Source organism: Agelaius tricolor, unplaced genomic scaffold (assembly GCF_023055355.1).
Source record: "Agelaius tricolor isolate 1412-34295 unplaced genomic scaffold, bAgeTri1.0.p SCAF_86, whole genome shotgun sequence".
NCBI classification, from domain to species: domain Eukaryota; kingdom Metazoa; phylum Chordata; class Aves; order Passeriformes; family Icteridae; genus Agelaius; species Agelaius tricolor.
Genome location: NW_027269346.1, coordinates 229,535 through 475,372, shown reverse-complemented (window position 1 = coordinate 475,372; position 245,838 = coordinate 229,535). Strand labels below are relative to the sequence as shown.

General features: G+C 62.6%; 13 protein-coding genes across 23 annotated transcripts; 4 read left to right on the top strand and 9 right to left on the bottom strand.

Annotated features, from left to right (window-relative positions):
- Positions 1-4,678: 4,678 nt before the first annotated feature.
- On the bottom strand, positions 4,679-61,706 carry PPP6R2 (protein phosphatase 6 regulatory subunit 2). Of its 5 annotated transcripts, none has more exons than XM_071418427.1 (24): positions 61,554-61,706; positions 40,621-40,753; positions 33,236-33,481; positions 30,214-30,400; positions 29,381-29,518; positions 28,196-28,261; positions 27,207-27,319; positions 25,633-25,746; positions 24,244-24,370; positions 23,471-23,623; positions 22,541-22,762; positions 21,543-21,607; positions 19,110-19,225; positions 18,210-18,295; positions 17,836-17,916; positions 17,401-17,498; positions 15,460-15,517; positions 14,584-14,711; positions 13,583-13,740; positions 11,314-11,467; positions 10,854-10,942; positions 10,221-10,407; positions 5,897-6,037; positions 4,679-5,238 (listed from the first exon to the last, which is right to left on the bottom strand). In XM_071418427.1, exons 3-24 carry the CDS (start codon positions 33,460-33,462, stop codon positions 5,187-5,189), a joined length of 2,760 nt encoding a protein of 919 aa, XP_071274528.1. In that variant the 5' UTR covers positions 33,463-33,481; positions 40,621-40,753; positions 61,554-61,706; the 3' UTR covers positions 4,679-5,186. The 5 variants fall into 5 exon arrangements, with proteins under 5 accessions (XP_071274528.1, XP_071274529.1, XP_071274531.1 ...); XM_071418428.1 differs by lacking the exon at positions 61,554-61,706 and adding an exon at positions 61,283-61,430; XM_071418430.1 differs by lacking the exon at positions 11,314-11,467.
- Positions 61,707-67,097: 5,391 nt separating this feature from the next.
- Positions 67,098-84,013, top strand: DENND6B (DENN domain containing 6B). Its single transcript, XM_071418433.1, has 20 exons — positions 67,098-67,270; positions 71,454-71,492; positions 71,570-71,612; positions 72,389-72,501; positions 74,135-74,215; positions 75,245-75,350; positions 75,774-75,853; positions 76,000-76,062; positions 76,640-76,695; positions 77,339-77,461; positions 78,061-78,156; positions 78,233-78,327; positions 79,716-79,781; positions 79,900-79,964; positions 80,687-80,776; positions 81,023-81,076; positions 81,409-81,518; positions 82,201-82,303; positions 82,862-82,936; positions 83,279-84,013. The coding sequence occupies exons 1-20, from the start codon at positions 67,133-67,135 to the stop codon at positions 83,399-83,401; spliced, it is 1,719 nt and encodes a 572-aa protein (XP_071274534.1). The 5' UTR covers positions 67,098-67,132; the 3' UTR covers positions 83,402-84,013.
- A 550-nt stretch (positions 84,014-84,563) lies between these two features.
- LOC139585622 (uncharacterized) lies at positions 84,564-89,725 on the bottom strand. The gene is made up of 9 exons (XM_071418435.1): positions 88,231-89,725; positions 87,549-88,132; positions 87,221-87,319; positions 86,976-87,031; positions 86,765-86,884; positions 86,632-86,674; positions 86,451-86,531; positions 85,945-86,383; positions 84,564-85,653 (listed from the first exon to the last, which is right to left on the bottom strand). Exons 2-9 carry the CDS (start codon positions 87,993-87,995, stop codon positions 85,520-85,522), a joined length of 1,419 nt encoding a protein of 472 aa, XP_071274536.1. The 5' UTR covers positions 87,996-88,132; positions 88,231-89,725; the 3' UTR covers positions 84,564-85,519.
- A 126-nt stretch (positions 89,726-89,851) lies between these two features.
- GCC1 (GRIP and coiled-coil domain containing 1) lies at positions 89,852-95,406 on the bottom strand. The gene is given in 4 exon segments (XM_071418432.1): positions 89,852-93,147; positions 93,740-94,496; positions 94,498-94,714; positions 95,250-95,406. Coding segments are annotated over 3 exon segments (2,244 nt in total). The 5' UTR covers positions 94,704-94,714; positions 95,250-95,406; the 3' UTR covers positions 89,852-91,866.
- Positions 95,407-97,145: 1,739 nt separating this feature from the next.
- LOC139585640 (acrosin-like) lies at positions 97,146-101,057 on the top strand. The gene is made up of 5 exons (XM_071418463.1): positions 97,146-97,465; positions 97,592-97,798; positions 97,969-98,228; positions 99,505-99,650; positions 100,185-101,057. Exons 1-5 carry the CDS (start codon positions 97,146-97,148, stop codon positions 101,055-101,057), a joined length of 1,806 nt encoding a protein of 601 aa, XP_071274564.1.
- Positions 101,058-101,828: 771 nt separating this feature from the next.
- On the bottom strand, positions 101,829-106,743 carry PAX4 (paired box 4). The gene is made up of 7 exons (XM_071418462.1): positions 106,731-106,743; positions 106,136-106,266; positions 105,847-106,062; positions 104,462-104,543; positions 104,237-104,356; positions 103,694-103,776; positions 101,829-102,713 (listed from the first exon to the last, which is right to left on the bottom strand). Exons 1-7 carry the CDS (start codon positions 106,741-106,743, stop codon positions 101,829-101,831), a joined length of 1,530 nt encoding a protein of 509 aa, XP_071274563.1.
- A 7,415-nt stretch (positions 106,744-114,158) lies between these two features.
- SND1 (staphylococcal nuclease and tudor domain containing 1) lies at positions 114,159-188,202 on the top strand. Of its 2 annotated transcripts, XM_071418453.1 has the most exons (24): positions 114,159-114,352; positions 118,022-118,171; positions 119,659-119,779; positions 123,574-123,652; positions 124,959-125,119; positions 125,208-125,299; positions 126,702-126,857; positions 127,488-127,594; positions 128,290-128,380; positions 135,898-136,011; positions 153,961-154,050; positions 161,120-161,220; positions 164,921-165,031; positions 166,609-166,681; positions 167,817-167,958; positions 172,439-172,548; positions 183,705-183,893; positions 184,537-184,678; positions 185,053-185,176; positions 185,272-185,341; positions 186,205-186,318; positions 187,000-187,203; positions 187,782-187,826; positions 187,958-188,202. In XM_071418453.1, exons 1-24 carry the CDS (start codon positions 114,278-114,280, stop codon positions 188,021-188,023), a joined length of 2,727 nt encoding a protein of 908 aa, XP_071274554.1. In that variant the 5' UTR covers positions 114,159-114,277; the 3' UTR covers positions 188,024-188,202. The 2 variants fall into 2 exon arrangements, with proteins under 2 accessions (XP_071274554.1, XP_071274553.1); XM_071418452.1 differs by lacking the exons at positions 114,159-114,352; positions 118,022-118,171 and having other exon boundaries at positions 119,269-119,779.
- On the bottom strand, positions 177,815-181,640 carry LRRC4 (leucine rich repeat containing 4). Its single transcript, XM_071418456.1, has 2 exons — positions 179,569-181,640; positions 177,815-179,534 (listed from the first exon to the last, which is right to left on the bottom strand). Exons 1-2 carry the CDS (start codon positions 179,917-179,919, stop codon positions 177,915-177,917), a joined length of 1,971 nt encoding a protein of 656 aa, XP_071274557.1. The 5' UTR covers positions 179,920-181,640; the 3' UTR covers positions 177,815-177,914.
- Positions 188,203-194,661: 6,459 nt separating the features above from the next.
- LEP (leptin) lies at positions 194,662-198,340 on the top strand. Of its 2 annotated transcripts, XM_071418459.1 has the most exons (3): positions 194,662-196,604; positions 197,114-197,277; positions 197,739-198,340. In XM_071418459.1, exons 2-3 carry the CDS (start codon positions 197,128-197,130, stop codon positions 198,102-198,104), a joined length of 516 nt encoding a protein of 171 aa, XP_071274560.1. In that variant the 5' UTR covers positions 194,662-196,604; positions 197,114-197,127; the 3' UTR covers positions 198,105-198,340. The 2 variants fall into 2 exon arrangements, with proteins under 2 accessions (XP_071274560.1, XP_071274559.1); XM_071418458.1 differs by having other exon boundaries at positions 194,662-197,277.
- Positions 198,341-199,124: 784 nt separating this feature from the next.
- RBM28 (RNA binding motif protein 28) lies at positions 199,125-208,726 on the bottom strand. 2 transcript variants are annotated; one of them, XM_071418455.1, is made up of 18 exons: positions 208,394-208,726; positions 207,274-207,548; positions 206,544-206,619; positions 206,354-206,446; positions 205,857-205,931; positions 205,355-205,690; positions 204,875-204,941; positions 204,686-204,795; positions 204,036-204,109; positions 203,411-203,546; positions 202,675-202,739; positions 202,399-202,563; positions 201,453-201,587; positions 200,710-200,784; positions 200,434-200,502; positions 200,117-200,328; positions 199,566-199,665; positions 199,125-199,481 (listed from the first exon to the last, which is right to left on the bottom strand). In XM_071418455.1, the coding sequence occupies exons 1-18, from the start codon at positions 208,518-208,520 to the stop codon at positions 199,350-199,352; spliced, it is 2,322 nt and encodes a 773-aa protein (XP_071274556.1). In that variant the 5' UTR covers positions 208,521-208,726; the 3' UTR covers positions 199,125-199,349. The 2 variants fall into 2 exon arrangements, with proteins under 2 accessions (XP_071274556.1, XP_071274555.1); XM_071418454.1 differs by having other exon boundaries at positions 200,117-200,502; positions 208,394-208,725.
- A 279-nt stretch (positions 208,727-209,005) lies between these two features.
- LOC139585638 (collagen alpha-1(I) chain-like) lies at positions 209,006-216,355 on the bottom strand. Its single transcript, XM_071418461.1, has 7 exons — positions 216,295-216,355; positions 215,715-215,908; positions 213,428-213,992; positions 213,257-213,349; positions 210,789-212,402; positions 210,690-210,752; positions 209,006-210,563 (listed from the first exon to the last, which is right to left on the bottom strand). Exons 1-7 carry the CDS (start codon positions 216,353-216,355, stop codon positions 209,851-209,853), a joined length of 3,303 nt encoding a protein of 1,100 aa, XP_071274562.1. The 3' UTR covers positions 209,006-209,850.
- A 316-nt stretch (positions 216,356-216,671) lies between these two features.
- Positions 216,672-226,234, bottom strand: IMPDH1 (inosine monophosphate dehydrogenase 1). 4 transcript variants are annotated; one of them, XM_071418445.1, is made up of 16 exons: positions 226,177-226,234; positions 224,910-225,005; positions 224,454-224,502; positions 223,988-224,089; positions 223,391-223,465; positions 222,381-222,587; positions 221,484-221,571; positions 220,467-220,666; positions 219,694-219,784; positions 219,113-219,208; positions 218,610-218,810; positions 218,259-218,403; positions 218,043-218,186; positions 217,883-217,966; positions 217,458-217,474; positions 216,672-217,293 (listed from the first exon to the last, which is right to left on the bottom strand). In XM_071418445.1, exons 1-16 carry the CDS (start codon positions 226,194-226,196, stop codon positions 217,193-217,195), a joined length of 1,716 nt encoding a protein of 571 aa, XP_071274546.1. In that variant the 5' UTR covers positions 226,197-226,234; the 3' UTR covers positions 216,672-217,192. The 4 variants fall into 4 exon arrangements, with proteins under 4 accessions (XP_071274546.1, XP_071274547.1, XP_071274548.1 ...); XM_071418446.1 differs by having other exon boundaries at positions 218,610-218,753; XM_071418447.1 differs by lacking the exons at positions 223,988-224,089; positions 224,454-224,502; positions 224,910-225,005; positions 226,177-226,234 and adding an exon at positions 223,928-223,961.
- A 3,235-nt stretch (positions 226,235-229,469) lies between these two features.
- LOC139585637 (cadherin-related family member 5-like) lies at positions 229,470-238,814 on the bottom strand. Its single transcript, XM_071418460.1, has 16 exons — positions 238,754-238,814; positions 238,125-238,351; positions 236,989-237,048; positions 236,805-236,897; positions 236,002-236,088; positions 235,721-235,930; positions 234,815-234,985; positions 234,626-234,716; positions 233,786-233,892; positions 233,254-233,454; positions 232,212-232,346; positions 231,861-231,939; positions 231,055-231,251; positions 230,699-230,941; positions 230,414-230,434; positions 229,470-229,880 (listed from the first exon to the last, which is right to left on the bottom strand). The coding sequence occupies exons 1-16, from the start codon at positions 238,812-238,814 to the stop codon at positions 229,470-229,472; spliced, it is 2,394 nt and encodes a 797-aa protein (XP_071274561.1).
- Between the last annotated feature and the right edge of the window lie 7,024 nt (positions 238,815-245,838).

Here is a 245,838-nt window from a genome sequence, read left to right as displayed (position 1 = left end):
AAAACCAGATGAAAAATCCCATTCTCAGCCCAAGCCCAACAGCATTCCTGATGAAGTCAGAAACGTTACCCAGGACGAAACCAACGGGAACTGATCCAAGCCATCTTCCAAAGGATCTCAGACCTTCACTGACGGAACGCTGGAGCTGGTCCAGCGCTTCAAGGGCACCATTCCTGCCACTGCCACTGCCATTAACTAACACAGGCAATTATTCACTAATTACTCATTAACACTGCCAAATCCCAGAGCCGATTCCTGACTGGGAACACCAAAATCCCAAATCCAATCCCGTTGGGCAGAGCAAAGGGAAAAGTCCCGATAAGGAGTAAAAGTGAGAACAGTCACAAGGAAACCCCTCCAGCCGGGTTTCCATGGATACACCACAGCAGCACACCCCATTCCAAGGGTCCCAGGTGTCCCAGCCTGGACACTGAGCAGCCTCCAGCCCTTCCCTGAGGACACGGCCGGGATTCCAGGGTGGCACATCCCTGTGCCCCCAGAGGACAGCACAGGGAATGGCACAGGACGGAGCCAGGAGAGCGGGAATGGGGAATGTTCCATGGCAGGAACAGCTTCCCAAACATGGTATGGAGCCAGGAGAGCGGGAATGGGGAATGTTCCATGGCAGGAACAGCTTCCCAAACGTGGTACGGAGCCAGGAGAGCGGGAATGGGGAATGGCAGGAGGAGCTCCCAATCCCAACACGTGCAGCTGGCGAGGAGGGGGCCAGGGATTCTCTCAGGGCAGCACCAAGCCCAGTGAGCCCCAGTTTAAACCAGTTCAGAGCCAGTCCATGAGTGACAGGACAGTGGGAAGACGGGTTCAGCTCGGATACACCCTGGACACACCCTGGATACACCCTGGGCCCTTCACCAAGCACCACACTCTAGCTTTTCCAATAGATCAATTCTGGTTTTTCCAATGGATCAATTCCCAGCCCACCCAGTGGGGCAGAAAGGTCCCCTCAGGATGAAGGAGATCCCCAAGGGGTTGGGATTTCAAGGCCTGGCACAGGGATGAGCTCCAAGGATTGCCACTGATAAATCAGGATTTTAATGACAGCTCCCTGGCCAGTGTGGGAAAAATGACTCTGGGATGCCACTGGAGAACAAGAAAGTAATTTAAATGATATTTCCTTCAGATATGTTCTTTGGGAATGTCCCTGCACCTTCACTCCAAACCTTTCACTGGGAAGTCTGGGAACTGGGATGCCCAAGCCCTTTGGAACAGACACTGAGGGCAACACTGAGCTTTTAGGGGTTTTTTTTGGTAACTTTTTTGGTATTTTTCTTTTTTTTCCAATCTGCACCCCCAGGGTTTCCATTCCCTGCACACCTGCAGCTCTCCAAAGAGATGTTCTTGATGAAACCTTGTGCTGGAACCTTGGGATTCCATCCCAGGGACAGCAAAGCCTTGGGACTTTGCTTGGGGAAATTCCCTTGGGCTTTGCTGAGGACACAGGACCCCAACAAAGACCTGGGATTTTGCCTGCCTCAAGAGGAGAGGGAATTCTGTTTTAGGGAAGTTTTTGGCTGTGGAATTGCTGAGGGAATGATGGGAATATTCCCTGCTGGCCGCCCTTCCAGGGTGCAGTGGGATCTCCGGCCTGGGACATGCGGGGAATTCTGGACACACCTCTGGATAACCCTGGGTTGAGGGGGTACAGAACACCCCCAGCCTGTCCTGAGCCCAGGAATGCTCAACCCCAGCCACTCCAGCTCCATGTGCCATGGGATCACAGCTCCACACACACACTGGGATTTGGGATTCCCACCCTCCAGCTCTGCTCCCTCCCTCACTCCGCACCCGGTGCCCCCACAGGGCCAGGGACACTGGGAAGGGGCGCCCGATGGGACAGGGATGGGGACACTCCCAGCACCAGGGGGGTTTCCCATCCCCAAGGAGCCCTTTCTTCCCACATCCCACCCAGGACAGGTGTGCCATGATGCAGGGATTCCCCAGGACTGGCCAAAGGGATGAGGTTCAGCTCTAACTGTGCCCAGGAGCCCCCTTCCCTCCCATCCCAGTGTGGAGCAGCTGGCACAGCGGGATCACCAGATCCCCACAGCAATGCCCAGGCAGGCAGAGCCACTGCACGGAACATTCCAGAACCACCCCCCAGGAACCTGCCCTTGCTGCTTTGGGTCTTGAGCCTGGAGATAAAACCCCAGCTCCTTGTGCTCCCAGTGCCCCCTTCCCAGGCTTCTCACGAGATCCAAGTGTGTGTGTATGAACATCCATGGAATGACACAGATCTGTGTCCACCCACACCCTCAGCAGCCCCAGGGGCACCTGTGATTATAGGAGACTCCAAGCACGAGGCAGGAGGGAAGCACAGAGCAGGACTTGGAGGGAGCCTTCATCACCTGGGCACTGAGCCCAGCAGGGCCAGGCAATGAGGGGACAAGGGGGACAGGGAATTCCATGCTCAGAAGCCAAGAGATCCTGCTCCAGCCCTGGGAAGCCCTTCCCTGGAGCACAGGGAGAAGAAAAACCTCAAGTGGGGCACTCCAAGCCTCCCTCCACACCCACTGTGTCTCCAGAGGGACTGGAAACTCTGCTTCAGAAGGATTTCCCATTCCTGGAATCCCCACAAAACCACTGGAGCCAGGCCAGGAAGTGGCTCTGGCTCTGTTCAGAGCTGCAAACCCCGGCAGCCCAAGCAGCAGGAGCTGGGTCTGGATCAGGCCCTGGCTGGTGGGAAGAACAAGCCCAGGGAAGTGGAGAGTGGAATGAACTGAGAGCCTCAATCCCAGCCGTGGAGGGATCATCCACAGGCACCCAACCCATGGAATTTGTGCATCTCCACAGGTCTGACCAAGCCCCAGTGATGTGTCTCAGCACTAAGTAATAAATTAACCCACTAATGAGCCCCCAGTAATGAGCTGTGTTCGGATGTGGATATGCCCAAGGATATTATTATTATTATAATCATTATTATTAATATAATTATTATTATTAAAGCTCTCACTGACACGCAGGGAATCAAAGCCAAAGCTGAGGAATGCCAGGCTGGAATTGCAGCAGAAGGCACAGCCAGCCCCAGCTCTGGGAGCCACCACGGGGTCATGGCTGCCCCATCCCTGTCCAGGTGGAATCTCTGCTCCCAAAGCTCAGCAGCCCGGGGGTGGAGGCCCTGTCTGTCCCTCAGAGCCCACCCAAAGCACTGCTCCCACGGGAAGGGATCTGAGCTGGAAGGATGATCCAGCTGTGCCTGCCAAGGACATTCCCCTCATCCCTGATCCCACACGGATCTGGGCACAGCTGCCCCTGGGGCAGGCACAGGAACAGGCTGGAAGAGCACCCTGGCATCCCCTGGGATCCAGCCAGGCTGTACCAGCACATGGATCCTTCAGCTCCCATGGAATCAGCTCTGGGGCCCCAAGGATGCCCGATGTCCAGCAGAACTCTAGCACCAATCCTTGGAAAATTAAGACTTTAATGTGTCTCCAATCAGGACCTCAAAGCCACTGATCCTGTCTGAGAGTCCTGGCTGGAGTGGGATTGATTCCTGAACACCAAGCGGGGGAAGCAAAGCACAAAGTGAGATTTTCTTTCCCTCCCAGTGCAATTAACTTTAAATTATTAATTTTCAATTACACGCAGCGAGTGAAGACTTCCCGAACAAGAGCCCTGCACCACCTGCCTCCCATGGAACTGGGGCTGGGGGACAGCCCAGCCCTGCCAGCAGCACACGAGTGGCCCACAGCCCCAGGACCCTGCAGGATCCCAGCCATCTCAGCACCCCAGCTCCTGGATCCAGCCCTTTCCCTACGAGCAGAACTGACCTGGGCACACAGGGCTGAGCCAGGGCTGTGGGAACGGTGCCCTTGGACCCAGCGGAGCAGCCCCACAGTGGCAACACCTGGCTCCCCCCTACCCTCCCTGCCCACCGAGCACATCCCACCAGCAGACACCACAGCACAGGGAAGGGATTTCTGCCTGTTGGGAGTGCGAGGTCCTTCCCACCCTCAGGAATCATCCCAAAGCAGCGGTCTGGCTCCCTGTGTGCCAAGCTCCAGCCTTTGCTCCAAAGGGAGGGTTTTTCAGGATTCCACATGCCGGGGGTTCCAGCTCAGCTGCCCCAGTGCCCCTCATGTGCCCCCCAGGCTGGGCTGGCAGTGAGCTCCAGCCTGGGCACATCCCATATCCCATGTCCCACATGCCATATCCCAGCTCCAGGTGCTCCCTTCACCTGGCCCTGCTCTCCCACCCCCCCTGAGGGATCCGGATGTCCCCCGGGGCTCTCCCATGCCCTTCCCCAACGCTGTCATCACCAGGTACAAAGTGCAAAAGTGTTGCTGTTCCTGCATCCATTAAAAACTTTAAAAACAGAACAAAACAAACAGAAAAAGGCTTTCCATCATCATTTGCAAATACATTAATTCAGTCTCCAAAGAGCCAGCAAAGCCCTGGTCACCTCCTCGTGGGCAGGGTCCCCTGCGGCCAGCACGGACATTGGCAGGAGAGGCCACCTCTGCCCCAGCCCCTGCCCTGACCCAGCACGTGTCCATGGAGAGCCCCGAGCAGCGCTGGAATGCAGGGACATCCCGTTCCCTGGACAGCTGGGCCTCAGCGTCACTCCCCAGCTCCGGCCGGGGACAACCCCGGCCTCGGCCCTGCCAACCCAATCCAAGCCCTCCCTGCTCCCCCCACGGAAGTGTTGGCATTCCTCCTCTCCTGTGAAATGTTTCTGGTAAGGCTTTATTGCTCTACAAAGCGGTGCAAAGGCTGCCCGAGGACAGCTCCATCAGGAACTTTGGTCACACGGCTGCGGGATTTGTGCGCTGGCCCCGGCCGCCGCTGGACCTGCTACCTTCCCAAGAGAAGCTGAATACTGTGTGCAATAACACTGGGAAAACAGCACTGAACCCCAAATCCAAAACAAAAACCAGGGGCACGGGGAAGGGGACAACTCAAATCAGGCAGAAGGCTTGGGAAGAGCCTGTCATTCCCGTGAGGACTGAACTCAATGCTACATTTTGACAATGCCGAGTGTCTTTCCGAACGGATCGGTGCTGTTGGATCTGCGTGTCTGGTCCTGAACGCCAGCTCGCTCTCATCAATGCAGCATTTATTAAAAAATAAAATTAAAATGAAAAAAAAAAAAAAAAAAAGAATTGACAAATTGCATCACCAGGGAGCAGCCTGGCCTGGCTCACACACGTCCCAGGGCGGCGGCGGCATCAAGCGGGGCCGTTCAACGTGGCTTCAGCGCAGGGCAAGGCCTCGTCACTCCTGCAGGGACACCAGGGAGCAGCCTTAGGGACACGGCACAGGCCAGGAGAGCTCCCAACGCTGCCCTCATTCCTCCTGGGAACGCCCTTCTGCCGGGACCTGAGCCCCCCCCGGTTGTGTTCTGTCTGTGCAGTGAGGTGTTCTCAGCTCCCTCTGGAGAAACTCCCCCAGTGCCTCATGGAATATTATAGGGAAAACCAATGTGGAATCAGGGAATGGCCTGGGTGGGAACAGACCTAAAAGCTGTCTATTTCCAACCCCTTCCAAGGTGATCAGAGGGATGGGGCATCTCCAACTCAAGGGCAGGCTGAGTTAGGAATGCTCAGTCAGGGAGAGCTCAGAGCCCCTGGCAGGGCCTGAAGGGGCTCCAGGAGAGCTGCAGAGGGACTGGGGCCAAGGCCTGCAGGACAGCACCCAGGGAATGGCTCCCAGTGCCAGAGGGCAGCCAGGGATGGGATCTTGGCAATGAGGAATTCCTGGCTGGGCTGGGATTGCCAGAGCAGCTGGGGCTGCCCCTGCATCCCTGGCAGTGCCCCAGGCCAGGCTGGACACTGGGGCTGGAGCAGCCTGGGACAGTGGGAGGTGGCCCTGCCCATGGTGGCACTGCAGGGGCTCTGGGGTCCCTCCCCACCCAGCCATGCCAGGATTGTGGCCTCACCTGTCTCTCGTGGCTGTTTCTGTGGCAGTTGTGACAGCAGTGGCCACTCTCTGGTGCCCGTCCGTGTGCGTGGCCGCGCTGTTCCGGGCACGGGGGGCGTCAGCCGCGGGAAGCGTCTCCGGAGCTTTTCCGTCAGGGCCACTGCGGGAGAGGGCAGGGACGCCTCAGTGGAGCTCAGCCCATGGGAAAAGCAGGAATGGGGCTGGAATGGGGCTCAAATTCCAATGGGGAAAACAAAATTCCTCCTGCTCTCCTCACACAGGCCTGAAGATCCCATTGGGAATGAGAACTGGCAATAAGCTGGGATTCAAATCAGCGGGCACATCCTGGAGGCTCCAGATCCCAAACCCAACAGGACACACCAGAACAGCTCCTGGAGAGAGGCATTCCCAACTCCTGCTGCAAGTCCAGTCTGAGAGCTCCCAAAGCACCATTCCAACTGCCATTGCTGGGATGGCACAGCCCCCTCTGCTCGGGCACGGACACAGACCCTGCTCTGCTCCACAGGCTCTGCCCAAGGGGCTCCTCAGGCTTCTGGGACACCCAGAAAATCCTGGGTTTAGGGGTAGATCCTGAAACCCCATGGAGGAAAACCCCCAGGGATTGGATGTCCAGAATCCAAACATGCTGAAGGCACTCCAGGGACCATGGATGTGCCACCTGAGGGACAATGTCCCCAGTGAGGCACCAACAACCAAAGCTCAAATCCTGGGAAAGGAGAACTGCAGGAGCAAACCCTCCCAATCTCTTGTTTGGAATAAACCCACCCAGATTTGCAGCTGGAGAAGGGATTTCTGTGCACATCCCATTTTTTTGGCTTCCAAGGCAGAGGATGAGCTGCCCCAGGAATGTTTTCTTCCCAGTTTCCATCCAGAACAATTATTTCTCCCTCTCTCCCAGAGCAAACCTCCACAAAAGGGAGAAAAGCTGGAGATGGCTGAGCTGAATCCTGTCACTGGCTCTGGGGGAGTTTATGGAATAAAATAATCCCAGCTGGATAATTGGACATGTGATGGAGATTGGAGACTGAGGTTCTATTTCTGGAGCACTTCTCTTGAAAAAAACCATTAGAATGAGGAATAATGAGATCCAAACATTCCCTTTTCTCCAGGCTCACAAGCTCCTCAGAAGTACCAAAATACACCTAGGAGAGACACGGATGGAGCTGTGTTCCCGGAATGTCACTGGAAAAAAACACTTCCCACACAAAAAACTGGAGCTCAACATTTCCATGGCTCAGAGAGAAATATCTGAAGCCCAGTCCCTTAAGTTTCCAGGGCAGGAGGATTCCAGAGTTACCTGAGCACCCATGGGGGCTCGGGAATTTCTCTGCCTTCCCTGGGCTCCTGGAAAATCCCAGCTGGACACACACCCCTGGTCACCCAGGGGTGACACAACCCAAACAAGGAGTTTGTGTGGGATGTCCTGTTGTCCCCTGGACACCCCTGAGGTGGGACCCCAAACCTCCCTGGGCAGCAGGATCCAAACTGGGGAGCTGAGAGCAATTCCTGAGCTGCATCTCCCCAAGGAGCTGGGGAGATGGGATGGGGCTCACAGAGGGTGGAACATCTGGAGGATTCACTGGACTGCAACATCTGGTTCTCCATGGAATCCACAGAGGCCTTGGGCAGCTCCAAGGATAAAAGACCTCCAACGTGGATTCCAGGGACAAGGGGAAGGAAAACCCTGAGTCCCTGAGCAGCTCCAAGGAGAATCAGAGATCCCTGTGTGGATTCCAGTTATTCCAGGGGCACAAGGGGATGGAAAAACTGCCCCTACAGCAACAGGAATGGGCTTTGGTGCAGGTTTTGGGGAAGTGCTTGGAAGAGAGTCACAACCCACAGAATGACTCCAAAATGTTCCTGATTTCCCTGGAATCATTAAGGAATGTGGTAAGAAATGGATATTCCCACTGCAGGCAGAGTGGTCTGGGAGAGCTGAGGACACTGGGAGGGCTCTGGGTGGTGATTCCCACTGGAAGCCCAGGCCTGGAGCAGCTCCAGTCCCAGCTGTGGCACCGCCCCTGCCCTCCCACAGCTCCCCCTGGGATCTCTGGCCATGGACACAGCTGTGGAGAGCCACAGGCACCTGTCAGGGGAGGCCCTGGGTGCTCTTTGCCACAATGGAATCAGCAGGCAGGCAAAGGCAGGCAGGTTTGGGAAGCTTCGTCCCTATGGAATGTGCTACAGACACTTGTCTGGAGAGGAAAACATTCCCCATGTGCCAAACCAGGAACAAACACTTCCCTCCCGCCAGGAAAGCAGGGAAGAGGTGAGAACACCTCAAGGAAGATGGACACAGGAACAGCTCCCCAGGGAATGGGCACGGCTCCAGAGCCCCAGGAACGTCTGGACAACACTGGGATTGTTGGGCTGTCCTGGGCAGTTGGGCCAACGACCCTGTGAGTCCAGTTTAGGACATTGCCTGATCCTACTGGGAACCCAGCCAGCTCCAGGCAAGGTCCTGCTGTGCCCACACCATGGGCCAGGGCAGGAAAAGCACCTGGAGCACACTTTGGATCAGATCCAATGGATCCAACTCCACACAATCCAAGAGAAGGAGAGGCTGCTTTCAGCACAGCTGGAACTGCTGTGCCTTCCCACCAAGCCACAGCCAGGCCATTCCCAGGCACAGAGAGTGCATTTATCAGAATTAATGCATTTCTCAGAACTAATGCATTTATCAAACTGAAACGTATCAAAATTAACTGTGTTTATCAAAATGAATCCATTTATCCAAATTAACTGCATTTATCAGAATTAATGCATTTATCAAAATCAACCGTATTTATCAGAATTAATGTAATTATCACAATTAATGCATTTCTCAGAATAAGCTGCTTCCAACCTAACAGACACTGGGATAGCTCCTGCCCTAATTCCAGGGAATTCTGCAATCCCAGTGGTTTCCCAGCCCCAGGCCCCCAGGAGCTGCTGCTGGCTGAGCACACCCAGGAATGACCCCAAGCTGTCACCAAGCATTGCTGAAGGAAACTCCTGGTCCTGAGTCAGGTGCACAAACCCAAGGAGTCAGGTAAAAAACACAAGGAAATCCATGGAAGAGTATGAGGAAAAACCTCAGAATCTTAGAACTGAGTAAAATCTCTGTGGATGCAGCAGATGCTGACTGGGCTGGGCAGCAGCTCATCCCTTGTGATTGGAGCAGGCTGGATTGAGGATCCAACTCTTACAAACCTGCCCAATCCCTGCATCTGCTCCACCCTTTCCTGGTGCTTTTATCATTGAATGACTTTGGGGAAAACAAGAACCTGAGTGGGTTAAACCTTCCCCCCATGGCTGCAGGAGGATCCCATGGGAGCCTTTACTCTTCTTTTCTGAGCGATCCTACCCAGATCCTGCCCCGGGTCTGATCCCAGATCATGGACAGAGGTGCTCCTGTGACACTGGAGTGGCCCAAAGGACAGGGACAGAGATGTTCCTGTGACACTGGAGTGGCCCAAAGGATGGGGACAGAGATGCTCCTGTGACACTGGAGTGGCCCAAAGGACAGGGACAGAGGTGCTCCTGTGACACTGGAGTGGCCCAAAGGACAGGGACAGAGATGTTCCTGTGACACTGGAGTGGCCCAAAGGATGGGGACAGAGATGCTCCTGTGACACTGGAGTGGCCCAAAGGACAGGGACAGAGATGCTCCTGTGACACTGGAGTGGCCCAAAGGATGGGGACAGAGATGCTCCTGTGACACTGGAGTGGCCCAAAGGACAGGGACAGAGATGTTCCTGTGACACTGAAGTGGCCCAAAGGACGGGGACAGAAATTCTCCTGTGACACTGGCATGCCCAAAGGACAGGGACAGAGATGTTCCTGTGACACTGGAGTGGCCCAAAGGACGGGGACAGAAATTCTCCTGTGACACTGGAGTGGCCCAAAGGACAGGGACAGAGATGTTCCTGTGACACTGGAGTGGCCCAAAGGATGGGGACAGAGATTCTCCTGTGACACTGGAGTGGCTCAAAGGAGAGGGACAGAGATGCTCCTGTGACACTGGAGTGGCCCAAAGGACAGGGACAGAGATGTTCCTGTGACACTGAAGTGGCCCAAAGGACGGGGACAGAAATTCTCCTGTGACACTGGAGTGGCTCAAAGGACGGGGACAGAAATTCTCCTGTGACACTGGAGTGGCCCAAAGGAGCCCCAACCCTTCCTTGGAATAACCCTGTGCTAAATATGTCCCTCAGCCCCCTGTGCCATGCCAGGGCAGGACCTGCTCCCAGGGGATGGAGCCCACAGGAGAAGGGACACTGGAGCCACGTGGGGCCATCCCAGCCCAGGGGCCATCCCAGCCCACGCTGATCCCTTCCCACCTGGAGGGAGCTGCTCTGTCCTTGCCGGGCTCCTGTGCCGTGGCCGTGGATTCCGTGCCAGCCTTGGCCTTGTCGTCGTCGTCGTCGTCGCTCTCGGAGCTGCCCGAGGAGCTGCTGTCCAAGGCCACCAGCGGTGCCTTCCGTGTCCCACACGCGTTCCACACACAGGGAGAGGCAGCAGTGCTGGCTGGGGGAGGAAGAGCCCACACTGGAACCTCGGGAAAGCTGCCTGGACCAGCCCGAGGGGTCAAACAGGGCCTGCAACCACTGCAGATGGTCTGGGAATCGTGGGATGGGTTGGGTGGGAAGGATCTCAAAGCCCACTCAGTGCCACCATGGGCAGGGACACCTTCCACTGTCCCAGAGTGCTGCCAGCCCCGTCCAGCCTGGCCTGGGACACTTCCAGGGATAAATGAAGTGTGCCTGTGATATCAGTTCCACCCCACTGCAGCTCCATCCCTTCCCTGCTGACACTGTCCCAACAAACCCTGGGGATCTCTGCCTTTGTTTCGCTCACTGACCCCGCAGGGAATGCTCAGAGCAGGGGCCCTGCAGGGAGGTTTCTCCTGCCCCAGGGGCTCCATGCAGAGTTCCCAGGGCTGAGAGCTCCCCGTGTGGCCCAGTGTCACTCACAGTTCTTGTCCTGGCCCTGCGCCGGGGTCCCGTCGGTGCCGCCACTCTCGGTGTCCATGGGGGAGCTGCAGCGAGGGCCCGACTCGGAGCTGGGGAGGGAAGAGCCCTGAGCACGGAGCCAGGATCATCCCAGAGCCTCCCAACAGCCCCAGGAGCAGCCACCAGCCCTGCTCTTCCTTCCCATCACTACTGTGAATTTCTCTAAACCTTATTTCCTGGTTTTGTACCCCAGTGAGGACACAGAAAGCAGGGCTGTGTCCCACCCCAGTCAGGAGCACTGGGAAGCAGTGGGAAGCACAAAGGAGCCCTGATCCAGGATCATCAGACAGCATTAAACAATAAAAGGGAAGCGATGGGAAGGAGAAGAAGAAAGGATTGCAGCCAGGCACTCCATCAAAACGTACCCCAAATATTGCTCGCTTCCCAAGCCCCAGGGGAGCTGGGATTCCGTGGCTCTTACCAGCAGAAAGGCTGGAAGTCTGTGAACTTGGCCCAGCCCTTCTCCTCCGGGGCGCTGCTCTGCGGGGCGGCCGAGTCCCACACGCTGGAGCCCACGTCCATGGCCACGGGCGGCGTGGGGCCCGCGGGCTCGAACACGGCCGTCCAGCCAGCCCCTAGGGACACCACAGCCTGGGTGCCAGCCCGGCCTCAGCCGGCCAGGAGCACCCCAGGGACACTGCAGGCAGCCAGGGACATGCCAGGGACATGCCAGGGATCCCAGGGACACAGCAACCCAGCCGAGGAACACCCCTGGGATCCCAGGGACAGACCAGGGACATGCCAGGGATCCCAGGGACACAGCAACCCATCCCTGGAACATCCCAGGGATCCCAGGGACAGACCAGGGACATGCCAGGGATCCCAGGGACACAGCAACCCATCCCTGGAACATCCCAGGGATCCCAGGGACATCCCAACTGCACCCAAGGGATCGCAGGGACATAGTAACCCAGCCCAGGAGCATCCCTGGGATCCCAGGGACACAGTAACCTAACCCAGGAACATCCCAGGAACATGCCAGGGACACAGCAACCCAGGCCAGGAACATCCTTGGGATCCCAGGGGCATCCCAGGGACATCCCAATACATCCCAGGAACACCTCTGGGATCCCAGGGACACAGGGACCCAACCCAGGGCCCCCCTTCCCCACCCGCCTGTGTCCCACAGAAATCCCTCTGCAGATGTTTATCCCCAGGAGAGGCACCCATGGAGACAAATGACACCAGGGGTGGCTTCATCCCCCAAGCCAGTGATTCCCAGCTCCAAGTCCCTCAGTTCCCTGCCAAAAGGTCCCATCTCCATCTCCAATGGTTGGGTTTCAGGTAAAGAACTGATCAATGGATTCCAATATTTAAGATCCTAAAAATCACCCACTGCTTTTTTCACAGTCCTGGACAATTCCTCCTCCAGAACATCCTTCCACCTCTAGTCCCACTTCCAACCTCCAGTCCTACAAATCCCATCTTTGGAATAGCATTTTTCCTTAGCTTAGGGAAAAGGGAGGATTGCAGAGCTCTGCAGGAACAGAACCAGGCAGGAGAGGCCCCTCGAGGCTGTATCCCCAAAAGTGATCCCAAATTCCAACTGAATCTGCAGAGGGTGACTGGGCTGCCACACAGAGAGCCCACTGGAACTGGAAGGTTCATACTGGCTCTTCCCAATGGACTGGAATTATCTGACACTTCCAAAGGGGTGCAGAGAGCAGGAACCTGGGATAATCCTGCCTGGTGCTCAGAGTGACAACACAAAGGCAGCACCCAGAGAAAAAAATGGTATAGAACTCAAAAAGTGTGGAAAAAGGGATGGTTGGGAAAGTGTTTTGTCCCTTGGAATTGTTCTGCTAACAGCACCGTGTGTGTCCAGCATTCTCATGGTGTCATTTACACAGAGAGTTGTGAAAACACCTGAAGGGAGCAGACAAAACGGAAAAGGACAATGTACAGGGGCCTGGAGGGACAGGACACAGGGAATGGCTTCCAGCCCCAGGTTTAAACGGGGTCTTAGGAAGCAATTCCTGTCTGGGAGGGTGAGCAGGGGCTGGGCTGGAATTCCCAGAGCAGCTGGGGCTGCCCCTGCATCCCTGGCAGTGCCCAAAGCCAGGCTGGACACTGGGGCTGGAGCAGCCTGGGACAGTGGGAGGTGTCCCTGCCATGGCAGGGGTGCCACTGCAGGGGCTTTGAGATCCCTTTCCACCCAAACCCATTCCTGGGATTCCAGGAAAAGCCAGTCCCTCTGCACTCCTGCTCCAGTCACTGTAGGGATGGGTTTGCCACAGGCAAAGCACAGCTGGAAAAGCAGAACAGGCAGGGATGAGGGTGTGGAGACACCTGGCAAAGGTGGGCACACAACTCCTGTCCTGGGATGGGAAGAGTTCAGGTCACATTCCTGCACTGCTGCTTTGATTGGGATTTGCACTGAAGGAGCTGGGATTCAGGGAGCCACAGAACCATGGAATGGCTTGGGTGTGAGGGGACCTTACAGCTCCTCTCATTCCAAGTCCTGCCATGGGCAGGGACCCTTTCCCTGGGATTCTCCCTGTGGGGCTGCCTGGCACAAGGGCTGTACTGGGGCAGGGCTGCAGCTCCAGAGACTCCAGAGGCACAAGGTGAGCCCTGACATTCCCGTTTCCCCTGGCCAGGAGGAATTGGGGATTGCCCAGAGGAGCTGGCAATGTGTGAGAGCTGCTGTGATCCCTGCAGCCCCAGGGATGCTCTCCCAAGCCCGGTACCTTGGCAGGAGTCTGAGTCCTTCTGCTCTGGGGTGCTGCCCTTGTGTGGGGAGGGCGGTGGTGGCCGCTCCTCCTCCTCCTCTGAGTCCACGCTGCCGTCGTGGTCCCCGTTCTCCAGGTCACTCTTGGAGCTCTCTGACGTCTGTGAGGCTCCAAACCTGAACGGGAACTGGGAATGAGCCACGCCTGGACCCCTCAGCTCCTCCTCCCTGTCCCTGGGGAAACAGCCCAGAGCCTTTGCCACGGTTGCTTCCCCCAAAATATTTCCCCCAACTGCTCAGGGCAATCGTGGGTGCTCAGAGGGATTCCCCCAGATTCCTGAGGGCTTTGCTGCCAGCATTCCTGGAGGTGCAGGACAGACCAGGGCTGGGGACACCACACAAACCAGTGCTCAGAGAGGGGACAGACACTGGTGCGGAGCCCACCCTGTGCCCAGGCAGGACCTGAGGCTGTTCATGCTTGGAAAGGACACAGGGAAGCCTTGGATGTTTTCTCCGTTTCTTTTGATCACACTGCAGATTGGGAATTATGGAAATAACTTTATTTTAATGAGTGGCTCTGTCAAAGGGATGAAAAATTATTTCAAAGCCCGAGATGCCCCTGGGAGGCCTCTTGTTCTCACTTTTCTGATTTGAATGTTCTGAGAAAGAATGCTCTGCCCACTCCCCTCCGTCTCACCTCCTCCTCCTCCTCCTCCTCTCCAAGGATGAGAGAAGGAGCAAATTCCAAGTGTTTCACACTAAGGGTGGGGGTTTTTAATGTGTTTGATGGAAGACTCATTAATTAGGTGTTCCCATTGTTAATGAATTCCCTTGAACTGGATCTGTTTCCAGTTCAGGAGAACCCCCAACACAAGTGGCAGGGAAAGTGCTCAGGGTTGTGTCAGACAAAACCTCACAGCCCCAAAATGACACAAAACCCAAGGAATTCCTCCTGGCCTGGACTGAAATGTGCAGATTCCCAGCAGCAGGGGGAAAATCAGAGCTCTGCTTTCACCTTACCGTGTCCTGGACTTGACCTGGGTGGCATAGGAGATGTCCTTCTCCTCCCAGATATCCTCCTCCTCCTCGTTGTCGTCGAACTGCTGGATGCGCTCGTTGCAGCAGGCCTCGAACAGGGAGGCGTTGGGCTGCAGGACCAAAGGGAAATCACTTTCCACAGGTTCTCTGGAGACACTGCTTTAAGCCCAGGTCTCAGGGCTGACCAAATCCAGCTTTGCTCAGAGCTGGGATCACCTGGGACCACCACAGTCCAGGTGCTGCTTTGCTTTGGGGCAATAAACCAGGAAAGGCCAGGAACAGCCTGGCAATGTTTAGATCCATGAGAAATCCACCTCTGCCTATGCTTCCCTAATCTGTGTCTGGAAAGATGACCTAAAGCTGTGAGAGCTGGGGGTGTTCACCTGGACAGGAGAGGAATCCAGAGATATCTCAGAGCCCTTTCCAAGGCCTGAAGGGGCTCCAGGAGAGCTGCAGAGGGACTGGGGACAAGGCCTGCAGGGACAGCACCCAGGGAATGGCTCCCAGTGCCAGAGGGCAGCCAGGGATGGGATCTTGGCAATGAGGAATTCCTGGCTGGGATGGGATTGCCAGAGCAGCTGGGGCTGCCCCTGCATCCCTGGCAGTGTCCCAGGCCAGGCTGGACACTGGGGCTGGAGCAGCCTGGGACAGTGGGAGGTGGCCCTGCCAGGGACTCTGTGCCAGGGGTGCTGCCTCAGAGGGAACATTCACTGGCAGGAAGCCCTGAGGGGCCAGCAGTGCCCAGCTCTCTCAGTCCCCTGTGCATTGCCCAAAGCCCCCAAAGCTTTGCTGTCAGCATGCAAGCAGCACCTTTGCAGCAGCACCCTGACCCCAGCCCCAGCCCAGAGCCCCACTCACGCTGTCGTCGTCGGCATCGATGTTGAAGTTGATCTCGGCGATGCGGTCGAAGGGAGCGCTGGGAGGGAGGAGGGAGGGAAGAGCCTCAGGAGTGGCCCGTGCTTCCCAGAGGGACAGCAGCAGGGCCAGAGCCACTCCTGGGCTGGGATCCCTGCACAGCCACTCCTGCCCATGGTGTACCCTCAACGAGGGAAGGGTTATTCCAGCCTAGAACATTCCCGGCACGGGGGACACTGGAGGGGATTCCTGGGGCACAGCCGGGGGGGTCGGGCTGTGCTCCAGGGAACAGGGACAGGAGCAGAGGGAACGGCCTCAGGCTGGGCCAGGGCAGCCTCAGGGTGGAATCAGCAGGAATTTCCCCATGGAAAGGGGCTCAGGCCTTGGAAGGGGAAATTTGGAGTGCCCATCCCTGTTGGTGTCCCAGGAATTCCTGGAGGTGGCACTCAGGGCTGTGGACTGGGGACAAGGAGGGCATTGGGCACAGCTTGGACTGGATGGGCTGGGAGGGCTTTTCCAGCCTCAAGGATCCTGGGATTCTGTGAATCTCAGTCTCAAAGCCCAAGGTGTGCTGTTCTGTGAATATCCCAGGATGTGAATATCCCCGGATGACCCAATTCCCAGTCCAAGGCAGGGGAGCCCCTGGTGGGAACAGCAGAGGGTGCTGCAAGCCCAGAAATTCCCAATTCCCAGAGTTTGGATTCAGGAAGAGCTCATCTCCCTACTCATGGATCTGTAGCTTTTCCAGTGTCATTTTCTTTGAAAGACTCTCCTGTTCAACACTCCTGCAATCGCAGGGCCATTGACACATGACTGATAGTCCTTAAATATTCCAATTCACTTCCAGCCCAGTGTCCACCACCTGGAAACAGCTGGCAGGAAGCACCACTCCCAGAATATTCCTGGTTTTGCAGGACATTCTCCTTTTCTAATCACAAACAGAGCTACAACATGCCAGGCAGACGTTTTCCAGTTTCTTGTTCATTTTACACCTGGCACAAAGTCCCTGGGGCAGCTCCACAGGGATTTAACTCCTCCCTGCCCCTCACTCACATGGGGCTGTATTTGCCAGCAGTGAAAAGTCTTTTATTTATTTTATTTTATTTTTAAAAAATTATGTGTAGAACAGAATAATTTCTGTTCATTTCAATTCTGATTCTATTCTAGAACTTTTTGGCCTTATCAAATTTCTGACATCTCTGAGGCTCAGGAAAAACCCTGGATGGGAAGGGCAGAAGTGCTGCCTTGGATCCTAAGGAATTCCTGGGATGGAGACAAACCCAGGAGCACTGGGATCCCCTGGAGCACTGCTCTTTCCATAATTGGTCCCAATTTCAGGACTGTTATGGCCACTGGGATAATCCCAGTGCTAGGTACATTTTTAAGGAGAGAGGATGAGCTGCAGCTTAAATGGGATTGAATGAATTCTGTAAAAGCAGGGAATTCCAAGCTCTGGATTCAGCAAGTTGTGTAACACTGAATCCCCTTCCCTGTCTCCCTGAAATGCCACTGCTCCTGATCACCCCTGCTCCCTTCCTCAGGAGGGGGAAAATGGCTGCATTTTCCATGGATTCCATCAGAGCATTGTCCCTTCACTCCTCCTTCCAATAAGGATTTAATGCCTTGGAAAAGATCTGTTTAACTGCCCCGAGTTTGCTCTCATGCTTTGTCTTTAAACTCATTCCAGACCAGGGCTGGACAACAGTTGCCTGCTTTATTTCAAATATCCCTCTTTGAAATGAAAGAATACTTTTCCTTGCTTCTCCACCTGGCTCTGGAGATCGGGCTGGGCTCCTGGAAAACAAGGAGCTGTTTACAACCTGAGGAGGGATAACAAGGCTCATTTGTAAACCTGAAGCAGAGGGAGGATGGGATGCAAAGAGGCTGAAATGCCAATCACCCCCAGACTCACTCAGTGCTGCCACCAAACACTCCCAGACTCACTTGATGTTGTCATCCTGGTCTGCAAACTCCTCATCATTGAAGCCAAACTGATCCACGAAATTGGCTGTCATCTGCTGGATCTGGTACTCAGAGAAGGCCTGGGAAGGGATCCCAAAAAATCCATCAGTAGGGTGTTCAGAGACACTCCAGAAAGAGTCAGTGGAGCTCCTCCAGGAAAACACTAAAATCCCAGGGAAGAGTGTGAAATCCACACTCTGACCCCCTCCCAGAGCAGGGTCACACAAGGCATTCCCATCCTGATGCCTCCTGCCCTGCTCCCAGGTGGATCCCAGGCCATGGAACTGCTCTGGGAAAGCCCAAAGGAAATGAACACAGACTGGGAGCAGAGTTCAGGAAGCTGCTCCACACCAGGATGGACCAAAGGCAACCGGAGCAGCGAGTTTCCCAGAATTAGTGCAGATGATCCCAACTCACCTGCTGGAGAGTGAGCTCATTTGGAAAAGCACTTTCAATGTCCTCATCCTCGCTGGAGGAGTGCAGGTGGTGGGTGCTCACCTGGGAAAGCACAAACCAGTCAGGGAACCAGGGAAAGCTGGAAAAGCTCCAATGTTTCAGTTCCACCAAAGCCCAAACTCCTGCCCAGGCAGGAGCTGCCCCAAGGAATCCCAGGGACCAGCTCAGCACCACAGATCAGCTCTGCTGAAGGACTGTTATGAAACATGTTTATGGAAATGCTTTCTACTCTGCCTTGAAGCGTTCTTCAGCAAAAGAAGGAAAATGAGAAAAACCAGGAATATCCCTTTCTTCTGTGAGGGGAAGCCCAGCAGGCACTGGAGTGACCAACTCACCAAATCCACCGTGTTTCTCCGGTTTGTCTCCGTCAGCGTCTCCTCCACAAAACTCTCCCACCTGCCCCTGCAGTCCTCAGGCAACTCTGGAACAAAAGGGACACAGAAACCATGGGAGTTCTGAGCCAGCTGAACTCCCTGGGGACTCACCCGGGCTGAGGACTCACAGCTTCTCTCACCTTGGGGGTGCCCTCCCCTCCCATCTCTCCCAGCCCAGCACAACTGGGAGCACAAAGGTGAGCAGAACTTGAGGGTTGAGGCAGGGAAATGGAGAAATAATACAAGGAGAAAAGAGCAGAAGATTGTGCCCCCAGATTGTCACTGCCCGGCTGTACCCCCTCCCAGCCCGGCAGGGGCTGAGCAGTGGGGATGGAAAATGTGGAAAATGGAAAATCTTCCTTCCTCCCACCCAAAGCCATGGGACAAAACCAGTTTTCCAAGTGGATCCAGTGAGGGCAGGATGGACACAGTCTGGCAATGGGAATATCCCTGATGAGCACATCTGGGGACACAACCTCATGTCTCCTTCCTCAGAGAGTCATGGAATCATGGAATGGGTTGGGTGGGAAGGGACCTCAAAGCCCACCCAGTGCCACCCCTGCCATGACAGGGACACCTCCCACTGTCCAATCTTAACCTCACTGTGTGAAAACCAGGAGCAGCCAAATGGGGTCCCACCATACTTTAAATGATGGCATATTGTGGGATTTCCCTGGGAACACTTTCCAATGGGAAAGGATCTTGAGGAAATACCTGCAGTGAGCCCTCCCAGGAGCTCCCAAGGGTTATTTTTCCCTGGAGAGCAGTGAAAAGTGAAGGAGAAGGAGGAGGAGGAGGAGGAGGAGGAGGAGCAGGAGGAGCAGGAGGAGCAGGAGCAGGAGCAGGAGCAGCAGGCGGTACCTTTGATGAAGTCACTGATCTGGGCCTGCATGGGCCCCTTCTCCATGTTGTGCACCACGGCGTTGGCGATGCGGGTCAGGTGTCCCATGTTCCCTCTCCTCCTGCCGCCCTCTGCCCTGGAACAGAGAGCAGCCGCTACCCTCGGAGCCGGGACACCCTCGGGGCCAGGATACCCACAGAGCCAGGACACCCATGGAACCGGGATACCCTCGGAACTGGGATACCCATGGAACTGGGATACCCATGGAACCGGGATACCCTCAGAGCCAGGACACCCTCGGGGCCAGGATACCCACAGAGCCAGGACGCCCACAGAGCCAGGATACCCACAGAGCCAGGATACCCAGAGAGCCAGGACACCCATGGAACCGGGATACCCATGGAACCAGGATACCCATGGAACTGGGATACCCATGGAACTGGGATACCCACAGAACTGGGATACTCACAGAACTGGGACAACCACAGAGCCAGGATGCCCACAGAGCCAGGATACCCACAGAATCGGGATACCCACAGAGCCGGGATACCCACGGAGCGGGGATACCCATGGAGCTGGGATACCCACAGAGCCAGGACACCCATGGCACTGGGGTACCCATGGAACTGGGATACCCATGGAACTGGGATACCAACAGAACTGGGGTACCCACGGAACTGGGGTACCCATGGAGCCAGGACACCCTTGGAGCCAGGATACCCATGAACTGGGACACCCATTAGAGCCAGGATACCCATGAAACTGGGATACCCAAGGAGCCGAGACACCCATGGAGCCAGGATAGGATGCCCATGGAGCCAGGATAACCACAGAGCCAGGACAAAGCCCTGGGAATAGCCCCAGCATTCCTGCCCCAATGGCTACAGAATTCCAGCCACAATGGCCACAGCATTCCTGCCCCAATGGTCACAGAATTCCAGCCACAATGGCCACAGCATTCCTGCCCCACTGGCCACAGAATTCCAGCCACAATGGCCACAGCATTCCTACCCCACTGGTCACAGAATTCCAGCCCCACACAGGGATCAGCCCTGCTCTGGCAGGATGGGCTGAGCTCGGCCCCAGCACAGGGACCTTCCTTCATTTTGCCCTGTTCCCTCCTGATCCCTCCTCCTGCCCAGGTAACATGGGAGGGGCTCTAAACAAGGACCTAAACATGGAAAAGATGCAGGAATAAATCTGATTGCAATTCCCAGGGAAGAAAACACCCAAAGTTAAGGGTCTACAGCACAGCTACTGGCAGAGCTCCAGGGTGGGACTGGGATTGCAGCAGTGACTCCCCCAGAACAGAAGACATTCCCATCCAAGCATGGGATTGCCCCTGGGATAAAACCAGTTCCCAACACAGAGCCCAAGCAGCCTCGAGTCCCTGCTCTGGCTCCTCACTGCTTCCTCTCCTGCAGAGTGAAGCCGTGCTCCAAACCAGCCCAGGGAATGGTTTGGGTGGGAAGGGACCCTGCAGTGCCAGCCCTGTCAGTGTCCAGCCTGGCCTTGGGCACTGCCAGGGATCCAGGGTCGGTCCCTGCTGCTCTCCATCTGCCCACTGAGAGCAGCCAAGGAAACTCCACCTTCCCAAAGCCCCAGCTGAGATTCCTCTGCTTAAATCCCTGTTTTTTCCTTCCACTCAGATTCTTTCCAGTGTGGTGGTGGCTGGAACTCTGGCAGGAAGAAGGGATGAGCTCTGGCTCCTTTCTGGTTTAATCAGGAAAACTCCCAAGCAGCACCCAGGGATATTTTTGGTCCTACAGAACTGGGCAAGGAAATGCCCAGCAAAATTCCTTATGTGGACAAGAGGCTGTAAAAAGAACCAAAAACCCAAAACCCCAAATCACAGCAACAAAAAAAAAAATGTAATCCAGATCTCAATCCACCAATTATGGCCTAAACAACCCCAGTGGGACTCCAAAGGCCTTGGAAGCCACCAGGAGCTCAAAATAGAGAGGGAGGACCAAACACTGAGCTGGACACTGAAACTGAAGCCTCTGGAATATTTCCACTTGAATGTTTTAGTTCTTTTAGAATATTAAGTTCTTATCAGCCCAATCAGCACAAGGGGTTTATAAAGCTAAAATAGGAAATCCAGGCCACAAATGCTTGGCCACCCCAACTTCCAACAGTTTTCTACTCCGGGAAGAATAAAATTGTGCACTTGAAACAAACAAACAAAAAAGTTTAAAAAGTGAATATTCCATGGGATTCCCTGAGAAAGCAGGAAAGCAGAAGACTGAGTGTTTGGGATGGGGTGTTGGAAACATCCATAAAACCAATCATGCCTTCAAATCTGTCTGTTTGGGAATTTGGCTTGTCAGCATGCGAACCATCCCAGTTCCAAATCCCAACCAAAATCCAAGTCTATTTGGACACCATTCAAATGGAAATTCTCCAAGAATATTCCCAAGTCAATGTGCAGCCCCAGGCCAGCAATTCCTTACTGGATTTTGTCATTGGCTTCCCAGGCGTCCAATATCCTCTGCACCAGGCAGCACTTCTGGAACAGCTGTGGGGAAAACGGGAGGATATTCAGGATTTTCCAAAGGAGAACTGTGGATCCTCCTGCTCCTTCCCTGGCTGCTCCTCAGGAGCTCAAACCTTCCCCTGCCCAAGAGCCCAGTTCCTTCCTGGTTATTCCCAGAGGATCCCAGCACAGCAGCAACACCTGGAGCATCCCCAGCAGCAGGAACTAAAGCACTGCTGGCATTTTCCAGCCACCACACTGAGGCCTGGCCACTCACAGCTGGAATGGTCTTGGTTAGCTTTTTGTCCAAAATTTGTAGTAAGTTTTACTTTAAAAAATGGAATTTGAATAATAAATGGAGTTAATTTTAATAAATACTAAGGGATTCACAGGGTCATTAAACGAGGGGAGTTTTAATGGGATGCTGCAAATAAAGGCACAAAAGCCACCACAGCTCCATGAGAACCACTACAAATGATAATAACAAAGCCCACTAAAAATAGATAAAAATAATAATAAAACCCACTACAAATCATAATAAATAATAATAAAACCCACTAAGAACAGATAATAATAAAGCCCACGAAAATTTGATAATAAGTAATAAAAACAATTTTTAAAGGCAATAAATTATAAAAAAAAAAAACCACTAAAAATTACATATAAAAATAAATAATAATAATAAAAAAATCTACATTGAGACAAGTGCCTGCTCTGGAACAGCCCATCCCAGAGATCCCTGGTGACCCCAGCCCATCCCAGAGATCCCTGGTGACCCCAGCCCCAGACCAAGGATCCCTGGTGACCCCAGCCCACCCCAGAGATCCCTGGTGACCCCAGCCCATCCCAGAGATGCCCTGGTGACCCCAGCCCCACCACAAGGACGCTGGTGATCCCAATCTGATCCCAGAGATCCCTGCTGACCCCAGCCCCAGCCCAGGCACCCCGCGGCCCCAGCCCCAGCCCAGCTCTCACGTGGGTGACCATGACGTTCTCGGTGGCTCCGGCAGGGGGCTGTGTGCGCTCCGCGGGCTCCGCGGGCTCCGGGGCCGCGCTCCCGCTCGGAGCCTCCTCTTTGCTGCCCGGCTCCCCCGGGCTGGGCTTCCCCTCCTGCACCGAGTGGGACAGGATGGCTGCTATGGACAGCTCCACTTGGAAATGCAAAAAGTTATTCCACGTGTATTTAAAAAATAAATCCTGGAGGAGAAACGAGAGATGGAAGAGTTTACTCAGGATAAATTTTCCTGGTTTTAATCATATCAGGGATCTTTAGGAATCTTCCCAATTCAACCCATCCCAGGATTCTGGGACTCTGGGATACTAAATTGTTGCCCAAGCTGTTGTTTGATCAAGCAATTCCACTCAAACGGTTTTCCTGCTACATGCCAGCACCCAGTGCAGGCTGGGCTCTGCATTCCCAGGGCACTCAGTCTGCTGGGAAATCAGTGAATATTCCCAGTAAATGGAGCATTTAGGAATCCTCTCACACAGCACTCACAGCACACACACTGAATTTAACAACTTAACTCTGCTGGGGCTCAATGAAGCCTAGGAAAAACAGGAACTAAACCACTGCTAAGGGTGGAATCAATTCTCTTAAGGCAGCCCAGGTTCCAGAAGGCTTTTTCCAGCCTTAGGGATCCTGGGAGAAAATTAATCTCTCATCATTCCAGGAGCTCACACGCACAGCACAGACTGTTTCCCACCTTCTCCACTGAACTGACATGGAATTGGAAGTGTGAGGCTCAGTCCAAACCACAAACAGCCGGATTCAGATCCCAAAAGCTCTTCCAGGGATCTGCTCCTCACTGGAGCAGGTAAGGGGAACGCCACGACTTTGGCCCCCCGCACAAGCCCTGCCCAGAAGGGCTCCAGGTCCCATCCCTGGCGCCCCCGGACACTCACAAGTAACAAGTCCATGGTGCCGAGCCGGCAGAGCTCGTGGTTGATGCTGGGCGTGTTGGCGTGCAGCAGCGCCGCGATCAGCCGCGAGCCGTGCAGCCGCGCGTTCCCCAGCGGCTCCTCCAGCACCCCCAGCGTGGTCAGGATCGCCGGTTTCTGAGGGCAGGGAGGGCAGTCAGGGCAGGACAACGTTTCCACAGCACACCTGCACCAGGCTTCTACAGGGCCGTAAATCCAATCGTGGGAATTCCACCTCACCAGGGGCAAGAGCTTCCCACGGAGGGGACAGAGCCCTGGAACCATGCACTGCCCCGGGAGGGCCTCATTCCCCAGTTCTGCAGACATCCCAATCCCAGCTGGATGTGTCCCTGTGTGTCACCTGCTCCAGGTGACCCTGCCCTGCATGGAGTAGCACTGGATGATCCCTAACAACCCCAGCTGTTCTGGAATTCCCAGATTTAACAGAACCCACCCATTTCAGGAATGTTCTCAGCAGGGAAACCTAAACCACCTTCCCAAGAGGATGGTTCTGGGGCCACTGGGAGATTTAACTTCCAAATCAGAAGATTAAAATCCAACTATCCACTGAAAGTTTCTTCCTCTCCACCCTTCCCATCTCCCTTCAATCCCCCATCCCAAAGATCTCCCTGAACACAACTCTCAGACTCCTGCTGCTCATCCCTGCAGGCCTGAGTTACAGGATTTGCTGTGGATTTCCCCTCCCTGGCCCCGTGTCCAGGCTGGAGCTGTCTGGAGTCCGGGAGTGTGGGCGGTACCTTGGGCGGGCACAGCAGCAGCTGGTGGAAGTCCTTGAGCCGGGGCTCGATGCCGTGTAAGATGCTGCTGTTGACAGTGTAAGACCTCTCGAATCCCTGAGTGTACGAGTCCATCAGGCCTTCCACTCTGAGGGAACACCAGGATTCACTCCGAGTCACTCACCATTCCCTCTTCCCACTCTGAACAACCAAGTGATACCAGGGTCCTCAAGGTCCCTCCCAGCCCAGTCTGTCCTGGGATTCTGGGACTTTATGATATTAAACCAGCGCCCAACCTGGGGTTTAATCAGCAATTCCACTAAAACCATTTTCCTTCTACACTTCCTGCATTCCATCTTCCTTCTTCTGGGACCCAGAACTGCCCCCAGTATCCAGAGGTGCAGATTTTGTTAAAGAGCCTCCAGTCACACTGGCTATGTCAGTAGTTTTCAAAAATGAGGATGAAAAATAATAATATTCAGCTCCTGAACACATTCCCATACTTGCACAGTATTGACCCTATTATATTAGTTATTTCTGTTATTTATTATACTGTATTAGTTAATATTGGTATAATTTCCCAGGTGCTGCTCACACAACCAAACCTGCTCCGAGCTCAGGAGGAGCTGACCAGAAATAACCTCCCAGCAGAGCTGGCAAATCACATTCCCAAAGTGCTTCCTGGAATTCCAAACTCCCAAACACTTCCAAAGAAAATGGCCCAGCAAGAGCTACCTAACAAACGTTTGTTCCTCCCACTGTCCCAGGCTGCTCCCAGCCCCAATGTCCAGCCTGGCCTTGGACACTGCCAGGGATCCAGGGGCAGCAGGGCCTGCCCACCCTCCCAGCCAGGAATTCCCTCCCAGTAGCCCATCCAGGACTCCCATCTTCCAGCTTGAAGCCATTCCCTGTGTCTGGGCAGGGCCTTTCCCTTTGTGCCCCCAGCACAGCCTGAAGCCCCCAGTGATCCCGGTAATCCTGGTGATCCCAGTAATCCCAGTGATCCCGGTGATCCCAGAAACCCCAGTGATCCCGGTAATCCCGGCGGTCCCAGTGATCCCAGCAATGCCAGCGATCCCACTGAGCCCGGTAATCCCAGGGATCCCAGTGACCGGAGTGATCCCAGTAATCCCAATGATCCTGGCAATCCCAGTGACCGGAGTGATCCCAGTAATCCCAATGATCCTGGCAATCCCAGTGATCCCAGTGACCCTGGCAATCCCAGTGATCCCAGTGATCCTGGCAATCCCAGTGACCCTGGCAATCCCAGTGATCCCAGGGACCCTGGCAATCCCAGTGACCCTGGCAATCCCAGCAATCCCAGTGACCCTGGCAATCCCAGCAATCCCAGCGATCCCAGCGATCCCAGCGATCCCAGCGATGCCGGCAGCGGCGGCGGTCGCGGCTCACCCGGAGCGCCGCGTTTCCAGCAGCGTCAGGAGCACCTGGGTTCCGTTGACGATGCAGGTCTCGCTCTGCTCCCCGTCGAACATGTTCCTGAGGAGCTGCTCCACGCACTCCTGCCTGGGGACACAGGGCTCACTCACATGGGGCTGCGCTGCTGCGCCCGCCCAGGCGCTGTCTGGGCAGCCACTGAAGGCACAGGGAAGATCCCACTCTTCCCACAGCTCTGTGCCGCACCAAGGAATGACGGGTGGCAGGAACAGGAGGCTGAGGCCGGCCCTGCTCCCCAGCTCACACCATCACTGGGTTGGGACAGACCTTCAAGGCCATGGAGTCCAGCCCAGCCCCTGGCAGCCAGTGCCACATCCAGGCTTGTCAAACACACCCAGGGCTGGGGACTGCACCACCTCCCCGGGCAGCCATTGCAGAACTTTATCCCCCTTGCTGGAAAAGCTTTTTCCTGCTCTCCAGCCTGAATTTCCCTTGGCACAGCTTGAGACTGTCCTCTGGTTTTGTCAAGTTGTTGCTCCAGTTCCTGCAGCTCCTGCTCCCCTCCACATCCCAGCTCTGTCCCTCAGGGACAGCTCCCCAAAATCCAGCCCTCAGGAAGTCCCTTCCCTTTCCCTGCTTTCCCCAGTCCCACATCCAGCCAAACCCAGCATCCCTGGAGTTCACAGCCCAATCCTGACTATTTTCTAACGTTCCAAAAAGTCTCCTTTCCATGGCTATAAATAAAATATGAGACAAAAATGTAAAAACAGCTGAATAATTCATGAGGGTGGATTATTTGATAAGGAGCATCTAAATACCCTCTGTCAAGCAGAGCAGGGGAGGCAGAGGCAGGAAAAGGAGGCAATTTTCTGTAATGGACCAAATTCCCTTTATTGCACCCAGCCAGCAGCTCCTGAACCTGGATTTGGGGCTGATTCCCTGATCCCACCTCCATCATGCTGATCATTCATTCCTGACTCAGGGATGATAAAAGTTATCCAAAACCCAAAGGTCACTGCAATGCTGGGAAAATTGGCCAGGAAGGGTAATGAGCTTTGTGACTGTCAGCAGAAAGGGAAGAGGAGTAAGAGAACCCCTTTGCCCAAAATGCTCCTTTATTTTGAGCAGGAATTATGGAGATGGTTCCTGGAAGTGCAGGGTCCCACAGCCCTCTCCAAAACTACAAAGAAAGCCTAAAAGTACCAAAAAAGTCTGTAAGTACTGTGTCATCCATGGCCATCACCCCTGCCACTGCAGGGAATCACAGCCCTCCTTAAAGGTCCTGGGATTCCTTTGACATCCCTTCAGACCCTGAAGGTGCTGTGAGGTCCCCACACAACCCTCCCTTCCCCAGGCTGGAATTCCTTGGGTTTTTGCCTCAGCGTGGACCAGGCTGGGAGCTTTGGGCTCCCTGACCCCCTCTCCTGCCTCTGGACAGAGCCCCAACCCCCAGAACACTGAAGAGGCCATTCAGAGCTGCTCCAGCTCCAAAGGAACATCCCTGCTCTGTCTGCTCCCGGCAGAGCGATCCAGGAGCCACTCCCAGTGCACCCAGCGCCCCCAGCACGCCCAGTGCCCTCAGTACTCACGATTCCAGTGCTGTGAGAAGTGGATCTGGCTCCGGGACATCCTGGAGCTGAGTGCTCTGGTCTCTGCTCAGCCTGATGATGTCACACAGGGTCTGGGAAGCGTTGGATTGCCTCTGGAAACAGGACAGGAGCAGCGTCAGCGCTGGGGCCAAGCCTGGCCAGGCTGGGAATGCTCTGGCTGGGATCAACCCCACTCCTGCTCCCCCTGGAGTTACTCAGGGCTGGACACTCCTGGAGCAGCAGCATCAACAGGCTTTGCACTCAAAGGAGATTGGCCCAAACGTGACCATCAAGAGCAGTTCAGGAGCTCAGGGGTGAGGATTCCTTTTTCTCTCCTCAATCCTCTAATCTGCACATCTGCAACACAAACATCCCATCCTTCCTCCCACTGCTCAGCTTTCCTGCTTGAGAAAACCCTTCACCATTTAATTCCTGGGATTTAAAAGGCTTTCCAGGGGTGTTTGAGGAATTCATCCTCCGCTTCTGGCCATCAGGCAAAGCCTCTCTGGAGCTGCTGTACCTCAGCATCTGCTCCAACACAAATCCAATCCATGGAGATGTTCCCAGTTTTCTCCTCACAGAGGGAAGTTTGCCTGGGATGAGCTGAGGGAACTGGGCTCAGAGAACTGCATTTTCTGGGCTTTACAACTGAATTCCTACTTGGGGCTAGAAAGATATGAAAATGGCATAAAGTGGCTGATTTTAAAGGATCTTCCAGGAACAGCAGGTTCTTCCCTAATCCCAAGGGAAATCCCCACTGTCTGCAGGACTGAGATGAACTGAGGCAGCAGAACCAAGAAATTTGGAGTAAAGTAAGTCAAAAGCAGGTGAAACCACTCCAATTCCCCTCATCTGGTGCTGAGCAGAAGATGGGACATGCCAAGGCCATCCCCGGTGGCTCCTCCACAGGTCACCGGGACAAGGCAAACGGAAATCTCCCGGACCCTGCAGGGCCCAGCCCCCCAAATCCCAGCCCTGGTGCCACTCACATCCTCATCCTGGCTCGAATGGATCAGCTCCACGAGTCTCTGGATAATCCTGGCTTCATTCAGCCACTGCAGGGAAAAGAGCAGCAGAGAAAATCCTCCATGGATGCCTGAGAACTCAGAACAAGAGGGGCTCTGGGAAACTCTGCAGGAAGGGGAAGCCCTTCCTTGCCTCTCCAATCCCATCCCTGAGGCAGAGACAGGGATGGATTCAGATCTGCATCAGCATGGATGGGGATGGATTTGGATTTGCATCCTGCCATGGAACTAACACGCAGGCCCCTCTGGAAAACATGGAATGCTCCAGGGACAAACAGCCTCATCTGAGCAGCGGTGGCAGAACCCCACCACATTCTCCCAGCAGCTCCTGTTCTTCCTGCTGCTCACACCCAGCAATTCCACCTCCTGCCAGATGTTGGAACAGTTGTCACTGCACCTTCACCTTGCTCCACAACTTCCTGTTCTCCATGCAAACCATTCCCTATCCCCCTTTCTGGCCCAGGCAAACCAGGAACATCCTCTCCAAAGGCTCCCTTCCACTCCTCCCTCCCAGCCCCACAGGCAGGCTCAGCCCCTCATCTCTACCCATTTCCATTCACATCCCACTCCTGCTCCAGGAAAACTGCTGCAGGTGTGACATCCCCCAGACTCATCCCAACAATGCCCAACTCAGCTGCTTGGGAAATGAGTAAAGTTCCATTACAAGGAGAAACATTTCCAGGGATGAGTCTGGAGCCCCTCTGCTCCTGAGCCTGGGACAGTGGAAGATGTCCCCACCATGGCAGCAGTGGCACTGGAGGGGCTTTAGGGTCCTCTCTAACCCCAATCATTCCAGGATTCCTTGACTCTATGATTCCTTGAACATGGTAAGGAATTACACTAATTGCTGTCCCAATCAATGTCTGAATTTCTGAACACTGGGAAAACACAGTTTCCCTTCCTCCAAGCTCTCCAGCTGGACTAAAGAGAGGTTGCTCCATGAAAAATGAGTGGGAACCCCTTTGCTGCCAGGAGTGGCCCAGGCTGCTGCCCTGGAGCCACAACGGGGCTGAGGAACCCCAAGGAGTGACCCCAGCCCTGGGTACAGGAGCTGCCTGAGGGGTGGATCTGCTCCTGGGATCAAACACGCACAGACCCCACCTGTCCCGAGCCAGGCAGGGACAGGGGCTGGGAGGGGAAGGCCCTCACGTTGAGCACGTCCTGGCGCAGCGCCGTGGGCTCCACGCAGCTGATGAGGCGCAGCAGCAGGTCCATCATGGCAGAGGTGTCGATGTGCTTTAGCACCAGGCTCAGGAACTTGTCCTTTTTCCTCAAAAATGAGATCACCTGTGGAAACAGGAGCCTGCATCAGCTGCCAGCAGGATACACAGCTCCCTCACAAATCCCCCACAGCTCCCTCACAAATCCCCCACAATTCCCCCACAACTCCCTCACAACTCCCTCACAGCTTCTCCTTTGTGTCTCAACCACCGACCTTGGGCTGGAAACCCTCCAGGGAACAAGGGAATAATTCTTATTCCAAGGCAACACCAAATCAGATCTTTTCAGCCAACTTTTCTCCCCTCTGTGCCACAGAGAAACCCAATGCCATGGAAATAAGTGAAGCTGGAGGATTTTCCTTTCCTCTCAAGCTCCCTACTAGACAGCATTTACAACCTTGGTATTTACTGGGATGTGAGTATTCCTGAATCCCTGTTGAGCCCATGCCTCAGCACCCCTTCCACAAGGATGAGCCTGAGGCCTTGTTTATGGATTGAGATGACTCTGATGATCCTCAAAATGCCTTGGCACGCAAAGTGAAGCTTTAGCTGTGCCATGGGGATATCCCAGCCGTGGCAGATCCCAACCCAAAACTCTGGGAAGAGTCTGTCCACACCAGCATGTCCCTGCACTGAGGAATTCTAGGAACTTCCCACAGACCCCATTTCACCTCCAACCTTGAACCCAAGTCCAGGAGTACCACGAGCTCACAGCAAGGGCACAGCACGGGAATTCCCTGATCGGGACAGACCCATCCCCACCTGTTCTGTTTTCCGTGCAATGAGGTTCCCGATGGTCTTGCTGAAGAAGCTGGCGAGGAGGGGGTTCAGGGGGGGCTCATGGTCCAGGAAGTCGTAGAGGATGTTGAGCAGGGTCTCGTCCCCGCCCAGTTTGTCGTTGATCTGCGGCACGTCCGAGGTCAGCAGCTCGCAGGCCGTGTTGGGATACCTGCAGGGACACACCCAGAGCCACCACGGGTGAGATGGGAACTCTCTGGAGATCTGCCCTCCACAAAGGAAGTGAAGGAATTCCTGCCTGGCAGGGTGGGCAGGCCCTGGCACAGGTGCCCAGAGCAGCTGGGGCTGCCCCTGCATCCCTGGCAGTGCCCCAGGCCAGGCTGGACACTGGGGCTGGAGCAGCCTGGGACAGTGGGAGGTGTCCCTGCCATGGTGGGGGTGGCACTGGAGGGGCTCTGAGGCCCTTCCCACCCAGCCATTCCATGACTGATTCCCTCTGGTGAGGGCACTTTTCCCACAATGGGTTATTAGTGACTTGTGACCATGCCAGGTTTCTACACCAGGATCTTTCCCAATCTCTGCATGCCCTACAAGCTACCAAGACAAGCCACTTCCAGGCCAGCTGGGAGCTCTGACCCTTTCCCTGCACCATTCCCTTCCCCAGCAGCCTCCTCCTGTTCCTGCAGTTCCAGCCCTGGAGGTTCCAAAAGCCCCTCAGGCCCTGCTGCTGCTGTTCCAGGCTTGGCGCTGCCCAAGGAGCTGAGGCTGAGGATGTCACTGTCACCACCACAGAGGGACCTTCCAGCCCTTCCATCCCTTACACCCCCGAAGGGACACCACAATTCTTTTCTCCTTTCCCTGCCTCATTCCATGAACAGAACATCCACAGTTCCTAAAGATCTGTGTGTGGAGCCTCCCTGGGAAACACATCCCATGGACAGGAGAGAAATGGGAGCTCTCCCTGTCCCAGCAGCTTCTGCTCCTGCAGCTCTCACAGCCCCAGGTCTGATCCAACCCCTCAACATTCCCGCTGTGGCACCACATCCCAGCCCTGGAGGTTTCCAGGCTGCAGGGACCTCACCTCACCCGAGCTCCCCCTCCGACCCTGGCAAGCCAAGCTTCCCTCACCCTTGGGCTCAGCAGCTCATTGGCAGATCCAAGATTCACACTCTCCTTTCCTGCTCCAGCCTCCTTTCATTCCACCAGTTCTGCTTGGATGGGGATTTATTGGGGATTTTCCTCTTTGCAATTTCCCCTCTGAACTTTATGAACCTCCATCCCACTGTTCCAGGGATAAAGCCCTTGGATGATCCCCTCTCCATGCATCCCCAACCCCAGATCCTTCCAAAGCTATCAAGTTTCTCCCTGTTCCACTTCACCAACTTTTATAACCTTTCCTGAAGAGCCAAAGTGGGATTCCATCTGGATTTACACAGAGTCCATTCTTCCTGCTCAGCCTTTATTTATCCCAAAAGCTTCCCTGGTTTCTAATGAGCTCAAACCCTCCTTCCCCTCTCCAGGCTTTGGAGACGCTTCTGGGTCTGCTCTGCCTGGGAGTCCCAAGAGCTGCCAAGAAAATGCTCCATGAACATCAGCCCTTGGTGTCCCAGCAGGATTTTCCTTCTTAAAACCTCTGTCCTTGTGCCCCCCTTCCCTCATTCTTCACCTGCTTGGTAACAGCCAGGGAATCCTGGAATGCTTTGGGTGGGAAGGGACCCCAGAGCCCCTGCAGTGCCAGCCCTGCCATGGCAGGGACACCTCCCACTGTCCCAGGCTGCTCCAGCCCCAGTGTCCAGCCTGGCCTGGGACACTGCCAGGGATGCAGGGGCAGCCCCAGCTGCTCTGGCAATTCCAGCCCAGCCAGGAATTCCTCATTGCCAAGATCCCATCCCTGGCTGCCCTCTGGCACTGGGAGCCATTCCCTGGGTGCTGTCCCTGCAGGCCTTGGCCCCAGTCCCTCTGCAGCTCTCCTGGAGCCCCTGCAGGCCCTGGAATGTGCTGGAAGCTCTCCCTGGACCCTTCCCTTCTCCAGGGGAGCATTCCCAGCTCTCCCAGGCTGGCTCCAGAGCAGAGGGGCTCCAGCCCTGGAGCAGCTCCTTGGACTTGCTCCAGGTCCTTCAGCTGCTGCCCCCAGGGCTGACGCAGCTCTGCAGGTGGGTCCAAAATTCACCCTTCAGAGCAGGATCCTTGCACAGCAGGCACAGGATATTCCAAGTTATTATCCCACATACTCCCGGGCATTCACTCACCTGGGAACAGCCACCCCACATCATTATCAACTCTTACCCAAAACCACACCTGAACACGGCACTTCTGTGGCTTTCCACCAACCCCAGCCCTGATCCATCCCCACCAGGAAAAACCTGCTCAGTTTCATTTATTTATAGTCAGAGCAGCCTTTTATTTTTATATAAACTTCACAAAAGAAAACAAACTCCCCAAACCCAAATGTCAATATTTTTGAGTATACATTGGGTTAAAAATACACAAACACAACTCTGGTGAAGAGAAAACCCCTGTGAGGAGCTCAGTGTGGTCTGAGCAGAGGCAGGGCCTGCCCAGAGCTGTGATTCCTAAAATCAGCAGGATCTGGACATGCAGCACACTGAAAATACCCCAGATTTTATTCATTTTCCAGCTCACTTTGTTCTGTGGGATTGGAAACCCACTGAGTTCAGAGATTTCTACCTCTTGTGCTTCCCTTTCCTATAAAAACCTATTCAGGGGGCTTTGGATTTTGAGGGAACAGCAGGACTATTTTTTACTATTTTTTTTACATTATTTCAGATTTGATTATTTGAGACATTACTTGAGCTATGTTTTTTTGGAGACATTACTTGAAATATGAATTTTTTTGGAGACCAACTCAATGTCAAACCATCAAAACCAAACCAATTCCCTCCAAACCTCCAAAGCTGGAAGATCCCCAGAGCTCAAAGCCTCCCTCCCCCTGAGGAGGGGTCACAACGGAGCCCAGGTGGAATCTCTGTTTTCAGCCCAGGATCCCTGGCTGGCATGTCCCGGGGAGCAGGGATCCAATACCTACTTGAATCGGACCTTCTCGTCCATGTCCACGGGGGGCTCGTGGGTGATGAGGGTGACCAGCTGCTCCATGCAGTGCTGCTGGCACAGGAAGTCCAGCAGCCGCCGGTTCTGGGCCTTGCATTCCTGCAGGACGTCATCCTCGTCCATCAGCTCCTCCAGGGTCACATCCTCCTTGTCCAGCAGCTTGTCCACGTGTGACGTTGTGTTCAAATCAAACTTCCAGAACATGGTGATGGGACACGACTGGCTGGGGGCAGGAAAGCACCGGTTACTGCTCCACACCCACTGTGCATGACCACAGCATTGCTGAGGTTGGAGAAGACCTCTGAGACCACTGAGTCCCACCATCAACCCCATCCACTGCCACCCCGTGCCCTCAGGTGCCACCTCCACACATTTTCTGAACACTTCCAGGGATGAGCACTCCAGCCCATCCAGTGCTTTCCAACCCTCTTGGGGCAGGAATTTCCCCAAAATCCCCCCTGAGGCTGCCCTGGCCCAGCCTGAGGCCGTTCCCTCTGCTCCTGTCCCTGTTCCCTGGAGCACAGCCCGACCCCCCCGGCTGTGCCCTCCTAGCAGGGACTTGTGCAGAGCCACAAGGGCCCCCTGAGCCTCCTTTGCTCCAGGCTCAGCCCCTGCCCAGCTCCCTCGGCCCTCCTGGGGCTCCAGACCCTTCCCAGCTCCATTCCCTTGACATGCTCCAGCCCCTCAGGGTCGTTCATGGGGCACTGCACTTTGAATCCCCCATTTCCATGCACTCCTACCCCAACTCTAGTTTGCCCTTTTGTTATCCCGATTTTTCTCTATGTGAGTACTATTAATTATATTTTTCTACTTTGCTTTCCTAATAACTGAAATTTTGGAAAAGCTGTGCGTTACACCAAAGCAAGGCACTGTTCAGACCACTCCTAGGAGACTCTTCCAGGGCTCTTCCTCTTGCTTAACACTTCCTCTTCCAATTCTGCCCTTCACCATCTCACCTCAGCTCCTCAACAACCCTTCACAGTCCTGTACTGGTCACAGCACCAGGTACAGAATTCATGGAATCCTGGAATGGTTTGGATGGAAGGGACCCCAGAGCCCCTGCAGTGTCCCCCCTGCCATGGCAGGGCCACCTCCCAGTGTCCCAGGCTGCTCCAGCCCCAGTGTCCAGCCTGGCCTGGGGCACTGCCAGGGATGCAGGGGCAGCCCCAGCTGCTCTGGCAATCCCAGCCCAGCCAGGAATTCCTCATTGCCAAGATCCCATCCCTGGCTGCCCTCTGGCACTGGGAGCCATTCCCTGGGTGCTGTCCCTCTGGACACATCCTGGGCAGTGCCAGCCCTGGCTCCCACGCTCTGCACACGCAGCCCCTGGGCTGGGCTGTGTCCCTGTGCCACATTCCCAGATGATCCAGCAGCACCATGTGATTCCATACCCAGGATCACAAGGCTGTTTTTAACCTAACCCACATCCCCATTTCTGCACACAGAACTCTCTCCATCCATTCCTTTGGCTTTTTCCAGCATCCAAAAATGTCCCTGTGCCTGATCCTCTGCTGGTCGCACTCTGCATGCCCTCAGCTACAGGACAGCCTGGACATTGTGCTCCTGAAAGCCCATTTTCCCCCCAGGAATGACACTGAGGGGGCTCTGCCTTCCAGTCACCACAGCAGGGCTTTGCAAAAAGCTGAAGACCCCAATCTTCTCATTAGACTTTAAATCTCTCAGTCCTTCATGGTGAAACTTCCAGAGTGAGTCTTCAAGTGAAGCATTCACAGAAGCAGGACATGGATCAGAGGAAAAACTGAGTTTCTTTTACACATCAGGATTTTTCCACCTGGAATCCTGGGGGCAGCTCTGGAGAGCCCTGGAGGGGCTGGAGTGTCCAGGGAATGGAGCTGGGCAGGGGCTGGAGCCCCAGGAGGGGCTGAGGGAGCTGGGCAGGGGCTGAGCCTGGAGCAAAGGAGGCTCAGGGGCCCTTGTGGCTCTGCACAAGTCCCTGCCAGGAGGGCACAGCCGGGGGGGTCGGGCTGTGCTCCAGGGAACAGGGACAGGAGCAGAGGGAACGGCCTCAGGCTGGGCCAGGGCAGCCTCAGGGGGGAATCAGCAGGAATTTCCCCATGGAAAGGGCTCAGGCCTTGGAACTGCCCAGGGAGGTTTGAAGTGCCCATCTCTGGAGGTGTCCAAGGAATTCCTGGACTTGGCACTCAGGGCTGGGGACAGGTGGGGGTCAGGCACAAATTTTACTGGATGGGCTGAGAGGGCTTTTCCAAGCCCAGGGATTTTGGGATTCTAGCACTGAATTTTGGAGTTGGGAGCAGCCATCTGAATGTTCAACCTATGTGACACTGCAGTGACAGCACTGCTGGGCTCGGTGTGTTCCTCACAAACTGTTCTTTGGGTATTTTTAACCATCTCTGCTTGGTTATAAATTCACCGAGGGAAAATCTGGCACCAAAGGCCTTCACAGTGAAGGAGGTTTGGGGGCTCAGTCAACCCAAATGCAGAAATATTCCTTCCATTGGTGTGGAATCCACACAGAATTCTCACCTTCCAAACTGACACCCATTGTAATCCTGGCAATTCCACAGCTTTCCTGAACTTTTTATACATCTCCAGGGAAAGCTGCCTGACTTTCCCTGCAAGAGTGGAGAAGGGCTGGGCTGGGATTGCCAGAGCAGCTGGGGCTGCCCCTGCATCCCTGGCAGTGCCCCAGGCCAGGCTGGACACTGGGGCTGGAGCAGCCTGGGACAGTGGGAGGTGCCCCTGCCATGGCAAGGGTGGCACTGGAGGGGCTTTGGGGTCCCTTCCCACCCAACCCATTCCAGAACTCTCTGATTCCATGGGATTTGCTACTTCTCCCATCTCAGTGCTTAAATTTAGGTCACTCTTGCCACCAGTAAAGCAGAGCTGTTTTCCCTTTTTCAGGTGGACACTCACAGCCCTCCCCAGCTGCTGATTTTATTTCTGGAATATCCAATGAGAGCAACACCCACGAGGGCTCCAGGAGGGCAGCTCTGTGTCAGTACCTGCTGTGGGGCTGGACCTGAGCTGCATTCCAGGGAGCAGCTCCCAGCCCCGTGCAGGGAAATTCCCATGTCACCCCCAGCCCTGAGTTTGCCACCAAGGCTCTGCAGGAGCTGCAGGGCTGGGAAGGAGCAGTGAGGCTGCAGCCAAGGAGAGCCCCATGGCAACCCCTGCGGGCACCAGGCTCTGGGACAGCTCATTAACAGGAGCAATTACAGATCCTCTGGGTGGGCACTGCAGCCCAGGCAATTCCCAGGGGATGGCTGGGTGGGAAGGGACCCCAGAGCCCCCCCAGTGCCAGCCCTGCCATGGCAGGGACACCTCCCCCTGTCCCAGGCTGCTCCAGCCCCAGTGTCCAGCCTGGCCTGGGGCACTGCCAGGGATGCAGGGGCAGCCCCAGCTGCTCTGGGCACCCTGTGCCAGGGCCTGCCCACCCTGCCAGGCAGGAATTCCTCATTCCCAATATCCCATCCATGCCTGCCCTCCCCAGCCTGAGGCACCAGGGAAGGTGATTTCTGTAGAGGTGATTTTGGGCCCCACCTGGATTGAAGCCCCCCTGTCCCAGCACTGCAGCACCAGTTTCCAACCCATAAATGAATGATAAAAAACAGTGTTGGGGTGTTTCAATTCTGGGACAATGCAGGAGATATTTAATCTCCCTGTTCCAACACAGAATTCCAAGACTAACAAACCCTGCCTCCTCAGGGCTGGGAGTATTCAATTCCCTGCCAACAGAATTCCAGCTGAGTTTATAGAAAGTTCCAACAAGTAATGCACTTGCTGTTAAAAATCCCAAACAAAGGACCCCTTTTGCCACCCCTGCTTTGTTCTTCTTCTCCTTCTCCATCTCTGCTCAGGAGCCAGGGGGAGGACACATTTTATTCATTTTGGTTATGTGTTATTTTGTGTTATTTTATTTTATTGTATTTAATTTTGGTTCATTTTCCACCCTCCCCAGAGCTGTGTCCTGGACAGTACCTGCCCCAGAGCTGCTCATTTGCATAAGGACAAAATCAATGTTTTACACAGAATGTTCTGAGCCGAGGAGCCGCTGGCTGGGAATTCCAATGGGGAATTTGTCCTTTAATTATTTATTTTTCATGGATGATCACCCAGCTTCTTGCTGCCAGCAGCTCCAGAAAACCAAGGCTCCCTTTGGGGACTGCAGTGGGAACAGCAGGGAAGCAACCTGGGAGCGGTGCTGGGGACAGGGTCACCCTCAGGTGACTCCAAAGGGACCCCGGGCTGTGGTGCCGGTGACAGGGTCACCCTCAGGTGACTCCAAAGGGATTCAGGGGCGTGGTTCCAGTGACAGGGTCACCCTCAGGTGACTCCAAGGGAACCCCGGGGGTGTGGTTCCAGTGACAGGGTCACCCTCAGGTGACTCCAAGGGAACCCGGGGGTGTGGTTCCAGTGACAGGGTCACCCTCAGGTGACTCCAAAGGGACCCCGGGCTGTGGTGCCGGTGACAGGGTCACCCTCAGGTGACTCCAAAGGGATTCAGGGGCGTGGTTCCAGTGACAGGGTCACCCTCAGGTGACTCTAAGGGAACCCCGGGGGCATGGTGCTGGTGACAGGGTCACCCTCAGGTGACTTTCCCAGCCCCCTGATCCCACAGCTCCAGCAGTATCCAGGCCCTGGGTTGCTGTGATTTCTCCCAGGGTTATTCCCAGCCAGTTCTGTGTCACCAAGGGCCCTCCTGAGCCTCAGCAAACACAGGCACAGAGGAAACACCCGGAGCATTTCCCAACCTTTCCAGAATGCTCTGTGCACTCAGAGCCAGGAAAGGTGAACAGGGAGGGGCAGGAGCTCCCCAGGCAACTGCTCCTGGAAATCAGGACAAAACTCCCAAGATTTACTGATTTTTTAGGCCCATTTAAGATCATTCCTGCTAAAATAAATCACTGAATTGTTTTTACTAAATGTTTTTACTAGGTGGGGGCACATGGAAGTGCTGAAGGAGGGACATTCCCAAACAGAGTTTTGGGATGCTCCCACCATTCCAGTAACACCCAGTACAAAATCCCAAAGCCAGCCCCAACTCCAGCAGCTCTGGCCCAGCTGAGCAGGTCTCAGTTCCATCCAGGGTGGATTTTAGCCTGGACAGACACAGATTCCTGATGGGAATTTCAAGCTTATTCTTTTTTTTTGCCAAGTTTTAATACAAAATCTCCTCTATTTCCTCCATAAGAATACATAATTTTAAGCTTTGCTACACAGAGCAAGAAAAAATACCCCAAAACGCAGGGAATTCCCTCCAATTCCAGTATGGGAAGAAGTCTGGAGAACACCAGGACCACACATCCATCCAAGAACTCTCCACCTTTAATTCCAGTTATCCAGTAACAGTTATCCCAGCTCCAGGGAATAAAATCTCACTTTACTGAACCTGCTGAACGTGAACCCCCAAATCAGCTTTTCCAGCAAACTGTTCCACCACTGGAAAATCCTCCTGGAAAACACAGATGGACAAGGCCAGGCTGATCAATGGCTCAGCTGAATTCCCACGGAAGGGCTGGGCATGGAATTCCCAAACAGCCTTAGAGCAAATCTCCCTCCCTTTGGTGACTCAGCAGCGGGGTGAAAGGGAAGAAATGAATCAGCACAAATCAGAAAGAGGCGAAGGCACAGGCAGATCCCAAACCAGTGGATTTGGGAGTGATCCCAGAAGGATCACTGTTCCCAAGAGGAACATCAGGGAATCAACATCTGCTTGGGACACTAAAATAATTAGGCTGAGCCTACCAAAGCTGTCACAAGGACCAGGGAGCTCCAAGCCCCATGCAGCCTGGCCTGGGACATTTCCAGGGATCCAGGGGCAGCCACAGCTTCTCTGGGAATTCCATCCCAGCCCTCAGCACCCTCCCAGCAGGAATTCCTTCCCAATATCCCACCTAACCATTCCAGTCTGTGCATCTTTTAACTCATCACCTATTTCCATGGGAGAACTTGTTTTTCATAAAACCTCTCCCTTTGGAGCATTAGGGGAGCTTTTCCCAACGGAATTCCCAAGAGGAAAATGCCTGAGTCAGCCACTCCAGTGCTGGCCCTGGGAAGGATCCTGCTCCTCCCACACCTCCAGGGAATGCCAGGGCACTGAATCCCCAATGGAACTGCTGCTGCAGGAGAGGGCAGCTCCTGCTGTGTGCCCTGAGCTGCTCTGCTGGATGGTTCCACTCCTCCCTGGGTGGTCAGAGATCCCTGTTGCCTTTTCCTGCCCCAGGATGAGGGCACAGGGTGGCACTGCCACAGGGCATTTCCTGCCACAGCCACAGCAGTGCCCAGAAGAACAGGGAACGAGGAGTTCCATGCCCTTCCCAGCCATTATGGACCTGAGCTCAGGTTCTGAGAGGCATTTTTTCCCCGTTGAACCTGGTTTTAGGGAGGCTCCTGGCCAGCACACCATGAATCCCAAAATCCCTGAGGCTGGAAAAGCCCTTTGGGATCACTGAGTCCCAGCTGTGCCCAATGCCCTCCTTGTCCCCAGCCCAGAGCCCCGAGTGCCACCTCCAGGAATTCCTTGGACACCTCCAGGGATGGGCACTCCAAAGCTCCCTGGGCAGCCCCTGCCAAGGCCTGAGCCCTTTCCATGGGGAAAAAGGCAGCCCAGGCTCAAAGATGGCACAGGGACACAGGGACTGAGCCCCTGAGCCCGGACTCCATTCCCAGAACATCCCTGGGACTCCACAATTCCCTCTCAGATGACTCAAGGTATTAAAGACCAGGATCAATCCCAGGAGCAGCCACCAGACCTGAGCACCCAGCATCACAGAGCTTGTCCTCATTACTGGGAATTAATTGGCCCCTTAATGAGGAACTTCACAGGCCCTGGCCAGAAATTCCCCAGTGCTGGGTGGATCCCACAGGGGAGGGGGTTCTACCCCTTTGCTCAGGTGAGAGCCCACCTGCAGAGCAGCACCTGGGGCCAACAACAGCAGCACCTGGAGCTGCTGCAGGCCTGGAGCCCCTCAGGTCCCAGGGATCCAGGCTGGGAGAGCTGGGGATGCTCCCCTGGACAGGAGAAGGATCCAGGGAGAGCTCAGAGCCCCTGGCAGGGCCTGAAGGGGCTCCAGGAGAGCTGCAGAGGGACTGGGGCCAAGGCCTGCAGGGACAGCACCCAGGGAATGGCTCCCAGTGCCAGAGGGCAGCCAGGGATGGGATCTTGGCAATGAGGAATTCCTGGCTGGGCTGGAATTGCCAGAGCAGCTGGGGCTGCCCCTGCATCCCTGGCAGTGCCCCAGGCCAGGCTGGACACTGGGGCTGGAGCAGCCTGGGACAGTGGGAGGTGGCCCTGCCATGGCAGGGGTGGCACTGCAGGGGCTCTGGGGTCCCTTCCCACCCAAAGCATTCCAAGACAAAAGGACAGGGAGATGTTCCTACCTTCAGTAGAAGTTTCTTCAAATGTGAAATCTCCTCCACGGACAGAGAAACATTTGGGTTACAGTTTCTGGAATAGACCCAGCTTCAGGAAATGGTTTTCATCCAGTGTGAATTTCTTTGCAAGCTTCTAATCCTGGAAAAGATTTTTTAAAGTTACTAATAAGCAAAGGTACCTGAGGGCCAAAGGCTTTTATTTTTTTCCCTAAATGAACTTTCACAGAACCATTTGGCTCAAAGGAAGATCACAGGCACTGACAGTCCCTGCCAAGGAATCACCAGTCAGGCCACTCAGGATCCTCCCAGTTATCCCAGTTCCCCTCCTCCTGCAGCACTGGGCAAACGTGAACTGCCCAGCCCTGGCAGTGTCCAAGGCCAGGCTGGATGAGGCTCAGAGCAACCACAGATCATAGGGGAAGAGCTAAGCCTGGCTCAGCCCATGAGCTCCCCCACAACTCCAAGCTGGGCTTTAACCAATCTCCTGAAATCCAGGAATTCCTGGTGTGCTGTGGGATACACCCAGATGGAGACCAACCAGCAGCAGGTCCCCACATCAATGGAAATTAAATGTAATGTGAATATAAATTTATTTCCTCATCATCCAATCAGTGATTATTTAACTGCAGGTACAACATTCACCCAAACCAAGGGCATTGATTGGAACAAAAACTGCTCAGGGTTTTATTTCTAAACTTTGTCACCCTTTTCCCCAGAATCTGTGCCCAAAGGTCTTTGACAGAGTCCCAGATTCAGAGAGGTTGGAAAAGCCCTCCCAGCCCAACCAAGCTGTGCCTGATGCCCTCCTTGTCCCCAGCCCAGAGCCCTGAGTGCCACCTCCAGGAATTCTTTGCACACCTCCAGGGATGGGCACTCCAAAGCTCCCCGGGCAGCCCCTGCCAAGGCCTGAGCCCTTTCCATGGGGAAATTCCTGCTGATTCCACCCAGCCCCTCCCCTGGCCCAGCCTGAGGCCGTTCCCTCTGCTCCTGTCCCTGTTCCCTGGAGCACAGCCCGACCCCTGCCATAAACAGGGGCACCTCAAACAAGAACCTCCTCAGCAATTCTCTGCTGGGCCACAAATGCCAAGAGTTCCAGAAAATACTGCACAGCTCTGGCTTAAATGGACACTGATGCTTTGGAGAGCTCAAGGCTGGAAGAGCCACGGAAGAACACATGGAATTCTCACAATGCACGGAAGAAGCTGGGACAGGGAGCAATGGGGGTGTGGAAGGGAGAACTTGTCTTAGTCTCAGCTGGCTTTGCATTCCACAACCATGGAGCCCTGGAATGGGCTGGGTGGGAAGGGACCCCAGAGCCCCTGCAGTGCCACCCCTGCCATGGCAGGGACACCTCCCACTGTCCCAGGTGCTCCAGCCCCAGTGTCCAGCCTGGCCTGGGGCACTGCCAGGGATGCAGGGGCAGCCCCAGCTGCTCTGGGCACCTGTGCCAGGGCCTGCCCACCCTCCCAGGCAGGAATTTGTTCCCAATATCCAACCTGAGCCTCTCTCCATCAGTTCTCACAGGCACTGCACATCCCTGTGGAGCCAGGACACCAAGGGGCCCAGCCTGGCTGACCCCAGCAACCCTGAGCTCTGTCACATCCTCATGGGAATGGATCTGGAGAGCCTCCAGGGACACCCTGGACACAGCCAGCACTGCTGCCACCCCTGTGTCACTGCCATGGCACCACAGCCAGCACTGCTGCCACCACCCCTGTGTCACTGCCATGGCACCACAGCCAGCACTGCTGCCACCACCCCTGTGTCACTGCCATGGCACCACAGCCAGCACTGCTGCCACCCCTGTGTCACTGCCATGGCACCACAGCCAGCACTGCTGCCACCACCCCGTGTCACTGCCATGGCACCACAGCCAGCACTGCTGCCACCCCTGTGTCACTGCCATGGCACCACAGCCAGCACTGCTGCCACCACCCCTGTGTCCCTGCCATGTTACCACAGCCAGCACTCCCTGTCCCTGTGGCACCACAGCCAGCCACACACCATCCCATGTCACTGCTGTGTCACCTCAGCCAGCACTCCTGCCCCCACCCCGTGTCACTGCTTTGTCACCAGGACACATCTGCTGGCCAAGGGACACGCCTGGTGACAGCAGCAGCTGCTGGCAGTGCTCCCTAGGGGCAAGGGGCTGGCACAGCCACTGATGATCACAATTCCCTCCACAATTCCCTCCACCCAGCCCCATTCCCCCCACAATTCACTCCACCCAGCCTCATTCCCTCCACAATTCCCTCCACCCAGCCCCATTCCCCCCACAGTTCCCTCCACCCAGCCCCATTCCCCCCACAGTTCCCTCCACCCAGCCCCATTCCCACAGCAGCCCAGCCCTGCCGAGGTGCCAGGAGCAGCAGGCAGCACAAAGGGAGCCGTGTCCCCCTCGGGAGGGAGCGCTGGCCAAACACGCACAGACCTCACCCCGAGTCTGGTGGGAGCAAAACCCAAAGGGAGTTCAAGAGGCTGCTGACCTGCAGCTCCTCCCATGAGACAGCAGCTGGTCCCAAAGATCCCAAATATACACAAGGAGCTGTGGTTGTCATTGGAAAGACAGGGCCCAAATAATATGAACAAATTAAAAATATCAATCAAGACTGAACTCCATTTTGTATAAATCAGGAGGCCATGGAATGGTTTGGGTGGGGAGGACCTTGAAGCGCAGCCAGTGCCAGCCCTGCCATGGCAGGGACACCTCCACTGTCCCAGGGTGTCCCAAGCCCCAGTGTCCAGCCTGGCCTGGGACACTGCCAGGGATGGGGCCACAGCTTTCAGGGACATGGCTCAGATCCAAGCACGAGAATGAAATCAGAGTGTGTGGCAGCTTTTCCACACATCTGTATGACAATATCCCGTGAGCAGAGCCCACCTTCCCCACCTTGGCCACACCTTCCATGCCTCAGGACAGATGGCCCCAAGATATTGCACAGGAATATGGAATGGAATCCACTTTCCATGGAATCCACCCAGGCAAGCAAGGAAAGCTCGTTACTGAGCAGACTAAAACCCACTGAAAACCTCTCCGGTGCCTTTAGAAAAGCATTCACACATTAGCAAGTCATGAACAACTGTTCAATACATCCCAGCTCCCCTCCCAAGCTCTCCTCAGTGAACGTGCACCTGGAGCAGCCCTGCTGGAGGATCTGCAGAGCCCAGGAGGAGCAGACCCGTTGTTCTGTGCCTGTTCCTGTGACTGTTCCTGTGAGAACGTGTGCCAGTGCTGTGTGTGTAACACATCCCTGCTGCACACGGGGCTCAGAGCCCATCCCAGAGCCTGCACCAGGATCCCTGAGTCCAACCAGCAGGGACAGGGATGGGCTCTGACAGAGTCTGGATCCTTCCCTGTGCCCCTCTGCTTAAGGGAGCTGGGAATTCAGCACCCAGCACATGGATGGAAGCAGAGAACTGTCCTTGGACTCATGGAATATCCTGAGCTGGAGGGGATCCACAGAGATCACCTGCACACACCCCCAGATCCCATGCCTGGGAGCACTGTCCAAACACTCCTGGAGCTCTGGCAGCCTCGGGGCAGCACCATGCCCTGCTCAGTGCCCAGCATCCTCTGGGGAACAACCTGGAACAACCTGGCATTTATTCAGCCTCTGCCCACCTGCTTCAAGAGCAGCCCCAACAAAATCCCAGGATCCCTGAGGTTGAGAAAGCCTTCCCAGTCCAACCAGTCCAAACTGTGCCCAATCCCCATCTTGGGATCCCACCTGATCCTGCATGCCAGGATCCTGCTCTGTGCCAGCTGCTCTGGGGAAGGCAGGAGAAGGGATGCACAGGGGCTGCAGTGCCCATTAACAGGGAGAAGGGATGCACAGGGGCTGCAGTGCCCATTAACAGGGAGAAGGGATGCACAGGGGCTGCAGTGCCCATTAACAGGGAGAAGGGATGCACAGGGGCTGCAGTGCCCATTAACAGGGAGAAGGGATGCACAGGGGCTGCAGTGCCCATTAACAGGGAGAAGGGATGCACAGGGGCTGCAGTGCCCATTAACAGGGAGAAGGGATGCACAGGGGCTGCAAGGCCCATTAACAGGGAGAAGGGATGCACAGGGGCTGCAGTGCCCATTAACAGGGAGAAGGGATGCACAGGGGCTGCAGGGCCCATTGACCAGGGAGAAGGGATGCACAGGGGCTGCACATCCCAGGAGGCAGCAGTGGGATGGGAGCATTTGGAAAAGGACAGGCACATACAAAATCCAGCTATTTTTAACAAAATTTAAAGTCTTCCCACTGCCTCAGTTACTTTATCATGGTTGATCAGAACTATCAGCCCAGATGAGCTAAATTCAACCTTTTATATAAGTTAAAACTTCCCTCAAGATTTCACGGATAAAGGAAGAGTTTAAGCTGTTGGAATTAAGAAAAGGCAGCATTTCCCAGGGTACCTGCACTGCTGACAGAGGAGAACAACCACAAATTATTCCCTAATCAATGTCCACTCACATGAATTTTGGGATTTATTCAGCCTTTTCCCACCTGCTTTAAGAGCAGCCCCAACAAAATCCCAGAATCCCTGAGGTTGGAAAAGCCCTCCCAGCCCATCCAGTCCAAACTGTGCCCAATCCTCATCTTCTCCCCAGCCCAGAGCCCTGAGTGCCACCTCCAGGAATTCCCTGGACATCTCCAGGGATGGGCACTCCAAACTCCCTGGGCAGCCCCTTCCATAGCTAAATACACTCAAAGGAAAAAAATTATCCCAGCCTAAAACAGTTGGACTTTCCAGCTTCTTCTCTCCAGCAGAAGTGAGCAATGCAAAGACTGGGAAAAATGGTCAAGAGGCCTTCCCATTTTGGGGGTTCTATACCACCAACACCTGCACTGATTTGCTGAACTTGGGGTTTTATGACACCTGCAGCTCATCCCTAAGCCTCCGTGTCTGTGCCAGGAATTCAGGGATTGAAGGGTGGAAGAGCTGTAAAACCATGCAGGCACCGCCCCGATGCCCAGCCAGAACGGCCAAGTGACCACAAACACCAAGTGACCAAGATGGTCACTCCAGACAGTCCTGCTTCCTTCCAACCCACTCCTGCCCCCATTCCTGACTCCACAGGGCTCACTGGGATGGGCTCTGGTCTCTGCTGCTGCCTCATTTCCAGCAAATAAATAAATCAATAAACACACACATACATACATACATACATACATATATACATACATATATACATACATACATAAAGATCCTTCCAGCAACTCTTCTGAACCTCAACCCTAATAAGGAATTGAAATACTCCCAGAGGCACTGGTTCTAACAGTAAATAAACAACAGCTGACACAAACTGCTGGACAGAGTCCAGAGAGCACAGAGCTGCTCCAGGGCTGCAGCCAGGCTGGGAGAGCTGGGGGTGCTCACCTGGACAAGGGAAGTCTCCAGGGAGAGCTCAGAGCCCCTTCCACAGCCTGAAGGGGCTCCAGGAGAGCTGCAGAGGGACTGGGGACAAGGCCTGCAGGGACAGGACAAGGGGGTGCCCATGGCAGGGCCACCTCCCACTGTCCCAGGCTGCTCCAGCCCCAGTGTCCAGCCTGGCCTGGGGCACTGCCAGGGATGCAGGGGCAGCCCCAGCTGCTCTGGCAATTCCAGCCCAGCCAGGAATTCCTCCCCAGTATCCCACCTTACCCTGCCCTCTGGCAGTTTCCTGGAGTTCCTGTTCCATCCCCGTGGAGGAGCAGCCAGCCCACCCCGCTCTGCCCAAAGGCTGCCAGCTGCTCCCAGCCTCAGCTCATCCCTAAATCCACTCCAAGCAAACATCATTTCAACTCTTCCTTCATCACCTCAGGGTTAGAGCAACAGCAAATTTCTTTTCTTCTGCATGTGGACATTTGGAAAACGATATGCAAATCATGAGATCCCTGGAATGATCCTGGTAACTGGAGAAGCCACCAGGATCAGTTACTATTTTAAACTCTTGGCCAAGCTCTGGGAATCTTCCACAGGAGCTGATCCAGCACACAACCAGCACCTTGTGCTGCCAGAGCCTGCTCCAAATCTTTTCAAATCTCCATGGAGCTGTGCCAGGGGAGGGACAGCATGGACAGCAGGAAAGGCTTTTCCAAGGGTGCTGGGCACTGCCCAGGCTCCCCAGGGAACGGGCACAGCCCCAGAGCTCCAGGAGCCTTTGGGCAGCGCTGCCAGGGAGGCACAGGCTGGGATTGTTGGGGTGTCTGTGCAGGGCCAGGAGCTGCAGCTGTGATCCCTGTGGGTCCCCTCCTGCTCTGGAGACTCCCTGATTCTGTGACTCCAGGTACACCACAGGATGGACGTGCAGCTGCTGTGGCTTTCCAGTCAGACACTTAAACCACAGCAGGTCCCTCCCCAAGGTCAGGCAGCCCTGGATGAGGAAACACAGCCCAGGACTTCCCAGTGCAGTTCCTGGTGGCAATGAAGCGCCCACACCTGCAAGCAGAGGCACTGTTGTTGCTGCTGTTATCATTTTATGGTTATCCCAGGCCAGGGCTCCCTGGGAAGAAGCTGGAGCCTGCAGAGCATCGCCTGCAGGGAGATGGAGGGTGCCCAGGTGTCCCACTGCTGCCTGGTGACTCCCAGGGCAGGGACAGGGTCACTCCCAGCCCTTTCCCCCCTCCTGCCACACAGCTCTCCCTCCCTGCCCAGCTGGAAGCCAGCCCTGATCCATCCCCAGGCCTGTCAAGCACTCCCAGGAGAGCAGGTGAGGAGCGCTGCCAGGCTCACACACAACACCCCACTGCCACCTCACAACAACTTACACTCGCCGGTATTTTTATCCCCAAGAAATTGGATCATTTGGGTTATCAACATTTCTCCACTGCACAATTCCACTTCCCTAAAAAGGACCCACATTTCCTTGAGAGAGAAGCAAACACTGTTCAGAATTCAGAGCACCCTGTGAATGTCTCAGGTCAGCCCTGAGGGCGGCTGCAGGCCCATCTCAGAGTCCTCCTCCCGTGAGTGCTGGACAAGGGAGACAAGAAGTCACCATCCTGCAGGAATTCAGCAGGAATTCCCCATGGAAAGGGCTCAGGCCTTGGCAGGGGCTGCCCAGGGAGCTTTGGAGTGCCCATCCCTGGAGGTGTCCAAGGAATTCCTGGAGGTGGCACTCAGGGCTCTGGGCTGGGGACAAGGAGGGCACAGCTGGACTCAGTGATCCCAAAAGGCTTTTCCAGCCTCGGTATTTCTGGGATTCTGGGATTCAGTCTGCCAGGGGAAGAGAATCATGAGCTACTCAGTTATTTCAGAGCTCTCTCAACCTCCTTAGGCTCCCATCTCAGACTCCTGAGCAACACACTCTGTCTCTGCTTCCAAGATGGAATAATTCCCATATTCATCTTTAACACAGCAAAGACTGGATCCAAGACCTTTGTGGATTTCTCTTCAGAGGAATGGTGGAGGCACCAAGGATGGTGAGAAACTCCCAAGGAGGAAAGGAAATGCTTCCTACACCAATCCTGGGGCTCAAGGCCAGGCTGGATGGGGCTGGAGCAGCCTGGGACAGTGGGAGGTGGCCCTGCCATGGCAGGGCTGGCACTGCAGGGGCTCTGGGGTCCCTTCCCACCCACAGCAGTCCGGGATTCCACAATTCCATGAACCCAACCCCTCTGCTCTCAAATTACACCATGCCAGGAGCCCATCCTGCGCCAGCCATGAGGAACAGCCAAGGGACAGGACCTGTGGAAGGTTCTCCACCAAGGGGCAGCTCTGCAGCTCTGGGACACCCTCCCAATGGGCAGCACAAAATTCAAACAGCTCCTCTGACAGCAGGATTTTACATAACTCCATTCTCATTCAGCACCTTTCCCTTTGCTCCCTGCCTCTCTCATTTGCTCAATACTTTTTGGAATCCCTGACTAAAGGCAAAGCTGGACCCAGCAGAGGCCTGGAGGCAGTGATCCCAACTCACTGGGGCTTCATCATTGCTACACACCCCCAAAAGAGGCACTTCAGCTCCCTGAGACATTCCCTAGCCAGAGCTGTTTATTGAAAACCACTGGGATACACTTAAAATTCACACATAAAATTTCAACCAAAATATTTCACCAATTTGCCAAGAATCTCCTTTTGTTTTCCCCTTGTGAGCTATGAAGATGAATTTCTTCATTATTCCTTAATATCTGACAAATTAAAGAGATCTCTGCATTTGCATTACAAAATCCTGGCACCATTTAGGTTGGAAAAGCCCTCCAAAGCCATCCAGTCCAGGGATGGGGACTCCAAAGCTCCCTGGGCAGCTGTGCCAGGGCTGCACAGCCCTTTCCAGGAGGAATTTCCACCAAATCCCCCCTGAGACCCAGCCTGAGGCCGTTCCCTCTGCTCCTGTCCCTGTTCCCTGGAGCACAGCCCGACCCCCCCGGCTGTGCCCTCCTGGCAGGGACTTGTGCAGAGCCACAAGGGCCCCCTGAGCCTCCTTTGCTCCAGGCTCAGACCCTGCCCAGCTCCCTCAGCCCTCCTGGTTCTCCAGCCCCTTCCCAGCTCCGTTCCCTGGACACTCCAGCCCCTCCAGGGCTCTCCTGGCAGGAGGGGCCCGGAGCTGCCCCCAGGATTCCGGGGGTCCCTGGGCAGGCCCAGCACAGGGCACAGTCCCTGCCCTGGGGCCGTGCCCACCCTGGGGCTGCCACAGCCCAGGGCCCATCGCCCCCCCCTGCCCCCCGGGCCCGTGCCCAGCCGCTGGCACAGCACCCCCAGGGCCCTTCCCAGCTCTGCAGCGCCCCAGGGGCTGGGGCTGACCCCAGGGCAGCACCTGGCACCCGGCCTGGCTGAGCCTCCCCCTGCTGTCCCCAGCCCACGGATCCAGCCTGTCCCCATCCCCCTGCAAGCTCCCACCCAGCTCAGGGCCACCCGACGTTCCCTGGCCACCAGCAGGAACCACAGGCACAGTGGGATGGATGCTGCTCTGCATGGAAAGGGGCTGTGCTGGGCTTTTTCCTTAACAAAAAACTGCCCCTGGCAATAAACCCTTGAAGGCCTCTGTGTCGGACAAATGTGCACCCGAAATAAAGAGCTCCTTCTAATCCTTCCTGGCCTCTGAAGCTCCCAAAAACAGAGATGGTATCAGGAGTACTTTGTTTTGATCATCAACCTTATCCTCACCCAGTATCTCGTTAAGCAGCCTCCTAATTGCTGCCCTACCCCATGCTAAAGACAGAATTTGCACAGCTTCTTGATTTAAATGTTACTTTTTAAATTAACTGCTCCACACCCAGACACGAAGAAACCGAAACCGCAGCACTTCAAAAGCTGCAGGAAAAAGCTGCAGAAAAGGATCCCAAACGCTCTGGGAACAGAACAGCACCAAAAAGGCCTTTTTTACCCGCTCAGCTGGCACACATGGAGCTCAATACATCCCTAAAATTCACCTCTGTGAGCTGCCGGGCTCACATCAGCTCTGAGGGCAGAGGAATCTCCCAGTTTGTGATCTGTATTTCAGCAATAATCCAGCAGGATTGGTATTTCCAGCTGCTCCTCTGTGCTGACCCCACAGAAGCAACACCAGTCCCAAGGAACCCTGGGGGGACTCGGGGCTTCCCATTAAATATTAACCTTTGAGTGTGAGATTTGCAACTGCATTTGAATATTGAGACAGCAAAACAAAGTCCTGGGGTGCTGGAAGCGTTGATTTCCCTCCCTTGCAGGACTGCAGGCTCCTCCCTCTCGCCTGCCTGGATCGCTTTGATGCCGCTCAGGGCTGGTTACTCCTCTGCTCCAAGCAACAAGTGACATTTTCTCGCGGGTCACCCCAGCCCAGCCCCACAGCAATCCCTGCTCACGACCACACTGGGATCTCTGAGCAGGGTGCTGGTTGTACTGGGGTGCACAAGCAGCGTTTCACAGAAATCCCACTCTGCCCTGCCTGGACCTTGGATGTTTTCATCTTTGCTGCCCACAGCCTAAGGCGATGCTACAAAAGACACCTCTTTGTACTCAGACTGAGGGCCAGCATTTGCAAACTGAGATTTCCTGCTGCACCCCACGGGGAGATCAAGGGCTGCCCGTTCCACAGACGCCTATTTGATCAACACCCGGCCTCAAGTGAGCCAGTGAAACAACTGCTGTGCTCCTTTCCTGCTCCTTCATCCCAGTTCAAAGCTCCCAAGGTGAGTTTGTGGCTGTACCTGCACCAGAACAGCCCAGCCCGTCACACACTGCAGCTCCTGCCAGAATATTCCAGTGCTCCTCCACTCAATGGACCCAGAACCGAGGCCCCAGCAAAGCAGAGCCCTCAAACAGGACATTAAATAAATGCATTTTCATTGCCTCAAGCTTTCAGGGCATTACAGACACAGTCCATGCAAAGTTTAAGAAGTTTTGCAGTTAAAATAAATAAAGACTCTTCAGAAGGAGCTGAGGTTGGAAATGAGCATCAAGTCCCAGCTGTGTCCAATGCCCACCTTGTCCCCCAGCCCTGAGTGCCACCTCCAGGAATTCCTTGGACACCTCCAGGGATGGGCACTCCAAAGCTCCCTGGGCAGCCCCTGCCAAGGCCTGACCCCCCTTTCCATGGGGAAATTCCTCCCTCTTCACCCAATTCCTCAGAATTGGGTAAAACACCTTTCCCAGAACAAGGCACCACCAGGCTGTTCTCCCTACATGGCACCACTTCACCTCTATTTATGAGCCAGGCTTCATCCATCATAGAACACCCTGAAAGGAAAACAATCCCTGGGAACTCTCAGAGCCACCCTTCAGAGTTTTACCTGGACAAAGAAACATCAAAGCTCAAGCTGCTCTGGGAATCCCAAACCAGCAGGACACACTCCTGATCTGAGGCCACGGCTTGCTGGGTACTAAACCTGCACTGCTGGGAAAAAATGGGTTTCCCTTGCCATACAGCATTAGCAGCAAAAAAATAACCAGCTGGGTCATACCCCCAAACTGGCTTCCAACACTGCTGCAGGAATGTCTGAGCAGGGAGGAAGGATGGAGCAGCAGGGAGGGGACAGCATCCCAGCTGAAATGTCCATCCAGCTTGGGCTTGGAGCACTAATCCAAGGAGTCACTCACACTGTGACTGAATTCCCTCAATCATAACCAAAACCACTCATAAAACCCATGGAATCTGTGGGGTAAGCATTTCAAAAGACTGAAAAGGATGACACTTGTTTTTCCAAGCTTATTAAAGAATCCTAGAGATTGGATCAACATTGGGAATGAACATCCACCTTGCACAAGTGATCATCAATAGTTCTCTTGGAATGGTTTGGTTGGCACTGGGATAGTGAAGGTGTCCCTGCCCTTGGCAGGGGCTCTAAGGCCCCAACCATCCTGGGATCCCGTGATTCCCCCCAGGACTCTGAACGGGCCAACCCACAGGAATTGCAGCAATTTCCTCAGCAGGAATGGCCCCTGAAGCATCAAAATCTAAACCAGCAGGGCCCTGGAGATCCTGGATCCTTTCAGCAGGGCCCTGGAGATCCTCTTGCTTCCTCCAGCACCGGCCCTGCTGGTTGGCTGCTGGTGATCCCACCTGCTGTTCCCAAAGTAACACATTCCTGAGCAGGGCACTGTCCACAGCTCCAAACAAACTGGGATTACACAACAGGATTTTCCCCACATGGCCAAAGTCTCCCGTGCCCACCAGGTGACCCCGTCTCACTCCACTGCTCCTCGGAAAACTCCAGCACAGATCCAAATCCCAAGGATACACTCAATACTTCTCCTTGCTTTCCTCTTCTAAAACTAAAAATAACTCAACAGTTTTGTTCTTGGGAACTGCACTGCTTTATTTTAGCATTTGCTTCCAGGTATTTGAGGAAACAGCACAAAGAAGCTCCAAGAACCCCAGAATCCCTGGGGCTGGAAAAGCCCTCCCAGCCCATCCAGTCCCAGCTGTGCCCAATGCCCTCCTTGTCCCCAGCCCAGAGCCTGAGTGCCACCTCCAGGAATTCCTGGGACACCTCCAGGGATGGACACTCCAAAGCTTCCTGGGCAGCCCCTGCCAAGGCCTGAGCCCCCTTTCCATGGGGAAATTCCTGCTGATGCCCAAAATTCACCTGTCCAAAATGAAGTGGCCATTTGTTTTCCTGCAAGACACAGCATTCCCCAGGAGACCTGCTGCTGGAAATGGAGGGCAAAGCAGGAGCAGGGAGGCCATGGACACACTGGATCCCCACACTAACATCACTGCCCTGCACCAGTTATTTAGTTATTTCATGTGTCAGAACAAAGGTGACTGAAGGGAAGGAAAAACAGAAGGCCTGAAATTGCCTCTTTTGCAAGAGGAAGTTACAGTGTAACAGCCATGAAATCGGGTGTGCAGTCCCTGCTGGCACCCCATCCCAAACCCCTCACCAGCATCTGGCACCCTAAAGCCCCTTACAGCTTTTGGAAACTCCTGTGCTGCCTCATCCTTGAGATTCCAGAGCCCTCAGTCACACACAGCAGCCTAGGACCAGCCACAAGTAAACAAATTTTCTCTAAAGCAGGAAGAAAAAACTCAGTAAAATATTGATAAACTTCTCCTGAGCTTTGGGTCCTCCCCGTGCCAGGCACTGAAGAAGGTGGGGAAACCCTGTCCCCTGTCCCCTGCCTGAAGGGCCTCAGAGCCCCTGCAGTGCCACCATGGCAGGGACACCTCCCACTGTCCCCAGTGCCCAGCCTGGCCTGGGCACTGCCAGGGATGCAGGGGCAGCCCCAGCTGCTCTGGGCACCTGTGCCAGGGCCTGCCCACCCTCCCAGGCAGGAATTTTTTCCTAATATCCGATCTAAACCAATGCATCCCTGCCCTCTGGGAATCCATTCCCTGTGTCCTGGCACTCCAGTGCTGATTCAGGGTCCCTCTCTGGCTCTCTTGGATCCCTTCAGGGCCTGGAAGGTTTGTGTGGTCTCCACATGACCTTCCCTTCCCCAGGCTGAACATTCCCAACCCTCCCAGGCTGTCTCTGTATGGACGTGCTGGGCTCCTCTGGACCTGCTCCAGCAGCTCCACGTCCTCCTGATGCCAGGAGCAGCAGAGCGGTGCCCCACACCCCTCACAGAACTGAAAACCAGCTGTGCTGGGCATGGGCACAACAACAACTTGGATTTGCTTCAGTGCTTTGGCCCTAGAGAGATCTCCATGGTTCTGAATCCCTGCCTGCTTCCAGCAGCAAACTCAACTCATCCACCTGCTGTGGGAGAGGGAGAGGGTTCCCCAAGGCAGAGCCCAGGGTTTGGACATGGCTGAACACCAGCATCTCACAGTCACAGAACCGTTCAGGTTGGAAAAGCTGCTGGGGAGCGCCCAGCCCAATGTCCTCCGGCTGCCTGACCCAGGTGAGGAGGTCCTGTCCCTGTCCCTGTGCCTGTCCCTGTGCCCTGCCCAGGCTGGGTCTCCCCCAAGGTGCAGCTCCTCATGCTGAGGATGACTGATGTCAGTCAGTCACACAGATGCCCTGGGCAGGAGAGGAACGAGCGCTTCTCCAGCACAACTCAGCTATTTCAGACCCCTGCACAGACAGGGAATGAGCACCTGGCTCCTCCACTGACTAAAAAAGGAACCCTGAGCCACTGAACCTCAGAAAGAAGGATTTACATCACAGAGGTGTGAACCTAGGGAGAGGTTCCAGCCCCTGGAAAGCCAAGGCAAAGTATGAAACACACTGCTGGGGAAGGGGAAATACTTAGAAAGTCACGGAAGAAAAGTTAGGATATACCATGGACAGTACAACATGAAATAATGATACAGTAAATCAGGGAATCATAGAATGGTTTGGGTTGGAAGGGACTTTAAAGAACACCTCATTCCAACCATGGCAGGGAACAAGGACTAGGAGAATGCAGGAGAAGTAAGTAACAACTGAGCACAAAGAAAAACAATCTTCCAACTGAAAAATAAAAAGGAAACAAGCTGCAGAACTAAGCTAAAAAAACATCCTTTGGTGTTTTCCAATTTGCTAAATGGTGCAGACTGAGTACCTGCTCAGCAGGAGTGGGGTGTCGTGGCTCAGGGCTGAGGTCTCTCAGGATAACCTGGATATTCCATTCCCTGGGCTGAGCTTGACTTAACCTAACCCAGAACCATGGCTGTCAACACCAGTGGAGCCCCACTGCTGCAAGCCCATCACATTTCAGCCCCATATTCCAACTGCCTGGCAGAACTTCCAGCAGCGGGACTCAAGTTCAGTGAAACAGAAGTGCAGAGTCATGAGATGGGTTTGGGTGGGAAGGGACCCCAGAGCCCCTGCAGTGCCACCATGGGCAGGGCCACCTCCCACTGTCCCAGGCTGCTCCAGCCCCAGTGTCCAGCCTGGCCTGGGGCACTGCCAGGGATGCAGGGGCAGCCCCAGCTGCTCTGGCAATTCCAGCCCAGCCAGGAATTCCTCATTGCCAAGATCCCATCCCTGGCTGCCCTCTGGCACTGGGAGCCATTCCCTGGGTGCTGTCCCTGCAGGCCTTGGCCCCAGTCCCTCTGCAGCTCTCCTGGAGCCCCTGCAGGCCCTGCCAGGGCCTCTGAGCTCTCCCTGGTTCCTCCTCTTGTACAGGTGAAACATTCCCAGCTCTCCTGGCCTGGCTGCAGAGCAGAGGGGCTCCAGCACCTCCATGGCCTGTCTGGGTTCACTCCAGCAGCTCCAGGTCCCTCTGCTGTCGGGAGCTGCAGGCTCTCAGAGGCAGCAGCAGAAGTTCCCAGGAAGGGGAGGTGTCTGAGTCCTGCTCCCTGTGAGCCCTGCACAGGCACAGCCACACTAGGAACACGTTGCACCACGATGCTGCCAGCGCCATCCAGCCACGCCCTGGTTAAATCCCAGGACGGCCCTGCCCCTGTGCTCCTCGCTGGCTCCCAGGTGCCCGTGCCGTGCCCGGTGCCAGCGCTGCCGTGCGCTCCAGCTGCGGAGCTCCCGGTGCTGGCCCCGTGCCCGCGGCCGTGCCGCTGCCATCCCGCACGGACGCGGTGCCAGCACAGGGCAGCCTGGCCTTCTGCCCGCTCCTGGCACGGGGCAGCCCTGCCCTTCGTCCTCTGCCTCGGGGACACGGGGACAGTTTGCAACCTGTGAGCTCACAGGCTCAATTATCCTTCTCAAAGAAAAGAAATCCATCTTAACATAAAAGAATTCAATTAAACGGCGTCCCGGGGGATCTGCCGAGGGAAGAGAACACAAATAAACAGCGAAGGAAACACAACCTTCTCATCCCAGCCCGCTGCACAGCCGAGCAAGGAGCTGCAACGAGCTGCAGGCTGTGCAGGGCTACGGGAACGGAAGGAAAGGAAGAAACTGCCACACGGAAGAAAACCCCAAATGTCAGAGCAGAGCCAGCGGTGTGCTCTCTGAGGCGTGACACAAGTCAGTCCTCACAAGGAATCGAGCACAAAACTGAAACTGAAGCAGCTTCTTGTGTTCTATTTCCTTCTTCCTTCCTGTGGCTGCAGCAGCCAGACCATCCCCACTCCTGCAGGTCCGTGCCTCTCCCAGTGCCAGGCTCTGCTCTGCTGCCACTGTTCCGAAAGCTGCCCAGGGAAATCAGAATCAAAGTGACTCCGGGGTCATCAGTGTCACTCCGGGCCACAGAGCTCTGAGCAGCAGCAAACTGCAGGACTGAAATCCCACTGCAGCCCCAGGTTCCCAGCCCAGGCACCAGCAGGGGCTCTGCCAGGCCCACACAAACCCTGAACTGAGCAGTCCAGATGTCTGGGAAGTTTCCCTGCAAAGCCAAAGTTCCACCTGGCTCCAGCTCCCTTCAGCACCTTCTCAGGTGACCTGGATGCAGCCTGAGGGGACACCAGGGAAGCGTGCAGATGGTACCAAACTGGGAGGAGCTGCTGCCTCCCCTAAGGCAGAGAGGCCCTGCAGAGACTGGACAAATCCGAGGGCTGGCAACCACCAGCAGTGTGAGGTTTAACACAGGCAGGTGCTGGATTCTGCAGCTGGACCAGGGCAGCCCTGGATGCACCCACAGACTGGGATGGGGGGGCTGGAGAGCAGCTCTGGAAAGGGACCTGGTCCTGGTGGATGACAAGGGGGCCCTGAGTCAGCAGTGCCCTGGTGCCAGGAGGGACATCCCTGTCTCGGGGGGCACCAGGGACAGCAGCAAGGGAGGGGATTGTCCTGCTCTGCACTGGGGAGGCCTTACCTCCACTCCTGGGATTGGGCACCTCAATGTACAAAACAACTAAAGCTCCTGGGGAGCATCCAAAGGAGGGACATGGGGATGGGGAAGGGCCTGGAGGGGCCACACGAGGAGCAGCTGAGGGCACCTGGAATGTCCAGCTGGAGGAGACTGAGCTCAGGCGTCCCCAGGGGCTGCAGCCTCATCCCAAGGGACAGCTCTGATCTCTGCTCCCTGAGAGCAGGGACAGGACCCAAGGAATGGCTGGAGCTGTGCCAGGGAGGGTCAGGCTGGAAAGCAGGAAAGGTTCTGCCCCAGAGGGTGCTGGGCACGGCCCCGGGGCTGCCAGAGCTCCCCTCCCAGGGATGCAATCCCCTCCCTGCGATTGCTGGGGTGTCTGTGCAGCACCAGGAGCTGGAGCTGTGATCCCTGTGCTCCCTTCCAGCTCAGCAGATTCTGTGGAAAGCCGTGCCAGAGAAGCTTTTCACTCTGCCCCGGCCAAGGAAGAGCTCTGAGCTCTGCCTGCCCCCAGTGACTCCCTGCCCTTTGCCATTTCACCAGAAGGTTTTCTCTTCACGCCTTGCAGCTTCCCCTCCTGCCCAGACGATCCCGGTGTCCTCAGGCACCCCGGGCTGACTCCAGGGGAAGGAATGGGGTGTGTGGGTACCGTGACGCCAGGGACAGCCACCCCCAGCGTGCTCCCGGCTTTCAGGTAACAGGTGGACACAGCAAGGAGAGACAGAGAAGGACAAGGAGGAGCAATCCCAGCCCAGCAGCTGCAGAGCTGCCAGCTCAGGCTGAGGAGCTGCACTTCCTCCTGACAGCACCTCACCCTCGCTGTGGTGACAGCCCCCGGTCACGGCTCCGTGCCACGTGGGGTTTGGTTTAAAGGCGCCCCTGACAAAATGACAATTCTGGTCAGGCTTCAGGCCCTGCAGACGTTTATTACTGTCACTCTCGAGGTGCCTCTGCTCCATCTGGGACTAACAGGCACTAAGAAACACAAAGATGGAACTTCCCACTTCCACACCTCATCTAACAGCAATATGTGTGGCATTCAAATTCCACCTAAATCTGAGCCTTTTTTGTCTGATATTTTCAAGCTTGGCTGCAAAAGCTTCATTTCCTGAGATAACTGATATTTATTTGCCCAAGTTTCCCTCCAAACCAGAGTTAAGGTGCAGGTAAAAATAGTCCAGGCAGCGATAATAATGTCAATATTGGTTATTGCAGTGCTGGCAGCTGGGTAGGATCAAAACAAGGAGCAGGGAAGTCCATCAGGAGTGAGGGGAGGATGGTGGGAGGAACAGGGACAGAGAGGGAAAAAGAAAAGCTCAAGTAGAGAAACAGAGCAGCAGCCAGGAAAGACAACACACTCCTGCTTCCAATAATATTGAATCAAAGGAGACACTTAAGAGCCTTTGTTGCTACTCCTGGTCACACAGAGGCCACATTCCTTCCCTGAGCCTTAATAAACCCCGACATCTGTGGATTTTCCATGAAAAGGAGGTAAAACCACCACAGTCCATAAATGTAACTGGGAGCAGGGCTGTGTTCCCTACACAGAGGGCCAGGAGTGAGGGACTGCTGCTCCCGGCCGAGCTCAGTGACAGCCCGGCCCGAGCACTGCCGTCACTCATTAACTCACTCTATTAACTCCTCAATCAGTTCTCCAGGAATTCTGCATCCAGCAAAACAAGACCTCCCACAAACCCTCCTCCCTGTAAAGTTCTCTGAAGTTCTGACAACCTGGCACAGGCTCCCCAGGGAATGGGCATGGCCCTGAGGCTGCCGGAGCTCCAGGAGCACTTGGACAACACTCCCAGGGATGCACAGGGTGGGATTTGGGGGGTCCTGGGCAGGGCCAGGAGCTGGACTGGATGATCCCTGTGGGTCCCCTCCAACTCGGGATATTCCTTGATCCTGTGAGTGAAGCACCCAGCTCCTCCTTTGCTCTCAGCTCACCGACCTCACCCGTTTCTCCCGCACCATTTGCACCCAAATTTCCCAGTTATTCTTGTTCTGCTCCTGTTCCAAACCCAAGATTTCCTCCAACAAGAGACTCTCCTATTTCCTGGCATTCCAGTTTGCCCATTTTTACGGCTGAGCTGCAGCTCCTGCCCTTCAGGCACTCTGACTCTGTTAAACCATCCTGCTGGATGACATCCACAGCCATGATCCCAGCACAGAACCCCGGGCTGCTCCACCTGCACCCCCGGCTGTCAGCAAGGAGAGCAGGAGAGCTCATCCCTCTGTTCCCAGCCCCGAGCTCCCCCCAGACTCTGCTGAGCAGGGACGGGACCCAGGGAAGGGCTGGAGCTGTGCCAGGGGAGGGATAGCATGGACAGCAGGAAAGGCTTTTCCAAGGGTGCTGGGCACTGCCCAGGCTCCCCAGGGAACGGGCACAGCCCCAGAGCTCCAGGAGCGTTTGGGCAGCGCTGCCAGGGAGGCACAGGCTGGGATTGTTGGGGTGTCTGTGCAGGGCCAGGAGCTGCAGCTGTGATCCCTGTGGGCCCTTCCCACTCAGGAGATTCCATGGTTCTGTGATGCTGGAATTCCTCTATACCACTGCTGGGCTCAGGGAAGAAAAGTTTTGGGTCCCTTTTGCCACCAGAAAACTCAAATGAAGCATTCTCTGTACAGAGCATGGAAAAGCACCACAGGAAAACACTGGAATATCTCCCTACCAAAGAGGAGAGGAAGCATTAACAAACCAACACCCCTTTCCTGCTCAGGATCTTACTGTGGGGAACAGCAGGGATGGGATTCCCTCCAGCTGTCTCCCAATCCAACCAGGAAACTGTGATCAGGACCGGAGGATCCCACTCTGGAACACAGCTGGGCCCCCCAGCCCCCTGTTCCCCAGGGAAGCTCTGCCAACAGTGGCCTGGAGCTTCCCAAAAATCCTGTAAGCCCACAGAGCACTTTTCTCCTGGTAACAAACCCCCGAGCAGCAGCTCTCACACAGTGCTGCCTCGTCGTTATTATTTTTGACAGTTTCCAATTTGTGAAGTCAGAAATCCACCCTGTCCCTCCCACAGCACACGCAGAGCTCCTGGAACACCAGGCTGAGCAGGAGATGATCCACAGCTCCTGCATCCCACAACAAACCTTCCCCCAGCGTGAGGTTCTGCAGGAACCTCTCCTGCACCACCTGCCCGACAGGCACCTGCTGCTGCAGCACCAATCTGTCCCCACTGCCAGCCAGGACCTCGTCCCACATCCTTGGATTTCAGCGTTAATCCAAAGGAAGTACAGAAAGCACCAGGAATATCAGTGTACACACAGAGAACAAGCCTTGGTTTCAGACCGGTTTGTTCCTACCCAGCCCTCAGCACCTTCTGCCGAGCAAATGTCACCCAGGCCAGCCCGGGCCATGATGTGCTCCCACTGACAGCCCAAAATTTAACTTTGCTTCCCATGAGATCACCATTGGTTGCCATGGAAATCCCTATACTACCATCCACCAAGGGTTTTTTTTACCACTGAAGTATTTTGGCAGCATGTTCGCTTTTAAGTGTCAGAGTAATAAGAGAAAACATAAATGCTTCTTCTCTCATCAGGCTTTAAACAGAGCTTTATAACCCAAATCTGCTCCTAAGACCTTGGTTCAAACCTGTGGGGCTGAGCAGGGCTGGAATCACCACCTTCTCCTTTCTGAGACACAAAATAAACAATGAAAACAACCTTTAAGTTTTTAAAACATTGATTTCCAAGCAGGGGATCAAGAGAGGAAAAACCTCTTAGGCCCCTCCAAGTTCTCTCAGTTTCTCTTTTTCACTTCCTAGTTTGGTTTTTTTTTAGCTGGTGCAAAACAAGGCCCTCAAATTCAGCAGGGCCCTCCCAGCCTCTGCCAGGAGCCGCTTTCCTGTCAGATCAATCTTGTGGTGATTCCAGCGGGGCCTCCACTCCTACCCCGGTTTCTGGTCGTTAATAAAACCAGCACAGTGACATTTACGGCCAAACTCTGCACCCTGAGGTGGGCAGGTCCCCAGGAGGGTGACACCCGTGGGAGGCTGATCCCCCTCCTGTGACCCCCGGGAGGGACCTGACCCCGGGAATGGACCAGACCCTCAGGAGAGGGGACCCTGACCACTGATCCCTCTCCTCTCACCCCCGGGAGGGACCTGACCCCCGGGAACAGGACCAGACCCCCTCAAAGGGGAGCAGACCCTCGGGAAGAGGGGCAGACCCTTGGGAAGGGGAGCAGAGCCCTGGGAGGGGGATCTGACCCGCCAGAGGGGACCAGACAGCTGAGAGTGACTTGACCCATAGGAGGGGAACCACACCCCAGGTAGGGGGACCCTCAGAAGGGAGATCTGACCCCCGGAAGGGACCTGACCTCCGGGACTGACCTGACCCCCAGGAGGGGGGCAAGAACCTCGAGAGGGGGACCTGACCCTCGGGAAAGGGACCAGACCCCCAGAGGGGTGATGTGACCCTCGGGCAGGGGACCCCCGGAAGGTGGCCAGACCCTCGGGAGTGCGCGCTGAGCCATAGGAGGGGGATCTGAGTGGCAGAAAGGGTGACCTGACCCCTGACCTTGCCACCGCCACCACTCCCGACAGCTCCGGCCACTCCCGGCCGGCCAGGTGAGCTCCAGGACCACCTGGAGGCCGCAGCCCCAGCCCCCAGCCCCGCCAGCCCGCCCCGCACGCACCAAAACACGGCAAAAGGAAACTGTCACGCGCAGAGCAGGCGGATTTAACCCAGATCCGCACGGAGCGAGGCGGCGGGACCACGGCCCAGCCCCGGACAGCGGCTCGGCGGGAGAGATTTTTAACCCCCCAAACGGAACCGAACCCCCAGAGCTCGGGGGGCGGCTCCGGGAGGCCGGAGCTGAGCCGGGGGGGCGGCGGGGCCCAGTCCGCGGCGCCGGGCCCAGCCCCGACCCTGGACCCGCGAGGGCGGCGGTGACAGCCGGGTCTCACCTGCGGGTGCCGGGCTGCCCTCGGGCGCTGCCGGGCCGGGCTGCGGGCCGGGCCCGCGGGCTGGGCCGGCCGGGGCTGCGCGGGCAGCGGCGGCGGAGCGGCGGCGGCGGCGGCTCCAAAATGGCGGCGGCGCCGCGGATCCCTCAGGGCGGGGGAGAGGGGCGGGGCCGAGGGAGAGTGGGCGGGGTCTGTATTGGGCGTGGTCGTTGGTGGGCGGTGCTATCGGAAGTGGGCGTGGCTGGGGCGGGACCGCGGGGACACGGGGACGGGGACAGGGATGGGCATGGGGATGGGCACATGGGGACACGGACACCGCAGGACGGGGATGAGGACTGTGGGACGGGGATCGCGACTCGGGACGGGACGGGGGGACGGGACGGGGGACAGTGGGACGGGAATGGGGATGGGGATGGTGGGGCGGAATGGGGACGAGGACAGGGGGACGAGGATGGGGACACGCGGACGGGAATGGGGATGGGGGACGGGATGGGATGGGATGGGATGGGGGACAGGAACGGGGACAGGGAAGACAGGGACGGGAATGAGGATAAGGGGACGGAGACTCGGGGGCGGAGATGGAGACACGGGGGCGGGGACTGGGGACAGGGAGATGGTGGGACGGGGATGTGACAGGGACCGAGACACGGGGACACTGGGATGGCCACGGGGACACGGGGACAGGGGGTCGGGATGGTGGGGCGAGGGCGGGGACAGAGGAACGGTGGGGCGGCCCCCGCCCCGGGGACAGGGGCGAGGGGACAGCGACAGCCCTCGGGAGCCCGGGGTGGGCGAGCTGCGGCCCCCGGGGGTGGTCACGGCCTCGGGGGGAGCACGAGGACAGGACCCCGCGGCTGGGGGGACACGGGGACAGCGGGAGCCCCTCCCTGGCCTTCAGGTGGCCCCAGCATTACTGCAAGGGGGGGACCCCGAGATGGGGGTCAGGGAACTGGGGTGGGGACAGGGTCCACCGTGTCCAGGGATGTGGGGTGAGCACGGGGAAGGGAAGGGAAAAGGGAGACGGAGGGAGCAGGGAGCCAGGACTGGAGCAGGGATCTCTGAGTCATGCTGGCAGCCTGGGCTCCTGGATCCGCTGTCGCCGTGCCCGGATTTGTCTTTGTCTCGTGGATAAACTGCTTTCCAAGTGCCAGCATCCTCCAGGAACCAGCAGGAAGCCATCCAATCGTTCATTCCAAAGTGAATTCCTGCCATGAGATTTACCACTAAGCTGCTCCGTGCTGCTCTCGCCGAGGCCTTGACCCTGCACAGATTCCTGCACGTGGTTAAAGTTTACAGGGAAAACGTGGCCTTTGCCACGGGAAAAGAGGGACGGTTTTGTACTGCCCTGCTCCCAGGGGGCACGGAATCACGGGATCCTGGAATGGTCAGGGCTGGGAGGGAGCTTAAGGCTCTGCCTGTGTCACCCCCTGCCACATGCTGGGGTTTGGCTATGGGACTGTGCCACAGAAATGCCACTAGAAGTGTCCCCCACGACTGAGTGGGTAAAATTCCTCATTTATGGACGCTTTTCCAGTGTGAGGGCAGCAAGGGAAGGACTCCTAGAATTTATACAGCACCCAGTGTGGTAATTAGCATGTTGGTGGCCATTAATGCGGGAAAAAATAGCACAGTCTCAGGAGTTTCACTTCCCTGTTTCGTTCTGTTGGAGGGAAATGGGCTTATAAAGCATTTTTTGTGGCTTACTGTGGCTTCTGGGGACAGGACGAAACCATCCAAGCAAATTCCCAAACTTTCCAGCCACCCCCAGAGCCCATTCCCACCCCCAGGAGGGCTGGGGTTGTACAGCCTGACTCCTCCAGCTGATTTCTAGAGTTCCAACCTTGGAACAGCTTCCTTCGTCTCTGCTCCAGCCCTCTGGAACACACTAAGATACAGCTGAACTCTGGGCTTGGCAGCAGCAGGGCCAGGAGCTGCCAGCTCCCCTCTCCCAGCAGGGACAGGGACAGGGACAGACACCCCAGGCCACGGTTCTGTGCCCTGGTTGTGACACAGGGCACTGGATCCCACTGGGAACCACTGCTGGAATGTCCTCAGCACCGACACAAGGGGCTGAGCCCAGCTGTGGCAGGGCCAGGCTGGACACTGGGGCTGGGAGCAGCCTGGGCTCACGGAAGGTGTCCCTGTCCCTGGCAGGGTGGCACTGGGTGGCATTAGGGACCCCCTCAATGCAAACCATGGCAGGATTCCCTGCAGGTGCTCTGTGTGAGGGCAGCCCCTCGGCACAAGGAGCGCTCCGGCTGCAGAGCTCCCAGCTCTGGAGCAGGGAGCGGAGCTGAGCCTGAGCAGGATTCCCAGCGGGAGCGGGCACACGCTGGGTGGGAGGCTGCAGGCCCAGAATAGGCTGTGGATGATGAAGAATTCTGGGATCTATTCTTGGCTCAGGATTGAGGCGTGATCTGGTGCCTCCAGCAGGCATCAGAACAGGATCTCCCAGCGCCAGTTTGACATTAATCTGAGCGGCCCTGCAGGGAGGAGGGGACGAGCTCTCCTCCCTCCTCCCGCAGCCACAGACTCTGCCGAGCACCCGGCGCTGCTCTGGGAGCTTTTCCAAACCCCGGCGTTTCTCTCTGGCTGCCTTTTGGGCCGAGTGACCAGGCCTGGTTCGAATCCCACAGCTCCGAGTGCCCGAGCGCAAACAGCCCGAGGAGCAGCTCGCATTCCTTGGCCTGCGGCACCCCGCACGTTCCCGGGGCTGCAGGGAATGTTCCTCGCTGCTCTGGGGAACATTATCCCGCCCGGCAGTGCGGGAGCACGGGCGGCCAGGGCAGCGGCTCCTGCGGGGCCGGGGCGCACGGTTAATTATAGCCGGCAGGGTTGGGCAATGTTGTGTTTGCCGGGTTGCCGGGGAGATGAGCAGCGGCCCCAGCGCTGCCCCGGCAGCTCCGCGCTCGGCACCAGCGCTGCGCTTGCAGAGCTGCACCACCGACCTTCCCAAATATGGTCCAGCAGCAGCCAGAGCTCCCCAGCTCAGGCCGGGCTCTGGGATCAGCCGGCTCCTGCCATCGGACCCTCACAGCCTCTCCTGAGAGCACCAAGCTCAGCCCTCCGGGAAAATCCCGCTCTGCAGCCTCCCCTGGGCTGGGCAGAGCCCGAGCCCCGCAGGGCTCCCGCCGGGAGGTGCCGAGAGGAGCCGGGCAAAGGAGTCCTGAGGTCTCGGGGGTTTCAACAACAGGAAACCAAAACTACTCTGGGGAGGTCCTCAGGTCAAGGAAACCTCCTGTGGAGCCCGGCTGGGAGAGCTGGGAATGTTCATCTGGAGTGGGAAATGCTCCAGGGAGAGCTCAGAGCCCCTGGCAGGGCCTGCAGGGGCTCCAGGAGAGCTGCAGAGGGACTGGGGCCAAGGCCTGCAGGGACAGCACCCAGGGAATGGCTCCCAGTGCCAGAGGGCAGCCAGGGATGGGATCTTGGCAATGAGGAATTCCTGGCTGGGCTGGGATTGCCAGAGCAGCTGGGGCTGCCCCTGCATCCCTGCAGTGCCCCAGGCCAGGCTGGACACTGGGGCTGGAGCAGCCTGGGACAGTGGGAGGTGGCCCTGCCATGGCAGGGCTGGCACTGCAGGGGCTCTGGGGTCCCTCCCCACCCAGCCATGCCAGGATTCCCTGATTCTGTGATTCCAACATTTGTGTGTCCTGCCTCGTGACTCTGGGAAATTCTCTGTGAAGGAATGGGGATGCTGGGTGTGACCTACTGCCCCTGACAGTTCCATGCCCAGGGACAGGGCTCTGCTCCCATTCTAATGGAAACCCTCCAGCCCTCACTTTTATACTTCTCAGATGTTCTAAGCACTTTTATTGCCCTTTTTATTCACAGTTAATTTTCTTCTGCTTGGCCAGGTGGGAATGTTCGTGTGGCTGCAGTGAAATCAGCCATGGGAGACCCCTGGGACAAGATTAAAACTGATTTTTACTGCGGGACAAAGAGTTACTGAGGAAAAAATGTCCAATATTTTTAATTCATATTTTCCTTGTCTTTTCCTCCTTCCTCTTGTGTGGCAAGAATCAGCTCCAAGTGTGGCAAGTGTAAATGCAGTGTTGCAGGCTTTATTACAAGCCTGTAATAAATCATAATCAGCATTAATTAGCAGTTCACGGGACAGGGCAGTGTTTTAGTGCAGCTCCTCTGCTCCCTGACCAGGGGAGCTCGACAGGGGCGGGGCAGGTGGGGCAAGGACATTAAAGGGCTGAAACTGAACGAACTGCACGGGGGGACCAAAGAAGTGCCAAAAATCAAATAACCAAACCGACGGGAGCGATGCTGCTGTGGGAGCTTGGCAGCCTGGCCATGGGATTCCTGTGGAAAACAGCACCTGCCAGGAGCTGGTGTGTCACCACACACCCGGGGAGCCTGGGGGGACACTCAGGGTCACTTGGACACCTCCGGGCAGTCTGGAATCATGGAATGGTTTAGCTGGAAGGGACCTCAAAGCCCACCCAGTCCCGTGGGCAGGGACACTGTCCCAGGGTGCTCCAAGCCCTGTCCAACCTGGCCTTGGGCACTGCCAGGGTGGAACGGTTCCTTTTCACATTTTCTCTTTACACTGCTCCTACTCCTCTTCTGCTCCAGGCCTGACCCTGGCAATAAATAACCCCCCAAAGTGCCTGGGTGCTCCTCAGCAAACCTGCCACAGATCTGCGATTTATCCCCGATATTTCCCATTTCCCAGATGTCCCTGAGCAGGAAGCAGCTCGTGCACTGCATTCACGTGCCTGGAACCCCACAAAAATCACGGTAACTAACAATTCCGGGCCAGCCTTTGCCCTCTGCCTTGGAACACCCCCGTCCGTGCCCGGCTCTGCCAACACCCCCGGGACAGCTCCCGGCCCCGGGGCTGTCCGGTGAATCCTCATTCCCGGGGAAAACTGCTCCTAAAGGAATCTAATTCATTTTCTCACCTTTGCAAACGTAACTGAGGCGTCAGCTAACTTCTACAATAGGAGTCGCTCAATAAAAGAACTCTCTCTCAAGCGAAAGTCAACTCTCACCTGGGTCAGGTGAGGTCACACAACGAATTGTGCGTTAGGCAGGTGGAGAGTGTGAGTTACACCGGGGCGGGTCTGTGCAACTTCTCCTGTAAAAGAGATGCCATTTTTTACCCCTTCCTGAGCTTGCTTTGTGGAAATCTCCTCCTCACGCCCGGCAGGGAATAAACGGCGCCTTTTCTAAAACGGTGTTTGGAGCGCTCCTAAAACCGGCCCCGCGGGACGGGCCCGGGGGGCTGCGAACGAGGGTTCAGACCGGGCACAGGCGGGGGCCGGGGAGGCTCCGGCCGGCACACACGGGGGTCCGACAGGCCCCGGCCGGCACAGGCGGGGGCCGGGCGCCGAGCGGTGAAGCGGCCGCGGGTTCAATAGACCCAAGCCCCGCGGAGCCCTCACGCCGCCGCCATGACACCCGCACAGCCCCGCCCGGCCGCTCTGCGCGCCCGCTCCCGTCTCGATGGTGCTCGGGACCTCCTGGCCGCCAGGGGGCGCGGCGCGGCGGGGCGGGGGCGCGTTGGCGCGGGGTCCTCCCCGCCGGCAGGGGGCGCGGCGCGGGGCGGGCCGCGCGCGGGCGGCGCCGCCATGGACGCGCTGAGCCGGGCCGGGCCCCGGCCCCGCCGCGCCGCCGCCGCCTCCCCGCTGCCCTGGGGCCGCTTCGCCGCATGGATCGACTGCGTGTGTGTGGTGACCTTCGATCTGGAGCTGGGACAGGCCATGGAGGTGCGCCACGGGCACAGCGCCTCAGGGAGCGGGGCTGTGAGGGGAGCCGGGATGGAGAGGAGGGGAGCGGGAATGGGGAGAGGGAAGGGGGACTCAGGGATGGGGCTGAGGGTCGGGAATGGGGAGAGGGAATCGAGAATAGGGAGGTGACAAGGGCAGTCAGGGATTGGGGGTGTGGAGCGAGCAGGGATGGGGAGAGAGGGAATCGGGGATGGCGGAGTGGAAGGGGAATTAAGGATGGAGACGGAGGGGATTAGGAACGGAGAGGGAGAAGCGGGATAAGGAATGGACAGGGAAAAGCGGGATTAGGAATGGACAGGGAAAAGCGGGATAAGGAATGGAGAGGAAAAAGCGGGATAAGGAATGGACAGGGAAAAGCGGGATTAGGAATGGACAGGGAAAAGCGGGATCACGGTTGGGGGTGTGGACAGGGGGACCAGGGTTGGGGTGGGGGCAGCGAACAGGGAGGGGCGGGGGGCCCGAGCAGAGATTTGGGGTGAGGGGGATCTTTGTGGGGTGGGGGGTGCTCAGGGCAGGGAGGGGCCAGGGCAGCATCCAAGAGACCTTTATGGATCCTCTTCATGGAATAAAACCTGCCCGGGGTGACACCTCCCATGGAGCCCGGCTGGGAGGGAAGGGAAGGATCCAGGGAGAGCTCAGAGCCCCTGGCAGGGCCTGCAGGGGCTCCAGGAGAGCTGCAGAGGGACTGGGGCCAAGGCCTGCAGGGACAGCACCCAGGGAATGGCTCCCAGTGCCAGAGGGCAGCCAGGGATGGGATCTTGGCAATGAGGAATTCCTGGCTGGGCTGGGATTGCCAGAGCAGCTGGGGCTGCCCCTGCATCCCTGGCAGTGCCCAAGGCCAGGCTGGACACTGGGGCTGGAGCAGCCTGGGACAGGGGGAGGTGTCCCTGCCATGGCAGGGCTGGCACTGGGGGGGGCTTTGGGGTCCCTTCCCACCCAGCCATGCCAGAATTCCAAAGACACACATTCCCAGCAGCCAGGGCAGGGAGGTGTCCGTGCAGGATTCCCAGGGAGGGGAAGTTCCCTGGCTGGGCTGGAGCAGGGCTCAGCCCCTCGTGGGGCCAGAGGGGGTGGGATTGGGGTGGGAAAGGCTGGACAGGGCTGTTCCCAGTTCCCTGGAATGCCCAGTGCTGGTCCTGCAGGAGGGTCTGGGGGGAGCTGGGCTCCTCAGGGGCTGCTCTCTGAGGAAAGCAGGGAAGTGTGGATTTGTCTGAACCTGAGGCATCACCTCAAATTCCTTCTTATTTCTTGTGTGGTTGTGGGAGTCACTCCTTGCTCTCCCCTTTTTAGGGAGATTGATCTTGTTTTCAGAGAATTCAGCCTTCCCAGTTTTAAATGCTGGAGCTTCCAAAGGGAATAGGAAGCAGGAGGAACCAACTCCACCTTGTTGCTGCTCCCTTGCCTTGAACACTTGATTGTTTCTTTCCCTGAAGCCTCAAAGTGAATAAAAAAATCTCCTCCAGACCCGAGTTTCACCTGTTTGATCCTTTTTCCTGCAAAACCCAGCCTGAAATACCCCAAGAAAGGGAGGAATACTGGGATAATAATTAACATGGCAAATTCAACACTTTGTAGTTGTGTTTTGATGTGTAAAGGTGGGTTCTCACCTGTCTGCCTTTGTGGATGAGGGATGCAGGAATGTAGTTTGTTCATCCCTAGAAAGGAATTTTCCTTCTTTTCCTCCCTTTGCCTGCATAAGTTTCAGTGGAAAAATGTTCCTTATGTGGCACAAATGACTTAGGAAAACTGGGAACATGTCAGTGGGGATGACACAGCCCCCCTGTCCCCCTTCCTTTGGAAAAGCATTGTGGAATTCTGTTCCAGAGGGAAGGGGAAGGGGCAGGGATGAGACATGGGAAGGGAAGCCAGGAAGAGGAGAAGCTGTGGGGGCTTGGGGGGCTCTGGGGGTACCAATTTAGGGGGTCTGGCCATACAAACCCAGGGGGTTTCTGTGGGTACAAACCTGGAGGGTCTCTGAAATTCAGCAATGGGAAATTCAGAAATCCAGAAGTCTCTGAGGGAGAGCCCAAAGATCCTGGAATTCAGCAATTCCCACTCTGCTTCCATGGACAGTGGAGAAGCTGTTGGAAAGCAGAACCCAAATCAAGGCAGGAATTAAATGGAATTCCTGTTTCTGGCCCCTCCACCTTCAAATAACCAAATAAACACTTTAGAATGGGATTGAAGCCCTTTTGGGCTGCTCTGGAGACATCCAGGGACTTCTACACATCCCAATTTCCTTTTCATTTGCCTTTTTTTGGCTTTTGAAAAGTTACAGTGACTCAGATTCCTTTTGGCTTGGATTTGAGATTTTGAACTTTTGGATATTTGATGATTTCCCCGCACCCCAAACAGAGAAACAGCAGAGTTTAAGTGAAGGGGAAGCTGAGATGAGGGATTAAGGCTGGAAAAGACCTCTGAGATCATAAATTCCAGCCCTGGAGGTTAAAGCCTGATTTTCCAACCATTCTCTGGCAGAAAGCCCCCCCAAAATCCAGCAGGAGAAGCTGAAGCCTTGTCCCAACTCCTGCTCTGAATTAGGCAGCAAATGTTGAGGAAAGCACAATTCCTGGGATTCACAGGCTCCTGATGGACCAGGATCAGCTGTCCAGGGCTCCCTGGCCTGGCCATGATTCCCTGGGAATTAACAGGATAAATCTTTGGGTAGGGGCTCATTAGTCCCAACCACAGGGAGGTGTTGGGGGTCCTGGCACAGAACAAGGGGAGCAGGGAGGTGATGGATGCCCTGGGACAATCCCAATCCCCTCCCACTGCAGCATCCCAGCCCTCCCTGTCCACGCTGAGGTCCCAATGCTCGGGGATCATTTTGCCTCGGGGTTTTGGTGGCTTTTCTCCCCCAGCAGGGCTCATCAGCAGCGCTGGCAATTGGGAATTTGGCTGGCACGGCCGGAGCGCCGCCCTCGCCAAGGGATCCGCGGGAATTGTCAGAGCTGGGTGAACTTCCAGCCCCTGGCACGGGGCCACCCGGGCTATTTCTAGCCTGGAGAGGAGAGTCAGGCACTGGGGGAGCTCCTGGCTGCAGCTGCAGCTGATTCTGGAGCACAGCCCTGAGGCTGACACGGGAGATCCAGCTCAGCCCGGCCCGGGCCGGCTCCTTCTGCTCCACTGCAATTCCTGCACTTCAGAGGGGCTCTGTGGATCCTTCTCCTCGGGACCCCCTGTGCCACCCACCTACAGAGCTGCCCCAGCCCTGGGGACACAGCAGCAGCACCTGGAGCTGCTGAGAGAGCCCAGAGGAGGCCCTGGAGCTGCTGCAGGGCTGGAGCCCCTCAGTTCCCAGGGATCCAGGCTGGGAGAGCTGGGAATGTTCACCTGGAGAGGAGAAGGATCCAGGGAGAGCTCAGAGCCCCTGGCAGGGCCTGCAGGGGCTCCAGGAGAGCTGCAGAGGGACTGGGGCCAAGGCCTGCAGGGACAGCACCCAGGGAATGGCTCCCAGTGCCAGAGGGCAGCCAGGGATGGGATCTTGGCAATGAGGAATTCCTGGCTGGGCTGGGATTGCCAGAGCAGCTGGGGCTGCCCCTGCATCCCTGGCAGTGCCCAAGGCCAGGCTGGACACTGGGGCTGGAGCAGCCTGGGACAGTGGGAGGTGTCCCTGCCATGGCAGGGCTGGCACTGCAGGGGCTCTGAGGGCCCTTCCCACTCAACCCATTCCAGGATTCCCTGACTCTGTGGTCTCTGTGAGTTATGAGAAGCACAGAGTCAGGCTGGAGAAGCTCTCCAAGGTTATCAGTTCCAGCACTGATGGAATTCCTCCCTTGGGGTTTGTCTCAGCCATGGCTGTTGAGCCCTCCTGGTTCCCCCTGCAGTGCATCCCCCCACACCCCCTGCTCTTTCCCAGCTCCTTCTCCACCCTGTCCCTCCTGTGTGTCCTGCCCTGCTCCTGACAGAACAGATGTTTGCACATCTGGAATACTCCCAGAGGATTTGGGGCTGTTCATTCACTCAGCCATCAGCTCTCAGCAGTAAATCGAAGCCAGGAGCCTTTGGGTCTGTCCAGAAATGCAAACAAAGCCGGGTTCAGTGACAGGTTCAGAGTTTAAATCATCCCAGGTGCTCTCCTGCGGGCTCTGTTGGGATCAGGGAGGCATTGCTGTGTGTGGAGCTGTGGGCACAGGGGCTGACAGGCTCTCTCTCTCCACAGCTGGTGTATCCCCACGACTTCAGGCTCACCGAGAAGGAGGTAACCACCCTTCCTTCCCCTCCTCCCTCCTCTGCCAGCAGCTCGCAGGGGTCTCACTGGGTGTTGGTTTTTTGCAGAAAACGAGCATCTGCTACCTGTCCTTCCCAGACTCCTACTCAGGTGGGTGACCCCGGGGGTGACACAAGTGTCCCTGGTGGAAGGACAGTCCCTGGGGTGCAGCAGGGCCGAGAGGACTGCAGGGAGCACCCTGGGGCTGGGCCAGAGCCCCCCGTGCTCTGCTGGGTGGGAACCTGTGCTCCCAGGGAATTCCCAGTGTGGCCAGGAGGGGTGGCAGCTGTCACATTCCTGTGTTTGGGAGCAGGAGCTGGGGAGGGGACACTTCCAGCAGAAATGTTCCCAAACCTGAGTCTGTGCTTCACAAAGGGACAAAGAGAAATAAATCCGCTCATCCTGCCAGGCCCTGGGGCTTTAAAGATTTCTGCATTTCCATGGAATAATAACCCCAGTAAGGGTTTCTGCATTTCCATGGAATAATAACCCCGTAAAGGGTTTCTGCATTTCCATGGAATCCTGAAACGGTTTGGGTGGGAAGGGACCCCAGAGCCCCTGCAGTGCCAGCCCTGCCATGGCAGGGACACCTCCCACTGTCCCAGGCTGCTCCAGCCCCAGTGTCCAGCCTGGCCTGGGGCACTGCCAGGGATGCAGGGGCAGCCCCAGCTGCCAGGGCCTGCCCACCCTGCCAGGGAAAATTTTTTTCCTATAGCTCCATTTCCTTTTTCCTTCCCATTCCGCTTCCTTTTCCCCTTTCCCCTCCCTTTTGGATTTCTCTGCTGTGGTTTCTCCCCCGTCCCTCCCCATTCCCTGCTGGATTTCCCCACAGCCCCTCCCGCTGTGCCATTCCCTGTCACTGTCCCTGTGTGCTGTCTCTGCCCCAGGTGGCCTCGGGGACACCCAGTTCAGCTTCCGGCTGCGCCAGGCCGGGGGCTCCCGGAGCTGCCCGTTCCAGGATGACGGCAGGTACAACCGCGAGGCCCCGGTGACGCTGCAGGTGGGTCCTGGCCCCGCACCCGCCAGGGAAAGCCAAGGATGCCGTGGACTTGGGGGCCCTGGGGAAATCCTCCTTTTCCTGGCTGTGGGAACTGTGAGACAAGAACAGCTCAGCACAGGGATTTCCTTCTGTGCTCACGGGGAGGGAGAGCAGGGCAGGGAACTGCTGGCACAGGGAATGGGATCAGGAGACAGGAACTGCTGGGACAGGGAATGGGATCAGGAGATAGGGAACTGCTGGGGCAGGGAATGGGATCAGAGGACAGGGAACTGCTGGGACAGGGAATGGGATCAGGGGACAGGGAATGGGATCAGGGGACAGGGAACTGCTGGCACAGGGAATGGGATCAGGAGACAGGAACTGCTGGGGCAGGAAATGGGATCAGGAGATAGGGAACTGCTGGGGCAGGGAATGGGATCAGGGGACAGGGACTGCTGGGACAGGGAATGGGATCAGGGGACAGGGAACTGCTGGGGCAGGGAATGGGATCAGGGGACAGGGAACTGCTGGGGCAGGAAATGGGATCAGGAGATAGGGAACTGCTGGGGCAGGGAATGGGATCAGGGGACAGGGACTGCTGGGACAGGGAATGGGATCAGGGGACAGGGAACTGCTGCTGGCACAGGGAATGGGATCAAAGGTGGGCCTGAATCAGGGGACAGGGAACTGCTGGGAGAGGAAGCTGTGCTGGGAGAGGGAATTAGGTCAGGGAGATCAAAGAATGAATTGAATTGGGGAGAGGGAACTGAACTGAGTCAGGGGGACCCTCCAGATATTTTGGGAGGTGGACCAGAATTAGGGAGACCCCAGGTCCACTGGGAGAGGGAACTGAATTTGGGAGACCTCAGTTGTTTTGGGAGAGGGAACCGAAGCAGGGAGATCCCGGCAATTCTGGGAGAGGGAACTGAAGCAGGGACACCTTCCACTGTCCCCAGGCTGCTTCCAGCCCCAATGTCCAGCCTGGCCTTGGACGCTGCCAGGGATCCAGGGTCAGCCACAGATTTTCCTCTAGGAATTCTGTTCCAGGGCCAGGAATTCCTCATTGCCAAGATCCCATCCATGCCTGCCTTCTGGCAGTGGGAGCCATTCCCTGGGTGCTGTCCCTGCAGGCCTTGTCCCCAGTCCCTCTGCAGCTCTCCTGGAGCCCCTTTTAGGTCCTGACAGGGGCTCTGAGCTCTCCTTGGAATCTTCCTCTCCATGTGAGCACCCCCAGCCCTCCCAGCCTGGCTCCAGTTGTGTCTCTCCCTGTGTCCCCATGGGAAGCTCTCCCAGCCTGGCTCCAGTTGTGTCTCTCCCTGTGTCCCCATGGGAAGCCCTCCCAGCCTGGCTCCAGTTGTGTCTCTCCCTGTGTCCCCATGGGAAGCCCTCCCAGCCTGGCTCCAGTTGTGTCTCTCCCTGTGTCCCCATGGGAAGCTCTCCCAGCCTGGCTCCAGTTGTGTCTCTCCCTGTGTCCCCATGGGAAGCTCTCTTGGAGGGCTGGGAGGTGTCAGAGCAGGGCGGTGGCTCGGGAGGGGTTGGTGGCAGTGGGGCTGGGCTGTCCTTAACTGTCTCTCTCTGTTCTTTTCCTGTTCCTCCCTGTCTCTCTGTGTCCCTCTGTCACTCTCTGTCTGTCCCTGTCCCTCTGTCCCTGCAGCGAGAGGCTGCTCACTATTTTGGGTACGTGTACTTCCGGCAGGTCAAGGACAGCTCCATGAGGAGGGGCTACTTCCAGAAGGTCAGTGCTGAGTCTGGAACCCCAGGGTCCCTGGGGCTGGAAAAGCCCTCCCAGCCCATCCAGTCCCAGCTGTGCCCAATGCCCACCTTGTCCCCAGCCCAGAGCCCCGAGTGCCACCTCCAGGAATTCCTGGGACACCTCCAGGGATGGGCACTCCAAAGCTTCCTGGGCAGCCTCTGCCAAGGCCTGAGCCCTCTCCATGAGGAAATTCCTGCTGACCCTCACCCAGGGTCCTCCCTGGCCCAGCCTGAGGCCATTCCCCCTTGTCCTGTGCTGGTCCATGGGGACATCTCAGTCCCAGCAATGTCCTGAGCTTTGTGCCCTCCACCTCCAGGAGTTCCTTTCAGACTCCTGCAAATGCAGAAATCAGTTTTTCCATCCCCACTAAACCAGTGAGTTTTCCACTGGAACAGTGGGATTGCTCAGGGAAGGAATTATCAGACTTGGATGAGGTTTGAATTCAAATGGCCAAGTTTGGGGCTGGACAGGAGGGGTTTAAATGACTCCTGCATTCCTAATTAATGCACTCATTAATGGCTTGAGGAAGAGGAGAGTCAGTGTAACAATGAAACCTCCAGTGAGGCTGGGTTGGGACAGCTGTAAAAGCCAGGGATTTATTTCACAGGAAAACCCCAATTAGAACAAAAAGGGCCTTCCTGGACACAATTTGTTATTCCAAGCTCCTTTGTCCTTCCCCAGCATTCCTTGACTTTATCTGCCCAATTCCCGTTTCAGGAGTCACTCTTTTGTGCTTCTCCACCTGAAATGGTTTTTGGGAGCTTTGAACCCACCAGCAATTGACTTTTATTCCCTCTCCAGCTGCTCCTTTGCCAGGCCATGCTCCCATCCCTTTGCTCTCCCAAATCCTGGCTCACGAGCAGGTGGCAGCAAGAACTCCACCAAAGTGCTGCTTGGGAGCTGCTCCACGGATTTAGTGCTGGGTTTTTAAAGTTCACCCCTCTCTAAGCAGTACAGAAATGTGCAGTGCTGGGGTCATGGGGGTCCTGATCCCAAATGTGCCGTTCCCAGTCCCTGGTGCTCGTGTCCCGCCTTCCCTACGTGAACCTGTTCCAGTGCCTGCTGCAGCTGATTGCTCCAGAATACTTCGACAAGCTGGAGCCCTGCCTGGAAGCAGGTGAGCTGGGGGCAGGAATTCCAGCTTGGGATAGAGGGGCTGCATTGGGAGCTTCCTGGAAAACAGCTGGAAGGCTCCAAATGGCTTCATTCTAAAGCAAATTCCATCAGGGAAGAACTTCCTCCTGCTTGTCCAAGCGGATAAGCAGGTGTAAAGGAGGGATTGTGGGGAGGGAGGGGATGGGGCTGCCAGTTTGGATGCAGGCTGTTCCCAAGGAACGCAGTGTGTTCCCAAAGGCAGGAATCTGCTGCCCCTCCATCCGGCCTTTCGTGCCTGGGTCATTTCATCCTGATCCATCAGCTCTGGGTCTGCCACGAGCCAGGGGGGTGTGGGAGCTGGGAAAGGGAACAATTCCCTTTCAGAATGCCAGGATGAGCTGGATTCTCTCTCAGGTGAAACTCTTCCCTTCCCTGTGTCCCTCAGTGTGCAACGAGATCGACCAGTGGCCACCCCCAGTGCCTGGCCAGACCCTGAACCTGCCCGTGATGGGAGTTGTCATCCAGGTACCTGGACCTGTTCCACGGTCCTGCATGTGAAATCCCTGCTCACCCCACATTCCCCACAGCCTTTCCCGCTGGAAATGGTGGCTGGGAAGTTTCTGCCCCGCCAATCCCACCCCAGTGCGATCCCTGCTCTCCTTGTCCTGCAGGTGAGGATCCCATCCCGGGTGGACAAGCCAGGCTCCAGCCCAGTGAAGCAGTGCAACCAGGAGGTGAGAGGGGCTGGCACAGAGGGAGGAGCTGGATCCTGAATCCTCTTGGGAACCCTTTGGCCCGGGATCACTGTGGTCTCAGCAGCTCCACTGCCTGGGGTCACACAGGGCTCTCTGCACCCAGTCTGGGTGCTTTACTCACTGCTCCCCTTGCTCTTCCTGGGAAGTCAGGCTCTACTGGGTCTCCTGCCTTCATCCTGGAGTTGTTCTGAATTTGCTTCAGTGTTTTGGTTGAGCTCTGGTTTGGATTCCTTCCCTCTCCCTTTCTCTGCTGTGACTAACACTGGTTTGGTGCCACATCTCTAACCCCACTGGCTCTGCTGTGTCTCAAACGCTCTCCCACCAGAGGAAACCCTGGAAAACAAAGGAGCAGGCATGGGCAGCCTTTCCCATCTGGAAAAAAAGGGAATCTTCCTTAGTTTGTAGGCACAAGAATTAGTTTGGGATTGAGTGCTGCCCACCTCAGGGTGTGAGCCTTGTTCCCTGTGGCTGGCTGGTGGAATTCCAGGCAGGCTGCTCCCATCTCCTCACAGTTCACTAACAGCTACTAACAGCCTTTTCTCCCTTCCTCATCCAGAATCTGTTACCAGCCCCCCTGGTTCTCCCCAGTGTTCATGAGCTGGATCTGTTCAGGTGAGAGGCTCCTCCCAACCCTCTCCCCTCCACCTGCCACCCTCTCCCTGCTGGGAGCATCCCATAAATTGCAGGGATGGTGCAGAATCGAACACTGCTGCATTCCAGGGACTCCTTTGGGATTCTCGGCAGGGTTTGAGCTGAGAGTTGTGCCCTGCACAGCACCAGGGGCAGGGGAGGGGCTGGGGGTGAGGGCTGGACCTGACCCAGCCCAGAGCCCCCCAGCCCTGGGCTGAGCCCCAGCGTGGGCAGCAGGGGAGGGGGATCCTGCCCCTGTGCCCCCTCAGGTGAGACCCCCAGCCCTGGGGACACAGCAGCAGCACCTGGAGCTGCTGGAGAGAGCCCAGAGGAGGCTCCAGAGTGGCAGGGGTGGCACTGGATGGGCTTTGAGGTCCCTTCCCACCCAAACCATTCCATGATTTTCTGATCACAGTTTGCCTGACTTTAGTTAGAGCATTTCCTTTAAACTTGTATGAAACAACTGAGTGACAGCCCAGGTGAAAACACCTGAATTTCCCTGGGGAATGCTGGAAGTCCATCCTAGATCTCAAATTCCCAGACAGGAGCACCCCAAGGGGGACTTGCAGGCCACAGCTGTGTCTGTCCATCCTGACTGACCCTATCATTGCTCCCATTGTCCCAGGTGCTTCCAGCCAGTGCTGATCCACATCCAGATGCTCTGGGAGCTGATGCTGCTGGGGGAGCCCATGGTGGTGATGGCACCGTCCCCAACCATGTCTTCAGAGATGGTCCTGGCCCTCACCAGGTAACAACCACAGGGGGGGAGGGACTGGGAGCTGTGACAGCAAATTCTGGCAGCTTTTCCCTCCCACATGCACTCTGTGCTGCTCACCTGGGTTGGGTTTAGTTTGCTAGCAAACTGAAGCTTTGCAAGACAAACTGCAAATATTCCACGCTCGTTTTCCAGCAAGGATAGAGAGGAGTACAAAGGAATCTCCCCTGCTAAGTCCAGCTCTGAGGAATGTTCTCTCCCCAGCTCAGAGCTCTGCCTTAGCACAAAACCCCAAAAACCTGCAGCTTCCCCAGAGAGGTTCAGCCAGGCCAGGTGCCAGGTGCTGCCCTGGGGTCAGCCCCAGCCCCTGGGGCGCTGCAGAGCTGGGAAGGGCCCTGGGGGTGCTGTGCCAGCGGCTGGGCACGAGCCCGGGGGGCAGGGGGGCCGATGGGCCCTGGGCTGTGGCAGCCCCAGGGTGGGCACGGCCCCAGGGCAGGGACTGTGCCCTGTGCTGGCCCGGGGTGACCCTGCCACGCCTGTGGTGACCCGGCCAGCCCGGGGTGACCCTGCCAGCCCGGGGTGACCCTGCCAGCCCGGGGTGACCCTGCATGGGTCTGTGCCTGTCCCTGCAGCTGCCTGGCCCCCCTGCGTTACTGCTGCGACTTCCGGCCCTACTTCACCATCCACGACAGCGAGTTCAAGGAATACACCACGCGCACCCAGGCCCCGTGAGTGCCCCTGCCCTGCCGCCTCCCCTCAGGGACTGCCAGGGCCGCCAGCGCTCAGCCTGTCCTCTCCTTCCAGGCCCAACATCGTCGTGGGCGTCACCAACCCCTTCTTCATCAAGACCCTGCAGCACTGGCCACACATCCTGCGGGTGGGTGAGCCCCGCATGTCAGGTGAGCTCAGGGGGCCTGCCAGGGGAGCTCAGGCTGAAGGGAGAGCTCAGGGTGAAGGGAGAGCTCAGGGTGACTGCCAGGGGAGCTCAGGGTGACTGCCAGGGGAGCTCAGGGTGACTGCCAGGGGAGCTCAGGGTGAAGGGAGAGCTCAGGATGAAGGGAGAGCTCAGGGTGACTGCCAGGGGAGCTCAGGGTGAAGGGAGAGCTCAGGGTGACTGCCAGGGGAGCTCAGGGGGCCTGCCAGGGGAGCTCAGGGTGAAGGGAGAGCTCAGGGTGACTGCCAGGGGAGCTCAGGCTGAAGGGAGAGCTCAGGGGGCCAGGGTGGCTGCCAGGGTGTCACAGTCAAGACAGCCACGATACACAGAGCATCATCCCCCAATTTCAGAAAGCTTTAAGCATTCCCCCATACACAGTAACACCTTACCATTCAGGAAGCTTCAGGCATCTGCCCATCCAGAGCAACACCACACCACTTCAGGAGGCTGCAAGTATCTGCCCTTGCTGTTCTTCACCCACCCTTTTATGCCCTCGTGTTCATGCAGTGCACCTGTGTGCCCTCTGCTCCCTGGGTGGTTGCTCAGCACACCTGGGCACCCCATGGCTGTCAGTGCTGCTCACCTGGGCACCCCATGGCTGTCAGTGCTGCTCACCTGGGCACTCCATGGCTGTCAGTGCTGTCAGTGCTGCTCACCTGGGCACCCCATGGCTGTCAGTGCTGCTCACCTGGGCACCCCATGGCTGTCAGTGCTGCTCACCTGCTTCTCCCAGCTGTGCCATGGGGATGGGCTGGGGCAGCCCCACTCCCCATCACCACAAACTGCACCTACACCAGGGATGCTCAGGATGAAGGGGGAGCTCAGGGTGTCTGTCAGGGGAGCTCAGGGTGCCAGGTGAGCTGGGGGTGAAGGGGGAAGCTCAGGATGGAAGGAGAGCTGGCCCAGGGCTCTGTGGGGCTGGCAGAGCAGCTGGAGGCTGCAGGGAGCAGCCCTGGCAGTGATGATTTCCTCTCCTGGGAGAGCCCAGCAGCCACAGGAGCTCACCTCTGGCTGTGGCCATGTGCAGGATGAGCACGGAGCTGGGGCAGGGTGTGGGGAGCAGGAATTGCTGTCCTGGAGCTTCCAGGAGAGGAAAAGCCCTTCCTGGGCAGGAAATTGAGAGAGGTGGAGAGAGAGAGAAACCCCCTCTCCTTTATCAAGCACCTTTGTAGACTGGGAAGCCAAGGAAGGCCTGGGGAGGAGGAGCTGGTTTTTAGCACATCCTCATCCCAGAATTCCAGCAGGGAAGGGAGCTGGGACTGCTCTGAGGGTGGGCAAGGGCAGGGCTGGGTGTCCCAGGTGCAGTCCCAGCAGGAAGGACAGAGCCTGAATTGTCCCTGCTGTGTGTCACAGGAGACCTGCCCAAGCAGGTGAAGGTGAAGAAACTGGCCAAGCTGAAGACCCTGGACACCAAACCAGGTGGGTGCAGGCCTCGGGAATCCCTCAGGACTGACCCTTCCCCTGGGGATTTGGCAGCAGGGAGCTGTGTCCGTTTGGGACTCCTGATCTTTCCTGATCCCATGTTTTTGCCACCCAGGAATCTACACTTCCTATAAAACATTCCTTCACAAAGACAAAACCCTGATCAAAAGGCTGCTGAAGGTGAGCACCTCCCTCTCTGTCCTGGTGGGAAACTGAGCCAAGAGCTCGCTTTGAGCAGACAGAGCTCTCCAAAGGAGCAGAACTTACACTTTGGGATGATTTAGTCTGTAATGGGACCATTCATCATGCCAGGTTTAGGATTTTCCACTTGATATTGAGGATTAAATCCTGGTGCTAACAATAAACTGAGTGAGAAGAATTGATATCAAAAAATCCTGAAAAAAAAGCCCAGGTTTTGTGTAGTGGAACTTGAAATTTTAATGTTTTGTGTAGTGGAACTTGAAATTTTAATGTGTTTGAATAGAGGATGGAATCTGTGCTATGGGATCTGGAGTTTGGGATCTGGAGTTTGGGATCTGGATTTGAGGACCTGGATTTGGGGATCTGGAGTTTGGGATCTGGAGTTTGGGGATCTGGATTTGGGGATCTGGATTTGAGGACCTGGGTTTGGGGATCTGGAGTTTGGGCAGCACTTCAGGGTGCTGTGGTTGCAGAGCTGCAGGTTGTGTGTGACAGTGAGGGGACATCTGGGTGACCTGGCTGTGACAGTGGGTGACACCATGTGGCCCAGTTGTGCCATGGGTGACCCCGTGTGACCCGGCTGTGCCGTGGGTGACACTGGGTGACCCCGTGTGACCCGGCTGTGCCATGGGTGACATTGGGTGACCCTGGCTGACCCCATGTGACCCGGCTGTGCCGTGGGTGACCCCCGTGTCCCGCAGGGCATCCAGCGGAAGCGCCCCTCGGAGGTGCAGAGCGCTCTGCTGAGGAGGCACCTCCTGGAGCTCACCCAGAGCTTCATCATCCCTCTGGTGAGTGCAGGGACACCTGGGGGGACAGGGAGCGGTGCCTGTGACAGACCCCGGAGCAGGGAACCCTGGAGGGGCTGGGTGGCAAGGGCCTTTAAACTCATCCCCATCCCCCTGCCATGGCAGGGACACCTCCCATTGTCCCCAGGTGCTCCAAACCCCAGTGTCCACCTGGCCCTGGGCACTGCCAGGGGCACCACAAGAGACCCCTCAACTGTAAGTTATTATTTTTATCTTTTCTTGTTTTAGGAGCATTACATGGCCAGCCTGATGCCTCTGCAGAGAGCCATCACTCCGTGGAAGGTAGGATGCACTTCCCAGTCCTCCTTCCCTTTGGGAGTGGGAATGGTTACAGGGTGCTGGGCACACTCCTGGGAACCTCCCCTGTTGAAGGAAGAGAGGGTTTACTCCTTGAAAAATTCATTGAAAAGTTGGAAGAACTCTTGGGACAGATATTCCCTGTTTTGCCAGGAGCTGAATTACTGGGACTCTCACATGAGGATTGACCTTGGGGTGTTTTTATCCTCAGTGCCTTGGGCACCTTTCCCACTAGAAGTGCAGCCCTTGTTTTCCTGGTTTCCTTTGGGGATCTCTGATATGGATTTCCATGGACTAATGTGGATTTCCCTGTGCAGAATCCCCCCCAGATCCGCCCGTTCTGCCAGGAGGATTTCATGAAGAGCCTGGAGCACGCTGGCCCCCAGCTCACCTGTGTGCTCAAGGGGGACTGGCTGGGGCTCTACAGGTGAGAATCCTGATCCCAGCCCAGCTGGGCCAGTCCCAACGGGCAGCAAACCCTGCATCAGCACTGGGACCCCGTGGGAGCTGTGGGACTCAGCAGAACTCATCTATGGGTTAACTCAGGATGGTCAGGGAGAGCAAATCCAGGGCAAATCCAGCCCTGGGGTTTGTGCGTTTTAAATGAGTAGAGACCCTGCAGGGGAGTTGGTCCAGGGTTTTACTGGGTAATGGGTTCTGACTGGGATGGAAAAGACACTTGGTGAAATAGGAGTGGGAAAAATCCAGTAGTTGGATACCCAAGGAAGGAAAATGGGAAATGCACAGATAGAAAATTAAAAAATCCCAGAAAGTGATCAGAAACAATAATTACAGAATTATGGAATGGGTTGGATGGAAGGGACCTCAGAGCCCCTGCAGTGCCAGCCCTGCCATGGCAGGGACACCTCCCACTGTCCCAGGCTGCTCCAGCCCCAGTGTCCAGCCTGGCCTGGGGCACTGCCAGGGATGCAGGGGCAGCCCCAGCTGCTCTGGGAATCTGTGCCCATGTCCTGGTGTGTCCCTGAGCCAGCCCAGGGTCACCTCGGGGAGCTGTGTGGGGCACAGGGTGGGGTTGTTGGATGGGATTGCCCTGTGGGTCCCTGCCAGCTCCAGCACCCCACAAATCACAATTCCTGACCTCTCCACAGGCGATTCTTCAAGTCCCCCAACTTTGATGGTTGGTTCCGGCAGCGGCACCGCGAGATGACCCAGAAGCTCGAGGCCCTGCACCTGGAGGCCATCTGTGAGGCGGTGGGTGACAGGGACAGGGACAGGGACAGGAACAGGACAGGGACAGGGCTGTGTCTGTGAGGCGGTGGGTGACAGGGACAGGGACAAGGACAGGGACAGGGCTGTGTCTGTAAAGCAATGGGTGACAGGGACAGGGCTGGGTTTACTCAGAGGGGAGAAGGCTCCAGGGAGAGCTCAGAGCCCCTGGAAGGACCTGAAGGGGCTCCAGGAGAGCTGCAGAGGGGCTGGGGCCAAGGCCTGCAGGGACAGCACCCAGGGAATGGCTCCCAGTGCCAGAGGGCAGCCAGGGATGGGATCTTGGCAATGAGGAATTCCTGGCTGGGCTGGGATTGCCAGAGCAGCTGGGGCTGCCCCTGCATCCCTGGCAGTGCCCCAGGCCAGGCTGGACACTGGGGCTGGAGCAGCCTGGGACAGTGGGAGGTGGCCCTGCCATGGGTGGCACTGCAGGGGCTCTGTCACTGTTTCAGGAATGAGGATGAGAAAGCCCTGCTCACCTTCAGGCTTTCCTTAGGGGAATCCCTTGGGAAGTGTCCCTGAGGGAAGCCACTCTCTCCTTAGGACATCGTGGCCTGGATGAAGGACAAGTCCGAGGTGGAGATCGTGGACCTGGTGCTGAAGCTGCGGGAGAAGCTGGTGAGTCCCTGCCTCCCTCCCCCTGCACTCCTTCCTCTCTCTGGGTGGGGAGAAATCTGGGACACAGATCCCACCTGTGCTGTGGAAAACCTTGCTCTCCCTCCCTGGAGGGCTGGGAAGCTCAGGGGAGTTCAGTGTTTGTGTGAAATCCTCAGAGCTGGGAGGATCCAGGGAAGTTCGGTGTTTATGTGAAACCCTCAGAATTAGGACAATCCAGGGAAACCCTTCCCCTCCCGAGGCTCAGGTGGCGTTTCCTGCCCGTTTTTATCCTGGGCTGCAGCAGGCAGAGCCGGGGCAGAGGGGAAAGGCCCCTGGAATGCGTTCATTCCCATTTCCCCGCAGGTGAGGGCTCGCTGCCAGCACCTGCCCGTGAAGGAGGAGACCCTGCAGAGGGTGGGTCTCTACATCGACACCATCATCGGCTCGCTGCCCGAGGACCTCCAGACTGTGCTGCACCACCCCTGAGCCGGGGGGCTCCTGGAGACCCTTCCCAGCCTGTCCCAGCCCGCTCCAGCCGCTGGGGCAGCTCCTGGCCGGGCCGGCCGGGATCGCCCTCGGAGCGCGGGGCGGGGCCGGGCGCCGCTCCCGGAGCTGGGCTGGGGCTGTCCCCACGGAATCGGCCCCTGGGCGGCACCGGCAGGGCCGGAGGGCCCGCCCGGACACTCCATCCTTACCCGTGCTTGGATCCTCGGCATTCCCGCGGCCCCGTCCCGCCCGGCAGCAGCAGGAGCGGCCCTGCAGGGGCTGCGCTCAGGGCAGCTCCTGGGGACGGGGAGGAGGTGACAAAACTGTCCCTGCCCCTGGGCGGCCGGGGGAGCAGGAGGAGGAGTTGCTGGACATGGACAATTGCTGCTCTGTTTCTCCAGGGCAGAGCCAGAGGAGGGGCAGGAGCATCCGCAGGGATCAGAGCTCCCCGGAGTGCCTGGGAATGGCTGCTGGCAGGAGCCGGCCCCAAATCCTATTTATTCTGCTTGAAAACCCAGCCTGAGCTCCAGGGACACAGCGGGGCTGGGGCTCTGCCCCAGGCACTGGGAGAGCTCCTGCCAGCCCCTTCCCAATAAAACCTGGAGAAGCTGATTTCACAGCCTGTGCCGAGCTGGAATGAGCCCTGCTGCTCTGCCCCTGCCTCCAGAGCAGCCCCTGTCCCTTCCTGCCTCGGGAATGGATTTGCTGGGACCAGGGCATTGGTACTCCAAAACTGCATTGTGCCACTAGGGGGTCCATCCAGGGACGGAATTTTATCCTAAAAAAATGGTTTGGGAGGGATGTGGCAGCCTGGAGGGTCGAACCCAGCACCTCTGCACGTGGTGGGGTTGTTGGGTTGTTCCTGCCCTGAGCTGGGGCAGCTCCCAGTGCTCCCAGTGGAAGCTGGGCTGTTTCCATCAGTCCCTGCCCATTCTCAGGGCTGGGGAGGTTCAGAGGGGGCTGAACTCTTCCTGAATTTCCCCTCTGGAGCCAGGCAGAGCTGCAGGAGGCTGCTGGGTGTCTCAGTGCCCCTGCCCTGCTGGAGTAAGGAGTTCTGAGCAATATCCTTTGGGATAGTGTAAAGCCTTACATATCCCAGGTGTGTCCATGCAGGCCCCAAACCCTCCTGTAAAGCAGGAAATCGTGGTTTAAAAAACACCCTGGAGCCAAACTGGGTCCTGGTTTGGAGGCTGGGGAGGTTTATTGAGTTGGGAAGGGCTGTCCCTGCTCTTGGTCACTCGTGGCCATCCCGGTTTTCTGGAGGGTTCACAGCACCTGTGGGTGGCTGTGTGTCCCTCTGCCCTTCCCAAGACATGGAATCACAGAATCACAGAGGCATTTGGGCTGGAAAAACCTTGGAGCCCATCGAGTCCAACCATTCCCACCAATGCCACCACTGACCGTGTCCCCAGGTGCCACATCCACAGGCTTTGAGATCCCTCCAGGGATGGGCACTCCCCCATCACTTGTAGCTGTTCTTCAACAGCCCCAGCTTCCTCCTTCAGGAATTCTCCCTCAGGGATGTATTCTTAGCCTTGCCTTCCTCCCAAGGAGGCCAGACCCCATCTCCTGCAAGCCCAGTAGCCCAGAGTCCTGGAATGGTTTGGGTGGGAAGGGACCTCAAAGCCCCTGCAGTGCCACCCCAGCCTCAGTGGCTCCAGGATTCTGTGCTCCATCCCTGTGGATCTGTGCAAGTTGGGGGGGTCTCCAGCGCTGTGGGACCTGCCCAGCCCCCCCTGTGCCCTCCCCAGACCTCTCCAGGCACCAGGGGCTGCATCCAGGGGATCCTGCCGGGACCCTGGGAGCGGTGGGAGGCGTCCCTAGAGGGGCTTTGAGGTCCCTCCCACCCAAACCATTCCAGGATTCCCTGAGCTGCTGGGAATGTGCAAATCCTGCCGGGGCTTTGGGATGCCCACAGGGAATAGGATGAGGTGAGAGCTCAGGGAGCAGCCCCCAGGGAATGGGATGAGGTGGGAGCAGCCCCCAGGGAATGGGATGAGCTCAGGGAGCAGCCCCCAGGGAATGGGATGAGCTCAGGGAGCAGCCCCCAGGGAATGGGATGAGCTCAGGGAGCAGCCCCCAGGAGTGGGATGAGCTCAGGGAGCAGCCCCCAGGGAGTCATCGTAGAAAGCCTTGAGCCCCCCGGGGCTCTGCAGGGAGAGGCTCCGGGCCAGCACCTCCCGTCGGAAGTTCTCCCTCATCCAGCCATAGACCAGGCTGTGCAGGAAGCCCTGCAGGGAGACACTCAGGGCCTGGGGACACAGGGACGAGGGTCAGGGCTCCCGGTCCCTGCAGGCACAGCCCAGGCAGGGTGGCACAGGACACGGAGGGGCTTCCTCTTGGTGTGGCCAATTGCAGCACGTCCAGCCCCCAGGAAAAGCCAAAGGGGGAAATCTCAACCCAAAATCCAGTGGGAAGAGTCACGCTGGGCCCAGGGCCGTGTCCTCCCCCTGCCCGGGGTGTCCCCAAGGGCTGTCACAGCTCCCACGTGGGATGGGGACAAATGTCCAGCCTGGGAGCCATGGAAAAGGAGCTTTACTCACTGTGGACATGTAGAGCACAAAGAGTGAGGCAGGGCTGATGCTGGTGAAGGAGAGGATGGTGAGGAGGAAGGCTGCAGGTGGGACACAGAAGGACATTCCTTGGTGGGACACCCCCAGTGTGACCCGGCAGGGCTGGGGGAGCTGGGGACACCCTCAGTGTGACCTGGCAGGGCTCAGGGCTGTGGGACACCCCTACTGTGACCCTGCAGGGCTGGGGGAGCTGGGGACACCCCCAGTGTGACCCGGCAGGGCTCGGGGCTGTGGGACACCCCCCGGCCTTGCCTGGCGTCCAGCAGAGCAGGAAAACCAGCTGGAAGTACAGCAAGGCTTTGCTGACGCTGCGGCCGCTCCTGCCCCCGAAGCCGCCGTCCCGGTCCAGGCTGAGCAGCGGCAGCGCCGCGTTCCCCCGGCAGCGGAGCCGCACCCGCCGGTACAGGAGCTGCGGAAGGGCGGGGGTCAGCGGGGCCTGGGGACCCCCCGTGCCTCCCCCAGGGCCGGGGCCTCACCGAGCAGCAGCCGAGCACCAGCAGCAGGTACAGCAGGAAGATGATTTTCTCCTCCAGCCCCGCGTTCTTGCCCCCGCCGGACTGGGAGGCAACGGGAATGAGCGGGGTCGGGCCCCGGAGCCCCCCGGCCCCGCAGGGAGGGTCAGTGGGTGGGGGGCAGCGAGGGAGGGGCAGCGCCCACCTGGGAGCAGATGTCCCGGTTGGGGTGGATCAGGAGGAGGCAGCTGCAGGGACAGAGCGGTGCTGGAGCTCCCAAAGCCTCGCCCGGCGCCGCGGGGGCTGCCCCGGGCAGGGCGGAGGCGGAGGGGCCGTACCTGGAGCAGTAAAGGCTGAAGGTGTCGTTGGAGCCGGCCCAGGGCACCACGGGCGCGATGTCGGCGGCGGAGGCGCCGCGGGCGAGCAGCTGCGCCAGGAGCGTGAGCGCGGGCACCAGCCTGGGCAAGGGCCACGGCCCGGGTGAGAGCGGGCCCCGGGCCAGCCCGGCACGGCCGGGGCGCTCCGGCGGGGCTGGCAGCGGGCACCTACCAGGCCAGCGCGTAGGGAATTCCCTGCCAGGCGCTCTCCAGGCAGCGGCTCCGCTCCTGCGGGGGAACCGCCGTGAGCCGGGGCTGAGGGGCGGCCGCAGCCGAGGGTCCGCCCCGCCAGGACCGGGGGAACCCCGAACTCCCGGCGAAAGGGGCTGCCCCGGACCGCCCCGCCGCTCCCTTGCCCTGGCACAGCGCCGTGTGTGGCCAGGGCGATTCCCGGCTGCGCCCGGGCCAGGCACGGACCTGCAGCGCTGCCGGGGGCCGGGCTCGCCCCCCGAGGACGGTGCGGTGCGACTCGTACGCGTAAACAAGGACCATGAGGAACGAGACGGCGTAGGAGGTCTGGGAGAGAGAGGAGAGGGAAAAGGACCGCGGATCCTGCTGTGTCCAGCACTGCCAGGGCACCTTCCACCCTCCCTCTGCCCCCCGACATTGCCCCTGTCCTTTCCCTCCTCGGGCTCCACACCCCGGCCCCGGCAGACCTGTCCCGGTGCCCACCCCGAGGAGGGGACGCCAGGACAGTGTCCCCAGGGCACCGCAGCCTCAGCTGTCCCCAGCAGCGTCCCCTTACCGTGGTCAGCATCCGCCCGTAGGGACAGGCGGCGTAGGCGGGCACGGAGAGCGGGGCCGGCAGCAGCGGGATGGTTCCTGTGCCCAGCAGCGCGGTGGCACCCAGGAAATCTGCCAGGGCCAGCAGGAACAGGGGGCGCAGCTGGGGACAGGGCACCGCGTTAACTCTGCCGGCAGCGGCCGCGTTCCCCGGGAGCTCCCGCGGACCTTCCCAGACCCAGCCCTGTGCCCCTGGGAGCCGGTGGCACTCACCTGGATATGGCAGCAGTGACACTGCCACAAGCTGGTGGCACCCACCTGGATATGGCAGCAGTGACACTGCCACAAGCCGGTGGCACTCACCTGGATATGGCAGCAGTGACACTGCCACAAGCTGGTGACACTCACCTGGATATGGCAGCAGTGACACTGCCACAAGCTGGTGGCACTCACCTGGATGTGGCAGCATTGACACCGCCACAAGCTGGTGACACTCACCTGGATGTGGAGCAGTGACACTGCCACAAGCTGGTGGCACTCACCTGGATGTGGCAGCAGCGCCCCTGCCAGGAGGTGACAGCGAGGACGGATCCGCTGCCCAGGAGGCTGCAGGGGACGGGGCGGGTGATGAATGTCCCGGCCGAGCCGCTGCCACCGGCAGGTGCCAGCCCAGGGCGAGGGACAGGGACAGCGACAGGGCCCACCTGAGCAGCGCGGCCGAGAGGGTGATGCCCGTCAGCACCAGGACCTGCGGGAGGCACGGAGGGAGCTCGGCCGGCCGGGAGCGGGGCCACCCCGAGCCACCACGGGGGTGCGATGCGGGACCCTGGGCACGGCCGGACTCCGTCCCTCGGCCATCCCTGGCCGAAGCCGTGCCGAGGAACCGCAGCAAAGGCGTTTCGGGGGCAGCGGAGGGGCAGGGCCGGTTCCACAGCAGCCCCTCGGCGGCGGCTGCACGTGGCGGGGTTTCCCTGCTTCTTCCTCCCGAGTTTTCCCGCTGGGATCCCCTACCAAGCTTCCCTCACCTGCGGCTGGGGAGCGCCGAGAAGCCGCGTCCCGCCCGCGGCCGCGCTGGGGGCGGCTCCCGACGGCGCCTCTGGAACCGGAGCGGCCGCGGAGCCGGGCGGACCCCGGGCCCGGGAGAGCGCCGGGAGAGCGGGGCAGGAGCCGGGAAAGAGCCCTGCGGCCCCAGCGAAAGCCCTGCCCGGCTGTCGCCCTGCCCGGCTGTCGCCCTGCCTCGCTGGCGGTCCCCAAAGCGCCGGCCCAAGTCCCGTGCGGGGGGCGCTCCCTCGGGCAGGGTTTGTTGGAATGGGAACGCAGCGCTCAGCTGAGCCTCTCCCGGAGCGCCCCGCACGCCTTTACCTGGATATCCGAGAGAGCCGGGGGCTGTTCCTGCGCTCTGGCCATGGCCGCAGCCCGGGATGGATGGGATGGGAGCTGGAAGCGGCTCCCGCTGCTGCCCGGGCTCGCTCCACGCCCAGCTGTGGGACACGGCCGCGGTGCAGCCGGAGGAACCTGCCCGGCCGGGGAGGCAGAAGCTTCCCAGAGGAGCAGCGGCGCCGTGCCAGCCCCGGGAGCGGGGAGGGATCAGCCCCAGGCACGGGAGAGCCCAAATGAGCGCTCAGATGCCCCCGGGCACACCGGGAACGAGGGAGCAGCACCGGGAGAGCAGCCGGGAGCTCCTTGTGCTGCTGGAGAGAGCCCAGAGAGACCCCGGAGCTGCTGCAGGCCTGGAGCCCCTCAGTTCCCAGGGATCCAGGCTGGGAGAGCTGGGAATGCCCAGCCTGGAGAGGAGAAGGATCCAGGGAGAGCTCAGAGCCCCTGGCAGGGCCTGAAGGGGCTCCAGGAGAGCTGCAGAGGGACTGGGGCCAAGGCCTGCAGGGACAGCACCCAGGGAATGGCTCCCAGTGCCAGAGGGCAGCCAGGGATGGGATCTTGGCAATGAGGAATTCCTGGCTGGGCTGGGATTGCCAGAGCAGCTGGGGCTGCCCCTGCATCCCTGGCAGTGCCCAAGGCCAGGCTGGACACTGGGGCTGGAGCAGCCTGGGACAGTGGGAGGTGTCCCTGCCATGGCAGGGCTGGCACTGCAGGGGCTCTGGGGTCCCTTCCCACACAAACCATTCCAGGATTCTCAGTGCCAGACTCCTCTGCATCCCCTCAGCTGCCACACCCCAACTGCAGGTGCAGGAATGAACCATTCCCAGGAACCTCAGGAAATCACGGGATTTAACAATTTTGTGGTAATTTTAACCCAAGGTTGTTCCAACATCCACCAAAAGTCCCCAAGCAACGCCCATCCTGTCCCCAGGAGCCACCAGAGTCCCCTCAAAGAGGAATTTTACCTTTATTTCAGGGATATTGGCTGAAGGGAGAGAGAGGAGGGAGGGAGGATCTGAGGGAAGGAGGGAGCAGGAGGGAGAGGGGCTGGAGGGGAGCAGAGGAAGGAATGGCCTGGGAGCTGCAGGAGGGTGACAGTGACACAGAGCTGGGCACTCCTGGAGATGCTCCCCCACAGCAGCTTCCTCATCTTCCTCTGCCAGGGACAGACAGAGGGCACCGGGATGGATCTGCGTCCTCCCAGATGGATCCTGCCTGTCCCTGCTCTCCCTGCTGGATCCCACACTCATTCCCTCTCTCCCTGCTGGATCCCACACTCATTCCCTCTCTCCCTGCTGGATCCCACACTCATTCCCTCTCTCCCTGCTGGATCCCACACTCATTCCCTGCTCTCCCTGCTGGATCCCACACTCATTCCCTGCTCTCCCTGCTGGATCCCACACTCATTCCCTGCTCTCCCTGCTGGATCCCACTCATTCCCTGCTGGATCCCACACTCATTCCCTCTCTCCCTGCTGGATCCCACACTCATTCCCTGCTCTCCCTGCTGGATCCCACACTCATTCCCTCTCTCCCAGCTGGATCCCACACTCATTCCCTGCTCTCCCTGCTGGATCCCACACTCATTCCCTGCTCTCCAAGCTGTGCTCCCAGCTGGGTCCCACCCCATTCCTCTGCCCTGCTGGGTCCCCACCAGCCCTGGGGTCCATTCCAGGTCACTCCATCCTGCAGGAGCAGAGGGAGAACAGGGATCCATCCCCCAGCCTGAGCAGTGAAGCCACAGCAGGAGGAGGCTCCACCTCCCTCTGGAGTCCTGGGAATGGCTCCAGGCAAAGAGTTGGAGCCATCCCTGCCATTCCAGAGGCACTCCTTGATTCAACACTTCCAGACTGGGAGCAGGGGCTGGGCTCTCCCCTGTCTGAACCAGCCCTTTCATCCTTGAGGAGCGTTTAAAATATTCCTGGGACAAACTCTCCCATCAGGGCAGCACCTGGATCCTGCTGTTCCCAGTGGGAACATCCCTGGATGGAGGGAACATCCCCCAGCTGTGGCCCCCTCCCAGCAGGGACAGGCTCTGCCCAGGGCACGTTTCCCTGAGGATTTTTTTGAGGAGAAATTGGCACCAAGGGCTGCACTGGCCAGAGTGGAATCCAGGGAGTTTGGCTGCTGACAGGGCCAGGACAGCCAAGAAGGAAAGGAGGGAAGTTCCACGCCCCTGTCCTTGTCCCTGGCAGTGCCAGGAGTGGCTGATCCTTCCCAAGGCTCTCTGGGCAGTGCAGCACCAGGAGCTGCTCCCAAACCTGCTCTTGACAGGGCTCCAGGACCCCCGGGGGTCTTAATCCAGACCTATCCCTGTCTCTGGGCCTAGCTTTAGCAGCCAGGATTTAATTCCAAACGTGGGGCAGGAAAACAACACCCTCAGGATGGGAATCATCCACAGGGAGATCCTTTCTCCTTCCTAGAATCCCTGATTGCCCAGAGAGGATCCCTGGGAAGGAAGGAGAGCCTGAGCCCCTGGATGAGCCTGGAGCTGCATCCACAGGTTAAATTAGGCTCTGGAAAAGAGCCTTAAGGGGAAATGCCCAAGATTGCCTGCACTGAGCCCCATCTTCCTGAGCTTTCCATGGGCTGGTTCTATTTTAGCTCCACCTAAAGTGCTTCCCACCTTCCCTTTCATCTCCTGAGTCACCAGCCTGACTGGAGCTTGAAGATCCAAGTGAATTCCACTCGGTGCCACATCTGACAGGTAGGGATTGCTTTTAAACCACCTTTAAAAAACCTCGGCATCTTCAATTCCATGGTTTCCAAATCAAGTCTCAACTCGAAGCAAATTCCTACCACGGAGGCTTTGGGGCTGGAAAAGTTGGCACAACCTCACTGCAAGTTAGTGCTAAAAACCCCAACTGGAGCCCAAATCCCGGAGAGATGCGGGCGTGTGTGGGACGAGGTTTCGGTCAGTCCTCGGGAAGGAGCTCTTACAGAAAAGGGAATAAAACCCAGCCCTCATCTCTTCCCGTGGGGCCACCAGGAGCCATGGGCTGAGCTCTTGGCGATGCTCAGCTTCTCCTCGGGGCTGAAGTGCAGGATGGCCAGGATGGCCGTGAGCGTCTGCTGCCGGCCCCGCGCGTCCGGCAGCGTCAGGAACCGGTACACCACGTTCTTCAGGTACTCCAGGTTGGCTCCTTCCCTGCTCTTATCCCGGCAGTTCTTCTGGATCTCGTCCCGCAGTGCTGCCACCTCCTCGCGGTGCCGGTCCTCCTCGGCCAGGGCCCTGCCCTGCAGCTGGTGCAGCTGCACCTCCAGCCGGTGCCGGTGCTTGCGCAGCGCCGCGATCTCCACCTCCTTGCGCGCCAGCTGCTCCGCGTACAGGAAGAAGGTGGGCTCGGAGCTGGAGCACAGCTGCAGCTCCTGCGGCAGGATCTCCGAGGAATCCTGGCTGGGAGCGTCCCCCGGGCCGGGGCCGCCGTCCCGGCAGCCCTTGGGGCCGTGGGGCAGCGTGAGGGCGCGGAGCTGCTCCAGCTCCCGGTCCTTCTCGGCCAGCACGGCCAGCGCCCGGTCCCGCTGCTTGTGCATCTCCTCCTCCAGGCGCAGCGCCCGCTCCCGGAACTGCAGCTGGCACCGCTCCAGCTCCTGCCGGTGCAGCTGCTGCAGCTGCGACAGCTCCTGCTTCCTGGCCTCCAGCTCCTGCCGGTGCCGCTTCTCCGTGTCGTCCGCGGCCAGCTGCAGCAGCACGTTCTTGTCCTGGAGCTCCGCCAGCTGCTCCCGCGCCTCCTCCAGCTCCTTGGCCAGGCCCACGTCCTTGCTGGCCTTGCTCTTGAGCACCTGCTGCGCCCTCACCTTGTAGCGCTCAAACTCCTCCTTGAGCTGCCTCAGCTCCTGCTGGCAATGCCCGCCCGGGGCCTTGTCCCCGTTCCCGTCCCCGCCACCCGGGGCCGGCTCCAGGTCCTGTGGCTCCTCCGCCTCTGGGCCCTTCCCAGCCGCTGCCTGCAGGAGCTTCCGCAGCTTCTCCATCTTCTCCTTGAGCACGCTCACGTCCAGGGTGGCCTCCTCCACGGCCACCTCGCCCAGGGAGCGGCTGGAGGCAGCGATGGCCAAGGTCTTGTTCTCCAGGTCCAGCTGCACGATGCGGTCCTTGAGCCTCTGGATGGTGCCCTGGTCCCTCTGCTTGGCCTTCTCGTAGGTGCCCAGCAGCTCGGACACCTGGGACACCTGGGCCTCCAGCTCAGCCACACGCTGCTCCTCCCGCTGCGAGCGCTGCCGGAGCTGCTCCTCAGCCTGGGCTGTCTGTGTAGGGACACAGTGGGGTTAGGGCAGCACAGGGACACATGGGGACACACCTGGGGTCACACAGGGACACACCTGGGGTCACACGGGGACCCTGCTCTGCTCCAAACCAACAAGGGGCCCTCCCCACCCTGGCAGCCCTGCCTGAGACACCTCCCTGTTCTGGCTTTTTAGGGATTTGTGTGTTTGGAATCCTGGAATGGTTTGGGTGGGAAGGGACCTCAGAGCCCCTCCAGGGCTGCCCCTGCCATGGCAGGGACACCTCCCACTGTCCCAGGCTGCTCCCAGCCCCAGTGTCCAGCCTGGCCTGGGGCACTGCCAGAGATGCAGGGGCAGCCCCAGCTGCTCTGGGCACCCTGTGCCATTTATTTCAAACCTCCTGGAATCTGAGGGACTGGGAAAAGGAATTTGTCTGACTCCAGCCCCACTCTCTGGATACATCCCACAGAAAACTGTTCCCCAGTTTGTCATCCCATCAATCCAAGCCAGGATTCTTTGGACTCTGAGAGACTGGGAGAGGGAATTTGGCTGCTCTGGCCCCAAACTCTGCCTGAAACCCTGGACGCCAGCCTCATTCCCAGCCAGCAATCACCTTCTTCATCTCCTGCACCAGCTGCAGCTGGAAGTGGTTCTTGAGGCCGGCCATCTCCTCCTGCAGCTCCTGGATCCGTGGGTCGGCCCTGCTGTTCTCCTCGCGCACGCCCTGCAGCTCCCTGCGCAGCTCCTCCAGCTCCTGGCTCAGCTGCCGCGCCTGCTGCTCGTGGCCCTGGGCTCGCTCCGCGGTGCTGGCAGTGCCAGCCAGCGCCTCCCGGGCCTGCTGCAGCTCCCGCTCGGCGGCGCAGCGCGCGTCGCGCTCGGCGCGCAGCAGCTCCTGCAGCTCGCGCAGCATCAGCCCGTGGTCGCCCTGCTCGCGCTCCCGCTCGCGCTGCTGCTCCAGGAGGCGGCCGCGGGTCTGGGCCAGCTGCTCCTGCAGCTCCTGCAGCCGCTCCGCCTCGGCCCGCGCCCGCCCCGCCGCCTCCTCCAGCTCCTGCTTCATCTGCCGCCGCTCCGCCTGGTACGAGGCCTCCATGCGCGACTTCTCCTGCGTCACCGTGGCCAGCGCGCCTGTCAGCGTGGCCAGCTGCGCCTTCAGCTGCTGCAGCCGCCGCTCGGGCTCGCCGGCACACAGCTCCCCGCCCTCGGCGCCGCTCGGCTCCTCGGCTCTCGGGGCGGGGGCGGCCGCGGGTTTGTCCTCCTCGTCCCCCCTGGGCGGGCTGGCCGCGGTGTCCGCGCTGGCGGCCGTCCCCGCGCTGTCCTCGCTGTGCTCCGAGCTCCGGTCGTCCGGGGAGTCCCCGGCTGCGGGCGGGGGGCACGGCCAGCTCCCCATCTTGGGACACGGAGAGTGCTTTCAGGCTGGCTTCCAGCGCCTCCTTCTCCTTCAGCAGGCTCTTGTAGGCGTGGACGACGTCCTTGAGGCGCGCCTGGAAGCGCAGGAGCTGCTGCTTCTGCGTCTCGATGGTCTCCAGCAGCTCCTTCCTGCTGGGGCCGCCCCCGAAGTTCATCCCGAACTTCTCCATGGCGGGGGAACCTGGGGGGGAGCAGGGCAAGGAGAAAGGGCAGCTTTGGGATGGGCAGGAGCATCCTCCTGGGCGCACCAAACGGGCAGCAAAGATCACAAACACCACCCTGACCATGCCCTGCCCAGGACCACCATCCTGAACCAGCCAGGAACCACATCCTGACCTGCCCAGAGCTCCCATCCTGACCCCCTCGAGCCCCCCATCCTGACCCCGCCAGGAAAGGACCCTGACCTCCAAGGACACCTCTGAACTCCCCTCCCGGGACCCCCATACTGACCCCTCGGACACCCCTCTAACCGCCCAGACACCTCCCGGACCTCTCTGGGCCCTCCACTGTCGCCTCCTCAGGACCACCCTGACCCGTCAGGACCACCCTGACCCCCAGGGCCACCCTGACCCCCCCCCCGGACACCACCCGGGCCCAGCACCGTCAGCCCCTCGGGACCATCCCGACTCCCACCCTGACCCCTCCGGCCGCCCCGCAATCCCCGGCCCCGCCAGCCCCGCCACCCTCACCCTCCAGACCCCCCGGTCCCCCCTCACCTCCGGCCGGTTCCGCCTCGCCACCACTTCCGCCGGAAGCCGCCGGGGCAGAGGGAGCGGTTACAGGCGGGGCGGAGCCACACCCCAAATAAAGCGATTTGTGGGCGTGGCTACCCCACGGGGCGGGGCCGTGCGCGTGTGCACTCAGATGTGGGCGTGACTTCCGCCATAAAGGGGCGTGGCCTCTGCGCGCGACACGGAGCGTGGTGTGGGCGCGGCCCCGATGCGTTGGGGGCGTGGTCTTATGGCGAGAGGCGTGGCCTGAGCGCAAAGGAACTGTGGTGTCCCTCAAGGGGCGTGGTCATCTGTGTGGGCGTGGTCTGAGGATGGGGCAGTGACAGCAGGGTGGTCCCCTGTCCCTCCGTGTGTCCCCTGGAGTGCCCCGTGTGTCCCCGTGTCCCCCCGTGTCCCCTTGTGTTCTTCCCGTGTCCCGTCCCGCGCCTCATGTGTCCTCGTGTCTCCCCATGTCCTCCCCGCGTTCCCCCAAGTCCCCCGTGTTCCCTCCATGTCCTTCCGTATCCTTCCGTGTCCTCCGTGTCCCCTCCGTGTCCCCTCGTGGCCCCTCGTGTCCCCCCATGTCTCCCCGTGTCCCCCCCGTTGTCCCCTTGTGTTCTTCCCGTGTCCCATCCTGTGCCTCATGTGTCCTCGTCCCCCCATGTACTCCCCGTGTTCTCCCAAGTCCCCCGTGCTCCCTCCGTATCCCTCGTGTCCCCTCCGTGTCCCCCGTGTCGCCCCGAGGGGGTCTCAGTGCCAGCCTGCAGTGGGGTCGTGGCGGGCGGGGCAGGGAGGTGTCACCGAGCAGTGTCACCGCCGCGCAAGCTGAGCGGGACGAGCAGCGTCGCGCCCCGTCCCGTGCTGTCCCCACGTTGGTCGCTGTCCCCCCAGCCCCTGCACCCCTCTCCAAGGGGGTGTCCCCGCTGGGGAGGGCCTGGAGGAGCATCCCGGTGCTCCGAACCGTCCGGATAACGACGGGGAGGAGCTGGAGCGACCTCGGTGTGTCCGAGTGCCACCTCAGCCGGGCCCTGTCCCCGCTGTCCCCTGCGGGAGGGCCCCGGGGCTGCTCATGGCGTGGCCGGAATGCCCCGGAGCCGCCGGGATGAATAAAACTCGAACCGTGCTGGTTCAGCGTCCCTGAGTCCGGCCCTGCCCTGTCCTTGGCCAGGGGCTGCAGCCAGCAAAGCTCCGGCCTCGACTGACACCACAAAACTTTGTCACCCGTGTGTACATTCTGAGCCGACAAAGAAACAAATGTTCACTGGTTCTAAATTACATAAAAATCTCTTTCATTAATTAGCATTCTGTCTTCTACTGGGTATCGAGTTCTTCCTTGGGCAGGGACACCTCCCGCTGTCCCAGGCTGCTCCAGCCCCAGTGTCCAGCCTGGCCTGGGGCACTGCCAGGGATGCAGGGGCAGCCCCAGCTGCTCTGGCAATCCCAGCCCAGCCAGGAATTCCTCATTGCCAAGATCCCATCCCTGGCTGCCCTCTGGCACTGGGAGCCATTCCCTGGGTGCTGTCCCTGCAGGCCTTGGCCCCAGTCCCTCTGCAGCTCTCCTGGAGCCCCTTCAGGCCCTGCCAGGGCCTCTGAGCTCTCCCTGGATCCTTTCTCTCTCCAGGGGAGCACCCCCAGCTCTCCCAGCCTGGATCCCTGGGATCTGAGGGGCTCCAGCCCTGCAGCAGCTCCGGGGCCTCCTCTGGGCTCTCTCCAGCAGCTCCAGGTGCTGCTGCTGTGTCCCCAGGGCTGGGGCAGCTCTGCAGGTGGGTCTCACCTGAGGGGGCACAGGGGCAGGATCCCCCCCTCCCCTGCTCCCCAGGGCTGGGGGGCTCTGGTCTGGGTCAGGTCCAGCTCTCACCCCCAGCACCCCCAAATCCTCTCCCAGGGCTGCTCCAGCTGCTCATGCCCAGCCTGGTGCCAGCAGGGTCGGACCAGTCTCACCCTGTGTTGGTGCCCCGGGGCGCTGCCCCCAGACCATTCCACATCTCTGTGACCCCGAGCTGCCCCTCCCCACCGTGCCCTGCACATGGAACCGGCCCCTCTGTGACATCACCCCGGCCTGGTGGCACCGTGGGCACCGCCAGGGCCCTGGGTGTCACCAGAGGTGACAGCTCAGCTCTGGCTCTGCCACCTGCAGTGCTGGCACCTGCGATGGCTTTGCTGTGGCTGCTGATCCTGCTGGCCCTGGCCGGGCCCGTGGGGGGCACCTGGGACACCTGCAGGTCAGTGGCCCTGGGGGGCTTGGGGACACTCGGGGCTTCCCTGGCACAGCCTGGGCACAGAGGAGCCCCTGGGGGTCCCTGTCCCTGCTGTCCCCGAGCAGGGCAGTGATGGCTTTGTGCTTCCAGAGGCACCTGCGGGCTCCGGCCCTTGGATTCCGACCACAGCTCTGCTGGCACGTCCGGTGTGGGTGGCACCAGTGTCCAGCCAGGGGCCTGGCCTGGCATTGTCAGCATCCAGGCCACCTGGGAGAACGGCACGTGGCACATGTGCACGGGTGTCCTCCTCAGCTCCCAGTGGGTGCTCACGGTCGCACACTGCTTCGCCAGGGCCGGGTAAGAGACAGCAGGGACAGAGATGTCCCCAGAGCACGGGCAGGCGCCCAGCTCACAGCACCACGGGCCACTTCCCTGCCCACCTGGGGAAGAAGAAGGCCGGGAAATGCTGGGCCTGCTGCAGCCCGTGGCTCTGCTCCCTGTCACCCCTCTGTCCATCTGCTCCCCAGGGGCATCTCCATGTGGGATGTGGTGATCGGGGCCACAGATCTGAGACAGCCAGGCCCTGAGGCTGTGGTGAGACGCATCCAAAGGCTGCTGATGCACCAGCGCTATGTGCCAGCCACGGCCAGGAACGACATCGCCCTGGTGGAGCTGGACCAGCCCGTGGAGTGCAGCGACTACATCCAGCTGGGCTGTGTGCCCGACGCCTCGCTCAGGGTCTCGGAGCTGAAATCCTGCTACATCGCTGGCTGGAACTTTGCCAGAGGTGAGTTCCCAACAGGATGTGTGCTCTGAGGGCAAGCTGGACACCCTGGGGACAAGGGCTGGGCACCGTGGGGACAAGGGCTGGGCACCCAGGGGACACGGGCTGGGCACACACAGGGACAGGGGCTGGGTACACACAGGGACACGGGCTGGGCACACACAGGGACACGGGCTGGGCACAGACAGGGACAGGGGCTGGGCACACACAGGGACACGGGCTGGGCACACACAGGGACAGGGGCTGAGCACCCAGGGGACACGGGCTGGGCACACACAGGGACACGGGCTGGGCACAGACAGGGACAGGGGCTGGGCACACACAGGGACAGGGGCCGGGCACACACAGGGACACGGGCTGGGCACAGACAGGGACACAGGCTGGGCACAGACAGGGACACGGGCTGGGCACAGACAGGGACAGGGGCTGGGCACAGACAGGGACACGGGCTGGGCACACACAGGGACACGGGCTGGGCACAGACAGGGACAGGGGCCGGGCACACACAGGGACAGGGGCCGGGCACACACAGGGACACGGGCTGGGCACACACAGGGACAGGGGCTGGGCACACACAGGGACAGGGACTGGGCACACACAGGGACAGGGGCTGGGCACACACAGGGACACGGGCTGGGCACAGACAGGGACAGGGGCTGGGTACACACAGGGTCACGGGCTGGGCACAGACAGGGACAGGGGCTGGGCACACACAGGGACACGGGCTGGGCACAGACAGGGACACGGGCTGGGCACACACAGGGACAGGGGCTGGGCACAGACAGGGACACGGGCTGGGCACAGACAGGGACAGGGGCTGGGCACACACAGGGACAGGGGCTGGGCACAGACAGGGACAGGGGCTGGGCACACACAGGGACAGGGGCTGGGCACAGACAGGGACACGGGCTGGGCACACACAGGGACAGGGGCTGGGCACAGACAGGGACACGGGCTGGGCACACACAGGGTCCGGCCGCGCAGCGCCGGCGGGGCCGGGCTCGGAGCAGCCTGGGCTGGGGGAAGGAGTCCCCGCCAAGACGGGGCGCGGAACGGGATGAGCTGTAAGGTCCCTGCTCACCCAAACAATTCCTGCTGGCCCTGGGAAACCTCGGGGGAGATGGGTCTGGCCCCTTCCCCAGGCCAGCAGCAGGGACACAGCTGGACAATGTCGCTCCGTGGGGAAGGGGCAGAGCCAGGCCCGGGAAGGGGGTTCACCCTAGGCAGGGGAGGGGATGGGTACCGAGCTGCTGGGGCTCATTCCCCTCTGTGCCCACAGCTCAGGGAACAGGCATGGTGCTGCAGGAGGCCAAGGTCCACCTCATGGACACGGAGCTCTGCAACAGCAGCCGGTGGTACGCGGGGGCCGTTCATGCTGACAACCTGTGTGCTGGGTACCCACAGGGCGGCATTGACACCTGCCAGGTAGGAGCCCCCACACGCAGCCCAGCCTGTCCCCTGTCCACCCCTCCCCTCCCCACCTGCAGGTCCCTGTCCCATGTCCCCTTGTGCCCAAGGCCTGTTCCTGCCCACAAGGCCCATCCAGTGGCCCCAGCAGACCCAAAGTGCAGATGTGACCCTGGAAAACCTGTCCTCTGCACATCTGGGACCCATGTGCAGAGATGGCAGAGTCCCCGACCTGTGCTGGGAATGTGCTGGGAATGCGGACCTGGCAGGGACTGGGAGAAAGGAGCCAGCCCTGGGATTGGGATAGAGGAGCCAGCCTCAGGAATGGGATAGAGGAGCCAGCCCTGGGACTGGGAGAGAGGAGCCAGCCCCGGGATTGGGATAGAGGAGCCAGCCCTGGGATTGGGAGAGAGGAGCCAGCCCTGGGACTAGGATAGAGGAGCCAGCCCCAGGATTGGGAGAGAGGAGCCAGCCCTGGGACTAGGATAGAGGAGCCAGCCCCGGGACTGGCAGCAACCCCCCACAGTCCCTGAACCTTCTCTCCTGGCACAGGGGGACAGTGGCAGTCCCCTCGTCTGCAAGGACAACAGAGCTGACTATTTCTGGCTGGTGGGACTGAACAGCTGGGGAAGAGGCTGTGACAGAGCCAGGCACCCCGGGATCTACACCTCCACTCAGCACTTCTACAACTGGATCCTGATCCAGACAAGCCTGAGCCCTGCGGACATAAGTGGTACAGCACCAGAGCCGAATTGCGCCCCGACTCCTAAGCCAGAGCTCACCATGGCTTCTGAGGAGACCCCGACGCCAGGGCCAGAAGAAGAGGCACAAACAGAGCCAACACCAGTGCCAGAGCCGACGCCAGAGCTGGTGGTGCCGGGGCCAGAGCTGGTCACAGACCCAACATCAGTGCCAGAGCTGGTAACAGAGCCCGAGCCAGTGCCACAGCCAACCCCAGAGCCAGAGCTGGTAACAGAGCCCGAGCCAGTGCCACAGCCAACCCCAGAGCCAGAGCTGGTAACAGAGCCCGAGCCAGTGCCACAGCCAACCCCAGAGCTGGTAACAGACCCGGCACCAGTGCAAGTGCCAGAGCCAACACCAGAGCCAACGCTAGAGCCGACGACAGAACCAACGCCAGAGCCGACGACAGTGCCGACAACAGTGCCGGTGCCAGAGCCATCGCTAGTGCCAGAGTCGACACGAGAGCCAGAGGAGGAGCTAGAGTTGGTGCCCGAGCCGGAGCCAGAGCTGGTGCCAGAGCCGACACCAGAGCCAACCACTCCCCCGGTGCCCGAGGAGCCGGCGCCAACACCGGAACCGGGTCCGGACAGGCTCCTGCTGATCTCGGTGCCGTACCAGAGCCTGGTGCAGTTCTGCAACCTGCTGAGGGATTTCCTGCAGTTCCTGAGGAACCAGCTGGGCTGAGCGCAGCCGGAGCGGACGCGGTTCTGGCTGCAGAACGCGACCCCGGCCCGCTCCGTTCGGGCTCGGTCGCCGCCGCGGGGCCCGAGGCGGCCGCAGCTCCGGGGCCGCTCCGTCCCCCCGCCCCTCCCCTGCCGCCCCCCGTGCCGCAGCCCCGTTCTTGTTGAAATAACGCTGTTCGTGCTCCCCAGCACCGCGGTCTCTGCGCCTTTCAGCCCGCGGGCAGCGCCGGGAGCCGGGAGGGAGAACGAGCGGGGCTGGCTCCGTTCGGGAGGAGACGCGGAGCACTCGGGGCGGGGTGGGAAAAGCGGTTTAATAACGGGAACGGCAGCAGCCCCGAGCCTGAGGGACGCGGAGCTGCGGGAGGTGCCACCCCGAGCTGCCGCGACCACCCAGGGCTGTCCCCTCTGTCACCAGCTCCTGCCGGGACCCCCGGTCCCACCCCCGCGGTGACCTCGGTCCCAGTTGGGATCCCCGAACCCGGGACATTCCCTCTGCTCCAGCGGGATCGCGGCTCCAAAGAGCTGTCCTGGCTCTGGGGGGGCGCTGGAGCGTGGTGACCCTCCCGGATCGAATCAAGGATCCTGAATTCCGCGATCCACCCGCGTCTGGAGGTGGTTTGGGACCCGCCGCGGGCTGGCCCGGCCATGCTGGCCCGGCTGGCACCGGAGCCCGCCCTGCACGGATGTCCTCAATTCGCGGCTTGGGGGTGTCGGAGCCCCCCATCCTGCCGGGACACCGCGGGCCGTGGGGGGCTCGGGGGGCAGCGGGGGCTCAGCGGGGCTCCAGGCCCCAGGCCGGCAGCGGGGGGAGCCCGGGGGGCAGCAGGGCGAAGGGGGGGCTCTCCAGGGGCTGCCAGGGCGCTGGAGCGGGGCTGCCGCCGGGAGCCAGACCTGCGGGATGGACACGGGGCTCAGGCATCGCCGCCGGCGCGCTGGGCCCTGGCAGGGGACACCCAGGGGACACCCAGGGGACCCCCAGAAGCCCGGGGCGGCCGAGACCGGCCCCTCGTACCGCAGCAAGCGTCGTCCCAGGCGCAGGGCCCGGAGGCGCAGAGGTGCAGCGGGGCCGGGGGGCGCGGGTGGGGGGCGAGGCCGTGCGGGGGCTGCGCCGAGCCCGCGGGGGGGTCCGGGAGCGGCTGCGTGCGGAGCAGACAGCGCCAATGTCACAGGGCTGCTCCGGGACCGGGTCACCCCGAGGGCGCCGGCAGCGGGCCGGGACGCTCCAGACGGGGCTCCCGGCGGGCTCCAGAGGGTGCCCGAGCTTGTTGGGGTGTCCCCAGCACCCCGGGAGCGGCCGTGTCCTACCCGTGCGGCGGCTGCGGCGGCGGCGGCACCGACAGCGGGAGGGATCCAGTCGCACCAGGAGCCTGCGTGGGCACGGGCGGGGACAATGCCCTGGCTCGGACAATGCCCTGGCTCGGACAATGCCCTGGCTCGGCTCCCCGGGGCGCACGGGGAGCGGCCGTGTCCTTTCCCCAGCTCCCAGCGGGGCTCTGGGAAGCAGCCCCCGGGGTCCCAGCGCCAAATGTCCCACCCAGGGGCGCCCCTGGGTCCCACGTCCCGTCCCCTCGGTCCCCGGGCTGTCACCTGCGCCGCCAGCCTCCAGCTGCCGCTTGCTCTCCCGTCGCCACTTGGCTCGGCGGTTCGAGAACCAGACCTGGGGAGAGGGCGGGAGCTGAGGCTGCGGCCCCCGGCCGCCCCAGGGCCCCGCGGCACAGCTCTGAGCCCCGGGACACGGGCTCGGCACTGCCCGGGAGTGAGCAGGGACACGGGAGGGACACGGGCACGGAAAGGAGCTCGATCTCCGACATGGGCACGGGCGTGGGCAAAGGAATGCCCGTGTCCTGATCCCAGGCATGCGCATGGGTTTGAGCAAAGGGTTTGGTTCTGGGCATCAGAAGGGTGTTGATCCCAAACATGGACAGGGACAAGGGGTTCCATCCCGGGAATGGGCACGGTCCTGGGCAGAGGAAGGCTTTGATCCTGCGCCTTCCCCACCGGACGGGCCGGGAGCGCACCGCGGGCTCCGGGCGTGTCCCCGGCGCAGGGACCCTCGGGGCTGCTCTCGTGTGTGCTCTGCCGTGCTGCGGGGACCGGCAGCGCTGCCCTGGCACGGGGGGCTCGCTGCTGGCACCGCCTGCTCACCCAGAGGCCGGCAGGGAGCTGGGGCTGGACGGGAAGGGGCTGTCGTGCACCCAGGGAGGCTCGGCAGGGGCACAGGGATGTGGAGCTGGAGCTGCTGGGAGGAACGTGGGAGGGGTGTGTGCCAGGCGTGCCAGGGAGTGTGCCAGGGAGTGTGCCAGGTGTGCCAGGGAGTGTGCCAGGGAGTGTGCCAGGGAGTGTGCCAGGGAGTGTGCCAGGCGTGCCAGGGAGTGTGCCAGGGAGTGTGCCAGGCGTGCCAGGGAGTGTGCCATGGCGTGTGCCAGGTGTGCCATGGGGAGACCCCCGAGCGGAGTCACTCCCGCCATCCGGAGCCCGTCCCCAGCCCTGTCGCCAGCAGCGGTGACACGGTTCGGAGATGTCCCCGAAGGCAGGGGGGCTCCCTGTCCCCTGGAGCTGGCGGCCCCGGTCCCGGCGGCCCCGATCCCACCGGGACGTGGCCGCGGTCCCGTTCGGAGCGAGGCGCGTCCCTCTTACCCTGATGGTGGTGTCGGGCAGCTGGGTGGCCGCGGCCAGGCTCTGGCGGGTGGCGGTGTCCGGGTACTGTCCCCTCCGGAACGCTGCAAGGGGATCGCGCTGAGCGGGCTCGGGTCGGGGCAGCCACCCCCGGCACCCGGGCGGGAAATGCCAGGACGTGGCTGGGGTGCTCTGGGGTGCTCTGGGGTAGTCTGGTGGGGTATGGGATGGTTTGGGATGCTCTGGGGTAGTCTGGTGGGGTATGGGATGGTTTGGGATGCTCGGGGGCGCTCTGTGGTGGTCTGGTGGGGCATGGGATGGTTTGGGATGCTCTGGGGTGCTTTGGGATGCTCTGGAGTAGTCTGGTGGGATATGGGATGATTTGGGATGCTCGGGGGCGCTCTGTGGTGGTTTGGGATGCTCTGGGGCGGTTTGGGGTGCTCTGGGCTGGTTTGGGGCCCCGCAGCGATGGCCGGGCCGCCCACAGGAGCACGAGTTCGTCCCTCCCGAGAGCGGCATTTCCCCCCCGGAACAGCCCCGCTCCGTCCCGCTCGGGGAGCGCACCTTCCTCCAGAGCCTCCGCCTGCTGCCTGGAGAACACGGTGCGGTTCCTGCCCCCGCTCCTGTGCCCGGGGCCCGGCGGCGGCTCGGGGCTCCCCGGGGCCGCGGGGCGCTGCGGGGACACTGCGGGGACAGAGGGGCAGAGGCTGGGGGTGGACCCGGGGCCGGGGGCTCCCCGGAGGGGCCGGGAAGGGTCGGGAGGGGCCCGAGCTTTGGGGCAGGGCTCACCCCGTGGCCGCGGGTCCCGGGGCTCGGCCGCCAGCCGGAGGTCGCTGGGCAGGGTCCTGAGCACGCGGTTGATGGAGGAGACCTGGGCAGGGGAGAGGGGATGTGCCGGGACCCCCGGGGCTGCGGGGGGACGGGAATGGAGGTGGAGCTGTCTCTGGGATGCTCTCCGGAGCCAGGGATTCTCCGGCCCGGCGCCGAGCCCGTCTGCTCCCGGTTTGTGACCCCGGAATCCCGGGGACCGACAGAATCCAACGGGAGGCCGTTGGCACGGCGGGGATCGGCAGGGCGGGTCTGTCCTTGGGAAGCACAACTCGCCCTGCCCAGCAGGGACATTTGTCCGCTTGCCACGGAGCCACCGCGGTGTCCCGCGGCCCGAGGAGGCGGCAGGCCCGGGGGTGGTGGTCGGGGCTCTGCTTCCGCTGGGCAGGAGCGATCGGCCTTCCCCTCCCCACGCTGCAGCTCTGCTTCTCACCAAGCACCGAGCCCTCCCTGTGGATCCTTCCCGTTCCCGAGTCCTTCCCATGGGCCCGAACCCTTCCCATCACTCCGAGCCCTTCCCTGTCCATCATTCCCACTGTCCCGAGCCCTTCCCTGTCCATCATTCCCACTGTCCCGAGTCCTTCCCTGTCCATCATTCCCACTGTCCCGAGCCCTTCCCGGGGTATCCACCCCACTGTCCTGAGCCCTTCCCCGCGCACCATTCCCACTGTCCCGAGCCCTTCCCTGTGCACCATTCCCACTGTCCCGAGCCCTTCCCTGTGCACCATTCCCACTGTCCCGAGCCCTTCCCTGTGCACCATTCCCACTGTCCCGAGCCCTTCCCCGCGCACCATTCCCACTGTCCCGAGCCCTTCCCTGTGCACCATTCCCACTGTCCCGAGCCCTTCCCTGTGCACCATTCCCACTGTCCCGAGCCCTTCCCTGTCCATCATTTCCACTGCCCCGAGCCCTTCCCTGTGCACCATTCCCACTGTCCTGAGCCTTCCCTTGTCCATCATTCCCACTGTCCTGAGGCCTTCCCTGTGCACCATTCCCATTGTCCTGAGCCCTTCCCTGTGCACCATTCCCACTGTCCTGAGCCTTCCCTGTGCACCATTCCCACTGTCCTGAGCCTTCCCTTGTCCATTATTCCCATTGTCCCGAGCCCTTCCCTGTGCACCATTCCCACTGTCCTGAGCCTTCCCTGTGCACCATTCCCACTGTCCTGAGCCTTCCCTTGTCCATTATTCCCATTGTCCCGAGCCCTTCCCTGTGCACCATTCCCACTGTCCTGAGCCCTTCCCTGTGCACCATTCCCACCTCCAGCCCCCGGCCGTGGGGCCGGACCCCCTGCCCCGCCCGTTCCCGGGAATTCCTGCAATCCCGGGGCTCTCGGCAGGACTCACGCTGAGGATGCCGCTGCCGGCACAGATTCCCTCGGCGTGCAGCTGCCGCCGGATCTCCCAGGCGAAGAGCCCGGGCTGCTCCAGCTTCAGCCGCGCGATCCTGGCCACCACGGCGGGGGTGGCCATGCGGGGCTTGCTGCCCCCCACCGCCTTGGGCCCCACGGCCCCCGTCCGGTAGTAGCGGCCCAGGATTTTGCTGACGCAGCCGTTGGACACCTGCGGACAGAACTTGAGCGCGGGGAGGATTTGGGAGGGGCAGGAGACCCCCCCAGCCCCGGGCCGGGCGCACCTTGAGGCTGCGGGAGATGTCGGAGCTGCGGGCGCCGCTCGCCGCCAGCGCGATGATTCTCTGCCTCTTGCACGTGGGGAGGGGGCGGCCGTTCAGGAAGAGCCCCCCGAGCTGGTTCACCCCGCTGGGCCCTGGGGAGGGGGACAGGGCTGGGGGGAGCGGGGCTGCCGCTCCTGCCCTGCCGGCTGCCCAGGACGGCACCGGGGAGGAGGCAAGAGCGGGGGAGCTGGGGGGGTCCGGAGGGGCTGGGCAGGGGCAGCTGAGGGGTCCGGAGGGGCTGGGCAGGGGGAGCTGAGGGGGTCCGGAGGGGCTGGGCAGGGGGAGCTGGGGCCCTGAGGGATGCAGGGCGCGGTGCTGGGGGTAGGCAGGGAATGGGGACGCCGGCCCCAGGAAGCAGGAAAACACCCCCTGAAGAGCACGGGGAGAATTTGGGAAGGGCAGGGGGTGACAGGCTGGGGGCCTGGATGTCCCCGGGGCCGGGAGGGCCCTGCGGAGCCGCGGGTGAATGGGCGGCTGGGCGGGTGCGGTTGTGCCGGAGCAGGGAATGGATGCACGGCACATCCCCGAGTCCCGCCGGGAACGCCGCGCTCCTCACCTCGGTGCTGCATCGTGGAGAGGCTTCAGGAGGCTGTGGGTGCCTGGGAATTCCCCGCGGGACACGGGCAATGCTGCGGGGCCGGATAAATCAGCGCCGCTTTCCAGGGCTCAGCCACGACTCGGAGGCGAGGAGGAGGAACAGGGGCAGGAATCTTGGAGCAGAGGATGGAAACAGTTGAGGGCAACTTGGGAAGTCCTTGTGCTCCAGGCACAGTGGATAAAGAGCGGGAAAAGAGGTCACAGGGCTCTGGAGAGGCTCGGGAGACACCGGGAATGCTGCTGGTGCTGCCTGCACCGAGCAGCCACCGGCACGGAACGGAGCCGCCGTGGCTGAGCCACATCCCAGCGCCTGCAGAGCTCCCCCGGACACCCCACGGGGCACAGGGGGTCCCCACAGCCACCGCAGCTGAGTGCCGGCATCCACAGGGAATGGAGGGATCCCCCATGCCCAGCACCCTCCCAGCCAGGAATTCCTCATTGCCAAGATCCCATCCCTGGCTGCCCTCTGGCACTGGGAGCCATTCCCTGGGTGCTGTCCCTGCAGGCCTTGTCCCCAGTCCCTCTGCAGCTCTCCTGGAGCCCCTGCAGGCCCTGCCAGGGCTCTGAGCTCTCCCTGGAACCTTTCTGTCTCCATGCTGGACACCCCCAGCAGCCCCAGCCTGGCTCCATAGGATTTCCCGGCAGGATTCCCAGAGGAACACCAGCGCCGGTGCCGCTCCTGCCTGAGCAGCAGCGGAGCCACAGAGGTGCCACCGAGCCTGGCAGCTGCTGCTGCCCCCACGGCCTTGCCAGCGCCCCCAGTCCACCTGGGGTTTCACCCGGAGCATTTCAAAACGCTCCCGGCACCCCCACAGTCCCCAAACCCCACCGTGCCTCTTCCCTGCACAGCCTGAGGGAGTTTGGCCACACCGACCCTCGGAAATTCAGGAAAAGCCAACACCAGGGGCAAGCCCGCGGGTTTCCCTCAGGTGAGTGGCAAAGCCGAGGCGCGTCCCGCCTGGCGCTGCTCGGAGAGGGATGGATCGGCCCGGGGCGATGCGCGGAGGCTGCTCCGGGAGGGAGGGAGGGAGGGAGGAACGGGACACGAGGCCCCTCGGGGCCGCGCAGCCCCCAGCGCTCCCTGCCTTGGCCCGCGCTGTGCCCGCAGGTGACACAGGGATTGCTCTCCCCCAGGAAAAGCCTGTGGGGAGGCTGGGAGCGCTGGGAAAGCCGAGCTGCGAGCCCTCGGTGCCCCACGGATGGTGCCGAGGGGCCCCGGAGCCGGGGTGAGCTCGGTCCCTGTGCGGCGCAGGGACAAGGAGCCAGCGGGGAGCAGCGAGGCCGGGCCAGAGCCGGCACCTCCCGGGGACCCCGGAGCTCCTCCAGGTTAAAGCATAATCGCCACCAATCCCTGCAGCAATCCCTGCAGCCTTCACACGCAGGGAAGGACGCTCGGCGGCGCGGGGATGCCCGGAGCGGCGCAAGGAGGTACCTGCGGAGCCTCGAGGGAGCTGGACCGGAGCGTCCCGGGGGCCGGGCGGGCGCTCAGTGCCGGCAGCGGGGCCGTGATGTCACCGCGGGAGGGAGAGGAGGACGGGGAGGAAGGGGCGGCCCGACGTGACCGCGCCCAGCACACGCCCGGCCCGGGGGGCTCCGTCGGGACTCGGGGGCGCTCGGAGCCCCCCGGGCCGGGCTCGGAGTCGGTGCCGGGTGAGCGCCGGTGTTTCAGCACCTGCGGCCGGCGGACAGCACGGCCCCGCCGCGTCCCCGCGCCCCGGAGCATCCCCGGGGATCCCCCGGCGGAGCCCCCCGAGGGGCTTCGCTCCCGCGTCTCTCCCGCAAAGCAAACAGGGACATATGGGATTCAATCATAAATCCACCTTCGCTTTTATTACATCGATCTAATTTATTTTGGGTGCTGAACAAATAGAAGGCGGCCCCCGGGGTGGCGGCTGGGCCCCGGCGGGGACTCCCCGGTGTGCTCCAGGCGAGCACCGGCACAGATGGCCCCTTCTTGGAAGATTAAAAAAAAAAACAACGTTGTAAACCTTTCAAGTAAAATATTTGAAGAGCAAATATTAGCCAGCGAGGAGCCCATCACCGTGGCCCTCCGTGCCCGGCCCCGCGAGTCATCCCAGCGTTATTTGCACCCCGGCCCCGGCCCCCGGGCTCCGCACTGCTGCCCGCCTTTGGAAAATACCATATGCTCCGAATTACACATTAACCACGGCCCTGCGGGGCCCGGGCCCGGCCCCGGCCCCCGGGGAGCCCCCCCGCCGCCCCCGGGGCACCCCGGCTGTCCCGCACCCCGGGGCCGGGCTCGGGCTCCCGGCGGCGCGGGGAGCGCCGGCACCCGGGGCCGGGTCCCCCCGCCCCGCGCCGGCCGCCCGGGACCCCCCCCGCTCCGCCCCGGCCGCGGGGGAGCCCCGGAGGAGCCCCCGGGCCGGGCCAGCCCCGTGCGTAACGCGGCCGCGGGGAGCGGGGCGCGGGGCTCGGCGGCGCGGCGGGGGCGCCGGGCCCGGCCCTGTCCCCGTGCCCCCGGGCCCGGGCGGGGGGCGGCGCGGGGGGCTCCGGGCCCGTCCCGGAGCGGCGGGGCCGCCCCCGGGGCCGTGCGCGCTGGGACCGGGCGCGCCGGGCTCCGGTGCGCACGGCCCCGGCCGGCTCCGCGCCGCTCCCGGGCCGGCCCCGCGCTGCCCCGGCGGCGGGAGGAGCCCCCGGAGCCGCCCGGGGAGCCGGGGGAGCCCCGCGGGCCCGGGGGGAGGCGGCGGCGGCGGGCACCGGGCGGTGCGTCCCTGGCGCGGCTCGGACGCGACGGCGGCTGCGGCCTCGGGCACCGGAAACCGGGCCGGGGAACGGCAGGGAGAGAGCGGGGAGAGAGCGGGGAGAGGGGCAGAGACGGGACGGGGGACATGTGGGGAGGGTAAGGTGTGGGGAGGTGGGGAGAGAGATGGACACGTGCAGAGCAGAGATGGAGAGAGGGTGGAATGGAGAGGTGGAGACGCGGAGGGACGGAGTCGGGAAGAGAGGGAGGTGGAGAGGTGGGCACGGGAGAGGTGGAGACACAGATGGAGAGGTGGTGAAATGGAGAGGAGGAGAGGAGGAGAGGGGGGACAGATGTTGGGACATGGAGAGGAGACAATGTGGAGAGGGGGAGACACGGAGACCTGGACACAGACAGGTGAAAAGGGACAAGTGGAGAAATGCTAAAATGGAGAGATGGAGAAATGGAGAGGTGGAGACATGGAGGCAGAATTATGGAGACATGGAAAGGTGGAGAGGTGAAGGTGTGAAGACGTGGAATGATGGAGAGGGGGGAAAAGGAGAGGTGGAGAGGAGTGGAGGTGTAATCAGGGAGCTTGGAGAGGTGCAAAGGCAGAATTGGAGCGCTGGGAACAGATTTGGGGACACGGAGAGGTGGGGACAGAGCTCTGGAGAGGTGGAGGGAAGATCCAGGACCCACCGTGGCCTTTGTGCTTCTGTGACCTCGCCCTGCTCCCCGGAAAGAGCCTTCGCAGGGATTCTGAGGGTGCTGAGCAGCCCCAGGGATAGCGAGGGGACGCTTCCCTCAGAAAGGCGGGGGACGCCGGGCGGCAGCTGGCACACAGTGGCTCTGCCCTGGTGGCCGCGAATGCCAGCACACAGGGGGCTGGTGGGGACCCGAGTGTCCCCTGCTGCCAGCACCTGCCCACTCCAGCTGGAGAGGGGAGGAAAGGAGGGGAAAGGGGAAAGGAAGAACCCGGTCCCCACTGTCCCCAGGCAGGATCAGGGGCGTGTTGGGGACACCGGGGGCTGTGGAGGGGAGCGCAGAGCTCCCCAAAGGAGCGCGTGTCCCAGGAAAGGCGCTCACGGCATCGGCTCAGCAGGGAGGGCTGTCCCCACGGCCCTGCAGGGAGTTTGCAGGGCACAGGGATCCAGCTGAGCAGATCCATCACCTCCACCTTTATACCAGGCTCCATTTTCATCTGCATCTTCATTTCTGCCTCCGTATTCGTGTCTTAGTCTCCATCTCCATCTGTGTTTTGTCTCCATCTCCATCTTTGTATCCTTTTTTTTCTCTCTGCTTTCATCTCTACTTCATCTCTGCCTTTATCTCCACCCCATCTCCTCCTCCCCTCCCAGACCATCTCCATCTCCACTCCCAATCCCATTCCCCACCTTCCTCCCTGTTTCCATCCCATCCCATCCCATCCCCATCCCCATCCCATCCCATCCCGGTGTCTCTGGGCTGTTCCAGAGGGAGGGACCGGGAGAGCCCCGTGCCTGCCGGGCCGTGGCTCGGGGCAGAGCTGCCCCGCTCGGGGCTCGGGGCTCGCTGCCCTCTGCTCTGCCCCGTCCCTGGTCCCAGCGGCCGTGCCCAGAGCGTCTCTACCCTCTGGTGTCCCTCCAGGGAGGGGGCGCTGAGCCCTCCCCGCCCGGGGACAGCGGATCCTTGTCCCCATTCCAGGCTGGCAGCAGGATCGGGGTGTGCCGGGCACTGGGGTCTGGAGCTGGGGAGGGACACAAGCGAGAGGGACTCTGCAGGGACAGTGGCGGAGGAGCTGGGAGGAAGGAGGGGACCTGCTCCACCAGAGTGACAGGAGCACCACCCCGGGAATGGGACAGGGGCACAGGGACAGGGAGGGACACGGGAACGGGGACAGGGAGGGACACGGGAACGGGGACATGGAGGGAAAAGGGAACAGGGACATGGAGGGACATGGGAACAGGAACAGGGAGGGAAAAGGGAACAGGGACAGGGAGGGAAAAGGGAACAGGGACAGGGAGGGAAAAGGGAACAGGGACAGGGAGGGACGTGGGAACAAGGACATGGAGGGACATGGGAACAGGGATAGGGAGAAGGTGGAACAGGGATGTGGAGGGACATGGGACCAGGGAAATGGAGAAGGTGGAACAGGCACATAGAGGGGATGGAACACTGACACAGAGGGGACGGAACAGGGACATGGAGGGACACAGGACCAGGGAAACAGAGCAGGTGGAACAGGAACATGGAGGGGATGGAACACGGACATGGAGTGGCACAGGAACAGGGAGGGAATGGAACAGGGACAAGGGAGGAAACAGGAATGGGAACAGGGACACAGAGGGAGTGGAGCAGACACAGAGGGAGCAGAACAGGCAATTCCATTATCCCAGGAGATTTCCACAGCGAGGCAAAGCTGCCAAAGCACCGCAGCTCATAGCTGGGGTTCTGTCTGGAACTCAGTGCCTGCATTCCCTGAGTGGCACTGGTGGGAGCAGGGCCCCCATCCCACAGGGAACACCTGCCAGTGGCTCAGAGGAACCAGGTGCCAGGGCACCCCCGGGGCTGCCCCAGGGATGGGTGCTGGGATAACCAGATTTGGGATAACCGGATTTGGGATAACCGGATTTGGGAATTCCCATCCCTGCCCAGAGGAGACCTGGCCGTTCTGGTGCTCCACACCCAGTTCCTGTGTTCCCTCTCCTCATCCCAGCTCAGAGCCAGCTCCAGAGGGCTGGGAGGGCAGAGGGATGAGGTCCAGCTCCCAGGGGATCCACTCAGCATTCCCATCCCCTGGCAGTGCCCCAGGCCAGGCTGGACACTGGGGCTGGAGCAGCCTGGGACAGTGGGAGGTGGCCCTGCCATGGCAGGGGTGGCACTGCAGGGACTTTGGGGTCCCTTCCCACAAAACCCATTCCAGAATTCCCTGATTTCCCTCCCTCTGTTGCTCCTGTCTGCACGTCCAAGGCTGTTTTGCACCATTCTGGGCTTTCTCCCTGCAGAAGGTCACCCTGCTCCTGCTCCTCACTGAGCACCAGGATGCCTGGAAAATCCCATTGTTTTCCCCTGCAGAAAGCACGGGTGGAAGTTAAAAGCCCAGATGACTCAGCCGACCAAGAAAATGGAGTTTATCCCCACGTTCCCACCTACAATTTCACTTTCTTTTCCATCAAAATGATGATTATTACAGGATTCGGGCTAAAAAGAGGCAATTTGGAGGCTTGTAGGTGTCCTCCCCATCATTTCTGGTGGAATGCAGGTGCAAGATGGGACAGTGATATGGCAGGCCTAGAAATTCCACGGATCAGGATAAGGGAGCTGCTTTTCCAGGTTTTTGGGCAGAGATTTCCTGCCCTGAAAAAGGGGCTAAGTATTAAAAAACGGGGAGAAAACCAATAAATTAATGAATTATCATCAAAAGGGCTGGAGCAGGGAGATCAGAAGCGGTGGAATGTTGTGGTAGGTAGGGAGAGGGTGGGAAGAGGATTCCTCATGGACTGGGAGGCTCTGGCACAGCCGGCGCAGCAAAATCCGGGAGCGGGACCGCCGGGACCCTCGGGAAAGGGGCGGGGGCTGCACCCACCGGGACCTGAGCGTGGGGACAAACCCCGGAGTGAGCAGGCATGGGAAAACATCGGGAACACGGGGAAAACATCGGGAACACGGGGAAAAAATATCATACGGTGGGAAAACGTGCCGTGCCCAGCGGGAGACGCCGGCGGGGCGGATTCCTGTGGGTTCTGAGGTTCTGATCGCCCCCAGGTGCGCTCCAACCCCTTCTCCGCCCCCACCCCGTGCGTTCCGATCCTCCCAGGTGCGCCCCGATCGCCCCCACAGGTGACACGGGGCCCCCTCCCATCCCGGTGTGCGGCGCCGGGGCCGCTCCGTTCCCGTTCCCTGGATTCCCTCCGTGGCCACTCCAATGTCCCCTGCCACCCACGAGTGACACGGCTCCGCTCGGCGCCGGCAGAGGTGACACCGGGAGCGGCTCCGGGAACGGCACCGAGATTGGCACCGGGAGCGGCTCCCGAGAGGCGGGGGCTGGTCCGGGGCACCCCAGCCGCTGACACGGGACACGGCGGGAGGGTTTCCCCCGCTCGGGGCTGGGGGTATCGGGGTGGGACGGGAGGGACCCCCGGAGGGGCGGGCAGTGCCAGTGTCCCCGAGGGAGGACATCCCGGGCTGTGTCCGGACCGCGGGTGTCCCCCCCAACCCCGGGGCGGGATCGAGCTGGGTCTGGGGTCCCCCCCGACCTCGGGGCCGGACCGGGCTGGGGTCTCTCCCAACGTGGGTCTGGGGTCCCGGGGGTCGCCCTTGCGGCGACCCCCGGGACCCCAGACCCACCTCGGCCCGGTCCCGGGGTTGGGCGCGCGCCACTGACGAAAAGAGGCGTGTCCCCACCAAGCCCCGCCCTTGGGTAACGGAAAGGGGCGTGTCCCGTCTTGGCCCCGCCCCCGTCGCGGCGCGAGGCCACGTGTGCGCGCGGGCGGCCTTTGCCGACGTGTCCCTGGCGCCGCGCGCCCCGGAAGTCCCGCCCCCTCCCGCGCGCCGGGCTGGGGCGGGGCCGCGAGGGGCGCGACGTCACCGGCAGCGCGCCGCCATTGGCCAAGGCGCGGCGGGGCGGGGCGGCGCCCGCGGCGGGAGCGGCCGCCCGTTGGCCGCCGGCCGCGCGGGGGGGGCGGAGCCGCGAGGAGGCCGCGCCCCCGTCCTCGGCTCAGGCCCCGCCCCGCGGTCCCTTCCGCGCTCGCCCCGGGCCCCGCCGCGCTCCCGCTGCCCGTGCCCGGCCCGGCCCGACCCGGCCTCTCCGCCCGCCCGGCCCCGCCATGGCCTCCGCGGCCAACCCCGGCCAGGGCGGCTCCGCGCCGCCGCCCGTCGTCCAGCGCGGCATCGTCAAGATGGTAAGGGCTGTGCCCGCCGCTCCCCGCACCGACCCCGCGCCTCGCCGCTGACCGACCGGGGACCCCCATCTCCCGCAGGCTCCTCCGGGGCCCGGGGTCCCGCTCCGCCGCCCGCCTCCCTTGCCGGTATCCGGGAGCCTGTCCGCTCCCCGCGCGGTGCCCGGCTCCCCGTGCCCGGTGCAGCCCGTCCGGTGCTCCCGGGCCCCGTATGGCGGCAGTTGCTGATCCGTTACCGCCCGCTGCCCGGCACCTCTTGCTGCACCCCGGGATCCCCCTGCAGCCCGGTCCCCCACGCCGCCCCGGGACCGGGCACTGCGCGCTCCCGGTGCCGTCCCGGCTGCTGGGATGGGCAGGAACAGTTTTGGCTCCCGGGACCGGAGCCGTTGGTCCCACTCCGCTGCCGGTCCCGGAGCCCCCAGTGCCCCGAGGGGTCGCGGAGCAGCGGCCTCGCCGTGCCGCCGGCGGCGGGGCCGTCCCGGGGGTGCCGCACGTGCTCCGCTCGCGGCCCCTCCCGGGGCATCCCCGGGGCGGGGCGGGGCGGGATCCCCGAGCCCCGGTCGGGTCCCCACGGGACAGCGCGGGGATGGGGTCCGCTGGCAGCTCCGGGCTCCCCGGGAAGGGTCCCGGTCCCCCGCGCCAGGGCCCCACGTGTGCCGGCAGCGGGGCCGCGGGAGCGAAGGTCGCCTTCAGTCCCGGGCGCCGTGTCCCCGTCCCGTATTCCCCATGCCGTGTCCCCTCCTGGTCCTGTCCCGTGTCCCCGTCCCGTGTCCCCTCCTGGCCCTGTCCCCTGTCCCCGTCCCGTGTCCCCTCCTGGTCCTGGCCCGCCCCAGCCCATTCCCCGCCGTGCCCCCGAACCCCCCAGGTTGCCGTGCCCGAGTCCGGGTGGATCCGGGGGTCTCTGCTGACCCCTTCACCCCCTGCTGCCTCTGGAGTGAGACCCGCTCCCGGCTGTCACTGCAGCTCCGAGCCGGTGGCTGGGCTGGGGACAGGGCTGGGGACACCGGCAGATGGACCCTGGAAGGCTGGGGATGCATGACAGGGATCTAGGGATGGATCCCAGAGGTTTGGGATGGGCACCGGGGATCTGGGGCTGGACACTGAATCTGGGGGTGATACATGGGGGTCTGTGGTCAGACACCGCGGGTCTGGGGACACCGGGGGTCTGGGGACACTGCAGGTCTGCTCTGGCACCACTCTGTGCCATGCGTCACTGGTGACAGGGGGATCTGCTGCTGCCACCCTGCCCTGGCTCCTGCCCACCCTGCAGATTTTGGGATGCTCAGGAAACCCTCCCCTGGCTGCTTGTCCCTGCCCGATCCATCCACAGCAGGATTTTGGGCAGGATTTTGGGCTCTGCTGGCTGGGAGGCAGCTGTGCCTGTGCCCCGCAGCCCGGGGTGGGCTCTGTGCTCCCTTCCAGGCCAGCCAGCCCAAAATCCCCCCGGGAGAGGGGCGTCCCTGGCTCTCTGTGGTGCCAGCCACGTGCTCTGCTGTGGCTCCGTCACAGCTTTGAGGTTTTTGGGGTTTTTTGCACCTTCCTGTTGCAATCACAGTGCAGCTCGCTGGAACCACAGTGAGGCTATGGGGTTTGAGAGCAGGAGTTTGGCAGCAGGATGGGGATGAGGAGCAGGAATTTTCCTTCCACTCCTGTCAGGATTTTTAACCCTTTGTGCCCCACAGGGGTAGCTCTGGATTCTGGATGTGCCCGTGGGATTTCGGTGCTCTGGAGCCACCTTGGCAGCATGAGCTGGGTCTGTGCACCCCGTGTGCTTGTACTGTTTCCAGGCTGGATTAAGCCTGGTTTAAGCCCAAATTTCTGTGATGGAGCCCTCAGTGGCACAGATGTGCCGTGGGGTGACTCTTGCTGGCAGGGTGGGACAATGACACCTGGCTGCTGGGACAGTGTCCTGATCCCATTGCCATCCCTGGAGCAGTTCCCCATCTGCGGGGGGATCCCGACAGCCACCCGGGCGTGTGGCCGCTCCATGGGCAGGGACAGGGCCACAGGGATCAGGAGCTGGGATGGAATGTCCCCAGAGCACTGCACTGACCCTGGGACACGGAGCAGCTCCGCCAAGGACCCCACCCCGGGATCCAGGGCTCGTGCTGGGCATTGAACAGAGCAGCTCCAGCACCCCCTGGCCTCCCCGTGCCCTATAAATTAAAGATTAAGGTTAATTACAGCCATGGAACCTCTCAGCCTTAAGCACAGAGCACTGAGCCTTTGCTGGGCTCGCTCCGGGTGCGGCTGGGCCGCAGCTCCTGGTGACTCCCGCAGTGTTCCAGGCCTGCCGTGGCTGCAGGGGCTGCAGGGTGGGCTCTGGGGGCTCATCCTGAGGGGCTCAGAGTCCTGGGCATGGGGCTGGGCTGGCTGTGGTGATGGCACACTGCTGGAGGGGTTTGGGATCCCTGCGAGCATCCGTGGGGGTTTTGGGCGGTGGGGAGCCAGGGCAGGCACTGGAACTGACCCGAGTCTGGATCAGAGAGCTGGGAGAGGGGACAGGGAGATCCTGTTGGGAGCAAGGGAATCCTTGGGAACAGGGAGATCCCAGCACCCTCTGGCTGCTGGCCCAGAGCCCAGCCCTGCTGCAGGACCTGGGGAATGTGGCTGGGGGTGTGAGGAACCCTGGCAAAGGGGATTGGCTGGCAGTGCCCAGCCTGGAGCTCTCAGAGCCAGAGCTGTGGTGGGACATGGCCCAGCTGGGCTCATCCACCCCGTGTAAAATCCTGATTTTCCAAATTCTCCTTGGTGTTCTGTGTGCATGGAGGTGACCCCGTGTCTGGGTGTGCTGAGGGACCCCAGAGCCCCTGCAGTGCCAGCCCTGCCATGGCAGGGACACCTCCCACTGTCCCAGGCTGCTCCAGCCCCAGTGTCCAGCCTGGCCTGGGCACTGCCAGGGATGCAGGGGCAGCCCCAGCTGCTCTGGCAATCCCAGCCCAGCCAGGAATTCCTCATTGCCAAGATCCCATCCCTGGCTGCCCTCTGGCACTGGGAGCCATTCCCTGGGTGCTGTCCCTGCAGGCCTTGTCCCCAGTCCCTCTGCAGCTCTCCTGGAGCCCCTTCAGGCCCTGCCAGGGGCTCTGAGCTCTCCCTGGATCCTTCTCCCCTCCAGGTGAGCACCCCCAGCTCTCCCAGCCTGGATCCCTGGGAACTGAGGGGCTCCAGCCCTGCAGCAGCTCCGGGGCCTCCTCTGGGCTCTCTGCAGCAGCTCCAGGTGCTGCTGCTGTGTCCCCAGGGCTGGGGCAGCTCTGCAGGTGGGTCTCACCTGAGGGGGCACAGGATCCCCCTGCCCTGCTGGGGATGAGCCCAGGACATGGATTCTGTCCCATCTCCAGCTGGGGCAGCTCCTGGCTCTCCAGGCCCGTGGCACTCAGTGGTGCCGAGTTCCCAAGCCCTGCCAGGGCAGGGCACGTCCCTGGAATTCTGTCCCTGGAATTGTGCGTGTCCGTGCAGTGTCACCTTTCTGTGCAGTCCCTGCTCCCGGGCTGCCCCTGCCGTGCCCAGGGGCTGCCCGCTGTCCCAGCTGTCCCCTCTGAGCCCCGCTGTCCCCTCACTCTCCCCGCTCTCCCCTCTGACCCCCCATGTCCCCCACTGGTGCCGCTGTCCCCGCTGAGCGCCTCTGTCCCCTCTGAACCCTGCTGTCCCCCGCTGACCCCGCTGTCCCCGCAGGTGCTGTCGGGCTGTGCCATCATCGTGCGGGGCCAGCCCCGTGGGGGGCCGCCCCCGGAGCGTCAGATCAACCTCAGCAACATCCGCGCGGGGAGCCTGGCCCGGCGTGCCAATGCCAGCCAGCCCGACAGCAGGGACACCCCTGATGAGGTGAGGGACACAGGGGACACGGGGACAGGGAGGGGAATGGGGTGGCCTGGCAGGGACACACAGGGGGGCTCAGGGGGATCTTCTCCTTCCTTGCCTCTCTGCTCTTGGCACGGTGTTGTGGGGGCACTGGGGGGTGCTTGGGACTCATGAAGGGGTGGTTTGGGACTCGGGGGATGGTTTGGGGCACACGGGGTGGCTGTTTTGGGGCATGGAGGGGTTTTGGGGCTCAGGGGATGGTTTGGGGCACACGGGGTGGCTGTTTTGGGGCAGGAAGAATGGTTTGGGATGTATGGGAGAGTTTGGGACACATGAAGGGGTGGTTTGGGGCACATGGGTTGGCCATTTTGGGACACAGGAGGTGGTTTGGGACTCAGGAGTGGTTTGGGGCATATGACAGAGTTTCAGTCACATGAGGGGGTGGTTTGGGGCACCCAGGGTGGCTGTTTGGGAGCACATGGCAGGTGGTTTGGGATTCAGGGATGGTTTGGGACACGTGGGTTGGCCGTTTTGGGGCACATGGGGTGGTTTGGGACTCAGGGATGGTTTGGGGCATATGGGAGAGTTTGGCACACGTGAAGGGGTGGTTTGGGGCACATGGGGTGGCTGTGTTGGGGCATGGGGGGTGGTTTGGGACTGAAGGAATAGTTTGGGGCAACACAGGGGATGGTTTGGGGGGTGGTTTGGGGCAAATGGGAGAGTTTGGGGCACCTGAAGGGCTGTTTTGGGGCACATGCTATGGCTGTTTTGGGGCACAGGGAGTGGCTGTTTTGGGGCACATGCTATGGCTGTTTTGGGGCACATGGGATAGCTGTTCTGGGGCACATGGGGTGGTTGTTCTGGGGCACCGGGGTGGCTGTTTTGGGGCACATGGGGTGGCTGTTTTGGGGCACATGCTGTGGCTGTTCTGGGACCCGAGGATGCTCAGGGGCTCCCGGGCGGTCCCGCAGCCGCTCGGTGCCGGTGCCGGCGGGGCCCGGCCCCCCTCCCGCGGGCCGGGGGCGGCGGGAGCAGCGCTGGCAGATAATTGCTCTCCCTGGGGAGTTTTGTCTTCCCAACAGCCTCTAAATGTCACTCTCTGCCAAAGTGACGCCTGTCAGCCCCGCTAATTGTTTATGAGCGCGTCATGTTCCCACCTCCGGCCGCGCTCCCGCCCACCCGCCGGTGCCGGAGCGGGAGCGCGCAACGGGAGCGCGCTCCGGGAACGGGAACGCGCTCCCGAGCCTGCCGTGCCCCAAAGCCCCGGCGGGGCTGCGAGAGCTGCAAACCCTGCTCCCTTCCCGCCCCGGAGCCTCCGTGGGAGCCCTCAGGGCCTCCATGGGAGCCGGGGCTGCCCCCGGAGCTTTTTGGGGACCCCTTTGTGGGTGTTCCTCCCCAGGAGTCGGTTCTCAGCAGAGTTCTGGGGGACAAGGGGGCTCCCGGGGCACTGGGGGCCGCTCCCTCTGCCCCGCCCGGGATCCCCCCGGCTCACAGCGCCTCCCTCCCGGCAGCCCTGGGGCTTCCCGGCCCGCGAGTTCCTGCGGAAGAAGCTGATCGGGAAGGAGGTGTGCTTCACCGTGGAGTACAAGACCCCGCAGGGCCGCGAGTACGGCATGGTCTACCTGGGCAAAGGTGAGCAGGGACGGGGTACCTGGGGACGGGGAGCATGATGGGGTACCTGGGGAGAGTGAGCATGGATGGGGACCTGGGGACAGTGAGCATGGATGGGGTACCTGGGGAATGGGAGGATGATGGGGTACCTGGGGAAAGGTGAGCATGGACGGGGACCTGGGGAAAGGTGAGCAGGGACGGGCACCTGGGGAAAGGGGAGCATGATGGGGACCTGGGGAGAGTGAGCATGGATGGGGACCTGGGGAAGGTGAGCATGGATGGGGACCTGGGGAAGGGGAGGATGGATGGGGACCTGGGGACAGTGAGCATGGATGGGGACCTGGGGAAGGGGAGGATGATGGGGTACCTGGGGAAGGGGAGGATGGATGGGGACCTGGGGACAGTGAGCATGGATGGGGACCTGGGGAAGGTGAGCATGGATGGGGTACCTGGGGAAGGGGAGGATGATGGGGACCTGGGGAAGGGGAGCATGGATGGGGACCTGGGGAAAGGTGGGTCAGGATGGGTAGGTTAGGATGGATGGGTTGCCTTGGGAAAAGGTGGATCTGAGTGTTTTACGTGGGAAAAGGTGGTTCCAGGGTGCTTTACCTGAGAAAAGTGGTTCCAGGATGTTTTACCTGGGAAAAGGTGGATCTGAATGTTTTACCTGGGAAAAGGTGGTTCCAGGGTGTTTTTCCTGGGAAAAGGTGGCTCTGGGGGGGAGCACAAGGGGATGTTTGGACTGTGTTGGGCTGTGCCATCAGCAGGAGGATGCCTGCCTGCTTTCCCATCACTTTTCCATGATTTTCCATGGCCCCCAGCTCTGGGAGGGCAGTGAGGGGTGTCCAGCCCCCCAGGTTTCCAAGCTCCAGCCCTGCTCTCCCTGCTCCAGGAGCATTCCTGGGCTCAGCCTGGAATGCCCTAAGCACAAATCCAGCTGGGAACCCCCTTTTAGGGGATGCAGTGGGGAGTGGAGGTGTTGGGGTATGCTGTGGCAGCAGCAGGATGCATTCCCACTTCTCCATGGATTCCCAGTTTTGGGAGAGGGGAAATGCCCAGTGCTGATCCCAGCTGAGCTGGAGCTCATGGACACAAGGAGCAGCTCTGGGTGAATTCCCACAGCTTTCCCTTCCCCATCCTTTCTGTTGTTACAAATCTCTTGCCTATCTGTGCTGAGATCCCAAAAGGAATTCACCTCGAGCATTCCGGGTGGGTTTTGGGGCTCTCCCTCCCTGTGTCCCCTCAGCCGTGGCCCTTTGGAGGTGCCAGCTTTGTCCCTGCCCAGAATTCCCATGCCCTGGGGGTTCCAGGGGTGAGATCTGGGCTCATCCTCCAGAGCCTCCGTGTTGCTGGGGCAAGGGGAAGCTCGGTGTGCAGCTGGGACAGCCCTGCTGTGGGGTATTTGGGATACCAGTGGGATACCTGGGGCTTGGACACCGCTCCCAGGCACTGCAGTCCCGTGGGAAGGAGGGAAGGACCAGGCACTGGGAAGGGGCTGCTGGATTTTGGGGGAAGTCCCTGGAGAGCCCCAGAGGGGACTGGGGGTTTGGGTGCCCTCAGCCCCACATCCCTGCGGACTTGGCTGTTTTCCATGTGGGAATGGGCTGGAAAGGGGGAGTGGGTACTGCAGGTGGGCTCCCTGTAGCACTCAGAGCCTTTCCATGGCACTCAGAGCCTTTCCAGGCATTCTCATAGCACTCAGGACCTTTCCATGGCACTCAGAGCTTTCCTGGCAATCCTGTGGCACTCAGAGCCTTTCCAGGCACTCCCATGGCACTCAGAGCCTTTCCCAGAGCAGGAGCAGGGATGGGCTCATCCAGCTGGGCTCACTGGTCCCAGGCAGATCCCGAGGCTGGCAGGATGGGGCAGTGAGCTCTGCCTGGAGGGAGCAGGGAGAGAGCCCTGGATGGGGCAGTGGGCTCTGCAGAGGGAGCAGGGAGCAGGCTCAGGATGGGGCAGTGGGCTCTGCAGAGGGAGCAGGGAGGCAGCCCTGGGTGGGGCAGTGGGCTCTGCCTGGAGGGAGCAGGCTCAGGATGGGGCACTGGGCTCTGCAGAGGGAGCAGGGAGGCAGCCCTGGGTGGGGCAGTGGGCTCTGCCTGGAGGGAGCAGGCTCAGGATGGGGCACTGGGCTCTGCAGAGGAGCAGGCTCAGGATGGGGCACTGGGCTCTGCAGAGGAGCAGGCTCAGGATGGGGCAGTGGGCTCTGCAGAGGGAGCAGGGAGGCAGCCCTGGGTGGGCAGAGCTCCCTGTGGCTCTGGGATCTGAGGGTGCAGGGCTGCAGAGCCCGGCATGGCCGCTCCTCCCCGAGTTCCAGCAGTGCCCCTGGAAGGCTGGAGCTCCCTCCGTGGGGCTCCTGGGCTCAGCTGGATGTGCCCAGGTGGGCAGTGCCTGCTTGGAGCCCTGCCCCCAGCCCATCCCAGGCCATGTGCTGCACCCTGGCACATCCCAGGGGGCTCCTCCCGTGTCCCCATGGGGCCCAGGCTGCCCCAGAGGGCAGTGGGACCCTCAGGGCTGCCAGGTCCCACAGATCCCGGGGTGTCAGAGTTACCTCTGTGCTCCAGGAGCGTTTGGACAACGCCCTCCTGCGCAGGGTGGGATTTTGGGACGTCCTGGCTCTGGATTGGTGATCCCTGGGGGTCCCTTCCCACTCAGGACATGCCATGATGCACTCCTGAGCTCCCACTGTGCCAGGGAGGCCCTTTGGGATGGGGATCCCCTCCTGCAGAGGGAGGGATTGGAATCACAGACATTTTGGCTGGGAAGGACCCCCGAGATCCAAGACCATGGAATCCAATGTTTGATTTGGAGCTTGGGTTTGGGGAGCTGCTGCTCTGCTCTCCCCTGAGCCGCCCTGCAGCCAGGGCCATCCTGGGGCCCGTGGGCAGGGAGTGAGCCTGGGAAGGGTTGGGATGTTGGGGCCTCTCTGGAGCCATCCCCATCCCTGCTCCAGCCCCGCCTGGAGCGGCGCGGGCGGGAGAAATGAGGCAGAAAATGTTTCCTGATGAAGTTTGTCAGGGTTTAAACACCATTAATGTGGGAATGCTGTGACAGATTCCCTGCAGCAGCTCCTGCCTGGGGAGGATGGAGAGCAGGGAGCTTGCAGGGGGATGGGGACAGGCTGGATCCATGGGCTGGGGACAGCAGGGGGAGGCTCAGCCAGGCTGGGTGCCAGGTGCTGCCCTGGGGTCAGCCCCAGCCCCTGGGGCGCTGCAGAGCTGGGAAGGGCCCTGGGGGTGCTGTGCCAGCGGCTGGGCCCGAGCCCGGGGGGCAGGGGGGGCCGATGGGCCCTGGGCTGTGGCAGCCCCAGGGTGGGCACGGCCCCAGGGCAGGGACTGTGCCCCGTGCTGGGCCTGCCCAGGGACCCCCGGAATCCTGGGGGCAGCTCCGGGCCCCTCCTGCCAGGAGAGCCCTGGAGGGGCTGGAGTGTCCAGGGAATGGAGCTGGGAAGGGGCTGGAGCCCCAGGAGGGCTGAGGGAGCTGGGCAGGGGCTGGAGCCTGGAGCAAAGGAGGCTCAGGGGGCCCTTGTGGCTCTGCACAAGTCCCTGCCAGGAGGGCACAGCCGGGGGGGTCGGGCTGTGCTCCAGGGAACAGGGACAGGAGCAGAGGGAACGGCCTCAGGCTGGGCCAGGGCAGCTCAGGGGGGAATCAGCAGGAATTTCCCCATGGAAAGGGGCTCAGGGAGCCCAGGGAGCCCAGGCTGTGTTGCCAGGGGAGCTCCGGGGTTGTTGCAGCACTGCTTACCTGGGATTCTGGGAATGCTGCCCCATTCCCGTGTCCCTCTGTCTCCTCTCACCTCTGCTCCTCTCCTCTCTCAGACACCAGTGGTGAGAACATTGCTGAGTCCCTGGTGGCCGAAGGACTGGCGTCCCGGCGGGAGGGCATCCGAGCCAACAAGTGCGTGCTGATCCCATCCTGATCCTGATCCCATCCCGATCCCAGTCCCAATCCTGATCCTGATCCCAATCCTGATCCCAATCCTGATCCCATCCTGATCCAATCCCATCCTGACCCCATACTGATCCCGATCCCAATCCTGATCCTGATCCCATCCGGATCCCAATCCCGATCCCGATCCTGATCCTGATCTCGATCCTGATCCTGATCCCAATCCCAATCCTGATCCTGATCCTGATCCCATCCTGATCCCAATCCCAATCCTGATGGGATCCTGATCCTGATCCCATCCTGATCCCAATCCCAATCCCGATCCTGATCCTGATCCTGATCCCATCCCCATCCTGATCCCGATCCCAGGCTGGTGCTCAGGCATGGAGCCCCTGGATCCCTCAGCTGCAGGGGCCAAGCCCTGCTCCTCGGCTCCCGAGGTGCCCACATCCCTTGGGCTTTGGGGCTGTGCAGGGGCTGGCAGGGGCTGGCAGGGGCTGCCTCCTTTCCTGGGGTGCAGAGGCACCTGGGCTGTGGAGCAGAGACTCTCTGGGAGCCTCCAAAGTCACTCCTGGGTTGAGTCCCCTTCATTCCCAGTGGAGAGGAGGTGCTGGGACACGGCTGGTGCTGGATCTGGCTGGGTGATCCCTGTGCCAGCAGAGCCGAGGCTTTTCCTGGGCTCCCTCACATCCTGGGGCGTTGGGGAGGGCTGCAGCTGTGGGGACAGGATCCATTCCAGAGGTGCAGGACACTTCCAGGGCAGGGTCAGCCTCCTTTGTGGGGTCACGGAGTCCTGGAATGGGTCGGGTGGGAAGGGACCCCAGAGCCCTCCAGTGCCACCATGGCAGGGCCACCTCCCACTGTCCCAGGCTGCTCCAGCCCCAGTGTCCAGCCTGGCCTGGGGCACTGCCAGGGATGCAGGGGCAGCCCCAGCTGCTCTGTTCAATATCCCCGAGTTTGTTGTGGCAGGACTGGTGCCAGGGCTGGGAGGGGGTTATGGGCACTTTGGTGGCCCCTCAGTGGCCGCCTGTGCGTGCAGGGCCGGGCTGATCCCTGGAATCCCATGGAATCCCATGGAATGTGCCTTCCCTGCTCTCCCAGCCTTGCTCTGCCCTGCTGGGAGCCGGGAACGCCGCTGCCTCCCCCCGTGGTGCCCAGAGCAGCCTCTGGAGGGGTTCCCGGGCTCTCCTCCCCATCCATGGCAGGAGAGGCGCTTCCCGCTGCATTCCCACTGGGATGGGCGGTGGGAGGAGCCGCGTTGGGTCGGGCGGGGATGGCCCCGGAGGCTGCGGGTCTGAGTGCGGCGTGCCCTTAGCCCCGAGCAGAGCCGGCTGGCCGAGCTGGAGGAGCAGGCCCGCAGCGCCAAGAAGGGCATGTGGAGCGAGGGCACGGGCTCGCACACCGTGCGCGACCTCAAGTACACCCTGGAGAACCCCCGGCACTTCGTGGACTCCCTGCACCAGAAACCCGTCAATGGTAAGGGTGTCCTTGTGTCCCTGTGTCCCCGTGTCCCCATGTCCCGTGTCCCCAGCCCAGTGGGCTGAGCTCCGGTGTCACTCTGCAGCCATCATCGAGCACGTGCGGGACGGCAGCGTGGTGAGGGCCCTGCTCCTGCCCGACTTCTACCTGGTCACCGTCATGCTCTCGGGGATCAAGGTGAGCCCCATTCCCTCTGCCCAGTTCCCTCTGCCCCATTCCCTCTGCCCAGTTCCCTCTACCCCATCCCCTCTGCCCCGTTCCCTCTACCCCATTCCCTCTGCCCCATTCCCACTGCCCAGTTCCCTCTACTCCATTCCCTCTGCCCCGTTCCCTCTGCCCCGTTCCCTCTGCCACATTCCCGCTGCCCCGTTCCCTCTGCCCCATCCCCTCTGCCCCGTTCCCTCTGCCCCATTCCCACTGCCCAGTTCCCTCTGCCCCATTCCCACTGCCCAGTTCCCTCTGCCCCGTTCCCTCTGCCCCATTCCCACTGCCCCGTTCCCTCTGCCCCATTCCCACTGCCCAATTCCCCTTGCTCAGTTCTCGCTGCCCAATTCCCACTGCCACATTCCCTCTGCCTAATTCTTTCCCTGTCCGACCTCCTTGGCACCTGCAGCTCTCTGGGTCCCAGGCTGCAGCAGGGAGGGGTGGAGGGACATCCTTGTCACCTGCTGCACCTGCGGTGCCAGGCTGGGAGCAGCCCGAGGTGTCACCGTGGGGTGGGGACAGGTGTGGCTTGGGTGGGGCTGTCAGACACCCTGGTCAGGATTGTGCTGGGAGTTCACGGGATCCCGGGATCCCTGAGGCTGGAAAAGCCTTCCCAGCCCATCCAGTCCCAGCTGTGCCCAATGCCCACCCTGTCCCCAGCCCAGAGCCCTGAGTGCCACCTCCAGGAATTCCTTGAACTCCGTGGGCAGCCCCTTCCAATGTCTGATCACCCTTCCCATGGAGAAATTCCTGCTGTTGTCCAAGTTCAAAGAACCACAGACTTGTTTGTGTGGGAAGGGACCTCAGGGCCCCTGGAGTGCCAGCCCTGCCATGGCAGGGACACCTCCCACTGTCCCAGGCTGCTCCAGCCCCAGTGTCCAGCCTGGCCTTGGACACTCCAGGGATGCAGGGGCAGCCCCAGCTGCTCTGGCAATCCCAGCCCAGCCAGGAATTCCTCATTGCCAAGATCCCATCCCTGGCTGCCCTCTGGCACTGGGAGCCATTCCCTGGGTGCTGTCCCTGCAGGCCTTGTCCCCAGTCCCTCTGCAGCTCTCCTGGAGCCCCTTCAGGCCCTGCCAGGAGCTCTGAGCTCTCCCTGGATCCTCCTCCTCTCCAGGCTGGGCATTCCCAGCTCTCCCAGCCTGGATCCCTGGGAACCGAGGGGCTCCAGCCCTAGAGCAGCTCCAGGTCCCTGTCCAGGGTTAGGGTTAGGGTTAGGGTTATAGTCGGTCCCTGTTTCCCAGGGCAGCCATAGGGCTCTGTCCTGACACAAATCCCCCAATTTCAGTCCCCAAAACGCCCTTGGAGCAAGGGAATGGGGGCAGCCTGAGGTTTTGGGTCCATCCCATGCCCTGACTGTCCCTGTGTCCCGCAGTGTCCCACCTTCAAGCGCGAGGCTGACTCCGAGGTCCCAGAGCCGTTCGCAGCTGAAGCCAAATTCTTCACGGAGTCACGGCTGCTCCAGAGGGATGTGCAGATTGTCCTGGAGAGCTGCCACAACCAGAACATCCTGGGCACCATCCTGCACCCGGTGAGAGCTGGCACGGGCTGGCTCCGGGGCCTGGGGACGCTCTGGGGGTCACAAGCTGCTCCCAGTGGGGGAACCGGGACTTGGGTGGGTTTGGGACATCCTGGTCTGTGAGGAGGGCAGAGCCTGTGGGTGTCACTGGGATTTGTGGGTGGGTTTGGGACATCCTGGTCCATGTGAGGAGGGCAGAGCGCAGGGGTGTCACTGGGATTTGTGGGTGGGTTTGGGATATCCTGGTCTGCATGAAGAGGGCAGAGCCTGTGGGTGTCACTGGGATTTGTGGGCTCTTTCCTGGTGGGTTTGGGATATCCTGGTCTGTGAGGAGGGCAGAGCCCGGGGGTGTCACTGGGATTTGTGGGTGAGTTTGGGACATCCTGGTCCATGTGAGGAGGGCAGAGCCTGTGGGTGGCGCTGGGATTCATGGGCTGTTTCCCGGTGGGTTTGGGATATCCTGATCCGTGTGAGGAGGGCAGAGCCCAGGGGTGTCACTGGTGAGGTCTCCAGTAGCACTGGGAGCTCAGGGGACATTGAAGGGGCTGTGCAGGTCCCCCAGAGCAGGGCCAGGGCCAGGGGGGTTCCTGCTGAGCCTGGGGGGATCCTGCTGACCCCCGAGCCCTCTCCTGCTCCCTGCAGAACGGGAACATCACGGAGCTGCTGCTGAAGGAGGGCTTTGCCCGCTGTGTGGATTGGTCCATCGCCGTCTACACCCGCGGGGCCGACAAACTGCGCGCGGCCGAGAGGTGGGATGGGGATCCTGCTGATCCCTCTGCTCCCTCGGTTCCCTCTTCTCCTGCTGCTCCCAGCTGATCCCTGTGCTCCCTCTGTGCTCCCTCTGATCCCTCTGATCCCACTACTCCCAGTGCTCCTGCTGATCCCACTGTTACCAGTGCCCCCAGCTCATCCCAGTGCTCCGAGCTGATCCCATTGCTCCCTGCTGATCCCGTCTGCTCCTACTGTTCCCACTCCTCCCAGCTGATCCCTCTGATCCCAGTGCTCCCAGCTGATCCTACTGCTCTCACTGCTCCCAGCTGATCCCTCTGATCCCTGTGCTCCCAGCTGATCCCTCCGATCCCACTACTCCCAGTGCTCTTGCTGATCCCACTGTTACCAGTGCCCCCAGCTCATGCCATCTGCTCCCACTGTTAGCACTGCACACAGCTGATCCCAGCTGCTCCCACTGCTCCCAGCTGATCCCAGTGCTCCTGCTGGTCCCACTGATCCTGCTGATCCCAGCTGATCCCAGCTGATCCCACTGTTCCCACTGCACCCAGCTGCATCCATGGGGTGCCCAGAGTGACTCCAGCCCCATGTGGCTGATCTGGGGTGGGATTGATGGGATCTCCCCTCCATCTCTCCCGGGTGCTTTACTGGGAGTGCCACCCCTGGCACGTCCAGGTGTCCCAGCCCTGATGTCCCACTGTCCCCACCCCGCCAGGTTTGCCAAGGAGCGCAAGCTGAGGATCTGGAGGGATTACGTGGCCCCCACGGCAAACCTGGATCAGAAGGACAAACAGTTTGTGGCCAAGGTGAGCGGGGCTGGGAAGGGACATTTGGGGACCAGGGGCACAGCACGGGGTGCCCAGCTCCCAGTCTGGCCTCTCCATGGGTTTGCACAAACCCCAGAGGGATTTCCCTGGGCTGGATCACGGCCGTGGATCCCAGGGTGCTCTGGGATCCCCAGCAGGGCTGCAGTGGGCAGAGGTGCCAGGAGAAGGGAGGGAGCCCTGAGAGAGAGAGAGAGGGGCTTTGGTTTGTGGGCATGGACTGGGGGTGTCCTGGCACCTCACTCTGGTCAGGCGGGGCCAGGGGGATGGGATTGCATCTCAACTGATTCCTGATCCTCCCGGGGAATGGCTGCCCCATGGATCAATTCCTGATCCTCCCGGGGAATGGCTGCCCCATGGATCAATTCCTGATCCTCCCGGGGAATGGCTGCCCCATGGATCAATTCCTGATCCTCCCAGGGATTGGCTGCCCCATGGATCAATTCCCAGTGTTCCCAGGGGAATGGCTGCCCCATGGATCAATTCCCAGTGTTCCCAGGGGAATGGCTGCCCCATGGATCAATTCCTGATCCTCCCGGGGATTGGCTGCCCCATGGATCAATTCCCAGTGTTCCCAGGGGAATGGCTGCCCCATGTATTGGTTCCCACTTCTCCCAAAGGCTGGAGATGCTGCTGAGCCCCTCTCATAGTGGGTGTGGTGTGTTCTCTGCCCATGGATGCCCAGCAATCCCTGCCCATGGCTGCCCTGGCAATCCCTGCCCCTGGATGCCCTGGCAATCCCTGCCCATGGATGCCCAGCAATCCCTGCCCCTGGATGCCCTGGCAATCCCTGCCCATGGGTGCCCAGGAATCCCTGCCCATGGGGCCCAGGAATCCCTGCCCCTGGGTGCCCTGGCAATCCCTGCCCCTGGGTGCCCTGGCAATCCCTGCCCCTGGGTGCCCTGGCAATCCCTGCCCATGGATGCCCGGCAATCCCTGCCCATGGATGCCCTGGCAATCCCTCCCCATGGATGCCCAGGAATCCCTGCCCATGGATGCCCAGGAATCCCTGCCCATGGATGCCCTGGCAATCCCTGCCCATGGATGCCCGGCAATCCCTGCCCATGGATGCCCGGCAATCCCTGCCCATGGGTGCCCTGGCAATCCCTGCCCATGGGTGCCCTGGCAATCCCTGCCCATGGGTGCCCTGGCAATCCCTGCCCATGGATGCCCTGGCAATCCCTGCCCATGGATGCCCTGGCAATCCCTGCCCCTGGGTGCCCAGGAATCCCTGCCCATGGATGCCCAGCAATCCCTGCCCATGGATGCCCTGGCAATCCCTGCCCATGGATGCCCAGCAATCCCTGCCCATGGATGCCCGGCAATCCCTGCCCATGGGTACCTGGCCATCCCTATCCCAGCACAGATCCAGGGGCACAGCCGGTGCTGGAGGGAGGTGAAGGAGCGCGGGCCGGTCCGGGTGGGATGCGGGAGCTGCGGGATCCGGGCAGGGCCGGGCAGGATCCGTGGCATCGGCCCCACTAGATGGAGCTGCCGCCTCGCCCAGGCAGCGGCCGTGGCTCCCGAGCCGCTGGAATTTCCCTGGGAATGGGCAGCAGCCACATTTCTTGGAAAGTCGGCCTGGTCCCTGCGCAGGGTCGGATCCTTCCGGCTGCTCCGGTCCTGCCGGGATCGGGATTGTGTCCGAGCAACCTGGCCTCGCCTGGGTGCTCCTGGGGGGATACAGGAGTGGGATCAAGCCTGGCAGATCCTGGGGAAAAGCAGGAATGGGATCAACCTGGCACCTCCTTGGAAAAGCAGGAATGGGATCAAGCCTGGCAGATCCTGGCGGGGAATGCAGGAATGGGATCAAACCTGACAGCTCCTGGGGAAAAACAGGAATGGGATCAAACCTGGCAGATCCTGGGGAAAAACAGGAATGGGATCAAACCTGACAGATCCTGGTGGGGAATGCAGGAACGGGATCAAGCCTGGCAGATCCTATGGAGGGATACAGGAATGGAATCAAGCCTTGGCAGCTCCTTGGAAAAGCAGGAATGGGATCAAGCCTGGCAGATCCTGGGGAATGCAGGAATGGGATCAAGCCTTTGCAGACCCTGGGGGTCTCTTGGATGCTGGGGGTTGACTGGAGCAGAGATGGAAAAGCTCTGGAGCTGCCAGGACAGCCAGGAGCTCCTGTAGCTGCTCAGAGCTGATCCCTGTGGCAGTGCTGGCTTGTGGCCTCTGGGATGAGGTTGGGAATGGCTCCTGTGCTTGCTCCAGGGCTCAAATGTGGCTGGGACAGGAGCAGAGCTCCCCAGAACCTGCCCAAACCAGGGAGGGTGTGCTGGGCATTCCCTGTGGGAGCAGTGCAGGGACACCGAGCTCGGAGGGGCTCCGGGAGGCCGGAATTGAGAGCCCATCCCTCGGGATGAGGACGTGGCTGTCCCCTCCCCGTGGCGGTGACAAATGGCACCTGGGCAGGTGTCCCGTGGGCACGGCAGGGCCGCGTGCCGGCGCTGGAACGCTGGGAAGCGCCGCTGGCAGCGGCTGCCACCGGAGCTGTGCCAGGAGCTGTGCCAGGAGCTGTGCCAGGAGCTGTGCCAGGGCCGTCAGTCACGCTCCGCTCAGCTGCTGGAGGGGGCGGCTGGATGCTCCCGGCGCTTCCAACACGCCGCGATTCTGTGGGATAGCAGCAGGGGGGCCCCCCAGGCTCTGGAAGGGGATGTCCGGGGTGGCTTTGGGATCAGCAGCATCTCGCCCCCATCCCCAGGAGCGGTGGGGATCCAGCTTTCCCTGGGAAATGGTGGGCACTGACCCCCGGTGCTGTGGAGTGGGATCCCCGTGGGTTGGGGGGCAGAGTTTGCAGGATGCCCCCAATTCCCCGGCTCTGCGGGGTCCCTGGGAGCCCCCAAAGGCAGCAAACACCGTGTCCTGCTTTTCGGGGAGGAGACTGGAATTTCTCCGCCTGTTGGGTCGCTCCTGCTCTTCGCACGGGGCTCTGGAATTTGGCCTTTGGCAGCCGCAGCGCCCCCGCATTTCGGTGTCACTTTGGGGGCTCTTTTGTCTTTTTGCCCTCGCCCAGAATCGCAGGCGGCAGGGAGAAGGAGGGCAGATGCCCGCACGGCCGCGGGGCCCGCAGCTGGGCACGTGTCCCGCTCCCGGGGCTCGGCCCGTGCCGGTGCCGGTGCCGGGTTCGGGCACGGAGCGGGCGGGCAGGGATGGCGCCGCAGCCGCCTCCGTGCTCGGCACAGCGGGGCTCGTTCGCAGCGGCAGAGCTGACGCAGGAGCTGCTGGAAGGGGCTGCGAGGGGAGGGGGAGGAGGAGGAGGAGGAGGAGGAGGAGGAAGATCCCAACCTGCCTTTGCACCGTTGATCAACCGCGGCAAATCGGCTCCGGCTAATTTTGGCTGCGGCTGCCGGCGCTGGGCTGGGCTGGGCTGGGGGAGCAGAGGAGGCTCAGCCTCTCTTGTGGGGCTGGTGCTGGTGAGGGGCGAGGAGAAAGCAGAGGAAGGGAAATGTCAAAGGGGCTGGAGGCTCTCTCCCGAAATCCCTACGTCAGCTGGTCTGGGAGCAGCGGGATTTGGGACACGCTGCGGAGCCGTGCCTGCGCTGGGCTGGGCTGGGCTGGGCTGGGCTGGGAGCCATCCTCTGCAGGGGGGGCTGCGGCAGCGCGGGCTGGGGGGCTCCAGCAGCCCCGGGCCGTGTCCCGCCCCTGCTCCCGCCCTGCCACGCTCCTGAGCCCGGCCCGGCTCCTCTGATCCTGGCTTTCAGTCCCTTTGCTGGGAGCTCTGGTCGCGGCCAAATCATCCCAGAGCTCGGGGGGACGTGCCAGAGCCGAGCCTGGGAGCTGCTCCTGAGCTGAGCTGAGTGCCAGACCCTGCCAAAACCCCTCTAAAGGACATTTTTGGGTGGGGGGACACTCGAGCAACTCCTGGTGCTGGGCTCTGGCTCCCCAAGTGCCACCGTCCTTGTTGGGGTGCAGGAGGTCACCCTCAGCTTTGGGGATGCTCCCTGTGCATCCCAAGAGTGGATGCTGTCCCGGGACAGGGATGCTGTCCCAGGAGCACAGCAGACAGGAGCTTTGGGAGTGGGGACATGTCCCCATGGTCCCCAGGCATGGGGGTCCTTGTCCTCCCCAGCTCCCAGGGAAACCATCCCTAAACGTGGAATCCCAGCACCCTGAGGTCACATCCCAGCACCCCAGTGTCACATCCTGGCACCCCAGGGTCACATCCCAGCACCCCAGGGTCACATCCCGGCACCCCAATGTCACATCACAGCACCCCAGGGTCACATCACAGCACCCCAGTGTCACATCCTGGCACCCCAGGGTCACATCCCAGCACCCCAAGGTCCCTGGATCTCAGCCCTGTGGCTGCTCTGTGTCTATCCCTGGCTGTTCCTATGGATTGGGATCAGCATTTGGAATCAGCTGCACCTTTAGGGCACGTCCCCTATGTTTTTGGGGTAGGGTCCTGCTGCCAGACTGCTGGGAAGGGTGGAATTTCCAATTCTCAGATGAAGAGCTGCTTCCCTTTGCTGCTTCCTCCTCCTCCTCCTCCCCGGGCTGGTCCTGGCTCCGGGTCTGTGCCATCCCTGCCCAGGGCACCCAGACTGGGAGGTTTTGTGTCCTGTTCTGATCCCAAATCTCCCTCCCTGTGTGCCCCCAGTACTGGGGACAAGCAGAGCCCGGGGTGGAAAACTGGAGGCTTTGTTGAGCCCAACTCTTGCAGTGAGGAAAAAAATCTTCCTGATAAATGTGGACAAGGGAGGGCTGCGAGCCCCGTGCCCTGGAGCGGTGATGGGACGGGGGTGACCGGGCTGGCCGGTGCCACAGGGACATTCCAGAGCTGCCCTCCCTGCTCCCAGCCCGGGGAACGTGGGAAGCAGCAGCCGGAGCGTGCTGGCTCTGCAAGAAACAGCTGCAGAGCTTTAAAAAAATAATCCTTCCAATCCCGTTATCAAAGGGCCTCTCGCAGGCAGGAGAAGCCACAATAAATATTGGATAAGGGAAGTGGCTGCAGCGGGCTGGCAACGTGGGGGGAGACAAAAGCCCCGGCCCCGGGGCGGTGCTGAGCTGCCCGTTCTGTCACCGTTCTGTCACCGTTCTGTCACTGTGTCACCCCCTGTGACCCTCCTGCCCTCCCTGCAGCTCCAGCAGAGCAGGGAGTGGCTGCCCAGGGAGGGTGGGCACCTGGGTGTGCCCCTTGTGCCACCCTGCTCTGTCCTGCCTGGGACTGGCATCCCGTGGGAGCCCTGGCCCTGTGTCCCATGTCCCTTGTCCTGCTGTGTCCCTTGTCCTCCAGCATCCCATATCCTGCTGCATCCCATGTCCTGCAGGGACCCTTTGTAACTGGGTCAGGGCCCTGCAGGGACCCTGGAGGTCCCTCTTGGCTCCTGCTGCCACCCAGCTCTGTCCTGCCTGGGAGACACGATGTCCCTGCTCCAGGTGCTGTGTCCTGCTGCATCCTGTCTCCTACATCTGTGTCCTGCTGCAAGTCCTGCTGTATCCCATCATCTGCTCCATCCGTGTCCTGCTGCCTCCTGTATCCTACATCTGTGTCCAGCTGCATCTTATGCCCTGCTACATCCCATGTCCTGCTGCATCCCATGTCCTACATCCCATATCCTGCTACATCCTGTATCCTGCTTCATCTTGTATCCTGCTGCATCCTGTGTCTTGCTATGTCCCATGTCCTGCATCCTGTGTCCTGCTGCATCCCATGTCCTACATCCTGTGTTCTGCTTCATCCTGTATCCTGCTGCATCCCATATTCTGCTACACCCATGTCCTGCTGCATCCCATGCCCTGCTTCATCCTGTGTCTTGCTACATACATGTGCTGCTGCATCCTGTGTCCTGCTGAATCCCATGTCCTACATCCTGTATCCTGCTGCATCCCGTGTCCTGCTACATCCATGTGCTCCTGCATCCCGTGTCCTACATCCCGTGTCCTGCTGCATCCATGTGCTGCTATCTGCATCCCGTGTCCTGCATCCCCTCTCAGCCGGCTCACCACCCCTGTGCGGGCTCTCGGGAGTCGCTGCTGCCGGGGAGGGGCGCTGGGGGCCGGAGGGGCCGGGCCCGTCCCCGCTGCCGCTCCCGCACGGATCGGGGCCGCGCCGCCGGGAGCCGCTGGCCGGCTGCTGCCTCCTGCTGCCAGGGAACAAATGAGATGTGACCGCGGCTCCCGCGGCTCCCGCGGCTCCCGGGGAAGCATGTGCTGGATGTGTAATGGAGCGCGGGATCTGCCCCCGGAGCTGACCCGCAGCGGCCCTGGCTGCGGCAGCTCCGCTTCGCATCCCGCTTTTCCCAAGTCTTGGGCGGCAGGAAGGAGAGAGGCCGCTCCCTCCTCGCCCCTGGATGCCCTGGAGCGTGAGATTGGATTACTCCACTTGGCAGGCACACGGCTTTGGGCTGCTCCTGCCGAGGAAACATCCAGGAGCTGCGAGCCGGGAGAGGCCGGGACGTTCCCGGGGGCTTTGCTGTGCCCTGTGGTGTCTGCTCGGATCAGAATTCCTTAAATCCTGCTCTCCCTCTGGCCCAGCACGCTGGGAGGGGTGGGTGTGATTGCAGGGCAAAGAGGGCTGGAGTGGGCTCAGCTCCTGCCTCCCCCCGTGGCTCCAGGCATGTGTGGGATCAGGATCCTGCTGGATAAGCAGCCGTGGGAGCCTTTTGGACTGGGGGGACTGGGCTGTGCTGGGAGCAGGCAGGGGAAGGTTCCTGTCCTGCCACTGGGAATATCCAGCACTCTACTGAGCTGGGCTGGAGAACTGGGACTGTTAAAGCCCTGTGTCCTGAGCCCCACTGGGATCCTCCTGCCCCCTCTGCCTGGAGCCAGGCTGGGAGAGCTGGGAGTGCCCAGCCTGGAGAGAGAAAGGATCCAGGGAGAGCTCAGAGCCCCTGGCAGGGCCTGAAGGGGCTCCAGGAGAGCTGCAGAGGGGCTGGGGACAAGGCCTGCAGGGACAGCACCCAGGGAATGGCTCCCAGTGCCAGAGGGCAGCCAGGGATGGGATCTTGGCAATGAGGAATTCCTGGCTGGGCTGGGATTGCCAGAGCAGCTGGGGCTGCCCCTGCATCCCTGGCAGTGCCCCAGGCCAGGCTGGACACTGGGGCTGGAGCAGCCTGGGACAGTGGGAGGTGTCCCTGCCATGGCAGGGGTGGCACTGCAGGGGCTCTGAGGTTCCTTCCCACCCAACCCATTCCAGGATTCCCTGACTTTGTGATCCTGATTATTTTGCTCCCACCACGGGCTGTCCTGGCTCTCTCCTCCCCGAGCATCATCCCTTGTCCAGTGTCCAGCTGCTGCTCCTGCCCCTCTGGAATTGCCTCTGGAATAGAACCCAGGGGGCTGAGCCCTGGCACAGGACACACACGGCTGGCAGTGCCCTGGTGTGCCACGTGTCACCGTGCCAGGAGCCACATTGCCCCGGTGACAGCCAGGCTGGGGCTGGGGTTGCTCACTGTGCTGGGGATGGCAGTCAGGGTGGCAGGGCCGGTGTCACGGTGGCACCTGGCCCTCGGTGTCCCCATGCTCAGCTCTGTCTCTGTCCCCAGGTGATGCAGGTGCTCAACGCCGACGCCATCGTGGTGAAGCTCAACTCTGGGGACCACAAAACCATTCACCTGTCCAGCATCCGGCCACCACGGCTCGAGGGGGACAGCGCCCAGGTGACACCGCGGGGACAGCGCCCGGGGAGGGGACAGCGCCTGGGGACACTGGGGACAGGGAGGGGACAGCGCCTGGGGACACTGCGGGGACAGCGCCTGGGGACACTGGGGACAGGGAGGGGACAGTGCCTGGGGACACTGTGGGGACAGGGAGGGGACAGTGCCTGGGGACACTGCGGGGACAGTGCCTGGGTACACTGTGGGGACAGGGAGGGGATGGGAGCAGGGTGGGAAGGGGCCGGGCAGGGGGAAGGGTGGGTTCTGTGTGGATCCCCCCTCCCATGGGGCTCCTGCTCCCTCTGGGATGCCCGTGCCCCCTTTCCCTTCCTGCGGGAGCCCATCCCATGGGATGCAGGAGGCCTGGGAAGGGCAGGAGCGTGCACTGGTGGCTGCAGGGAGACAAATCCGTCCCTCTTCTCCTGCCTCAGTTTCCCCTCTGTTCCGTGGGCACTCCCGGCCGGGGGTGTGGGATGTTCCTTAGGGATACCTGTGCCTGTGGCCTTGTGCCCTTGTGTCCCCATCTGTGGGGCAGGCACAGGAGGCTGCACAGCTGCTCCTGAGGGGGTGAATCCTCGGTTTTCCTTCCCCTGGGCCGTGGGGCTGGCTGGGCTCTGGGAGCTCCCACCCCAGAGGAGCAGCTGCTGTGTCCTGGGCTCCGAGGGACGCCAGGGCCGGCTCGTGACCGGCGGCTCAGGATCGATGGGTTCCTGGCAGGCTCTGGAACGCTGGGAAGGGCTGGAAAAGTCACATTGTTCCTGCACAGCTTGGTCCCTGCTCTCTGTGTTTGAGCTCTCTCAGGCCGGCGCCGCTGGAGCCGGATCCGAGCGCGCGGCAGGGACATGAAAGCGCTGGGATGAGCTGGGGTTGGGCACGGGGAGCGCCCTTGACCCTGCTCAGAGCTGGGCTGGGAAACAGGACATGGCCCTGGTGTGTGTGCAGCATATGCTGAGAGCCCTTGGCCCTGCTCAGAGCTCTGGGGCTGTGCAGGATGAGGGATCAGTGCCTGTGTCACACACAGAGTGTCCCTGACTGTGCCCAGAGCTCTGGGGCTGTGCAGGATGAGGGATCAGCCCGTGTCACACACACAGTGTCCCTGACTGTGGCCAGAGCTCAGTGCTGTGCTGGAAACTGGGGTAAGGGATCAGTCCCTGTGTCACAGAGTCTCCCTCATCCCCTCACCGCTCCAGAGCTGCTGCAGGAGTTGGGATGAGGGATTGATTCCTGTGTTACACAGAGGCTCCTTGACCCTGCTTACAGCTTTGGAGCTGTTCCAGAAACTGGAATGAGGGATTGATCCCTCTTCACAGAGTCTCCATCCCACTCGGAGCTCTGGAGCTGCTCCGGGAGCCAGGATGTGGCTCCAATCCCTGTGTCCCTTTCTGGGACAGTGGTGGGGGTGCAGAGATGGGCATTTCTTGCCCTCTCTTGGTGATCCCAGTCCAGCAGGGGCTCCTCAGGGCAGGGATTTATCCCCATGCTGGTGCTGTTCCCTCTGTTACTGCATTCCCTCCATGGCTGATGCACTCGGAGCTGTGGCATCACGGAGCTCCCGAGACCCTCGGAGCGCCTGCCTTGTTCCTGGCACATCCCTCCTCCTCCTCCTCCTCCCCCAGCGCCTCTGGAGATGCTGGGAAGGCTCCTGGGAAGGCTCCTGCCTGTGCACACGAGGGGGGCCAAGCCAAGATTCCTCCAAACCCACCTTTTCCAGGCGGTTTTCCATCCTGGAGCACCACGGGCCGGCCCGGCCGTGCCGGTGGGCGACGGCTCCCGAGGTGACCCCGCGTTGCTGTGGGAACGGGAATTTGGAAATTCCTGCCTCCCCGCACGCCGCCTTGCTCTGGCCACACGGAGCTATGGATGCCTTCCCAGATCGCCTCTTGCTGCTGCTCTTCTGGCACGGGCACGGCGGGGCCGGGAGCTGCCGCGAGCCAGGGAGCAGCGGGAGCAGCGGGATCCCCTCGGAGCAGCCACAGTCTCCAAGGAGACTGCGGAAAGGCAGCGCCCGCCCGCCGCCGCCGGGCGGATCCGCTGGAAATCCTCCGGGATCGGCCCCGGAACCGCGCGGCGCTCCGCTCCTCCCGAACCCTGGGGCTCCGGGGGTCCTGCAGCGTGGGGTCTGTGCCCCCGAGGCTGGGCTGTCCCTGTGCATCCCAGCACCCTAGGGTCACATCCCAGCACCCCAGGGTCACATCCCAGCACCCCAATGTCATATCCCAGCACCTCAATGTCACCTCCCAGCACCCTAATGTCACATCCCGGCCCCTTAGTGTCACATCCCAGCACCCCAGGGTCATCTCCTGGCACCCCAGGGTCACCTCCCAGCCCCTCAGTGTTACATCCCAGCACCCTGAGGTCCCCAGATCGCAGCCCTGTGGCTGCTCAATGTCTGTTCCCATGGACTGGGATCCGCATTTGGAATCAGCTGCACCTTTAGGGCACATCCAGGGGTTGTGGGGGTGGAGTTGTGCTGCCAGACCCCCCCCAGAAAGGTGGAATTTCCAGTCCTTAGAGGAAGAGCTGCTTCCTTCTGCCTCCTCTGCTTCCTCCTCCTCCTCCTCCTCCTCCTCGGGCTGGTCCTGGCTCCTGTTTGTGTCAGCCCTGCCCGGGGCATCCAGACTGGGAGGTTTTGTGTCCTGTACTGGTCCCAGTTCTGCCCCACCAGGGTCTCCCCAAGGTCCCTCTGGCCTGGGATGCTCCTGTTAAATCCAATTATTTCTCCCTGGGTTTCATACTTCCGTGGCTCCGTCATGTTTCCATCCCTGGTGCTGTCATTAATTACCTGGCAGTGCAATTAATGATGGGTTTGCTTCTCCCTTCCACACCAGCAGTTAAAATTATGGAAAAAACATCCAAGAATTCCACAAGGGATCAAACCCACCCTTGCTGGGGCTCAGGGTGGGGACCTCCATCCCGGCTGCCATTCCAGAGGTGGATGTGGAGCTCAGGGAGTGTGGACACATCTGTTTATGGATCAAATATCAGCATGGACATCTCTCCGTGGAATGTGTCAGGATTTACAGAACATCCACAGGAATATTTATAACAAATGAGCATTTATTGAAAATCCACCTGTGGAGGGGCTTGGGTTCTGCTCGAAGGGAACAGGGACAGGAGGAGAGGGAACGGCCTCAGGCTGGGCCAGGGGAGCCTTAGGGTGGAATCAGCAGGAATTTCCCCATGGAAAGGGAGGTCAGGCCTTGGAAGGGGAAATTTGCAGCCCCCATCCCTGGAGGTGTCCAAGGAATTCCTGGATGTGGCACTCAGGGCGCTGGGCTAGGGGCAAGGTGAGGATTGGGCACAGTTTGGACTCAGTGACCTTGCAGGGCTTTCCCAGCCTCAGCAATCCTGGGATCCATATAAATTCTAGGAGCATACATACCTTTATTTAATATAAAATATAAAATGCATAAAATACAATTCAGGCCTGATTCCAGGCTCCCCTGGAAGGCTTTTTCCCCCAGTGCCCCTTTGAGGGCTCTTCCCAGCCTCTCCTCCCTTCCGGAGCAGGAGCCCCGGGATATCGCAGCTCCGCCGGGAATCCCATCCCGACCTGCCGAGCGCTAATTGCTGCTCCCACGGCTCCGGGTGGAGGAGATGGGAAGTGACAGACGGAAAACGGAGTGTGATGGGATCCTGCAGCCTTTCATCTCCAGCCTTTCATCTCCCAGTGCTGGATGAATCCCGGGAGCGATGGCCGGGAGCGTCCCCAGCGCTCGGCTCTGTCCTGGAACGTCTCGGATCGGGATGGAGATGGATCTCCTGCTGCTCCAGGTGCTGCACTGGTGCTATGAGGTGGGGGAACAGCTGGAAAACCTCACCTGGATGGGTGGAGTCTTCATCAAGGTAGCTGGAAACTCACTGGCATGGCTGGAAAGACTCATTGGAAAGGCTGGAAACCCTTACTGGAATGGCTGGAAACTCACTGGGATGGCTGGAAAATCTCACTGGGATGGCTGGAAAATCTCACTGGAAGGGCTGGAAACTCTGACTGGAATGGCTGGAAACTCACTGGGATAACTGGAATCTCTCTCTGGGAAGTTTGGAATGTGTCCCTGGGATGGCTGGAATCTCCGTGGGATGCAGCCCCCATCTGGGGCTGTGAACGTGGATGCTCCCGTCCCTGGGATGCTCCAGGTGCCTGTGGATTCAGGGAAGCTGTTCCGAGGTGCAGCCAGCGCTCAGCCCTGAACCCTGTGGTGGGGTTTGGGATCCATCCATTTTGGAGATGGATCCATCCTGTTCCCTGGGGCAGTTTGCTGGCCTTGGATCCATCCAGAGGCGGAGCTGAGCCCTGTCTGGCAGTTCCATGGGATGGAGGAAGAGCCAATTCCTGGGAAGAGCAAGGAGGACTCAGACCTGCTGGATCCAGCTGTGGTGGTTCTGCCTCAGAGCTTCCCTGGGTGTCGGTGCCACCACGGTTCCCAGAGTTTGGGATATTTCCATTCCCTTTTCCAATCACCGGCTCTTTCCCTTGGACAGCCACACTCCAGGCCCCGTCAGCCGCTCCGGCGGAATTTTCTGGATTGCGGCAGTTGCAGCACAAATCTGCTCCAATCCCCAATTTATCTAAATTGATCTCTTAATTGGGAATTCTCTGGAGGAGGGGGAGCCGAGCACATGGATCCTGATTGAACGGGAGGAGCAGGGAACAGGCAGGCTGCTGGGGGTGGGCTGGGAGCCGGGGAGCTGGAACGGGGACAGTGCCCCCGGCCAGAGCAGGGACCTGGAGGCTGCTCCGGGGTTCTTTTTTGGGAGCTTTTGGGAGCCCTGGGAGTGGGACTGGGAGCAGAGGTATCCCAGCTCCTTTCCCAGCTGCTCCAGGACTCCCTGGTCCCACCTGCACAGCCGAGGTCAGGCTGGCACTGCAGGTGTGGGATTTCTCCAGGGATTGTCGGGATGGCCCTGGGACACTTCCAGATGTCTTTTCCAGGGATGCAAAGCTGAGGCTCTCTGGTTTTCCGTGTTTCCCCTGAATGGCAGCTCGTTCCTGTCCCTCTGTCCCACACCAGTGCTGGGCAGGGACCCCAGGCCCCTCTGGCCAGGATTTGGGATGGGGGATCCTGGTGCTCTGCCTGCTCTGGAGCAATGGGAGCTTCCCAGAGCTGCCACCACCCCAGCAGGGAAAAGCTGGCAGCACAGGAAAGCTGGAAATGGCTTCAGAAAGAGGGAGAACAGATGGATTTGGGATTGGATTTTTTTTTTGCAGCTCTCAGAGGAGCTGCATGCAGGTTCCTTGGCTTTCTGCTGTGATTCCAAAGGCAGGGAGCTGCTGGATCATCCAGGCCCCGCTCCCGTGGGACCCTGGCCACCAGGGATCAGCATCCCACCTGGAATGTGGGACATTCCAGGGTGCTCCTGGAGATGGTGCCTGGTGGGATTCCTGTGGCTGTGTCCGGCTCTCTGGACACTCTGGATCCTGCAGATCCCAGTGACCCCGGGGCTCTGGGGCTCCGGGGTTCCAGTTGCTCTCGGAGGTGCCAGGGTTTGGCTCCTGGATTCGGAATTTTTGTGTGTCAGGAATGTCGTGGCTGCTCGGAGGGGTGGTGGATGTGGCTGCTCATCCTGCCACATTCCAGCAGATTTCAGGGAGCATTTTACCCACACCCATCAAAGCTGGTGCTTCCTCCTTTCCCTGTGCCTCGCTGGTTCCTGGGATTTTTCTGTGGGATTGCAAGAGCTCTGTACCGGCGACCTGCCTGGAGCTCTGCCAGTCCTGCTGGAGGCGGGAAGGGCAGGGAATGACCTTGGGGCCAAGAGCAGCCCGGCCCAGCCCCTGGAGCTCAGCTTTTGAGGTTGTTCCAGTTGGATTCATAACCCTGCGGGAGGACTGGGAAAGGAGCTGGGAAAGATCCCATCCCACCCATTTTTAGCAATCCCAGCTGCTCCATCCCTGGAAAAGAGCTGCTGCTCCCGGCTCTGAGCCACCCTGGATACCCATGGAGAGCCTGGGGCCGGTCCTGCTCGGTGGGTGCCGCTCGACAGATGGTCTGCAGGTGTCCGCTGGGAGCTTTTCCAGGGAGCAGCCAGCTGGATTTTGGGAAGAGGGCGGCTGCACGGCTTGGCAGCGCCTTGCCGGGAGCTGGGAACGTTCCTGGGCCCTGCAGAGGCTGCGCTGGCACCCTCGGGAGCGCGGGCGATGCCACAGCCCTGCCAGGCGAGGGCTGGGAGGAGGGGCTGGCACAGGGAGCGATTTCCAGGCGGGAATGGCTGGGTGGGCTCTGCCAAACCTTCTGCAAGGATGGAGGCACCGGCACAAATCCCTGGGCCTGAGAGGCTGTGGGTGCCCCTGAATCCCTGGCAGTGCCCAGGGCCAGGCTGGACAGTGGGGCTGGAGCAGCCTGGGACAGTGGGAGGTGTCCCTGCCATGGCAGGGGTGGCACTGGATCGTCCCTAAGACCCCTTCCCACCCACAGCATTCCGTGATCCTTCTGGTAACGAGCCTGAAGGAACCGGGAATCTCCAGCTCAGCTGAGCTCCCCCCGTGTCCCCGCCTTGTTGTCCTTGTCCCTGTGGGTGCTGTGAGGACAGTCCCGGAGCTGTTCCCGGGGATGAATCCCTGTCCCTGTGGGTGCTGTGAGGACAGTCCTGGGAGCTGTTCCCATGGATGAATCCCTGTTCCTGTGGGTGCTGTGAGGACAGTCCCGGGAGCTGTTCCTGGGGATGAATCCCTGTTCCTGTGGGTGCTGTGAGGACAGTCCCGGGAGCTGTTCCTGGGGATGAATCCCTGTTCCTGTGGGTGCTGTGAGGACAGTCCCGGAGCTGTTCCCGTGGATGAATCCCTGTCCCTGTGGGTGCTGTGAGGACAGTCCTGGGAGCGGTTCCGGGATGCGGGGTTGAATCCAGGGCCGCGGCCCCGCTGGGAATGCCAGGCGGGATGCACGCGGAGCAGGTCGCGGCTGCAATTTGTGGCGCAGGGTTTGTACTACACAAATTGCTCCGCACTCAACGAGCATGAAAGATTAACGAGGAACAAAGCCATGAACTCATCCGGGCCCGCTCCCGCTAAATTACAGCTACAGGGATCATGGCAGCTCATCCAGGGTTGTGTAACCGAACTGATTTGCCGGCGTGGCCGGTGCGGAGCCGCCGCGGCTCCGAGTGCTCCGCACGCGACTTTAATGGATTCTAAATATTGGCAGAGCCGGGGAGAGGAGGCGCGGGGGCACCGGAGTTCCCGGATCAATATTTAATGGGAGCTGCAGTCGCTTCCAGGGAGAAGAGAGTGCAGTCAGCATGTTCTGGGAACCTGGAATGTGCCCTCCGGGCAGCAAGTGCTGCGCCGGTAAAAACTGATTTGCTTGCATCTGCGGCTGCCGAGCCTCCTGCCGCTCCCAAAGTCATTCCTGCCTGGAAAGGCAGCCCTTCGGTGTTTAACCCGCGCCTCTGGATCGTGGCACGGCGGCTCCTGGCAGCGCAGGGTGTTAAATTCCGGCTGGGGGAGATCCGGGGGAGAGCTCCGCTTTGCCTCGGGAGCCTTTTCCCTGCCCGGCCACGAGCAAATGTCCAAATTTGCGGAGGCGGCTCCCGGGGGAGCCGCCAGCGCCAGGTACAAGGCCTGCTCCGGGTTGGATTCATTTGCGAGCTGGCACAGTTGGGTTCCTGTATGGATTACAGCTGCTGGCATCCCAGGAAATTGCTCATGGCTCAGAGAGCAGCAGCTCGGCAGCGAAACGGGAGCAGCCCGGAGCGCTGGAGCGGCAGCAGCGGCAGCAGGAGCCGGGCTGGTGCTGGAGCAGCCGGCCAGCCCCGCAGCCGGCCGGGGAGCTGGGCAGGAGCTTGCCAGCAATTACGGAGCAGCTTTTGCATGAGGCAGCAGCTCCGGGAGGCCCCGGGGCCGTGCTGCTCCGAGCAGGCCGCGCTCAGCCCATCTGCTGCCGCCGCCGAAACCGGGATCTGCCGCGTGGCAGGAATAATCCCCGGAGAGCGAGCGGGCTGCGCCGAGATCCCTCCCCAGCCGCTTCCCGCTAAGTGCTGCAATTCCTCTGTTGTAATTCCTGCCTGGTGTTGTGACACCGATGCTTGGAGGGAGATCCAGGCACCTGCCAGCTCGCATTCCCGGGGATGCTGCTCCAGCCTCGCGCGCTCCGGGAGCCGCTCCAGAGGTTTGGTCCGTGCCCAGCCCCGGCTGTTTGTCGCTCGGCTGGATGAGCGTGAAAACGCTGCTGGGAGAGAGGAGCTTTGACCTTCTGAGCTCCTCGGGAGCTGCTGGAATTCCTCAGCGCATGGGAAATTGCACTGAATTGGAGCAGCGCCTCGGTCCTGGCACAGAGCTGAGCTCTGCAATTAATGCTCCGGCCCTTGTGCCTCGGGAATCGATCCCTGATTTTAGCGTGGGATGAGCCTCTGCACTGGCTCCCTTCCCATCTCCCAGCTCCGGAGCCTCTGCGCCGGGTGGGAAGCAGGCACGGCTCCGGCATCGCCCCGGATCCTGCCCAGTCACCCGCGGGGGTGGCCGAGGGGACCCTGGGGACAGAGCTGGGCCACACGGTGCCATCACCCAGTGGGGCAGGGAGGGGACAGGAGCAGCTCCATCCGCACCGGACAGGACAGGGAAGCTCCAGCCCCAAGGCCTGGCTCAGGCTCACATCCCACCCCCAATTCCCAGCTCAGGGTGGTCACAGGGGGTCCCAGCAGGGCCAGGGCTCCGTGTTTATCCCAGGGCACCCATCCCTCTGTGCTCAGGAGTGGGAGCTGGGAGCCTCCCCAGCACTGGGGGGTTGGAGCCGTGGGAGCAGTGGGAACACCCCCATTCCTGCACCTCTGCCGGCGCCGCTCCCGGAATCGGGAATCATGAATATTCCCCCTCCGTTAGCACCGGCTGCATTCAGTGCCAGACATTTGGAGATGTGACGGATGGATGGGATGGAGGGGGGATGGATTGGGAACATCCCTCATTGGGGGGCACCTGCAGCCCCCCCCAGCCCCTTCCCCCAGCTCGAGTTCCTGGACTCTGGTGGCACCGGCCATCCTTGGTGACACTGGCAGCACCTCAGAACCTCCCAAAATTCCCAGTGCAAGTAGAAAAGTGGGCACCCTTGGAACGGGCTTTCCATGGAGGAGCTGCCCTGGATCTGCAGGGCTTGGTGCTGAGGAAGGGCTGGGCCCCTGCTGGCACAGGGGTGGCGTGGCCTGGCACGGCCCCAGTGTCACTGTGGGTGTGCTGGAGGTGACCTGGGCTGTGCCAGGGACTGGGGCTGGTCTGTGGATCCTGTCTGTGCCATGGATAATGGATCCATCCTGCCTGTGCCAGGGATAATGGATCCATCCTGCCTGTGCTGTGGATAATGGATCCATGCTGTCTGTGCCATGGATCCTGCCTGTGCTGTGACTGATGGATCCATCCTGTCTGTGCCAGGGATCCTGCCTGTGCTGTGGCTGACAGATCCATGCTGCCTGTGCCATGGCTGATGGATCCATGCTGCCTGTGCCATGGATAATGGATCCATGCTGTCTGTGCCAGGGATCCTGTCTGTGCCATGGCTGATGGATCCATCCTGCCTGTGCCATGGATAATGGATCCATGCTGTCTGTGCTAGGGATCCTGCCTGTGCCATGGCTGATGGATCCATGCTGTCTGTGCCAGGGATCCTGTCTGTGCTGTGGCTGACAGACCCATCCTGTCTGTGCCAGGGATCCTGTCTGTGCCATGGCTGAAGGATCCATCCTGTCTGTGCCATGGATCCATGCTGTCTGTGCCAGGGATCCTGTCTGTGCCATGGCTGACAGATCCATGCTGCCTGTGCCATGGATAATGGATCCATCCTGCCTGTGCCAGGGCTCCTGCCTGTGCTGTGGCTGACAGATCCATGCTGCCTGTGCCATGGCTGATGGATCCATCCTGCCTGTGCATGGATAATGGATCCATGCTGTCTGTGCCATGGATCCTGTCTGTGCCGTGGCTGATGGATCCATCCTGTCTGTGCCATGGATCCATGCTGTCTGTGCCAGGGCTCCTGTCTGTGCTGTGGCTGACAGATCCATGCTGCCTTTTCCCCGGACCCGCCGGCACAGCGCAGCCCCCCGGGGTTGGCGAGGGGGTCTCAGAGCATCCTGTGAGCAGGGCAGGGGTGACAGTGACAGTGACAATGATGCTGACAGTGACAGGTCGGGGTGTCCCTGTCCCAGCCCCGCAGAGGGGAGGCAGCTCCATCCTTCCAAGCTCTTCCCTCGCTCCCAGCCCCGCTGTCCTACTTTTCTCCAGCTGCTTTTCCTCCTTCCCTCCGTCACGTGCGGGTGGGCTTGGAGCGCTCGGTGCAGCTCCGGCTCTGGGCTGGGCTCTGAGCTGGGCTCTGAGCTGCTCCCGCATTCCAGCACTCCCCAGTGCTGCCCTGACCCTGCTCAGGGTCCCGGTGCCCGCGGGGCCGTGTGGGAGGATCCACGGCAGTGAAACCCGCGGGGAGCGGGGACAAAAGGGGCCGGGAGTGAGTCCAGTCCCCTCCCACACGACCCCAAATCCAGGGCAGGGAGGGCTGGAAGGGACAGCCCCGCTGTACATCCCTCAGGCTCTGCAGTTATCCTCTGAAATACGGGATAACAACGGGGACAGTGTGGAGGCTCTTCCCGGAGCCCTGAAATGGCCGTGCCTGGCAGCAGCTGCTGCCTCTGTCCTCGTCCCTGTCCCCGTTCCCGTCCCCTCGGTGACGGTTTTAGGAAGCAGAGGCATCTCCCGGTGTCCCAGTGTCCCACAGCCAGACCCTGGGTCGGGATCATTCCTGTTCCAGGAACGCTGACCCCGTTTCCCCTCTCTGTGGGAGCAGAGCAGCCAAAACGCCGCTGGATTCCCAAATCCGCGTGGCCCTCAGAGCCACATCCCCTTGGTGCCTGCAAAGCCACATCCCGAGGCCGCTCCAGCCGGATTCTGCACTGAGGGCAGCCTGGAACCAGCATCTCCCACCGTGGTAGGGGTTGGGATGCATCCCCCAATTCCAGGTACCCGGTCTGAGATGCTTGGAATGCAGCAGCCCAATTCCAGGTGCCCAGGATGGGGTGTCTGGGATGCAGTGCTCTGTTCCAAGTGCCCACTTTGGGGTCTCCAGGATGCACCCCTCAATTCCAGATGCCCAGTTTGGGGTGTCTGAAAAGCAGCACCCCAATTCCGGGTACCCAGTCTGGGATGCATTCCCCAGTTCTAGGTGCCCAGTCTGGGATGCAGTGCCCTTTTCCAGGTGCCCAGTTTGGGGTGTCCAGGATGCCTGCCCCAATTCCAAGGGCCCGGTTTGGGATGCCTGGAATGCCGTGCCCCAATTCCAGGCTGCTGAGGATCTGCATTCCAGCAGCCAAAGGGTATTCAGCATAAATCCAGCTCCTGTGATTTCCACCTTTTTGTGGGCAGTTCGTTCCTGAGGCAGACACAGGCTGAGGGTGGATGAATTCCAGTGGTTGGGACAAGACCCCTGTGGCAGCAGAGCCATGTTTCCTGTTTATCTGGGAGATCCTGGATGCCTGGAGCAGGGATGATGCTGCTGGCACAGCTCTTCCAGGGATCTCAGCCTCCTTGGGAGGGAGCAGCTCTTCCGGAGCTCCTGGGGAAGTCGGGCTGGTTTAACTCCAAATTCCAACGCTGCAGTGGGGAAATGAGGAAGGGAAAAGCACGAGTGATCTGTGGAAGGAGCGGATATTTTGGGATGTCTCAATTTCCTTATCAGCCCCGGAGAGGGGCACAGAGCCAAGTGCTGCTGGATGATGAATCCCCCGGGAGCGGGCAGCGCCGTGCTCGGATGCTCCCCAGTAATTCCATGGAAAGGGCCCTGCCCACCCTGCTGCCCCCACAGAGGGGTTTGGGGCTGGGCTGGGGCTGGCACGGAGCTGCCAGTGGGGTTAAAGCCCCTTGGGGAGCTCCTGTCAGCACCCAGCCCAAATTAATGGATTCTTCCCCAGTTCTTTCTCAGCCAGGAATGTTGGAATCATAAAACCATGGAATAGTTTGGGTTGGAAGGGACCTCAGAGCTCCTCCAGTGCCACCCCTGCCATGGCAGGGACACCTCCCACTGTCCCAGGCTGCTCCAGCCCCAGTGTCCAGCCTGGCCTGGGGCACTGCCAGGGATGCAGGGGCAGCCCCAGCTGCTCTGGCAATTCCAGCCCAGCCAGGAATTCCTCATTGCCAAGATCCCATCCCTGGCTGCCCTCTGGCACTGGGAGCCATTCCCTGGGTGCTGTCCCTGCAGGCCTTGTCCCCAGTCCCTCTGCAGCTCTCCTGGAGCCCCTTCAGGCCCTGCCAGGGCCTCTGAGCTCTCCCTGGATCCTTCTCCTCTCCACCCTGGGACAGTGGGAGGTGTCCCTGCCCCCGTCAGGGGTGGCACTGAAGGGGCTGTGAGGTCCCTTCCCACCCAGCTCAATCCCTGATTCCCAGATTCTATAATTTATAACTTTATTATTTATAGTTCTGCGTTGTGCTGAAGCAGCCCTGGTTATTTCCGTGCCGTCGCTTCCATCGTTCCCCGCAGTTCCCATTTGTCCTGCGGCGTTCCTGCTCCAGCTCCCGGCGCAGCCCGGGCTCCCTGGCCCTTCATCCCTGCCCAGGATGATGAGGATGGTCGTGCACAGCGTGTCCTGGAGCGGGCAGGGAGCAGAGACCGGCATGGGAGCAGCAATCCCACAGGAGCTGGGGCTGTCCTGCTCCGGGCTCTCGGGGTCACTGTCCTGACCCCAACTTTGTCCTGGCCATGGGGTCATGTTTCCCCCTCTTTGGGATCCTATGCCCCCCATTTGGGGTCCTGTACCTCCCCCCCCTGTTTGCAGCCCTGTACCCCTCTTTGGGGTCTCCCAGCTGGAATGTTGATGCCATGGAGTTGCAGGGGGAGGATTGGGGTGGCTCTGGTTGTGTTTGGGAGTGGGGATGGTCGGCACCAGAGTCACGGCCCTGGGACAGTCCCCAGAGAGGAAACAGCCCCAGGCTGGGCCAGGGCAGCCTCAGGGTGGATATTGGGGAAACTCCTCCTGGAAGGGGCTGTGCAGCCCTGGCACAGGGGTGGAGTCCCCACTCCAGGAGGGATTTCAAGGCTGTGTGGATGTGGCACCTGGGGACAGGGTCAGTGGTGGCCTCAGTAGTGCTGGGGATGGTCGGACTCGATGGGCTCTGAGGCTTTTCCAGCCTCAGTTATCCCACGGTTCTCCAGCCGTGCTGCCCTTCTCCTGCCAGCCCTGGCTGTGCCCTCTGTCCCCCGGTGCCATCAGAGGCTCCAGCACCGCCCAGCTCCTGTACTCGAGTGGCTGCAAGTGGGGACAGGGAGGGAGCGGGAGCAGTGGAGCAGGAGAGGCTGGAGAGGCTGGAGAGGCCAAGTGCCCACTTGAGGCGTCGCTCCTTGAGCAAGCACCTGCCTGGGGCTGCCTGCGAATGTCACCGGGATGTCACCGGGAGCTGCTCGTGCCTGCCCCCGCGCACGGCACTTCCCTGCCGTCCTCAGCGCTGTCCCTTGCAGCTCCCGGTGTCATTGCCAGCCCTGCCGGGCTCCCGGGACGCTGGGAAGGAGCTGTGGGAGCGGCACCGGGCCTGGGTGGGGCAGAGCTTTCCCCAGGCTGTGATGCAGAGCAGCCGCTCCCCGGTGCTCCTGCTGTTCCTGTCACCGCCCTGCCGGCCCCGGGATGGATCTCCGGGATGGATTCCCCACCTGGCACATCCCAGGCGGGCTCAGCCGAGGGTGAAGCGCGCTGTGACGCCCTGATGAGCCATGGCCCTTCCCTGCTTCAGGAGCAGGAGCTCCCGGGATCCCGGGATCCTGTTCCCGGTGGGATGGAATCGTTGCCCAGTGCCCCAGCCCGAGGCCCCACCCTGGGCACCCTGGGGGCTGCAGTGTCCCCGGGTCCCCCTCCAGCGCTGGCGTTTCCAGCTGGCAGCTCCCGCTCTCCGCCCGCTCATTCCGCCCTGGCGCTGGGAGTTGATTAGCTCTGCTAATTACTTTACAAATAATGAGCTTCCCTAATTGCGCTGGCAGGGACGGGGGGGCTCTCCCCACCTGCCATCCCACGGTGCCACCAGGCTCTGGGTCCCCTCGGCTCTGCTGGGGACCCCCCTTGGATGTTGGCACCTAGAATTCTGGGGAAAAACCCCAAAATCTTTGCATGGGGAGCAGGGAGCCCTGGCTCGTCCCGGGAGGATCAGGCATTCCCCCTGCTCTGAGCACCCCTGGATCAGTGGGATGCGTGTTCCAGACGCTGCCTGTTCCCTGTCATGGCCTCTGGGATGGATCTCTGGGATGGATTTCCCACCTGGCACATCCCAGGCGGGTTCAGCCGAGGGTGAAGCGTGGCGTGACACTGCTGATGAGCCATGGCCCCTTCCCTGCTTCAGGAGCAGGAGCCTGCAATTCCATGGATTCTCAGGAGCTTCTCTTGCTCCGGGTGGAATCCTTCTCCCACAAAGGGAATGGAGCAGGTTCCCCCCATCCTGGGATCCCTCAGGGGCTGCAGAGTCCCTGACGAGTCTTGGAATGTGGAGCTGGAGTTGCCATCCCAGGTCTTGGAGCATTTCCTGCTGCTCCAGCTGTGCTTACATCCATCCTCACCCCCACGCTGTGCCCTTGGGAAGGGGCTGGGGCTGGGAGCGGGATCCCCGGCAGCTGGGAATGGCAGCACTCCATGGTCAGTCCTCTTCAGGAATTCTGGCAGTGGATATGAGCTGCTGCTTCCCTGGAAGTAGACCTTAGTTAGGCCTTGCCCTGTGTAATGCTGTTAATTGGAGAGGAGAGCTGGAATTCTGTCACCTGTTGGGTGTTCTGGGCCGTGGGGGGTTGTTTTGGGAGGAAGGAATTCAGGAGTCTCTCCTCCCCCTCTGGAGCTGCTCAGTCCCTCACTGGAACCAAAGAGTCGCTTTCTTGCCCAGCTTCTGCAGCCTGGGATAAACCAGAGCATTCCCATCAAACTTGGGATTGAAATCTCCGTGTTCCAGGAGGGAAGGGAGGGGGTGCCCCCCTCCTCTGGCAGCTCCCTGAAGATGCAGCTCCGACTCCGTCGCTAATGGAGCGACGTCCTCGCTGCTCACCTTTAATTAAGTGAGCCTTGGATCCCTGGGCTTAATTAACTTCTCAGTGGCTGATGACTCTCTCCAGCAGCCGAGGAGAGGCGGGACAGGCATTTCATGGAATCGTGGGATCCCAGAATGGGTTGGGATGAGTTGGGTTGGGTTGGAAGGGACCTCAGAGCCCATCCAGCCCCACCACGGGCAGGGACACTTCCGCTATCCCAGGCTGTTCCAAGCCCTGTCCAGCCTGGATGTGAACATTCCAGGGATGGAGCAGCCACAGCTTGCGAACTGATTCATTGCTGAGATCCAGCTCCTGCCTCGGAAAATGGGTTAGACCCAACACAATCCTTCTCCGTGTCGGAAATTGCCGGAGTTTGCCGGCTGTGGAATTCCGTTAACTTCCCGCTGTTCCATTGATTTTTCGTGTTTATTTGCAAAAGCTCCGCTGAGCGTCCGAGGTCTTGAACAGCTTCCCAGAGCCGTCAGCTGCTGCTTTCCCTGTGCTGGGAGTGTCACTGCTGTGGGACAACAGAGCCACATTTACTGGGGCTGACAGGGAGTGGCAGCAGGGCCTTTGGGCTGGGCGCTTAAACGTTCCCATTATCCTGCTCCTGGCACTGCCAGGCCGTGTGGGGAGGATTCCCAGAGGGAATTGGCATTTTGCAGCACAGCAGCAGCAGGATGGGAGGGCTGGGTCAGTGCCAGCACTTCCGGGGCTGGAATGGTGCAGCCGTGGGTCCCGGCACAGCACCGGGGTGCCTGTGCTGGTCACCCCCTTTTTGGGGTCACCACTTCTTGAGGTGACTCCTTGTTTTGGGATGGTCCCTTTTTGGATGACTCCTTTTTGGGATGACCCCTTCTTGAGGTAACTCCTTTTTGGGATGGTCCCTTTTTGGGGTGACTCCTTTCTGGAGTGGTCCCTTCTTGGGGTGACTCCTTTTTGGGGTGACCCCTTTCTGGGGTGGTCTCACAAGGCTGCAGACTTGTGAGCTGCTCCAAAGGAGCTTTGGGGATGGCTCATATCCCTCCTCCATGGCACATCCAGGACTGGCAGGATGGCACTGTGGATCTCAGTATGGCTTAGGAATGGCACTGGTGCTGGGGGGGTCTGTGCTGGTTGTCCCTTTTTGGGGTGGTCCCTTTTTGGGATGGTCCCTTTTTGGGGTGGTCCCAGTGGCTGCAGACCCGAAGGAGGTTTGGGGAGGGCTCAGATCCCACCCCAGGGCTCCCTCAGGAATTCCTTGCTGGCCCCTGAGCCCCCGGCCCTGCTGAGAGGTGTCAGGGCCACCCAGGGCTTTGCCGTCCCGCTTCCCGCGCTCCGGCGGGATGGGATTAGGGATTTAACAGCCTGTGCCAGACAGACACTTAACTAAGCCATAAATTTGGAGTTCGTTAGTGAGGATTAATTAGCGTTTGCACAGGGCTTTGTCGCGCAGAGCCGCGCTCGGTGTCGGAGCTCCGCCGTGACCTTGGTGAGGGTGGGAGCATCTCAGGGCCTGGATCCATCAGATCCCACTGACGGAAGGGTCCGGGGTCACTCTGAGGATCTGGGGAGCGGGAATGGTCCAGGAGCCCATGGGCAGGGGCTGGAAGTTTGGAAGAGGGGAGCTGTGCTCCCCTGGGAAGGGGCAGAGAGAGAGAGGCTGGTGGTGCCACAGTAGCTCCTCCATGCTTGTTCTGAGCTCCTGCAGCTCCAGGGGCTGGAGCAGTGCCTGGGATCTGCTTTGGGATCTGCTTTGGGACCTGCTGTGGGGGCAGGAAGTGCCAAAGTTCTCGGGGATCCCCTCTCTGGATCCATCCCATTCTCATCCCTGGCACTGGCTGTGTGTTCCTGGGGATCCCCTCTCTGGATCCATCCCATTCCCATCCCTGGCATTGGCTGTGGGTTCGTGGGGATTCCCTCTCTGGATCCATCCCATTCCCATCCCTGGCATTGGCTGTGGGTTCGTGGGGATCTCCTCTCTGGATCCATCCCATTCCCATCCCCAGCACTGGCTGTGTGTTCCTGGGTATTCCCTTGCTGGATCCATCCCGTTCCCATCCCCAGCACTGGCTGTGTGTTCCTGGGGATTCCCTCTCTGGATCCATCCCATTCTCATCCCTGGCACTGGCTGTGTGTTCCTGGGGATCTCCTCTCTGGATCCATCCCATTCCCATCCCCGGTCGATGCAGGCAGAGGAGGGAACGTCTCCAAGGAGCAGTCTGGGAATGAGCAGCGTCAAGGACAATAAACTCTTCCAAAGCCTCGTTCATTAGGGAGGAGCCGAGTGCCGCCGCCCGTGTCCGCCCTCTCCTGCTCTGTCTGACTGCACTCCTCCATTTCTGGCTGCTTTGGCCTGATCTCCCTCTTTTCCATGATTTCCTCCCCAGCTCGGGGAGGTGTGAGGGGGCCGTGCCCATGGCACTGTGGTGGCGAGCAGAGCAGAGTCTGGGTTGGGTTGGATCGGGATGGATTTTGTTGGGTCATGTTGGGCTACATTGGGTTGTGTTGGGTCACTTTGAGTCACATTGGATCATTTTGGGTCACTTCGTGTTGGGTCATGTTGAGTTACACTGGGTTGTATTGGGTCACTTTGGGTCACTTTGGGTCATGTTGGGTCACACTGGGTCACTTTAGGTCATGTTTGGGTCGTGTTGGGTTGTGTTGGATTGCGTTGGGTCGAATCCTCATTTCCTTTGGGAGTCTCCCATTTTTGCTCAGCCTTTGCAGGGATGTGACTCCAGGAGATCCCCTTGGACAGGGGCTGGGCACCCCAGGGGGTCACCCTGGTCACCCCCACCCCAAATTCCATCATCCCCTTCCCTCCTGGAGTTGTGACTCAGAGATGTCCAACCTGGCACCACCAGGCTGCTGGCACCTCCTCCTGTGGGATGCTGGGGTTATCCCAGGGTCCCCTGGGGGTTCAGCAGAGCCTGAACTGGGATGTGGAATTGGGGGGACCCTGGGGCAGATTTGGGAATCCCCTGACCTGAGTCCCCTCTCTCGGCAGGACAAGAACAGGAAGCTGAGGCCCCTCTACGACATTCCCTACATGTTCGAGGCCCGGGAATTCCTGCGCAAGAAACTCATCGGGAAGAAGGTACGGAGAGAGGGACGAGGCTGGGGTGGGGCTGAGGCTGACAATGGATGGGACAGTGAGGATGAGGGAGTGAAGGAGGGGATGAGTCTGATGCCGGTGCTGCTGTGTGGCTCCTTGGGGAATTCCAGGATGCCCCCAAGCTTGGAGTGCCCCTCGAGGCATTGCACTCCCCATTTCCCGGGAAGTCCGCCTCGCTTCTCCCTTTGTTTCCCTGGCTGTTTTCCGAGGCTGGTTCAGAGCAATTCCGGGAATGAGGAATGTGTTAACCAGCAGAGCGAACGCTCCGGATGCAATTTTCCAATGCTCATAAAACAGTCAAATAAAATCAATTCCCTTCGTGGCGCGGCCGTCGCTGCTCGTCGGGGCTGCTCCGGTGCCTAATTGGATCTTTCCAGCTCGGAGCCTGCCCAGGCAGTCCGAAAAAATAGGGAAAGGGGAAAAGAGCAGCTTGGGAGATTTTTTTAATGGGAAATCTGGTGCTTCCCGGAGTTGGAAAAGAGTGTGGGAGTGTTGGGATTTGTGATGGGAGCACGGGGTCTGGAATGGGGTTCTGGCACCTCAGTGTGGTCCCAGTTTGAGACATTCCAGGATTACTGGTGCCAGGTTTCTGCCATCCGCCATTGCTGTGCCCTGTGTTGGATCAGGGATTGGAATTGGCTCTGGCACTGGGTGCCTTTGGAGGGTGACCCTGGGGATCCCTGGGATTCCAGGGTGTTCTGGGATTAGAGCTCAGCTTGCCTGGGTGCCTGGCTGTTCTGAGGAGCTGTGGGATTGCAAGGAGTTCTGGAATTTGGGGAGCTCAGCCTGCCCTGGTTCCTGGCCTGCCTCGGGAGCTCCGTCCATCCCCATCACTCCGGGGCCCATCCTTACGGATTGTGTCCCTGTGCCTTGGGAGGCTCCTCCTGAACACATCCCATCCCATCCCATCCCATCCCATCCCATCCCATCCCATCCCGCTGGAGTGCTGGATCAGCCCTGACATTGCTTTCCAAAATAATTCCCTCTGGAGAAAGCACCGAGGGGGGATGAGGAAGGATCCATCCCTGTTGTGGCTGCCACGGCTCCTTTTCCTCCAGCTCCTGTTGGGAGAGGAGCTGGGATGTGGGAATCCACCTCTGAATTCCCTGCTCCCTGGGAAGGGATGGAAGGCAATGTATTTTCTCTCTTGCCCTCTCATTCCCGAGCAGCAGGAGTTTTCCAGGCTGAGATTTTCCTGGCGCATAAGGGCTGGATTTGGGGATTTTGGCTCTTGTGCCAGAGCCTCTCCCAGCTCCACCGTGTCCTTCCCAGCCGCTGGAATTTGCCCGGCGGCGCGGGATGAACTGGGGCCGGCGCCCGGCTGCCCAGGCCACTATGGATTTGTGGAATAAATCCGTGGAGCGTGTCGGGAAGGGCCGGCTCCTCCGCCCATCGATCGCGCTGCGCCGCGGAGCGGCTCCGGATAATTGCGCCGGGCGCGGGAGATGGATCGTGGCTCTTCCCTAATTAACTCTGGGATTAATCGCTCGCATGGACGGAGCCGGCAAGGGAGAGCTCCGGGATGGAAATTCCCTGGGCATGGAAGCGGTGCCGCCCCGTCCTTGCCAGCTGCTCCGGGGGGAAGAAAGGAGGGACTCCCTGGGGTGTCCCAGGACCCCCTCCCTGTGTCCCATCCGTGTGCCCCGTCCCTGTGTCACATCCTGTCCCATCCCTGTGTCCCATCCCTGTGTCCCATCCCTGTGTCCAATCCCTGTGCCCCATCCCTGTGTCCCATCCCTGTGTCACATCCCTGTGTCACATCCTGTCCCATCCCTGTGTCCAATCCCTGTGCCCCATCCCTGTGTCCCATCCCTGTGTCACATCCTGTCCCATCCTGTCCCATCCCTGTGTCCCATCCTCGTGTCCCATCCTGTCCCATCCCTGTGCCCCATCCCTGTGTCACATTGTTCCCACCATATCCCTTTTGGGAAGGCTGATTCCAGCTGGGAATGCTGCCCATCTCCAGAGCCCTGAGTGGTTTCCCGATGGTTTTCCAGGGCATTCACCTGTCTGGTCCCCTCAGATGCTTCCAGGGATTCTCCTTTTGGGGTTACACCAGCAGCAATCCCGGTGCCAGCACTGCTGGGGACCAGAGCTGGGATAAAACAGGGATGGGTTTGACCAGGAAAAGCCTTCTCCCTGGGAGAGAGGGAATCTCAGTCCCGGGGAGAGGGAAGGCTTTGGCAGACTGGAGGATTTTTGGAATGTCGGGCAATTTTTCCTGCGTCTCACAGCAGAGCTCGGGAGCTCGGGGAGAGCTCGGCACAGCAGCGATGCCCGGGGGGATTTTGGGAAGATCCCAGTTGTTGATGCAGCCGGGGCTGGGGGCAGTGGGGACCCATCCCTCGGGGAGCTGCGCCGTGCCCGCGCCAGGATCCGGATGCTGTTCCCGGGAATGTGCGGAGCCCGGGAATGTGCGGGAGCCGGGGCGGCTTTGCCAGCTCTGGAGCGTCACGGGGCCGGCTGCGTCACCCGCCGCTTCCACGTGTGGAACTGGGCAGGATTTGGCTGCCGGGGAGGATTTGGCTGCCGCGAGCCGAGCCGGGAGAGCTGTCGGGGAGCGCAGTTTTCCCGCCCGGATTGCGCTTGGAATGCGCGGCTGCTGCAGTGGGCTGGGCTGGCCCCGGCACGGGAGGGGGCAGGGGCGAGCGGGATTATCGCCCTTTAACGATCCCAAATCCAGGCACCTCTCCTCTCCCCGCACCCTTCGCCCTCCCCGCGACGCCTCCCAGCCCGGCACTGCCAGGGTTATCCCGCTCCAAGGTCAATCCTGCCCCGGGGGTCTCCGTGGCCCCTCCGGCAGCCGCTGGAGCGGGAGGGAGGAGGGAGCTGGGTCCTGCTGGATCCGCTCCTGGCGGTGCCGGAGGCGCTGGAGGCTCCCGGGGCTGCTGTGGAGCATCCTTGTTCCACATCCCGGCCTTTTCCAGGAGGGATGATGGGAGGATGGAGAGGTGGAAGGGGGTTAGGGAAGCGCAGCCGGCTCCCGCTCGCCATTCCCAGGAAATCCCGCTGCCCGCAGCAGGATGCGTGGGTTGGGGGGCTGGGATGAGCCGGCCCTCGGGAGGGAAACCGCTGCTCCAGAGGGAAAGCGCTTCCCTGGATCTGCCCCGCGGTGCCTCCTGCAGCCCCCATCCCGCCGGGATCATCCCGATGCACATTCCTGCTCCCAATCCCTGGCCCCCGCCAGGTCTCCGGGAACCTCCTCCCTCCGGCACGGGAGGGACACGGGGGGCACCCACCGCCCCGAGCCCCCCGGCAGCCCCTTCCCAGCCCCCCCGGCCCTTCCACCCGGCACGAGCTGCCGGGGAAGTAAAAATATTCCCGGGAGCGGGTGACGCCGCCGGGCCGGGAGATCCGCGGGCGGGCGGGGTATTTTTAGCCCGGCAGGTCTGGGCTGCCACCCACCCCCCATCTGTCCCCCCCCGGCCCCCCCGTGTCCCCGCGGCCCCTCGGAGCCCCCCGTGGGATGAGGGAATAGCAGGGAATGGCACCGGCACGGCCCCAGCCCACCCCGCCCTCCCCATCCCAAAGGTGGGGCTGCTCCCGGCCCTTCCCGGCGGGATGAGCCCCCCTCCCCCCTCTTCAGGCAGCCCCCGGGATGTCCCCCCTGGCATGGGGACATGTCCCCACTGCCTGGGGTCCTGAGGCTGCAGCACGGGATGTGCCTGGAATGTCCCATTGTGTCCCCCCAGCCCGGACTGGGGCTGGAACTGGGACAGGACCACGGGGCTGCCTCCCCCACCTTGGGACCAGCTGGGGACAGGGTTACAGGGGCCACACCCTGGGGACGAGGAGCTGGGGACAACCTCGTTGGGACCCTGGTCCTGGGGACAGTGAGGCAGGAACCCCATCCTGGGTGCAGCGTGTTGGGAACAACCTCTCTGGGACCTTGATGCTGGGGACAAGGCCAGGGGCCCGTCCTGGGGACTCCATCCTGTTCCCCCATGTCCTGGCACCCCCAGCTCTGTGCTGGTGAGCCCAGGCAGTGAATGCTGGGGTGCAGGGTCCCAGTGGGTTCCAGGTCCCCGTGGGTTCCAGGTCCCCATGGGTTCCAGGTCCCCGTGGGTTCCAGGTCCCCGTGGGTGCAGGGTCCCCGTGGGTGCAGGGTCCCCATGGGTTCTGGGTCCCTGTGGGTTCCAGGTGCCTGTGGGTGCAGGGTCCCCGTGGGTGCAGGGTCCCCGTGGGTGCAGGGTCCCCATGGGTTCTGGGTCCCTGTGGGTTCCAGGTGCCTGTGGGTGCAGGGTCCCCGTGGGTGCAGGGTCCCAGTGGGTTCCGAGTCCCCATGGGTTCCAGGTCCCCGTGGGTGCAGGGTCCCAGTGGGTTCCAGGTCCCCGTGGGTTCCAGGTCCCCGTGGGTTCCGGGTCCCCGTGGGTGACATTGGCGGCGGTGGCCGCTCGGAGCCCGCGCGGTGCCGCTGTTCTGGGCTGGATGCGCTCCCGGGAGCGGAGCTGCTGGAGTGATTTAATCCACCCTGACTGCAGCTGACCTTGGAAAGCCGCCCAGGCGCGGCTCCGGCTGCTCCGGGGGGAGCGGAGCCCGGGGGTGCTGGGGGTCCCTGCACCCCCAGCCCTTCCCGGCCCCTCCACGGGCACGTCGCCCTTGGATCCCGGGAATGCTTTGCCTGCTGTCCCCAGTGCCAGGGCTGTGGGGTGCCAGTGCCACATCTGGTGTCACATGGAGCCCAGCCTGCCCTCAGATGATCCCGGGCATTGTCCCTGCAGCTCCGTGTCCCTCCAGCTGAGCGGCACCCCCAGGGCCTTTCCCAGCTTTCTGTGTCTGGAGCGTTCCATGGGGCTGGTGTGATCCAAAGGGGGACATGGAACTTCATGGGATCATGGAACGGTTCCAGCCCTGCCATGGCAGGGACACCTTCCCCTATCCTGAGTGGCTCCAAGCCCCGTCCAGCCTGGCCTTGAGCACTTCCAGGGTTCCAGGGGCAGCCACACCCTGTGCCAGGGCTCCACTTGGCCTTGTGGAACCTCATCCCATTGTCCTCATCCCATGGATCCCACCTGTCCAGATCCCTCTGTGGAGCCTTCCTGCCCCTGGGCACATCTGATGCAGCAGGACACAGTGGGACACAATAGAGGGCTTTCCTGTTGAGGGGTGCCCCCATCCCATCCCATCCCATCCCATCCCACCCCATGGATCCCATCCCATCCCATGGATCCTATGGATCCCACCCCATGGATCCCATCCCATCCCATGGATCTTATGGATCCCACCCCATGGATCCCATCCCATGCCATGGATCCTATGGATCCCATCCCATGGATCCCATCCCATCCCATGATCCCATGATCCCATTATCCCATCCCAGTCTCTCGTGACTCCTCCCCAGCCCTGGGATCCCCCGTTCCCCCCGGCTGCTCCGCCGCCGCCTCTCCCCGTTCCCGGTGCCGCATCCCCAGCCAGGTGTTTCCCACGCCAGCCGCTCCTGAGCCAGACATCTCAAAAGCCCTGGAGCAGCTGAATTCCCAACCTGCCTCTCGGAGTAATCGGCGTCTCTTTTTCCCCTCCAGTGGTTCCGACGGGAGCTTTGCTGCGAGGAATCGCTGTAACCGCTCCCCTTAATTGGCTCTTTCCTGCCGGAGCCCCCTCTCCGCACGGAAAAGCCGCGGCTTCGGCGCCCTGCCAGACGCTCCGGCCCTTTTTGCATTTTGATGTTGGTTTAATGAGTGATTTTCGGGATGAGCCGAGGCTTTGGAGGGGTTCAGGGATGCTCCTGCCTCGCCTGTCTGGCTGCCTTTGGCTCAGCGCGGCTCCGGCCATGCGGAACGGGAACAGGAGCGGGGACGGGCCTGGGAAAAGTCCAGAGGGGCCAGGTCCAGCCCCAAGGCAGCAGCACTGGGATGTCCCCAAAGATCCCCACATCGCCCCCCTGTCACCCCAGTGTCACCTCCTCTATCCCAGAGCCTCGGGGTGTTCCAGCTGATAGCAGGAAAGCATCGAGGATGGAGCTTCCCTGGGCAAGCTGAGGGGTGGGATTGGGCGGGATTTTCATGGAAATGGTGCCTGCAGATGTGGGATGTGGTGCTGGGAACTGCTGGGGGGTGATGCCTGAGGGGGGGAAGGTTCAGGGGGGACCTTGCAGGGCCTAAAGAGGCTCCAGGAGAGCTGCAGAGGGACTGGGGCCAAGGCCTGCAGGGACAGCACCCAGGGAATGGCTCCCAGTGCCAGAGGGCAGCCAGGGATGGGATCTTGGCAATGAGGAATTCCTGGCTGGGCTGGAATTGCCAGAGCAGCTGGGGCTGCCCCTGCATCCCTGGCAGTGCCCCAGGCCAGGCTGGACACTGGGGCTGGAGCAGCCTGGGACAGTGGGAGGTGTCCCTGCCATGGCAGGGCTGGCACTGCAGGGGCTCTGGGGTCCCTTCCCACCCAACCCATTCCAGGATTCCCTGATCCCTGCATGTCCCAGCTCACCCCAACCCTGGTGCAGTGGGAGGTGATGCATCCAGCAGGATCTGCCCCCAAGGTGTTCCCAGTTCCTGTCTGGGATCCAGCAGGTGCCAGCATTATCCCAGTCCCTCCCCGCTGTGGGGGCACTGTCAGAGCTGTGGGGGCACTGTGGGATTCCAGGCTCGGGATGCTCCCTGCCCTGCCCCAGCCCTTCCCATCCCTCCTGGAGACCCTGGTTCTGGGCCATCAGCACCGCTCCCGTCCCCCTGTCCTGGTGGGAATGTCGCGTCCAAAAACCAGGAACTGCCGGGGCCACTGCACCTTGGGATCCCCATGGAGCTCTGGGGACACCTGGCAGGTGCTGGGATCCAAGTTGGGATCTTGTCCTGCCTGGAAGCTCCTGGTTTATTGTGCCTGGGAGCTCTGGTGGTGCCAGAGCTGGGAAACGGCTCCATTCCCTGGGCATGGAGAGAGGGGATGGAGACTGGCAGTGGGAATGTGGGCATGGAGAGGATGGGGATGAGGATGGGATGGGGATGACAGCCTGTCTGGCTGATCTCAGAGGTTTGGGCATGGAGAGGATGAGGATGAGGGCCTGGCTGTCTGATCTGGGCCCTGGCCAGTGCCAGCCCTGAGCCATTCCCTTTTCCAGGTGAACATTTCCGTGGATTACATCCGCCCCGCCAGCAGCGCCACCGACACCGTGCCGGCCTTCTCGGAGCGCACCTGTGCCACCGTCTCCATCGGCGGAATGTGAGTCCGGCCTCTGCCCTGCCCGCCTGCCATTCCCACCTGGCATTCCCACCCTGCCAGGGCTCCGTGGGGTCAGAGGGTGGCTCGCTCCCCACTTGGCCTGGGATCAGCCTCCATTCCCGGCATCCCAGCGTTGGGATTCTGTGGGATGCATTGGGATGCTGCTGCCTGGACCCCCCACACCTGCGCCCCCACAGCTGCATGAGTTTTGGGGGATATCGGGATCACGTTCCCCCCATCTGGCTGCCTCGGGAGTGGCTTTGGAGGAGTAATCCCTGCTGTGTATCCCGGGATGTTTGTCCTTCCCAAGGGACCCCTCCCTGATTTCCCTTCTCCATGAGAAGGTTCAGGAGTGGGGAGTGTTCCAGAGCAGTTTCCCCTCAGCCAGAATTTGTGATTTTTCCCCCTCAGGGCACGGGGTGCCAGTGCCTCTGGCACTTCCCTGTGGATAGGCCGAGCCTCTGGCACATCCCTGTGGATAGGCCAGGCCTCCAGCACATCCCTGTGGATAGGCCGAGCCTCCAGCACATCCCTGTGGATAGGCCAGGCCTCCAGCACATCCCTGTGGATAGGCCGAGCCTCCAGCACTTCCCTGTGGATAGGCCAGGCCTCCAGCACATCCCTGTGGATAGGCCGAGCCTCCAGCACTTCCCTGTGGATAGGCCAGGCCTCTGGCACATCCCTGTGGATAGGTCAGGCCTCTGGCACATCCCTGTGGATAGGCCGAGCCTCTGGCACATCCCTGTGGATAGGCCAGGCCTCCGGCACATCCCTGTGGATAGGCCGAGCCTCCGGCTGGCAGTGGCTCCGGGAGCTGCGTAGGGAGGATTTGTCATAGGCCCTTGGTTGCTTTCCCAGTTTTTTTTCCCGGTAGCAGCTATTTTGGAAAGCGCCCAAAGCGCTGCAGCGCTGCCTTTCCCTCCCTGATCCAGGGGCTGTGAGAGCTGCACTTCCCTTCCTTCCCTTCCCTGCAAAACCTGGGAGAGCTGCCTTCTCCTGCTCCCTAATCCCAGCACTGGGAGAGCTGCCCCTGCATTCCCGGGATGTTCCACAGTGCCTGGGCCATTCCTGGGATGTTGCACAGTGCCATTCCCTGTACTGTATCCCAGGATGTTCCTCAGTGCCTGTGCCATTCCCGGTGCTGCATCCCGGGATGCCGGGGGTGGAACAGAGCAGGGTCTGTGTCCCGAGGCCTTTGCCAGGCTGGGATGGAGCAGGGAATAAAGCCTGGCTTGTCCTCCTGGAGTGTCCGCCCGGCATCTGGGCTGGGCTGAGCCTGCTTGGGATTCTGGGCACGGCGGCGCCGGGGCGGGAGCCAGGGCAGGAGCTGCAGCCCCAATCCCAGCTCCAGGCACTGGGATTGGGGGGGCTGGAGCACAAACCCAGCTTCTCCTGCTGGATCCCTGCTCATCTCCCAGCCTGGATCCCTGCTGGATCACTGCCCGGATCCCTGCTCATCTCCCAGCCCCTATCCCTGGCTGCAGCCTGCCCATTTCCCTGCCTGCATCCCTGTCTACCCCTCCTTGTGTCACCCCCTGGATCCCAGGATCCCTCCATCCCACTTCTCCCTTCCATCTCCTCCAAGTTTTGGGCCTGATCCCTGCCCTAGAAATGCTGGTGCATTCCACAGCATCCCAGAGCATCCCTTAGGATCCCACAGCATCCCACAGCTCTCCACAGCATCCTGGACAATTCCATAGCATCCCACAGCATCCTACATCATCCCCAGTAAAAAAAAAAAGCTAGAAATCCCTAACCCCATATTTCAGGAGCACCCTGTGCTGTAATTCCAGGTGCAATTCCTGGCAGGAGTGGGAGATCCCTTCCCTGGGGGCAGCGGGGCCGGATGCTGCAGTTTGGGATGATTTGAAGACTGGGGGATGGGATGGGTTTGGCACCCCTGATCCTGATCCTGATCCTGATCCTGATCCCGATCCTGATCCTGATCCCGATCCTGATCCTGATCCCGATCCATGCTGGGCACCAGCTCGGGTGGGATGAAACCCCTCCAAAACTTCCTTTGGGAAAGGAAATGTGAGAGGAGCTTAAAAATTGACATTTTTGGCTTGAAGTTCCCTAACTGGCATTTTTCAGGCTAAGGAGATTTTTCCCATCATATTCCCAGTCTTTAATTTGGGATCTGGGATTAACTGGGGGACGCTCCTTCCCTCCAGGCCCCAGCTCCAGCTCCATTCCAGAGCTTTGCTGGGAGGTGGGAATGGGGGAGTTCCTCCCAGGGAGCCAGGCTGGAGCAGGGTCTGGAATTCATGTGCTGGAATTCCTTCTCTGAGCCATTATCCCTGCCTCCCTCCCCCTCGCCCTCCTTCCCTGGGCACGAGGATCACTCCCCGTGGGAATTCTGAGCCTTAAAACCTCTGAATCCCGAAAGAATTTGGGCTTTTCCCGGGATATCCAGCCCAGTGAAGTGCTCTGGCACTGGGAAGCAGCCAAATTTCATGGCTGGGAGTGCTGGGAATGCTCCAGAGCTTCCGGGCTCTCCAGTGGCCCAGGGAGGGGACACTTTTCCACACCCATTTCCAGGATGCAGCTGGGATGGGGTGAGATGTGTTCAGGATGAGGAGCAGGATTTGACTGGGGTGGGGAGTGGGATGTCTGGGATGGGGAATGTCAGGGAGCACTGGGAGCCTCCCTGGCCCTTCCCTGGCCTCCCCCAGCTCCTGCTCCTTCCCCAGCATTCCCAAGGTGCCCATTCTCAGGGTGCCCATTCCCAGGGTGCCCATTCCTGGGGTGCCCATTCCCGAGCTGCCTGTTCCCAGGATGCCCATTCCCAGTGCTCAGCATTCCCAGGCTGCCGCAGCTGCTCCGGCTGCAGCGATTCTGTCTCTTGCCAATCCCGAATTTTTTGATTCCTCCCCCTGCTCCGAGACCTAATTTCGGCTCCCGGTGCTGGATTTGCCCTTCCCCCCACTCATGAAGGGGCACACCCGGGATTTGGGAAGGGATCAGTCCCTCCATCCTCTGGACAGATCCTCTTTTTTTGGGGATACTGAGGGAATTAGTGTGGGGGGGCGGTGACTGGAGGAGAATTAGGGAAGTGCTGGCGAAGGAGAATTCATGGATTTGCTTAAAGCAGTGGAATGTGATGGGTTCACCCCTGCCTGGCACAGGCCCCCCTTGCTGATCCCAGAAATCCCAGTTCACTGGGAGAGGCTGCTCCCAGCCCCTTCCCATGGAAATGGGGGTGGGGGGGTCTCCCTGTCCCAGCCCCCCCAGACTGGTGCCCAGATTATTTCCCGGAAAAAATGTGGGATGGTGGAATCAAGGAAATTCCTGTGGGCTGGGGGCCATCACCCCTCAGTTTTTGGGGGAAATCCGGGGGTGGTGCCCCCCCTCCAAACCAGTGCCCACCCCCTGCTCCTGGAAAATAGTGACAGGATTGGGAAATCCAGGAGGAGGCTCCTGTGGGCTGGGAATGCTGAGCCTGCTGCGTTTGGGCTGGGGTGGGAGGGGAGTTTTGGGGTGAGATTTTTGGGGTGCTCCTGGGAGGCTTCTCCCTGTGGCATGAGCCCAGTTTGGGTCCCCCACTGTGCCCAGAGAGCTGGGATGTGTCACTCCAAGGCCTTCCCTTGGGATGGGATGGGATGGGATTGGGGTGGGATGGGATGGGATTAGGGTGGGATGGGATGGGACTGAGATCTCCCTGCCCCATTCCCACCCCGATCCCATCCCATTCCCACAGCAACATCGCGGAGGCGCTGGTCAGCAAGGGCCTGGCCACGGTGCTGCGCTACCGGCAGGACGACGACCAGCGCTCGGCGCACTACGATGAGCTGCTGGCAGCTGAGGCCCGGTGAGCGCGGGGCTGGGGGCTCTGAGGGGTCCCCTGTGCTCTCCCTGTCACGTCCTGTGTCCCCTGTCCTGTGTCCCCCTGCCCCATCCCTGTGGTTTGAGGTGATTTCCACACACAGCTGCCCATGTCCCTCTGTCCTGTTGCAGCTGTGTCCCCTGGGCACCCGTCTGTCCCCAGCTGTGTCTCAGGTACGCCAGATCCAGGTGCGCACAGCCCAGCTCCCCATGCAGAGGATCCCATATCCTGGTGCCCCCCATGTCCACTCCATTCCCAGCCCCAGGAGCCCCCCAGGTGTCCTCATGTCCCTGTCCCTCATCCCAGGCTCCCGCTGGAATGGCAATGGACACCCTTCCCTGCCCGGCCCCGCTCCCTCCGGAGGCGGCTCCGTGGCGGCTGAGCCCGGCGGGGATGGTGGGATCTCAGCTCCTCCTTGGCAGCAGATCCCGGCACGATGCCGAGAGCCGGGAAGAGCAGCTTGGAGGGGGCCGCGGCGCCTCGCCGGGCAGGGCTGGCTGCTGGGAAAAGGCGGATCGATCCGGAGAGAGCTGCTCCCGCTCCCACCCAGCCGTGCCCGGGCGGTGGGCGGCCGGCAGATTGCTCGCAGGCTCCTTCCCAGCGCCTGGAATGTGCCTTTTGGGAAGCCTGGCAGGAAGTCAGCAGCTCGGAGCTGCCGAGGGGGCACCGGGATACCGGGATACAGGAATGGGATGTGGCACCTGGGGCTGGATGTAGGGCTGGGATGTGGTACCTGGAGCTTGATGTAGGGCTGGGATGTGGCACCTGGAGCCAGATGTGGGACTGGGATGTGGCACCTGGAGCCGGATACAAGGCTGGGATTTGGCACCTGGAACTGGATATGGGGCCAGGATGTGGCACCTGGAGCCAGAGCCACACTCCAGGGTTGGGGTTCAGCCTGGATGTCCCCAGGTGGAGGTGCTGGATGTTCCTGCCTGATCCTGGAGTGGATCAGTGGTGGAGGTGGCTCATCCATGCCATTGGGAGCTTTGGCACATCCCAAATCCAGGATTGTGCTGGCACCAGGCAGAGGAGCCGGCAGCTCTGGGACCATGGCAGGAGCAGCAGGAATGGGATACCCTGAGATTTGGGATGAGGTTGTGGTGCAGGGCCTGGAGCAGTTCAGGGGATCCATTCAGCATTCCCAGCTCTTCAGAGAGCCTGGAATCACATCCCAGACCATTGGCTCTGCCAGAATCCTGGCACACTGCAGCCTTTCCCAACCCTCCAGGCCAGGCCCTGGGGCACGAGGGAACACTCCAGGCTCCAGGTGGGGACAGAGAGCTTGGTGGCCTCATCCCGAGGGAACATCCCAGGGGAACATCCCAGCCCTGCGTCCTTGTGCCGAGACAAGGATCTGGATCCGAGTCCAGCGTTGGGCCTGGATCTGGCAGCAGCTCCATCATCCCGCTGGTTTTCCCTGCGTTCAGTGCCTTCCATGTGTGGCATTCCCCTTGTGCCATGGCTGGGACAGCCCGGGTGTCCCAGCGGGCGCAGGGGAGGCTCCAGCTCCCATCCTGCTGCAGCAGGAGCTGATTCCCAGCGCTCCCTCTCCTCTCCAGGGCCATCAAGAACGGGAAGGGGCTGCACAGCAAGAAGGAGGTGCCGATCCACAGGGTGGCCGACATCTCCGGAGTAAGGATCCATCGCCTCGGGCACATGGGATGGGCGGGAATTCCTCAGGACATCAAGTGGGATAAAACCCACACGTGCCGTTGTTTTGGGAGATCCTTGGGTTTTTTTTCCCTTTTTTCCTTGGATAAATAAACCGGGAGTTGCCCCATAGCCTGGGAACCAGAAATGCCAGTGGGAATCTGACATTGCCCCGCTCTGATGAGGGAATCTGGGGATCCCCACACCTCCCAGCAGAGCTCATTACGTTCTCCTCAATTAATTAATATTTTTGAGGATTTCTGTGGAGCCCTTCAATGCTGGGATTGGGAGGGGCAGATCCTGGGAAAGGGGAGTGATGGGATGCTCCATTAGGGATGGGGGAAATGGGGAAATGGGGCTGGATCTGTCCTGCTGATCCAGGCATCTGCCCTGTGCAGGGGGAAAGGATGGGCTTTGGGGTGTATTTGGGATGGATTAGGGGATGGGTTTAGGCATGAATTTTGGATGCATTTTGGCTGGATTTGGGATGTATTTGGGGGATGTGTTTTGGGATATATTTAGCATTTATTTTGGGATCTATTTGGGATTTTTGGATGTATTTTGACATGTGTTCTGAGATGTATTTGGGATGTGTTTTGGGATATTTTGGGGATTTTGGGATGGATTTGGGATTTTTGGATGTATTTTGAGATGTGTTCTGAGATGTACTTGGGATGTGCTTTGGAGTATTTTTGGGATTTGGGGATGGATTTGGGATATGTTTGGGATGCATTTTGGGATGTATTTGGGATTTGTTTTGAGATGCATTAGGGATTTGTTTTGGGATGTGTTTGGGATTTTTGGATGTATTTTGACATGTGTTTTGAGATGCATTTGGGATGTGTTTTGGAGTATTTTTGGGATTTTGGGATGGATTTGGGATGCATTTTGGAATATATTTGGGATGTATTTGGGATTTTTGGATGTATTTGGAGATGTGTTTTGGGATATATTTGAGATTTGGGCTGTGCTTGGGGCGCACAGCCCATTCCCAGCTGGAAGCGCTCAGCTCCGTGCCCAGATGTCACACCCCAGCTGCCACAGGGACAGGAGCAGCCCCTGCTCCCGGCCCCGCACGTGGGGGTTCCGGGGTCCCTGAATTCCCGTTTTCCCGCAGGACACGCAGAAGGCGAAGCAGTTCCTGCCCTTCCTGCAGCGCGCCGGCCGCTCCGAGGCCGTGGTGGAGTACGTGTTCAGCGGCTCCCGCCTCAAGCTCTTCCTGCCCAAGGAAACCTGCCTGATCACCTTCCTGCTCGCAGGTACGGAGCCGGGAGCGCCGCCGGATCCCGGGATCGGCACTGCAGGGATTTGGGATTGGCACCACGGCATCGGCACTGCAGGGTTCCTGGAATTGGCACTGTGGGGTTCCGGGATCGGCACCATGGGATCCTGGGATTGGCATAATGGGGTTCCCGGGATCAGCACTGCAGGGTTCCCAGGACTGGCGCTGTGGGATCCCGGGATTGGTGCCATGGGATCCCAGGAGAGGCGCTGTGGGGTTCTGGGATCAGCGCTGTGGGGTTCCAGGATTGGCATCATGGGGTTCCCGGGATCGGCACCTCGGGGTTCCTGGGATCAGCACTGCAGGGTTTTGGGATCAGTGCTGTGGGGTTCCAGGATTGGCACCATGGGGTTCCTGGGATCGGTGCCATGGAGTTCCCAGGATCAGCACTGCAAGCTTCCTGGGATTGGCACCGTGGGATCCCAGGATTGTCACTGCGGGGTTCCGGGATCAGCACCATGGGGTTCCCAGGATTGGCACCGTGGGATCACAGGATTGGCACTGCAGGGTTCCCAGAATCAGCACCGCGGGGTTCTGGGATCAGCACTGCAGGGTTCCCAGATTGGCACTGTGGAGTTCCAGGGATTGGAATCCCAGAACCATGGGGTTCCTGGGATCAGCACCACAGGGTCCCAGGATTGTCACTGCAGGGTTCCCACAATCAGCTCTGCGGGATTCCAGGATCAGCACTGTGGGGTTCTGAGATCAGCACCACGGGGTTCCTGGGATTGGCACCTTGGGATCCAAGGATCGGCACTGTGGGGTTCTGGGATTGGCGCCTCTGGGTTCTGGGCATCGGCACTGAAACATCCCCTGGGCTGGCACGGGAACATTCCCTGGACTGGGACATCCCGGGATGAGCGGTCACAATTAATGCTGGAGCTCCCTCAGGCCAGGCTGGGAGGGGTGGGGGAGGTTGGGACTGGGGAGGGTGATCCCACCCAAAAAACTTGGGAGCAGGTAGGGAAGCACAAACTGGGGAGAAGGGAGGGAATGCCAGGATGGGGATGGGGATAGGATGGATTGAGAATGAGGTGTAGGATGGGGATGAGAATGGGAATGGGAATGGGAATGGGAGTGGGAAAGGGAATGGTGATAGGATGAGGATCAAAATGAGATGGGAATGGGATGAGGATGGGGATGAGGATGAGGCGGAATTCCATCAGCATTTAAAGGATTAAATCCTAGGATCAAACACTGGGAAAGGTGGGAGTGTTTATCCTGGGGGGAGCAAGGATGGAGTCAGGGATTCTTTGTCCATCCCTTTGTTCCCAGAGTTGGGAATGTGTCCTGTCTCTGTCCCTCATGGACACTGGCACTGGGATGGCCATTGGGAAGTGGGGGCTCCATCCCTGCTCCCAGTGATGCTGGGATGTCTCCTGGTGCTGTGATCCCTGCTCCACAGGGGAGTCCCTATTCCATGGGAGTCCCTGCTCCATGGGCATCCCTGCTCCATGGTTCTCCTCTTTGGAGATCCCTGCTCCACAGGAATTCCTGCTCCATTGGGACTCCTGCTCTGTGGTCCTGCTCCATTGGGATTCCTGCTCCATGGGAATTCCTGCTCCATTGGGAATCCTGCTCCACCCTGCTCTGTTCTAGAAGGGATGCATGCATCCCCAAGACCATCCCATCCCATAGAATCCCATGATCTTGGTGGGACCTTCTGGCTTTTATTTTCCCTGTTTTTTGTTGGATTTCTCCCCGGTGCCATTCCCAACCCTCCTCTGCCAAGCCAGGAATAGGATAAATATCCGCCTTTTATCAACGCCTGCCTTTTTTATGGATATCAAATGCAAATGAGCACCAGAAAGAGATGCCAAGTCCCTTAAAATGTGACTCCAGGGATGCTCCCGAGGGAGCTCATCCCGGCTTTCCAGCTAAAATAGATCCGTCAGAGCACTATAAATATGTGCAAATACAGGCGCCGGTTTAATCCCGAATTCCTCTCTCCCGGCAAAACTCCGGAGCCTGACGCCTTCCCGGAGCGGGGGCTGGGATAGGGAGAATTCCCGAGGGATGAGGGGGCACCTCTGGGGATGTTGGAGTGGCCAAGTGGCTCCAAGGGGTCCAAAATCTTCCCTGGGAGCTGCGGGATTGGGAGGCAGGGATGGCAATCCGGGGTTTTTCCCTGTGAGCATTCCCAACGTGGAGCTGTACCAGTGCTGCTCCCGCCGGGATCCAGAGTGGATCCTCGGCATTCCAGTCCCACTCCCGCTGTTCCTGGGTGTGCCCTCACCTCCCCTGCTCCCAAAATCCATAAATCCTGTGGGAGATTGATCGATCCCTGGCGCTCGGCCCCGGCACAGCTGATCCCGGCCCAGAGCCATCCCAGATCCTGGTCCTGGCTGTGGCTCTGGCACAGCGAGGGGGCAAAGTGCTCAAATCCCTGGAATCAAGGCTGGAAGGGTCCTTGCTCCAAGGGATTCTCCCTGAAAGATCCATTCTGTCTGTTCCCACTGAGGGCCAGGGAGGAATTCCTCCTAGAATCCTGGTGCAGGATCCTGCAGGGATGTTGTGGGATACTCTGGGATGCTGTGGAATGCCCCTGGGATGCTTCAGGATATCCCAGGGCTGCTGTGGGGCACCAGGAATGCTCTGGAATGTCCATGGGATGCTGAGGGATACCTTGGGATGCTCAGGATGCCGCAGGGTACTCCGGGATGCTGCGGAATTCTTGCCCCCATCCCTCCGGGGCTGATTCCGGGATGGGAGCAGCCCCAGAGCCGCCCCCTCCATCCCAGCCTTGGCCCTGGCTGGGCAGGATTGTGCTGGAATTCTCTGGGAAGCCCAGGGGAGCGCGGTGGCTGCAGCACTTCCAGCCGCATCCCTCATTAATCCGTCACGGCTTCCCGGGAAGCGCGGCACAGCCGCGGATTCGGGATTAGCTGCTATTTTTAAAGTGCTGGAGAACTTTTCCGGGTGCCAAGCGTCCCCTCCCCGCTCCCGCCAGCATTCCTGGGGGGATGAGCGCGTCCAGCCCAGCCTTCAGAGCTTTCCCTCTTCCAGAACCTTCCCTCAGGTGGGCTTGGGAAGCGTCAGAGGCCGGAGAGGATCCGGAGCGGGATCCCAGCCCCAAGGTGCTGGGAGCTGGCAGAGTTTAAGGATTCTGCTGCTTCCTCAGCTCATCCCTTGTTATTTTGAGGGAAAGAATTCTATTGTGGCCCATGAGTCCCCCTGGCCCCTTCCATGGAGGAGGACGGGCAGCTCCAGCCCCTCATTCCCAGTGCAGCACTCGGGGATGCTCCTTGCTGGAAAAATTTGGGATCAGTGCTGGGTCAGGATCAGAGCCAGGGTCAGGATCAGAGCCGTGCCAGAGCCCACCCAGTGCTGGAAGGAGAATCCTGGGGTGGTCCCAGATCTTGGGGGAGCCTGATGGTTCCAAATAATGAACAAAGATCCCGGGATTTCCTGCTCCCCATCCTACATTCTGCTGTGTTTCCCAGAATTCCCCTATTCCAGAAATCCCCCTTTCCGTCCCCATTTCTGGGGACAGAGGATGTGTGTGCCATGAAGGGCAGGGACAGGTCTGGGAAGCTCCTGCTGGATTCCCTGGAAATGGCTTCCTTTGGAGGCAGCACGGCCTGGGAATGGGGACTGGGATGGGATGGGATGGGGATACAACAGGGCGGGGGATGAGGATGGGGATGAGGATGAGGATGAGGATGAGGATGGGGAAGGACCTGGTGGCACAGGGATATTGTCCCTCAGGATGGGCTCTGGGCGCTGCCAGCTGCTCTGGGCAGGATCTGTGTCCTTGTGTCCCTGGGTGTTGGTGACACTGACATGGCCCTGGGGATGTGTCACCTCCTCACTCGTGGCTCCAGCTTGGAGCTGTATTCCCAGCACTTCATTCATTATGCAAATTATGTAAATGATCATTAATAATGCAGGACTTCCCTGTGCTCTGAGCTGGAGCAGGGGGATCCCGGGGGCAGCGGGAGAAGGGGGCAGGGGAGCGGCTGTGACAGAGGGATCTGGGTGGGGGGCTGGATGTGTCCCTGTGTCCCCATCCCTGTCTCCTTGCGTCCCCATCCCTGTTTGTCCCCGAGTCCCCATCCCTGCAGACACATCCCTGTGTCCCCATCCCTGCTTGCCCCTGCATCCCCATCTCTTTTTGTCCCTGTGTCCCTATCCCTGTTTGTCCCTGTGTCCCCATCCCTGCGGACACATCCCCATATCCCTATTCCTGTTTGTCCCCATGTCCCTATCCCTGTTTGTCCCTCTGTCTCCATCCCAGACTGTCCCAGCCTGTCCCACAGCCATGCCACCCCTGGACCCTACTGGAGCTCCTCACATCTCCCTTGTTTCCATTGTATCCCCTTCCCTCCCAGCCCTTCCCGGGGTGCCATTCCCAGGCCCTGACCATTCCCGGGATGCCATTCCCAGGGTGCCATTCCCGGGGTGCCCTTCCCCAGGTTGCCATTCCCAGGCCCTGACCATTCCCGGTTTTCCTGCAGGGATCGAGTGCCCGCGGGGTGCCCGGAACGTGCCGGGGCTGACGCAGGAGGGGGAGCCCTTCAGCGAGGAGGCCACGCTCTTCACCAAGGAGCTCGTGCTGCAGAGGGAGGTACGGCCGGAGCCGGGCGCGGGGGGTCCGGGGGATCCGGGGGGATCCGGGGGCAGCAGCTGTCAGCTGCACCCAGAGATCCTGGGGATACCAGGAGTATCCTGTGGGATATGGAGAAATCCCAGGTGGTTCAGAGAGATCCGAGGTGTCACCAGCAAATCCCAGGCGATACTGAGAGATCCAGGAGATCCCAGGGGATACTGAGAGTGCGCTGGGCAGGTGCAGGATGGATGTGAGGTTGGATGTGGGGTTGGGTTCCGGATAGATCCCCCTGTTTGAAGCTGTTCCCGTTACCGTCTCCAAATATTAAAATTCCCTGGAACTCCTGTGATTTCCCTGATTGCAGCTCCGGAGCTCGGGGCCCATTTTGGGTAATTTTTCCGTGATTCACAATTCCGAGGTGAATACCGGATCCTTCCCCCCCGACTGTCAGTCCTGCTGAGCCAAAATTCAGGGACTGATGCTCCCATCCAGATGTTGGTACTGGTGCAGATGTGGGCATGGATAGAGATGGGAATTATGGATCCAGATGGGATTTATGGATCCAGATGTGGCTGTGGTTGCAGACACGGTTGATGCAGATGTGGACACAGCTGCAGTTTTGGGCATGGATCCAGATGTGGGCAGGGATGCAGATGTTGGCATGGATGCAGCTGTGGGCACGGTGACAGCTGTGGCTCTGGATCCAGATGTTGCCATGGGTGCAGATGTGGCGGACACAGGTGCAGTTGTGGCTGTAGACCTAGATGCAGGTGTGGGTCCAGATGTGGGTGTGTATCCAGATGTGGCAGCAGCTGCAGGCTGGTGGTGCCAGCTGTGGGGACATGGGAATGCAGGGGCACAGGGATGCAGGCACATGGGAATGCAGGGACCTGAGGATAGGGAAACACAGGGGTGTAGGGATACAGGAATGAGGAGAAACAGGGACACGGGGACATGAGGACACAGGGACACAGGGCTGTAGGGATACAGGAACATGGAGAAACAGGGACACAGGGACACGAGGACACGGGGGTGCAGGGATACAGGAACGTGGAGGAACAGGGACACAGGAGTACAGGGACACGGGGACACTGCAGTCGTCCCCCTCCCTGCTCAGCATCTCGCGCTGCCGGGAATTGCTGACCCGCATCCCAAGGGCTTCGCTCCGCTGCCTCGGCACATTCCGGAGGCTCAGGCACTGCACCTGCCCGGGAATGGCGTGGCAGGGAGGCCAGATGGAGCCGGAGCTGCTTCCCAGGAATGCTGTGACAGGGAGGACACGTGGAAGCCGGGACGCTTCCCGGGAATGTCGTGGGGAGGCCGTGGGAAGATGGGCTGCTGCCCAGGAATGTGGCGGTGGAGAGGCCACGTGGAGCTGGGGATGCAGGGCAGGAGCTGGGAATGCAGGGCAGGAACTCGGGATGCAGGGCAGGAATTGGGGATGCAGGGCAGGAATGCCGTGGCAGGGAGGCCGTGGGAAGCCGGGATGCCGCCCAGGCCGATTCCCGGCTCCGGCTGCGGGTCCCGGTGCGGGTCCCCGCGGTTCCCACGGTGGCCCCGGCCGCGTTCCCGCCGGCAGCCGAGTCCCTGCCCACCCCCACAGCCGTGGGATATTTTTATCCAGCGGCTCCGGCTGCTGCTGACTCACGGGCCCGGAGCCGCCGCTGACGAACCGGCCCCGCAGCGTGGGGGGCAGGGGGTGCTGGGATGCTCCGGCGGGATCGCGGCTCCCGCAGCGCCCGGGAAGGGCCCAGGGGACCCCCGGGAGCCCCTCAGCTCCTCCGCGGCCGTGCCGATCCTGCAGGAGCTGCCGATCCTCCGGGAATGTGGGAAACTGCCCCGGCCCCCCCATGTGTTCCAGTGCCCTTTGTCTGCTGGAGATGTGGATTCCCAGGGGGTCAGTCCTGCCCTGATCCCAGCATTGATCCCAACCCTGATCCCAGCCTAATCCCAGCACTGATCCCAATCCTAATCCCAGCCTGATCCCAGCATTGATCCCAACTCCAATCCCAGCACCAATCCCAACCCTGATTCCAGCACTGATCCCAATCCCAGTCCCAGCCTAATCCCAGCACGGATCCCACAGTCAATCCCAACACTGATCCCAATCCCAGCAGTGGTCCCAGCACAATCCCAATCCCAGGGCCAATCCCAGCCCTGTGCTTGGAGCATTCACTGTGTCCCATTGCATCATCCCACATCCCACCCCATCCCACCCCATCCCACCTCACCCCACTCCCTCCAGAGCCACCAATGCCGGAGGAGGCATGAGCAGAACTCCAAGTCCTGCTGCCATGGGGACTTTCCTGTCACTCCCTAAAAATCCCTGGATTTAATTTGTCAATATTTGCCTTTCCCCACATCTCAGGGCCTGATTCCCACCCTGGTCCGAAGGAATCATTCAGGGAAAGACCTGGGGGTGCTCCAGGGTGCCACAGGGGTTGTCCTTAGCAAGATGGATAGGATGGAATTCCTGAAAGTAGGAGCTGGCAGGATGGGGGGGGTCCAGAACCAGAGGAGTTGGGGATAGGATGGGATGGGATGGGATGGGGATGAGGATGAGGTTGAGGATCAGGATCAGGATCAAGATCAGGATTAGGATGGGATAATGATGATGATGAATAACTTAGTTGCTCTAATTTTGGGCTAAAATCAGTGCTAATAAAATCCACAAATCCCTCCAGCCCCCTGCAGCATTCCCAAGATTTTTGGGATCATTCCTGTCTGTCCCCAGCACAGGGAGGACGGGGGGTTCACACCCCAGGATGAACAGGACATGTTGGCATTCCCAGATTGGCTTGGGTGGGAACATTCAGGAATAAAGGGAAAAGCAGGAATATGATTTTGGGACAAACTGACCCGGATCCGCCAAAAATAGCAAAAATCCTAAAAATCCCCCAAATCCCAACACTGAACCCTGACAGCTGTGTGGTGACTGGGGGAGGGGCTTGGCCCCCCAGATGTGGTGGTGGCACTGGGGTGGAGGTGGCACCTTCGGGACACTGGTACTATCCAAGGTCCCTGTGTCCCCACCGCCACAGGGACACTCTGTGTCCCTTGTCCCTGTGTCCCTGTGTCCCTGTCCCTGTGTCCCTGTCCCTGTGTCCCTTGTCCCCACCACCAGTGCCCAGCACACCCCGTGTCCTGGGGGTGGCACCCAGTGTCCAGGCTGCGGTCCCAGTGTCCTGTCACCCGCCTGGAGGTCCCAATGTCCCCAGACAGCCAAGGCTCCTGGTGTCCCCTCAAAGTGTCCCTGTTCACAGAATGGGAGACCCTGCTGTCCCCTCAGGCTCAGTGATCCCACTGTCCCCTCAGAGGGGGGGTCCTGCTGTCCCCCTGTCCCTCCTGGGCAAGGGAAGTGCCCCTGATTGATCCCAATCCCTCCTCCCTCCCTCCAATCCCAATTCCAGCCGGGAATCCCCAGCCTGGGGTGTCACCCCCAACACCCCCAGCCCCACACCAGGGTCCCGCTGTCCCCCCCCCCCCCCCCAGTGCCCCCCTGCTGCTGTCACCCCCCGATTCTCATCACTCCCCCCAGTGTCACCCTGTAATTGTCCCCCCATGTCACCCTCCATGTCCTGCCCCCCAATCCTCATCACCGCAATGTCACCCCCTAATTTTAGCCCCCCTCAGTTCTTGTCACCCCGATGTCCCCCCCAGTTCTTGTTGTCACCCCCGTGTCACCCCCAGTTGTCCTCGTCCCCTCCCCTCCTCCATCCTCTCCCTCCATCTCCCTTTCCCGCTCTGCGATTTTTCCAAAGCTTTTCCTGCTGAGAGGACAAAAAACCCCTTTGAGGCTGGTGGGGAGGGGGGGCCCCGCGGCCCCCCCGAGTGCCCCCGTTTAACCCCTCGGGCACTCGGCGTTACAAATTTGGAACAATATTTATTAAAATACAAAAATACACTTGTTTTTTTTTTTGTTGGATTCGCGGTACAGTCGGATCCTTCCAGCGTTTACAGCCCGAGAGGGAACTTCTGCATCTCCTTCCCGCCTTCCTCCCCCCCCCCCCCCCCCCCCCCGGACACCCCCAAACCCTAAATTTTAGCTCAGCTTTGCCCCCCCCCTCCAAGAACATTTTAAAGCTAAAACAAGAAATTAAAGTAATTCCAGTGCCCGAGCAACCGGGGGGCCCCCCCATCGCTGCTGCCCGACCCCCTCATTCCCTCAGGACCCCCACGAGGCACTTGGGGTCCCCACCGGGACCCCCCCGGCGCCACCTCCGATGCTGGTGGCCCCCCCATTGTCACCTCCCCCCCCCCCCCAAGCCCTTAATTTCTCCCAGCCCTCCCCGTTCCATGAGCAGCCCTTGGGGGGGGGTGTCCCCATTGTCACCCCCTCCCGGGGACGGGGGGGTGTTTCCCACACCTCCCCCCCAATCAAATAAAAGGACTAAAAATGCCATTTTTAGTGAAGGTGGTTACAATCATTGGTCAGGTCTCCCGTGGGGGCCCCCCCAGCCCCCCAGGAGCCATAGCCCTGTGCCGGGGGGTCCGGGAGGCCCGGGGGGGTGACAAACACCGTGGGAAAGGGGGTGCAGAGCAAAGCGGGGGGGCACCCGCTCTCCCCCCCCCCCCCAAATCCCCCCCAAACCACCCCCCCAGGCGCTTGCGGGGTTTTCCCCCCTTCCCGTGGGTTTTTGAGGAATTTTTTGCTTGAATACATTGCAGACGTCCATCCCCAGCCCTCAGGCTGCACCCCCCGCCCCCCCCGAGCCCCCCACCCCCCAAAATCCATTCCTTTATTGCATTGGGAAGGTCTTGGCGCGGGGCCGAGATCCCGCTCCGGTGACGCCGGAGCCGCCGGCGCGCGGCCAAGGGCAGCGCCGCGGGGTGGGGGGGCCGACCTCACCCCCTCCCCCAAATAACCCCCAAAAACACCCCGAACCCCCCCAGAAACACCCCGACAGCTCCCGCCACCGCTCCGGCGTCCCCCGCGTCCCCCCGCGCCACGGCACCGCCGCTCGTCCCCGAGCACGGGGATTTTTCCTCTTATTACCGATTATTTTTTTCCTCCTCTGTTTCTCCTGGTTTGTTTCTTTTTGTGTTTAAATAGAACCTGCGAGTTAGAAAATAGTGGTTTTTTGTAGGAGTTTTGGGTGGGTTTCGTTAAATTTTAATAGAATCTGCTGCTCTTCTCGGCCCCGAGGTTGGCTATAGAAGCATGTACACGAAAAAGAGTCTCTCCCCCCCCCTGTACAAAAGTTGTGTCTATTATTGAGGAATTCTCCTGGTTTTCCTTAGTATTGAGGAATTCTCCTGGGTTTCCTTCTTTTTGGAGTTCTGCTTTTGTGCATCTATTGCGTTTATAATAATTCGGGGCCGGGGTTGGAGGGGGGGGGGGACGACGACCCAAAAAAAAGCAGGAAAAATCCCCCAAAAAAGAGTCATATCTGGGTTTCCTGAACTTTCTCCTTGGGGTGGGTCTGGATTAAATAGGGGTCGGCCAGGGTGGTCCCGGGGGGGTGCAGGGAGTTGCCCAGCGCGTTCTCTGTCCAGTGGGCGCCGTGTCCGGCCTTGTAGGTGTTGTAGTTGAGGTGCTCGTGGATGTTGGGCAGCACCACGGCCCCCTCCCCTGCCCCTCCGGCCGGGGCGGCCGCGGGCGTGGCCGCGGTGGCCGGCGCGATGTCCTCGTCCACCTGGATGATCTCCACGGTGCGGGCGGCGGTGACGGTGCTGCGCTGCTGGTGGCGCTTGCGGAGCTTGTAGAAGACGATGAGCATGGCGGCGGCCAGCAGCGTCACGGCCACGAAGCAGCCGATGATGATCTTGGTGGTCTTCATCACCTCGTCCAGGCTGGTCTGCAGCTTGTCGCCGGCGTCGGCCGTGGGCACGGCCACCTGCTTGGGCGGGCGCGTGGTCTGCACCAGCACGGTGGTGGTGGTGGTGTAGGCCGGCTGGTAGCCCGTCGAGGTGGTGGGCACGGGCTTGGTGAACTTGGGGGACACGTCCTCGGGGGAGATCTCGGTGGTCTCCACCGTGACGGTGGTGAAGAAGCTGTAGTTGGAGGTGTTGAGCTCGGCCGTGCTGACGTTGAGGAAGGCCGAGGCGTTGGAGTTGCCGGCCACGTTGGTCACCATGCAGGTGTAGAGGCCGGTGTCGGTCAGCAGCACGTGCGAGAAGTTGAGGGTGCCGTCGTTGAGCACGGAGAGGCGCGGGTGGCTCGAGGCGTGGCTCAGCACCGTCCCGTTGGGCAGCAGCCACCGCACCGAGGACATGGAGGGCGTCCGGCAGCGCAGCTCGGCCACGCGCCCCTCTGAGATGTTGAGGTCCGCGGGCGCGTCCATGATGAAGGGCGCCGAGCACTGGAAGGAGGTCTGGTCCACCTCCACCAGGAAGCGGCCCCGCATGTGCAGCGGGGCGTGGCAGCGGCCGCAGCAGGTGGAGTTGGTGGGGATGTACTCCCGCAGCCACCACGACAGCCAGAGGATGTCGCAGTCGCAGTCCCAGGGGTTGTGGTGCAGGTGCAACTCCACCAGGTAGCGCAGCGGGGCGAACAGGTCGTGGGGCAGGGACGACAGGTTGTTGTGGGCCAGGTTGAGCTCCACCAGCGCCGTCAGGTCGTCGAAGGCGTTGCGCTCGATCAGGTTGATCTGCGAGTTCATAATCCAGAGCTTTTTGAGGGATTTGAGCCCGTGGAAGGAGCCCGGTTTGATCTCGGGGAAGTTGTTGCCCGACATCTCCAGCTCCTCCAGGCCCACCAAGGGCGTCAGGTTGGGCATGTCCTTAATGTTGCACATCCCCAGGTTGAGGTACTTGAGGTTGTACAAGCCCTCGAAGGCGCCCTCGGAGATGTACTCGAGCTTCTTGAGCTCGCCCAGGTCGAGGCGCATGAGGGAGGGCACGCGGTTGAAGGCGTAGCTGGGGATGCTCTCGATGGGGTTGTTGCGCAGCCACAGCTCCCGCAGCTTGGACAGGTACTCGAAGGCCCCGCTGGGGATCACCGTCAGCCAGTTGTCAAAGAGCTCCAGGGTGTTGAGGCTGGCCAGGCCGTTGAAGGCGCCCACCTCGATCTGCCGGATGGCGTTCCTAGGCGCCCACCTCGATCTGCCGGATGGCGTTCCTGCCCAGCTGCAGCACCTCCAGGTGGTGCAGGTGGCGGAACGTGTCCGCCTGGATCATCTGGATGTTGTTCTCCATGAGGTTGAGATAGCGGGTGTTGGAGGGGATGCCGGGGGGCACCTCGGCCAGGCCGCGGCGGGTGCACACCACCTTGCTGAACTGGTTACTGCAGGAGCACACGGAGGGGCAGCTCTGGGGGCCCGGCGAGGCGGCGGCCGTGGCCAGGAGCCACGCGTGCAGGGTCAGGGAGGCGGCCAGGAGCCCCGGCCAGGTGCGGTGGCGGCGGTGGCGGCGGAGGTGGTGCACAGTTACCTGCCACAAGAGCTTCATGGTGTGGCACGTTCATCATTCACCATCGTCTGGGGATGGCGGCGAGAACAGGAGAACGGGCTCGGGGCCCCCCCCTCTCCCGGCTCCCACGAGCTGGGGGGCCCGGCCGGCCGGAGGGGAGGGGGGGGGTCGGGGTGCCGGGGTCGAGGGGGAGGCTCCGAGGGGAGAGGGGTTTGAGGAGGGAAAAATTAAAATTTAAGGGGCAGGGGGAAAAAAATCAGCGGTAGGTGCTGAGAGGGGGGGGGGGTGGGGGGAGAGAGGAGAAGGAACCCCCCCCCGCCCGGCCCCGCTCGCCAGTACCTACCTGGGGAAGGGGGATCGGGGGGTCCGGGGGGGCTCGAGGCGAGCGCGGGGGGCGCGGGACCGAGGAGAGGGGGGGGGGGGGGGGGGGGCCGGCTCCCAAAAAAAAAAAAAAAAAAAAAAGACAAAATGGCTCCTGGAGGCTGCGGTGCAGGATGGGGGGGGCCGGCCCGGCTAAGCGGGGGCCCGGCAGCCCCCGAGCGCGGCCAACCCCGCGGCCTCGCACCTCCGCCCGTGGGGCCGGCCCGGGGGGCTCGGCGGGGCCCGCATGGCCGCCCCCCCCAGGCCGCGGGGAAACGGCGGGGGGGGAACGCGGGGAAAGTGGCGAAAAAGGAAATAATTAAAAAAAAAGAAGCCGGGAGAAAAGGAAGAATTGGGAAAAGGGGAGGGAGCAGAGGAGAGAAAAAGTGGAAAAAAAATGAAAAACGGGGAGGGAAATGGGAATGGGAAAAAAAAAAAAAATTGGCCAGGAAAGGGAAATGGAAAAGGAGGTAAAAACGGAATAAAAATCTAAAATAAAATCGTATCAAGATAGGAACGGAAATGAGGATAAAAGTTAAAATAAGGCTAAAATCAGATGAAAAACTAAAAATAAAAATTCAAAATATTAAAAAAAAAATACCAAAACCCAAACAACCCGGACGAAACCTAAAAATAAAACAGGAAAATAAAGATTAAAAATAGGCCGAAATAAATAAATAAATCGCGGGGAGCCCCCCCCGGGAGAGGGAAAAACGCGGTTCGGGGAGGGAGCGGGGGGGAGGAAAGGGCGTCGGCGTGGGGGGGGGGAGATGCCGGCGGGGGCACCTCCCGGTAGCGGCGGCGGCTGCGCTGGTGGCGGGGCGGGGGGGTCCCGTCCCGTCCCCTCCCGCGTGTCGTTCCCGCGTCCCCGCGTGGGTGTCGCGTTCAGCGGCGGCGCGGGGCGATGGTGGCGGTGACAGCGGCGGTGACAGCGGTGGCGGTCGCGGTGCCGGCGGGCATCCTCCGGTGGCGGGGGCCGCGCGGGGCGGTGCGGGCGGTGCGGGCGGTGCGGTGCGGGGCGGTGCGGGCGGTGCGGGAAGCAGCCGCGCAGGCGGCTGGCTCATCCTTTTGTCCTTCAGTGCGAGCGCGGATGGATTGCTGCTGCCGCCGCTCCCGCTGCTCCTGCTGACGCATCCCGGCTCCGCACAGACCCCCCCGCGCCCCCCCGCACCCCCACCCACCCACCCACCCGCCGCTCTCCGGAGGGGCCCCCGCCGGCCCCGCTTCGGCCGGTGCGGCGGCCCCGGAGCGGTTTTGTGCGCGGGGAGGGGGAGATGCGGGATGCGCCGCTTCCTCCTCCTCTTCCTCCTCCCTCCCGCCGCCTCCTCCTCCTCCCCCTCCCCGCAGCCCCGCTCGGGGCTTGTGGAGCGGGGGGGGGCCGCTCCCCGAGCGACCCCTCCCCGGGGCCCGGAGGGACGGACGGACGGACGGACGGACAGAGGGACGGACGGACGGAGGGAGGGACGGAAGGGACGGGGGCAGCGCGGGGCTCGGTGGCTTGGAGGTGACGAGGACCAGGGAACCCCGGCTCCATCCCCCCGGGTCCGGCCCCCCCGCCGATAGGGGACCCCCAAGACCCCCGGCTCTTGGGGCTGAGACCCGACCCGAGCTGTGACACTGATGGGGAGCTCCAGCCCTGCAGGGGTGAGGGGGGACACGGGGTGACTGCCAGGGGCTGGGGACAGGGACCCCGAGACCTGATGGCACTGCTGCTCTTTGGGGCCCAGGTTGGGCTCTGCACCCCCAGCTGTGCCTTGTCCCCGCCCTCTCCCTGGGACTGGGGGCCACGACGCCACCTGCAGCCCCTGTAAGCACCCTGTGGCCCCCCTGCACTTGGTGGCACTGGTGGCACTTGGAGCTGTCACCTGAGTGCCGCCACTGGGTGTTGGGGACCGCTGTGGGGCTGGTGGCCCCTCTGGGACATCCTGTCCGGCAGTGCATGGGGGCACCCCAGGACCCTCCTGTCCTTCCTCACTGGAGTCACTGTCCCCGTGATGGTGGCACATCCCCAGGGGGCTGCAGCTGTTCTGGTGATGTCCCCCCCAAGAGCTCCGGGACCTGGTGGCCTCCTGTGCCCCACGGTGGGTCCCACCTGTTCCCTGTCCACTGCAGTGGCCACATCTTGTCCCTGAGTCCATCAATGTCCTGCATGTCCCCGGGCCAGTGACGCCTTGGTGACACAGGGGACAGGGACACTGTTGTCACCCAGAGGCACTGGGGAGGTGCCACAGGCGTGCACAGGGTGCTGACCCCAGGGACCAGACTGGCACTGGCAGCCCTGGGGACAGCAGGTGGCCTGGGGCCATGTCCCTGCCACACACCAGCCTTGGCAAGTGCAGTTTGGTGTCTGGTGCGGTGCCGTATTTGGTGCGGTGCCGTGTTCGGTGCGGTGCCGTGTTTGGTGTGGTGCCATGGACAGCCTGGTGCCATGTCTGGTGCAGTGCCGTGTCCAGTGTGGTGCCGTGGACAGTGCGGTGCTGTGTCCGGTGCAGTGGCCGTGGACAGTGCTGTGTCCAGTGAGATGCCATGTCTGGGCCGGTGCCATGGCCACTTTCAGTGCCATGTCCGGTGTGGTGCCATGGACAGTGTGGCGCTGTGTCCGGTGCAGTGCTGTGTCCAGTGTGGTGCCGTGTCCGGTGCGGTGCCATGTCCGGTGTGGTGCCATGGCCAGTGTGGTGCCATGGCCAGTGCAGTTCCATGGCCGGCGTGGTGCCATATCCAGTGAGGTGCTGTGGCCAGTGCAATGCTGTGTCTGATATGATGCCATGGCCAGTTTTGGTGCCATGGCTGGTGTGGTGCAATGTCCAGTGAGGTGCCATGGCCGGTTTTGCTGCCATGGCCGGTTTTGTTGCCGTGTCCAGTGAGGTGCCACGGCCGCCGCAGTGCGAGGACACGGGGACACCTCCAGGCTTTGGGAAGCAGCGGAAGCAGTTGTGGTGGGATGGGTGAGCTCAGGGCTGGGACAGGCTCCGTGTGGCAGCACTGGCAAAGCCAAACCCCACTGAGGGGGCAAAGGCCATGGCTGGGGCTTGAAACATCATGGTGTGGCCCATGTCACCCTGGACCCAAACCTCGCTGTCCCCAGTGCCTCGGCCACACACCTGGCATTGTCCTGTGCCATGTGCTGTCCCCAGGGCCACACTGGCCACAAGTCCCACCCATCCCAGGGGGAGATGTGATTCCCAGGGTGTGATACCCAGGGTGTGATTGATTCTCAGGTTGGGATACCCAGGGTGGAATGGGATAAAGGATATGGCAGGACCTGATGGCTTTGTGTACCCCATGGGTGGGTCCCCCATGTCCCTTGTCCCCCATCTCAGGTCCCTGGGTCCAGGCTGGGTGCAGGGAGGTGACTGGGGGGGCCCCACCTGGGCGACCTCAGAGCGCTGGGAGTAGGTGGCAGCTGGGGCAGGCTGGGATGGGGACAGGAGCCCACAGCTCATGAGATTCCTGGGATCCCACAGGTTGAGGTGGAGGTGGAGAGCATGGACAAGGCCGGGAATTTCATTGGGTGGCTGCACATCGAGGGCGTGAACCTGTCGGTGGCGCTGGTGGAGCAGGCGCTGTCCCGCGTGCACTTCACGGCCGAGCGCAGCCCCTACTGCAAGGCCCTGCTGGCGGCCCAGGATGCGGCCAAGCAGAGGAAGGAGAAGGTGAGGGGGGCCAGGGGACCCGGCCCAGCAGTGTCACCACCCCAGAGACATGGCCCCGTCCCAAAAGATGGCCCCACCACACCGATGTCCCCACCCTGAGATGTGCCCACTAAAGGATGTCCCCGTATCAAGAGGTGGCCTCAATCTAGGAGGTGTCTCCATGCCAAGAGATGTTCCCACTGTGAGGGGTGTCCCCATGCCAAGGCATGTCCCCGTCCCAAGAGATGTCCCTGTGCAAAGGGATTCCCCACCCCAAGAGCTGATGGCCCCACTGCAGGAAATGTCACAACCCCAATTAAAGTTCCCACCCACTGGGTGCCCACACACCAAGAGGTGATGTCCCACACCACCATGATGGATGTCCCCATCCCAAGAGATGTTCCACCCCAAGGAATGTCCCCACTCCTGGAGATAGATGTCCCCACCCCAAGAGAGGATGGTTGCATGCCAAGAGGTGTCCCAGATGAGGGATGTCCCAGATGAGGGATGTCCCAGATGAGGGATGTCCCAGCCCAGGGATGTCCCACCCCAGGGACATGACCCCCCCAGGCTGAGGCCTTGCCATGTTCCACTGCTGGGTCCAGCCCCCCGCCCTCCCATTGCTGTCACCTGGAGCGTGGCAGGGGTCCCCGTGTCCCCCCAGGTGTGGTCCCACTACGAGGAGACGCCGGTGGAGGAGGTGGTGCCGGTGCTGGAGGAGAAGGAGCGCACGGCCAACTACAAACCTGTGTTTGTCACCGAGATCACCGACGACCTCCACTTCTACGTGCAGGATGTGGAGACAGGTACGGGGGGACACCTGGGCCCCCCCAGCACCCAGAGGTGCTCCCCAGACCGGTGGTGGGGTGAGTTGGATGGGATGTGGATCTGTGGCTTTGGTGGGTAACACCCAAATCTGTATGTCCAGGGTGATGTGGGGTCACCCCTCCACCCCCCAGGGCCATTTTTGGGACCAGGATAGGGGTCCATGGTTGGGATCCAGGTTTGGGGTCCAAAGGTCTTGGGGCAGGGTCTGGGGTTGAGGTCCAGGTTTGGGATCTGGTGTTGAAGCCATTGTTGGGACTTGGGGTTCAGGGTTTGGGGCCACACTGAGGGGCGGGGTTGGGGTCAGGCTTGGGATGGGGCTGGGGGTTTATCCTGGATATCCGGGGCCCCGCAGGCGCCCAGCTGGAGAAGCTGATGGAGAACATGCGTGCCGAGGTGGGCGCCCACCCGCCCGTGGAGGGCTCCTTCGTCCCGCGCCGCGGCGACTTCTGCATCGCCAAGTTCGTCGATGGGGAATGGTGAGGAGGGGACAGGCTGACCCCACGGGCTGGGCCAGGGCAGCAGTGGGGTGTGGGGTGAGAACCAAATCCCCAAAATCCCTCCTGCTCTGCAGGTACCGTGCCCGGGTGGAGAAGGTGGAGTCGGGTGGCAAAGTGCACATTTTCTACATCGACTACGGCAACGTGAGTGGCACCGGGGAAACAGGGGGGAAAACTGCCCTCCATCCATGGATCCATCCATCTGTGGATCCATCCATCCTTCATCCAGCATCCATCCACCCATCCCTCATCCATCCATCTAACCCTAACCCATCATCCTTCCATTCCTCATCCATCCATCCATCATCCATCCATCCCTCATCCATCATCCATCCATCATCCATCAACCATCCATCCATCATCCATCCATCCATCATCCATCCATCCATCCATCATCCATCCATCCATCCATCCATCATCCATCCATCCATCATCCATCCATCCATCATCCATCCATCCATCCATCCATCCATCCCTCATCCATCCATCCATCATCCATCATCCATCCATCATCCATCATCCATCCATCCCTCATCCATCCATCATCCATCCATCATCCATCAACCATCCATCCATCCATCCATCCATCCATCATCCATCCATCCATCCATCCATCCATCCCTCATCCATCCATCATCCATCCATCATCCATCAACCATCCATCCATCATCCATCCATCCATCATCCATCATCCATCCATCATCCATCCATCCATCCATCCATCCATCCATCCATCCATCCATCCATCATCCATCCATCCATCATCCATCCATCATCCATCCATCCATCCATCCATCCCTCATCCATCCATCATCCATCCATCATCCATCATCCATCCATCCCCCATCCATCTATCCATCATCCATCCATTCCTCATCCATCCATCCATCCATCCATCCATCCATCCATCCATCCATCCATCCCCTTGGTGTCCTGGTGTCCCTGGTGTCCCCTCTCGCTGTCTCCCCTCTCTGATGTCCCCTGGTGTCCCCCTGGTGTCCCCACAGAAGGAGACGCTGCCCCCCAGCCGCCTGGCCCCGCTGCCCCCGGCGTTCTCCCCGCGGGTGCTGCCGCCCCAGGCCACCGAGTACACCTTTGCCTTCATCCAGGTGCCGCAGGATGTGAGTACAGGGGGGCTCCTGCTGTCACCCCACACCTGGGCCCCCACTGTGGCCCCTGACCTCAAACCTCCACCCTGTGTCCTGCCCATGGGCCCCAACCGTGGGACCACAATCTGGACCCCAAACCATCACCCCCAAACTGGTCCCAGTTGGGAACACTGAACCTGGGACCCACCTGTGTCACCTGACCCCAAACACCAACCCCAGCTCCCCAGTGTACCGCCAACCAACCCTGACCCGTGAACCCAGGGTAACCCCAAAACCCCGATGACACTGACCCCAGCACCCCCCACACCCCAATCCCAAGGATACCCCAAGCCCACGGTGGGTTGTGGGTGTCCCCAAAACACCTGGTGGTCCCTGAGGTCTGAGGGTTGGGGGGATCCTTGGGGGTCTGGGGGGTCCCTGAAGGCCACAGGGGATCACTGAGGGTTTGGGGGTCCCTGACAGACATGGGAGCTCCCTGAGGGTCTGGGGGGGTCCCCAAAGGCCATGGTGTGTCTCTGTGGGTGTGGGGTGTCCCCAGAAGCCACGGGGGGGTTCCAAGGTTGTGGGGTGTTCCTGGTGGCCCAGAGTGTCCCTGATGGGCCAGGGTGTCCCCAATGGGCCAGGGTGTCCCCATGGCTGGGGTGTCCCCGTGGCCGGGGTGTCCCCGCGGGTGTGTGACGGGTGCGGGCGCAGGAGGAGGCGCGGGCGGACGCCGTGGACAGCGTGGTGAGGGACATCCAGAACACGCAGTGCCTGCTCAACGTGGAGCACCTGGGGCCCGGCTGTCCCCACGTCACCCTGCAGTTCGCTGACTCCAAGAGCGATGTGGGGCTGGGGCTGGTCAAGGAGGGGCTGGTGATGGTGGAGCCCCGCAAGGAGAGGCAGTTCCAGAAAGTGGTGGGTGCTGGAGGTGCTGGGGGGGTTGTTCTGGGTGTTGGGTGGGTGCTGGAGGGGCTGGGGGGTTGTTCTGGAGGTGTTGGGTGCTGGAGGTGCTGGGGGGTTGTTCTGGGAGTGTTGGGTGGATACTCAGGGTGTTTGGAGGGGCTGGAGGCTCTTGGTGGGTGCTGGGATGTTGGGTGGGTTTTTGGGAGGCCTGAGGTGGGTGCTTGAGGGGTGGGGGGACTGTTGGGGGCTGTGGGGTGGGTTCTGGGCATGCTGGGGGTGCTGGGGATGTTGGGTGGATGCTGAGGGGTCCCTGTCCCCCCCCACCACCGCTGGTGCTGATCCATCCCAGCCCAGCTGCTGCCCCATTGGGACTATGGGGTCATTGGGACTATGGGGGTCCCCCCAGCTCCCGGTGCTGCCCACCACCCTCAAACCCCCGAGTCCCCCTTGGGGCCAGGCTGGGGAGGTCCCCCCACCCCCATCCCCTGCGGGCAGAGGGAGCCACAGAAGGACGGGGGGGTCCCTGTCGCACCCCGGGGGTGTCCCCAGCCCCCCAAGGGCCACAGGGTCACCCAGGGCTGTCCCCCCAGGTCACCGAGTACCTGAACGCGCAGGAGGCGGCCAAGAGCGCCCGGGTGAGTGGGGGGACCCCAGATGGGGGATGTGGGGCACACGCTGGGGCGGGGGCTGGGGGCGGCACCCCCGGGGCGCCCCCCGGCTGCGGGGGAGCCCCGGTGACGCCGCCGTGTCCCCCCCGTTCCCGCAGCTGAACCTGTGGCGTTACGGCGACTTCCGCGCGGACGACGCCGACGAGTTCGGCTACAGCCGCTGAGGGGCCGGGGGGGCTCTGGGGGTGCCCCCGACCCCCCGGGCCCCCCCCGCCCGGCCCCGCCCCCGGGGGGGCGCCCAGGGGGGCGTGCTCCGGGGGGAGGGGCACCCTCAGCCCCCCGGCCCCCCAAAGCCTGGCCTGTATTTAACGCTGCAGAGGCCCAATAAACGTAGTGAAGCGTCCTGGTGTTTTGGGGTTCCTCTGTGCTGGGGTCAGCCCCCCCACCCCTGCAGACCAAGGCTGGGCACTGGGGGTTGGGGGGGGCTCTGGGGGTGCAGCCCTGGGACCCCCGGCCCTGTCCTGGCTCTGGGGGGCATGGAGGGGGATGGGGACAGCCCCAAGAACAGCAGCCAAGCCCCCCCGGAGCCAAGTGCGGCCCCCAAATCTGGACCCCATTCTGGGACATCACCCTGGGTCCCACCTGCAGGTCCCTCCTTTGGACCCCAAACCTGAGACCCAATTGTAGACCTCCCCCCACCCTGGGACCCCAAACCAGCCCCTGACCTTGGACCCCCACCCAGCCCCTAGATTTAGGGGTCCCAGATTGGCTCCAGACCCTGAACCTCAGCTCTGGGTCCCAAACCTGGATCCCTCCCCAGTGCGACCCCTGAACCCCAACCTGACCGGAGGGGGGCAGCACCCCCGGAAGAGCCCCCCGGGCTCCCCCTGTCACCCGCACCCCACGCCAGGGTCACCCCAACCCCGCGGGTGCCACCCTCGCGCTGTCCCCGCTGCTGTCCCCGCGCCGCGGATCGATTCCGGGGTGGGAGGGGCTGGAGGGGGCAGCGGTAATTGAATCCAAAGCCAATTAACATGGAGCGAGTGAATCGATAATTAACGCCGGGCAACGATCGTAATTAACGGGAGAGGGAGGGCAGGCGGGGCTGTCCCTTGTCCCACATTCTGTCCTGTCCCCAGCCCGGCCGCCCTCACCTGCCCCAGCCGGGGCTCTGGGGGGGTGGGCGGTCTCTGGACATGTCTGGGGGGCTCTGGGCGGCTTTACAGGGCCCTGGGAGTTTCTGACTCCATCTGCAAGGGGGGGCCGGGAGATCTCCGGGAGTCCCTCGAGGCCTCTGGGTGTATCTGGGGGTCTGCAGGTGCAGGGGTGCTGCTGGATGGTGGAGAAGGCTACTGGGCTCTGCTGGCCTATAGTGGTCCGAACTGGTCTGTACTGGCTTGTACTGGTCCGTACTGGGCCAGTACTGGTCTGTACTGGTCCATACCGAGCCGTACCGGCCCCATACTGGTCTGTACGGGACCCATACTGGTCTGTACTGGTCCGTACCGGGCCCATACTGGTCCTTACCAGTCCGTACTGCTCTGTACTGGTCCGTACCGGGCTCGTACTGCTCTGTACTGGTCCGTACTGGTCCGTACCGGGGCCATACTGGTCCGTACTGGTCCGTACTGGTCCGTTCCGGGCGGGCTCCGTCGGCCCGAACGGGAAGGGAAATGGCGCCACCTGGCGGGAGCGTCGGGAACGGCAAACACAGAACAGCGCGGCCAGTAGGGACCAGTGCGGGTACAGCCCATCCCAGTATAACCCATCCCAGTATAACCCATCCCAGTATGGACCAGTGCAGGTACAGCCCATCCCAGTATAACCCATCCCAGTATGGACCAGTGCAGGTACAGCCCATCCCAGTATAACCCATCCCAGTATAACCCATCCCAGTACGGACCAGTGCGGGTACAGCCCATCCCAGTATAACCCAGTATAACCCAGTATAACCCATCCCAGTATAACCCATCCCAGTACGGACCAGTGCGGGTACAGCCCATCCCAGTATAACCCAGTATAACCCAGTATAACCCATCCCAGTATAACCCATCCCAGTACGGACCAGTGCGGGTACAGCCCATCCCAGTATAACCCATCCCAGTATAACCCATCCCAGTATGGACCAGTGCAGGTACAGCCCATCCCAGTATAACCCATCCCAGTATAACCCATCCCAGTACGGACCAGTGCGGGTACAGCCCATCCCAGTATAACCCATCCCAGTATAACCCATCCCAGTACAGCCCCACCCCATTACGGCCCCACCCCATTACGGCCCCACCCCATTACAGCCCCATTGCAGCTGTGACCGTCCCGCCCCATCCATCCCTGTCCCCGCCTGTCCCTGTTCCTGTCCCCTCGTCCTGTACCCTGTCCCCTCTCCCAGTGTCCCCATGGCCGCCTGTCCCAGTGTCCCCTCTCCCAGCGTCCCAGTTACCCCCATGTCCCCGTGTTCCAGCGTCCCCATAATGTCCTGGTGTCCCCGTGTCTGCATGTCCCAGTATCCCCATGTCCCTGTGTCCCGGTGTCCCAGTATCCCCATGTCCCCATGTCCCTGTGTCCCCGTGTCCCCGTGTCCCCGTGTCCCGGTGTCCCCATATCCTGACGTGCCGGTTTTCCAGTACCCGCATGTCCCCCTGTCCCGGTGTCCCCATGTCCCTGTGTCGCTTTGTCCCAGGGTCTCAGTGTCCCCATATCCTGACGTGCCAGTGTCCCACTACCCGCATGTCCCCATGTTCCGGCGTCCCCAGTTCCCAGTGTCCCCTTGCCCTGCCTCCCGGTGTCCCCTTGATCCCCGGTTGTCGCCTTCCCCTGTGGTGGTGCCCCCTCTTGTCGCTGTTTCTGTGTCCGTGCTCCCCGTGCTTGCCCGCCCGTGTCCCTCCCTTGTCCCCGTGTCCGTCCCTGTCGCTGTCCCCGTGTCCGTCCCCACCATGGGGTGTCCGCCCCTGTCGCTGTCCCCGTGTCCGTCCCTGTCGCTGTCCCCGTGTCCGTCCCCACCATGGGGTGTCCGCCCCTGTCGCTGTCCCCGTGTCCGTCCCTGTCGCTGTCCCGTGTCCGTCCCCCCGTGCCCCAGGGGTGTCCCGGTGTCCGCCCCCCGTGTCCCGCACCCCCCCGCGGGGGTGTCCCCGTGCCGGGAGTGGCCTCCCGCTCTATATTTGTCGCTTTGTCCCCAGAATAGCGGCAGACGCGGGGGAGGGGGGGCCGCCCCCCGCCCCGCCCCCCGCCCCCCCGGGCTATTTTTAGCCCCCGCGTGTTTCCAGGGGAACCCTGATGACGCAGTGACGTCAATGCGGGTCAATCGCCGCCGCCGGGGCGAGCGCGGCCGCCGCGGGGCCCCCCCGCACCCCGGGACCCCCGAGCCCCCCCGGGCCCCCCCCGGGACCCCCGGCCCGCCCCGGGCCCGCGCCCAGCGCAGCGCGGCCGCAGCTCCAGGTAGGACCGAGGGGCCGGGGGGGGGTCGGGATCCCCCTGTGCCCCCCCCGCCCCACTCCCGCTCCGCCCAGGGGACCCCCCCACCCGGGACCTCCCCCCACCCCGGGGATGCCCCCCCTAACCCCGGGACCCCCGCCCGCCCCCTCCGGGACCCCCGCCCTGCCGGGCCGAGCACAGCACGGGGGAGGGAGGCCGCCAGAGCCCCCCGGGACCCCCGGGGGCCCGAGCCCCGTCCCGGCACCCCGGGAGCCCCCGGACCCCGCTCCGCAGCCCCCCGGGACCCCCCCAGAACCCCGGCACCCCCCCCAGCCCCCCCTGCAGCCCCCCGGGACCCCTGGACCCCAAAGCCCCTGACCCAAGGGATCCCCCCTGCCCCCTCCCCAGCCCGTGATCCCCCCCGCTCTGCCCCGGCCCCCCCGGCCGTGTCCCCCCTCCCACGGCCCAGGACCCCCAGTGTCACCCCCAGGACCCCCCCCCCCTCCCCATGTGCTGGCCCGGGGGTGCCCCCCCTGCACCCACACCCCCCCACCCCACCGGGACCCCCCCGTGACACCCCCGGAGCCCCTCCCTGCCCGCCCCCCATGTCCCCTCTGTCCCAGGGGGGCGCCGGGGGTCCCTCGGCTCCAGCTGCCCCCGGGGGGGGTCACACAGAGCCCCCCTCGGGGGGCGGCACCGCCCTCCCCACCCAGGGACCCCAGAGCCGCCCTGGCGGATCTGGAAAGGTCTGTGCCACTCACGGCCACTGTCACCGTCACTGTCCCCTTGCGGTCACCCGCGGGGCCGGCACCGCTCAGGGACCCTCTGCGTCCCCCCCGTCCCCTCTGGGCCCCTCCCAAGCTCTGGGGGACCCCCGGGTGAGGGGGAGCCACCCCCAGGTCCCGCCGGCACAGCCACCAAGGGATGTCCCCTGTGTCCCCTTCATCCCTCCAAACGGGGCTCCCTCGGCACCAGGGGGTGGCAGGGATGTCCCCCCGGGATCGGGGGGTGACAGGGCCCTGGTGGCCTTGGCCGCGTCCCCCCAGCCTGTCCCACTCTGGCTGGACAGAGGGATGGGGGACACAGGGATGGGGGTGGCAGCCAGGAGAGCGTCACCATCCCTGTCACCGGCATGGTGGGGCTGCAGGGCAGGGACAGGGGTGGGAGAGGGGACCTGTGGTGGGGACAGGGACATGGATGGGGATGGGGACATGGATGGGGATGGGGACAGGAATATGGGGTGGAGACAGTGCCATGGAGATGGGGACACAGGGTGGGGACAGGGACATTGATGGGGATGGGAGTGTGGGATGGGGACGGGGACATGGGAGGGGAACAGGGACCTGGGGTGGAGCAGGATCAGGGGCTGGGGATGACGTGGGCTGGAGCAGGGACACGTTCACTGCTGGCAGGTGATGGTGGCACCTCAGCCCAGCCCAGGTGACGTCGGTGAGGAGCCATCAGTGGTGGCCTCAGAGCTGCTTCCTGCTGTCCCTGGGGTGGCACCTCAGGCATCACCAGCCATGGAGCTGCCCTGGGGAGCCCGGAGTGCCACCAGCAGGGGATCCCCACAAAGGACCGCAGGGATACCTGGGACCCCAAGCTGGGGACATCGCCACGGACTGGCCACAGAGCCACCGAGTGACCACGGGGACAGCGACCAATCATGGGGACAGTGACCAATCATGGGGACAGTGACCATCCACAGAGCCACCGAGTGACCATGGGGACAGCGACCAACCATGGGGACAGCGACCATCCACAGAGCCACAGAGTGGCCACAGGGCCATGGGGACACTGCCCGGCCATGGAGCTTCGAGCTTGTCCTGTCACCAGCCCTGGGACACGGCTCGGACACCTAGAACTGGGGCGCTGCCACCCAGCCAGTGGCACCAAGGACAGGATCAGCCATGGGCCACGTCCCTGCAGTGCTGGGGGACACAGACCTGGCAGCCACGGTGACACTGAGCAAGGGTCCCTGAGGGGACACCAAGCACTGGACCCATTGATGACACTGAGCAACAGCCCCTGAGGTGACACCGAGCACCGGCCCCGCTGGTGACACCGAGCAATGGCTCCTGCAGTGACACCGAGCACGGCTCCACCGGTGACACCAAGGACTGGCTCCTCTGGTGGCCTCCTGCCACCCCCTGGTGCTCTGGTGGCTGAGGGACAGGAGCCTGGGGACACCCTGGATGTGCTGGTAGGAGTTGGTGGCACTGCTCTGTCCCGTGCCACCATTGCGCTGTGCCATGTTAATGTCACTCTGTGCCACATCCCCAGTGTCTGTTCTGTGTCCCCATCACTCTGTGTCACATCAGCATTGCTCTGTGCATGTCACCTCACTCTGTGCAATGTCACCATCGCTCTGCGCCATGTCCCCTGGTGTGTGTGCCACACCCGTGTCACTCTGTGCCACATCCATGTCACTATGTGCCACATCCATGTCACTATGTGCCATGTCACCTCACTCTGTGCCACATCCGTGTCACTCTATTCCACATCCATGTCACTCTGTGCCACATCTGTGTCACTCTGTGCCATGTCACCTCACCCTGTGCCAAGTCCCCATGGGTCTGTGCCATGTCCCTGTCCCTCTGTGCCACATCTGTGTCACTCTGTGCCATGTCCCTGTCCCTCTGTGCCACATCCCTGCCATTCTGTGCCATCCCCATCACAGCCACATCTCCTCCATGTTGTCCCATGTCCCCACTGCGCTGTGCCATGTCCCCATCACTCGGTGCCATGTCCCTGTCACTCCATGCCCCATCCCTGTCCCTCTGTCACCCCCATCCCTCTGTGCCACATCCCCAGGGTGTCAGGGTGTTGTCCCCTGTCCCCACCACTCTGTGACATGTCCCTGTCCCTCTGTGCCACCTCTCACGGGTGCCAGGGCCATGGCAGCGCACACGTGACAGGTGGCACACGGCAGGTGACATGTGGCACACAGGGTGGCACACAGGGGTGGGTGGCAGTGTCCCCAGCACAGGGGACAGCTGGGGGCTGGTGGGGCCCTCGGGTCAGGGGGGCCGTGTCCCACCTCAGGCCCTGTCCCGGGGGCTCCGCGTGTCCCCGTCCCTCCTTGTCACCTGCTCCCTTGTCACCGCGGTGCCACCGGGGGCCACCGTCCCTGTCCCTCTCGGGTCTTTTTGCGGTCTGGGCTTGCTGTCCCTCCCCAGCCAGGAAGCCCTTACCCCAAAAAGCATCCGCGGGGGGCCGAGCCAGCGGGGACCCCAGGTGAGTGGGGGGACAGCGAGGGGACAGCGGGGACACGGGGGGCGCAGTGCTGGGGGACAGCGGGGACACGGGGGGACAGTGCTGGGGAGGGGGGGACAGCAGGGACACGAGGCCACCGCAGCTCCTGGCACGGCCGGGGACCTGTGGGGGTGACACCACTGGGGACACCTCGGGGGGGGGGGGGGGGTGTGACACTGGGGCGTGCTGGGGGGACACCAAGCCGGGGGGGGGGGAAACAACAGGTCCCAGTGCTCCCAGTTTGGGTTCCCATCGCTGCCCAGTGACGGGGGAGGGGCCCAAGGGCTCCCGGTGGCCGAGCCACCCCCTGGGGACACTCAGGGGTGACGGGGACGGGTCCCTGGAGGGGATGGGGACAAGGCTGGGGACATGCGGGACAGTGGGGACAGGGCGCTGGGACAAGGTTTGGGGACACACGGGGTGCTGGCAGAGATGACGGGAGCGGGACACGAGGGATGCCAGGTGGGAGGGGACAGGCCGTGACGTCAGCCAGGTCACCGCGCTGGCACTCTGTGTGTCCCCAGAGCCCCGCGGCCCTGCCAGCGGCTGCCGGGCACCGGTGTCACCGGTGTCACCGCCGCCCTTCCCGGAAGGGCCACCGCGGTGTTTGCCGAGTGTCACCGCCGTGGTGGCACCAACTGCGGCGTCACCAGCGCGGGGACAGCCCCGCCCGGGGACCCCCACGGGGACAGCCCCTCCCTCTGGGGACAGCCCGGGCCGGGGGTGACAGGGACAGGTGGGGACGGGACCCCTCTGTTCCCCCCAGTGGCAGGGAGGGGGTGGACCGTGCCCCCGACAGAGCGCCCTCCCCGCGTGTCACCCTGGCGGTGTCCCCTGGGTCTGGGGGCTCCTGGGGACACCTGGGACCCTTGAGGACACCGGTGCTGTCCCTGGTTTGTCCCTATCCCGTGCCCGGTGTGCGAGTGCCACGCGCGGGGACACGGGGGGGACAAGGGTGGATACAGAGGGGGGTTATGGGGACAAGCGGGGACACGAAGGGGACACGGGGGGACACAGGGGGGACACGAGGAGGGGACATGGAGGACGTGGGGACGCTGTGGGGAGACTGGGGGCAGGTGGAGCGGAGGGACACCGAGCGAGGCGCGCGGGGCCATGCGGGACACGGGGGGACACGGGGGGACACGGGCGCGTGTGCGCGGTCACGGCGCGCGGGGCGCGCGTCACGGCGGGGCTGCGCTCACCTGGGCACGTATGCGCGGGGGGGGGACGGGACCGGGGGGGCAGTGGGAAACCGGGACCCCCCCGGAGCCCCCGCGCGTCCCCGGGACCCCCCCAAGCCATCCCGGTGTCCCCCGCTCGCCGCGGGCCCCCCGCGCTCCTCCTGCTGCGGGACCCCCTGGAGGCGTCCCGGGCCCCCCCGGCCGGACCCGGCCCGGGCAGCGCGGGGGGGCGGGGGGGGCGGGCAGCGCTGGGGAGCGGCCCCGCCGCTATAAACGGGGGCGGCGCGATGGAGCCACGGCCGCGACCGACGGGACCCGCGGGGCCACCAGGTGAGCCCGACCCCGAACCCCCGGAGGGACCCCAAACCCCATAGGGACACCCCAAACCCCCAGAGGGACACCCCAAACCCCGCGGAGGGACACCCCAACCCTTGCAGAGGGACACCCTGCTCAGGGACACCCCAAACCCCCATAGGGACACCCCCAGGTGCTCAGGGACACCCCAAAACCCCAGAGGGACACCCCAAACCCCCCACAGAGGGACACCCCGCTCAGGGGCATCCCCCGCCCCCTCCCTGGGACCCCCACCCTGGGCTATCCCCCCGGTCCCCTCACCCCGGGGGTCTCGGGCTGTGTCACCCCCGGGGGTCCCCAGTGTCCCCCCCCTCCCCAGGGCACCTGCGGGTTCGCTCTCCCGGGCCTGGCTGGCACCGAACCTCCCGGGGGGTCTGGGCACCCCCTTGTCCCCGTCATTGTCCCCCCCGGCCCCTGCTGTCCCCGAGGTGGTGGCAGTGCCACCGGCCGTGTCCCCCGGCCCCGCGGGGACACCGGGGGTGACCCAGGGGACCGCGGGCCGCCCCCGCCCGGCCGGTGGGCTGGTGGCACTGGCGGGGTCCCCGTGTCCCCCCATCACCGGCACCGTCTCCTTCCAGGCTCAGCGAGTTCGTGCGAGGCTCCGGTGAGTGGCACTGTCCCCGTGTCCCCTCGGTTTTCCCCGTCCCCGTGTCACCAGCACACCCCCACGTTCCCGCATCCCTGTGTCCCTCCTGTTCCTGTGTCACCCGTGTCCTGTCCTCCGCACCCCCAGGTCCTCCGTGTCCCCCCCATCCCCGAGCTGTGGGTGACAAGGTCCCCCCAGCGTCCGTCCCGCAGCCCCAGGGGGGTGACACAACCCCGGGGACCCAGCGCGCACTGTGACCGTCCCCTCCCGCTCCGAGCCCGCGCTGTCGCTGTCCCCCGCGTGGTCAGGGCCGGGCGGCGGTGGCGCTGGTGACAGGTGCCAAAGGGCTCCGGGAAGGCGTCAGGGACACGGCCCGAGCGGCACGTGCGGGAGGGGACACGGTGCCACCGTGCCGAGCGCCCCGTGCGCCAGCGGCGCCGCTTCCCGCCCGTCCCGGTGCGCTGCCCCCGGCGCCCCGGGGCTGACCCGCGCGGGTTTGGGGTGACAGCCGTGTCCCCGCTCCCCAGAGGCCGCCGGCGGGATGCGGGGTCCCGGTGCGTCCCTGCGGGCGCTGCTGTGCCTGGCGGTGGCGCTGGCGGTGGGCGGGGGTCGCCCCGTGCGGCTCGAGAGGGTCCGGGCGGACGCGCGGGCCCTGACCCGGACCCTCAGCACGCGCCTGCAGCAGCTCCAGGTGACCCCGGGGACACCCACAATGGGGGGGGGGGGGGGGCTGTGACAGCCGGGAGGGGCTGGGGGGACACCCACAATGGGGGGGGGGGGGGACATGTCCCAGACTGGGGGGGCGGTCCTCACTAGGGGGGATCCTGTTTCCCAAAGCGGGGTGGGGTCTCCAGGGGGGTCTGCCATGGGGGGGACCCCGTGCCCAGATTTGGGGGGTCCCCAGGAAGGGGCGCCTGGGGCGAGGTGGGTCTGGGGATCTGACCCCAAATCGGGCACCCCCAGGGATGGGATCTGGGGGAGATTTGGGGTCTGCACGCCCAGGGATGCGGTCTGGGGGAGATTTAGGGTCTGCACCCCCAGGGATGGGGTCTGTTCCCCAAGGGTTGGGGTCCCCAAGCAGGGACAGCCATAGCTGGGGGTGCCCCAAACCGGGGTCCCCCCAGCCCCGACGCCCTCTGTGTGTTCCCCCAGCTGTTCCCGCTGACCCTGCGCATCTCGGGCCTGGAGGGGGTCCCGGAGGGGGCGCTCCCGGACGGGGGGGCGCCCCCGGGGCTGGGCTGGGCCGCCCAGCGGCTCCAGCTGTTCCAGCGGCTTCTGGCGGCGCTGCCCGGGGCCGACCTGCGCCTGGCCCAGGTGGCCAACGACCTGGAGAACCTGCGCAGCCTGCTGGCCGTGCTGGGCGCGCTGCTGGGCTGCCCCGCGCCCCGCGAGCCGCCCCCGGCGCCCCCCGCGCCGCCCAACGAGGCCCCGCACACGCTGGCCGGGGTGGCCCTGGCGCGGCTCCGCGGCTGCCTGGACGGGGTCGCCGCCCGCCTCGAGGGGGTCCCCGCGTGTTAGGGACCCTCGGGAGCCCCCCAGGACCCCCCGGCCCGCGGGGACACGGCCGGGACCTCAGCGGGTCTCAGCAGGACCCCACCGACAGGACCAGGAGCCCCCTGGGGACACCGCGAGTGGCCGCGGGCACCGGAGCGACTCCAGCTGCTGCCAGCACCTTTTTCTACAACATTACTGCTACTGTTATTGTTATTACTGTTACTGTTAATTTATTTAATTTAAAGCCCCTTTTCCAGCAGCCTCAGGCGTGTCTCTGATGACTCTGGGGACATGGGACACCCCTGGGGAGAGCGGCCACACAGGGACAAGGGACACCTCTGGGGACAAGGGACACCCGTGGGAAAAGGGAAACACATGGGGACAAGGGACAAACCCTGAGACATGGGACACCCATGGGACATGGGACCTCTGGGACAAGGGACCCCTGGGGACAGCACCCCCATGGGGACAAGGGACTCCCCTGAGAAACGGGATCTGCAGTGTCATGGGGGCACCTGGGGACAAGGGACACCCCTGGGGACAAGGGACACCCCAGGGACATGGGACCCTTGGGGACAAGGGACGTTTGGGACAGAGGCCACACGGGGACAAGGGACCCCCCGGGACACGGGGGCACCAGGGGACAAGGGACAGCGGGGCCCTGGGATCTCGTGGCCCCCAGGGCAGGGGTGACACGGGGACACGGCCCCGTGACTCAGTGGCAGCTGATGACTCGCTGGTGGCTTTGCCACCCCCGGCCTGGTGTGACCCTGACACTTCCAGCCCGGCTGGGGACACGGCAGGGGCCGGGACCCCCAGGAAAGGGGAAAAGGGATGGGAGACAGGGAGAGAGGAACAGGGGGGACAAAGGGGACAGGGATGGGGGAACAAGGACACGCACGGGTGTCACTGGTGGTGTCACTCTGTGTCCCCTGCAGCGCTGGCCTGGCCCCTCCTGGTCCCTGCCCAGAGCCCCCCCTGCCCCCCAGCCCCGGGCAGATGTTTTGAGGTCCCCGAGGTGGGGGGCAGCACCGAGAGGCCAAATTTTCCTCAAAAAACCCATTTTTATTAAAACCCAGGAAGACACAGAGCCATGGGGGGGGAGCACCCCCAAATCCTGGGGGGAGCCAGGAGGGACCCAGGGCAGGGTCCCACCCCCAGCCCCCCCCAGAGCGCGTGGGGGCAGCACCCCAAGACCCCCCTGTAAGGTCTGGGACCCCCGGCACCCCCAGGGGGGTTTTGGGGTGCCAGGGGGGTGCTGGGGCAGCCTCAGCTCTCGAACCACTTTCCCCCCCGGGCCGTGGCAGGGGTGCTCCCCAAAATCTTCCTCTTGTACCTCTCCACCAGCTCCTGGAAGCGTGCCTCGGCCCCCCCGGGGCCCCCCCGGCGCCGCCGCTGGCCCTGGGGGACACAGCGGGGTCAGGGGGACCCCGAAACCCCGGGCTGGGGGGGGGGCAATTCCCACGGGAGACCCCAAATGCCTACCTGGGGAGGGGGCACCCGGAGCTTCTCCCGCCGCCGAGAGGCCTTGGGGGCTTTGGGGGGCTTGGGGGGCGGCTGAGCCTTCTTCCCCTTGTCCCGTTTCCTGGGGAAAAAAATGGGAATTGGGAAAAGGGGGAATTGAGGGAGAGACCCCAGGGTGCCCCGAGGGGCAGAGACCCCCAGGGAGGGGGAAAGGAAATGGGGAGCAAAAGGAGAAAGGTCTGGGGGAAAGAGGGGAGAAAAGAGTGGGAAAAGGGAGGGAATGGGGTGGGAAAAGGGATGGAGAAGGGAGGGAAAACAGGGAAGAAAAGGGGAAAAAGGGTGGGAAAGGAGAAGGAAAGGAAAGGGAAATGAGAGAGAAAAGGAGGGGGGAGGAAAAGGGGGAGAAATTAAAGAATGGCAGGTAGGAAAAGAGGAGGAAGGGGGGAAGGAGAGGAAAAGGGAAGGGTGGAAAAAGGGGACAAAAAATGGGGTAAAAGGAAAGGGAAGCGGGGAGAACACTGAGGGTGAAAGGGAGCAAAGCAGCACAAGGCCGGGGCACAGGGCCCCCTCACCTGATCTTGGGGCCGCGGTGCGAGGGCAGGGCCAGCACCTTGGTGCGGGGGGTGCCGGGAGCCCCCCTGAGCCCCGGGCCCTGCGTGCGGAACCCGGCCCAGGGGGCCCCGGGGGGCGGCCCCGGGGGGGGCTGGGGGCCCCCTGAGCCTGCGGGGGGCGCTGGCTGCGCCTTGGGGGGCGCTGGCTGTGACTTGGGGGGCGCTGGCTGCGCCTTGGGGGGCGCTGGCTGTGATTTGGGGGGCGCTGGCTGTGCCTTGGGGGGCGCTGGCTGTGATTTGGGGGGCGCTGGCTGTGCCTTGGGGGGCGCTGGCTGTGCCTTGGGGGGGTCCGGGGCTCCCTCGGGACCCGCTTCAGATCCTGCAGCTGCCTTGGCCTTGGCCTTGAGCTGTGGGGAAAGGGCGTCAGTGTGGGGCCAGTGTGGGGTCAGTGTGGGGTCAGTGTGGGGTCAGCACTGAAAGCCCCGGGGGGCACAGTGGTCAGAGGGCACAGGGTCAGAGGGCATAGGGGTCAGGGGGCACAGTGGTCAGGGGGCACAGGGTCAGGGGGCACAGGGTCAGGGGGCACAGGGGGCACAGGGTCAGGGTGTCCCTACCAGCCCCCGCTGGATCCTCTGCTCCCGCAGCCGCAGCTTCCGCCGGTCCTCGAGCGCAAACTCCACGATCGGGCGCTGGGGGGGCACGGTGGGCACCCCAAAATACCCCAGATACCCAAACACCACGGTGGGCACCCCAGAAATACCCCAAACACCATGGTGGGAACCCCAAAAATACCCCAAACACCATGGTGGGAACCCCAAATACCCCAAACACCACGGTGGACACCCCAAAACGCCCCAGAAACAGGGGGGACACCCACAAATACACCAAACACTGGGGGGGACACCTGCCAAGTACCCCAAACAGCAGGGGTGCATCCCAAAATGCCCCAGACACTGCAGAGCACCCTGAAATCCCCTCAAGTAGCCAGTGGGACACCCCAAAACCAAGAGGACATTTCTAAAGCTCCCAAAACTCTGTGGGGGACACCCCAACACCCCAAACTTGCAGAGGGCACCATGGAACCCCTCGAGCAATGGGGAGGTCCTGAGCAATGTCACGGAAACCCCATGACACCCCAACACAACGAGGGCACCCCGAAATCCATGGGGGGGCCCAGAAACCTCCCTAAAAACATCACAGGGTAACCCAGAACGCCCCAAAAACCGGGGGGCACCCAAAAACACCCAGGGGAACCCCCAGGGCATCCCAAAACCACCCGGGGGAACCCCAGGAAATGCCAGGGGCAGCTCTGGGGTCTGGAAACGGGGTCCCCTGAATTTGGGGTGCCCCCACTGACCTTGTGGGCCCCGAAGAGCTCGGGGTTGTTGTTGAGGCGCCGCAGGGCCCCCAGGGCCTCCTCGTGCTCCCCGAACTCCACGAAGGCGAACCCCAAAGATTTGCCCTGGCCCCGCAGCTCCCGCATCACCCGGCACTGGGGAAAGCACGGGGTCACCCCAAAACTCACCCTCTGTCACCCCAAAACCCACCCACAGCTCCTGCCATCACCTGGCACTGGGGATGGGATGGGGTCACCCCAAAAACACCCCCTGGGTCACCCCAAAACCCAGCCAGGGCACCCCCGGAGGGGCACGAAGGAACACAGAGGTACACAAGGGGGACACAAGGCAGGCACAAAGGGGACAGGGGGACATGGGGGGGGGACACAGGGGGGACACAGAGGGACATAAAGGGACCCAGGGGCACACAGGGGGACACAAGGGGACCCAGGAGGACACAGAGCAACACAGAGGGACCCAGAAGGACACAGAGGGACTGATGGGGATGGAGGAACACAGAGGGACATGAAGGGACACAAGGGGGACACAAGGACACAAAGGGACACAGAAGGACACAAGGGAGACACAAGGACATGTAGGGGGACATGGGGAGACACAGAGGGACCCAGAGTGACCCAGGGGGACACAGAGGGACCCACGGCGACCCAGGGTGACCCAGGGTGATGCGGAGGGACGCAGGGTAACCCAGGGGGACACAAAAGGACACAGAGTGACCCAGAGTGACCCGGGTGACCCAGGGTGACACAGAGTGACCCAGAGTGATCGGGGCCAGCACCTCGGTGATGCAGGGAGCAGCACCATTGTTGCTGCATGGGGTGGCACGCAGCAGGGTGCGCAGCCAGGCCGAGTCCAGCACCTTGGGGCCAGGGTGACCCAGGGGAAGCCAGGGGGACACAGAGGGACCCAGAGTGACCCAGAGTGACCCAGAGTGATCGGGGCCAGCACCTCCTTGATGCAGGGAGCAGCACCATTGGTGCCACGCAGGGTGGCTCGCAGCAGGGCGCGCAGCCGCGCCGAGTCCAGCGCCTTGGGCAGGTTGTGCAGGCACAGCCGCGTCCGCGACACGGCCACGTTGGGGTCCTGCAGCCGCCGCCGCTTCAGCTCCTCAAACTGGGGGGACACGGGGGGTCAGGGGCTGGGCACCAGGGGGGACACCCCCAAACACCCCCAAACACCCCCACAGATGCCCAAAGCCCCCCGAGGCCGCAGAGCCGCACTCACCCGCGCTCGCTTGGCCATGTCCGAGTCACTGACGCCCTCAGCAGCGCGCGAGCCCGGCCGGATGGCTGGGAATGGGGAAATGGGGGAGCTCAGGGCAATGGGGGGCTTGGGGGGGCTCAGGGCAATGGGGAAGCTTGAGAGATGGCTGGGATGGGAACTGGGGTAGGAAATGGAGTAGGGAACTGGGGGAGCTCAGGGGGAAGGGAGGAGCCTGGGGAGATGGATGGGATGGGAAACAGGGTCAGGGGATTGGGGTCACAGGGGCTTGGGGGGCTCAGGGGAATGGGGGAGCCTGGGCGGATGGCTGGGATGGGAATTGGGGTCACATGGGATTTGGGGGAATGGGGGAGCCTGGGCAGATGGCTGGGATGGGAACTGGGGTCAGGGGAACTGGGGTCACAGGGGTTTGGGGGGCTCAGGGGAATGGGGGAGCCTGGGGGGTGGGTGGGACTGGGGAAATGGGACAATTTTGGGAATTTGTGGGGTCAGGGGGTAATGGGAGAGCCTGGGCAGATGTTTGGGGCAGGGAATTAGTGTGTTCTGGGAGGGTCAGAGAAATGTGGTGGGGAAGAGAGGGGGGTCAGGGGGGTTTGGGAAGGGTTCGAGAAGCACTGGGGGTGCAGAGGGAATGGGGGGTGGGGGATTTGGGGAGCAAGGGGAAATTGGGGTTGGGGGTCCCCAGGAGAACGGGGAGGTTGAAAGGGGGGTCAGGGGGGCACGGTGGCCCCTGACTCACCCCCCTCCCGGGCCAGGTACAGGTTCCTGGTGCCTCCTCGGGGCCGGGCCGTCCCCGCTGGGAGCCCCCGGGCCTGCTCCTGGCTCAGGGCGGGGTCCACGCGCAGCAGCCGCCCCCCCAGGCGCAGCCCCCCGCCCTGGGACAGGGGGCATCAGACACTCCTGAACCTTCCTGATCCCCCCGAAACCCACAGCGTCCCCCAGAACCTCCCCAGAACTCCCCTAAACCCACAGCATCCCCCAAAACCTCCCCAGAACCCCCCTAAACCCACAGCGTCCCCCAGAACCCCCCGAAACCCCCAAAATCCCTCAAACTCTCCCAAAATCTCCCATCCCACCAAAACCCCAAACTGCCCCCAAACCCTGCTAGACCCTCCCCCAAACCCCTCCCAAACCCCTTCAGGACCCCTCAAACCCCCCCAGTCCCACCAAAGCCCTGGCCCAAACCCCCTCAGGATCCCCCAAACCCCCCCAGTCCCACCACAGCCCTGCCCCAAACCCCCAGACCCCTCTCCAAGCCCCTCCAGGCGCTGCCCGAGCCCCCCAGAGCCCTGACCCCCCTGCCCCCCCATCCCGGGGGTCTCTGTCACTGCAGGGTCCCCTCTGCCCCCCCAGGCCCCCCTCACCTCGGGCCCCTCCTGAGCAGCCTGGATGCATTTCTGGGCCCCCTCGGGGGTCTCAAACTTGGCAAAGGCAGAGCCTGGGGGGGCAGGGGGGGTCAGGGGGAGCCCCTGAGGGAGGGGGAGCCCCCAGGGTGGGAGCCAAGGCCAAACGTGGGACACCCCCAATGTGGGGGCACCCCAAACATGGGATAACCCCCCCATGGTGGGCACTGCCCATTGTGGAGACCCTCCCTCAAATGTGGGACAGACACCCCCAAATGTGGGACAGACACCCCCAAGTGTGGGACAGACACCCCAAAATGTGGGACAGACACCCCAAATGTGGGAAGGACACCCCAAAATGTGGGACAGACACCCCCAAGTGTGGGACAGACACCCCAAAATGTGGGACAGACACCCCAAATGTGGGAAGGACACCCCGAAATGTGGGACAGACACCCCCAAGTGTGGGACAGACACCCCCCAGATACCCCCCAGATACCCCAGGACCCTCTGGGACCCCTCCCAAAGATCCCCCCAGGACTCCCCCCCCACCTCTGGGGTGCAGCCCCCACCCAGATCCCCGCTCTTTGGGGGTGTCGGTGTGGGGGAGCAGCACCCCGTGCCCCCCCAGCCCCAGTGCCGGCTCTGGGGGTCCCCCAGCCCTGTGCCACCTTTTGGGGTGCCGGTGTGGGGGTGCAGCACCAGCCGCACGTAGCAGAGCCCCCCGAACTGCTCCAGGCTCTCCTGCAGCTCCTCCTCCTCGGTGTCGAACGAGAGGTTCCTGGGGGGACCCCGGGGCTCAGGGGGTGCCCAGGGGGTGCCCAGGGTGGGGGTCCCCCGCTCCCAGCCCCCTCACTCACCGGATGAACACGGTCCTGCCCTCGCCCACGTCCGACGGGCGCTGCCCGCGCCTGCGGGGGGGCTCCTCTGCAATGGGGGGGTTCAGGGCACCTGGGAGCCCCCCAGGGCACCCCCGGACACCTCTGGACACCCAGAGCACCCCCAGACACCCAGGAACCCCCCCCGGACACCCAGGGGCACCCCCGTACACCCAGAAATGTCCCCATCCCCTGCAAGACCCCTCAGATTGCCCTAAGCCCTCCCTCAAATCTCCCCAGACCCCTTAACCTCTCCACAAACCCCCCAAAAAAATCCCAGGAGCCCCCAGCCCATCCCAACCGCCCCAGGACCCCCCCCAGCCCATCCCAAACCCCCCAAAGTCCCCCGCCCATCCCAACCTCCCCCAGCCCATCCCAAACCCCCCCAGGACCCCCCCAGACCCCCCAGAACTCTCCCATCCCAGAAGCCCCCAGCCCCAGCCACGCCAGTACCCAACAAACCTTCCTCATCCTCATCCTCTTCATCCTCCTCGTCCTCATCCTCCTCATCCTCTTCTTTTTCCTCATCTTCCTCCTGCTCTTCCTCTTCTTCATCTTCTTCCTCCTCCTCATCTTCCTCTATCTTCTTTTTTTTCCTGGGCCCCAGCCCAGCTCTGAGCCCTGATCCCCTTTTTGGAGTCTTCCGGGGCACCTGTGCAGCCTCTTCTTCCTCCTCCTCCTCCTCCTCCTCTTCCTCTTCCTCTTCCTCCTCCTCTTCCTCCTCATCCTCCTCATCCTTTCCTTCATCATCCTCTTCTTCCTCTTTTTCCTTTTTTTTCTCCCCTTTCTCCTCTCCCTCTGTAGGAACAGGGGGTATGGGGGGGTCACAGTCACCCCTCGCCCCCCTCTGCCCCCCCAAATCCCCGGGGCCCTCAGCCCCTCACACGGGGTCTGGGGGGATTTGGGGTCTCACTGGGGGGGATTGGGGTCTCAGGGGGGTTTGGGAGCAGTTTTGGGGTCTCACCAGGCGGTTTTGGGGGTCCCTGTGTCCCCTGGTACTTGTCCTTGGCCACGGCCCAGTCCACGGCCAGGGGCCGCCCTGGGGGGCACGGGGGGGTCAGAGCCCCAAATTCCTGAGGGCCCGCTGTGCCCCACAGACCCCCCCTCTGTGTGCCCCTCCCCAGAGACCCCCGACGCCCCCAGGCTCCCCCAGCTCCCTCCCCTCGCCCCCCATTTCCCCCAAACCTCTGATCTCCCCTGTGTGGAGACCCCCAGCACCCCCAACTCCCAGAGACCCCTGCTGAACCCCAGGACCCCGACACTCAGACCTGACACCCACTGAGCCCCCCAGGATCCCCCAGAACCCCCAAACCTCTGATCTCCCCTGCATGGAGACCCCCAGCACCCCCAACTCCCAGGAACCCCGTGCTGAACCCCAGGACCCCCCAGCCCCCCCGAACCTCTGAGCTGGGCCCCGTTGAGCCCCCATTGAGCCCCCCCAGCCCCCCAGGACCCCCAAACCTTTGATCTGGGCCCCGTTGAGCCCCCGCAGGGCCGCAGCCGCCTCACGCAGGTTCCGGAGCTGGACGAAGGCGAAGCCCCTCGGGGTCCCGTCTGTAAGAGCCCCCCAGAGTGAGCCCCAGAGTGAGCCCCAGAGTGGGCCCAGGCCTGGGGGGGCACCCCGGGGGGCTCAGGGGCTCTGGGGGCTCACCAGGCTTGCGGGGCAGGTTCAGCTCCACCACGGGGCCAAAGGGGGTGAAGAGAGCCCGGAGCTCCTCCTCAGAGCACTGCGGGGACAGGGGGACAGGGGGGTCACTGCGGGGTCACTGTGGGTCAGGGGAGTTTGTGGGGACAGGGGGGTCACTGCAGAGACAGGGGGACAGGGGGGTCACTGCAGAGACAGGGGGGTCACTGCAGGGACAGGGGGACAGGGGGGTCACTGTGGGGACAGGGGGGTCACTGCGGGGTCACTGTGGGTCAGGGGGGTTTGTGGGGACAGGAGGGATAGGGGGGTCACTGCAGGGGCTGGGGGGTCACTGTGGGGTCAGGGGGGGTTTGTGGGAGCACTGCAGGGTCACTGCAGCGTCACTATGGGGTTTGTGGGGCCCTGGGGAGAGGGCAGCACTGGGGGGCTCTGGACATGAGGGCCATCAGGGGTTTGGGGGGCTTGGGGGCTTCAGGGGCTGCTGGGGAGGTGCCCTGGGAGGAATGGAGTCACTGGAGGGGTCTAGGGGGAACTGGGGGGGTCCTGGGGATGGGGGAGTGCTGGGAGGGTCCCTGGTGGGAGTCCATGGAGGGATGGGGGTCCCCAGGGAATGGGGGTCCCTTGGGAAGAGAGCAGTGCCTGGGGAGCCTGAGGGGCACTGGGGGGTCCCTGGGGGGTTGGGGGCCCTCAGGGGGCACTCGGGGGGTCCCAGGAGGTGCTGGGGGTCCCCCCTCACCTGGAAGCTGAGGTTGCGCAGGATCAGCCGTGCCTTGCGGGAGGGGCCCCGCGGTCTCTTGGCCCGGGGGGGTTCCGGGGGGGTCTCTCCCTGTTCCCCCCGCTCCCCCCGTGCCCCGGGGGTGTCCGTGCCCCTCCCGGGGGGCCGGGCCCGCGGCCGGGCGGGGCTCACGGGCAGGCGCCGCCCGCCCAGCTCGGGGGGCTCCCGCAGCGCCCGCGCCGCATCCTCGCTCAGAGAGAACGTCACGTACCCGAACCCGCGGCATTTCGGGGAGCCTGGGGGGGCCGGGGGCGCGTCAGGGACCCGACACCCCCGGCACGGCCCCCCCAGACCTGACTGGGACCCCCAAACCAGCCATGCCCCAGAGCCCTGCTGTGGAGGCAGCCGAGTCACCCCATGCTGCCCCCCAATTCCTGACCTCCCAAATTCCTGCCCCCCAATTCCTGCTCCGCAAATTCCTGACCTCCCAAATTCCCGCTCCCCAAATTCCCGCTCCCCCAAACTCCTGGCCCCCAAATTCCTGCACCCCCAAACTCCTGCTCCCCAAACTCCTGCCCCTCCAAATTCCTGCACCTCCAAATTCCCGCTCCCCAAATTCCTACCCTCCCAAATTCCCACTCCCCAATTTCCTGCTCCCCCAAATTCCCACTCCCCAAACTCCTGCTCCCCCAAATTCCTACTCCCCAGATTCCTGCCCCCCAGCCCCGGCCCCCCCTGTGCCCCCCAGCTCCAAATCCCAGTCCCAGCCCCCAGCTCAGACCCCAATCCCAAATGTCACCTCCCTTCCAAGACCCTGCTCCCATTCCTCCAGACCCCAGCCCCAAATCGCAATCCAAGCCCCCCCCGTTCCCCTCAGCCCCCCAAATTCCGGCCTCGGACCCCCCCAGCCCCCAGCCCCAAATCCCTCCATGCCCCCAGAGGCGGGCCCAGCCCCTCGGGCCCCTCAGCTCCCAAACTCCAGCCCCCAAAGCCCGCAGGGGCCTGCCCAGCCGCCAGACCCCATTTCCAGCCCCTGCAGGCCCCCCAGTCCCCGCTCCCAGCCCCAGAGCCCGCTCCCAGAGCGCCTTAGACCCCGCCAAACCCCGCTCCCCGCTGCCCCCCGCCCCCCCCGAGCGCGGACCCTTCTCAGTGACCACGAAGCAGCGGCGGATCGGCCCCAGGTGCCCGAAGAGCCGCTCCAGGAGCGCGGCGGTGGCTCCGGCGGGGAGGCCCCGCACCAGCACCGTGCGCGCCTCGGGCGCCGCCATCTTGGGCCGCGGGGCGTGCCGGGAGCGGGGCGGAGCGGCGCCCGGGGACGGGAGGGGGGGCTCAGGGCGCCCCCTGGCGGCACGGAGGACCGGGGGCACCCGGGGGCGGGGCGGGCTCAGGGACCCCGCAGCACAGCCCAGAGGGGTCCTGGGGAAACTCCGGGACCCCGCAGCACAGCCCAGAGGGGTACTGGGGGGCTCCGGGACCCCGAAGCACAGCCCAGAGTGGTCCTGGGGGGCTCCGGGACCCCGCAGCACGGCCCAGAGGGGTCCTGGGGGGCTCCGGGACCCCGCAGCACAGCCCAGAGGGGTACTGGGGGGGCTCAGGGGGTCCCACCCCGCGGGAAGGGGGTCGAGAAGCCCTTGGGGTACCGTTCCGGGGATGGGGGCGCGTTCGGGGGTCCCGTGTCGGAGCTGGGGGGTCAGAGGGTCCCGCCCCAGGTTTGGGGGTGCTCAGGGTTCGCCCGGGGGTGTCACACACATCCTTCGCACGTGGCACTTTATTGGGTACACGTGGGGGGGGACTGGGGGGGCCATGGGGGAGTTTGTGGGGCCCCAGGTCGTCACCAACATTTGGGGGTCTCGGGGGATTGGGGGCGCTTTGTTACCCGTATTAGGGGGGTCACAGGGACCTGAGGGGCGTCTGGGGGGTCCCCAGACTGGCACCAGCACTTGGGAGGCTCAAAGATATTGAGGGGGGGCGTTTCTTACCCGTATTTGGGGGCGGTCTCATGGAATTGGGGGTCCCCAGATTGGCACCAGCACTTAGGGGTCTCAAGGACTTGGGGGGCAGCTGGGGGGGGTCCCCAGATTGGCACCAGCGATTGGAGGGCTCGAGGCTCTGGGTGGGGCACTTCGTTACCCGTATTTGGGGGTCTCAAGGACTTGGGGGGAGGCTTGGGGGTCCCCAAGTCCTCATCAGCACCTGGGGGGCTCATTTGGGGCGGGCAGTTTGTCACCCTCTTCGGGGGGACTCGGGAACTTAGGAAGGGTCCCAGATTGTCACCAGCACTTGGAGGGGTCTCAGGGACATGGGGGAGGGCAGTTTGTTACCCGTATTTGGGGGTCTCTGGGACCTGGGGGGCATCTTGGGGGTCCCCAGGTTCTCATCAACACTTGGGGGGCTCTGGAGGACATGAGCGGGGGGGTATCCCCGGATTGTCACCCGTATTGGGGGGGGGGGTCTCAGGGGCCTGGGGAGTCCCCAGATTGTCACCAGCACTTGGGGGGCTCAGGAGTTTGGGGGTCCCGAGGCTGTCACCCTCGTTTGGGGGTCTCGGGGGGCTCAGGGGGTCCTGGGGGTCTCTGGCCGGGCTCTCCCCGCCGCTCCCTACAAATCAATGGTGTCGCTGCCGGGGCTGGGGCCGCCGCCGCCCGCGGGGGTCTCGGGGGGCGCCGGGCCGGGCCGGGGGCTCCCCTCAGCCCAGCTCTGCGACGGCCGCAGCGGGGGCGGCGCAGCCCGGGGGGGGCCCTGCGCGGGGGTCCCGGGGGTCGGCGCCCCCCGGGCCTGGGGGGCAGCGCCGGGATCCTCCCCCCGGGCCGGGCCCCCCCCGCAGGAGGCGGCGCGGGACAGCCCGGAGGGGCGGGGGGCGGTGGGGGGGCCGCGGGGGGCGGAGCTGCCGGCACCGGGGGCACCGGGGGTGACAGCTGTGCCAGGCCCCCGTGTCCCAGCTGTGCCAGAGGAGCTGGGCTCTGACGGGCCAGCTGTGCCAGGCGCTGCAGGGCCCTGCGTTCCAGAGGTTCCAGCTGTGCCAGCTGTGCCAGGGGTTCCAGGTGTGCCGCTGGTGGCGCCGGTGGCGCTGCTGGTGCTGGCGGTGCCCGGTGTCCCCGTCCCTGAGGTGCCGGCGGTGCCAATTCCCGGGGTCGCGGTTTTGCTGTCCCTGGTTGTGCCGGGGGTGCCGCGCTCTGTCCCGCCGGCTGTGCCAGCTGTGCCAGGTGTGCTGGCTGTGCCAGGTGTGCTGGGTGTGTTGGCTGGGCCGGCTTTGCCGGCTGTGCCAGGTTTGCTGGTTGCTGCAGTTGTGCCAGGTGTGGTGGCTGTGCCAGGTTTGCCAGCTGTGTCAGCCGTTCCAGGTGCTCCAGCTGTGCCAGGTTTGCCGGCTGTTCCAGATGCTCCAGCTGTGCCGGGTTTGCTAGCCGTGCCAGCTGTGCTAGGTGTGCCAGCTGTGCCAGGTGTGCCGGCTGTTCCAGATGCTCCAGCTGTGCCGGGTTTGCTAGCCGTGCCAGCTGTGCCAGGTTTGCTAGCCGTGCCAGCTGTGCCAGGCGTGTCAGCTGTGCCGCCTGTTCCAGGTGCTCCAGCTGCTCCAGCTGTTCCAGGTTTGCCAGCTGTTCCAGGTTTTCCACTTGTGTCAGGTGCTCCAGCTGTGCCAGCTTTGCCGGCCGTGCCAGCTTTGCCAGCCGTGCCATCCGCGCTCGCCCCCGCGGTGCCGGTGCCGCCCGCTGCCGCAGCCCCGGCTGTGCCGATGGCGCTCCCGGTGCCCTGCCCGGGAATGGCGGCGCTGCCGGCCCCCGGTAGGGCGGTGCTGCTGGTGCCGGTGCCCGCGGTGCTCCCGGAGCTGCCGCCCCCCGGTAGGGCGGTGCTGCTGGTGCCGGTGCTCGCGGTGCTCGCGGCGCTGCGGGCGCTGCCGGCGGCGCTGATGACGCTGATCTCGGTGCTCCCGGTGCTCCCGAGCACGCTGACCCCGTTGCTCTTGGTTTTCCCACCGTTCCCGGCGCTACCCGTGACACCGACGCCGGTGTTCCCGGCGTTGCCGATGAGGCCGATCCTGGCGCCCGCGGCGCCCCCGATGCCGCCGTTCCCGGCCCGGAACATTCCCGGCGCTCCCAGGGCCTCGTCGATGGAGCGGCGCAGGTCGATGGGGGACGGGGGCCGGTACCCGGCCGTGGGGTCCCCGTCCGCATCCAAGGGGGACTCGGGGGGCGCCCCCGCCTCCTCGCCCGTTCCCCGCCCGCCGCCGCCCTCGGGGGGCTCGGCGGGGCCGCCGGGGGGGGCGCGGCCGCTCGGGGGGGCGGCGAAGGCGAGCGCGGCCAGCGCCCCCCCCATGGCCAGCTCGGCCAGGCGCGCCCCCAGCTGCAGCCCCCACCAGGCCCAGGGCCCGGGCGCGGGGGTCGCGGCCCAGCCCCAGAACTGCAGCGCCCCGAAGAGCTGCAGCCCCGCGCTCAGCGCCGCCGCCGCCGCCCCCAGCCCTCGCAGGACCCCCGCCCACGCCCCCCCCGCCCCGCCGCGCTTGGCGCGCCCCCCGCCCGCCCCGCAGCGCCGCAGCCCCCGCAGCGCCAGCGCGGCCGCCAGCGCCGCGAACAGAGCGCGGGGCAGCAGCAGCAGCAGCGCCGGGGGCCCCCCCAGAGCCGCCAGCGCCCCCACGGCGCCCAGGACCCCCCCCAGGTGCAGCACCCCCAGTGCCAGCAGCAGCGGAGCGGGGCCGGCGGCGGGGGGCGCCAGCGCCAGCCCCCAGCCCAGGCACGGGAAGGGCAGCTCGAACAGCGCCCGGGCGGCGGGCGGCGGCAGGCGCCCCCCCAGCTCGTAGGGGTCGAAGAAGAGCGGGAAGGCGCGGGCGAAGGCGGACAGGGCCAGCAGCGCCCCCAGCAGCCGGGCCAGCCCCGGGCGGCGCCCCCCCAGCAGCAGCAGCGCCCCCAGCCCCCCCAGCAGCGCGAAGGCCGCCCCCGCCCCATAGACGTGCCCGGCCCAGGCCGCGCCCCACAGCGCCGCCGCCTCGGGCCAGGGGGTGCCCAGCGGCAGGAAGTGGGGCGGCCACGAGAAGGGGGGCGCGGGGGAGGCCCCGCCGGGGTCCGGCCCCCCCGAGCCGCAGGCGGAGCCGGGGGTGCAGGCGGAGGCGGCGGCGGGGGGCGGCGCGGCCCCCCGGGAGGGCTGGCGGCCGGGGGACAGCGCTGCGGGAGACGCGGGGCTCAGCGCGGGGAAACGGGGCTCCCACATCCCGCATCTCCCCGCGGATCCGGAGGGAGGCAGCCCACCCCCAAGCACCCACAAACTCCCAGATCTCCCCATTTCCCCGGGACCCTCAAACCAGAATCCACCCCCCACACTGCCTCCAAACCCGCCAGCCTCCAGTCCACAGCCTCCCCCCCAGACCCTGCATCCCCCGGGCCCCTCCAAACCCAGCACCCGCCCCGTTCCTTCCCGACACCCCCAAAGCCCAGGACCCCCCCCGTTTCCCTGCCCCCAGACACCCCCAAAGCCCAGGACCCTCCCACCCCCCAGAAACCCCCAGCTCCCAGACTCCCCCTCCTCCCAACCCCCCCAGGCGGCCCCCAAATCACACCCCCTCAAACCCCGGCCCCCTCAAATCCTGCACCCCCAAATCCCGCCCCCCCAAAGCCCGCCCCCCAAAGCCCGCCCCCCAAAGCCCCGCCCCCCCAAATCCCAGCCCCCAAATCCCCGCCTCCCAAATCCCGCCCCCCAAATTCCGCCCCTCAAACCCCGGCCTCCCAAATCCCGGCCCCCCCACATCCCAACCCCAAATCCCGGCCCCCCAAATCCCCCGCCCACAAATCCCAGCCCCCAAATCCCGCCCCCCATATCCCGGCTCCCCCAAATTCCAGCCCCCAAATCCCGCCCCCTAAATCCCGGCCTCCCAAATCCCAGCCCCCCCAAATCCCAGCCCCCAAATCCCGGCCCCCCCAAATCCCAGCCCCCAAATCCCGCCCCCCATATCCCGGCCCCCCAAATCCCGCCTCCCAAATCCCAGCCCCCCAAATCCCAGTCTCTCAAATCCCGCCCCCACCTGGCTCGGCGCCGCTCCCCGCCTCGTCCAGCTCCAGGGACGCGTTTCCCCCCTCAGCGCCGATCCTGGGGGGCCCCGTGGGGAACAGGAACCCTGGGGGGCACCGAGCTGTTGGTGTGGCTGTTGGGGGGCTCCTCAGCTTGGGGGGGCCCGGCGCGGCCCGGCACTCACCGGCGGCGCTCAGTCTCCCGGCCAGCTCCGAGAGGCTCGGCAGGAGCCGGGGGCGGCCGGGGGGGCCCCGCAGGAGGCTGGTGGGGGCCACGGCCGCCCCCGCGCCCCCCGGGGGGGGGTCCAGCCCCGCCGTCAGGTCGATGGCGATGTCCAGCTCCAGCTGCTTGTCCCGGGGCCGCCCCGGGCCGGGGGTCGTGGCCCCGCGGGCGGGGGCGCCCCCCCGGCCCGGCGCCTCCTCCGGGGGTCCCGCGGAGCCGGGCTCCTCGCCGGGCTCCGGCAGCGTGGGGGGCGCGGCGCTGCGCGGGGGGGGGGCCCGGGCTCCTGGGGGCGCCCGGGGGCGTGGGGGGCGCGGGGGGGCGCGGGCCCCCCTGGCTCCGCACCTTGATCTTGAAGTTGAGGCCGAGGTTGAGGGACAGCACGGGGGAGTCGCTGTGGGGCGCGGGGGGCGTCCCGGGGGGGGCGCTGGGCGGCGGGGGGGCGGCGGCCCGGGCCAGGCAGAGCAGCGCCAGCAGCAGCCGGGGGGCGGCCGCCCCCCCCGCGGGGCACAGCGGCGACATCGGAGCGGCTGCGGACAGGGGGACGGGGGCGTCACCTCCCGGCATCACAGAAACCCCCATGACAGCCCAGAACCCTTCCCCACATGGCACCCCAGAGCCCCCCATGACACCCCAGAGCCCCCCATGGCATCCCAGAGCCCCCCCATGGCATCCCAGAGCCCCCCATGGCACCCCCCGGTACCCAGGGAGCATTTGAGAGGGGACAGGGGCACCTGGGGGGAACAGGGACAGGAGCGGACAGGGGCACTTGGGGGGGACAGGAGCACCTGGGGACAGGGAGAGGATGTGACAGGCCAGGTGCACTCAAGGGTGGACACACGGGAACGCTCCAAGGGAGGGGACAGGAGCATCCGGGGGAGACACCGGGGCACCTGGGGACAGGAGCCCCTGGGGGGAGGAGAGGAGCAGCCCGAGGGGGAGCAGGGGTACCCCGAGTTTGGGACAGGAGCACCTGTGGGGACACAGAGCCCCCCCAGGGAAGGGGCGGGAGCGGCCCGGGCGCGGCGGTGGCACTCGGGGACGGGGGGCACGCGGGGGCGCGCGGCGGTGTCCCCTCCCCCGGAGCCTCCCCGCCCGCGCCAGGTCCCTAATCGGGGTGACAGGGGCTGTCGCCGCGGGCTGGCACCGCGCCCGTCAGGGCGGCGGCGGCGCGGGCACGACGGATGCGAAGTGACACGCGGGACACGCGGGGAGCCGCGGCCCCCGCACAGGACAGCGCGCACCGCGCCCCCGGCACTGCCACCCCCGCAAGGGACACCCCCGGCACTGCCACCCCCGGCACTGCCACCCCCACGCGGGACACCCGCGCACCCGCCACCCCCTGAGCCCCGCGGCAAGAAGGGGGTCCCCACGCCCCGCCCCACGCCGGTGTCACCCGTGGGTCACAACCGCGCTCCCCGCACGCCTGCCCCCCCCCCGCCCCCTCCCGCTGTTCCCACGCGTGTGACAGGGACATTGCCGGGGGGGGTACATGGGAACAGCCCGGGGTGGGCACCCCCCGCACCCCAGCTCGCACCCCCACCTGTGCCCCCCCACCTGTGCCGCCCCACCTGTGCCCCCCCACCTGTGCCGCCCCCCCTCCCCCGCTCCCACGCGCCCCCCCCGCCCCGCTCACCCCCCCGAGCCCCCCCCGGCGCGCCCCCCCCCCGCGCAGCCCCCCCCCCCTTTTCCCGCGCGTGGGTGCGTGTGCGCACGTGTGCGCGCGCGTGACGGCGCGTGCCAGCGCGTGTGCGTGGGACAGCGCGCGCGGAGGCGGCGCGGGGGGGGGCGCGGGGCTCGGCACCGCTTTGGGGGGGGGGGGGGGGCACCCCCGAACCCCCCCCGAACCCCCCCGAACCCCCGCAGCCCCGGGGCGCCCCCGCACCCGGCCCCCCCTCCCTGCAAACCCGGGGCCCCGAACCCCGGCACCCCCAAACCCGGCTCACCCCCTCCCCCCCCCGGCAGCCGGCACCTCGCGATCCGCGCCCCCCCTCACCGGGGACCCCAACCCCGGGCACGCCCCGCACCCCAAACCCGCACCCCCCCCCCCCCGAGCTCCCCCCAGCCGCACCCCCAGCCCCGCTCAGCAGCGCCCGGCGGGCCCCCCCGCTGCCCCGCAACCCGCGCACCCCAAACCCGGCACCCCAAACCCCCGCGCACCCCAAACCCGCTCCCCAAACCCCCGCGCACCCCAAACCCGCTCCCCAAACCCCCGCGCACCCCCAAAGCCACCCCCGCCCCCCCGCACCCACCGGCCTCGGCGGCGGCTCCAGCCCCGGCCCGGCCCCGGCGGCGGCAGCGGCGGGAGGGGCGGGCCGAGCCCCCCCCCACTCCTCCTCCTCCTCCTCCTCCTCCTCCTCCCACCCCCCGCGCCCCCCGGGCTCCCCCCGCCCCAGCCCCCGCCCCCCCCGCGGGCTCCGGGACCCGGCGGGGCCGCGCGGCCCGGCTGGAGCAGGGGGGGGACATTGGGGGGGTCCCACAGCCGGGGGGGGGGGGAGGTTTGAGGGGTCCCCGTCCTGCAGGGGGGAGTCATGGTGGGGTTCACACATTTGGGGGGGGTCTCACATTTTGAAGCGGTCCCACACTGGGGGGTCCCACACATGGGGGTCCCACACTGGGGGCATGTCCCACATCTGAAGGGGGTCCCACTTTTGGGGGGTCCTCCCACATTTGGGGTGTCCCCCCGTAGGGAAGGGGGTCCCACATTTGTTGAGGGGAATATCCTGCGTTTGGGGTTTGTCCCAAATTTGGAGGGGGGTGTCCCACAATTGAGGGGGGGTCTCATTTCTGGGAAGGTGCCACATTTGGGGTGCCCTGTTTGGGTGGCGCTACTTGTGGGGGGTCCCAGGTGTGTCCCAACCTTTGCCACCCGTGCCATGCGTGTGCCACCCATGCCCGTGCCATGTGTGTGCCACCACCCTGTGTCACAGCATGTGCCACCCGTGCCATGTGTGCCGCCACCCTGTGTCACGGCATGTGCCCTCCTGGTGCCACGTGTGTCCCCCGGCCCCCGTGGCACCGGCAGGGACAGCGACACGCCAGGGGCCAGCCGGGGGACAGGACCATGGACAGGGCCAGGGACGGGGACAGGGCCGGTCCAGGGACAAAGCAGGGACAGGGGACAGGACCATGGACAGGGACAGGGCCAGCCCAGGGATAGGGACAGGACCGGGGACGGGAGCGGGGACAGGGACAGGGACAAGCCAGGCTCCGATGCTCCAAGAATTTATTCACCCCTGGACACAGGACCCCTGGCCCGTGGGGTCCCCGTGACACTGTGGGGTCCCCGTGACACTGTGGGGTCCTCCGGGACACTCTGGGGTCCCCTGTGGCACTGTGGGGTCCCCCAGGACGCTGGGGGGTCGCTGCAGTGCTGGGGGTCCCCCCATCCCCACTCGGGGGCACAGGGGGACCCGGCCCTGCAAGCTCCTCAGTGCCAGGGAGGGTTTGGGGGTCCCCACACCACTGGGGGGGCTTTGGGTCCCTGCATTCCCCCTCTCTGGGGAGGCTGGGGAGGTCCCCGCAGCCTCTGGTGCCCCGGGACCTTTGGGGGGCCCCTACACCCCCATTTCTGTGGGCCCTGGGGATCCCCCTCCCCTGAGGTGCCCCGGGGGGATTTGGGGGCTCCCTGCACCCCCAGTTCCAGGAGGTTTCCGAGGTCCCCGCAGCCCCTGTGCTCAGGGGGGTTTGGGGGTGCCCCATTGCGGGGTGCCCCATTGGGGGGTGCCCGTCAGCAGCGCCGGTGTCGGGGGGCCGGGGGTGTCCCCGCAGGCTCCGGGCGGGGGGCGCCGGCCCGGGGGGACCCCTCCTCAGGGCAGCCTCCTCTGGGCACTGGGGGGACAAGGGGGGGGTCACAGGGGGGAAGGGAACCCCCAAACCCCAGATCCTGGCTGGGAGATTGGGGGCGCCCCCTCCCCCTGCCCATCAGGGAGGGGACAAAGGGGGGGTAAAGGGGACCCCCAGTGCCCCCCGTCCCGGGGGGAGCCGGTACTTACAGGGCAGAACCGTGAAGCTGCAGGGGAGGGCAAGGTCAGGGGGGTTAGGGGGGCACAGGGACCCCCACACCCCAAACCCATCCCCGACACTGGGGTAACTGGGGGTGTCCCAGAGCCACTGCTGGGGCAACTGGGGCCCTACAGGTGGGATCTGAAGTGGTGCCTTCCTCAGCCCCCCAAAACCTCCCCCGCCCCCCAAATTCCCCCCATCTCCTGTACCCCTCACAGCCCCCAAAGCCCCCAAAACCCTCTCCAAACCCCCTCAGCCCCCCAATCCCCCTCCAACCCCGCTCAGCCACCCAAAATCTGTCCCAAATCCCCCAGTTCTCCCAAACCCCTCCAGCCCCCCAAACCCTCCCCAGCCCCCCAAACCCCCCAATCCCCCCGCAGCGCCCCCAAACCCCCTCAGCCCCATCCCCACTCACGAGTGCAGCCCATGCACGCCCCCCTCGACCTGCGCCGCCACCGTCCTGCGCTCGAACTTGAGCTCCCCCGCGAACATCATGGACCTGGGGGGCACGGGGGGCTCGGTGGGCGGCTGGGACCCCCCCCCCCAGCACCCCCAAACCCCCATCCCGCACTGACCGGAGCGCCGAGAGGCTGCGGGCGCCCAGGTCCTGGCAGCCGTGCTGCAGCCCGGCCAGCAGGTACGGCACGAACTTGTGGATGGAGCCCTTGTCCTGCACCGAGCCCGACACGCCCTGCGCCACCTTCACCGCGTCCCCCTCGCTGCGGGACACACACACAGGGGCTGGGGGGCGGCCGGGGGCGGCTCCATCCCCCCCCCGGCCCCCCGGGTACCTGAAGTAGCGTTTCTGGCTGCCTGGGCCCTGCTCCATGGCGTCCAGCGAGCCCATGCCCCGGTACTGCTTCAGCCGCACGCCCTCCGAGTAGAAGAACTCGCCCGGCGCCTCCGTGGTGGCCGCCAGCAGTGACCCCATCATCACTGGGGGGGGCACCCCGTCAGGGACCCCCCTCCCGGCGGGGTGGGGGCTGAGACCCCCCCAGGATGGGCCGGGGGCTGTGGGGCCATCGCCAGGCTGGGCCGGAATTGGGGATCCCCCCGGGGGCACCAGGCTGGGCTGGGGGCCATGAGACCCCCTCTGGGTGCCCCGTCTCATGCCCCCCGTGCCCCCCATGGCCCCTGCTCACCCGTGGAGGCTCCCAGTGCCAGCGCCTTCACGGCGTGCCCGGGGCTGCGGATGCCACCATCGGCGATGACGGGGACGCCAAAGCGCCGCGCGTACTCGGCCACACGGTACACGGCCGTGGCCTGGGCACGGCCACACGCCAGCACTGCTGGGGACAGGGACACCGTGAGGGACAGGGACAGGGCACGGCCACACGCCAGCACTGCTGGGGACAGGGACACCGTGAGGGACAGGGACAGGGCGTGGCCACACGCCAGCACTGCTGGGGACAGGGACAGGGACGTGTCAGGGACATGGCTGTTGGCACAGCCACACTGCCATGGGGACAGGGACACTGTGAGGAACACAGCTGTGGCCTGGGCACGGCTACAGACCAGCACTGCCAGGGGGACAGGGACACTGTCACAGGGACAGGGGGACAGTGGGTACAGGGCCACCCCGAAGGGCACACTGGGGCACTGCAGGGTGTCCAGGGGTGCCAGGGTGGGCTCAGGTGTCACCCACCTTCCTGGGTGATGCAGATGGAGCCGCTGCCCATCCCCACCCGCAGCGCATCCACCCCAGCGTCGATCAGGTTCTTGGCCTGGGCCGCCGTCACCACTGCGGGGACACCCCAAAATGGCACCCCAAAACTGCCCAGAGCACCCCAACACGGCACACCAAAACTGCCCAGGGCACCCTGAAGCCCACCTCAGCACTGCAGGGGTGCACCCCAAACACAGTACCCCAAAACAGCAGCCCAAAAGTGGCACTGCAAATCCATCCCCACCCTCCCCAAATTCTGCCCCATTATGATGGAGGGCACCTCAAAAATAGCCCCCAAAATGGCACCCAAATCCCACCTCACTGCAGGGGACACCCCAAATCCGCCCCCCATTTCCCCTCCGCTCTCTTTTGGGGTCACCCCTGCTCCTCAGTGCCCCCCCAGCTGCAGCCCAGGCTGTTCCCGTGCCCCCCTGCTCCATTTGGGGTCTCACCGTTCCCGTGCCCCCCTGCCCCGTTTGGGGTCTCACCGTTCCCATGCCCCCCTGCCCCATTTGGGGTCTCACCATTCCTGTGCCCCCCTGCCCCGTTTGGGGTCTCACCGTTGCCCCCCACCACCTGCAGCTCGGGGTACTTGGCCTTGATGTAGCGGATCATGCTCAGCTGGTACCGGGAGTTCCCCTGCGACGAGTCCTGGGGATTGGGGGGCAGGTTTTGGGGTGCGATGGGGCAGGTTTTGGGGTGCCACAGGGGCAGGTTGTCGGGTGTGGGTGGGAGCAGAGAGTTGGGGTTCGATGAGTAGGGGGTACCCCCCAGGCCCCTCCTTTTTTGGGGCACCTCCCACCCGGCACAAGCAGCTCCACCCCTATCCCCAGACCCCATCCCCTCCCTTTTGGGGTCCCACAGCTTTTGGGGTGTCCCCATGTCCCCACCCTCCTATTTTTAGGGTCGCCCCCCGCACCAGCGGCTCCATCCCTCCATCTCTTTCCCCTCCCTTTTATCCCTGCCTGCTTTTTGGGGTCCCCCATTTCTGGGGATCCCCGTTTCTGGGGTTCCCCATTCTCGGGGTCCCCCACAGCAGCCCCCTGACGTCACCCCCCGCCCCGCACCAGCAGCTCCATCCCCCCCATTCCTCCATCCTCATCCCCCGTTTTTGGGATGCTCCCCCTTTTTCATGTCCCCCCTTTTTCATCCCCCCCATTTTGGGCTCTCACATTTTTTGGGGTGCCCTCAGCCCCCCATTTTCGGGGACCCCTCCACACCCACCGGCAGCTCGAGCCCCGTGCCCTTCCTCCCCCTCATCTGCCATGCTCAGAGCCCCGGGTTTTGGGGTGCCCCCGGGTTTTGGGGTGCCCGCGGTTTTGGGGTCCCGCACCAGCACCACGAGGTCGGCGCCCGCCTGCACGAGCAGGTCCAGCCGGTATTTGTCGTCCTCGCGGGTGCCGATGGCCGCCCCGACCCGCAGCTGCTTCCGCCCGTCCTTGGAGGCCGCCGGGTGCTCGCGGTTCTTCTTCAGGTCCGTGCGCGCCATCAGCGCCACCAGCTCGTCACGGCTGTTGACGATCGGCAGCTTCCCTGCGGGGACAGCGCGGGGACGGTCACCCCGAGCCGGGGACACCGCGGGGACAGCATGGGGACAGCGCGGGGACGGTCACCCCGAACCCAGGACAGTGCGGGGACAGTGCGGGGACAGGGAGCACGGGAGGGACCCCAAGCGCGGGGCCGTGGTGGCCACCAGCTCGACACTGCTGGTCACTGCCAGCAGCTTCCCTGGGGACACGGGGGGGAATGTGGGGTCACCAGGGGGTGGAGGGCACTGGGGGGGCTGCAGGGACACGGGGACAGGGAGGTGACCCCAGGGACAGGAACGGGGACACAGGGCTGACCCCAGGGACAGGGACACAGGGCTGACCCCAGGGACACGGGGACATGGAGGTGACCCCAGGGACAGGGACACAGGACTGAACGCAGGGACACAGGGACATGGAGGTGACCCCAGGGACAGGCTGACCCCAGGGACGAGGAGGGGACCTGAAGGATGGGGCGGTGACAGCCACCAGGTCACCAGTGCTGGTCACCATCAGCAGCCCTGGGGACACAGTGGGGGACAATGTGAGGGGAACGGGAACAGGGGACATCCCCCATGGGCTGCCCAGGGTGGCACAGAGGTGACCCCGAGTGGAGGTGACCCCCAGGGCTGACACCTGGGAGGTGCTGTGGGGGTCCCTGTGGGGTGACAGGGGTCCTGGGGGGTGTGACAGGGAACTCGGGGGGGGACAGGGGACTCAGGGGGTGTGACAGGGGACTCAGGGGGTGTGACAGGGGACTGAGGGTGTGACAGGTGACTCAGGGTGTGACAGGGGACTCAGGGGGTGACAGGTGCCCCCTGCACCTTTCTTGCTGCGCTGCAGGATCTCATTGGCCTCTTTGAGGGTGACACCGGCTGGGGCCACCACCAGGTCCCTGCGCTTGGTCATCACCTGGGGACACAGGGACCCACGTGTCACTGCCATCAGCACAGGTGCTGGCACCAGCACTGTCTGGCACTGCCACCGTCACTGGCACTGGCACCAGAGCTGGCACCGATCCTGGCAGCGGCACTGTCACCAGCACTGGCACTGTCACCCCCACTGCCACCAGCACTGTCACCATCACTGTCTGTCACTGTCACATGCACTGGCACTGTCACAGGCACCAGCCAGGCACGGCTACTGTCACTGTCACCTGCACTGTGTGTCACCGTCACCTTCACTGTCACCTGCACTGGGGGACCCAGGGCCGCCACGGGCAGCCCCCGCCGCACCACGGATCCACGGATCTCTCCATCCATCCCTGCCTGCATCCCATCCTGCCCCACATCCATCCATCCATCCATCCATCCATCCATCCATCCATCCATCCATCCATCCATCCATCCATCCCTGCCTGCATCCCATCCTGCCCCACATCCATCCATCCATCCATCCATCCATCCCTGCCCCACATCCATCCCTGCCCCACACTGCACATCCTCCATCCCTGCCCCACATCCCATCCTGCCCCACACTGCACATCCTCCATCCCTGCCCCACATCCCATCCTGACCCACATTGCACATCCTCCAACCCACCCATCCCTACCCCACATCCCATCCTGCCCCACATTACACATCTTCCAACTCTGCCCCGCATGCATCCCTGCCCCACATCCACCCCTTCATCCCTGCCCTGCATCCCATCCCAGCCCCACATCCCATCCCACCCCACCCCACAGGTCCCACCCCACCCCTGTCCCGCTGTCCCCAGCGCACCTGGGCCAGGGGGGTGGCCCTGTCCCCCTCGCGCAGGAAGTCGATGTCGCGGGAGGTGACGATGCCCTCGAGCCGCCCCCCCAGGCGCCCCGAGTGGGTGACGGGGACCCCCGAGAAGCCGAGCCGGGCCTTGGCGTCCCACACGTCCCCCACGGTGTGCGCCGGGCTCATCACCAGCGGCTCCAGGATGAAACCCTGCTCGAACCGCTGCGGGCACGGGGACAGGGACAGTGTCACCCAGGGACAGGGACAGAGTCACCTGGGGCACGGGGACAGTGTCACCCAGGGACATGGGGACAGGGACAGTGTCACTGAGGGACATGGGGACAGAGTCACCTGGGGCATGGGGACAGTGTCACCTAGGGACAGGGACAGAGTCACCTGGGGCACGGGGACAGTGTCACCTAGGGACAGGGACAGAGTCACCCAGGGACATGGGGACAAGGGACAGAGTCACCCAGGGGCACGGGGATACAGGACAGAGTCACCCAGGGCATGGGGACAGGGACAGAGTCACCCAGGGACATGGGGACAGGGACAGAGTCACCCAGGGACATGGGGACATGGGACAGAGTCACCCAGGGCATGGGGACAGGGACAGTGTCACCCAGGGACAGGGACAGAGTCACCTGGGGCACGGGGACAAGGGACAGAGTCACCCAGGGACATGGGGACATGGGACAGTGTCACCCAGGGACATGGGGACAAGGGACAGTGTCACCCAGGGACAGGGACAGAGTCACCCAGGGGCATGGGGGCAAGGGACAGTGTCACTGGGGGGCTCAGGGACAAGGGACTGTCACCCAGGGGGCTCAAGGACATGAGGGGACAGTGTCACCGGGGGGCTCAGGGACAAGGGACAGTGTCACCGGGGTCACAGGTGGCTCAGGGACACGGGGGGGGCACAGGGACGCAGGGAGGGGACTCCCCCCGTGGCGGGGTGCTGCAGCCCAGCAGGTGGCCAGCCCATCCCAGGGGACACCAGGGCCACCACAGTGTCCCCGGCTCACCTTGACCTTGCGCACCTCGCTGGCCTGGAACTCGGGGGTGCAGTTGTGGTGGATGATGCCGATGCCGCCGTTCAGCTGGGGGGCACGGGGGGCATGGGGGGCACGGGGGCCGTGGGTTCCTGGGCACCCCCTGCAGCCGTGTCCCCGTCTGCCCTTGCACCCCTCGGGGACTGTGCCCCCCTCCCAGCTCCCCCCAGTGTGACAGAGCCCCCCCAGCCCTGACCCCCCGGGCCCCTCCACAAACCCTGGATGCCCTCAGTGCCCCTGAGATGCCCCCCAAGATGCCCCCACCCGTGTGGGTGCACCCACAGCCCTGGGAACAGCCGTGTCCCCTCGGTGACCGTGTCCCCCCAGTGTCCCTCCTGTCCCCAGTGTCCCCCACTGCTCACAGCCATGACAATGGCCATGTCCCCTCAGTGACAGTGTCCCCCTTGTCCCCCCAGTGACAGTGTCCCCCTTGTCCCCCCAGTGTCCCCCCTGCTCACAGCCATGGCGATGGCCATATCCCCTCAGTGTCCCCAGTGTCCCCCTGCTCACAGCCATGGCGATGGCCATGTCCCCCTCGGTGACCATGTCCCCCCTGTCCCCCCTGCTCACAGCCATGGCGATGGCCATGTCCCCCTCGGTGACCGTGTCCATGGGGGATGACACCAGCGGTGTTTTCAGGGTGATGGTTCTGGTCAGCGCCGATGTCAGGTCCTGGGGAAGGGGAGCACCCCTAAAATCCTGAACCCTCCCTGAGAATGGGGGGACCCCGACTCGACCTGATCCCCCCTGCCCTCCCAGCGCCCCCAAAAGCACAGGGACCCTGCCCCCCTCCAAGGGCTGGGGTTCCATGAGCCCCCACACCCCAAACCCCGCAGGGACCCCACGGGCATCCCCCAACCCCACTGGGGGGGCCCAGGAGGGGATGGGGGCACAGGGGTGTCACTGAGGGGGTCCTGAGCCAGGGGGAGCCACCCCGGTGGGGAGAGCACGGGGGGTCCCAGGGGGATCCTGGGGGGCACAGGGGGGTCCCAGGGGGATCTTGGGGGGCACAGGGGGATCCTGGGGGGTCACTCACCACCTCGTCGGCCGTGAAGTCAATGTAGCCAGGGAGGATGAGGAAGTCACTGTGGAGGGACACAGGGCTGGGACCTCACTGGCCTCCCCCAAAACTGACCCAGACCCACCGAGGGGGCACCTGAGGTCTGGGGAGCCACTGAGGGAGGGGGGACGTGCAAGCTGGGGGGGTCAGGGGTTCCTGGGGGGGTCTGCAGGGGTTTCTGGGGTGCCTGGGGGTTGGCAGTGGGGGTGCAGGGGGGGTCGGGGGGTTCCTGGGGTGGGGCCTGGGAGTCCCTGGGGAGTTCCTGGGGGATCTTTGTGGGGATTCTCTGGGGCTGCCATGTGGGGGGAGAGTTGGGGTTTCCCTGGGAGGCTCTGGGGGTGCCGGGGTGAGCGTGGGGAGGTCTGGAGGCACCTGTGGGGGTCAGGTGGTGCCGAGGGGGTCAGGGGGTTTTGGGGTCGGGGGTACCCGCACTTGTAGGTGAGGCCATCGGCGCAGGCGAAGAGCTGCTGGGCCGTGAGCCCATCCTCGGGCACGTAGCCGGCACCGCTGATCAGCTGCTGTGCCATGCTGGGGACGGGCGGAGGCTGGCACCGGCACCGGGACCCGCACACTGGGACCAGCACCGGCACCGGGACCCGCACACCGGGACCCGCACACCGCGACCCCGCCCCACCCAGGGCCATGTGGGGAGACGCTGGCACCGGGAACAGTCCCGGGGTCTCCCCGGGACCCCCGACCACACCAGGAGCCTCCCGAGACTGGGACTCCCCTCGGATCCCCCCCCTCACACCGGGACAGGGACCCCCACCATGACTGGGACCCCCACCCACACCACGACCGTCCCCACCCGGGGCCGGGACCCCCGAACCGCACCGGGATCGCCACCCGGAACCCCCAAAGCAGGACAGGGACTCCCACCCGCACCGGGGCTGGCCGGGCCGGGCTGAGGGGGGTCTCGGGGGGATCACGGGGGATTCATGGGGGGAGTTCCTGAGGGGAGCACGGAGGGGTCACTCTTTAGAGGGGGTCCCAGGGTGAGGGTCCCGGGGGTCCTCGGGAGGTTCCCGTGGGGTCCCGTGGGGCTGTCCCGATCCCGTACGGGTCCCGCGCGTTGCGCTCCCGCAGCGGCCCCGGCGCAGGGCGTGGCCATGGGCGTGGCCATGGGTGTGGTCGGGGGCGTGACCAGGGCTGAGACTGGCCGCCGCAGCCCCCCCCACCCTCCCAGCCTGCCCAGCGCCTCCAGCGCGCCGGGAGCGGCCCCAGCGCTCCCAGTGACTCCGCCAGCGCTGCCAGTGACTCCCCCAGTGCTCCCAGTGACTCCCCCAGTGCTCCCAGTGACCCCACCGGGCACCAGGGGCCCCCCCAGCGCTCCCAGTGACCCCACCGGGCACCAGGGTTCCTCCCAGCGCTCCCAGTGACTCCTCCCGCAGCCCGGGGACCCCCCCAGTCCCCAGCGCTCCCAGTAGCCCCTCCCGCATGCCCCAGTAGCTCCCAGTACCCCCCCAGCTCCCACCCCGCCACTGCTGCCCCACATCCCCCGGTAACACCCCAGTGTCCCCTCGCCGCTGCTCCCTCCCGCCCCAGTAACGCCCCAGTCCCTCCCAGTGCCCCCGGTACAGCCCTGCCCTCCCCCTGTGCCCCCCGGTGCCGCTGCCCCGGTCCCGGGGTGCCCCCGGCGCGCCCCCGCAGCGCCCCAGTGGCTCCCAGTGCTCCCAGTAACCCCCAGTAACCCCAGTACCTGGGCTCCCCCTCGCCCATGGCGCTGAGCGCCGCCGGGGGCGGGGCCACGAGACCACGCCCCGCGGTCACGCCCCCGGCCACGCCACGCCCGGCCACGCCCCCTGATCTCCGGGGACACCCCCGAGCCCCGGGATTGGGGCACCCCCGCTCTGGGGGTCGGGGCAACCCTGGGGGCGGCGCTGAGCGCCCCTCTCTGAGGGTACCCCCTCTCTTTCTGTGGGTACACCTCCCCTCTCTCTCTGAGGGTACACCCCGCTTTGGGGGGAAATCCTTTATTTTGGGGGCTCTCGCTTTTGGGGGGTGCATGCCTGTGGTGCGGGTGCGCCCCCCTCATTTGGGTCCCCCCTCCTTTTTGGGGTGCGCCCCTCTGTTTCCGGTACCCCCTCTTTTGGGTACGCTGCCTTTTTTGGGGAGCAATCCCCTGTTCAGGGCGCCCACCGTGTTCTGGGTGCTCCCCGTTTTTGGGTGCCCCCCGTGATTTCGGGGTGCCGCCCCTTTGGGGGGGACACTGCTCCGCTTTGGGCGTCCCTCGGGGTCCCCCTGCCCCGGGTGACTCTGGGGACGGCCCGTAACGAGCCCCGGGGGATGGGGCGGCAAAGCAGCCGCACCTGCGAGCACCTGTGAGCTCCTGTGAGCACCTGGGTGAGCACCTGTGAGCTCCTGGGTGAGCACCTGTGATCGAGCACCTCTGTGTGCCCTGTCTGCACCTGTGTGAGCTCCTGTGCTCCCCTGTGTGGCCATCTGAGTGCCCTGCCCTCACCTGGGATCCCCTGTGTGCCCATCTGAGTGCCCTGCCCTCACCTGGGATCCCCTGTGTGCCCATCTGAGTGCCCTGCCCTCACCTGGGATCCCCTGGCCGCACCTGCTCGCTCCCCTCCGCTCTCACCCCCCTTGCCCGGGGATCACCCCCTGCACTCCCGGGGCTCGGTGCCCCCCGAACTGGGTGCGGGGCCTGGCACTGCGCCCCCCGCAGGCAGGGCCGGGCATGGCAGGGCAGGGGGGGCACTGCGGCCCCCCCGGCCAGGGCAGCGCTCCCCGCCCCCTCCAAGGTGACCCCCCCGTGTCCCGGGTGACCCCCCGAGCACAGGGACCCACGGGGAGCGAACAGAGCCCACCCGAGGCACGGACACGGCACGGGCCCCCCAAAATGAGCCCCCCACAATGAGCCACAATGACCCCATACTGACCCACAATGACCCCTCCTGACCCCCCAAACACACTGACCCCCCCTAACACTGACCCACACTGAACCCCCCCACTGACCTCGCCCATATTGACCCACACGACCCCCCACTGACCCCCCCCAACTGACCCACAATGACCCCCACACTGACCCCCCCCGTCACGGACCTTTCCCCCGGCTCCGACCCCCGGTACCCCGCGGCACTGCCCCCCCCTCCATCCCGGCACTGCCCCCCCCCCTCACGGCACCCACAGCCCCCCAGTCCCCCCCGTGCCCCCCCTTACCTGCCCTCCCCCTGTCCCGCGGGGGTCACCTCGCCCTCGGGGGGCTCTGGGGGCGCTTCCATGGCGGGGGGGGTCCCGGGGGTCCCGTGGGTGCCGGGGGGGTCCGTGGGTGCCGCTGCCGGCGGGACCCGGTGCCGTGGGAGGGGGGGGAGGGGGGGGCGGTGCCGCCCCCTCGGCCCCGCCCACCCCGCGGAGGTTCGGGCACGACACGGGGGAAACTGAGGCACGGGGCGGCGCGGGGTCCGCCCCACGCTCGCGGGGGGGTCACACAGGAGGGGTCACACAGGAGGGGTCACACAGGAGGGGTCACACGGGGGGTCCCTCCCCCGTGCCCCTCCCCCGCCCCACGGGGTGGGGGTCGCACTCGCAGCCCCCCCGAGCGGCGCAGGGGGACGCGCGTGGGCGCGCGACACGCGGGGGTCGCGGGGGGCTCGGGGGTCGCAGCCTGTGCCCCCCCCGCCCCCCCCGGGCCATTTGCAGCCGCGGCAGCTGCCGGGGATTAACGCGGCCGGGATTAGGGGGGATTTGGGGGGGGGGGCTGGGGGCGGGGGAGGGGCAGGAGGGTAATGGGGGGGCGGTGCTGCTCCGCCCAGCGCTCCCAGTATGAACCAGTATAACCCAGTGTAACCCAGCTGCCCCGTGTGTCCCAGTACAGCGCACTGCGCACAGTGCTCCCAGTACATCCCAGTAGCTCCGTGCTCTCAGAGCACCCAGTTCTTCTCCCAGCACGGCCCAGTATGTCCCAGTACACACCAGTTCGCCGCGCTCCCAGTGCAGCCCGGTGCGCCCAGCGCTCCCAGCACAAACCAGCGCACCGCGCTCCCAGTGCTCCCAGTGCCCCCCAGCGCGCCCCGCTGTCCCCGCAGCCCCGGCGCTGCCGGTGGCGGTGCGGCCGCGCGGTGCCACCCTCCGGAGGTGACCCGCCGGTGCCGGTGACCCCGGGGATTAGCGACAAACGCCCGCTCAAGCCTCTTAGCGGGGGCCGCCCACGGCCACGGGGTCACGCGTGGGGGAAGGGCACCCCGGGGGGACCCCCACGGCACCCAGGGGACCCTCGGGGACCCCCGGGGCACCCCAGGGCCGCCCGGGGCTCCCAAACCCCCGGGGGTCACAGAGACCCCACGGCACCCTCGTGGCACCCCGGGGGACGCCCAGGGGACACTCCGACCCCCCCGGCCCGGGACCCTCCCCACGCGGGCCAGGGGCACCCACGCCCCCCTCGTGGGGCAGCGCCGCTTCAGGGACGCGGCGCCTTTAAGGGGCGTGGTCAGGGAGACACCGCCCACAGGGGCGGGGTCACGGGAACGCGGGAAAGGCCCAAATGCCAGCGGGGACGGGGGCAGCGTGAGAACCGCCCGGGATAGCGCAGTGACAGCCCCAGTGCGAACCAGTGACCGCCAGGGACACCCGGAGCACCCCAGTGACCCCCAGTAACCCCCCAGAGCCTCCCAGTCCCAACCAATGCATCCCAGTAACACCCAGAGCACCCCAGTGACCCCCCAGGGACCCACCAGTGTGCCCCAGTGTCACCCCCAGTGCGAACCAGTGACCCCCAGGGACACCCGGAGCACCCCAGTAGCCCCCAGAGTCAATCCCAGCCCATCCCAGTGAGCCCAGTGACCCCCCCAGTGTCTCCCAGTTCCAACCAGTCCATCCCAGTGCTGCCCAGTCCCTCCCAGTCACACCCAGTCTATCCCAGTGCTGCCCAGCTCCCAGTCCATCCCAGCGCTGCCCAGTCACACCCAGTCCATCCCAGTCCCTCCCAGTCCATCCCAGTTCCCGGCAGAGTGTTCCAGGTGTTTATTGCCGCCCATCGCGCCCCCCTCAGCACTCGATGGAGTCCTCGAGCAGCTGCAGCAGCGGGGGGGCCGCTCGGGGGTCGCCCCCCGCCGCCTCCTCCAGGCTCTCCTCGCTCAGCTCCTCCAGCGCGGGCAGCGCCCCCCGCCGCCCGCCCCCGGCCCCGGGGCTGCCCCCGCCCTCCGCGGGCCCCCCCGGGACCTCCCCGGGGCTGGGGGCGCGGGGGGAGCCGGGGCTGCCGCGGGGGGCCGGGGGTGACCCCGCCGGGGCCCCCGCCCCCACGGAGTTGGCCTGGGCTTTGGGGGGCGCCGGGGGCGCCGGGGGCGGCGGCGGCGGGGGCGGGGGCGGCGGCGGGGGGGGCACCTCGCCCACCTCGCTGTAGCCCTCGTTGGGGTAGTACAGGCGGGGGGGGCTCGGCGGGGACTTGCCGGCCTGCACCTGCGGGGGGGACACGGAGGGGTCAGGGGGGCACCCCCACACCCGACACCCCCACGGAACCCCCCCCCGCGCGGGGACCCTCCATGGAGCCCCCCTGCACCCCCACCGCCCCATGGGGTCCCTCCTGCACGAGGACCCTCCCTTGGGGACCCCCAGTGCTCCAAACCCTGCCCAGGCTGGGGACCCCCCGAGGGACCCCCCCGGGCACCTCGAACACCCCAGCACAGGGACCCCCCCATGGCCACCCCAGCACAGGCACCCTCACCCCCCCGCACCCCACCAGCACCCCAATGTCTCCCCAGCACCCGGGACCCCCCAGAACTCCCAGCACCCCGACTCCCCCCAGCAGGACCAGCACGGGACCCCCCCATGGGACCCCCCAGCACCCTGACCCCCACCCGCCATGGGACCCTCCTGATGGGACCCCTCTGGCACAGGGGACCCCGCATCCCCCTTTTGGGGGGGCTCAGAGCAGGGTGACCCTCCCCCCCTCCAGCAGTTTTTGGGGGTCCCCTCCCTCGCCCCCCACTCACCGGCTGGAACCACCTCAGGCTCTGTGGGGGGGAACGGGGGGGTCAGCTGGGAAACTGAGGCACGGGGGGGCTCCCTCCTTCCCGCAGCCCCTTCCAGCCCCCCAGGCCTGGGAACCGCCTTCCTACGGCCCCCCCAAACCAGCAGCGCCCCCATCCCACAGGCCCCCAGACCCAGGAGCCCTCCTTCCTTCCCAGCCCCTCAAAAAGGGGACCCCTTCCCCCCCCGGAGGGTCCCCGGTCCCGCAGCGCCCCCCTTGACCCGGGACCCCTCCCCTGACCCCAGACCCGGGGGTGGGATGAGGGTGCGGGAGGTTCGGGGGTCTGGGGCGGTTTGGGGGTGCGGGGGCGACTGGGGGAGCTTTGGAGGTTCGGGGAAGGGTTGGGGGGGCTCTGGGGGCTCTGGGGGCAAGTCGAGGGGTGCAGGAGGGTCTCGGGGGGCTCTGGGGGCAGCTCGGGGGTGCAGGAGGGTCTCGGGGGGCTCTGGGGGCTCTGGGGGTAGGTCGGGGGGCTGTGGGGACTCGGGGGGCTCTGGAGCATGCAGGAGGGTCTCGGGGGGCTCTGGGGGCAGGTCGGGGGTGCAGGAGGGTCTCGGGGGTCTCGGGAGGAGCAGGTGGGGTGCCCGGGGGCTGGGGGGCCCCTACCACGTTGGGGTGCTTCTCGATGGCGAGCGCCGCCCGGTCCGCCGTGCGCTGCTGCCGCCGCCGCCGCCGCCTCGCCCGCAGCGCCAGGAGCGCCAGCAGGAGCAGCGCCCCGAGCAGGAGCAGCGCCCCCGCGCCCCCCGCCACCGCCCCCGCCGGCACCCCCCGCCCGGCCGCCGGCTCCGACGGGTCCCGCGGGGCTGCGACACGGGAGACACGTCAGAAACGGGGGGGACAAAGCCGGGGACAAACCCCGGCACGGCCCGGGGGGCTCCGAGGGGTCCCGGGGGGCTCAGGGAACACATCCCATCCCGGGGGGAGGGAGGGGATCCCATCCCAGGGGGAGGGAGGGGATGCCATCCCGGGGGTCCCCACGGGGGCGGCCTGGAGATTCTGTCACTGTGGGGAACTTGGGGAAAATCCATCCCTGGGGGGACACAGTGCTGGGGGGCTCCTATTCACCGGGCAGGGCTCTGGGGGACACCCCATAACTGGGGGGACACAGTGCTGGGGGGCCCCTCTTCACTGGGAGGGGCTCTGGGGTGACCCCATCCCTGGGGGCAGGGGGTCCCTGGGGTGCCCAGTGCTGTGAGGCAGGGGGTCCCTCCCTGTGAAGGGTCCCTGGGGGTGTCCCAGTGCTGTGGGGCAGGGGTCCCTCCCTGTGAAGGGTCCCTGGGGGTGTCCCAGTGCCGTGGGGCAGGGGTCCCTCCCTGTGAAGGGTCCCTGGGGGTGTCCCAGTGCTGTGGGAATGGGGACGGTCACAGAGGGGTCCCTGGGGGGGTTTCTGGGGGGGTCCCCCTCCTCCGTACCTGCCTGCCCCGGCCACAGCACCTCCAGCTCCACTGTCGTGTTCGAGGTCTCGCCTGATTCCTCGTCCCGTGCCAGCACCTGAGGGGGAAAGGGGCATGGAGGGGACAGGGGGACGTGGTGAGGACAGGGGGTACGCAGGGACATGGCTGTGGCACCGGGGGGGGGGGGCACACAAGGGCACATGGAGGTGCCCCCAAGCCCCAGTGTCCCCTCTGAACCGCCCCGTGTCCCCTCTCTGGTGCCACCCAGCCCTTGGTGTCCCTCTGGCACCCACAGCCTCCAGCCCCACCGTGCCCACCCAGTGCCCCCCAACCCTTCCTGGCCCCCCCAGGCCCCCCTGCCCCCCTCACCTGCAGGCTGTAGCTCTGCCCGGGATGCAGCTGATCCGCCTGGGCCACCAGGAGCCCGTTGGGCATCACCTGGAACAGCTGCTGGCTCTGGTTGGCGCCGTGGCTCAGGGTGTAGCGCACCTGGGGATTCACCCCCTGCGGGCCGGGGGGGTCAGCTCCTGCCCACACCCCCCTGGGCAGGTACCTGATGGCTGCCCACTCCTCTACCTGTGATCCCCACCTGCATCCCTACCTTGATCCATCCCTGTGATCCCCACCTGTGATCCCTACCTGTGATCCCCACCTGTGATCCCTGCAATCCCTACCTGCATCTCTACCTGTGATTCCTACCTGTGATCCCCACCTGCATCCCTACCTTGATCCATCCCTGTGATCCCCACCTGTGATCCCTACCTGTGATCCCCACCTGTGATCCCTGCAATCCCTACCTGCATCTCTACCTGTGATCCCTACCTGTGACCCCCACCTGCATCGCTACCTGTGACCCCACCTGCATCCCTACAGCATCCCTACCTGTGATCCCTCCTTGTGATCCCTCCCTGTGATCCTTGCCTGCATCCCTACCTCTGATCCCTACCTGTGATCCCTACCTGTGACCCCACCTGCATCCCTATCTCTGATCCCTACCTGTGATCCCTACCTGTAACCCCCACCTGCATCCCTACCTGTGATCCCTCCCTGTGATCCTCACCTGCATCCCTGTGATCCATCCCTGTGATCCCTACCTGTGACCCCTACCTGTGACCCCACCTCTGATCCCCACCTGTGATCCCTGCGATCCCTACCTGCATCTCTACCTGTGATCCTCCCCTGCATCCCCACCTCTGATCCCTACCTGCATCCTCCCTCCCTCCCTGCCTTCATCCCACCTGCATCCATCCCTGCCTTCATCCCTACCTGCACCACTCCCTGCGCCCCGCCCGCCCCTACCTGCACTCCCTGCTCACACCTTGTCTGCAGCCCCACCCGCCCGCCCCTACCTGCACTCCCTGCTCACACCTTGTCTGCAGCCCCACCTGCCCGCGCCCCCTGTCCCGCTCACCTCGGGGAAGTCGGGGTCGTGTGCGCGCAGGGCGAGCACCTGCCCGCCGAAGGTGAGCAGCAGCGCGGCGCGGCGCGGGGCCGCGGGCACGAACGCGCGGTACCGGGCACGGGGGAAGCGCGGCGGGTGCCGGTTCGGGGCCAGCACCCGCACCAGGGCCCGCGCCACCGCGTACTTGGAGGGGTCGTTCACCTGCGAGGCCTGGGGGGCACGGGGGGGCACGGGGGGGGGAAGGACACACGGGACACCCAGGTGTCACCCACTGCCACCCGCTCCCTGCACCCACGGGGGCTTCCTGGAGCACCCCGGGCAGCTCCCACCATCCCAGGGAGCCCCATCCCCCTGGGGACCCCCAGCCCGGGCCTCCCCCGCCATCTCTCCGGGTACCCTCCAGCCCGGGCCCCCCCATCTCCCCGGGTACCCCCCATCGCAGCCCCCCATCTCCCCCCATCGCAGCCCCCCATCTCCCCCCATCCCATCTCCCCATCTCCCCCCATCGCAGCCCCCCATCTCCCCCGTGCCCCCCACCCACCATGACGCTGAGGCAGATCTCGGGGGTCTGGCGGCTGCTCTCCACCGCCCGCAGCAGGGTGATGGCCCCGGTGACGTTGTCGATGTGGAACCTGCTGCTCTCCTGGCCTGGGGGGGCGCAGAGATGGGGACCCCCGAGACAGCCCCCCCCCCCCCCGCCTCCTGCCCCGGGGCACTGTGGGAAACTCCCCCTGGGGCAGCCCTGAGGGAGGTCCCTGATGTCCCCCCCATCCATTCCTGGACCCCCATGGCGAGGGGGACCCCCTCTTATTTTGAAGGGGGGAGGGCGTTATTAACCCTTTGAACCCCAGCATGGAGGCGGTTTAACCCCTCTGGTGCTGGAGCACCCTTGGGTGCCCCAGGGGCTGACCCCACCCCCCCGTGCCGGAGGAGGGATTAGGGCCCCCCCAGCTCAATCCCTTTATTCAATTTGGCCCGGTGGATCTGGCAATTGGATTGTGCTGACCCCCCCACACAGGGACCCCAGGCAGGGACACCCCCAGTGTGGGGACCCCCCCACCGTACGGGGACCCCGGCAGTGCCGGGGACTGGGGGGCACAGGGGGGCCCTGGGACCCACCGCGGGCACCATGGCCCCCTCTGACCCCCCATGTCCCCATCCACCCCACATCCCTGTCCCCACGCGTGTCCTTGTCGTGGTGTCCCGTCCCTGTATTCCTGCCCACGCATCTGTGCCCACCTGTGTCCCCACCTCCCTGTCCCGCTGTGTCTGCGTGTCGCTGCCTCTCACGTCCCTGACCGCCGCGTCCCCCCGTGTCCCCCCGTGTCCCCCCGCGTCCCCCGTGTCCCCTGTGTCCCCCCGCGTCCCCCGTGTCTCCTACCTGCCAGCAGGGAGTAGGTGATGGCCGCCCGCAGCCCCCTGTCCCCGTCCTCGGCATAGACGGCACCGGGGCTGAAGCTCAGGGGACCGCCCTGGGGAAAAGGAGGGGACAGGAGGTGTCCGGCTGAGCCCTGCAGGCCCCCCCACCCTGACCCTGACCCCGCGGTGTCCCCAGGCCCCCGTGTCGCACCTGGAGCTGTCCCTCGGTGACGTTGGCGGTGTAGACAGGGCTGGTGCAGACCGGGGGGCTGTGGGGGGCGCGGGGGGTGCAGGGCAGGAACTGGGGGTACTGGTCATCCCCGTCCAGCACATTGACCCGCACCCGCGCCGAGGCGTTGAACCGCTCCCGGGTGTTCATCTCCTGCGGGAAAAACGGGGCACGGGCCCCCCAAAACCTGCTGGGGGGGCACACAGAGCCACAGGGACCCCCACGGCACGGGGACACCGCGGGGGGCTGGGGAACCCCAGGGAACGGGGACCCCACTGCATGGGGACCCCATGGCACAGGACCACACATGCACAGGGACCCTCAGGGCATGGGGACACAGCAGGGACCCCCACGGGACAGGGCCCCTCATGTAAAGGGGACCTCAAAGGACGGGGACCCCACTGCACGGTGACCCCACAGGCACAGGGACACCCCAGACACAGGGACCCCCACGGGACAGGGCCCCCCGTGTAAAGGGGACCTGGAGGGACAGGAGCCCCCAGCCCCAGGCGGGAGTGGGGGTCCCTGGGGGGCCGTGGGTGCCGTGGGGGGGCCGGGGCAGGGGCGAGGGGCGGGGCGCTGGAGGGGGGAGGGGGCGCAGGTGGCCCATTAAGGAAATGAGGGGGATTGAGGGCAGGTGACGGGATCACGTCACCCCCAATTAGCGGGGCCGGCGGGGACGGGCAGCGGGCGTGGGGGGGCGGGGGGGACCCCACCTGTGCGACCCACCCGTGGCACGGCCGTGATCCCGAGAGGTGCGGGGGGCACGGGGACCCCAGACCCGCGGACGGGGGCTCTGCGGGGCTGGGGTCCTGAGGGCGGGCAGGGGTCCCGCAGGCGGGGGTCTCGTGGGGTTCTGCACCGGGGTCCCCCAAGTGGGGGGCTCACAGAGGGGGCCCCCCGTCCGAGTGCCTCGGGTGAGGGTCCCACGGCCATGGGGAGGGACGGGAGACGCGGGGGGGGTCCCGGGGCGGGCGGGGGTCTCACCACGGCGGTCACGACCACCTCGAGGTGCCGCCGGCTCTCGAAGTCGAGGGCCCGCGCCAGCACCACGCGGCCGCTGTTCGGGAGGTCGATGCGGAAGAAGCGGGCGTCGGGCTGGGGGGGGTCGGTCAGGCCGGCAGATGGCCCCGGCCCCCCCCGCGCCCCCCGCCCCCGCCCCGGCTCACCGAGGCCGGCTCGATGACGTACATGAGCGTGTCCCCGTCCGCGTCCTCGGCCTGGGCGCTGAACACCACCGAGTGCACCGGCGCCAGCTGCCCGCGGCGGTCACCGGGGAGCCGGGACACCCCCGGGGCCGCCAGTGCCCCCCGGGGCCGCCGAGACCCCGTACACAGAGCCCACACCCCGTACAGGGCCCACACCCCATACAGGGCCCACACCCCATAGAGCCCACACCCCATACAGAGCCCACACCCTACACCCCATAGTGCCCACACCCCGTACAGAGCCCACACCCCGTACAGGGCCCACACCCCGTACAGAGCCCACACCCCATAGAGCCCACACCCTGTACAGAGCCCACACCCCATAGAGCCCACACCCCATACAGGGCCCACACCCCATAGAGCCCACACCCCATACGCATCCCACACCCCATACAGAGCCCACACCCCATACACATCCCACACCCCGTACAGAGCCCACACCCCTGAACACCCACTATGGTCCCCAAACACACCCTGCGTCCCCAAACACCCCTGAGCTGCCTCGTGGGGGTCACCAGGGGTCCCCCAACACCCCCAGCACCCACGAACACCCCCAATATCCCCATTCCTGCTTTTGGGTGTCCCCATCCCTCCTGGGCATCCACTTGGCACAAACTGTCCCTGTGCCCGTGCCCATCACTGTGCTCATGATCCCGACCTCCCTGTCCCCGTGCCAGTCCCCAGTCCATGCACACAGCCATCCCTGTCCCAGTGCCCATCCCCATCACCGTGACCCCATGCAGGACATGTCACCCCCCTGTCACCTCGCTGACGTTGTGGGTGAGCACAGTGGCCCCCTGGAAGTGGGGCCGGTTGTCGTTCTCATTGAGGACCTGGACGATGATCCGGAACTCGACCTGCCAGGGCCGTGGGGAGGGACACAGGCAGTGACCAGGGTGGCACCGGGCCCCCAGAGCCCCCTGGGGTCCCCACTGCATGTGGCCCTACCGGGGAGGAGCCGTCCTCGGCACACGTCAGGGCCACCATCAGCACCGGGGACTCCAGCTCCTGTGGGGACAGGGGACAACGGGACATTGGGGGACAGGGGGTGACAGGGGGGCTGCCCCACGGGGACATGCTGGGGTCCCCAGCCAAACGGGAGGGTCCCATGGGGTGGGGCAGGATGATCTGGGAGGGAGGGGCTGTGGGATGGATGGACACAGCACAGAGGGAGCGTGAAGGGATGGACACGGGATGGGCATGGGATGGGCACGGGAGGATGGGATGGACATGGGGATGGACATGGGGAAAGACACAGGAGGAGTAGGGGATGGACATGGGGATAGACACAGGGGTACAGGATGGACACAGGATGGACATGGGAGGCGTACGGGATGGACACGGAATGGATGGAGGATGGATACAGGATGGGCAGAAGGAGGAGGATGAATGGAACATGGACAGATGATGCTAGACCCAGGATAGATGGAGTATGAATGACAGACAAGGATGGGCACTGAGGGATGGAGGGATGGGCACAGGATGAATGGAGGATGGACACGGAAGGATGCAGGATGGACAGATGGACACAGGATGGACACAGGTTGGTGTGCAATGGAGGGATGGACACAGGATGGACACAGGATAAATGGGGGATGGACACAGAAGGATGCAGGATGGACAGATGGACACAGGATGGACACAGGATGGACACAGAAGGATGCAGGATGGACGGATGGACACGGGATGGACACAGGATGAATGGAGGATGGACACGGAAGGATGCAGGATGGAGGGATGGACACAGGATGGACACAGAAGGTTGCAGGATGGACACAGAAGGATGCAGGATGGACAGATGGACACGGGATGGGCACAGGATGGACACAGGATGAACACAGAAGGATGCAGGATGGACAGATGGACACGGGATGGACACAGGATGACCGGAGGATGGACACAGAAGGATGCAGGATGGAGGGATGGATGGTGGAGGTAGATGGACACAGGTGGGTGGAGGATGGACGCAGGGTGGACAGGGGTGGATTCAGGACAGACAGCAGACGCAGGACGGATGCAGGACGGACACGGACAGACACCCGACGGACACAGGACAGGGGCCGGGGGTGTCCCCGCGGTGTCACCTCGCGGTCCAGCGCCCGCCCTGCCGACACGTTGAGGCGGACGCTGCGCCCGTCCAGGTAGAACCAGGCGGCGTCGGCGCCCACCAGGCAGAGCTGGAGGCCGGCGCCGCCCCCCGCGCCCCCCGCGTCCCCCGGCGGGGGCAGCCGCGCCACCAGGCTGCCGTGCGCGCTGTTCTCCGCGATCTCCGTGAACAGGTTCCCGAAGCCGCTGCAGCCGTCGCCCCGGGCTGCCGGGGATGGCACACGGGTGTCCGTGCGGGGCGGCCCCGCGGGTCCCCATGTCCCGCTCCTGGCCCCCTCTCCAGGTCCTGCCCTGCCCGGTCCCTGCTGACCCCCCTCGGTCCCCCCGTGTCCCCAGCAGCCAAATCCCACTCCCTGCACCCCCAGCATGGTCGCTCGCATGCCCCCAGGGTCCCCACCCCCGAGTCTCGGTCCCCAGGACACCAGTGGGCCATCAACCCCAGTGTCCTGCACTCGGGTGACATCTTTGGGTCCCCCCCAAGGTCCCACGTGTCCCTGTGCCCTGGGTCCCACCTCTCACGGTTGCCACTCCCAGGGTCCCCTCCCAGGGTCCCCACCGGGTCCCTCCCAGCCCCGGTGTCCCCCCCCAGGTGTCCCCAGGTGCTCACCTGTGGCCAGGTGCAGCGCCAGGCAGGCGGCCAGGAGCGCCGGGCAGGACGCGGCCGCCATGGGGACACGGGGACCTCGGGGGGCGCCTGCGGCGGGGGAGGGAGGAGCGGGGCTGCCACCCCCGGCCCCGCCGCCCTGTCCCCAGCCCCCTCCGCAGTGTCCCCGCGGCCGGACAGCCCCGGTGAGAGCGCTGACACCACCCCGGGGTCGCCTTTCCCGGCTCCCTGTGCCCGTGTCCTCATCCCTGTCCCCCTGCCAGCTGCCCTCTCCTGGGGTCCCCAGCGCTGTCACCGCTCCGGGCTCCCGTTCCCCTGGCACTCGTGCTCGGCTGTCTCTGCCCGTGTCACCCACCCGGGCCGCCGTCCCCCTCCCCAGGACCCCAGGGCGCTGTCCCTGTCCCCGGTGCGTGTCCCCAGGGTGTTGCCTGTCCCCACCCGAGGGTCTCACCGGCAGGTGCCAGGCCGGCACCTCGCCCCGTGTCCCCCCCCGTGTCCCCCGGGAGTTGTCCCCGGGTCCCCTTGACCGACCCCACTCGTGTCGCCCCCTCCCCGCGCACTGTGCGGGTCCCCAGCCCGGGGGTCTGCAGGGGGACCCCCGGCGCTGCCCGCGCTCGGCAATGGCAGCCATATGGCGCCCCCCCTCCAATTAGCGGCAGGTAATTAATTAGGGCGGGGGAAGGGGGGGCGCTCCCCGTCTGCCACCCCCGGCCCCGCTGTGCGGGGTCCCCTGTGCTGCTACCCGGGACCCCCTCCCTGCTGGGGGGGGCACAGGAGGGGTCGGGGGGGGCTCCCGTTCCCACCCTGAGCTCCCCGGGTGCCACCCGCCCGTGTGCCCCCCCCGGCAGGGCCCCCGGTGTCCGGGACCCCCCCCCCAGCCCGGGACCCCCTCCCGGGGACCACGGCCTCCCCCAGTCCCTCCCCCCGCAGCCCCCGGCCCCCGCCCCCCCCGTACCTGCCCGGCGCCACCGCCCCCGGCGCTGCTGCCCCGGCCCGGCGGCACGGGGGGGGCGGGGGCGGGACCGGGCGGGGCCGCGCCGGGGGCGGGGCTGACCCGGGACTGCGGGGCTGACCCGGGACTGCGGGGCTGACCCGAGACTGCGGCCTGGCAGCGAGTCCTGCCCGGCCTGGGCCCGCCCCGGCGGGATCTGCACCGCCTGGGCGTCACCTGGGCAGCACCTGGGCATCACCTGCACTGCCTGGGCATCACTTGGGCAGCACCCAGGCATCACCTGCACTGCCTGGGCATCACTTGGGCAGCACCCAGGCATCACCTGCACCGCCTGGGCGTCACCTGGGCAGCACCCAGGCATCACCTGCACTGCCTGGGCATCACCTGGGCAGCACCCAGGCATCACCTGTATCACCTGGGCGTCACCTGGGCAGCACCCAGGCATCACCTGCACTGCCTGGGCACCACCTGTCCTTCCTGAGCATCACCTCCACCACCTGCTCAGCCTGGGTACCACCTGGGCACCGCCCGGGAGGGGTCTGCACCGCCTGGGCACCACCTGTATCACCTGGGTAGCACCTGGCCACCACCTGGGCATCACCTGGGCACCACCTGTCCTGCCTGGGCACCGCCTGTGCACTGCCCGGGAGGGATCTGCACCACCTGGGCATCATCTGGGCACCACCTGGGCATCACCTGGGCATCACCTGGGCATTAGCTCTCCTGCCTGAGAATCACCTGCACCACCTGCCCAGCCTGCGCACCACCTGTATCACCTGGGCATCACCTGCATGCCCTGGGCATTACCTGGCCTGGCCGGGCACCACCTGGGTAGCACCTGCATCACCTGCCCTGCCTGGGCATCACCTGTATCACCCTCCCTCCTTGCTTCTCTTGTGCCAGGGCCGAGTCTCAGGTCAATGCTGTGTTCTCTTGGGGGTCAGTGCCCATCAGCACAGAGAGTTCAGAATTCTCAGCAGCCAGGGTTCCAACACCTGGGTATCACCTGCTGGCACCTGCCTGGGCATCTCCTGCCCTGCCCTCAGCCCTCGCTGCCCCGAGCCCCACCTGCCCCACCTGCCGTGCCTGGGGATCACCTGCGTGCCCCATCCCTGCCTGCACTGCCTGATTCAGGAGATGTCACCTGTCTGTGCTGCCTGGGAGCATCCCCTGTCACCTGCCTGCACCATTTCTGCCACCTGCCTGTGCCTGGGGCTTTCCCTGCCCACCTGGGCCATCCCCTGCCCACAGTACCTGCCCTGCCTGCCCCACTGGGCTGTGCATGACCTGCCCGTGCTGCCTGCAGAGGTGTGGGCCCAGGGAGGGGTGTGACACCCCTGTGCACACCTGGGACAGGGTGTGACACCCCTTGCACACCTGAGGCCCTGAGGCTGGCCGGGGGTGTGGCCCCTCCTGGCACTACTCTGGCTTGTCCCCGCTGAGCCAGCGCCATAATCCGCTTTGGGGACAAAGAGGATGAGCTGGGGGAGGGGGAAGTGACACGGGGGCCACCAAGGGGGGGAGTGCGGGTGTGAAAATGAGGTGAGAGTGTGTGTGCAGGTGTGTGAGACACCTGTGTGTGTGCAGGTGTGTGAGACATCTGTGTGTGTGTGCAGGTGTGTTGTGACAGAGGTGTGTGTGACACAGGTGTGTGTGTGACACAGGTGTGTGTGCACAGGTGAGTGAGCCAGCTCTGTGTGTGTGTGGAGCACGAACAGCGTTATTTCAACACGAACGGGGCTGCGGCACGGGGGGCAGCAGGGGAGGGGTGGGGGGACGGAGCGGCCCCGGGGCTGCGGCCGCCTCGGGCCCTGCGGCGGCGACCGAGCCCGAACGGAGCGGGCCGGGGTCGCGTTCTGCAGCCAGAACCGCGTCCGCTCCGGCTGCGCTCAGCCCAGCTGGTTCCTCAGGAACTGCAGGAAATCCCTCAGCAGGTTGCAGAACTGCACCAGGCTCTGGTACGGCACCGAGATCAGCAGGAGCCTGTCCGGACCCGGTTCCGGTTCCGGTGTTGGCGCCGGCTCCTCGGGCACTGGGGGATGGCTGGCCCCGGTGCTGGAGCAGCTGTTCCTGCTGGGAGCAATCCCACCTGGAACAGGGTCTGGGTGCTGAGGCCCCGTCCCAGGGCTGTTCCCTCATCCCTGTCCCGGGCTGGAACTGCCGGGATCGCCCAGAGGCAGCTCCTGCACTCGGCCTGAGATGGGCACAGACCGGGCACAGACCCGGGCACAGACCCGGGCACAGACCGGGCACAGACCGGGCACAGACCCAGCACAGACCGGGCACAGACCAGGCACAGACCCAGGCACAGACCCAGGCACAGAGCCGGGCACAGACCAGGCACAGACCCAGGCACAGACCCAGGCACAGAGCCGGGCACAGACCGGGCACAGAGCTGGGCACAGAGCCAGGCACAGAGCCAGCACAGACCCAGCACAGACCGGGCACAGACCCGGGCACAGACCCAGGCACAGAGCCGGCACAGACCCAGCACAGACCGGGCACAGACCGGGCACAGACCGGGCACAGACCCAGCACGGACCCAGCACAGACCCGGCACAGACCCAGCACAGACCGGGCACAGACCCGGGCATAGACCCCGGCATAGACCTGGCACAGACCCAGGCACAGACCCAGGCACAGAGCCGGGCACAGACCAGGCACAGACCCAGGCACAGACCGGGCACAGACCCAGCACAGACCCAGCACAGACCCAGCACAGACCGGGCACGGACCCAGCACAGACCCGGCACAGACCCAGCACAGACCGGGCACAGACCCGGGCATAGACCCCGGCATAGACCTGGCACAGACCCGGGCATAGACCCGGCATAGACCTGGGCACAGACCCAGCACGGACCCAGCACAGACCGGGCACAGACCCAGCCCTCGTCTGCTCCGGCTCAGTAGTGGGAAACCAGCAGGCGGCATTGGTAAGAACACACTGTCCAGGACACTCTGACCAGGACAGGCTGACCAGGACACAGTAGTCAGGACAGACTGACCAGGACAGGCTGACCAGGACACAGTGGTCAGGACACCCCGATCAGGACACGCTGACCATGACGCATTGATCAGGTCACAAACATGTCCAGGCCAGCAGAGTCTCTGTGCTCGTCACCTTTAGGAACTGAGGGCTCAGGGCTCAGGCTGGCAGAGAGGGCTCAGAGTTCAGGCTGGCACAGAGAGCCCAGGACACGGCGTGGCCCTGCCCACCACAGCTCGGGATCCTGGGCCCTCGGTGCCACCCAGGCAGTGTCACCTGCCCTGGGAGAGGCTGGGGCACCAGCTTTGCATGTAGCCATCGTGGTGCTGCCCACGTGGGTGCTGTGGGCTGGTAGAGCAACCAAACCTCGTTAATGGCTTAATTGGACTCACCCAGAGGGGAGGATGGCACCGCCTGGACGGTGTGCCCCGACCACCCTCCTGGGAGCTGCTCAAGGTAAAGATCAGTTCCACTCCTGCACCTTTGGCCTTTCCTGTCACTGACACCCAGCATCACGGGCCAGATCTCCAGGCTATCAAAAATATAATTTCCATTTCTGATTGGTGGTTAATTATTTGTTTGTGCTGTGTGAGCTGGGTGTGATGATGAGGCTGGGTGTTAATTATCACGGCTCCTTCCTGCCTGGCTGAACCCGTGCCCTGGGGCACCTGAATGCTCCAAACTCCATCACCGGGAGCTGAGCAGAGATTGCCCCAGCTCAGGGTGACACCAGCACCATTGCACTGCTGAGCACCCAAACTCAGTATCCCACAGTGGTGGCCTGACCTGTGACCCACCAGGGAAATCGCAATTGCAGATGGACTGGCCATGGAATCATGGAATCTCGGGCTGGTCTGAGTTGGGAAAGAGCAAGAGATGGCCTTGTGCCAGCACCTGCCATGGGCACCACCATGAGGCAACAGGGGGGCTGTCCCAGCCTGGGCAGAGGGAGCGAGCACCACTGGCCTCAGAAGCCACCTCATCATTACTCAACAGTGATTGTGAGGGAAAGGAAATTAAAGGAGTTTTTCCCCAAAGTCCTTCTCAATCCAGTTTCCCTGCCTGCCGACGCAATGGGTTTGACTCCAGGCTCGTCACCAAACCAGCACTGAGATGAGGAACAAGGTGGGGTCATAACTCCAGGGAAACCCCCCATCCCAAAATTACATTGATTGAGGTGAGGAACAAGGTGGGATCAGGGCTTCAGGGAAACCCCCCATCCCAAAATTATATTGAGGTGAGGAGCAAGGTGGGATCAGGGCTTCAGGGAAACCCCCCCATCACAAAATCCCACCGCAGCTGCAGCTGGAATTTTCTCATCGGACATTGGGGGCCAGCCAGAGCCCCCCTCACGTGTGCCCACCCCTCCTGCAGCCGTGTTGGAGCCCCCCAGGATGTGCCCATCACTGCTGGCCAGAGCTGGCACAGTGTCTGGGGACAATTCCCTGTCCCTGTGCAGCTCAGGGGGAGCAGTCCCTCGGCCAATGTCACCCTGTCCCTTCTGAGGCTCCCGTAGGTCCAGACCTGTGAAAAACGCCAATCACTTGTTTTTAAAATTTTAAAAGTTTATTAGTAATGAAATGGTTATAAAAATAGTAATACAATTAGACTAATAATAATTTGGACAATTTGAATTAGGACAATATGAGACAATAGAAACAAAGAGTTACAGACAGTCCGGGTACCTTTTCTGGACAAAATAAGCCTGAAAAAGGACCCACGTTAACAGAGGATTAACCCTTAAAAGCAATGGCCTGTTGCATATTCACACACCTCATCCATGATGCATAAATTCCATTCAAACACAGGATTCTGTCTGGGCAGTGTCAGCTTCTTCCTCTGTATCCTGACAGCGTCTCCAGGGCTAAGCGAGGTGGGAAGATGTTAATTTCTCCTGATAATGGGGCAATAAATTCTCTTTCTCTGAAAGATTCAGGTGTCCTGTGGCTGCTATCTCAGTGCGAGTCCTTTCTTTAGAAAAAAAGTATCCTTCATAGCATAGTTTCTATTTTAACATTTTGTTATAACCTAAAACTATATTTACCACACTACTTAAGAGAATTGATACAGCATTACTTTCTAACACATACAATATTCACTTTAATATTTGCGAAAAGCCAATCATAAAATACGCGTTTTTCACAGGGGGGAGCCCTCGGGGGCAGCAGGACCCCCGTGGGACGGCCCGGAGGGGCTGGGACAGTGGGACCCCGGGACAGGCCAGGGGTGTGAAAAGAGCATATAATATGGCTCTACACAGATATTTACTATGTGTATTTTGATGTATTGATTAGCAGTGCTGTATTAACACTTAAATGTAGTCTTGTAGTTAAAAGGTAACTTTTGTAGTTAAAATAAGAACTATGTGAGATATTTTTTTAAGAAAATAATGAGGCACTCGCACTGAGATAGCAGCCACAGGACACCTGAATCTTTCAGAGAAAAAGAATTTATTGCCCTCTTATCAGAAGAAACGAACTTCTTCCTGCCCCGAAGGCGATCTTAAGAGGAAGAAGCTGACACTGTCCAGACAGAATCCTGTGTTTGAATGGAATTTATGCATCATGGATGAGGTGTATGAATATGCAACAGGTTATTGTTTTTAAGGGTCAATCCTCCGTTAACGGGGGTCCTTTTTCGGGCTTATTTTGCCCAGAAAAGGTACCCGGACTGTCTGTAATACTTTGTTTCTATTGTCTCATATTGTCCTAATTCAAATTGTCCAAATTATTATTAGTCTAATTGTATTACTATTTTTATAACCATTTCATTACTATTAAACTTTTAAAATTTTAAAAACAAGTGATTGGCGTTTTTCACAACGGGACCCCACGCTCCGGTTTGAGGGGGGTCTGTGGAGCCCCGGGATAGGCTGGGGGTACCGGGACCCCAAACTCCGGTTTGAGGGGGGGTCTGTGGAGGCCCGGGGGTACCGGGACCCCACGCCCCGGTCTGAGGGGGCGTCAAGAGTCCCGGGACAGGCCGGGGGTACGGGAACCCCACGCTCCGGTCTGAGGGGGTCTCTGGAGGCTCCCGGGGTACCGGGACCCCATGCTCCGGTCTCAGCGGAGGTCTGTGGAGCCTCCCGGGGTACCGGGACCCCACACTCCGGTCTGAGGGGCGGGTCCCAGACCCTTCCCGCCGCGCCGC

What these genes read in the sequence shown, in the direction of transcription:
- PPP6R2 (XM_071418427.1), bottom strand. Translation starts at nt 33,462, where the DNA reads ATGTTCTGGAAGTTTGATTTGAACACAACGTCACACGTGGACAAGCTG. An exon ending in TGCGCCAGGACGTGCTCAAC is followed by an intron (nt 28,262 to 29,380) that starts GTGAGGGCCTTC and finishes TTTTCCCTGCAG; the next exon opens with TGGCTGAATGAAGCCAGGAT. An exon ending in GGAGAAACACGGTGGATTTG is followed by an intron (nt 17,917 to 18,209) that starts GTGAGTTGGTCA and finishes GTGCTTTCCCAG; the next exon opens with GTGAGCACCCACCACCTGCA.
- DENND6B (XM_071418433.1), top strand. Translation starts at nt 67,133, where the DNA reads ATGGACGCGCTGAGCCGGGCCGGGCCCCGGCCCCGCCGCGCCGCCGCC. An exon ending in AGGCCCCGGTGACGCTGCAG is followed by an intron (nt 72,502 to 74,134) that starts GTGGGTCCTGGC and finishes CTGTCCCTGCAG; the next exon opens with CGAGAGGCTGCTCACTATTT. An exon ending in TGATGGGAGTTGTCATCCAG is followed by an intron (nt 75,854 to 75,999) that starts GTACCTGGACCT and finishes CTTGTCCTGCAG; the next exon opens with GTGAGGATCCCATCCCGGGT.
- LOC139585622 (XM_071418435.1), bottom strand. Translation starts at nt 87,995, where the DNA reads ATGCTGCCACATCCAGGTGAGTGCCACCAGCTTGTGGCAGTGTCACTG. An exon ending in ATTCCCTACGCGCTGGCCTG is followed by an intron (nt 86,885 to 86,975) that starts GTAGGTGCCCGC and finishes GCCCTTGCCCAG; the next exon opens with GCTGGTGCCCGCGCTCACGC. An exon ending in ACCGGGACATCTGCTCCCAG is followed by an intron (nt 86,532 to 86,631) that starts GTGGGCGCTGCC and finishes GTTGCCTCCCAG; the next exon opens with TCCGGCGGGGGCAAGAACGC.
- LOC139585640 (XM_071418463.1), top strand. Translation starts at nt 97,146, where the DNA reads ATGCCCAGCCTGGTGCCAGCAGGGTCGGACCAGTCTCACCCTGTGTTG. An exon ending in GGCACCTGGGACACCTGCAG is followed by an intron (nt 97,466 to 97,591) that starts GTCAGTGGCCCT and finishes TTGTGCTTCCAG; the next exon opens with AGGCACCTGCGGGCTCCGGC. An exon ending in GCGGCATTGACACCTGCCAG is followed by an intron (nt 99,651 to 100,184) that starts GTAGGAGCCCCC and finishes CTCCTGGCACAG; the next exon opens with GGGGACAGTGGCAGTCCCCT.
- PAX4 (XM_071418462.1), bottom strand. An exon ending in ACATCTCCCGCAGCCTCAAG is followed by an intron (nt 106,063 to 106,135) that starts GTGCGCCCGGCC and finishes TTCTGTCCGCAG; the next exon opens with GTGTCCAACGGCTGCGTCAG. An exon ending in CCGGCAGCGGCATCCTCAGC is followed by an intron (nt 104,544 to 105,846) that starts GTGAGTCCTGCC and finishes TCCCCTGCCCAG; the next exon opens with GTCTCCTCCATCAACCGCGT.
- SND1 (XM_071418452.1), top strand. Translation starts at nt 119,284, where the DNA reads ATGAGCGCGTCATGTTCCCACCTCCGGCCGCGCTCCCGCCCACCCGCC. An exon ending in AGAAACTCATCGGGAAGAAG is followed by an intron (nt 154,051 to 161,119) that starts GTACGGAGAGAG and finishes TCCCTTTTCCAG; the next exon opens with GTGAACATTTCCGTGGATTA. An exon ending in GATCACCTTCCTGCTCGCAG is followed by an intron (nt 167,959 to 172,438) that starts GTACGGAGCCGG and finishes GTTTTCCTGCAG; the next exon opens with GGATCGAGTGCCCGCGGGGT.
- LRRC4 (XM_071418456.1), bottom strand. Translation starts at nt 179,919, where the DNA reads ATGAAGCTCTTGTGGCAGGTAACTGTGCACCACCTCCGCCGCCACCGC. An exon ending in ACGCCATCCGGCAGATCGAG is followed by an intron (nt 179,535 to 179,568) that starts GTGGGCGCCTAG and finishes CGGCAGATCGAG; the next exon opens with GTGGGCGCCTTCAACGGCCT.
- LEP (XM_071418459.1), top strand. Translation starts at nt 197,128, where the DNA reads ATGCGGGGTCCCGGTGCGTCCCTGCGGGCGCTGCTGTGCCTGGCGGTG. An exon ending in CGCGCCTGCAGCAGCTCCAG is followed by an intron (nt 197,278 to 197,738) that starts GTGACCCCGGGG and finishes GTGTTCCCCCAG; the next exon opens with CTGTTCCCGCTGACCCTGCG.
- RBM28 (XM_071418454.1), bottom strand. Translation starts at nt 208,520, where the DNA reads ATGGCGGCGCCCGAGGCGCGCACGGTGCTGGTGCGGGGCCTCCCCGCC. An exon ending in CTTCGTGGTCACTGAGAAGG is followed by an intron (nt 207,549 to 208,393) that starts GTCCGCGCTCGG and finishes CGGCCCCCCCAG; the next exon opens with GCTCCCCGAAATGCCGCGGG. An exon ending in TCCGGGTGCCCCCTCCCCAG is followed by an intron (nt 199,482 to 199,565) that starts GTAGGCATTTGG and finishes TGTGTCCCCCAG; the next exon opens with GGCCAGCGGCGGCGCCGGGG.
- LOC139585638 (XM_071418461.1), bottom strand. Translation starts at nt 216,355, where the DNA reads ATGGGTGGCACACGCATGGCACGGGTGGCAAAGGTTGGGACACACCTG. An exon ending in ACACCTGGGACCCCCCACAA is followed by an intron (nt 215,909 to 216,294) that starts GTAGCGCCACCC and finishes CCCCTGCTCCAG; the next exon opens with CCGGGCCGCGCGGCCCCGCC. An exon ending in CGGGAGACTGAGCGCCGCCG is followed by an intron (nt 213,350 to 213,427) that starts GTGAGTGCCGGG and finishes GGTGCCCCCCAG; the next exon opens with GGTTCCTGTTCCCCACGGGG.
- IMPDH1 (XM_071418445.1), bottom strand. Translation starts at nt 226,196, where the DNA reads ATGGGCGAGGGGGAGCCCAG. An exon ending in GCAGGTGGTGGGGGGCAACG is followed by an intron (nt 219,209 to 219,693) that starts GTGAGACCCCAA and finishes GTGTCCCCGCAG; the next exon opens with TGGTGACGGCGGCCCAGGCC. An exon ending in AGCCAGAAACGCTACTTCAG is followed by an intron (nt 218,187 to 218,258) that starts GTACCCGGGGGG and finishes TGTGTCCCGCAG; the next exon opens with CGAGGGGGACGCGGTGAAGG.
- LOC139585637 (XM_071418460.1), bottom strand. Translation starts at nt 238,814, where the DNA reads ATGGCGGCCGCGTCCTGCCCGGCGCTCCTGGCCGCCTGCCTGGCGCTG. An exon ending in TCGGACGGGGGGCCCCCTCT is followed by an intron (nt 234,986 to 235,720) that starts GTGAGCCCCCCA and finishes TTTTTCCCGCAG; the next exon opens with GAGATGAACACCCGGGAGCG. An exon ending in GCTGTGGCCGGGGCAGGCAG is followed by an intron (nt 231,252 to 231,860) that starts GTACGGAGGAGG and finishes CCCGTGTCGCAG; the next exon opens with CCCCGCGGGACCCGTCGGAG.